The 226706-nt window shown below is 48.1% G+C and overlaps 7 protein-coding genes across 27 annotated transcripts; 4 read left to right on the top strand and 3 right to left on the bottom strand.

Annotated features, from left to right (window-relative positions):
• Window positions 1-5679: 5679 nt before the first annotated feature.
• On the bottom strand, window positions 5680-19308 carry FAM78A (family with sequence similarity 78 member A). The gene is made up of 2 exons (XM_014873300.2): window positions 17397-19308; window positions 5680-10088 (listed from the first exon to the last, which is right to left on the bottom strand). The coding sequence occupies exons 1-2, from the start codon at window positions 17657-17659 to the stop codon at window positions 9560-9562; spliced, it is 792 nt and encodes a 263-aa protein (XP_014728786.1). The 5' UTR covers window positions 17660-19308; the 3' UTR covers window positions 5680-9559.
• Window positions 19309-24207: 4899 nt separating this feature from the next.
• PLPP7 (phospholipid phosphatase 7 (inactive)) lies at window positions 24208-37410 on the top strand. The gene is made up of 2 exons (XM_014873118.2): window positions 24208-24677; window positions 36564-37410. Exons 1-2 carry the CDS (start codon window positions 24227-24229, stop codon window positions 36926-36928), a joined length of 816 nt encoding a protein of 271 aa, XP_014728604.1. The 5' UTR covers window positions 24208-24226; the 3' UTR covers window positions 36929-37410.
• Window positions 37411-52252: 14842 nt separating this feature from the next.
• Window positions 52253-98903, top strand: PRRC2B (proline rich coiled-coil 2B). Of its 8 annotated transcripts, XR_015808079.1 has the most exons (34): window positions 52309-52416; window positions 65695-65862; window positions 66772-66949; window positions 67166-67268; window positions 68188-68260; window positions 70881-71024; window positions 71650-71891; window positions 72248-72369; window positions 72682-72824; window positions 73420-73510; window positions 73907-74099; window positions 74471-74786; window positions 75585-75778; window positions 78151-78355; window positions 79091-79310; window positions 79891-81939; window positions 82068-82267; window positions 82935-83080; window positions 83540-83681; window positions 84283-84362; window positions 85064-85255; window positions 85394-85588; window positions 86010-86096; window positions 87011-87115; window positions 87686-87878; window positions 89069-89166; window positions 89808-89935; window positions 90543-90780; window positions 92166-92342; window positions 93015-93106; window positions 93631-93751; window positions 94115-95713; window positions 96452-96519; window positions 97022-98903. XR_015808079.1 is itself a non-coding variant. In XM_088177515.1 (32 exons), the coding sequence occupies exons 2-32, from the start codon at window positions 65748-65750 to the stop codon at window positions 94253-94255; spliced, it is 6723 nt and encodes a 2240-aa protein (XP_088033641.1). In that variant the 5' UTR covers window positions 52253-52368; window positions 65695-65747; the 3' UTR covers window positions 94256-98903. The 8 variants fall into 8 exon arrangements, 5 of the variants coding, with proteins under 5 accessions (XP_088033641.1, XP_014728720.2, XP_014728721.2 ...); XR_015808077.1 differs by having other exon boundaries at window positions 96452-98903; XR_015808078.1 differs by having other exon boundaries at window positions 94115-96519.
• Window positions 98904-99242: 339 nt separating this feature from the next.
• On the top strand, window positions 99243-112485 carry POMT1 (protein O-mannosyltransferase 1). The gene is made up of 21 exons (XM_014873239.2): window positions 99243-99288; window positions 99967-100090; window positions 100683-100826; window positions 101487-101593; window positions 102165-102215; window positions 102564-102710; window positions 103676-103787; window positions 104264-104329; window positions 104457-104550; window positions 104982-105137; window positions 105700-105830; window positions 106059-106154; window positions 107510-107602; window positions 108592-108688; window positions 108778-108870; window positions 109371-109491; window positions 109736-109833; window positions 110348-110461; window positions 110942-111068; window positions 111153-111330; window positions 111555-112485. Exons 3-21 carry the CDS (start codon window positions 100705-100707, stop codon window positions 111727-111729), a joined length of 2178 nt encoding a protein of 725 aa, XP_014728725.2. The 5' UTR covers window positions 99243-99288; window positions 99967-100090; window positions 100683-100704; the 3' UTR covers window positions 111730-112485.
• A 954-nt stretch (window positions 112486-113439) lies between these two features.
• Window positions 113440-118216, bottom strand: UCK1 (uridine-cytidine kinase 1). The gene is made up of 7 exons (XM_014873240.2): window positions 118107-118216; window positions 117751-117910; window positions 116868-116964; window positions 116603-116745; window positions 116429-116523; window positions 115289-115337; window positions 113440-114952 (listed from the first exon to the last, which is right to left on the bottom strand). The coding sequence occupies exons 1-7, from the start codon at window positions 118191-118193 to the stop codon at window positions 114765-114767; spliced, it is 819 nt and encodes a 272-aa protein (XP_014728726.1). The 5' UTR covers window positions 118194-118216; the 3' UTR covers window positions 113440-114764.
• A 1122-nt stretch (window positions 118217-119338) lies between these two features.
• PRRT1B (proline rich transmembrane protein 1B) lies at window positions 119339-121061 on the top strand. 2 transcript variants are annotated; one of them, XM_088177467.1, is made up of 4 exons: window positions 119339-119428; window positions 119585-119938; window positions 120135-120275; window positions 120359-121061. In XM_088177467.1, exons 2-4 carry the CDS (start codon window positions 119597-119599, stop codon window positions 120503-120505), a joined length of 630 nt encoding a protein of 209 aa, XP_088033593.1. In that variant the 5' UTR covers window positions 119339-119428; window positions 119585-119596; the 3' UTR covers window positions 120506-121061. The 2 variants fall into 2 exon arrangements, with proteins under 2 accessions (XP_088033593.1, XP_088033591.1); XM_088177465.1 differs by lacking the exon at window positions 119339-119428 and having other exon boundaries at window positions 119446-119938.
• Window positions 121062-121763: 702 nt separating this feature from the next.
• RAPGEF1 (Rap guanine nucleotide exchange factor 1) lies at window positions 121764-206497 on the bottom strand. Of its 13 annotated transcripts, none has more exons than XM_088177328.1 (27): window positions 206360-206497; window positions 174841-174980; window positions 170388-170566; window positions 167569-167725; window positions 163130-163218; window positions 162588-162740; window positions 161110-161233; window positions 160158-160184; window positions 159673-159856; window positions 158602-159117; window positions 151285-151487; window positions 148705-148863; window positions 139414-139695; window positions 138053-138145; window positions 136368-136456; window positions 135007-135118; window positions 133326-133401; window positions 130262-130346; window positions 128743-128835; window positions 128185-128370; window positions 127947-128031; window positions 127632-127726; window positions 127105-127183; window positions 126859-126960; window positions 126369-126466; window positions 125869-125997; window positions 121764-125392 (listed from the first exon to the last, which is right to left on the bottom strand). In XM_088177328.1, the coding sequence occupies exons 1-27, from the start codon at window positions 206382-206384 to the stop codon at window positions 125242-125244; spliced, it is 3711 nt and encodes a 1236-aa protein (XP_088033454.1). In that variant the 5' UTR covers window positions 206385-206497; the 3' UTR covers window positions 121764-125241. The 13 variants fall into 13 exon arrangements, with proteins under 13 accessions (XP_088033454.1, XP_088033455.1, XP_088033458.1 ...); XM_088177329.1 differs by having other exon boundaries at window positions 148705-148860; XM_088177332.1 differs by lacking the exon at window positions 138053-138145.
• Between the last annotated feature and the right edge of the window lie 20209 nt (window positions 206498-226706).

Raw genomic sequence — 226706 nt, 5'->3', positions numbered from 1 at the left:
TCTGGCCCTGGAAGCAGACATGTGACCTCCATCCAGAGGCATTAGTGATTTTGCTTTTTTTGGCTTTGGCTGTTGGATTCTACTGTTGGATACATTTCTTTTCTAACAGGGATGAGATTGTGCTTTTTCCCTGTAGCTTTTGGCTTTAGTCGATATCATTTGTGAAATTCTCATGTGTTTATACTTGAACATACTAAACAAATGTTTTAAAGAATCCCCTTAAGGCTTCTGGCCAAACATTTTTTTCTATTTGATGCGTCTGACCTCCATGAAACCTCCAAATGATGCAATCAGGTTTTGCTGCTCTGTGGATAACACACTTGAATTAGCAGCTCCTGTGTTAGCTGAGCACTTGCAGATTGGATGAGGTTTTCTTCTTGGTCCTATTAGGATGTTTTGAAGAGTTCTGCATTTTCTGTTTTCAGCAGAAACTTTGTAATGTGTCTTTTTCTCTTTTTTTTACTGTCACATGTACAATGAAAAATGTATACTGCAAAGGTAACATTTTCTCGTTTGGTGGGCATGTGACCGTTTTTGGGAGTTGTAAATAATTTATTACTTCTTGTTTTCATATCTATTATAAACTACTTATATTTGTCAACAGTTTTCCTGAAGAAATTGCTTTTTTCAAATCAGCCTAAAAATGTTTTCCTAACTGCTGTCCTTGCTGAGCCAGGTGTCCTTCCTATCTCTGCACCTGGAACGATGTTAGACAGGTTTCCTTTAAAAATGAAGAAATGTGGGGAATTCAGTGTCCAACGAGGGCTCGTTTGTAGCTGTGGAGAGGCTTTGCAAGGCCGTGGGCTCCAAGGCTTTTCCACATGCCCTGGATTTCTGCACCCTGGAGTGCCATGGGTCATGTTAGAGGCAGCACTTTTGGGATTTGGGTGTAACCTCCCAGTCCCTTCGGGGGAAGAGGGAGAGTTCTGGTGATAGTGGGACAGAGAGAATGCTCCCAAACTGGCTGGTGTGGAGGTGAAGGAAGGCTGCAGATGGATTGAAGCATGCCCCTCCCGATGTGTTCTCCTTGACAAGACAACATTTAATGCCTAGAGGTGACACTGCTGTTGTGCTTTCCTTCCTCTTTATAAATAGCAGCTGGCCCAAACCACTGACCTTAAATTCTTTGCATTAATCTCCCCTCACTGTGGCATGTGACACCTCCTCAGAGGCCATATCAGCTGTGCTCCCCCAGATAGCTCAGAAGCCTCTTGCTATGGAGAAGATTGGCTTGGTAGGAATGTGATGGTGGCATGTTGAGCCATTTAAAGTTTCCCTTTTGGAATGATGGGAGCAGTTGGGGGTGTCCCTGCTCTGCTGCTTGGTACCTGTTTTAACTCCTGGCAAGTGAAGTGCCTTTGGAATTACCCCAGACCCTGACTGAACATACATTTTCTTGCAGTTGTTCCCAAATCCTGGCTGAAACAGCCCAACCCCCTGAACTATTTGCCCTTGAGAAACAGGTGCTGCTCCCTGTTTCCATAGTAGCTGCTGGAGGAGCTGAGCAGCTGATCGTGACCACAAGCCCACAGGAATATGCACAAAACCCAGCAGAGTCTGCTTTGGAAAATCTGCATTTTCATTAGATGACTCAAGGAGTCGGTGAGTGTGTGTGGCAGTGGCTGCCAGAGGCTGTCGTGGGCTGTGTCACCTGTGCTGAGTGGCCTCTGTCCAGTGCTCTGTGGCTGGACATCCACCAAAGAGTAAAGCTACTAATGGAAAAAATCCCAGTCTTGGTAGTTCTGGGGGAAGAATTCAAAGACTAACCAGGCTTGGAGTCTCATTCAGTGTTATGTCCATGCTGGTTAATCCTTGGGTAACCAACAGCCCTCACTCCACTGCTCTGGAGGAGCTTTGCCTTCTGTGCCTCTCTTTTCCTGCTCTTTCAGTATGAGCAGAAATCTTCCAAGGCTTTTATTAAAGGCAAAGTCTTAATTATTTCTAATGAAAGCACACACTTATTTTCCCCTCCCCTGAGACCATGCTGTGGCCTCAAGGCAGTGGGAAGCCAAGTGCTGGAAGTGCTCTGCTGTGACTGGGCACAGAGATGGTGTCACTGTGGTGGGCAGGGGGGAGCCTCAGGCACAAAAAGGATCTCTCCAAACCCATGGGGAGACCAAATCAGAAATTCTGCTTCCTTGAAGGTTAAAAGAGTAACAAAGAGGTTTGGTTTTTTTTCTGGAAAAATAAGGCAAAACCGTAGCTTTGTCACAGAGGTAGAAAAATTAATTACTTAAATCTCATGTTTGAAAGGCTTTTGCTGTATAATGCTTGGTATTTCAAAATGTGGTCTTGGCCATATCCCCCTGTCTGGTTCTATCTCCTGGGAAGGGAAGGACTTCATTCCTTTGGCCCTTCTGTGCCACAGTGTGGAGGTGACCAGAGGACAAATGCCAGAGCCATCCTGCTGTGGAGCTGGGAAGGGATGGCAGGGCTGGAGCTCATCCTGTGCTGCTGGGTTCTATCCCTTGGCTTGCCTGTCCCTCACCCTCCTGCCAGGGGCAGAGCTGATGTGTCCCTGACCAAAATCCTGGCAATGCTCCTTGGGAGAAACCAGACCATGCTCCTGCCATGACTGTCCTGGGCAGGAAGGGCTGCCCAGCCCCAACAGGGAGCTGCTCTGGCACAGGGTGAGTCTCACAGGGATCCCTGTGAGAGGTGATGGAGGTTGGAAAAGTGCTGCAGAGATTCCCTTGCTCCAGATGCTGGGAGCAGGAGCGAGGCTGGGGAAAGGTGAAGGCAGGTGGTGGCACTACCCCTCCTGTCACCCCTTTGCCCAGGAATCAGGGCACTGTCCCTGCCAGCATTCTGGAGCAGAGTTCCCTTCTCCCCTCAGCTGTGTACATGTCCAGGCTGGGAGGCTGAAATGACATTTTATTTATCCCTTCTTAGTTTTCATGTGTCCCTCGTGCATTGCTTCCAGCATTGCTTACAAGGAAAAATAATCCTGCATGAGGCTTTGGCATGAGTGAGTCTGGGAGTGCCAGGGAAGGTTTTGTTCCTAGATAAATGTCACGTGGAGCCCCAGGGGCTGGGAAGAGGCAGCTGTGGCTGGCAGGGATGAGCAGCCCAGGGTCAGCAGTGAGTCCATCCCTGTCCCTCCTCTCAGCCATGAGGCTCTGGGATTTTGCAGCCATGGAGAACAGGCACTCTGTGCTCTGGTTTAATTGACATGGGAGTGTTTGATCAAAGGTTGGACTCCATGACCTTGGAGGTGTTTTCCAACCTTTGGAACTCCATGACTCTCCCAGGGATGAGCTTGGACATGTCAACACCTCCTCCAGCTGTGCACACCTCTGTGTGTCCGTGGGCTCAATGCCCCAGGGGCTCTGTGGTCACAGCATCTTCCTCACCTCATCCCATCCCCACCTCGTTTTCCTGCAGCTCCCAGTAGGTCACAAAGCTCCTCCTCTGCCACTGTGTGTCTGTCCCTGCTGCAGAGCCATAACTTCTCCTGCCTGCCCTTATCTCGTGCAGGCTCTGTGCTGCCAGTGCCTGTGTCAGGACTCGTGTGTTCCCTGCACAGGAGATAAGCTCGAGTGCTGGGGCTCCACTGCTGCTGCTCCAGCCTGGGCTGCAGTTCTGCCTCCTCACAGCCCCATGCCAGCATGGACAGGAGCAGTGAGCCCCTCTCAGAGCAGGGAGCTGCAGTCACTGCCACTCAGGGCTCACAGAACCTCTCTGCAGGTGCAGAGGTGAAAGGGAAATGTGGGACAGCCCCAAAGTCACGAATCATGGTTCAGTCAGACCTGATTCTCCAGTGTTGCTCTCCTGTATTTGGGGTAACCCCAAAGTTATAAATCGAGGTTGAGTCAGACCTGGCTCTACAGTGCTGCTCTCCCATGTTTGGGTTCATCACAGAATGGTTTGGGGGGAAAGGGACCTTAAAGCCCATCTCATTCCACCCCCTTCCACACCTTCCACTATCCCAGGTTGCTCCAAGTCCTGTCCAACCTGGCCTTGGACACTTCCAGGGGTGGCACAGCCACAGCTTCTCTGGGCAAACTGTGCCAGGGCCTCCCCTCCCTCACAGGGAAATCCTTTTTTCCAGGATTCTACAACCAAAAGCTTTGTAGGGACCAATTCACAAAAGTTACTAAAGGTAGCCCTGAGAATTGTTGTTGTTGTTTCAGGAGCTGTTACAATCATGTGTGCATTCATGACACTGTATTTTTATATTATTTTTAATTGATGCTTCAAGGTTCTTCGGGGCATTGCTAAAAATGTTTTGCTTTAAAACTTGAAAACATGAGGGAATGAAAGGGATATTTGCAGGTGCTGCATATGAACAGTTTAAGGAGATGTGAGAGAGAAGAAATAGGGAACAAAACCTGATTTGCATCAGCAGAGGAAAGTCCCTGCAGAGTTTCAAGAAGGAGTTGTTTCAAGAGGTCAGAAGGTTTCTTCAAATGAAGGAACTGTTGCCTCTGTCTGCTTAAAACTGAGGTTAGAAAATCACAAAGCTAAGGGACAAATCTTGTATTAAGGTGAAGTTTGAGATGTGCTGCAGTCCAGGATTGATGTGACCTGAAGCAGCAGAATGGGGCTCAGCACTCATGACCTTCCCTCTGCCCTCCTCTTCCCTCACAGGGGCTTTTCCAGTGTCCCTGGGCAGGGAGAAGTCACCGGTTGCTTTGGCTTTTCCAGGATCTCACCAAAGCAGCTGTGAGTTGGCTGGTGTCCCCTCCCCACCCTCCCTCCCTCCAAAACTGGGACATCTAAATTTAACCTGCTATCAACAGATGAGGCTGGAGTGTTTCCACCGTGGAAAGGAATCCCACTCAGAATCTGTCCTCTCCCCTGCTCAAGCTCCATCCCTGCACATTCCTCTTCTCGAGCTGGGAGTTTCCTTCCTCCTCTTCCCCTCCTGCACTCGTTTGTGTCACTGCCACAGCTCTGATGCCACAGCACACCGAGCAGGTCTCTGCTCTGGTGCTTTTTTGGAGAAGCTTTGATGCTGCTTTGCCGGCTGGATCAGAGACCAGCAAAACTTCTCAAAGACTAGAAAAATGTAAAAAGGAGAAAGCTGTGTCTGTCTCGGGCAGAGCGGGTGGGATGGGAGCCCGCAGCGGGGCCGGGCAGTGGCAGGAGGAGCTGGAGCACAGAGCTGGAAGGTGCCAGCGGGGCCATGTGGATTTAAGGGATCAGCAGTGGAGCTGTGCTGGCCGCTTGGCCAGGCACCCCCTGCCCCGCAGAACTCATGTCAGCATTTCCCTTTGCAGGAAAGCAAACAAAACCTGAACGTGAACGTTTTCGGGAAAACAATAATGGAATGACTACAGGTAGTGTTTGAAAACCAGTCACGGACTGCAGCAGCTTTCACCCTCTGCACTGCCCGGGGCTCTGCGCTGCTGCCTCTCTCCAGATGTGGTATTTTCAGCGAACATCTGACCTGGCTTTTGCTAAATAAGCAAACGGTGCCAGGAAACCAAAGCGTGCGGAAGTTCAGTGCCCAGCCCGGCTCTGGCCGCCCCGAAATGCGCAGCAGCCTGGTGATGAAAAATGCAGGATGTTGGCTTGTGTTTTTAACCAGAAACCTCCTGACTCTGTCTGCTGCAGCCCAAGAGCTGACACGGAGAAAGAACTGGTGGTAAATTGGCTGCTTATCGCTGCCTCGAAACGTGAGCGCAGAGCCACTTGTTTAAAAACAGCCACCGCCCAAACGACTCCAGGCAGACGCGTTTGAAAATTTCACTTTATTTCTCTGTCTGTTATAAAAGCAGGGTTTTGTTTTTTTACATCTCTTTAAGTGTCCAGACTCGGTACATCTTGGTTTTGTTTTCACAGTATCTCTGCAAGACCAAGGACGATTCTTATTGCTGCGCCGGGAGCCAAGGCAGGAGGGACGGCGGTGCCTCGCCTTCCCCCCGGCTGGACCCAGCCTGGCGCCGGCTCCACAGGTCTCTACCCCTCCCCAAGGCTGCTGAGGGTCTGTTCTGGCTCCCCGAGGTGCTGCCCCTCTCTTCCCACACTCATCTGGGTGTCAAGGGTAGGGAAGGAGAACCACGAGGTCCGCGACCCACTCGGTGCCTTGGCCGTGCCCGGCAGCCCCTGCCTGGCCCTGGGTGCAGGTGAGGGTCTGGGCCAGGGCTGCTCCCCACCCTGGACCGGGACAGGGATGGGACAGGGGTGGCCAGGCTGCACTCTGAGCCCCGGTGGGGATTTGGGTCTATAAAGAGCTGAGAGCATCACTGATGGGAAGGGTGAGGCAGAGACACGCTCGTGTTCACCCGTGTATCCCGTGTCAGTGCCCCAACACCTTCCCAGTGTATCCTTTGTGTATTCCTGGTTCTGCAAAAAGCTGCCAGAGAAGGAGCTTGATTCACCTCTGCTCATTTACCACTCTGCCCTGGGTCCCCAGACATTTAAGTCCCCACTGGAACCCTGACAATCAATCCCTGTTCTAACCACGTGGCCATTAACCAGCCATGGCAACAGTGGTGTCTTAGAGCCCCTGCTACCTCCAGCCATCCTTCCTGTTATAGACAATCTGTCCCCATCAGTTTGGTAATGAAGCAGCATTGGAAAAACATCACTTTTAATCACAATGCATGAAATCTCAGAAGAGGCAGCATCACTCTCTGTGCCATGTCTGGTGATGCAGATGGAGGTGAAGGGGCACGTTTTGACCCAGGCACGGGATAAAGGCATTCTTTGGGAAGGGAGAAGTCCATGCAAAGCCGACCCCAACGTGAAATTTGAATTTTGTATTTACTGCTTAGCTGGGTCCGTTCAGTGCAACGGGACAAATTAGCCAGGAGGTTACTGTCAAATTGCATGGATGTATCCAGTCCACCAGGTAGAGGGAATAGGAGGAACCAGATTTACTTGGGAGACTAAGTCCAAGACAAAGCTAAGTGGAAAAGGACGTAGGTGTTCCCTGAATGTGTTTTTTGGTGACTGAGAAGAAATCTTTCCTTGGAATTCCTTCGTGCAGCTAATTAAGACAACTGGGTCCAATTCCTTCGACCCAGGCTGACATCAGTGAGAACTGTAAGTACTCAGCACCCGGAGACAAAGTGAATACCAGACACAAATCCCCCTTCTGCTCCCACCCGTGGGACTCAGCAGCAGCCAGGATGCGTGAGAGCACGATCAGCTATTCACCCACAGCCCACAGTTTGTCCTCTTCTGCATGTATTGCCTCAGAGAAAATACAGACAAGTCCCAAAGGGCTGTGCCAGTGGAGCTATAGTTGGATCTGAATCCAGGTAAGAAAACGGAGTTTAATACAGAGAGTGACTGTGCAAGTCCAAGTCTCCCTAGCTTCATCCTTTATAGTCCCAAAGCCGAGATTTAGGCACCCTTTGGCTTGTGGATTTGGGTTTGATCCAGTCCAGTCGTTTGCAAGCCGGACTTCCCACCTTGGAGCTCTGCCCATGGAAAGGAGCAGCTCCGTGGCTGAGCATCTCTGAAAGCCAGTGGATGGAGGAGGGTGGGCTCCCCTGAGGCAGGGGAATGGCTGCAGGGCCCCAGGATCCTTGTTTGCTGGTTTGAGGCTGTCTTGGTGGGGGACACAACTTCTGGGCGTGCGTTCCCCAGGCAGGGGGTGATGTTGAACCTGTTGCTGAAGGAGGTGGTGTGGCTGTGCAGAAGTGAGGAAGGAGAATTTCTTGCTGGTAACATCCCTTGTGGAAGATGAGGATAGGAATAGCAGCTAATTGGTGCCTCTCCAAGGGGAGAGCCTTTTGAGCAGCGTGTGTGGGGTTGTGAGACCTGTTCAGACCAGCTCAGCAGGGCCAGGCTTGTAGCTGGCATGCAGAACTCTCTAGTCCCAGCTCTTGAGGCAAGTTGTTAATAGGAGGAAGAAATATTTTCTGGGGGAAGGAGCTGCAGAGGGAAGTGATCTGCCTCGGGCCATGTGCTGGAGCAGGGCAGATCCTCCACTCCCCAGCCTGTGCCCTGGCCTTCAGATACCACCTCTACCAAAGAGCTTCCTCTGCCTTCAAACCCATCCCTCCCATTCAAAAGGCTCTTCTGCCTCATCCTCCTCTGCAGAAGAGCATCTGGTTATCTCAGCAGCCATCTGGTCCTTGTTAAAACCTACAGGTTTCACCTCCTTCCTCCAAATGCTCCTTCCTCACTGAGGATCCACACCCAAGGCTCAGGTGTTGCCCTGCCTGCACCTTCTCGTGTGTTACCCGGTGCTACAGAGGATGTTTGTGCCATGACAGACAGGGACGGTGTCGTGGTCCTGTCTGCACCTCATTGCTGACAGTCAGGTAGATCATGAGGTCATTGGGAAGAAAATGATCTGTTAATCCCAATGTGATTTGTTACCACAGAAAGAAGAGTTTTCCTCAGCTGTTGCTGCTGTGTGTGCCAGGAGTGGGTCCCTGTTATTTTCAGACGTGGCTGTTCCTGAACTACAGATCTTGCTGGGTAAACTGAGTGGGGAAGATCTGCCCTTGCTGACACGTGTGGGGCTCCAGTGATTGCAGAAGGATCCTTTTGATATCCCACTCTTTGTACAGCACCGTCATTGGGATTTCAGGGGCAAACAGAGCTTCACCAACAACAGCAGGTGCACGAGCCCTTGGCTCTTATCCACGGGAAGGTGAGGCTGTGGGCTAGCTGGGAAAACATCTGTGTGTCCTAAAGACAAACCCAGTGGGACATTCCCCCCCCAGGATTGGTGTTGACTCCCAGGGCCGCAATTCCAGCTGTGAGGTTATTCCATATTAAACTGCTAACAGGAGGCTGAGATCACCACGGGTGAGCAGCACGAGGAGCTTCCAACCCCTCCTGCAAAGCAGGGAGGTGGCCTGGGAGCTCCCCCTCGAGAGCCATCCAACAGCAGGTTTGTTATTTGCATTGCTTTGAAACTGAGATGATTTCCGTGCTTCCTTGTTCCAGGTTTTAAAAAGAGGAAGATTTTCTTTCTTCTTCCAATTTCATGCCCTTTTCATCCATCAGCCCGTGCCACACTGACAATCTATTCCTTGTTCCAAAATTTTTTCTCCAGAAATCTGTAGAAAGGACATTCTGCCTGGTGGTGTTTTTGTTGTTGTTTTTTTTTTTTTTTCAAACATAGCTTTAAGGCAAAAGTTTGGCAATGCAAAGCAAAGTCTACATAAGGCCGCATGACTTGGATTTGCAACTCAGAACCTTACAGCTTAAAAAAAAATACCTTATCTTAAATAGTCAACTTTTTGCTCCAGGAACTTGTTTCATTCTCAACCAAAAAGAAAAAAATAATTATTAAAATCCCAAATAAAATGTTCTTATTGTTCTGGGCATTTCTGGACAAGCTAATGAGGCTGAAGTTCAAACAGGAACTAAAGTAGGGAAGAGAAAAAAAGTTATAGGGTAGACATCAGTGTTAGTTTCTTCCCTTAGGAATCCAGTGACGAGACAGACCCAGTCCAAGGTCTCCTCTTTAGCTTTAGCACAGTGAAATCCGTCCCAATGGGAGAAGGTAGAATGGTTGCATTTGTTGAATGAATAAAAAGTGCATTTTGATTTTGCTCAGATTATACGTGTGTATCCTAATACCTAAGTGATTGTTTTGCTTCGGGTTCAGTTTTCTCCCTTTCGGTGCCGGGACGCCAGGCGTGTATTATCGATGTTTGGGGGGTATCACCACGAGTGGTGGTCCATCCTTTGGCCTCCACATGAGTACCTGAGCATCATTGGCATTGGGTTTGACAAGGGCACTGGGTGGTATTGGCTCATTCTTGCTGAGGACCTGGGGCTGCTCTTGAGCAGAGGGCTCCTGCAGCTTGGCACGCTGCCCCAGGGGCCTGCTGGGGTTCACCTCGATGCCCAGCCTCATGCGCCATTTGATAGTCTGCAGGGTCACCATCTCGTTGGTGGCCGTGTTGGTGGCCACCAGCCAGGTGGTGAAGCTCTGATCCCTGTGGATGCTGGTGAGCTTGGCCACGTTGCTGTCGCTGACGGGCACCGCCCACGTCACGCTCGGGTAGAAGTTGTCGTTCATGCTGATGTTGAACTTGGACTCCTTCTTGGTGGGACCCACGATGGTGCAGGTTTCTGTGGTGTTCCCATACCAGGGATAGTTCACTCCATCTGAGTCACTGATGGCCTGGATTTTACCGTCCAGTAGATCTGGAAGCTCCCAGCTTGACCTGCCGTAATCAATAGCAAATTATGGATAATGCATTAATTAATTAGTTTAGAAACATGCCAGATTTTAGAAAGGAGAGGGAACAGCTGTGGATGCATTTCCTCTCTAGCTTTTACTGGAATTTGTACCTTTCATGCCATCCTGCTCAAAGAGCTCATCCCTGCCATTAAAAGCATCTTCCTCATCAGGCCTGCTCTCAATCCCTTCATCCCCTAAATTTCTCTCTGGATGAGCCACTGTCCCTCCCCGCTGTCTGCCTGGTGCTGGAAGTGTAACCCATCCTCCTCCAGCCCTTGGAAGGACTCAGCTCGAGGGCTGCACACCAGGCTCTGGGCTGGGGATGGTGTTACAGTAATCAGAGAGCCCGAGGTCGAGCTGCTTGTAAAACTGCCCACACTGCTCACCTGCGAGAGGGACAGAGAGGTCAGTGTTTCTAGCAGGAGTGTAAGTGAAAACAGTCCCCTGTCACCTTGTACTGCTGATGCACAACTTGGAGTGGGTTTTTTTTTTCATTAACTTGCAATTTAATTTTTAAGATTAGATTTGCCAATAGAAGCAAACTGCTGTAAATGTCTCAGAAGGAGGGTTGGATGTTTGCTCTGAGATGGCACAACCACAGATCACTTGCTCAGTGCACACCAGATGTTTTAAGGACAGTCTTTTAAAAACCAGGCTGGCAGAGGTTGCTCTCTCTCTTGCTCATGAATCAGCACTCTCCACCACGCAGGGATGATGTCCCAGCCATCGAGGAGGCAGAAGGGACTGGGTGGCAGCAGCAGTGGTGTTTGTACCTGACCCTGCCACAGGACTGGCTGTGCTCCAGACCCCCAAGCCTTGTGGCTCCCTGCTGCAGGCTGGGCCATAGGAAATGATTTATCTTGGAGAGACACAGAAAGGATGCCCTGGGGCTCCTCAGGGTCAGGGTGACTGTCCAAGCCTTTCATAAGTCTGGTGCTGCAGCTTAAAATAGCCCCTTGATTGCAGAGGAGGCTGTGGCTGGGGGTACTCGTGGGCCTGGCTGGCTCTTTCACAGCTTTGGGATGAGCTGCTCTGGCCAGGCCTGATGTGACCGTCTCATAAGGCTGTTTTGACTGTTAATTAGTTAATGACCGTGAAGTGCCTCCGTGTTTGTACTCGCTGGATCGTTCGGCACTTAGCTGTGTCTGGCTCTGGCTAGAGGATACCACGGGCGATTTAAAGGCCTCATTTATCTTTTTTTTCATGCGAGCAGGGGGTCCTAGAAAACACCTCCCCAGCAGGAGATGAAGTGCAAGACAGGACGTGGGATTGCAGGGATGCTGGGAGCAGCAGGGCCGGGGGATGCTCTGAGCATCAGGACCAGGGGATGCAGGGATGCTCTGAGCCGCAGGACCAGGGGTTATGCAAGCACAACATCTCCCTGCACAGATTTACTGGCTGCTGTCAGCCACGGCACCGCAGCTGCAGCAATCCCTTCCTCCCGCGCTCGTCGCCAGCAGGCAGAGGGAGTCCTTTCCCTGGAAGAAAATTTTTAGTGAAGGCAGCCAAAAGGAGATCCCTGAGCAGCCCTGCCAGGACCCTTGTGCACTGCAGAGATGTTTATACGCTCTGCCCTGCAAACCAGAGTCATCCTGGCTCATCACCTCTCACGCCCTTCAGCAGAACTGAGCAGGGGAAGGCTCTGGGAGGGCTCCGGGAAGGCTCCAGGGATGCTGGGTGACCCAGCCCTCACAGATGGATGAGTGGAGGTCGTGCTCTGCAGCCCCCACCCCTCCCTGCTGCACAGCCCAGCTCCGAAACCCCATCTGGGGGCTCTTCTCTCCCTTTCAGCTGCTGGTTTAGGATTACTTTCCATTCAGACAGTGGCTGGTACTCAGCTTGGCTGTCACCCAGGGATGAGATGTGACAGAGGCCGACTCTGAGGTGACAGGCGTGGTGCAGCCACAGCATCTCTGCAGGAACAGAGGTGACAAAGCAGGAGCTGAGATGCCACAGAGGGTGCTGACCCTCCTGGGCTGCTCCAGCCTGCTCAGACCAGAGCTGGCAGGAGAACCTGGCAGATTACGCTCAGGTCCTCCAAGATCTGCTTGTCCCCATCTTCATTCCCAGTGCCCCAGGTCAGTATGGAATTGCAGGAGCTTCTCAGGATGTGCCCAGGATTTAAATAAGAGTGCAGAGGTGGAGTTGTGTCAGGGCCTGAGCAGGATGGTGCCTGCAGAGCCTGCAGCACCCCAGGACAAAGCTGAGCTCAGGGTGGCCCAGGAGGGCACCCAGCTTGAAGAAAGGCGTGGGCAGGAATGGGGAAGGAGAAACCAGCCTGTGTTTCTTCACAGAGCATGCTGTGCCTAATTCTAGCCAGTGTGGTTAACCCCAGGGTTTCAAAACCATCATGCTTCATCTGCACAGCTTGGAGTGAGCAGGAAAACGAGGCCTCATGATGATCCCATGACTGGAGCAGAGCAGAGGCTGCACGGTGGCTGCTGCTGGCAGTTGCCCCTTGTCTGATGCTACAGCAAAGCCTCTGTGCCAGCCAGGCTGGCAGCCCCTGCTTGCAGAGCGTGTCCATGTCAAATAATATGCCAGCAACTGGATGATTTTGGAAAGAATGCTGTGGAATGATCTTTGGCTGCATCAGCATCTTTCTCTGGTAGTGTCGAGCCAAGGAGAGACCAGAAAGTGCCCAGTAAACACTTTGCTGACAATAGCAGGAAGGAGGCATGAAAAGAAATGAAGCTATCTGGTTTCGTGGGCTCACTGATCAGCTCTAAGATCAGTAGGTTCTGCCTTGTAACACTGACAAGCCTGTTTCTGCCTTTCTGAAACCTTCAGAGTCAGTGTGGGCATCGCCAGAAACTGGAGCTGCCAAGAAACCTCTCCTAACAAATGTCTTCTTGCTACCAGAAGGAACTTTGAGCTATTTCTTGTGGTACAACCAGAGCCCTGCTGCTGACAGCCAAGCAGCTTTATGTAGGTTTTATCTTCCCAGGTCTCATTCAGACACTTTTTCCTATTCTGTCACATGGAACGAATCCCCCAGCTCATCCTGAGCTCCCAGCTGTCTGTCCCACAGCACCCACCAGGGCAGTGACAGCAAACCCAGCACAGCAGCCTCCAGCCCTGGGCATCCAGCAGTGTGGATACATCCAGGTAACTTTTGCAGACAGGCAGCAGGCACTATTGCATCCTCTGCTCTAATTGCTTAAAGCCAGCTCCTAATTAGTCACAGGCCAGATGGACTTGCACAACCTTGTGCTTTCCAACACCTTCCTCTCCAAGCTCCCTAAATAAGAGCAGCCCCTCTGGGACACAGCCCCAGCTTAGTGCATGGACCAGAGCCATGTGTGGGTGTAGTGAAACTCTGTCTCAGGCATTTCACATCCCTGCTCCTGCCTCCCTCCACCACTGGCCTGCACTGGGGACTCTCTGAGAGAAAGAAAACCTGATAGCCAGAGCTGCTTAATTTTAAATTCTCCTTTACAGTGCCTCTCTCACCTACTCCAGCAACTCTCCTACATCAGGCAAGTCAAGGCAGGGTTAGAGTGAAGAACAGGAAGGAAATTTAAGATGTTGTTCCCTGGCTGACAGAGCTGTGCTGCTGTGGTCCCTCTTCCTCCCACCCTCCAGCTGTGTGCTCCTGCCTCCAGCAGCAGTGTTTGATGGCTGGCTCAGGGAGTGAAACCGGCACAAAACTGGCATCAGGAAAAAGGGAACAATTTCTGCTGGTTTAGGGGAGCTCAAGTCCAACCCATGTAACTGGGCTAAGGTGGGTACCCACAGCACAAGTGAGATCCAGGGGCCATTGCAGGGCAGCAAAGCCTTTTCCTCTAAATCCCTGGAGGGCTAAATTCCCACAGTGAACTGACCTCCCTTCACTTTATTTGGAAAAGATACCCTTGTGGTTTTTTTTGATTGTATCCTCCCACCTGGAGATTGGGGGTTTATTCTCTTGACAAGTTGAGTTCATTATGTCCCTGCTGCAGGGCATGGAAGATTTAATCTCACCAGGGAGAGATGCCTGGGAAGATGAAGTGATGATGTAAGGATGCAAGTGCCCCATCGGGTCTTCCAGGGGGAGAAACATCCCCATGAAACTTCTCCAGATTCTTGGCTGATCATATCCCAACTCCAATTTATTTATCTCTCTCTTTTGCATATCTCCATCTGCACGGCTTCTTGCACATCTCCATGGAGATGGAGGAGGCTGGATCGTGCCATTCCAGCATGGCCCAGCCACTGACACAGGTTCCACCAGGTGCAGAAACCAGCACCTACCCCAGGGGATGCCAGCAGGGACCTGGTCCAGCTGCTCCTGCACAGGTCACAGCTCTGGCCTGATGCTGATGCCTCCTCTGCACAGCAGCATCCTTCCCTAAGGACAAGGGTAAAATCCTGCATGGGAGGAACAGCAATACCAGCCATGGGGTGAGCAAGGAGTTTGTCCCAGTCCTGCACAGAGAGAGGTCAGAGAGCACATCCACATCCTCATGCTGGGGCTTTTCATGCTCCCTGCAGCATCTACTGACTCACATGTAAAGTAATACCAGCACTTATGTGTTAGCTGAGCTTTAATTCTCTTCCTTTAAATTTAAAAATGCTGCATTTAGCCCCTAAATTGTCAGTGCCACTTTAAACGTGCGTGTCTAAATTATCCCCTCTGTAGCTCCCATCCCTATAGCAGCATTATGCACAGCTCCATCTGCTCCAGTATTTCTCAGCTGTTTCCATCCTCAATGTAATGGCCAGCTTATGCACAGCTAACAACTTCCCAGCAGAGAAGTGAAAAATTAATCCAAAGCCTGCTGTAAGTATTGGTGCTTCGGTTGGATGACTGATTTTTGACTATTTGGGGTTTTTTGTTTGCCACAAGGATCACCACAGGGGTTAAAAACATGGATGTGGCATCAGCCTCTCCCTACCATGGAAAGTTGGGACTCTGTTGGCATCAATCGAGGCAGCTCTGTGGAGGTCACTGGGATTACATCCACTTACACAAGATAAAGCCTTGGCCCATCCTTTCTCTTAGGTTTGTGTCCTGTGTCTCTCTCTGTAAAGGTCTTCCAAGCCCACATTTCAATGGCATTGAAGAGGCCTTTCCTCCTAAATGCCTTTATTTATAGCCTTCAGATGGCACCGAGTCTATAGAAAGAGAGTGCAGGAACAGAGCAATTCCTGCTTGTGTTCGGGTAACTTTTTTTTTTTGGTATCAGTTAAATGTCAATGAACCTCCTAGGGAAAAATTTTTGTTTTCATGATTTTCTAGCTAAAAGTTCTCATGCATAGCTGCAGTGTTTAATTCTACCTGTTTATAGCAGCAGCTACTACTCTCTTCTTTTCTTTTTTTTTTTGGTCCCAAAACTTTCCAGCAAGGGCAGGCTGTACCAAATCCTCATTTTAAACACAGGATAACTCAGGTGCAGGGAGATAAAAGGCCACGCTGAGGTTTGCAGCCCAGAGCAGAGCAGCACTGGCAGCATCACTCTGTGCCCAGTCCTCTCTATTTCAGTGCATCTGAGCTGTATTTATATAAAGTGGACTTCTCTATTTTCCTTTGCAGCTGGTCGCTAAAGACAGGATTCCTAAATGAGCCTGAGAATTACACATGCAAATCCCAAAGGCCTGGAATTGGGAACATCTGAGCAACAAATTGTCCTTGCTAAAGATGCTGTTGGAGCCAAAAAGCCTACAGATTTCAGGCCTGCTGTAAATACTTTTAAAATCAAGACCAGCCTGCCTGCGCTGCTGGTGTTTGCCAGGTGCCAGTTCTCTGCTCAAGAAACTTTCTGCTGGAGCAGAGAGGGGACGTGGGGACAGAAGGGGGACAGCCTGTCCTGTCGCTCCGGGCTGCTCCTGCCCTGCTCTGCCCTTCCCTGGCTCCGCATCCCGCAGCCGCTCCGGGTGATGCCGGGATGCTGATCCGGGTGATGCCGGGATGCTGATCCCGCGTCCTCGGCGGGGCTTAGAGGCAGCGGGGAGGGAAGGAGGGCCGGGCTGTGCGTGCAGATGTTCAGGAAGGCGCTGCATTAAGTCAGCCTTGCTCTCCAGCCGTGTCCCCCCCCCCTCTTCCCTCCTCACTCCTCATTCAGGGTTTTTTTAAGCTGCACAGACTGACCCTCAAGGGCTGAGCCAGCATCTCCCTGACTCGGAGCACTGGGGATGAGAAGGGACAGGATTGCTCGGACCTGACCTTGCCGTCCTTCCTCCCTCACCCCCAGGGACTGGGCAGCATCAGTTCCTCCAGGCACTGACCCATCTGCCAGCACTGCTCTGCGGCCAGGCTCTGTCCCCACGGCTGGACAGACACATTTCTGCTGCACCAGGAGGCTGCACCTGGTGCTGCCCAGCACTGTGAGTTGCAGAATTGCTGCTCTGTGCAGGCATTTGGGGATCAGGTGCTGGGGCTGATTTAGCTGTGGGCCAGAGCCTGCAACATTTGGAGAACAAGCTGGTGGGGGACTGGGGAGAGATGACTTTTCTCAGCAGGGAAGTGACATTCTTATTTGACTCATTCCTGTCTCACTATGACTGACTGACCAGTAACACAGGGATTCTTGGTGTGCAAACAGCCCCTGGATTCCTCCCACCTCCCATATATACCTATATATTCCCTTTCACATTACCCAAAAAGGAGAGTAACATGAAATTTGCACCCTGTTCCAAGGTGATGCAGATGGTTTAACTACCAACGGGTTAAATCCAGCTTGTGCTTTCCCGTGGGCTGCCTGCTACTGTGGGCAAAGCAAGCAGGATTCCTCCTGTGACGTTAAATGTGCTCCCAAAGCTGGTGGGCTACCGAGCTCTCAGCCACGGCTCACTGCAGCAGCAGCAGCAGCAGCAGCACAGCACACCAGGGACGGCTCCGTGCCACAAGTGTCAGCCCTCAGCTCTCCCTGGGGCTCCTCACTGCGCAGTTTTGGGATGGGGAGGGATGCAGGCAAGAGGAGCTGGAGGTCAGGAGATCCATTTGTGTCAAACGTGTATCAAAGCTGTCGTGCCAGGGCTGCTCCCGGGGTTTCAGGATCTCCTGTGCAGCCCAAAAGCTGTTGTGAAATAGGGTTGCTTTTGGGCTCCTACCAGAACAAGTGGGGTTTGGTTGGGGCTGGGGCAAATTCCCATTCGAAAAGAAGAATACTCACTGCTTTAAAAGGGCAGGGACAAGCTTTCCTTATTTTAAACACATGGGAAAGTCCTGTTAAGTTCCAGAGTAGCTGGGTTTTTAAATATGTATTATAATTTTTGGTTTAATTCACTATTTCCCAACCAGGCCATGGTCCTCCCGCTCCCTTTTCCCCCCTAGGCAAACGCACCCGCACGCGCTCTGGGAGATACTTACATTCCCTGTTCCCCGTAGTGATTGTAAAATTCCATGTGGCTGCAAGCCTGGATCCAGCCCACGATCCAGGTCTCCTTCTTGGGCAGAGGGGGCACCAACACCTGCGCAGAAGCTCGGAAGTGAGGGGTCCTGTAGCGCAGCACCACGCTGGAGGACTCGTCAATGCTGGTGGGAATGGGATCGATGGAGGCTTTGACTTCAATCACTGAAATACTTTCCCGGAAAACTTTGGATTTGCAGCTAATGCTCTGAATACAGCCCATGGCATACCCCGAGTACAGTCCGACGCAGCTCCTAGGGTACTCCAGCAATCCTGGGGAATATTAGGCATTGAAATTATCTGGTGCTAGATCAATTACAGATCTTCTTGGTTTGTAATTTCAAAACTGATATCCATAGGATAGAAAATTCATCATGTAAAGCCTTAATTCGAATATCTGTCTTACAAGTACTGCTTCTATTTTTGAGGTTAGCTGCGCTTCAGAAGCAAAAGGGCCTTTAAAATTTTTTCCCCCTTTTAATGACCCTTTTAATGTTGCTCAAACAGTCTTTGGGTTTAAAAAAAAGTCTCTTGAGTTCAATAAATAAAGATGGTGTTCTTAGCTGATATATTTAGTCCTTCCTTTGCTCAGATGCGGTCTGTCATTCACCATCAAACATAGGACTAGCCGGTATTTCCCTTTATTCTTTGGATGAAAAGCAGAATGTTGATAGACAGATCTATATAAATAATGAAATAGTTTTTAGCCCCAGCTTGTCACAACCGGTGTGGATTTCCACTTCCTGACTTGCAGTTGTTCATAACTTCCTTTCGCACAAAATTACAATAATAACAGAAAGAAGCGACGCCTGGAAAACGCAAAAAGTCGCCAAATCTCCGATTCTGGAGGCTCCTCCGCCAGCGATGTCTGAGCTTTGGGGATTAATTTCTTTTTCTTTTTTTTTTTTCCTTCTCCTTAGAAATAGCCGGACTCAGAGGGAAGCGACCGCGGTGCCGGTGGGGCCGGCGGCTCCGGGAGCGCAGCGGGGCAGGCGGCGATGGAGCCTCCCCCGCGCCCGCCGGGGCCGCGCCGCTCCGCGCCCGCTCAGCGCCGCGGAACCGCCGCCCGTGACATCCCCAGCCACGCACCGGCCCGGGGGGCGCCGGCCCCGCCGCTCCCCTTCCTCCTCCTCCTCCTCCTCCTGCTTCTCCTCGGCGAGCGGCTCTCCGCAGGGGTGTCCGACCTTCCTCCTCCTCCTCCTCCTGCTGCCGCCGCCGCTGCTGCCGGCGCTCCCGGGCGAGCCGGCTGCGGCTCAGCCTGCGGGGCTCATGGGCGGGCTCGGCGGGGCTGCCCCGCACACGCGTGGGCCCCGCAGGGCGTCACAGCATCCCGGGGAGCCGCGGCGAGCCCCGGCCGCGCCGCCGAGCCCCGGCTCCTGCGCTGCGGGGGCGAGCAGCGGCGCGGGGCGGGGGGGGGAGGCTCCTTCTCTCGTTTTTTTTTTTTTTTTTTTGTTGTTAGGTTTTTTTTTCCCTTCGCCTCTTTGCTGGCTGCCCGGGGAGGTGAGCGGAGCAGGATCGGTGCCTCCGCCTCCCGGCTGCCGCAGGCTTCCTCTCCCGCAATACATTCACGCACCCGGGGCCGGGTCTGAGCCTGGCCGGGGGATTTTGGGGGCGCGGGGGGGCTCGGGCTCCGCTCGCCGCCGCGCCATCAGAAAGGCAACGGGGTCAAACTTTGCCCAAACTCGCTCGCAGCCCCTCGGTGCCCCCGGGCGTGCCCGCTCGCTGCCGCCGGCTGCCCGGGCAGGGATCGCTGCATGCCCGAGGATCCCGCGGCTCCAGCGGCACCGGCTGCGGGGCCGAGCTCCCCCTCCGCAGCCCTGTCCTCCCTCCTTCGCCCAGTCCCATCCCTCCCCCTGTATTTCGCTTTTAAACTGCAGCTGTTGAGGCTAAACCTCCTTTGCAAAAAAACCCAGCATTTCCTCCCACATATCCGTGAATTGTGGGTAATGTAGTTTTTTTTTTATTTTAGAAACGCCTTCCCCCCCCCCCCCTTTATTATTATTATCTTTTAATTTCACTTGCAATGTGCTTTTTCTTGGGTTTTTGGATGAAGATTTTCCCCTCCCGGCTGGAGCCTGCTGGGTAGATTTGGTGCCAACCAAAGAGCACCAGAGGGGATTGTCTACTTATTTACAGAACCCATAGGCTGGATGGGCTGTGATTCCAGCAATGAATAATGTAAAGCTCTCCATAGCAGCAGTGGGACTCGGGAGCAGCTGGAACAGGGAGTGAGAAGTGTCTGAGGCAGCAGTGGCCTGTGGGAAAGTTGTAAACTTCTGTCACGGGCAGTTTTGGGAGTAATGCTGCCCGCTGCTCCTGCTGCCCATCACTGGCTGAGGGTCAGCGCCAGGGGAGGTGAAATTATCTGGCTTTTCAGCAATAGCTGATGGACATCAGGCATTGCGTGAGTGTGTCCTCTGTCACTTGTTTCTAAGTAGGAAACCTGGGGAAATGAGAGGTAAAAATCTCTTTGCCAGTGCTGTTTGTGGTGTGGCACAGGAGCACAGAGCTGCTGTAAATGTCTTTTAGTCCTTCCCACCCTGCGCTCTCAGCAGGCTGGATTAGCCCCTAGCAGGTAGGAGAGACCAGAGCTACCAGGTGATCCTAACAAGTGAATGTCATAGGATGAGGGGAGACAGATTTGCTCCTTTCCACCCACAGCAAGTGGAAAAAAACACAATTTATTGTCATGTTTTTCCTCCTCACGTGTTTCTTGAAGCATTGAGAAGTATTTATTTTAAACTTTCCAGTTGCTTTGAAAGGCACAATTTAGTCACTAGTCCTATGACAGAAACACTAAGAACTCGCTCAAGTTACAAGCCACTTACTATCATGTAGTACAAGGAAGAATGAAATTAGCATCTTCCGAATGAAATATCCAGCAGCCTCCAGAAGGTGCTGAAATCCTTTGACATTTCCAAGACTCTTTCACACTTTTCAAACAAGCTTGTCACAGTTTCCCAGAGCATCATGAGTCTGGTGAAACTGCATATTCTGCGACTCTAGTTTCACTGAAGCTTCAGCCAGGTCTTGCTTCAACTTGGCTGTCTCTGGTGCTCTGGTCAACTAGGAAATTGCATTATCTCATTCTAATGAAATCAGCTTTTCATCTTCAGCTGGAGTTTTCCTTGGGTTTTGGTCGTGCCTGTCTCCATCACACTGCTGTGAGTGATTAAGGCATTAGCACATCCCACCCAGCTTTCTTGTTTGTCCCTAGAAGAATCCCATGCAGGGTTTGCTGGATGCCCTTTGGTCACAAGTGCTGCTTCTTTGGCCAGCTGCTGACAGAGGTTGGGATGCACCAAAGCTGCAGAGAATTGCAGAGAAAAGGGATGGGGCTCTCACTCCTGTCCCACCCACATTCCAGCTCGGTTTGCCTGGCCATGCCGGCCACTGACACCACGGCTGTGCAGGGAATTGTGGCCACAGCCCCGGGACCAGCAGCCCTGCAGGGGGGTGGTCAGGACAGCGGGGAGCACAGCCAGGGCTGAGCAGACTGGGCACAGGGAGCACGCTGGATTTGTCTGCCTGGGCGTTCTCCCAGGTGCTGGATGACCCCTGTGGATCATGTGTCAGGACTGGAATAGCCCCTAGAGCAGGGAGCCTGTCTGCAGGGATATTTATAAACCCCTGGGTTAGTGGCTGTTTTGCAGGATGGGGCTTGTCATGGCCTCAGTGGGATCAGGGATTTTTCCCTCTCGAGCTCAGTTTCTGCAGCTGGGACTGTCAGTGACAGCCCACCTGGCTGCAGGACAGATCAGACAGTTTTCCTTTCCCACTCCATCACTGACAGGGGTTTTGTTGGCACTGCATCCATCCCGTGCTGCCCTTCCTCCTTCAGCCCCTTCCTGCTCAGGACTGGTGCTGGAGTGCAACGCTGGAGTCTCACAGGGAGGCTGGAGCAGAGAAATTCCCTCGTATCAGTGTCAGCAGAAGAGACAGGCACCAGATTAAATTCACTCCCAGGGCTTTCAAGGTATTTTTTAACCCGTGACAGATCCCAAGGAACATGTTAAGCTGTAGTTCAGCATCCCCAGCACCAGACTTGGCAGGAGTCTCCCTGTTTCTCCAGGGTCCTGGCCACCAGTGTCTTTATCCCTCTGCCCACTGCTATTTGCAGAGCCCCACAGAGCAGCAGCCTTGCACAGGGAGGGAAAATCCAGGAGGCCATGCACTGGGGAGGTGATGGCTACAACCAAGTGGAAGCAGTGCTGATGGCTCTCTGCCTGACCAGTGCCAGGTAGGCTGGGATTTTCCACATGCTGGGCAGTGGGATGAGGGCAGGCAGGTAGGGATGAGGTGCTGACTGCCTTGGTAGTGGCAGCACAGCCAGGGCTCAGGCTGGATCAGGTGTTGATGTGGCAGGTCCTGTGTGATTTAAGGGCTGCCACAGCCTTTAAATGTGGTACCTGAGCCAGGAGAGGTTTTATGGGCTGGGTAAGGGTGCCTGAGAAGGGAACGAGCTCTTCCTCCAGCTGGGATCATAGAATCACATGGTTTGGGTTGGAAGGGACCTTTAAAGGTCATTTAGTCCAGCCCCCTAGGCATTGCCAGAGACACCTTCCACTATCCCAGGCTGCTCCAAGCCTTGTCCAACCTTGTCCTTGAAAACTTCCAGGGATGGGGCAGCCACAGCTTCTCTCAGCAACCTGTGCCAGGGCCTCCCCACCCTCATTGGACAAAATAACTTCCCAATATCCCATCTAACCCTGCTCTCTGTCAGTGTGAAACCAGTCCTGTCACTCCCTTTCCAGCTCTCCTGGAGCCCCTTCAGGCACTGGAAGGGACTCTGAGCTCTCCCTGGAGCTTTCTCTTCTCCAGGCTGAACACCCCCAGCTCTCCCAGCCTGGCTCCAGAGCAGAGAGCTTCAGCCCCTGGAACATCTCCATGGCCTCCTGTGGACTCACTCCAACAGGTCCATGTCCCTCCTGTGCTGGGGACCCCACAACTGCGTGCAGTGCTCTGGGTGGGGTCTCACCAGAGCAGAGGAGAGGGGCAGAATCACCTCTCTTGAGCAGGGATAAGTTCTTGAAGGGTATGAATCAGAAATAAATTGATGTGTATTATTTTCCCTTGAGGGAGGAATATATGAACAATGCCCAGGAGTGAGGGCTCCTCAGGACCTCGGACACCTGCTTGTCCAAGCACTGCTGCCACCTGGATGAACTGTCAGTCAGATGGGCACAGCCTGCATGCACAGTTCACTGAGGGAATTTTGAGAGCTATGTATAAAAGTGCAAAGAAAATGTAAAATTTGTGTTATTATCTTTGGTAGCCAAAGAACTAGATTTTATTTAACACTTAAACTCCCCAATGTAGTTTGCACAAAACCTTTAAAGACACCAGGGTGCCCAATTCCCAGGGTTACCTATGCAGCCACTGACCTCTGTTACTGGATAGTTTTGTAGACAAATGTCACTGGCACAAAGAGATGTGGCTGTTCTGCTCCTCAATGTAATATCCATCTTCAATTCTCCATCCACGGGGTATTTCCAGCCTATTTGCATAGGAGTAACCCTGTTCCTGGAGCCTGTGTGTGGTGTGGAGAGCCCAGCGGGCAGGGAAGGTGATGGCAGTGCAGGTGAGCTGGCTCAGGGTGCTGCAGCTGGGCTGTCACCCTGCAGGCAGGACCAGCTCAGATGGATGGGGTCTCCCAGAGGTGCTGGAGGCTCAGATCCACCCAGCTGCTGCTCAGGGACTGTGATGATTCTCAGAATTGATCTGGAGCTGCAGGCTGCCATGGGATGCTCTCAGGGGGGTGGTCCCAGCTGCGGCGGGGAGCCGGGAGGTGACAGCGATGGAGCACAGCGTGCGTGGCAGGAAGGACAGCAGGTATTCCCTGTCCTCCTCAGGGCCTGGCACAGCTTTCCATGCTGCTGGGGCCAGTGGCTGTGCTGCTTTTGGGGGACACCAGCCTGGCTGTCCCTGCTTCCAGCCCGGGCTGTGGGGACACGGCAGCGACACGTGCGGTATCGAGGCCACGCACAGCGCCGGGGCAGGAGGATGGGAATTCATCAGCAGCTCCTTCCCGGCTCAGCAGCAGGCAGGTGATGCTTCTCCTTCATCCAGGAGCAGGGTGAGTGATGGAAGGAGCTCCAGGGGGGGCACCCTGAGAGGGCAGGGGGGATGGGGTTAGTGGGGATTCAAAGGTATCCGTGCCAGGAGGAGGTGGGGGGGTGCCCAGGTAGAGAGGGAGAAGTTGAAGAACAGATTAATCAGGACGATTTGGGGGACAGCCCCTTGAGGGGAAGTGCCTGAGCAACACCTGGTCTCGGTGTTGCAGAACCAGGCAGCACAGCCCCCCACGGGGTGCCCTGAGCAGGGGGATGCCATCATCTCCAGCTCTGACTCTGATACTGAAATGTGAATTGCAGCACGAAAAGAACTACGTTTCCCAGTTTCCCTTGCAGCCCAGGGGAATAAGCAATTGGAAGATTTAAATAGACCAGGCCAGAAGCAACCAACCTTTGGCACAATGTTTTTCCCTCCTCTTCTTCGTATCTATTGGCTGTCCAACCCTTTTCCCTGGCACTGGAGTGGCTGCCAAGCCTGGCATTAATTTTCCTTCCAAGCTTGCTAGGCCCATGAAGTAAACAGCCATGTGCATTCCTTACTCTATATTTAACAGCTGCAGTCTGTGCTGGGGGCAACTGCAACAGAGGGGAACCTTTGTAGCTTCCCAAATTCACAGCTTCTGAGGGTGGGAGTGGGGGAAGCTTTCTGCAGGGAGAAGAGGGATTTCTCTCCTTCCCGGTATTTGCAAAGCAGGTTGCGTTAAAGAGAGACTGCAATGCCAGCATCCCAGCCACGGTCCAGGGCCAGAGACAGGAACAATGTCCTCAACAGGGCTGAGTTCCTCTCCCTGAATCAGCCCTTGAAGGGGAACCAGGAGAGCAGGAGCTCCAGCAGGAAGCAGAGTGGCCAGGCTGGGGCAGCCGGTGCCCAGAACACCAACCCCAAGGAGCGGAGGCAGTCGCAGCAGCTGCCCGAGGAGGATTGCATGCAGCTCAACCCCTCCTTCAAGGGAATCGCCTTCAACTCGCTGCTGGCCATCGATATCTGCATGTCCAAGAGGCTGGGAGTGTGTGCCAACAGAGCCTCCTCCTGGGGAGGTGCCCGCTCCATGATCAACCTGCTGGGGATAACGGGGCACGGCATCCCCTGGATTGCGGGCACGCTCATCTGCCTGGTGAAGAGCAGCACGCTGGCAGGCCAGGAGGTCCTCATGAACCTGCTGCTAGGTGAGTGGCAAACCTCCCTCCCTGCTGGGAAAGCCCAGCCCTAGTCACAAGGGACAGCAGCACTGGGACTCCTCCTCTGGCTGCTCCCTGCATCAGAAGTGGTTGGGAAGCAGGGAGTGACCTTTCGGGTAGATGCTGCACTTATTGGCCCTCTTAGTCGCAGGTGCTGCGGGTGATGGATGTCACAAGAAGGTGTCTAAGAGGGATGGAGTAACCGTGGTAGCTGGGGACAGCCATGGAGCAGGGACAGACCCCTGGTCTTGCCTGGGGCAGTCACACCAAAGGAATGTCCATGGTGGAAGGGTGGATAGCAGCAGTGTTGTCTTTTATTTAATCTGTGGTCATCTGCCTTGGTGTTTGATGGGTGGGGAAAACATAAAGGTATTAGCCTTTAATATCTGGATCAATTCCTGAGGATATTTCCATCCCCTTGCCACCTTCTTGACCAGACCCTGGCTCCACGTGATGGAGTCCTGTCACCTTCCCTGCTGCAGTTTGCTCTCACATCCTCCTTCCCTTGGGTGCCTTTCTTGCTGCTGTCCCCGTTTCCATGTGCTAATTTGACCCAGAGGCTGTGTAGACAGGCTGGGATGCCTCTGGCTCTCCTGCTAGTCCTCCCTTGCATGGTGGTGGTCAGTGTCCCTGTTTCTGGAGATTGGGATGTGTTGAAGGGTTTGGCTTCTCCACTGTGCAGGGCCCATCCCACCCTAATGTCCCAGCAGTGACCAGGATGAGCTCTAGCTGTGACTTGCCTCAGATCCTGGCCCCAGCTTGCCCAGGCCATGTATACCTGAGCATCTTGCTCTTCTTGCTCTTCTGCCTTTGGCACAGGGTCCAGTTATCCTATTTTTCCTTGTGACTAATTACCCTCTCCTCTGGCTGTGACCCACCCTGGTGTTTCACTCTCCCTTAAAACTCAGCAATCCCACTTTCGGTTGGTAGGAGAAATTGAAAACATTGGATTTAGACACTTTCTTCTCAGGGAGCATTTGAGGGGATGTAGGGACACTTTATTTCACAGGCACCACAGGAAAGGGACGTCCTGTCTGCAGGGGCTGACTGTGACGTGATACAGCTCAGCAACGTGGCCCCAGGTTTTGGGATTTTTGTTTTTCACAAGTTCATCCTTCAGAGAGGGTGAAGACTGAGTTGGACTGGCTTGAAAAGCACAGTGGTAGCTGCCTTTTCTCCCCTGTGCCTTTGGAGGAGCCTGTCCTCGTGCTGTGACATCTCATGGGGGGAGGCCGTGGCGGGGAAGGAGCCAGAATAGCAGCAGCGTGATGCAGAGCCCGCCAACGTCAGCAGTTCTTGCAGGGGCTCCTCGGGGTCAGCCCCTCGCTGGGAAGAGAGGATCCATTTAAAAGGGCACGAGGATGAAATAGGAGGTGACTAACAGCGACCAGCACCGTTTCCAGATGTCTCTTGACCCGAGAGCCTCTGTCGGGGTTGGAGCCTGAAAACCGACCGCTTTGACTCCAAAATATTTTAGGTCCTTGCAAAGGGCTAATGCCCCTTTTGGCTTAAAAACAAGGAAGGTTTTCTCACCCTTCTGTTGCCATATGAGGAGGCCAAATGCAAAGCCACCTCGGGGTCGTGTTCTAACTTTGTGGTGTCCTGGTGAGGAGAGCTCATCCCTGCATCCCTCCCCACATCTCCAGTTCTCCTGAGCTCCAGCGTGGTGCCCAGGGACAAGCTGGGGGTTCTGGAGTCTTGCATCCTTGCCTAGACACACTACTGCCACCCCTCCTCTCCCCCTGCCAAGAAAGGAAATGGTTAACTGGTGTGAAGGACCAGTTCCATAGGTCTGGCAGCCTCCAAAGAGCTCCACTGCTCCCTCTGAAAAGGCACCACTGACTGGTGGGACTGGCCAAGGTGCCCTCAGAGCTTCTGCAGCAGGACTCGTGTCACCCCACAGAGCAGATCTCTGCTGTGAGAGTGGCCTTGGGCTGATATTTAAGATTTTAGTCAGAAACTCAGTATCTGAGTAGCTGCTGCCATGATATCTGCACTGCTTGTGGAGAAGGGGCCTGGCTGGGAGCCTGGGGCTGCTCGACCTCGACAGGTCCCAAGAAAAGTGGGGTCTTGTGTAGACAGGAAGGTGATGGAGCCACTGCTGCATCTGGCATCCCTCTTGCTGCTGCTTTCCTGTGGTTCAAATCCACCGGGATGTGGTGAAAAGCCCTCCTGGAAAGGCACAGGTGAAAGGGAATGGAACCTCCTGGTGCTTGGGGTTGTGTGTGGCACCCCTTCTGTACCTCCCCAGGCTCTCCTCCCTTCCCCTGGCTAGCTGAGGGTTTGATACATCAAGCAGAATTTCTGATGCAGTCTCTGGGCAGGGAGCCAGCCCATCACAGAGCACTTGTTTAGGATTTGCAATCAGGCTTCCAAGGCGAGGAGACTGCTGAAATGGGACTGGGAACCTGGCAGGAGCACCACTGCAGATGGAGGAGCAGCTCTCGCCAGGGGCTTTGCCAGCACATGTGGGAGCATTTCAGGTCAGGGGGTCTGACCCTGGGATGCTCCATCCATCCCCACTGCAGATGCTGATTGGCAACCCCAAGCAATGTTTTCCCTCCGTGTTTGTCATCTATGATGGAATTTATTGATTCCCCTTCTCACAGTAATCTTTCCCAGCAAATGCCAAACAGCCAGAGAAGCACACACAGGCTGTTACTGAAAAGATGGAAGAAACCAGATATCTGTGCCCACTGTAAAAATGCCTCTGCCAGGACACTCTTCCAGGAAGACTGTCTCAGCATCACCAGCCCTGGCTGAGCAAAAAGTCAGGGAGAAGGTCCACAACCCCTTGGCTAAATTGAGAAGATCATAACTCGGGAAATCCCCCAGTTATAAGGTTAATTTTATTTGTCTGCCAATTGTGGAACTTTTAGGACCATGCAAGCTTTTCTCTGCAATCACAAGGGTTTTGTGAAAACTAAGGTGCTTAGAAAATAATTTAAACCTTGCAATCAAGCTTGCAGGGCGAAAGCAGTTATAAAACTTTCAGTAAAGTGCCCAGATCTGCTTCAGAACCAGACACAAATTCCATTAAACCCTGAGGGCAGCGGTACCTCGGTTTCTGGTTCTGATCCATTTGGTGAGGATGTGAATCCAAATTTAGTGATTCATTGACTGTAAAGCCAGCAAAGAACATTTGGATCATCGATCTAACCCACGGCAAAATACAGGCTGTAGCACATCCCTTAATTTATTCCTGTTCAATTTGTTAAGGGAAAAAACCCAAACACTCAATCTGATGTACAGTTACAAGCGAGGGTGAACTTGTCAGAGCCATTTCTGTATTACTGCAGTGCTAAGGATTCTCACAAGTGCTTTTAGCTGGACTCTTCCCCTCATTGCATCTCCATACCCTTCCCTCTCCAGCTGAACAGCTCTTTCAGCCAGCATCTCTTCTGCCTTTCAGTATTTTGGATAGTGCTCAAGCAATTTCTTCACCTCCTATTTATTAAACTAAACAGATTGATCTCGTTAAACTGATGGTCTTTGCAGATCCAGGCACCTTCTCACTGCAGTGGAGATGGAATGTGGTCACTGGGGATGGAATATGGCTGCCCACCCAAAGCGAGGCCCCTCTTTTGAGTTTACAGCCAAACCACCACTGTGTTTGGTTATTTGCCATCCAGCTGGGTGCCTTTGCTGTTGGGAGGTACCTGCTTGGGTCCTCCTTGCACATAAAATTGTGTTTCTGCTTGGTTTGAAGTACTAATAGCTGGTTCAGCTGTGGTCATGGCTCTCTGGGACAGGTAGAAGAGAAAGCTCTTGTGTTGTCTTTGCTTGCTGTCTCAGTGACACTGCTCCCAGTGCTCAGCCACCTCCAGCTGGCTCTGCATCCCGCTTGGAGGGGCAGGATGGCTCTTTGGTGCTGTCACTAAGCATTTATCCCATTAAGTACAGCATTGCCTCAGGGTGTGGATGTATCATCCAGCAGTGTCAGGCTGGGGATGGGTGAATGCCACAGGAGGAGGAAAGGAGGGAGCCCAGGGCTGCTTCTCCACTCCTGGAGGTCAGCAGGGAGGAAGTTCTTGCTCTGTCCAGCCTTCTTCCTGAATACTGACATAGCTTTACTCTGAGCAGGAACCAAGCCATGATGTTCTGAAGCATGGTCCCTGCAGACCCCCTAAGAAAGAAAATTATAAATACATATATGTGGTCAGAACTCTGTGGTCCCATCCTGGCAGCTTCTAAGCTTCTAAGCAAGGCCAGATTTGCAAGAAATTGGTGGATTAGGAAGGAAAGAGAGGAAGAAATGCCTTCACCAAGCCCCTGGAGACCCCAGTGACCCTGTTCTAACAATACGGACGTGCCCCAGGTATTGTCGTGCTTCTCTTTGGAGGCTGTGTGATGAAAATCCACACAGTCCAGCCCGTTGCTGGTAAAGGTCACAGGGTGGATGAAATGCCCAGGCAGTGCAGACAGTGATCCTGTTGAGCCTCAGGGCAGCCCAGACCCAGCAGAGAGGCCAGGGAGCTGCATGGCAGATGGATCAGTCTGTATGCAGCACAGCCTGCTCAGCCCACAGCCCCAGAGATGGTTTGGGGCCAGATGTGTCTATTTTTCACCCTTTCATTCTTGCACTGGGAGAGCTGTGATTTTCTGAGCCAGGCAGGGCAGAGGACATTCCATCAGGGCTGGGTAGAGCAGCTCGGGAGCTGGTGCCCTGCAGAACCATCCCTCCCTGGACAGCCTGGCACATGGAGGGGGCTCAGCCTCTGTCCCACCCCCCTCCCAGCCCTGCCAGTGCCCACCAAGGTCTCACTGAGCCAGCAGCACATCTGCCCAGTGAGGTGGAAACATTTAAATGCCGAATAACCCAACATGAGTGACCCATGGAAGGTGCCAGGCAGAGGGAACAATGCAGATGCCCACCCCCTGCATCCAGCATTCAGACACAGGTCCAGCCTGGCATTAAACATTCCTCTTCACCACTCCAGGCTGCTAATCTGCCTCTGTTCTGCCCAGATACAGCAGCTGAAGTCCGTGGTCCTTTGGTGGGTGCAGTGCTCAGCCTTCATCCCTTCACAGCTGATGAGCTCAGGCATCTCTGAGCAGCCAGCAATGCCCAGCTCCCCCTGCTTCCCTGCCCCCTTCCTGCCTGCTTCCTCGGCAGGAATGTGTCCTGCTCACTGCAGGGCAGGCTGGCGAGCCCGCAGTGTCCCCTTGGATAAAGGACAGTCGGTGACAGGCTGGAGCTCATGGGGCTGTGGCTGGGGCAGGCACGGGGGCATTTCCAGGGACCTGCACGGTGTCTCCATCACACCCATGGTCTGATCAGCCCCTCGGCACCGGGCAGCAGCGATGTGCTCAGGTCCTGGGGATGCTGTGAGCCCTGCAGGCATCGCTGTGCAGCCCTTGGGGAACGTGCAGCGAGCTGGAATCCAACCCTCGCAGAGCAAACAGCGAAACGTTCCCGAGCCTGAATGCAGAGCGAAAGAGAAAAGAAGTGCGAGGGCTGTTGAATGGGAAGAGGGGGAATAAACATGGGAAATGAGTCATCCTTATGTCTGTCACTCCGGGAACAACTTCCCATTGCCCCTGCCTGCAGCTCAGAGGGGACAGGAGCTGAGTTTCACTCAGGCAGAGCTGGAGCAGCAGAGCCAGGCTCTGCCCGGAGGGACATCCCAGGACACGGGTGAGTGTGTTTGCCTCTAACACGCCTTGACAGTGGCTGGGCAGAGGAAGGTGGGGGACTGAGGTGAGCTGTTGGGAGGAGCAGCAGGCAGGGAGAGCCCACAGGGTCTCCTGTTCTAAGTCAGGATTGGTGGAGGATGGGGTGGGATCAGATGAACTCTCCTTTTTTCCTCTACTTTGAGGAAACCTTCATGTTTTAGCCTGGAACAGAGAACCATTTCCACCTGTACAGGGATGCTGGCAGATGTACCTGATCTGGGTCCACACTGTGAGGTGTGATGGTTGGAGACCCTCTGAGCATCACAGAATCTGACCCTATTTTGAAACTTTATTTTTGGTCTTTTCCAGTTTGCCTCTTTGAAAGCAGTGGGGTGTAATTCCAAGCCCAAATAGCACTGAGGCCAAGCAAGGAGCCCAGCCTTTGTGGCACTTTTCTTCCTCTAGCTCATCCCATACAGTGCTGTTGGTGCTGTGGATGTGGTTCTGGGCTGTCATGATGGTACCTGTACTGCTGCCATGGGGTACAGGAGCATTTCAAGCTGTCAGAGCCCTTCTGGGAGGCAGATGAGCCATCCTCAGGGCTGCACAGCTCCTTTTCCCCAGCAGCACAAACCCTTTTCACTGTGCTCCCCCTCTTGCCTGCATCTCCCCCCAGCCTGTGCAGACCCCAGTGAAGCAGCCCCGCTCAGTATTTGATGCTGAGTACAAATTTCCCACTGCCAGGGCACAATGTTTCCAAGGGGAGAACTCCAGGCAGCCTGTGTTTGCACTCAGGGCTGCTTCTAATCATCTAGAATATAGCAAATCTATTTTTAGTTGTTGTGGGTTTTTATTTTAATTAATTGCACAATTCTGCTTTCCACCATTTTATCACCTCCCCATGACCACTTACCCCACGCTGATGCTTGTTCAGCCAAAAAATAATCCCCCCCAAAACACCAGAATGCCTGATTCATTGGCTCCTCAATGTGTCATGCCATCTGTGCTTTTTGTCAGCTCTTCCACCCAATAGTGCCACATTTGGGGAACAAAATGGAATGGAGGGGTTCATTTCCAGAGTGAACCTCTTCCAGCTGCCGCTGACCTCACTGGAGAGAGGGTGAGGGGTCTTTTGAAACCTGCATCTTTCATTAATGTCAACGAGATAAGGCTGCAAACAGCTCATTTTCCAGGTCAGGGAGCCTAATGCCTGCAGGAGATTTGGGAAGTTCAGAAGGAATAGGAGAGGGCACATAAGTAAAAAGAAAAATGGGGGAAAAATAATGAATTCTAATAATGGAGCTAAAGAAACTGTTTCCTGGGACTGGTGACATTTGTCCAGAGTTCACCACCGAGTGAGGGTGGGAAATTTGGGCAATCCAGGACCTTCAGAGCCAGTCTTGGCCCTGCACGTGGCCTCAGAGCTGCAGTGGGAGCACATCCCACCTCCAGCATGGTGGGTTTGAAGCCCAGGCAATGAGTTGTCACCAGCTTGGCTCTGCTCTGTGCACATCTTGTCTGAGGCACATCTGCTCCCACACTGGGAGCCTCCTGAGCTCATGGAATGGGCTCACTCTTCATTCCTGAGCATTTACCTCCCTGTTTTCCTCTCCCCATGTGCTCAGCCGTGGCTGTGGGAGGCTGAGTCCAGCCTGTGACTGTTTCTGATCCCAACCTCCCGGGCTGGGCTCTGGAGAGCAGCCTTGTCTCATCCAAGCAGCCCCATGTGTGTGAAGTCACATGGATCTGCAGGAGCAGATGAGGCCAAGGGCTTTTTTGGCTTTCTCCTCTTTTCCTCCCCCCCTGCCCCTAGAATTGCACCCAGGTTGTTTTTCAGCTGTGGTCTTGATATCATGTTTATATAAACATCCCAGCTGGAATCTGCCTCCGTCCCTGGAGACACTGCCTGGCTCCAACCTGGAGCAGACCGTGTCCCCAGGGTGCTCACACCATCCTCAGCCTCTTCCAGCCATAAGGGATGGCAGCAGAGGTGCCACCTCGGGGGCAGAAAGGACCTTATGGTGGCAGGGGACATCCAACTGTTTTGATTTATCTTAAGTACAAGCTTTGGGATTTGGTTTGGTTCTGCTGACCATGGTTCAGGTTTGTCCTTGTGCCCTGCCTGCACAGAGCTCCTCTCTGCTCCTAATGAGCTCCTAAATTTTGGTGGTAGGAGCAAGGCAGATAATTGTTTATTAATAGATAAAATATGCCTGCCCAGGGGGCTCACTTTCAGCTCATTTACTGTGCATCTGATGCCAGATGTTGGCTTTTTACAATACCAAGGTGATCTCTGATGCTAAAATAGTCACAGGCAAGACAAGACTTGCTTTTTGGTTTTGTGTTTTAGAGATGTTTTAGATGTTACTCTAGGATTTGGGGATTGGATGGTATTGCATTGGAAATCTGAAGGATTGTTTCCCTTAACACCAGGTCAACAGGGAAATTCCTGATCTTTTTCAGAAAAATGTGAAAGGAGCAAGAATGGGCAAGAGCTAATCCTTCCTTTGCTCTTAAATTCAGCACTACCTAGATTTTACATCCAGTGATGCCTCTGGTTTAAACCCAATGCTACCTGGCTCTGGGGGGAAGAGCATGACAGAAAAAAATGCTTCATATTAAAATTTTTTGATCCTCTCATCTCAGCCTCAGTCAGATGGCACTCTGCCATCCCTGCTGTGCTTTTGACAGCCCCGAGGGTCCCCTGAGAGCAGCCAGTGCAGGCTGGTACATCAGCTGCAGGCTTCTTTCCATGGGCTCTCCTGGGGCTGTGTTTGCTCCAGCCTCCAGTCAGGTCAGCCTGGAGGATTTGCAGGGCTCTGTACCAGGGAAGGTCAGAGCCAAGGTGGTGGCGCTGATTTGCAGGTGCAAGGCTCAGGAGCTTGGGGTTCAACAGCAGGAACAGTCCCCAGTGCAGAGACACCCACCTGCAGCTGGAGCAACGAGGGGACCGTGGCAAAGTTAACCCCTTACCTGCCTGGTGCTGTGCCCACCCGAGGAGGGAGGGTTTGATGTGCATTAAGGGGAGGAAGGAAGCGAGCCAAGGTCCAGGCGGGTATGTGGGTCATGGCATTGCAAGGGAATAGGGCTGGAGATGGGGCTGCTGGGCAGTGGCACTGTGTGTGTCTGTTTCTGAAGGGTGGGCAGTGGCACTGTGTGTATGGGCAGTGGCACTGTGTGTGTCTGTTTCTGAAGGGTGGGCAGTGGCACTGTGTGTATGGGCAGTGGCACTGTGTGTGCGTGTCTGTTTCTGAAGGTTGGCCCCTTGGCAGCACCATCAGCAGCAGTGCTGCCTGCTGATTCACCCTTCCAGCAGCAGCAGCAGCAGTAGGAGAGGGAAGGGGAACAGCAGAGAGGCAGAGCTGGGAGAGGGCAGTGGGACCCCCCCACCCCCAGGGGCCTGGGCTGGCTGCTGGGGCTGTTTCATAAAGAAATCTCCATGAAGGGAACGGAAAGTGCAAGGGGAAGTGACAGAAGAAGCACCAGCCGAGGGATCTTTGGTGTTTTTTTTTCTTTTAACGGTAAATTAACCCCTGGTTTTAATGCTGTCATGCCTTCTGATCTTGAAATGTGGGCAAACGAGGCTTTTTGCTTTCTGTGCATCATTTGATGAAAATCAAAGCTAGCAGTACTGAAGGCCCATTTTATTCATCTTCTGAATGAAAGGATTATTAGAACTGCTCTTTGGCTTGTTCTCCATGCCCTGAACACCTCCATGCACACATGCCTGCATCCCTCAAGTTGCCCTGACATCACCTTTGACCATAAAAAAATATTGTCAGTACAAAATCCTGAGAGGCATTGGTGAACACCACACGTTGCTAAAGCACGTGGCACTTGTGCTACTGATCCATGGGCAGGTTTGGTGGGGAATGGTCTCTAGGGAATTTTTTGAACGCTGTGGTGGAGACCCTGGGATCTGTTGGGATGCCCAGACTCGTTCTGGAGCCCTGGCTGGGCTTCTCAGCAATGCAATAGGTGCTGACTTCAGCAGAGCAGCTTGGGCCAGAGTCTTCTCTTGGCAGCACTGGTGCATCATCTCTCTGATGCTTCTGGGTTCCTGAGAATTTGATGAGTCTGGGTTCCCGAGAGAGCATCGTGGAGCTTCAGTTTCACACAGTTCTCGTCCAGGGTGAGATGGGGCTGGTGGGAAATGCAGCTGATGAGCTCTGAAAATCATCTCCTGAAGCACTTTGGTGGATCAGGGCTGCGGGGGGGTCACTTGGTGGGGTGAGGAATTGGGCTGGGGGTGATTTAGGAAGCCCAGCATAGCAGGGCAGCCCTGTAATGGTCAGCCAGGCCCAGGCTGACAGTATTTGACCTTAACAGGGAGCCAGGGTGAGTGGCTGCTCCAGGGCTCCACAGCCTGTGTCTGAAATCCCTCCCTCCCCTTCTCCCCCCCACCCCAGCTGGCCCATCAAAAAAAAAAGTCAGCAAACTGCAGACAACCACTCTGCTGAGTGCAGGGGTCCTGGTGGGCTGCAGACCTCCCCCTGCTCTCTTCCTGCCTGCCAGTCACATCCAGCAGGAGCTGGGCAGTCCCTGGCTGTCCTTGTCCTCCTAAACCCATTGCTCCAGGCCCAGTGGTGTGACCAATCTCCTTGCAGCCCCCTGGCACCTGCACCTTTGTTCAGGTGCCACCTTTGCTCTATGTCAATCTCCTGCTTTTTGTGTCCAGCCTGGATTCCTGCTACTGTCCATGCCAGGGAGGAGCTGGTACCCTGAGACCTGTTGGGCAGAAGGTCCAGGGAGGTCCTGCTGTCCCATCTCCCCATGCAAGATGTCCTGCAGATGAGGGAGAAAAGCAGCCTCCCATAAGGAGAGGGTTTGGCCAGGATAAATACCAGCCCCTTCCCAAAGCAGTGGGGGTGGCACACAGGGAAGGTGGGTGAGCAGAGCTGCCGTGACAGCTCCTCACTTCCCAGCTCCTGCAGGTGCTGAGCAGGCAAGTGGAGCTGCCTCCCCTGTGCTGTCTCATTTCCCATCCCCACCACCACCACACTCCCATCCATGCTCCTGAAACCTTGTCAGCTCTCAAGGAATGGACTTTACCCCGGCCTGGGAACCAAACAGCTGGTCCCTGGCATTCCTGCCAAGGGAGCAGGCTGCGCTCGTGATGGCAGATATGTCCTTGTCATTGCTGCAGGGAGCTGAAATCAGCACTCTGACTAATTAGGAGGGCTGGGGAAAAGCAGATGAGGGGATTAAAGAGAAATAGAATTGATGCTAGGAAATAGAAATGACAGTACCTGTCGGCTGGGACGAAGCAGGTGGGCTGGAGAGGAGGCTGATGTAGATAAGTGCTGATGGGTTTCACTCCTGGAGCTGTTAAGGAGGAAAGGTGCTTTGGTGTAGAGAGCTGCAGCTGCAGGTGCCTGTGCCATCACAAGCCTGGGTTTTCTGGAACTGGGAGGTGTGGTACCCCCAGTGCATTTGCACAGGGAAGGGGCTGTGTGGGGACTCCCTGGGAGAGAGTCACAGGGAGCAAGAGGTGAGCAGAAACAAATGGCTCGTGAGTGTTTGATGCTTTGGCAAAGGAAGAAGGATGGGTGGGGGATATCTAGGAGGATGTCATCCACCCTTCAACACACCGTGGTGCTGTTTCTAACACAGGAGCCCATTTTTCTTTATTCTGTGTCTTTCCTCTTAGCTCACTGGCTCTTAATGCTCTTTTCTTAGTGAAATCTGTCAGCATGGTGCAAAATCTGTCAGCGTAGTGTGATTCCCTGGCTGCTCTGGGCAGGAGGATGTGGTGGGCTTGGGAGAGGACGAGGGACAACACTAGAAACTGCTGTGGGGCATCTTTCCTCCAGCAGACTGCTCACTGCAGTCTGGTCAGCCTGGCACAGACCCCAGGCAGGCACCTTGCTGCGTGAGGTTTCTAAAGCATGAAGAGGAGGCAGCAACAGGAGCACTCAGAGTGGTGGTTTGAGGGCCAAAATAGTTTCAGTTTTAGCTTTGCCAGTTGCTCTCTTCCTCCCCAGGTGGGTTGCTGGCCTCTGTGGTTTGGGGCTCTCCTCTGTCACATGGTGACAGTGGTATCTGCCTCCTCTGTGGGCAAACTGGGAGGGTTCATCAATTCTGGGTGGTGACCTCAGGATGGGGAACTTGTGTGCAGCTGCACCGTGGCCATCTGGCCGGAACCAACCCCAAATTTTTATTTAACAACAATGACAACCTTTTCATGTTATACCTTGAAAATCGCCCTCAACTCTTCTTGTGTCTCTCACGGTTCCCTCTCTGTCTCCTGTTTTGCAGCCCTGCTCCTGGATATCATGATTGTGGCAGGTTTGCAGAAGCTGGCCAAGCGGAAGGGCCCCTACGACATCACCCCTGGCCTGTTGGACTACCTGACCATGGACACCTACGCCTTTCCTGCCGGGCACGCCAGCCGGGTGGCCATGCTCTCCAAATTCTTCCTCAACCACCTGGTGCTGGCCATCCCCCTGCGCATCCTGCTGGTCCTCTGGGCCCTCTGCGTGGGCTTCTCCCGCGTCATGATCGGACGGCACCACATCACTGATGTTCTCTCGGGCTTTGTTTTCGGCTACCTGCAGTTCAGGCTGGTGGAGTTGATATGGATGTCTTCCAACACGTGTCAGATGTTGATATCCATCTGGTGAACGTGGAGGACTTGGAAACTAGAGGATACTTTGAGAGTTGCCCCCGCCCAGTATTTTCTACGTGTTGTTTGTTGGAAGCAGTTGTAACTTCCATGAGTAGTGGTGTTTTTTAATGTCGCTTCCCCACCTTTTAAAAAAAAAATGTTTCTTGTAATGGATTGGGTTTTAGCAATCAAGGGCCATACCTGTGTTTTGGCCGTATTCTCAAGCTGTGTTTGGACAGCAGCCTAATTAAGCTTTACAGGTGAGAGGAATGAGCTCCATGTCTGCCTTCTTTAGGTGGTTCACATTGGCACCTTGGTATGTCCTCAGGATGGGCAGTGCCTGAGAGCTTCCTGAGAACAAATTCGTGAACTTTTTAGAGGATAAATTATTTTGGCCACAGTGCTTTTTTTTTTCTTTTTGTAAGCCCAGCAGTTGTGTTCTGTACAGAGTCAGGACACTGCTGGTGCTTTACAGATAATAAATAATCATGAAAATCCTGCCCTGTTTGGTTCTTATCATGAGGGAGGGGAGAAAACGAGCCCAGTGTGGCACTGAGATATGCATTCAGCATGGAGCAGTCCTGCAGTCTTGCTGCCCAAGGAGGTGCAAACTTTTTCTTTGAGTGGGGTGGGCCTAGATGGGTGCTCAGGACAGTGAAGGAAAATCTGTTTTGTGAGGGTGTGTGAGGAATTTTTGGTCTGGTAAAGGACACACAATGGCCTGACGTGGTGCTGTTTCTTCCTATTATTGACAAGTGGCCTCCTTGAAGCCTGGTGGATCCTTATCCAGGTGATGGCCATGCTCAATGTGCTGTATCTGAAATGGATCCCCCCCCTCACAACTGCCATAAGAAAATCTCATATTTTGAACAGAATGTGCAAGTGGTTTAGCTGTCTCTAGAAGACAGTTTGATGTTTGGCAGGTGATGGATACTATCAGACATAGCATGTTCTCTGACTGGATGAATCCTGCAGAATGGAGGGATCCTGTCATTCCTGTCCTCCTGTGGATCCCAAGTGAGCAAAATACACCTGGCTTGCAAGGCCAGGGAGGAGTCAGCTGGGTCCTGTCATCTCTCCCTGCACGTTGGGAAGCCTCTTCCTACAGGGGCTGGTGAGAAGAAGACATTCAGCTAATGACTGTTGCAAGCTGCTGACATTTGTTGCTCTTTGATGATTAATATGAGGAGAAGCTAAACAGAAAATTTATCCCTGGCGTGCGTCTCCAGCTGGGATGTCAGCACAGAGCCCTGGGAGCTGCCGTGGTGAGGAGGGCACCCATGTCCTTCAAACACGAGCCTCCCACGGAGCTCACAGATGAGATGTCCCTTGGGAAGGGCTGTCACTGAGCGTGTTGAGGACAGGGGAGAGCTCGGGGCTGTCCCTGGAGGCTGGTGCAGCAGCAGGCAGAGCAGCGGGGGTGGCAGGTGCTGTCCTGCTTCCCTCCTGCTGCTGCGTGTGGGAGCAGGGATGTGCTACCCTCCCATCAGGGTTTTCCTTTGCCAGCCTCCTTCTCCTGCAAAGATTTCTGTGAAGAAGTGAGCTGTGCTGCTTTTTCTTCCTTCCAGGCATTATGACATGTGGCAGAGTTTATCCTCATCCCTAGCAAGGATGGCAGCACGTTCTGAGCTCTGATTGTGAGTGATGCACCAATGTGTAGCTGGAGATGACAGGTTCCTGAAGGGACAGGGAGCAGGGGATGTCTTTTCTCCCGTGGATTTGTGGGAATCACTTTGTAGCTCCAGAATTTACTGAACCTTTGCAAATAGATTGGATGATTCTACAGCTGTGTTACCAAGTCCAGGTTTCCTTGCACTTGTGTTGTCTCCTCTTGGTATATCCAGGGTGGCAGAATGGCTTTGTAGGAATTGCTCCTGATCTTTGCTGGTGTAATCAGGAGAGCATGGCCTGGAGAAGCTGCCAGGGTGGGTTAGATCAGCTGAGCTGGTCTCATCCCAGCACATGGTTGCAAAGCAAGGCAGGAGAGCAGGGGGAGGTGAGCTGGGGTGATTCCCAGGTAAATTGGGATTCACAGGCTGGGGCTTTCTCCCACAGTTTCTCCAGGGAGTCTTCCTCCTCAGCCCCCCTGCAGCCTGTGCCCCTTCTCTCCCACAGTACTTCAGTGCCCTGAGCGATGGAAGGGAATATTTTGGGAGACCCCCCACAAGATGAGTGTGGATTTGGGGACAGAGGAAAGGCCTGGCAGAGCCTTGCCTCAGCCATGGCTACCCTCCCAGCAAGCCAAGACATTCCTGATCCCTCTCTCCCTGCCTGCCACGCTGAAGGTACCACTCAGAAACAGCCAGCATCGCTGTGAGAAAAGCAGCTTCTGTCTCTATAGCAACAGCAAGGGATGGTGGGTGCCTGTCCCCTATCCCTGGGAACTGGAGCAGGACACTGGGGCTGCTCTGTGCAGATGCTCACAATGTGGAGAGACAAAAAAAGCCAAACGGTTTGAGCTCCTTCAGCATTGCCCAGGAGTGAGAGTGTTTTGCCTGAACCTTCAGATCCCCAAATTCAGCCACACAGGGCTCAGCCTGTGAGGTGTGGGAGGAGGAGTGGTCCTTCCAAGCCAAGACCTGTCCAACCAGAAGGAATGAAGTCCTGACCATGGCAACTTCTGCCTTTCAGTTCGTCTAACTCATTAATTAAGAAAATGGCCAGGAGGAGACGAGTGCAGTGTGTGGGTTGGGGGACTGCTGCCATCAGCACTCCAAGGTGCCACTGGGAGAGTCCCAGGCTGCTGTAATGATGATTTCGTGTGTGATCCTGCAGGGGACAGTGAAAAAGCCCCTCCTCCCCTCACCCTAATGCTGATAATGTTCAGCAGCAAAAAGAGATTTAAATTTATTAAAAAAAAAAAAAAAAAAGAAAAAAAAAGAGGGTGCCAAGGCCAGGGCAAGTAGCAAATCTGGATTATATCTTTGGGCATATGTGGCAATCACGCCTGGGGTGTTCGGTTCTCCTCTCCTCAACCTAAGCTGGTGCTTTTTTCCTGACAAGCTGTTTTGTACATTTGTGGCTGGGGCTGTGCTGAAATGAATCCTTTCCCACGTCAGGGTTGTGCTGCCCTCCCTGCCATGGCAGGTCATCTCTGTCCCCAGGAAGGGTGACTCGTTGTCCATGTCCTTCCCAGGATGAGGCAGCTGGCGGGGAGGGACCTGCAGGCGGTGGTGGAAGGTGGGTTGGCAGATTTGGGAATTGAGGGGAGAATTAGAAAGGCTGTCATGTCACACAAGGTCTGCCAGCAGTAGCAAAGGTGTGGCTCTAGCTCACCCCAGGCTGGGTTTTCTTGGGCAAACACACTGCTTTTCTTCACTCAGGATGTTTCTGAGGGGAGTGAAGACACTCCTGGGTTTATGTGGCCCCCAGTAGCTCAGTGCAGCTGCCCCAGCTCTTATCACAGCCCTGACACTGCTCCCTGCAGCACCAGGGCACACAGGACGTCCCTGGCAGCCACCAACTCACTTTTGAAGCTCTAAGGTTTCATTCCAATTAGGGGGAATCACCTGCATGGTTTTCAGTTAAGATTTTCAATTAAAGTGATAATTAACCATGTAATTTCCAGGCTAAAAGTTTAAGATATTGGGCAAAGCCCAAGGAAACAGAATGGTGTCTCCTCTTCACACGAATATATTCCAGAGGGTGCTGCAAAAGATATATGAACACAGATGATGCATTTAGGTGGTTTTGGTCATCTGAATTAGAGATGTGGCCAGTTCTTGCCTCAGCACACCAGACTTCAGGCAGAGACATGGACATGGGGGCTGCAGGGTGGGAGCAGGAAACCAAAGATGTGTTTTTATTTGGTGTTGACCCAAGTGCCTGGCCGATGAGCCTATGTCTGCATACAGTGCTTGATTTAGGGATGATGCTGAGGCTCTGCCCCGCAGACAGGCAGGGATGGGGGTGTTTCATTCCGTGCCTGCCTGGGACTCGGAGCAGCAAAGATCTCTGTGCTCGTTCGTTCCCCAGGACACAGGAGTCAAAGCGGATTAAAGTCCCTTGGCTGATCACATTTATTTCATTATTTGAGTGAAATCCCTTGTAAATACCGCCTCCCTCCCTTTTCTTTTTATAAAAATAGAAGTCACGAAAGAATTGGAGATTTAGGAAAAGTTAATCACAGGAGTCGCTTGAAATCCATTAACCTCACACAGCCTGAGCGAGGCTGATCCGTGCTGGAACCCTGCTGCAGGAAGGAGATGCTGAATGGCCTGGGGGCTGCCCAACCCTGCCAAAGAAGAGCTTTCCCTGGAAAATACCTGGTTCTTAGCGGGCAGGGTGGTATTACAGCCTTTGTTCACAGTCTGGGCATGATGAAGTGCTAATTGCAGTGTTGGAACAAATTGGCTGAAGCTCCCAGGAGGCTCCAGAGCTCTGGGTGAGCAGGATCACGTGTGGGAATCCTGCAGCAGATACTGCTGGCCAGCCTGTGGGCTCAGGGCCATTGGAAATGTCAGTGCTCTTCCCTTTACCCTGTGGTTCCTCTGAGCTTCTCTGGAGGATGGGACTTGGGCTTTGCACAGGGTTCTATCCTGGTTTTTCTAACGAATTTCAAACGGATGCAGCTGGTTTCCATTCCCCAGAAACTGCCCTGAGTTCCCGTCCCTCCAATATCCCCAAGCCCTTGGGATTCTCTCTGACTTCCTCTCTTCTCCCAGGACCAGCAGTTTTGTGCAAGACCATCAGTACTGGTAAGCCAGACCTGCAGAAATTAATTAAAAGAAAAGCAATGGGAACAGAAGCTGAGAGCTAAAATGATGGATGTTCATGATGGATGCCCAAAGTGCTCTGGGCATTCGGTGATGTTTGCTTCCAGCCAAGGAGCTGTGCAATAGCTAAACACACTCAATGCAGTGGTGATTAAGGAATCAGCCTCTGGTATCTGGGTGTGGTGCCCTCTCTCCATTGGGATTTGCCCCTTGGAGCTGCCATCACTGGTTTGTCATGGATTGTTTCTCCTGGCTGTGTGAGGGGGTTTATTTGCTTTAAATCCTAAACCTTGAGTTGTGTATTAATAGCACGGTAATGCATCGCTTTTGTGTCCAGCACAAGCCAGGGGTTATATAAAACACAGATTAATAGGAATCAGCAAAATACAGGAGCATGTGGAGGGATGCCGTGAGGATTCCTTGGAAGGAGAGGCAGGAGGGAGATGGCAGGTCCAGAGGGGAGAGAAGGTGGCTGAGTGGGTTCAGAGCACTTCCTGGCAGGATTTGCTCCAGTAATTGTTCTGCAGCCCCCAATTCAGGCCATTTCATGAACCATCATGTCTGTGATCAGGGGTCTTTTGTTCCTGGGTGATAACAAGAAGGCAGAAAGGGGGTCTGGGAATTTGAGTGGAAATGAGTAGGTTTTGCCTTTTTTTTTTTTTTCCTAGCTGATATGCATCATTTCTGCAACTGCAAAAAAAGCAAGCATAGATTGGGCAGGAAGATGAATAAAAAAAACAGTTGTCCAAAGGAAAGGCACATCTTTCACTAAGGGTAAATGAACATCCATTCCCAACAGGGCTTGTTTCTCCTCTCCCATCACAAAAAGCAAGGTGAATCTTGGGTTAAGAATGGCTGAGAATCCTCAGAAGCTTCTTTCCATTCTTGCAGTGGTCAGTGGAGATCAGTGCTGGTTTCCAAGGACCTCATGCACATCCTAGAAGAGCAGTTCCTCAGTTTTGGACAGAAAAGCTCCCTCTTGCAGACTCCTCAGCCCAGAAACATTCAAGATGTGCTGAAGGGGCAGCAGGAATGCTGATCCAAACCCCTCCTTCTGCTATTCCTCATAGCAGGGGCAGGGCAGGAGAGAGGGAAAGCAACAGGTTTTTGGGCACCTGCCTCTGATGTGACCTTCCCTGGGACAGGGTGACCTCGGCAGCCCTCCCCTCCCCACGGAAGATGCCTCCCACCCCGGGAGGAAGGCACAGCTGGACTCCAACCATCAATCACGTTCCTCCGGGAAGGGCTTGTATGGCCTGTGGGATTCCTGGTGGGGTGGCTTTTTTTTTCAAAGCCTCCTGCAATAACAGCAACCGTTGCTCAGCTTCCTTTCTAGATAACCTTTTTCCTGCTGCCCAACATGCTTATCTGCTGCAGACAGGCTGGCAAGATGAACCGGAAAGCTGATACCTTATCTCTCCCTCTCAAGGAGCCTATTTAAGTGCTGGAATGTGTTGAGATGGTTAATGATTGTTAAAATCCAAGTGAGGAACATGGACCTAAGGACAGGTCCTGCTGGGAGGGAGCACTTAGTCAAAAAAGGACGGACTACAGCCTTTCCAGGCTCTTCTATCTTTTATCTGCCAAAAGATGCATCACCTAAAATGTAAACTATTCATTTAAAACTAAAAGGTATAGGCTGGATTTCTGGCTAATCTGGGGGTTACCACTGCAGGCTGCTCCCATCTCAATGAGGTTTGCTGTGTCCCTTGGATATGGTTTTATCTGTGTCTCAGTTTACTCACTGCAGGAAATACACAGCTGTGGGTCTGCCCTGCAAGGGATGCAGTGTGTGATTCGTCGCTCACCCTTTAATCTGACTGCTGTGGGAAGCAGTAAGATGCTCACACATTCATAAAGGTAAATAGGATTGGAGAGCTATCGGGCTAATTGAAATGAACGGGGCTCAGTGGCTCAGACAGCCTGATACAATGAAATGAGACCTCTCCAGGGACACTGGAGTCAAGCATAGCCTCAGCACTTCACTTATTTCAGCCACTGCAAGTGGCAGCTACAGCAACAGCAATTGCAGGTGCCAGGATTTGAGCTCTGTGACAGGAGAGGGGCCAGGGAACACCAGCGTGATGTCTGTAACAGCTGCTGGGGATGGGTGAGACAGGCTTATTTTGGTCCTGACCTGGGTGAAAAAATAGCTGTTGGAGATGTTGCCACCCTGAAACACTCTACCAACAAGAGCCAGAGTGCTCTCCTTGCTGATAGGCAACTGTGTTCCAGCACACCCGGGGGTGTAGGATGGGGAAAGGGGAGCATGGCCAGCAAACATCAATGGGTTGTGTGGCCCTGAGGAGCTCTGGGAGTGCCCAGATCCCAGCACACAGAGCAGAGAGTGATGGGAGCTCGTGTGCGTGCAAGGGGCCCTGCACCCCCACCCTGACAGCACCCCGGAGGGCCAGCCTCAGATCTGGGGATGGTTCTTTGCCACTCCATCTGCTCTTGGACTGTGTTTGCAAGAGAAACTGTTCAGCTGCAATGCTACTATGGGCTGCTGCATCTGAAAGTTAATCTGTTCCACATCACCGATTACTTTTCCATAGCGATGCATAAGGAATCACCCCAGAGCAGAGCTCAGCCTGTCTCAGCCAAGAGCTGCAGCAGGAGCACAGGTGCTCCTGTGGCAGCCAGGCTGGGACAATGTGCTTTCTGGGAGGTCTGATCTCATCCCAAGCTTGCTAGAGCTGCCCTATCCCCTGAGGCTTTTCATCCCCTGCAAAACTCTTCAAAGTAGACACTGCAATGCGCATGTCTGCAAGATCCTCCAAATTCTCTTTGCATCTTATGAAGTCCTTGGTTCCATCCCATTGGGTAGGAGCAGGATGCAAGCCTCAGTCACAGCCCTTTTGGGGGTTGCAGAGAGGACCCCGCAGGGAAGCAGGACAGGAGGCCTGTGGTACTCATTTTCTCTCCATGATGTGATTTGATTACACTGATGAGGAATGGGGCTGTTATGGCTGCTGTGTCCTGACACAGCTGATCAATCCTGTGTGTCTCTGCCCCTGCCCTCTTTGTTTATTTCCTTTAGGACAGCACTTGTACTTTTGGGGTCATTGCAGCTCCAGTCCTCACCCTGCATCCCTGCTGGGTGCAGTGACTGCCAGGATGGGGCCAAGCTGTCCTGCAGATAGAACGAGGCCATCTTAGCAGTTGTCCCTGTCAATGTAAAAAGTAGGAATGAGGGAGATCCATCTGAGCTGCTCGGCGCCTGTCTTGTGATCCTGAAACCCAAGAGCCCCCCCTGACTCAGCAGGTTATTAATAACCCCTGGCTGTGCTCCCACCATAGCGCCTGCCAGCCCTGGCACCGCCTGGCTCTCCTCCATGCTGGAGTGAGATGCACATCCCAGGCAAGGGCAGGAGCTCCTTCCTGCCAGCCCCCACACCCCATGCTCAGCCACAGGGCTGGGCAGGAATGGTGTGAGGTTATGGAGGGGTCTGGAGAGACTCATGGCCTCTGCACCTCCTGCAGCACAGGAGAGGCTCCTGCTGAAGTCAGCCTCATTGCATCCTTGTCCCTCATCCTCTGGTTTTTATGTCTAAAATCAGTCTTAGTCCAGACTGCAGGACAGGTGAGTTTGGCCTCCTGGAGTGTGGCATCAGCAGTGCCACCTACCCTCTCCCCAGGCTGGGACACACTGGGTGTCCCCAGGCTGCTGCAAACCCTGGTGGCACTTGGTGTCTGTTTGGACAGGACAGGGTCTGCCAGCCACTGAGTTTCCATCTGTCTCTGCTGAACCTTTTCTGTGGTCACAGCCTTTGCCTATGCTCCTCTTCCCAGGCTTGTGAGGGCAAAGCAGATGAGCCACAGATCCCCTGGAGATGAGCTGAGAGGAAAGAATGGCACCTTCAACAAAATTGTGGTGATGATACAGTCGGACTCTGCTCTATTCCAAAGGGAGCACAGGGGCTGCGGGCACCCTCCTGGTGGTCTCTGCCAGCCCTGCCGAGCACAGACCACAGCTGCCCAGGTTTCCTCGAGGCGTGGGTGGGCTGGAGCACACCCACATCCCCATCATATTACACAAACAACCCTGGCCCCAGGGGCTCAGCAAATCTGCGGGGTGGTTTGGTGTGAGGGCGAGTTCGGCTGTGCTCGCCAAGGCTGCTGCTCACTAGCCACTCATTGGCTTCTAAATAGCCAAGTAGAAATGCCCACAGCACCAAGAAAAACCCACTCCCACCTGGCAAAGCGTCTACTCGACACCTCTTAGAGCGCCAGAGGTGGGGGTGTGAGCCCAGCGTACCGCGGGGACCCTGGGCTGTTCCCCCCGACACAGAGAGTGGAGATACGGGAAGGGGGCTGGCCACCCTCCGAGCCCCCCGGCCACCGCGGCACGCAGCAGCCGGGACTGGGGACACTGGGGACAGCGGGGTTGGCCCGCCGGCGGCTCCAGGCTGGGTTTGTCGCTCCATCTAGCGGGGACGCGGCGGGATGTCGCCGCCGCCCCGGATCGCAGCCCCGAGCAGCGCCCGAGATGCCCCCAAACCCCCCCCCCCCCCCCCCCCCCCGTGTCCCGAGAGCTGCGCCTGGTGCCCCCACCACGAGCCAAAGTCCCGTGGGAAGTGCCACCCCGAGCCATGTGGCCGTTCCCGAAGGGAGCAGGGACACAGGGACAGAGAGGCAGGAGGTGGATGAGGCTTTGGGGGCTGATGCTGTGTTTTCCATGAGCAGAGGTAGTTAGCGCCCACTGAAATATTTAGGAATTGTGTTAATAATTAAAGAAGAAGCTGAACTCAAAAGGGACCAAGTGTGATCTCCTAAGACAGAAGGGACAAATCTAGTCATGAGGGAAAAAAAAACCACTCACTAGAGAGTTGTTTCATGAATTCCCCAAGAAGAAGGAAATGCTGCAGCTCCAGAGGTGTTCAAACAATGGCCTTGGCTTCGGGGCAGTGGAAGCGCATCCTGCAGCCTGGTAATTGCAGTTACCATTTGTGTCTCTGCACGTGTGCAGGATTCACACGCTGGCTGGGCTGTGATCATCCCGTCACTGATCAGAGCCACGCTCGGCAGGGACAGTGAGAACTGCCTTGTATACAGCAGGGGCTGAAGCTCTACCAAAATCTACCCGTTCTCATCAGCTCCAGGGCATTCAGAAGCGGCTGGTAGCTCCCTTTGTCAGGGTGAAGCAAGATATTTTTGAACTGAGAAACAGCAGCTGTCTCGCCACACACGGAGGGGAGCAATCAGATTGTTGTGGTGGAAGGTTGGAACCATGAACCCAAATGTATCCTTGAATTCACATCCTGACCACAACTATAGTCATTGTGAGAGTTTAAAGGTAGGAAAGAAAACTATTTTGTAGCTTAAATCTGGACAGATCTTCAGATTTAGAGTGAAAGAAGTTTGATATATTTATATTATGAATTGTCATAAGAGTCAGGCTGATCTAACACAGGAATGTTTTGCCTTCCTCAGAAATATTCCTTCTGTTTTGAGATACACCTTGTAGGACCTTGTATGTTAAATAACTGGATCCCCTTATTTGTCTTGGATTTTTTTTCAACCTCTCTGGAGAAGGAGGCTTTGATAGAGTAAAGAGAGGTGCTAACTGAAAAAAACCCAGTGTTTTACTATGTGTTTTGGAAGTGAGTGCTGTGTTGAAAAAAACACCCAAGTCTTTGCCTGACAAAACTTTAGCACTTGTACCTCCATCTCCCTTTCCTCCCCTCTTTTCTGAATGTGCTGAAAACTCAGCATGTCACTAACAATCTTTGGAGTCTTTTGAAGAACACAAGCTGGCATGTTGTAAGAAAGGTGTGTGATGTTTCTTGTTGTTTTTTTTTTCTTGAATCTCTTGCTATTTAAGCAACCAAGGTTTTGTGAGGGCTTCCAAGTGCATGTAGCAAGAAAGGCTGGGCTTTAAAATCTGCCTAAAGAACAGCCTTTCTGTCTTCTGAACAGCCCAGCCAAAGGAAAAATCATAGAGCTGGGATGAACAGAAGCAGTGGACTTGTTTTGAAGTTTTGCACAAGGAAAAACTGAAGTCATGGCCGATGAAGTGCATCCAAAATACTTGCACTATCAGGCAACTGCTGTTTGGTTTTTGTTGCAAGCACACTGCTCAGGCCAGCTGAAAGCAATTCACTTCTCATTGGAAGAATAGTTTCTTCCTTTTAATCAGCTCTGTTTTAAATGATTTCCATTTTTAGTGCCTTAAATAGTCATTTTGGTTTGTCCTTCAGGCAGCCGGCATTTTCTCATGAAGAATGGAGTGGGTCTGCAGCCTTTAAAAGGACAAACAATAGCCTGGCAAACAAACACTTCCATGGCATCTTGTTTTCATACAGAGCCTGCAGATCCCATGGGCTGTAAAGGAATAAAAATCAACAGCCTCTACCTGATGCAGCAGCTTGTAAGTAACACAGTTATTACGAGTAACCCAGTTTGGAATAAAGGCAAAGGTTCCTGGGTTTTCATATTCTTTTCCTGTTCCCAGTATTTCAACTCTATTTCAGCTTAGACAGGTGAGAGACTCCAGCTTCCTCTTTCATCAGAACATCTTTTTCTTCTTAAAAAGCATTTCTATTGATATTAGGTCTTAAATAAGAGGGAGAAGAAACCTTTTCTATTTGAGACCCAATGTCCCTTTGTTCTACTTGAGGTCTGGCTTTCAAAACATTTCCTTATATTTGGATAACACAGCCTCATACGTGGGATTACAGAGAGCTGCCAGAGCTACTCATGTCTTCTCTCCCACCTCTCAAATATGACAGCTCAACTCTATTGATGTTCTTGCTGACTGGGTTTTGGGTCCTAAGGCCCTGCTCACTTAGTTGCAGGCATGAATTTCCCTGTAGCTGTCTCAGATGAGCTAATGAAGTCAGTGCAGGCATGAGGCATTCTTGATTTAGATGCAACTGAATTTGAAATGATTTTCATGCTTCAGGGCATAAACAGCTCCTACCTCATAGAATTATAAAGCATATTCTCCCATGGACAGGTTATTCCACAGCTGACCATTGAGTGTTTCTCCTGCAGCAGCTGATGTTGGCTGCAGTCTGACACAGATGGAAAACTGGAAGGACCATGACCTGACCCACTAAGGTAAATGTGTACTCTGTGGTGCCAAATGGCCTCTGGATGGGCAACAGAGAAGGATCACTTTGCTTTTTCCAAGTGTGTTGTGGAGTTTTGTGAATGACTGCAAGGGCAGTAAGGCCCTGTCCTGTGGTGCAGGCTGCCATTTACAGCTGAACAAAGTGATAGCAAAATGGCACAGGAGCATTCAGCCTGTAAATCACCCTGCTTGGTGCAAGGCAGGGGCAGGGATTGATGGATTCAGAGCAAATTTTCGTAGAAGCTGTAGAATATAATAGAAATTCTATTATTTCTAGGAGGCCTTATACCAGAAGACGTTTCTGTAGATGTATATCCTATACTAGGGCTGTAAGTCCTCTGTAATGGGTATTTTGTATTTGGCAGATTTCTCACTAGTGGAAGGATGAAGCACACAGCAGGATTTCTTCTCTCACTTGTAATTAGTCCTGCAAGGAGGAAGCAGAACACTCCTGAGCTTAACACTCTTGTCCAGGGGATAATTTGGTAAGGACTCTGGAACAGGTGAAAAATCAGAGTGGGTGAGCTGTTTTTCCAGAATAGATCCTGCACAGAGCTATGCACTGAATTTCATCCAAACGAAACCTGTTCTTCAGTCTCTGCCCAAACTGCTTCTCATTGTTGACACTCCTCCCTCACAGTCTGCTGTAGGTCTAATCCTACCAGCTCTCACTTCACACCAGTAGTTTTGATTTATACACAGGCTGGTGACAGGTGGTGCAGGTCTTTTAAAGAGCATCAGAAGAAATTCCTCACCTTATGCCAAGGTCTGATCTGCAGGTGTCCCCTTGGACAGCTTGTAGTTGACCAGGATGTAGAGGAGCCACACACTGCCCCTGTGGTGGTAGAGCTTTGAACAGTGAGGGGGTGGAAAATCCAGCCCTAATGCAGTCCTGAGCCAGACTCGCAGATTTCCAGAGCTGGTTCTGGCACACTGCTGGGCACAGGTGGAAAAGTCAGGAGCTCGTGGGCACTGCAGTGTACACACCTGGTAATGAATGTACAATTGTCTTTCATTTGTTTACTTTGGCCTTTTGATCGTCACAGCAGTCTGCATTAATTTTTTCTTTAATTGCTGCATCTATTCCCTTGGCCTTGGATTGTTGCCTTGGAGATGCACAGGAGACCTTCAGAGAACTGCTTATTACAGCAGCAGGTGTGGATAGTGTTGACCTGGACAAACCTGTGTGAGTCACCTGCAGATGGCGGGGGTTGTGTCTGCATGAGTCACTGAAAGCGAGGGGATCCCACATTCCTGATCTCCCCAAGGGAAATGTTAATTCCTTTGGGTGTCTCCCTGTGACTGTGCACCTGTAGCTGCTCCTGTGGAGGACAGTGAGGTTTGCATGGGCAGGAAGCAAGTTAGAAGAGCTATTTGTATGTGTGTGTATTTGTCTGACCACCAAAGGAAGAAAGAATTAAGTGGACCAGATTAATGCCCCAGCTGCCAGCGAGTTGGTGAGATCAGAAGTTTGGGAATGTTGGGAAGGAGGGTAGACTCCTGTAGGGAGAAAAGTCGAGGGCATTGGCCTCTGACTCCTGAGAGGCAAAACACTTCTAGAAAGATGAGATGAGACACCAAAGGGGCAGGAGTGGTGTAATACTTTGATATGCAGAAAAGGACATCTGACAACCAGATTTTCAGGAGTGCTGGTGCATCTCTTGGTAGCTCAGTGCCTGGCAACTTCAATAGCAGTGCAGATCAACTGTAGGAACATTCAATATGGTCCAGAAAGCTGTTCATGCATTTCTTCCCTCTGCATTACTCTCGATGACTGTTTGAGATCAGACATCTCTCATGAGCAGTGATCTGGGTGCCCGGTCTTACACTGTCCCTGTAACGTGGAGAGAGGTGGGAACTGTTCCTCCTGAGGCACTGCCTGCACTGGGGAAATGTGCTGCAAAATTCCTCTAAAGCCACCTTCCCTTTGTGGGCAAGGGCGTGTGGGGTGGCAGCATATGACTGGTGACCCATGAATAAGCTAAAGAGTGCATTTGCATGAGACCAGAATTGCCCAGGTGCTTGTCCCATATATAAAAATATATGTGTGTGTGCACAATTTTTCTGAACTGCTGAACAGTTCAGAAAAATTTCCCTAAGAAATAAATGCATATGTGTACCTGCAGTCAGGCCTTCTGTCACCAAATATCACACTAACAGACACTTGTGTGTCTTACAGGACAGGGAAGGAGAGTTAAAGAGAGGCTGCTCTGTCCTTGGGTGCAAGGAGACCACATCTCCAAAGCTGTAAAAGATCCAGTGGGCAGAGGAACTGCAATTTGCAGTAATTTTTACAACATTATCTTTAGTGCCAATTTCTTGCCAGTGCTTCTGCTCAGGTTGTGTCGACCTGAAGCTTTTTTTGTCTGAAGCAGGGACTGTGTTTGCCAGTGAGGCTATTGATACTTTATGGCTCTGTAGAGTTTTTTGGGAGAGGAGTGACTGTCTTGCTCTACTGCATCCATTTCCATCATCCTTAATGACAGAACAAATTAAAATATATTTCTAGACTGAAGTCCTTCCAAGGGGCAGCTCCTCCAGGTTGCCTTTGAACCTGCTGCCCATGAAAGCACGGGGGAACAGCAGGCAACCATCAGTGGCGTTTTCTGGTCCCTCCCAGGCTGGACGGGAATCCTCATGGGCCTGGCGTCATCCCTGTCATTGCCCTGTGGCTCTAGGGTCGTAAAAATGTGAGGGAAAATTTCCAGTACCCCTTCAGAGACATTGTCCCTGGCACAGGGGTTTCAAGCTGGGGTGGTTGTAGCGATGAACCCTGCAGTGATAACCCTTGCCTCGTAAGAGAGATGTTCCAGTCCACCAGTCATCCTTGTTTCCCTCTCCCTGGACCCACTCCAGCAGCTCTGTGTCCCTCTGAGGGGAGCTCACAGAATCACGGATTAATTGAGGTTGAAAGGGACCGCTGGAGATGAAGGCAGGGTCACCTGGAGCAGGTGACACAGGAATGCACCCAGGTGGGTTTGGAATGTCTCCAGAATGGGAGACTCCACGCCATCCCTGGACACCTGTTCCAGAGCTCCGCCACCCTCAACCTAAACAAGTTCTTCCTCATGTTGAGGGGAAACTTTACGTCTTTTAGCTTATGGCCATTGCTCCTCATCCTGTCACTGGGCACCACCCTCGGACACGTGGAGATATTTACACGGATTGCTGAGATCTCTCAGCTTTCCCTTCTCCAGACTAACCCGGCCCAGCTCCCGCAGTGTCTCCTCAACAGAGAGATGCTCCAGCCCCGAATCCCCTCGGTTCCCTCCGCAGGACCCACTCCAGCCCCGAATCCTCCCGGTTCCCTCCGCAGGACCCACTCCAGCCCCGAATCCTCCCGGTTCCCTCCTCAGGACCCTCTCCAGCCCCGAATCCCCTCGGTTCCCTCTGCAGGACCCTCTCCAGTCGCTCCTTGTCCCCCTGAGGGAGCTCCCCCTCAGCGCCGCCCCCGCGCTGCCGGCGGCGCCCTGCAGGTGGCGCTGCGCGGCGGGGCCGGCCCGGCACGGGAGGAGGGGGAGGAGGAGGAGGAGGCAGCGAGTGCCCGGATCGGCCGCAGCCGCCGCCGCCGCCCCGCGCAATCCGCCGCCATCCGCCGCGCCCCGCGCCTATCGTACCTCCGCACCCGGCTCCGCAGGCACCCCCGGCTCCCCGCCACCACCACAGGTGGGTATCGGGGGCCGGCGGCGGCGGCGGCCGCGGATATTCGGGGCGGTGAGTGGGGCCGGGGGGGAGGAGGAAGGGGAGGGAGAGGGAAGGTGGGACGAGGCAGCGCTAAAATGGAGCCGGAGCCAGCGGCTGCGGCACCCCGCGGCCTCCCGGCTCGGGCGGGTCCCCCGGGCGGGTTAGGGGGAGACTCGCCCCAGTTTGGCGCTGCTGTAGCCGCCGGTGTTTATTGTGCGAGCCGCTCCCCTTCTCCCTGCGGGGACGGGGCCGCCGCGGGGCCTGGCCGGGCCCATCCCCGGTGGCGCTGGCGGGGCCGCCCGGGCTCGGGGCCCCTTGTCCGGGCTCCGGCCCCCTGGGCCGAGCCGCCCCCGCCTCACTGCGCTCCCCGCTGGGTGCAGCCGGGGCGGGGGGCTCCCCGCCGCAAAGGCAGGTTGTTTTTTTTATCGTCGTCTGGAGTGTGACACAAAGATATTTTTGTCGCGCCGTGTGTGTGTGTGTGTGTGTCTCAGCAAAACAAGGGGGGGGGGATGGCATCCAGAAGGCTCGGCCGGTTTGTTATTGTGCGGGAGCTACAAAAGGGCCGCTTGAGGCCGAAATGCGGCTGGGGCGGGGGGGAGCGAGGATGGAGTTTGTGCGCTGGGAGAGCTCGTTTGGTAGGTTTGGAAGGATGTTTTAAGGCTTTTTTTTTTTTTTTTTTTTTTGCTTTTTGCCTTTTTTTTTTTTTTTTTTTTTTTTTGGTTCAAGGAGGAGTTTCTAATTTCTGTGTGGGAGCAGCTGTGCTAACGCTAATGCGGGTCCTGGGACACGTGCTGAGCATCTTCTCCGGGGGGTGGGTTTAGTCGTGTTGGTTGTGAATCTGGAGGGGTTTTTTCTTTACAAAACCCCCCCTGATTTCCAAAGTCAAAGCTGCCGTAAGGGGTTTGAATGAGCTGGGAATTGTGGGGTTTGTTAGGAAAGTTGTTTTGTTTGGTTTCTGTCTTCTGGGTGTGCAAAGTGTGAGATACACATTGAGTACCTACTCATCAGGTAGATATTAGTATATTGATGTTACTGGTGTTTGGGGTGATAAGGTACAATAAACATAAACGTTTAAGAATTTAGTAGTTTTGTTTCTTTCTAGGAACAGGTATATAAAGTGTAAGCACATTGCAGTGTCTGCATCATCTGCTATGGGAGAAGGCATCCCACCCCTTCTAGCACTGAATCTAGGTTTATAGTGGAAGTTTTGGTTTTGTTGAGTCTTGTCTTACAGATTCACTTGAGACCTCCACTGGAATGGGCTCTTCCATGATGGATAAATAGCTGGTCTCTCTCTTGAAGAGCCCAAGTTTGGAGAATCAACTCCTGATGAGTAGGTTTCCCAGATATAAACTGGCCAGGACATTACTTTTGTACTTGCCTTTTCCATGTTCAGTGGTCACTGAGATAGTGAAACTCCAGTGTTCCAAAAACCAGTGCTCTGAGCCAGAGACTGGGGAGTAGAGTCACCTAGAAGAGGTCGGGAGGCTAAGGCCATATTCTGAAAGTGGAGTTTAAAGAGAGGGTGGAAAGTGATGTTTTCGGGCTGATTTCTGAGTGAAAATATGAAACAGTTACATGCGTTTTTCACTGCCAGTGAAGTATTGTAAATGAGCCTAGGTTTCATCAGGAACTCATCTGTGCTCCATGAGATCTTTGTGGGCTCATCATGGATGATGCTGTTTCTTTTGGGTCGCTGGCTTAAGAAGTTTTTCCTCGTTAGCAGGATATTTTGGGGTTACAATGAACAACACCTCCGCCGTAATGTTTTTCTTGCTAAAATTTAAAAGTTCACGTAAAAATAATACTCAGAAAAATTGCAGGTACTGTTTGGAGTTGTTGCTTTTGTTGAGTGAGTACATTTGCTTTATTTTGATTTTGTGCTTAATTTATTGAGTGCCTTGAGTACAAGTTGATTCTTTTTTATTTTTTTGTTCATTAGTCTGGTATGCTTTTCGGCATGATTAAGTAAACTAGGTATCACACATTTGAGGATGCTTTCAGCAGTCTTCACTGTTTAGAAAACAAGTTTTTACATGATTTGATAGATACCTTTCTTAAAAAAAAAGAGAAATTAAACCACATGTTTGGTATGGTTTTCCAGGTTTGTCATTATACGGTGCCTTGTTTTTTCTGAATTCAGAGAATTTTTCTTTGGTCTTAGAGTGCGTTTTTGGATGCACTCTGAGCTTTTTTTTTTCTTTTTTCTGTGTGTGCATGAGAGCTTAAAAGGGCAGCTCAGCCAGCTGGCTGAAACTGGAAAAGTGAGTAAATAGTCCATAAAGATGCTGGAAGGGTTTAAAAGTATTTTTGTTTCAATAAATGAGTAATATTCCTAAATATTTTGTATTAAAGTTATTTCACTTTATAGTGACATCTTAATAAAACCTTTTAATAAAGCTTTGTGTAAAGCCTGACTTCAAAGGCTGATTTGTTTGAACAACCTCCTAAAGGTAGTGGTGGCATTAAAGGCTGTTTGTGTGACGCAGCTCCCGTGGTACCTGAGTGATGGGACAGGACAGACAGCCCTCAGTGCCAGTGTGTGACCCCCTGTCCTGCTGGGGTCACACCTGAGGTGTGGCTGAGGAAAACGAGGACCCTGAGCTGTGCAGGGCAGCCTGTGAGAGGATCCAGAGCAGAATTACCTGCCTGTTCAAGAGTGCTTCTTGCTCAAGGCCTTCATTGTGCTTACCTGAGTAATTGAAAGTATTTAAGGGCAAGCTGGGCTAGGTTTAAGTGCTGCTGAAAATAATAGTAAACCTTTTGTATTATTTTTTTTTTCATTTATGATGGTAGTCTACAAAGAGATTTTGCTCTAGTGGCATTTCCACTTAAAACTGTGTGTTTTCATGTTGGAGGAGGAGGAACAGGATGGTAACTTTAGGAGAGACGGAGAGGGTTTATTCCAAGGGCTGGACCTCTCTGGTTCCCTGTTTCTTTTCACTACATTCCTCATTTATTCTGCAACTTGGCACTGAGCTGTTGTCTCAGTATCAGACCTGTCTCTTAAGCTGATCCTGCCTTGTTAAGTGGGTTTTGTTTTTCCGTGTGTCACTGTCTCATTCTCCTAATAGGTCGATAATTTCACAGCTCCTTATCGCTAATTTCTCCTTTGGAGCAGAAGAAATACAATGGTGGTTCTCTCAGGTATCAGACAATGAGGTGAGAGCACAGAGACCAGGTAAAGGCTGGGGAGCTGCAGCTCTCTCCACCACAGAACAGCCTTTTCAAACTTCTGAAATTAAGTGACTTGGGTGCCAAAGGGACAGCACCCTCTAAGGATGGGTTTTGCACACATCTGGGTTGGTTAAAGAGATTTTCCTTCCCCCACAAGGATGAAATGGGGCTAAAGCAGGACATTGCATTATGTTCAGCCTCACTGAAACATAACTTGGGCTCATGTTCTGTTAGTAACTTGTACTAGGATTTAGGATGTTCCCTGCATGCACATGTACTTCTTGTGTAAAAGTAACAGAGCAGTTGGAGCTTATGAGCTGTTTATTTCAGAGCAAAACTGTTGAGCTCCTGATCTGTATAGCTGTTAAATCATGATCTGTTTTTTTTATCTGGGAGCATTTGGAGTGAAGTGGACTGGAGACTGCTTTAGTAGCTCTGTGTTGTTCTCTAATTCCCTGTGGCATTGTTGGGTTGTGAAGCTGCTTGTCTTGGCGTGCTGTGGGGTGTGTGGGGACAGAAGGTGTTAAAAGGTGTATATGCAGTTCTGCAGGGGGTTACTTAACTTGCAGCCAAAATACAATGTGTTTTGATTCCAACACTTAAATTTTCAGGAGACTATTAGTAGGCTGAAAGGGGTGAAAAGGTGAGAAAGGATGGAAGTGGAGGATGAGCTCATTGTTAGATCTTTAGGAGACTACAGGTATTAATTTGTGGGGGACTGATGATAAGTCATGCCTTGGGTGAAAGGGAAGAGATAATGATTAGGTTTGAAATGGGCAGCTGAGCCAGGCTTAAGTGTGAAGAAATACAGGAAAAATAACCAGGAAGGAAGCGAGGGCTTGGTAACAACCCTCTAAGATCTGGCCAAGAGGCCCACTCTGTTGGACTGTAATATCTGCCAGGCTTTAATTAGTTGTTTGGAGCAGCCTCCGTGGATTTCTGATGGGTAGCACTTAAGAGGAGTAAACTAGTGAGTATTTGCATAGTTAGCACCCTTACTGAAGAGGTTTGGTGGAGGAATCCTTCCCAGGTAGCCATTGAGACATTTAGATGGGAATTGTAGTGATGGTGCTCCAAGGAATGAATAGAGACAGATTTGAGGAGCTTGCACTGGGACTTTGCCTCCCCCAGGCACTTACTGTGTGGGAATATAGTGATTTTTTTGGAAGAGTTCTGCTGCGGGGCGAGTTCTTCAGCTCTTCCTACCTGTATGTGGGCTGGGAGGCTGCACAAAAGCCTCGAGTGATCTTGTGCAGAATTGGGAGTGGGTTGTGAAGCAGGCAGGGGAGTAGGGACATGTTCAAGAGGTGCTCCTGCTTTGACTGCAATAATAAGTCTGGTTTTATCTTTTGTGGAAATAACCAAGCTTCAAGAACCGTCATTCAGAACCAGATTCATGTGATCCTGAGCGTTATTGTGATGTTAGTTTTCTGCATCTGAGCTAAGTGTGGCCTCTAATGATGCCTGCGATCCTGTTGCAGTGAAAGCAGTGTATGGGGTGGTTCAATTAGGAGGTGTTTGCAGCATTCCCTATCCCAGCATGGAAGGACCTGCTCCTCCCAGAACTCCTCTGGAGCAGGGCTTCATGCTGCTGCTGGCCCCACAGCGTCAGGCAGGCAGTGTGATTCAGAGGGTGGTTTTCAGCCCCAGAAGGTGGGAGATGAAGGCTCTATTTCTTGCTCTGCCACTTAGCATAGCTGCAGAGTTCTGCGGTGTTGTTTTCCTATCTGGAAAATAGAATCGATGACGCTTACACACCTTGTCAGTTATGTACTGCAAATATCTATGTAAATTAAAGCATCTGTGAAATGTTTTCACTTCCTGTCTGGCTCAGCATAGTCCAGATGTCCTGGGCATAGTCCGAGTTGCTTAGCTCTCCAGAAAACCTAAAGCTTCTTAAAGATGTCTAAAGCTTCTTTCTTCAGAGTACTGAATCACTACACGTATAAAGGTGCTTTCTTACCACTTTGTACCTGTGTCCTTTTCCCATCACATTTCTCTTAACATCTTTGGCACTTGTTTGTCCTGCAAATGGCTCCTATGAATAGGTTTCCTGTAAGGAGAATTGCTGTGCAATGCTGCATTGCCCTAGTCCTGTTCAGATCAGGAAACCTGGAGGAAGACTTCCTTGGAAGCTTCAGCCTCTGCAGTGTTTATGAACTGCAGGCTTGTCCGGACTGCTTGTCATCTTATTAATGGCTTGAACCAGCTGCATCAGGCTTGATGGCTGTGGGAATTGGGAGAAATCTGATAGAGCAGGAACCATTCAGCTCTTGCCAGGGCAGCTTTGTACCCTGCAGCATGTACCTGCCAGGGGAGCTCCCAGCAGTGCCTTGGGGAGGAACAAGGCTGGAGAGATCTGCTCAGCTGGGGTGTGAAGGAACCTCTCCCTTGCTTATGCAGTGAGGGATTGACATTTGCTGCCTGCTGATCAATAGCGTTGGATTTTATCCCTTCATGAAGAAAACTTTCTGTGCATAACCTGGGTGGGAGCTGAGGCCCTGAAGTCAGCAGGCAACCTGAGGGAGTGGAGAGGTGTTACCAAAGTCCAGATTTTGTTGTGAGATGAGACTCATCAGGCACAGGGTAAACATCCACATCCCCATTCCAGTGTGATCCTTCCTGAGACTGCAGAGAAAACAGAGCAGCTTACTCAACAGCTGATGGCATTTGTGTGGAAAGCTGTTTCTGTTCCTGAAAAAAGGACTGTTAACCCAAAGGACTGCCAGCTTTGCTCTGATTTCATCTCTTGGAGCTGTGACATCTCTGCTTTTCTCTGCTTGTTTGCAGTAAAATTTATGTTCACTGCTGAAGGATGGAGTAAATTGCTGAGCTTGGGACCTGGTGAAGGATTTGTGAAATGTTTGACAGAGAAGCATTCTCCAGTGGCCAGTGGTGGCCTTGGATGAGTGGTGCTCGCCAAGATAAGCTGCACATAAAGGTTCGGAGCCTTATGTTTGGGTTCTGGCACTGGCAGCACAGGTGTTTCACCTATGCTGCTCTTGCTGTGTCTCACGTGGTTATATGGCTCTCATGGCTGAGATGACTTTTAAAAGTCTGTGTAGGCAGAAGTATCAGGACTAAGGGATTTTCACAACCTTTACTTGCAGTGGTGTTTATTTTTAGTGATGGAAGAGTCTTTGCTTTCACCTATCAGAGCTAAGGTGTGATGCAGTGCCTGAGAAAAGTTTCTGCTTGTGTGGGTGTCTTGCCCTCGTGGGCTCCTGGGGAGCAGAAGGCAGAGTTGGGTGCACGTTCTATGCCAGTGGACAGTCTCTTCCACTGGAAGGGAGTGGTCTGGACATGGCAGGTGCTGCTGCAGTGCATTTCCTCCTCGTTTCATTCTTCTTTGCAAATTACTTCTTTTTGGTGAAGAGTTGCATTTTCTTTGAGGGCCGTGGCACGCGTTTGGGTGGCTGAAGCAGGTACCTGAGTTCTGGGACTTCTTGCTGTCTACAGTCTTAGTTGAGCAAACTGTTCCTCTGACTTGGACTGATGGTGCCAGTCCTGTTACCCATCAGGACATCCCCACCACCTACTCACAATCTGTTATTATTGCTCAGATACCTAAATGCCCAATTTACCTTACAGTTCAGCTGAATTTTGCCAGGATCTTTCTGAACAAGTTTTGCCAACACAGCATTATGCCAGGTGTTTCTTTTGTATTTGGATTTAAATTGCTTGCTTGTTATCAGTCTCCTTGTTTTGGTGTTGAGGGAACGGGATGTTGTATCTCTGTGTTCCCCTGGACACTGAGATCTCAGAGAAACCTCAGCAGGGCAGAGTGGAAGGCAGAATCTATGGTGGAGGCTGGGGGTCGTGTGTTTCAACTCTGACCCTTGGTTGTAGAGGAGCCAGAGTGAAAGTACAGCTCTTAAGGGTAAAGATTTGCACTTGAATATGAGCCTTGTTGGGCAGGCAGCTCGTGGAGATCACGAGGTCACTTCCCTTTCCTCTTGTACCAGAGGGGTTGGGATCTGGATCTGTTGAGGCCACAGGTGATCCTTCTTGAGCTGAGCTGCTTTGTTCTCCCTGGGTTTTGCCTCTGAAATGTATAACAGCAAAGAACTAGGCTCTTTTACTTCAATTTGTGCTGAGTTTTGTCTCCTTTAACACATTCCAGGCCTGGCTGAGAGGGTAAAGGAGTGTAATGTTGGTATCTGGTACCTCCAGGTTGTTCCAGATGAGACAACTTCCTGCTTCCCTGCTGGTTATGAAAGCCCTGCAGCACTTCCTCTTGGGTTGGAGATAAGGTTATACCTTCCTGACAAGCTGCCACCAGTGGGTCACTTCCTTCTCTGCAGCATGGTGGGGCAGATGGGTGAAACTGGCTGTGGTAAACAGACACTCCTTTCAAGGAAAGAATTAGCTGCACACACCTTGGGTTTTCTTTTGCATGAAAAAGAGGGGGAGTTTCATGAGCACAGGATCTCATAAGTACTTTCTGTGGGCTGTGAACCAGCCTTCTGACTGGGTTTTTTTTTGCTCTGTGCCATAGTTTTGCATACTCAGGATGAACTATTTCTTTGTCTGTATCCTCAATTACTGGAGGTCAGGGCTCCTTTCCAGGGTGTGGTATTGTCTGTCCAGCCCGCACAGAAAGGACCACAGAACTCATTAATGTTTTTGTGTAAATACAATTGAGCTATTCTCCAGACTCCAGTCTGCTTTATCTGTTTTGCAGTAAGTTACAATTCCAGCCTCTCTAGCTGCCTTTGACTTGCCTGCCTTGCCAGCACTGGAAAAGCTGTTTAGCAGAGAGGTGAAGCTTCTGTGTTTTAAGGCCAAACCTGACATTGCAAAGACCTGTTTTCTCTAGAATGTGCAGTGATTTCAGTGATGGTGGTTGTGATTCCCAACCTGTTGGTACATTCAGAAGAGAGGGCAGCAGGTGAGCTTGGTGAAGGCAGAACTGAGAAAATGATGTCAGGTCATCAGACAGGATATGCCCTTTCTGTCTCCTTTCCCTGTTTTCATGTTCTACCACTGTCTGTAGAGCTCCAAAGTGTGGAGTTAATGATAGATCCACTGTCCAGAAGACTCTGCCTCACCTCTTCATAGTCCTGCTCCATGTTACAAATCCCAGGAGGCTTGACTTAAAGATCTGAGGGTGGGGCTGGACAGCAGGCAAGTCCTCTGGCAGACAACTTCCAACAGTATTGCATGGCTAACAGGATACCTCTGCAAAAAAACATGGCATGTGTGATCCTGATCTCCCATTCCTTGAGCCAAGGTTCATGGGAAATGGAGAGAAGCTGGAATTGTGCAGGATTAAAAGAACTGGTACCACCAAATATGCCTATTGAGCTAAGCAAGGAGGGTATATCTTGTGAATCAGGAGCTTGGTGTTGAGGTGTGTTATCTCTTCTCTGCACTGCAGACTCCTGACTTGCTTCTCTCTGGCTGGCAGGGTTTGGTGCAATTTTCTGGCACTACATTTGGTGTTACATCCAGATCTTGGCAGGACCTTTTTCAGGTGTACCAGCAAATCTTGGCATCTCCCTCTGGAAGTAATGCAGTAGAATGACGGTGAGAGGTTTTTTTGTGGCTTAGACTCTTGCTACAGCCTCTGCCTGCTGCACAGCTCTTCTGCATTGATCCCATTGACTTTGTACTTGGATGCTGATATTCTCCTGTTGCTTCCTGCCTTACTAAGCAATCTCTGCTGGGAACTGAGTGCTCATCTGGTCCCTTCCTTGCTAGGCTCATGATCTCTGCGTGGCCCAGACAGGGCTTCTGCAGGATAAAAGTGGATCTGACAGCAAGTCCTGGGCAGGTGATGACAGTGTCTCACCAAAGCCCTCCCAAGGACAGCCAGTGGTGTCTTTCATCACTGGGACAGGTGATGAGTGTTTCACGAATAGGTGGTTCTTGATGGGACATGTTCCAGAAGTAGTGGTATCTCTGTGTTGACAGGTGAATGTTCAGCTGTGGGAGTACAAGTAAAATTGACCTGTGTATTTAAAGAAGAGTGAACATCATTAATCTCCTGTAAAACTGTACTGTGTGTTTAAAAAGGTTTCACATTGCCGGTAACATTAGGAACCACAATGTATTTCAGTTTAACGTAACTCCAGACACTTTTCTCTTCTGGAAGTCCCGTTTAGCTTTTCCAACCTGTGAGTTTGTGAACAATTTGTATAAAGTTACATGTCAGAAATTTCTTGGCTTGTGGAGAAAAACCTTTTTCCTGTTAATCTCCATCCTGTTGCTTTGTTTTGTGTTGGTGACTGCTGCTGTGAAGCGAGCAAGGAGTGAAGATCTGCAGTAGTCAGGACTGTGCTCGGTGTAGAGCTCAGTCGTGTGTGAGTAGCTGAAGTGATTCCTTCTAGTATGTGTGTTACCTTTCATAAATCTGTTTGCCCTGCTTAGCTGAGGCTGGCTGACTTCCAGATACTCAAGCTCCATTGAAGTCTTGTGAATAAAACACCAGCAGCCCAGCCTCCTGCATACATAGATTTGCAAAGAGCTTTGCAGACAATCCTGTTTGTCCCTCCATTTGGCTCTGTTTTCAGCTCAGGGGTTTCCAGTTGTTACCAGTGCCAGTAACTCAAGGTTTTCATGTGGGTTTTTTTGCTGGACAGGCTCGGTAGATTCCTGCTGTGGCTCCAAGACTTGCATGCTTGTAAGTCTAATGTCTTAAACACATTAAAATGTCATTGTTGCTTTCTGGATTAGAATTTGCCCATTTAAAAGACAGTTAGACAGGATCAGTAGTCAAAAATTGGATCCAGGGTAGTACCATGTGGATATCAGTATGCCTGGGCAGTGGAGCTCTCTGCCCAAGTGCTTCTGGTGCAGTTATTTGTATCCTGGGATCTCTAATGGAACTGGTCATACTGCAGTATTTTGTGATTGCACAGACACTGAGTGTTTTGCTGTCTGGTGCTGTCCCTGGATATAGTAGGAGACATTGCAAGTCCTGAGAATGAGAAAAGCTACCCTCCATGCTGAAACTGATAGCAAACCTTCCCCCACAGACCTCTATAAACCCAGAGAGAAACCTTGCAGAAATGCTGCTGATTGATTTTTTACGATTCCTCTGTAGCAGGGGATATTGCTTTCTTCAGGGTCAGCTGTCGGGCACGGGAGCCCTGAGCACAGGTCAGAGGCTCTGCCGGGGCTGTCAGTTTTCACTTGTCAGCATCAGCATGTGCCTGCTGGTTCCAGCTCTGCCAAGAATGAGCATGGCTGGCACTTCAGTTCTAAATGAACCACGATTTTTATCAGAAATGGCTTTGCTCTTCAAGACTAGAAGGCCTTTATGGTCCCTACGTGGGTTCCTTGCTTAACTGTGTGATGGGAAGATAGTGCAGTGTTGTGCCAGACTTGGGAGGCTCTGTGGCCTTTTTGAAGTGCTGTGGGTGAGCTGGGTGCTGAGTGATCTCCCTGGCTGATTCATCCTTGGAGTAGCTGGGATCTGCAGCTGGGAGGAGGGACAGGAAGCAAGGTCCTGCCAGTCCAACAGCTCTGACCCAGCTCGGTGCCACTGCAGCCTCTTTGCACAATGACTGTGGAAATTGCTTCACCTCTCCATGGTCTCGTTTTCCCCTTTGCAGCATGTACATAACACACAAAGTTGTGTTTCTCATCTTCAGAGCATTGAAGGAATTGAAAGTAAATTTTATTTATCCAGACAGCAGTTTTGTCTGTCCCAGAAAGTTTGACAAGGGACTTTATCCCAACATGTCCCCAGCTCCTTTGCTGTGAAGTAGTTGTTTATTCTTCCTGAATCCTTTTAATGATAGAAGATGTAATCAAGAGGCAGCTGAGACCCAGTTACATAACTGTTGTCAGGGTTTCTCTTTGGCAGCATTGCCCTGAGTGCTATTTGCACATTGACTTTTAGGAACTCAGGGCTTTTCTGTTAACCAGATAACTCCTGAACCCGATCTGGGTAGGTGGTTTGTTGTTGTTGGGTTATTTTTATACACCTTCTAATTTTGTCTGGTTTGAGCTATCTAAACTTCAAAGTAGTGTTACTGCTTTTATTGTGAGGTTGGTACAGGTTTGACATGGTGTGGATAGGCCCTGAGCCAGGCTCCCTGTGCAAGGCTCCATATACCTGTAAAGACAGGTGCCTGTGCTCTTGCCAGCACAGCACTCTCTGCTCTTTGTTCTGCTCTGGGGCTCCCCACAACTCTGCCCCTTTCAAAAAGCTCATTGTTCTCAGTCCAACTTGTGCTTTCCTGCCAAATTTATGCTAATCAGTGTGTTTTCTCCCTCTCTTTTATGTCTGTCCTACTAATAAAATACAGTGCAAATGGGTAAGCGAGGGAGGAGCCGTTGTTTTCTTTGGCACATGGTGGCCATCTGAGCAAAGATGAACCAGACTGGAGCCAAAGATCTATTTGCTACTCTGCAGGAAGAGGTGCCTCAAGGCTGCCAGCCAGCCCTGATGCCTCCACAAAGCCTTCATGCTGCAGCCCTGTGTGATGGTCCAGCAGAAATGCTGTGGGGGGCTTCTTGGGGAGACTGGTGTCTTTCCCGAGCATCCTGTGGATGCTGTTACTGGGTGACAGAAAACACTTTTGTTTCTCTCTCCCTGACACCTAGCACAGAGTCCATTACTACTTGTTCCTGACAGACCCGATTTAAATCCCGCAGTGCAAGAACAAATGCTGTGTAGTGCCAGGCTTATTGGTCAGACACCTGTCCCCAACAGCGGCCTTTAGATGGGCTTTACTGGGCCAGTTGCAGTTGGCACTGCGTTCCCAGTCTGGCTCTATCCAGTGTGTTCACAGTCTGTGCTTTAATTTGTACGTAATGTGTGATGGACTAATCCTCTTACCTACAAATCGAGTTTGATAAGGCACTGCTGATGGGAATTGTAGCCTTTGGTCAGATATAATTTCTTTCAGAAAGAGTGATTGCTGTCTCTGTTGGAAAAAGGCTTTCAGAAAACTGGGTGAGTTTCAGAAAGTGTGAGGTGTGGGAAGATCTGAGATAAGTGTATGTGTATATATACATACACACATGTATATAGTGTTTTGTTACTCCCAGCACAGAGTTGAAACCCTAGAATGGGACCTAGCAGATGGTAAAATGAAACTGCCAGCAGTTTTGGGCTTGAACTAGAGGCTTTACAACAAGAAATCTGGAAATCTAAATTATGTGCGAAAAGGTTAGATGAAGCTCTTAGATTTGAGAAAATTTAGAACAAAATGATGCTTTAAAAAAATGAAAGACAAGTCCATTGAAAGTAAGCAAAGTGTCTTTTATGACACAAAATTTGATGTACAGTGTGAGCATTGCATGTTTCATCTTTATCCCAGACTCCAAGAGCCAAAAAGTCAAAGTAAAGAGACTGACTTCATGATGGGTGTTACTCACAGCATGTTGTGCCAGCAAAGATCAGATTAAAAAATTAACAAACCACATCCGTTAGAGAAAGTATATTTCAAGCTAAAAATTATGTTCAAGATGCCAGCAATAGAAGAATGTAATTTTTGGTAATGTGTTTGGAGAATTCATAGTAGAACAGCTGAACTCACAGGCTGGAGAATCTGAATGTGGTACAGTTGAACAGTTTGACAGTTGTACAGTTTTCTCTGACTCCTTAACTCTCCTTCCATGGCCAGGTGATGGGAGGAGGGGATTTGGAGAAATACTTCTGTTGCTTTCCAGTGATGCTGTCAAAGCATTAATTGCTGGTATAACTGTGGCCAGTGTGGAACCATAATCTAAACATTACAAACCTGATGCTTCAGGGGAAATGCAATGATAAATTCCAGTGTGGTATAAGATACAAAGATACAGTGCTTTTCTGGCATTTATGTTTAGGAATCCTTGTGTTTAGCTGTTTATTGTCAGCCTCACTCTTTTAAAGCATGGACTTGTTGACTGCTTTCTCTTGTGTTCTCATACTTAAAGAATCTCACATCTTTCAGCAGTGGAGTAGCAGAAAAAAAATGCCATGAGAAGCGTATTCCTGCAGTTCTTTTCATTCAGTTTGTGAATCTTAAAGCCCAAAAGCTTCTTGTGACTAAAGAGAAGGGAGTTAAAACTTGTAACTTGGTGTGTGTGCTCACTGAGTATGTTCAGTTCTTGCTGTTGTGTGTGTTCGGTTTTGCTTGTCTGTGGCTGAACAATTCGTTTGATGGGGTTTTCCTGGTTCTCTTGCATTAAAAGGCAGATCGGGAGCGGCGCAGAGAAATTTCCTTACTAGATGACATTTCATCGCAATGTCCGATCGTTTGGGGCAAATAACCAAGGGAAAGGATGGGAAAAGCAAGTACTCGACTCTCAGCCTGTTTGATAAGTATAAAGGAAAGTCAGTAGAAGCTATCAGAACTACAGGTAAGAAACACCTCCTTTTGATGTCTTCTAACAGTATTGTTGCAGAGCTCATTCGGGTTGTTGATCCTGTGGGACACAGCTGGGCTGCAGTGTTGGTGCAGGTGTCAAAGTCTGTGTTTCATTAAGACCTAGAGGAAAATGTCCGTGGCTCTTTGTGCTGCTCTTATTCTGGAGACATAGAAGAATTACACAGGACAGCTGGGGGTCTTGGCCCTTTCATTTAGCCTGTGTCCTTGCTGCAGAGGGGGCAGGTAGCAAACTTGAGTGGAAGCCTTACCAGGGCCTTAGGCTGTGCCAAGGCAGGGCTGACTGAAGTGCCTTAAGCTGGTCAGACCTTGTATGAGGTGAGAGCCAGGGACTGAAGGCCACTGTGAAAGAACCTGAGTTGATTTTGCAGTGGAAGTATGACCAAAAGTAGATAGTGGGTTCAAAAAAATGACCTTGCCTGGACTGGCTCTGGATTTGGTGTGAGAACAGAAAACAGAAAATTAAATACTTTCGTAATAAATGTAGTCTGGTGGATAGAGCTGGAAAATTGAGATCTTAGGATTCCCAGGTTAGGTCACCTGTTTGTGTGCTAAGAGGTGGACTTGGGTGGCCATTTCCCCAAGCTGTAAAAAGGTGATGCTGCTTCTCCTTGGTAAAATGAGAGCTACCTGTGCAAATCCTCCTAAAAAGACTCTGTGAATACTTTGTTAGGGAGAATGATTTTTCTCCCTCCTGCTGTAGGAGCTGTTTGCCAGCTGCTACAACAGACGGCTGCATCTGTGGTCCTGTGGGGAAACAACCTGTGTGTTGACATAGCAGCAGCACTTCTGTTGGAGCTGCACCCAGCCACAGCTTCCTAATTAAGGTTACTTATCTGGCAGGATACAGCCCTCTGACCTGCTGCTCTTCCTTTCTCACCAGTTATTCCTAGACATGGCTTACAGAGTCTTGGGAAAGTTGCTGCTGCCCGGCGCATGCCACCTCCTGCAAATTTGCCTAGCTTGAAGTCTGAGAACAAAGGAAACGACCCCAACATCATTATAGTACCCAAGGACGGTACAGGATGGGCAAACAAGCAGGATCAGCCAGACCAAAAGAGGTGGGTAGAGTGAATCTTTGGTGAGTTTTGTCAGGCAGGCAGCAGTGGATGTACACTGCTGTGCTTGGTGTCAGGCCTTACAGGGATCAGTTCTCTGTTGTCTGTGCCAACACAGAGCCAAGTTTTGGCTTGATCTTTTAGTAACTTGCCATATTGTCAAGAGTTTTTTTCCTGCTTTCCCTCCCCTTTGGTCTCACCTCTGGTGTCTCTGCTCAGTTCCAGTGTGACGGCTGCACAGCTGCAGGAGTCGCTGCCGCAGCAGGGTTTGCAGAAATCTGTCTCCAATTTACAGAAGCCGACACAGTCAATCAGTCAGGAGGTAGGTGCCAGCAGTCTCTGACTGCCACCTCGCTTCCCTTGTCCCCAGGCAACTTGAGGGCTTTAATTGCCTGTGTTGCCTTGTGCTTAAGAAAAATCTCCTGTATAATCAGTTATGGTGGAAGTGACTCTCTTGAGTCCAAGCTGGTGTGCACCAGGAGTGCTGTGTTGCAGTTGCAGAAGTAACATACACAGAACTATATTTCTCAAATGTGTGCAGTAAGTCTAGTTGCAGTCTAGGAAAAAATGGTTGGAATGTGGGATAGCTGGTTAGCACTTCTAAACTGTTCTACTTTGGTTGTAATTCAAACGTTGCTTGATGACAGCAGATCCAGCTCTTGTTCCCAGCCTGATGAGACTGATGGGAAGAGATCTGTTCATGTGGGAGAAGTAGCTAGTGTTAGGACCTGAGAAAGCTACTGGCAAGTAAGATGTCCCAGAGAGTGCAAGGACCTGGCCCTATGTGTTGCAGCTTTCACACTTCTGGTTTAAAAAAAATTCCCAGCCCTTGAGGTTCAGGGAAATCAGGACAGGAGTTATGTTTTGAAGAGTAGAAGAGTGGTTAGTGCATGAGAAAGTAGGGTAGCCTTCAAGCTGAGGTGTAGCATGGAACAAATGTGGAAGATTAAGGAGACCATTTGGAAAAATGCAGCAGAACAAAAGGAAAGCTTTATGAGAGTACAGGTTGAGGAAATAGTTGGTGAAAATGGGCAGAGCAGAGGATTTTTAGTGTAGCATTGTAGTACACTGGAGTGGGGAACAGATGACTGTAACCCCAGCTTGAAGCTGTGGAGATCTGTGGTATCTGGGTGATCTGGAGGCCTGAACCCATAGCAGGTGCCAGGCAGGAAATGAGAAACAATCATGAGTCTTAACTGATCCATGTTGGGGTTTCTTTTTTTGCTTTGTTTTGTTTTCAGAGTACAAATTCAGTGCCAGGTGGACCAAAGTCATGGGCACAGCTGAATGGAAAGCCAGCAGGACAAGAAGGTGGTGAGTATGATAAACAGAACTGGTATGTGCCTGCTTTTCCCAGACAGGCATGAGGTGGGGTGGACTCCATTCCTTCTGCCCTCCCTGTCAGCCTGGTGCAGAATGGGAGTGAGGCCTTCTGAGTCCTGTTTCCAGTCTGTGGTGTGTTGGCTGGAATGATGCAGCTGAATCAGTTCAGGGCACAAGACAGGGCTTGAACAGAATGTGTCTCATGGCCACATTGAACCAGAGCAAATCATGCTCTTGGGATGCAGCAGGAAGTTCTGGGAGGGGAAGGTTCTGAAGGAGAAAGGAAACATTTGGCCCCATCAGGAGCATCTTCAGGCAGTGTGTGACAAAGCTGCAGTAAACACTGTGAAATAGGGGAGAGATGGGTTTAGAAGAAAGAAGGGTCATTGGAGAGGGAAAGTGTAGGCAGGAGCAAGGGGATCTTCACCTAACTGGGTAGTCAGAAACGAGGCTGGAATGTTGTTGTACAGTGCCCGTGATCACAGGGGATTGTGGTGTCAGTGGGTGGAAGTGGCAGTGCAGCTGCTGCAGGGTGCATTCGCCTACACATTGGCTCAGGCCTTGCTATTAAGTCTCCCTCAGTAACTGCTGCTAATGGCTTCTGCTTGACTGAGAATCCTGAAGCAGTGTTAACATGAATTGGGAGTTGTCTTCAGAAGCATCCATTTCCACACAGGAGGTGGTTTCCAGCTGCACTAAGTAGTGCCACTAAAACCATAGTGAGAATAACAGCTCAGTTCCACTGTTTTAATGTGAACAGACCTGGAACCATTCACTTGTCAAGTGAAATTGCAGAGAGATTTGAAAGAACTGAGACAGGTGGTGATTGCAGAAGCAGAGGGGACAAGTTTACCCTAAATTAAATGAGGCCCTTAGTGAGAGGGTGTTTCTCAAAGGCTAAACGTTAAAGCAGAAACTTGTACTTGCCTGAGGATGGTGGCTAGTGCAAAGACTGTCTTGTTTGGTTAGCTGCTACTTTCTTGAGTCTTGCTGTGTAGACCTCCTGTACAGTCATTTTGAAAATCTGATCATCTAACAATGTTCTTAAAGGATTTTTTGAAAACTCACTCTGGGTCACATTTAATATAGAGTTCTCAACCCAAGAAAACAGTTACCTATATGGCTAAGAGCAGCTTAATTAGAAGGTAATTGAATCACAAAAGAATCAGAAATCTGTCTGAAAGGATTTCTTAGGCCATCTCATGCTTGCACCTCTTCTGTAGTGGCACTGATCAATTTCTTTTCCGTCTAAGCTAATTCAGGTTTTACAAAGACGAAAGTCTCTCGCTTTTTGCTCATTTTAAGTCTTAGAGTTGTAAAATCTCTTTTGGAGGGCATATCCTGAATAAATGTGGTCTAATAGATTATTAACAGACTTTTCCATGCCTGTGTTTTTATATAAAGGACATTTGGAGAAAAAAAAAGGGGCAAAAAACTTTTTCTCAGTGTGATGCTGCTTAAATTGTTAATAGCTGCACATAAATAGTCCTTACATGGTGCAGCCTTACCTGGGGGTAGATGTCTCCCCTGAAGGACACTTACCTCTGCCATTCTAGTTCAGTAAAAATCAGAACTCTGTCTTAGAGTGATATATTTAGGCAATGTCCTTCTCAAGTATTTTCATCTGTCTAAAATGAAGGTGTTTTGTGCAGCTGTTGCAGAGTCTTTCCTGTAAATTTCACTTGGGAAGTCTTGTGCAGTGTACAAGTTGCAGAAAGTAAAAATTACTTAAGCCTATCTGTCTTGACTCTTCAGGTCAAGGAAGGAGATAGAGGAGACTCTTGTCAAGTCTTCAGTACTCGTTGCTGAGACTTCTAACATAATTCTGAAATGCCCTTTTTAAGAGAGCTTTAGCCAAGTAACACTAAGAAACAGTTCTCAAAAAAGCAATTCTTTTAATGTGTAATAGTACAGTAATGCTTGTAATTTCTATTTATTCAATGTTATCTTGCCAACAGATTTAGGAGAATTGCTGTGTTTCGTGTTCCAGTCACTGGTAGATCTTTAGAATTTACAGAGAACTGTTGTTCTGGGCTGACTGATGACTCAGCAAGACAATTTGCCAATGACTAGAAATGAACCTGGCCTGATCTGGCCAGTGATTTGCATCTTGAAAATGCTGCAGCAAGGAGGAGAGAGAGCATCTATCCTTACCTGTGGTGTTTCACTGATACATCAACAGAAATTTTAATAATAGACTTCCCTGGCAGAGTGAGGTCTGAGCAAAAAGAGTCTGAATAGAAATGTCAAATACTTGATAGCAGGGTGTCATTTATGAGTGATCTTGCAGAATTTATATCTCTGCCTCTGTCTGAATTCTGTACTTCACAAAAATAATTGGAAGCTGAGAAAGTTCACTGGCTTGGTTGAATGTGAGAATTTACATGTAGATCCTGAGTGTGGGAGTGCTGGGTGAGGACATGTGTTGTTGTGTTGGTGACAGTGTCTGAGAGTGTTGGGGATGTGAAGTGAGGTGCTGGTACGATAGTAATTTGGGTTTAAATATGCCAGAGGCTCAGGTTCCCAGGAAACACGTTTCCAGGCTGATCTCATAAGGGAGTTGAACCAGTGGAAAGATCTTCTCTGAGTCCCACACTTATTTGTCTGACAGGTTCAAGGGCCTCAAGCCGACTGTTATCCTTCTCTCCCGAGGAATTTCCGACGCTGAAAGCAGCTGGAGAGCAGGACAAGGTTGGCAAAGAAAAGGGCGCCTTAGATCCGTCGTATGGGCCAGGACCAAGCCTCCGCCCCCAGAGTGAGTGAAGGATTGTCTTTATGCCTTATCCCAACTCAGTAACCCCATTGCCTCTGTTTTGGGCAGGGAGTGCCAGTTCACAGTAGTATCAAGAGTTCCATATTTCATTTCCTTACATCTTTTTATGAGGTTACATGTGTCAGGCTGCTTAGCACATGATCACAGGTGGTGTGATGTTTTGTGGTCCAGACAGACAAGTATTGACTGTCATCTGCTACACTGTTTAATAAAAATTGCTGTGTGATGTTGCAAAGCAGGCACCTTCCTGGGCTGGGCGAGCCACAGTGAAATTAGTGTGTGGTGTAATGTGGCTTCTCCTTGAGTGTTTTTGCATCTAATTGGCCTTAATTTGGCAGGGTAAGGACTGTGGAGATGGGGAGCGAGCGCTCTGGTAGGAGTTCAGGTTTATTGGCAAATAAGGACACCACTGGTGCAGCAATTACTTAGTAACAGCTGATGCTTCTGCTCTCTTAAGAAAATAAACACAGTTGGAAATTTTCCTTGATATTTTTCTACAACCTTGGGGTAATTAGGGCTTGACCAGAGTACTTGAGGTTTCGAGACTTTCTGGCCGAGTGGCCGCCTGCATTTACAAATATTAACATAACTACGACCTTCTTTCCAGATGTCACCAGTTGGAGGGAGGGCGGTGGGAGGAACGTCACCTCTGCCACATCTCTGACCGCCTCCCCTGCTGAGCTGGGCAGCAAGACCTCGAGCACTGGAGACGGGGCCCCCTCCTCAGCGAGCGCCAGCGATGCCAAGGAGCCGTCTCTCCGCCCAGCTCAGCCCGTCCGCAAAGGGGCTTCGCAGTTCATGGGAAACGTCTACCAGCCACCCACCTACCATGACATGCTGCCTGCTTTTGTGAGTGACCCTTTTCTCCACACCTTTGTGATGTCCTTCGTTCTTAACGTAAGGCTGGGGTTGAAGTCGGCTGAGATGTGTTTTCTGGACTCTCAGTTGGCTTGCCCAGGGAGCGTTCGTTTGACATGATTTTAGTTTGTGTAGCACAGCCTTGCTCAGCCCAAAGAGAAGTTGTCCCTTTCCTTCTGGAGCTGGAGAGGGAACCGTGAGCATGTGGCCTGTTGGGCAGCCAGATGTGAAATGTTTGTTTCCCCGTTGTGTGGGTGCAGCTGCCACGCACATGCTGTAACCTAAACTGGGTAAACCTTCCTGTGGCAAGGAGAAAAACAAGGCTGTTCTGCTTTGCTTCATTCCAGATGTGTCCACAGCAGCCATCTGAGACCCCTGCATCTCTGGACCGAGGGTCTTTCCCTGTTCCTCAGCTTCGCCTTGAGCCCCGGGTACCTTTCAGACAATTCCAGATGAATGACCAGGATGGGTAAGACTGCTATCACTTTCTCACTTGAGAGGCAGGTTCAGGGTGTGAAATGTTGCAAGGCTGTGAGCATTGTGTGTCTGAAGAGCAGGTGGACATGGGAATTGGTGTGTGATCCTGGACTGGAGGGGATACAGCTCTGATCTATAAGTTCTAGGAAGTGGGTACCAGGTAGATAAGAGGAAGAAACTGCTGGACAGGGAGAGAAACTCAGATGCATTGTATGTAAGTGTGTTGTAGAAAAGGACTGATTCAGTGTTACAAACTCAGCTCTGCATTCTTTGATTTTCTAACCAATTCTGTATTTTCCTGCAGAAAAGAGAACAGGCTCAGCCTGTCTCGCCCAACACGTCCGGTTCGGCAGCAGATGGAGCGAGTGCCTCGGCCCACCATCATCAATGCAGAGAACCTGAAGGGGCTGGATGAGCTGGACAATGATGCAGATGATGGATGGGCAGGTAAAGTGCCTTCATGCTCGAGCTTTGTGTAGTTGTGAAATTTCTGTTGGTGTGAATGATGACACAATGGATCCTTCTGATCCTTCCATCACATTGTGCTCAAGGAATCGGATCTGAAGACTCCTAAAATCTGAAAACACCAAACACAGCAGGAGAGATAGCACTGTAGGTACTGGGAAGGAGAGTTAGTCCTGCCTTTTCAGTCATGGTATTCAGTATCCAATTGCACACAGTCGGGCGTGGTGACTGTGTCCTCCTTTGCAGCCCCCACTCCCAGGCTGTTTGCTGCTCCTCCTCTGGGACCAGCCCAGCTGTTCAGCACTGTGTGTCCACACTGCTCACGTCATTTCTTGCCTGATCTAGTTGAAGTTGTCCCTGCTCCTTGAGGGAGGTTGGTAAATGACATTAGAGGTCTCTTCCAACCAAAGCTATTCTGTGATTTCCAGAGCCGGTGCTGGCTATTTGGCTTTTTGAGTAGTTCGTGCCAAGCCTGTGTGTCCTGTAATTTAGTGTTTAAGGGGGCCATAAGCTTTATCAGGACAAGGGACCTCTTTCTTTCCTCTCCTAAATCCATTCTCCCTTGCTGCCTTTGTAGGCATTCATGATGAAGTGGATTACTCTGAGAAACTGAAGTTTAGTGAAGATGAAGAAGAGGAAGAAACTCTTAAAGATGGACGACAGAAGTGGTAAGAAGTCACTCTATTTGTACCTACAGTTGTTTCAGTAAAAATGAGCAATACTAGGATCTTTAAAAACTAGTTCTAAATGTGAAGTCTTGATCCCTCTGATTTGTTGCTGAGGGTTTGTTGTTTTTACTGTTTTTACATATCTTCAAGGATATGTGTAGGTCTAGCAGCTGACTGCCAGTTTGCCAGGTTTTTTTCCTCTTCTTTTCTTGCCTTTATCCTGCTGCACAGTAGTGGAGTTGATCCTTATGCACGTTAAGAGAAGGACATCACTTGTTCTGGTGCTTTTTTGTGAGCTTTCCTTTTTACTAGAGTCAGTTGCCTTTGTCACTTGATCAGGCTGCAAGTGCTTTTTGAGGCAAGTAGCAAATGCAATAATAAAGCTGTTTGTGACAGGAACAGCTGGGATCCCAGAAGGCAGCGACAGTGTTCCCTGAGCTCTGCAGACAGTGCAGATGTCAAGCACACCTTGGAGGAGGGAAAGAATTGGAATGATTCAGTCAGCTTGTCCCGGCCAGTCCGGAAAGTGCAGGATTCACAGCAGCCTCCGAGGAAGCTGAATGGCTGGAGCTCTGCCTCAGAATACCAGGTGGGTTGAACTCATATGGGTGAGCTGGAAGCCCATCACTGTCCTTAAGAGGCCAATTTGACATTTTCTTGGAAATGGGATGCTGATTAATTTCTCTAGTCTTAGTTTATATCTACCTGGAGAGAAATCTATCTGCATAGCACTTCCACTAGGGAAAAGAAATTGAAGCTGGTCCAGAACAGTGGGGTTGTCAGTGAGAAAATGGAGTTACTGAACCAAATAGCAATAACTCTTCCCAGTAACAGGGGGATTTGTGCTTGAGGATGGAGGGGAGGGAGTCAGAAGGGGATATTGTCATCATGGGATGCATATCTCAAGGTAGAGGAGCTGCTTGGGTCATGCTTATGGAGGAATGTTTTTTTCTCTGGCAGAAGCCTGCGTTGGGAAGTGTTCTCAGACAGCAGTCCCTCGAGGATAAAGAAGAAAAGGTGCCTGTGAGACAGAAGTTTGTGCACTCTGAGATCTCTGAGGCTGTCGAGAGAGCCAGGAGGCGACGGGAGGAGGAGGAGCGGCGAGCCAGGGAGGAGCGTCTGGCAGCCTGTGCTGCAAAGCTCAAACAACTTGATCAGAAATGCAAACTGGCTCAGAAGAGTGGGGAGGCACAGAAACACACAGAGCATGAAGATGTTCGACCTCCCAGCACAGAGAAAAGCACTGCACAAGAGAATGGCCACGCTTTCCGTAAAGGTACAGAAACACTGCCTGCTTCACCCTGTAAAAAGTGCTTTTTTTGCCTTTGTGCTGATCTCTTCTTACCTGTAGTGGGAGAGTTCCTGGGAGGAAATTTCTGTTGGTGTAAATGATGACACAATGGATCCTTCTGATCCTTCCATCACATTGTGCTCAAGGAACTGGATCTGAAGACTCCTAAAAATCTGAAAACACCAAGCACAGCAGGAGGGATAGCACTGTGGGTGCTGGGAAGGAGAGTTAGTCCTGCCTTCCTGGGAGGGAGTGTTCAGAGGGTCCTTCAGCTGCCCTTGAGAGATCAGCTGCTGCTTGTATTCTGCAGAGTATTTTGCGTTGTTCACAAAGGTTGATTAAATTAAAAAAGCTATTAAAATAAATGCAAACTTCTTTAGTTGCCTTTATCTGTGCTCAGTGAGCTGTGCAAGCAGAGGCCTTGTTGGAATGGGCCTCATGGGCTTCTCATGATTGGATGATAATATTAAGTGCTCATGGCCATAGATCAGAAAACTACTAAGTGCTGGCAAGTTTAAGGACTAACCAGGGGAAAAGGACTTTCTCCCCAGTGCTTAAGCAGAGGGCTGATAGTAAAGAAGGATCTCAGAATTTATAATTCAAACAAGATGGGCAAAAGCCTCTATAGGGCTCTCAGGGTAAAGGATCCTGTGTGTGATTGTAGTAAGGTTCAGCCACATATTGCAGTCAGGACATGCCCACACCTGTGTATGTTGTGTGGTGGTGGTGCACTCCCAGCTCTGTCATGAGCAGGCTCTTCAGGGCTTGTTTTCTTCTCTGCAGCAACCCCTGAGTTTCACACGCAGGATGCCTCTGTTGGCTATCTGGAAGAGGAGAGTCCTGCTCCAGCAGCAGCAGCCCAAAGCAGCAGTGAGGAGGAGCTCAGAGAAGCTCCCTCACCAGCACAAGAATTCAACAAATACCAGAAGTCTCTTCCCCCACGATTCCAGAGGCAGCAGCAGCAGCAACAGCAGCAGGTAAATGGCTCACAACCCCTTTTCTGGACCCCTAAACCATTGTTTGCTCAGTTCTCAACACCATCAGTCTTTAGGCTGGGAGGAGATAAATGGGGTTTTACCCTGGCCTTTTTCAGTACTTCTGATCATGGAAATATCCAGTCTGATTGGGTAAAAAGGCTCTGTGTGGGCTACATGAGTTTTCTTTGCACCCTGTGATGCTGGAGCTGCTATGGGTAGGGCTCGGCCAGGTTTGTCACTTGCCTGGGAAAAAAATACAGTGCTGTCAGAAATGTTGACTTGTCGTGCATGGTTGTCTGGGCATCTCCTGATAATGGGAACTCTTAGGACTGTGTGGTTTGTGGCAGAGCTCTGGTTTGCAAATGCACATGAGCAGGAGAAGCTGGGGATGTTCTCACATCCAAAACCATGAGCGCATCAGTGGCTGTCTTGGTGCTTGTATAGGCCTGGCCCAGGAAAGCTTCTGTTCCTTGGGCTAGCCTTGAAGCTGATGAACGTCTCTGGCACAAGATGAGCTGCTGTTCTTCAGCACTGCTGCAGTGCCTGAACACTCAGGACAAGGGAAGGAAAAACTCTTGGGGTTCAGCTTCTTCCATGTCACTCAGTGCTTGCTGTGTCCTTGCCATTGTAGGCATGGGCAGCCATTTGCTTGCCAGGGTCAAACTGTGCTTAGGTTGGCAAGTTGCTGGACTGCTTCTGGTCTGGGAGGGAGTTCTGGAGTGGCACACTTCTCATTCCACCTCCTGCTTTTGCAGAGGGCCGGTCCTTTGCTCTGTTCTCATCTAATACCTACTCGGGTTTTTTTCTGTGAGGCTCTTTCAGATCATTGTTTTCTTTGCACCATAAAAATGTTTGGTCTTAAATGTTTCATTTTTGTTGCATTGAAAATTCTTCTGGGGCACTGAGACATCAGCTGAAGTGCTTTGTGCATCTTGGCTCTTGCCTGACCTTTCAGTGCTGTATGTGCCATACGTGCTGTGCAGCTCTGCTGGCAGATGCAGTGAGCCTCTGTAGGGCAACAGAGCCAAACCAAGGGACAGAGTATTCAGGCTTCAGATAATGCAAAGTTAATTGCCATTCTTCATAAAATAACCACTTCAAATGGGATATAATCAACGCTGCTGCAGATCTTAGTGAGGAGCTCACAATTGGCTTTTGCTCAGTAATTGCTCTTTTATGGATGTTCCCTGTGCTCGTTGCTCTGCAGTTGACATTTTCATGATTCAGATGTACAGCAGCAAACGCTGCTTAATGTTACTCTCGAAAAGAGATGCTCTTAAACTAAAAGGAATTGGATGTCTTTGTTGTCATGCTAATAATACCACAGGTCATCACTATTGGAGAACGTGAAGTTTTATTTTATTTTCACTTATCCTCTGTGATGTTAGTATGTATGAGGCAGTGCATGTTTGGCTGGCTTGTATTGCTGCTTTGGTAGCTCCATGAAAAGAATGGAAAAGTGTTGATACTGTGAATGAAATATTTTCTCCAAGGTACCAGAAAACTAGATAATGTAGATATAATCTGCATTTATCAGAGCCTTCCTTGCTGTAATGACGTGTCAGATTCAGATTTCAAGGTGTCTCTTTTGCTCTGCAGTTGGGGATCAGCTTTTTTAATAAACAGTTACAGTATCTGACACTGTTGTAAGCTTAGCAAAACACTATGGTGGCACGTTTGACAAGTAAGTAGATGCATTTCATGTTAATTGGAGCTGTTTAGTGTTTGAAAGTTTTCTTTGTTACACAAAACTCCCTTCAAATATATATTTTTTTGGACCTTAAGCGAAAGTTAAATGTCAAATCAAATTAACATCATGACAGTCCTCAGCTAAGGGAAGGTGGACTGGCCGTGGGGGAGATGGGGAAACAACCTGCAAGTGCCAGCCTGTCTCTGAAGGATGCCCAGGAAACACTAAAATATTAGTAGCTCTCTTAATGTGGTTTAAGTTGTTTTTATCTAATTTGTTAAGCTGACAGAGGTGGAACTAATATATATACACACTCAATAAATTAGAGATGCCTTTCCTGAAAAATGCAACGTCTTCTAAAGTATTTGATTCCAGCTATGAAGTGGTGTTTAACAGGAAGCTGTCCTGTAGTCACAGGAGTGTTGAGAAGATGCAAATTGTGGTCTTAAAGCTGATCCCTTGCGTTTGGCCACATAGCCTGGCCCACAGTGGTGTTACAGTGTGGCTGCTCTGGTATTTACAGAAGAACAACTGCCACATTCCCAGCTGGTAGAGTTACCCCTCTCTGCTCCACCCTCCCATCTGATCAGGAATTGAGCCTTTGATGTATGGCATGTGTTTTCCTTTGTCCGACCAGTGTGATTCCTGGCACCCCAACCATGTCCAATCCTCTTCCCTGCAGGAGCAGCTGTACAAGATGCAGCACTGGCAGCAGCAGGTCTATACTCCCCCATCCCACTCCCACCCCCAGCGGACGTTCTACCCGCCGCACCCGCAGATGCTCGGCTTTGATCCCCGCTGGATGATGATGCCCTCCTACATGGACCCTCGCATGGCCCAGAGTCGCACCCCCGTGGATTTCTACCCTTCAGCCCTTCACCCTTCAGGTGAGGTGTTGCCAGTGTTTATCTTGGCTCTTGAGTTGGTTCATATCTGGAAGTTTGCTGTGTGTCTTAACTTCTGTCCAGACGTTGTGTTCTGGCTGGAATCTCTTCCCTGGGGATGGGAAAGCTGGTTGCAGTGGGTAGTGGTGGGAGACTGGGAGGGAGGACATGTGTCTATCCATTCTCTGCACTGCAGTGGGAGACCTTTTGTGACTGCTTTGTGACCTTAGTGGGTGTGACTGATCTTGCCCCTTGGAGGAAAGGGTAGCAGATCCACTGATCTTGCCTTTTGGAGAAGGATGAGTTTTGGAGTTGCTGTAAACATGTGAAATCTTAATAGACCTCCTTTAGGAAATGTGATGGAGAAACCCTGTAGTTCCTGAACCATGTGCACTTTGCACCTTCCTATCTTGTTACTAATCTTCAAAGGTATGAATGTAAACATTAGGATGTATAAATCATTTCCTGGAGTTTGTGGATTGCTTGATCCCAAGCCAGTGATGCTGTGCAGTGTCTGTGTGGGCTGGGCTCTGAGAGCTCTATCATCTTTTGTATCACTCCAGGTGTATTTCCCAGCTGGGCATTTTTTAAGCACCGACTCCCTTTCACAAGGCAGGTTTCCATGGCTGCAGTTGCCTGCTGCCCAAGAAGGAAGGGGGGGAGTCAAGCTAGGAGATTGTTAAATTCTTCTTGTCTGTGAAATCCTAGTGCTAATGGCATGAACTCTGTTGTGAGCAGGAATTATGAAGCCCATGATTCAGCAGGACTCCATCGGTGGGAGCAGCTGTCGGTCTGAAGATCAGAACTGTCAGGCAGGGCAGGCAGAGAGGAAAACTGCTCCCTTGGATCCTGTGCCAGTGTGGGGCCAGGACAGCTACACATCCCTGCAGAGCAAAGGATACTCCCTGTCACATCAAAAACAGGCTGACAACATGAGCATGGATGGGCTGCATGCCAGGTGAGTACAGAATTCCCCTGTGCTCATGCGTGCTGGGATGGGAAGTGCTGCTGTATGCCATCTGCTGAAAAGCAGGTGTAGAACTGGCCTGAAAGATGTCTGTGAACAGGCCCAGGTACTGATCTGGGAGCACCCTTACACTCCTGAGTGTTTTAGCTGTGGAGGTGTTTACAGACTGAACTATTCAGAAGTTTTCTATCTGACCAGCTTGGAGCCTGTTTGGAGAGAGAGGGGGAGTCTGATGCTTGCTAGTTTGTCTCCTACTTTTTTTAGACATTCTAAAACCAATTCTTTGTTTTCAGCTCTCCACATCATAGGAGGTTAAATCTCCCTTCGTTTCTTACGTTTGCTGCCCATCATAGGAGCTGTTTTCTTTATCGTGCATTTGATTTCACAAATCAGGCTGTACAACCTGAGGCCACAGCAGCTCTGCCCAGCATTTTGGTGTTTATTGCCTCATGATTTAGCATTAACCTCAGTTTATTTCTTTTCACCTCTTCTATCCAGTCTGGGCCCTTGGAGATGTGCTGTGCTCTGCATTACCTGACTTCACTTTGTTTGTTGTTTGTTTCGTTCTCAGGAATGAAAGTTACTCTGCTTCTGGAAGGCCAGAGAGAGATCTCTTTGAGGAGAGAGGGGAGGAATATTTGAATGCTTTTGACAAGAAGGCCCAAGCAGAATTTGACAGCTGCCTGTCCTCTCAGAGGATAGGCCAAAATCTCTTGTTCCAGCATCAGGAGAGTGTGCAGGAAGCCTGTCCTGCTGGCAGCCGCCATGCTAACCTGAGGTGTTCACCCCTCGAGCCTGATTTTATCCAAGCAGAGAAGAAGCCTGAATATAATGGTTGGGATATCAGCCACCATCAGAAACCTGCAGAAACAGCAGCAGAAGCTGCTGAAGAAGTACCCCGGGATGAGCAGTCATTCAGTGCTGACCCATGGAAGAAAGAAGGAGCCAGTACCAAACCGGCCACTGAGGAGACACCAGAGTGGGCTCCCGAGAGCCGCAGTACCAGCGGGCAGCACCAGGAGCACATGGGGAGGACACGGCGGTCAGGCCCCATTAAAAAGCCAGTCCTGAAAGCCCTCAAGGTGGAAGAGAAGGAGAAGGAGATGGAGAAGGTTAAACTGGAGGGAGAGGACAGCTCACGCCCGCTGAAGGAGAAAGCAGCTGCTCAGAAGGTAGAAAATGAGTCAGATGACTCTGCTGCCTTGCTGAACTCCACGCGTTATCTGCTGGATGACAAAGGTTCTTCCCAAACCAGCCTTGCACGAGAGGCTGAGAAATCCCAAGAAGAAGAAGAGGAGGAGGAGGAAGAAGAGAAGCCAGAAAGAACCTGGGAGAACAAACTATCCAGAGAGAGCAGCGATCTTCCTCCCACAAAAAGAAACAACTGGATCTTCATTGATGAGGAGCAAGCCTTTGGTGGGAGAGGTCAAGGGCGTGGGCGAGGGAGAGGCTTCAGAGAGTTCACTTTCAGAGGGCGAGGCACAGTTGTGAGCAGCAGGGGGGTCTACAACAACAACCAGAGGAGCAGCCGGGGCAGAGGGCTCCGGGAGTTCAACCAGCCAGAGGATTTCCCCAGAGGCAAACCCAGGCGCAGGATTGCCAGCGAGACCCACAGTGAAGGGTCAGAGTACGAGGAGCTCCCCAAGCGGCGCCGGCAGAGGGGCTCGGAGAACAGCAATGAAGGCTCTGTGCTGGACAGGGAGGACAGTGATTTGAAAAAGGGAGACTTCAAAGAGTCTTGGAGGTCCAACAAAATCTATTCAGATGATCACAATAGCCTGGATCCTAAGATGAGGGCTCCAAGAGCCTTTGGGAGATCACTGCCACCAAGACTGAGCAACTCTGGCTATGGGCGAAGGGGGTTCATGGGTAAGGAGCCCACGCAGTGGCAAGGCAGGAGTGGGGGAGGAGGGTGGCAGGACTACAGCCACACGTCTCCATCAGACGCTTTTGGGAGCAGGCAGCAATCTGACAGGGACTACATTCAGGATTCTTACAAACACACGGATTCCTTCTCCAGCCGGGTTTTTGATGAGAGTCATCTGGATGACAAAAGGCACTTTTTCCAGGAGGATTACTCAGCAGATCAGGAGAACATCGAGAACAGGCCCTTCAGGAGGCGGCGTCCTCCCCGCCAGGACAAGCCCCCACGGTTCAGGCGCCTCAGGCAGGAGAGGGAATCGGTCGGGCAGTGGAACCCCGAGGAGGGCGGCCCTAATCTGCTGCCCAGCCAGTGGCCAGGCAGACCCAAGCTGAGCAGTGCAGACAAGAGCAGCATCTCGGGCAGACGCTCTCCTGAGCTCTCCTACCAGAACTCTTCAGACCATGCCAATGAGGAGTGGGAGACAGCATCTGAGAGCAGCGACTTCAGCGAGCGGCGGGACAGAAGAGATGGAGTTGCAGAGAGTGAGGGCCAGCTGGAAGGTGGCCTCAGCACTGGGAGCTTGGGAGAGAAGAGGGAGCTGGCAAAGAGGAGCTTCTCCAGCCAGAGGCCATTGGTGGACAGGCAGAGCCGCAAGGCTGAGCCAGCAGGGTTTGCAGAGCAGTCCGTCAGGACTGGTGTGGGAGCAGCTTCCAGATACGAGAGCCAGCAGAACGGGACCCTGATAAAGAGCAAAAGGTAACGTTGTTTTCTTATCTTGGTATCTGTAGATGTTGAAGGAGAGGATATACATCCCATGCATTTTCTTGTCACTTTTATTCGTGTTCTAGTGACAAAACTAAATCCTTTCCCTTCTTTCTGTGTAGGTCTCCAGAAGAAGGAGGAGGCCTTGGCAACACCAGTGGTGGGAGCAGCCACTCCATTTATAGCTTGGATAGGGCCTCCCACGTGAACTCAGAGAGTGCAGAGGGGCCAGGTAAAAAGCCAGAGAAGGAGCACAAATCCGCTGCACAAAGAACAAGTGAGAAGGGAGAGGCCTTGTCACAGTTCGAACTGAGTTATGGAAGTGAGTATCGTGATTCATTTGTTTCTTTAAGAGGATAACATACTATGGCTGACTTCAAGACAGACTGATTCAGTCCAATTTTTAATATCAGGGTAGGAGCTTTTTTCTATTTATTTACAGAAACAAGAAAATCCTTGTGTATCTAAGTAGAAAAACATGGAAGGTAAAATTGTTGGTAAATTTTAAGACACAAGCTTTTCAGTCAGATCTGGCAGTGTCTTTAATGTTTCTTCTATAGAAAGTTTGTGTTTAGGGAGAATATTACTGTATTTCTCTCTAAGATGCTAATGTACTTTTAGGCTTGAAATTTATATTTTGTGAAGGAAGTTGGGAGAGCATCCAGAGTGAGGAATGAGAGACTGAGCTAATGACAGGGAGGCAAGAAATGAGTGTCTCTGAAAAGAGAATTACCTGAGTTATCACACAGCTCCCATTCCCAAGCTTTCAAGCTGAAATGTACTCGTCTTGAAACAGAGGAGACAGCAAAGTCCTGCAAGATGAAGTGTCTGGTAGATGTCAGCAGACTGTCTGATTTTGTTTTCATGTAGCTGCGATGTTGCTAGGTGAACTTACTGTGGCATGGAGCACACTGTTTAAATTATTGCAATTATAAAGCTTTATATGCCCACACATGTGCACTCTGCTCTCCCCTGTGTGCTTTGTTCAGATACCATCATTGATAATCGGGTGTCAAACACAGCAGAAGAGAATGAAGTTGGTTCCATGGCAGGGGAAGGATTCATTGAGGTTCTTACTAAAAAGCAGCGTCGTTTGCTGGAAGAGGAGCGAAGGAAGAAGGAGCAGGCTGCTCAGGTGAGGAATGGGAGGCAGAAAAGTTGGACCTTTTACATGGTTTAGATTGCAGTCAGAGAAACAAGGCCCCAGAAGGTGTTTGTATGAACAGAAAAACACACAGTTGACAATAGTAGTACAAAGTAGTAGCCAAAGTAGTACAGATCCTGCACTGGGCCCCGGAAACATATTTAGGGTTGCTGGTCTGAAAAGGGGAGTTTGATTTCTGATTATTCTTGGCTTGCAGCAGAATTGTTAATTGGGAGTAAAGTTTCTAGAGTGGTCTTCATCCAAAGCAGCTTGGCTCTCTAAGCCAGCTGCTGTCTGTAGTTGGTGGGATATTGGGCAGCAGGAGCATTGAAGGACTTTGCACTCTGTGTTGTTGCCAGAAGAAAATCTCACACTGCAGAAGGCATCTCTTTCAGTCTTGTTAGACTGGGGGAACCTCCCAGTCTGACACCTGTGCCTTTCCTGTCACAGGCACCAGCCAAGGCCCGCGTCCTGCAGTCGCGCATTCCACCGCGATTTGCTAAGAAGCAGAACAGCCTGTGCTTGGAGCAGAGTGATGTAACAGTGTCTGGAAACAGCCTGGGCACAGAGATTTGGGAGAGCAACAGCCCAGGTAGGCTTGGGTCTGTTTGTTCCAAAGGGTTTCACAGAGCTGGAGTCCTCAGGGGTGTGCAGCAAGAATGGGGTCCATGGTTCAGAGGAGACAACCCCCTCCTGTCTGATGCTGGGAGTGGGAGGGGGGAGCTGCCAGACGTGTGGAGTAGCCTCTGTTCTGATATCCACTGTCATCCTGCTCCTGTTGCTGGCCATGTCAATCTCCTAATCTATTTCTTGGGTCTTTGTTTCACATTAAGATCCTACAATACAGCGTTTTATAGCTGGTTGAGCTGGATCTGCTTGAGACTTTTTCTTATTTTGCTTTCCTACGTTTTCTCATCTCTAACCCTGAACAGCTAGTGCCTCCCTTGTTTTTCTCTGACTTTTCTTCTGTTGTTATGTTCCCTAAGAAATCTCACCCTGTTCTCTACTCATTCCTCATACCCTGTGTTCTCTGCTGCATCATGTCTCGGATGTCTGGGAAACACTTAACTTTCTGAGGTGGTGAAAATACCCTTTCTCATGTCTAGAAATGGAAAGTTGATGGTGTAATATGTACAGGGTGTGCTCATAGCTGTGTTTCAAGCAGCTGAACCCTGCCCTCCATTCTCTTCCAGCACTTTCCGTTCAGTCTCCTGGCAGTGATTCCTGGAGCAAGCCTGTAAATACCTTTAATGGTACTGAGTCTAGCACCGAGGTAAGTGGCACCTAAGGTGCCCTTCAAGTATTGTGTGTATGAAGTATTAATGCAGGTGGCTTTTATGCTTCTCATTGCTCCATCTGTGCTTAGTGACTCTCGGCTCTGCTTGTACCATTTTAAACTGTCTCATTGCAGTTTTAATTTGAGCTTGATGCTGTTCCAATCTTGACCTAGAGAGCCAAGCACTGCTTGGTGTTGTGTGTGGGTATAAATCTGGAGTAACTGCATGATAGAGCTACTCCAGGGTTATCCTCATCACTGGGTACAGACTGCGAATGAGGAGGGTGGAATCCCATAGGTCCTGTTTGTGCCTTGTGCCTGTGAACAGTGTGTAGCTGTAGCCTTGATGCAGGGAGGGCAGAGGAGTTCCTGTATGCTTCATCTCCAGAGACCAAGAGTTGAAATTTGGTTTGGATCGCATATGAAGTGAGTTTGGCAATCTCAGCCTAGTTGTTCTGTGGGACACATTTCCTTACTCTGAAGCCGTGGTGTGTTTGGTGCATCAGTTCACCTTTCTCAGGGCTGTGTAGAGCTGAAGGAGCAGCCAAGGGGTGCTGCAGGTCAGGCCCAACTCCTTTGCACTTAACCAGGATGGTGATTTGAAAAAGGCACATGATCTTGCTGTTTCCTGGGATGTTTTTTCCTCAGTGACGCTGGGTCGGAGTCCGGGGCTTTAACACATTTCGTGCTTTGCATAGCAGGGATTTAAAGGCAGCCAGGGGGATAGTGGCATTGACTTGAGCGCAGAGTCTCGGGAATCCTCCGCCACCTCCTCTCAGCGCAGTTCTCCGTATGGCACCCTCAAACCAGAGGAGATGAATGGGGCTGCCCTGGTGGACCCAAAGCCTGACTGCCAGAAGGAGCAAGTGCAGAAGCAAACTGATAAAAAGGTAATCTGGATTCTCAGCCAAGCCAGAGCGCAGAGTGAGAGATCTTGTGAAGTGGTTGTTGTTGTTGACAGTGGTTTTTAAGGTTTGAGGTTGGGTTATTCGGTCTTTGTGTCTCAGCCTCTCTGCTTTCCTGTTAAGGATTCAGATCAAGGCTCAGGACAGAACAAGGAACACAAGCCTGGACCAATCGGCAACGAACGCTCCCTGAAAAACAGAAAGGGTTCGGAGGGAACGGAACGGCTGGAAGGGAATATTCCCCCTGTTAATGGGGTGGAAATTCACGTGGATTCTGTACTTCCTGTGCCACCCATTGAATTTGGAGTAAATCCTAAAGTGAGGATTGAATTTCATTTTATCTTCTTGGTGATTTGATCTTGTTGAGATGTGAAAGGTGGTTTGAGGCAGAAGGATTATTTAGAGGAAGCTTCCAGCTGTAGGTTTGCCTTAGATTTCTGACACAGACCAGGTACTCGGGATGTCCTGGCAAACAGTAGTATCCACTTGGAAATACTGTCCCAAGGACCAGCTGGGGTGGTAACAGAGGTTAAGGACAAAATCACAGCCAAGCTTTTGTGTGCCTGTGGGGGTTGCCTGCTGCTGAGTGCTGAGAATTTTTTTCTGTTTCCAGCAAGGCTTACTGGAGATCAGTCTTTAGTTTGTAGTGTCATAATTCAGGCTTAGAGTCATTAACCATGAAATGCAGAGGGGTAGCCCATGGACCTGGATTTGAATTTAGTGTGCTTTGCTTTTTCAGGACTCTGACTTCAGCTTGCCACCTGGTTCTGCCTCTGGCACTGCAGCTAACCCTGTCACCAAATTGCAGGATGCCTTGGCCAGTAATGTAAGTTTATTTTTTTTTAATTGATTCGTTGGAGATAATCCTTAGGTAAACCTCAGATCCTTCCAAAGAGACCAAGCATGTTTGCATCTGACTTCATACTTCATGCTTAGACAGCACATATCACTGAAATCCAAAATGGAAATCTCAAGATGACTTGGTAAAATGAGTGTCACAAACTCAGAAGTAATGTAGAGAGCAACTTCATTATCATTGTGACCTTTGTAAAGCCATCTCCGAGATGACCAGTCCCTTCCCCTGAGACACACAAGTATTGGACATGGCCATGATGCAGGTAGTGACATGTTTAGACCCAGACTGCCCAGCTTCCTCAGGAGGTTTCATCTGCTATAGCAAGGCAGAGAACTGTAACTTGGTGGTCAGGCCTTCTTGGAGGTTTCCCAGCTTATTCCAGCCATCTGGGTATTTCATTATTCTGTGTGAAAGAGTGAGCACACTGAAAGCCCAGCTGGTAGCAACAGACAGTGGGACACAAACAAAGCTGCTTTTGAAATGTCTTCAAGTTTGTAGGCTGTTTGGTTTTGATTTTGGAGATTTGTTTTAAAGAGTGTTTCTTTTCAGAAACAAGTTTTGTCAGAAACTTAGGTAGTTTCTAAATACGGGACAGGAAGGAGAACCCTTCTGCAAATGGAAGTTACTGGATCATACTGATGTTTAAGTGGAAACTGGTGTCGTTCAGCATAGAGGGGTGTCTTTGCACATAACCAAAGCTTCCTTTATTGCAAGAGGAGAATGGATCCCAGTTGAACGTGGTACTTGGTTCCTGCAGTACCACTGAGGACTGCATTCTTTGACATGAAGTTACTGGAGCTGCCCAGCTGAACCCTCTGTCAGCCTTGGTGACTCTTAACACACTCCTGAGAGTTCACAAATACCTTTTATGACTCTCTCTTCAGGCAGGGTTAACACAGTCCATTCCCATCCTGCGAAGGGATCATCACCTCCAGCGCTGCATTGGCCTGAACCCCATGTCCTTCCCCACTGCAGACCTTACTCTTAAGGTAAGGAAGCTGAAGGTGTGTGGATACCATGTCTCTGTGAGCAGAACAGTGAGGGTGGGGAGATCTTTCCCAGAGTATTTTGCTAGGTATTGCAAAATTTCAATTAGATTTTGTAAAAGTTGTGCATATATACTGTTCAACATGAGTGCAGGGGTGTGTGTTTCCTGAATGCAAGAAGTCCTTACCAATTGTAGAACTTGTGCAACAGAGCTTTCCTGTTTCAGTACTGGGTAAGGTGGCTGCTCAGGGATCCCGGGAAGCCTGGTGGTGTAAAGAGAGGGAAAAACCAAACAAAACTCAAGTGTACAAACAAGAACAGCAACCGAAACAAAAATCACCTCCACCCCAAACCCAAGAAGCTCAGCAAATACCGAGGGGTTTGAGTATTCGTGAAGGATTCTTGTCCATTAGAAACTGTTGTAGAGCTCCCTGACCTCAGACCTGTCAGCTTTCCCCTATGCCTAGAGTGCAGTGAATTTGAGCTCATAGGACACAGATGAGCAGCTGTAGGCTTTGGTAATGCCCTCCCCATTTGAACTGTCTGTAGTTATTTTTTCTTTGTTTCCATAGATGGAGTCTGCTCGTAAAGCTTGGGAAAACTCTCCAAGTTTACCAGAACAGAATTCCCCAGGAGGTGCAGGCTCAGGCATCCAGCCTCCTTCCAGTGTTGGAGCTTCCAACGGTGTCAGCTACAGCTCTTTTGGTGGAGTTTCTATGCCTCCTATGCCTGTGGCGTCTGTAGCACCTTCTGCATCTATTCCAGGTACCTGAAAACTGCAGCAGCATTTGCATTGTCTGATTGTTATCTGGGAGTCATCCTCTGGTTCTAGTAGATGAGAGCATGGTGAGAAGAGCTTCTGTGTAGAGTAACTGGCTGGCTGGTGTTTGACAGATTTGTAACTCAGGCAAGACAGGAAGAGGGACTGTTCCCCACTTTGAAGAATGTGACTGGTGAAAGCTTGATACAGCTTTCCCTTGTGTAGTGGCAAGTCTCTGCTATCTCAGTAGATCTTGCTTACCCTTTACTGTGTGCCCAGTAGAATAGAAAAAAAGAGGGCTGTGGGGCTTCAGAAGTCTCAATGTCATTATCAGCCATTCCTCTGGTTGTTTTGCCATTGAAGTCACAGGTTCTGGGCACCTTTTGCTTATAGCAAAACAAACACTGGCTTATAGCTCGCAGAACTCTGGGAAGGGGGAAGGTGTTGCTGTATTTTAGTTAAAGGAAAAGCTTAACTCAGTCATGTTAGTGTGTGTAATTAGGGAGAGCATCTGGAAAGAGGAAATGTACTGGGATTCTCTCCATGGGATGACTCCTGGGTCCCAGAGAGCTTCTCAGGTGTGCGCTGTTTTTCTTATGTCTCAGTTCAAGAGCAGAGTGAAATGTGCAGTGACTCTGTTATTAGCTTCCACTTGGTAAACGGATTGTTCCAAGTCAGGTGATTTCCTTCCTCACTCTCCCTAATCTTGCTGCTTAATCCCGTGGTTTCAGATCTGCACAAAGGCACAGGAGTGGCACAGCAGTCAGTAATTGGTGCCACCCTTGGGGTGAATATGGCTTCTAGATCTCATGTGTCAAGGCCTTAAACGCCTTGTTTGCTCTTTCTGTCCCTCTTAGCTGCAAAGATGAGATGATTGCAGAGCAGATTTCCGGCATTTAGTTCAGAGTACAGGTTACCAACTTCTGAACTGCTAGTGTCTGACTCTTGTGGAGGTGGGAAACCTGGGTTTACATTTAGCCTCTTACAGAAAGGTATGATTCATTCTCAGCAATCCTGCTACTGCTGATGTTGGTATGTGGATTTAGGAGATTTACAGACTCTTCTGAATGGGTACTATGTTTGTGTTAACTTGCTGAGAGGTAGGAAATAGTCTTGACCTGCAGATCTCTGCAGTCTACTATGCCTGGATCTCCCCTGTACCTTGAATTTACAGCCTGCCTTTTCTGATGTCCAGGTAACCATATTCCACCCTTGTATTTGGATGGCCACGTGTTTGCAAGTCAGCCCCGCCTGGTCCCTCAGACAATACCTCAGCAGCAAAGCTACCAACAGGTAAGGGAGCAGTACAGCTTGCAAGTGGTATTTCAAGGATTCTTCACGGTGGCATTTAAGAAATGAGGAGTAATGTTTCACTTTCATAGCCCAAAGGAGCTTGGATATGGCTCCCATTAGGTTCCTTCAATGCTACTCCCCAGTGGGTGTCAGAGTTTAGTGAAACTGAAGGGAGGGAATTGAGGAGTTCTTCCCCTCCTGTACCAGTGCCCTCGGACTGGTTTTAACTAAAGCAGATGCTGAGGCCTGTGTGGGATGAAGTGACTCTCAGTAAATTCCCCAGCCAGTCAGTAATAATGAACTTAACTAGTAAATAGGATGTTGACAGAGCTGAGGGAGCTCTTTCCAGGTAGAGTAGAGGCAGGTGAGAGCTGGGATTGTCACTACCTGCTCTGGTGAGGAGCGTGTTGGTTCCCTCATGTCCATCAAATGCCTCTTGCAGGCATCAACCTCTGGGTGCCTGTGCAGTGTCTTCTCTGGCAGTGCTGCTATTCTGGGGAATGATGCAGGGCTGGGTAAAGGCCCAGTGTAGGTAATTATCACTGCAGATTGACTCATGCAGGAAACTGATGGGTTTTTAACAGCCTTAGAGAGTTCCTGGCTCCTCTTGTACCTCTCAGTAATATTAATTTCTTCTGCAGGCTGCTGCTGCTCAACAGATTCCCATCTCCCTCCACACATCCTTACAGGCCCAAGCTCAGCTTGGACTGAGGGGTGGTCTGCCTGTTTCCCAGTCCCAGGAGATGTACAGCTCCATACAGCCCTTCAGGTAACTGCTTCCTGTTTTCCTGTCCTTGTGGCTTGCTCTCTTACGTTCCTGATGTTTGTGTACATAGATCAGGTACCCCACACCCATCTTCCCTTTCCCCTTTGTTCAAATGCTGTTTCCTTCCCCTAATAACAGTGCCAGTGTAGGGAGCATGAGAGTGAAAAATCTGAATTAGTGCTTGGTGCCTCCAAAGCCTGAACACTGAGATTTAAAGAAAAACCCCTTTTTATTTGCCAGAGCTGTTGGAATCTTTAACTTCTGATTTTTTTTCCTGCTTTGCAAAACTGCTGCAGACTTTAGGTAACTTGCATCCTCCCTTAACTGCTAATCGACAGGTTGTTGTATTGGGATATTGAAACATAAATGTTAGATACTACACAGTGTTGTTGAATATTCTGGCAACACAGGGATGTGTTTGTAAAAGCTTAAGAGTGGAAGTAAAAAATCCTGGTAACTAAAATGGAAAGTGGTATCACAGCTTGTTTCCAGGCTGTCAGTTTAGCTGTCTGAGAACTGATGGCAGGCCAGATACAGTTTGGCAGGGTGTGTTTGTGCAGTCTCCAAAGGTTTTGTGCATAATGACTGAAGCATATTTTTATTCCTGCAGGTCTCAGGTGTACATGCACCCCAGTCTGTCCCAGCCCAGCACCATGGTCCTGACAGGAGGCACTGCTCTGAAGCCTCCATATTCCGCCTTCCCAGGCATGCAGCCCTTGGAGGTGGTGAAAACCCAGTCTGGGTCCCCCTATCAGCCCATGAACGGCAGCCAGGCACTGGTTTATGAGGGGCAGATAAACCAGGCTGGTATGGGAGCCTCCCAGATGATGGACTCTCAGCTCACACAGGTTAGGAGCAGGACTGGCGAGCCACTCCTTTGGTCCAGGCTAATTCACAGCCACTTGTTTCTGAGAATGGGTTGTAACATGTCTGTCTGAACTAACCTCTTTGTAAAGAGGCGGAAGATTTCCCCGAGACACTGTTCTGTGAACCATGGTTTCACATATGCAGCACCTTATTTGATGAGATGGTTGCTAATACCTTGTCTGTCCCTGCTGAGATGTCATTTTGTCACTTGGAAGTCAAACCTTCCAGTGCTGCATGCATAGGAGGCCATGATGCAATGGTTGTCCTAAAAGCACCTCTTCTGAGAGCCAAATCCCAATCATCTCTCCCATCACCTCAGCTTCCAGGGCAACTAGGAACTTGTATTAAAGGCTCATCCGTCTTCTCAGTTCATTTGTCGTCCAAGTCTTATTTACAACTTCAGCTGATCTGTTTGGCAGAATCCTAACAGGAATTTCAATGTGTGAAAATGTTTTAATAAAGCATGGTTCACATAAAAACATTGGATTCTACTGTGAGCATAGCTGTGTTTGTGGGCATGTGCTCTGATTTTCTGGAGAAATTTTATAATTTTATTAAACTCATCTTACATTTATCTTGTGCAACTTGTTAAGGTTTATTTTTTGTTTCAGAGGGATTTTTATGTTGTGACTGACGTAAAGAGTTAATCCTGAAAGTAACTTAGGTGAGGAAAATACAGAGAACCACTGGCAAAGTAAATATTTGAAGAAATGCTTTATCCATCATAAGCGAGTAACTTGGTTTCTTTTGCCAGCCTTAGATTGGTTTATTTATGTATTCTAAAGTGCTGTGGAACCTCCCAAATCCAGCAATTGTGAGAAAATCAGAGGGAACAGGAGGTGCCTCAGCCCCTGAGAGCTACAATATTTTTTGTAATTGCTCTTAATTATGTCCATCATTGGTTTGCAACTCACTGTGAAACATGGGGCTGACGTCCCCATTGCTTTCTCTGGAGGTCCAGTCCTCAAAATGTTTTGGTGTAAGAGTGCAGGAGATTTTCAAAGGTGAGAACAAAGCACCTGACACTGCCATTGTATGAAGGGAAAACTGACCCATGAAGTGACCAAGAGGAAGACTGGGAAACTGGGCTCTAGAAATGGGAGGAAAGCCCCCCTATCCACGGGCAATTAGGTTAACTTGATGGCATGTTAAAAACCCAAATGGTAAGGGTGTTGGCAGCACTGCCAGAACATCCATTTCAGTGTGAAAGTCCCTCTGCTACAGTCATTTGTGTTTATTCCGTGCCAGACTGCACTGTTTGGGAGCTTCCTTTTGGCACGGCCGTGCTTTCAGGGTATTGGGAGGCAGCATGTCAAACACGAGAGTCTTACTGCCATTAAGGTAACTACATGTCCTTGTCACACAGCTGACAATGCCTGTGCCTGGCTCCCAGCTGCCTCTGCCCCGCTACGGCTCTGGCCAGCAGCCCCTGCTTCTGCCACAGTCCATCCAGCTTCCTCAGGGCCAAAACCTGCCTGTAGGAGCTCCCCGAAGAATCCTCCCTCCTGGATCCCAGCCTTCTGTTCTTGCTGCCAGCAGGGAGGTAAGGATTAACTCCTGGTGCTGCTCATGGCATTCAGTAACCCCTCCTGCGTTGAAGTTTTACTCCTTGCTTGTCAAACGGGAGAATGGCTTGTTTGGGATCCTTAAATATTCAAGCCAAGGATTGCTGTTAAAATGAAGGAACCCTTTTCCCCTCATCTCCAAAGTGCAAGCCAGCAGTTTTCAGGTTTTGCTGCTGGTCATCATTCTGTTTCCAGGGAGCCACATCCTGCCTTGATCCAGTTTGGAGTCTCCAGTTTTATTACATGTTTACACAGGTTTCCCCAGAGTGCTTGAGGGGTGGTGAGCTCCAGACACAGTTGGAATACTGCCCAGATATTTCACTCTGTTGTGAAGCTTGTCCATTTGAGTAGGTATATTAATGTCATGTCTGGTTTGATGGATTCATATCATAAGTTTGTCTTACTATAGGGGAGAGAGAGCACAGCAGTTAACTTCCAGGTTCTGTATTTGCTTGTGCTGCTGGCTTGGTACTTTAATACAAACAGATTATTTCACTTACAAGCCTCACTTTCTTCACCTGAAAAATATTTTTTCTTTTAATGGGCAAAATGGGGAGAAGGGCAAAGATTTGGCTTAAGTGTTTATATGAAGTAAAGAGTGATTTGTGAATGCGAAGATGATACTCTCTCTCACTCGTTTTCCTCTGTAGTCCTCCCAGATGGAAATGAAAGGGTTTCATTTCTCCGATGGTAAACAGAGCATGTCCTCCGGAGGGTCTGTACCGTCCCCACACACGTACAGGTGAGACGTTCACAGAACTTGTGCTCCTTTTAGGATGGGAGAAAAACGTGGTGCACCCATCATCCCTGTACAAGATCACCTGGGTTTTCATGTCTAGAACGTGCTCACTTCACTCCAAATACTCATATCTAAGTGCATGGTCATGGCTTTCATTTTGGGTGTGGGCCCCAGTGTGTGTGTATCCAACCTGGTGCTTTGTGAGAAGTGCATGAAGTTACTTGTTCACTGAGTCTCAGAGACAGGTTGGAATTGGTGTGTGCTTTTGTTCCTTGTGAAGGTGTGAAATCTGAGCATCACTGAATAAATGTTCATGGTCCTGAAGATGGAGTGCTCATGTCTAGGCACATCAGATCCTTGAGGCTTTTGAGACACTAATTTATTTTTTTTCTCCTAACCGAGCCTTGTGTTGTCATTTGGACTGTGGAGCTCACTGATCTGCACAACACAGACTTGTGCCTTGTCTATTGCTGCTTTGCTGTCTTTTTTTTCTTTCACACATGAATAAGGCTCTCATTCCATTGTAGAATTTACTCCATGAATGTTGTCGACTCTTCGATTTCCAGGCCTAGCTCTGCCAGCCCCAGCGGGAAGCCGTCGGGACCAGCAGTGAGCATGGGCTCTGTGCAAGGACACTACGTACAACAGGTAGTGTACCCGAGTTCTTTGTACAGCCCAAAACTATTGGCCCTTCTACACTGTTGTGCTTATACCTTGGGCTGCAGAGGAAAGGCAGGTCTGTGTAACTGAAGCTCCTTGGGTAGCTAGGTGTTTTACTGGGTTCAGGTGTAATTCTGTGTGATTTGAAAGTCAGGAGAGATTAGTTCTGCTAAGTTCTACTGTGAAATTTTTATAAGTTGCATTGCCAAATATGTGAGACACTGAGATTCTTAAATGTGAGGTGTTACAGGAGCAAATTTGATGTCTTGAGTGAATGCTGGTCACAGTTTGCTTGTTCTGCCTGCCTTGAGGTGTCTGTCCTGGCTAATGCTTTGGTTTTTGTGTCAAAAGGCAAAGCAGCGGGTGGATGATAACAAAGCCAGTCTGGGAGCAGTGAAGCTGCAAGAAACAGCCTCCACAAACCAGATGAAGCCAGTGCGCACAGGAGCGATCAAACCTCAGGCAGTCAAAGTGGAGGAGAGCAAGGCCTAGGAGCACCTCTGATGCCCAGCTGGTCCTGCTGCCTGAGAGGCACCACAGCTTAGACTGGACCCCACTGGATCTCCTGAAAATCTCACCAGATCTATCCCCACCCCACACTGACTGACTACAGCGACATCATTCAAGCCCCTCTCCCAACAAAGCAGTTTGAAACAGTGGATATACATTGACCTGCTTGCTTTAAAACAAACCGATCATGTGACTTTTAAGTGGCTTTAGCCATTTATTTTTTTTTTAATTTCCCCCTTCCCCATGCCCCATCCACAGGTAGCTGTGATCACTCACTTGGCAAAGCCCGTCCTTCTCCTTCCCTACTTCTGTCTCAGCAGAGTGGCAACTGGGGGAGAGGGGTTTAGTTTGAGGTTTTTCATTTTAAAGGCAGCTGAGGTTTTTACAAAAAAGCTGTATCTTTGTTTATAGCAGAACTTTTATATGTTCTCTCATTCCCCCCTTCTTTCTGCTTTCCTCATTCCTTTCAGAAAAGAATTCCTTTCAGCTAAAATGATGTTCTGACAAAACTCCACTTAGTTTTGTATATGGTTCTGTGCTATGTTGAGAGTTCAAGTTTGTTTGGGTGTATTTCCCCAGATAATTTAGTCTTTCAGACTATTTGATTAAAAAATACAGGACAGTTATGACATCTGTTACTTTTTCAGTATTTTTGTTTTAAACTAGAAGCAGTGCTTGCATTAGGAGGAAATGTGTACTAAAGACATGTACATCAGTGTATAAATCCTGAAACTTGCACCACTTCAACACAGCCTTGGGGTGCTTTGTGCACAACAAAATTTTAGGCATTTTCATTTTAAGGAAAAAAACCTAAACCACCAGATTTCTGTTGTAAGCTCATACAGATCTAGGTGTTTAATTTTTCCTTTTTGTGGGTTTAGAATTTTTTTAGTGACTGAAAAACACACACCAAAATGTAAATCATAGATTTACAAAATGTAACATTTGTTAGGAAGAAAAAAATTCTCCTCACAGCACATGGGTCAGAAGAGTTGGCTCTAGAGCCAACGGGTCTGTATGGACTACTTTTTGTAGTTGTGATGCTCTCTCATGCTCCCTGCCTTGGCTGCTGAAATTCTTCGTGTCTCCTGAGACTTGTCCTATATTGTGTTCATCCCTCGGGGCTGCTCTCCTAAGCTTTGCTCTTTTCCCTGAGTCTTGCTTTCTGTTCCTCTAGTCCAAGGCCTTTTGTAAAATTTGCATAGAAATGCGTTGGTAAGGGAGCCCCTCTGCAAGGCACACTTGGAACCTCCTGTTTTGGGTTGGAAGCGCGTGGTTACAGAGGCAGTTTGGAATCATCCTTCTCCTCTCCTTCCCCAGGTGAACAGCAAAGGGTTCTTTACTCTGATGCAGTTGCATATAGTGTGTGTACAGCATCGTCACCTCACCACTCCTCTCCAGTATTTGATGATCTACACAAGGAAGATCCCAGTGGGAGAGGTTGGGTTTTATTTCTTTGGCTGTTTGGTTTTGGTTTGTGTGCGTGTGTGTGTGTGCGCGTGTGTACGTAGATTTTTTAGGACGGACTTAAAAGTTCCTGAAAGGGCTTGGAGTCCTTCACCTGATGGTAGTCAAAAGTTAAAACTACTTTCAGCTAACTTGGTTTGTGTTGTTTAGCTCTTTCAAAATGTAAAGTAGGCTGGTCACTCTGAAGTGAGGGACAGAACCATTTTTGGAGATGGTAGCTTGCTCATGGGCTGTGCATCGGCCTCTGCTGGGTGGCAGAAAGTCATTTGGTGGTGGTTCCAAAGAAGATATTTTGAACAAAGAATGTATTGGGGAAGGGATCTGAAAGGTGTTCTTGTTTCTTCGTTTGCTTCTTTTTTTTTTCCCCCCCCTCTCCCTTTTCTGGAAAAAGATCCTTTGTAACTTTGTAAGGATGCATTTGAAGTTTTAAGCTAGGCATAAATATGATTTTTATACAGTAGCTTTAAAGAGCTTAGAGACCTAAACTAGCTTAGGCATAGTAATGTCCCCTCTCCACAGGTGTCCCCATGGATCATGGCAGAGAACCCGAAGGGAAAGGGATAGGATGGTACTTTAAGAAAAAATATGAGCTCTTTTTTTCTTAGGTTTTATGGATTTTAATTTCAGAGCAGAGTGTGCCAGCATCTCTCTAGCATCCTCCTTAAAGTACAGAGTTTGAGATTTAGTGACAAATATTTCCCCAACTTTCAGACATCTCCCAGATCTGCATCCTCATCTGCTAGTCCTGCTCCCAGTGTTTTCCAAAGATTGCACCTCCAGTAAGTCATCCCACCCTGTTTCTATTTTCTCCCTTGAAATACCATTAACAGCAGAATTGTCTGTTCGGGATTTTTTTTATTATCCTTCTGCCCAGCTGGCCCTAGCTAATATGAGCCCAGAATCTAACTAATGGCTAAAGAGACTTACCTGAGGCCCCCTCTTCTCATCTCTTCCCTACTCTAGACACACTACTTCAGCTTTACAAAGACACTAACCTCCTTCCTCCCACCTGTGTGACTTCAAAATGGTCAAACGTGTTGGAGAAACTGGGTTATTGCGAGATCCAAGTTACTGCAGTCCCTCTGGTGTAAATGCCATCAGAACTACAAAATTTCCTGTTGAAAAAGGTCACCCTTCTTTCTCTTTTAATCCCTCCATTCCTTCTCCCAACAGAATAAAACACTAGAATTTATTTATACGTATTTGATGTTGTAGGTCTAGGTGAAAAAGTAATTGTTTCACTGCTCTATTTATATATTATGTCTGAATTATTCTGTGCAGGAAAGGCCAAGAAATGCATGTGAGCTTCATTCCGTTTCTCAACTTTGCGTGACTGTCAGCTGCAGTTGGCAAGACTCTCTCTCACTTAGTGGAGTTTTGTGTGATGGAAAGCAGTTTTAGAGCCCAAATTTCTACGGTGCAATATCCTTCTCTGGCATATATTTTTGCTTGTTTGTTTGTTTGTTTGTTTGTTTAAAGCTAGTCCAAGGTTAGTGCAGTTTGTGGTGCTCTGGAGTCAAAAGGAAAAGCCTCTGATCCTCAAAGGAGCAGAAATGCCAAGGGAGCTGGAATGCTGATTAAAAATCCAGCGTGGAGAGGAGGATGGAGATGCACAGAATATACCAATACGGTTACAGAGAGTCCTTCTGCTTGCTGTCTGCACTGCTGAAGGGTTGATTTATTGCTGATTTATTCCTTTGTGAGTTGCTTTTGCTTTGACTGGAAGTCAGCTACCAAATTGCAGGCTCCTTCTGCTGGGAAAGGTGCATGGTGCAGTGGGAGGGAAAGGTGGAGCCCATCTTTCCAGCAACAAGGGGTGAAGCAGGAATGTTCAGAGGCTGAGTCTGCTGCTCGTGTTCAGCAGAGGCTCTGAAGCAGCTGTGTGATCAGTTCCCTGTCACACAGAGAGTCATGGCCAGCAGCTCCAGTCATGCTGCCTTCCCCACTATTTCTGCTGTTAGCTCTTGATATAAAAACAAATCAACATTGAAGTCTGGGAAGAAAAAAAAAAAGAAACAGTGGGGGGGAAAAAAAGGCACTCCAGTATACATTAAATATGCAAGCAGAAGCAGCACAGTCACCAGTGGCACAGGTATTGCTGTTGATGTTCCATAGCTTGCTCCTGGCTGTGCCAGCTGTGCAGTGTCAGCACCTCTGGATGTGTTTGCTGCCCGTTGCACTCCCGTGTGTGTGGCGTTCACTCCATCAACACCTTCCTTGCAGGAATGCTGCAGCCACAACCTGCCCTGTGGTTCCTGTGTATTTATAGATATTCAAAATGAGCCCGGTGTTTTTGCTGTGTCTCACCTCTTGGCTACTCCAGTCACATTGCAGCCAGCATCCCTGCATGCCAGGACCTTCTTCTGTTGCATTTTCTTAACCCTCTCTTTTGCTCCAGGCTGGTTAAGCACAGGTTAATTCCTTGTAGCACTGGTTATTTTTTATTCAGCAACCCAGTTTCTTCATAAGAAAGTTGCATTGGTGAATAAAATTTAATTTACGACAGCCACCAGCGTGCTTAGTGGTGGCCCATGGACAGAAAAGGTGTGTTTTGCTGAAGCAAAAAAGAAACAGTAGAGTCCAGCTGTTCTTCTTGTTTATTTTAATTCAAAGACCACCGGGTTTTCCAGTGGCCATAAACACTCCCTTGGTTTAGTGGCTTGGTCTGGCTGCTCCAGATGTCCTTGACTGTTCCCCAGGAATCACAGCTGCAGCAGTGAGGCGCTCACCCTTTAGCATGTCTTGAGGCATTGTCCTTAGCTGGAATCCTCCCTCTGGTTCTGTATAAATTGCATTTGTTGTTTCTCAAGGGGATATTGTCCTCCTTAAAGCTTTTAACTTCATGACCTGTATAGTAAATTTTTTTTGGCCTTTCCTCTCTTTGTCTTTTCATGTAGACCAGATATTTGAAAGGGCAGACGATGGATAATTGTGTAACGTGCAACCTGTTTATATTTTTTGGAAACTTTTACTTGGACCGGAATTCGAATCACGGAATCACCAGGCCAGTTGCGGCACACTCTTTATTGCCCTTCTCCTCGTTTCAGTACCTATTGTTTCTCCTTTCAAATATGTGATTGTATTAGCTCTTTCCATATGAAAGAATTCTCCTTATTTAAATAAAAAAAAATTAAAAAATAAAGCAGATTATGCTTTTCTCAAATTCCCCAGTCCCTTGTCTGGTTATTTTAGTTAATAATTAAAAAAACAAAAAAAAAACAAAAAAAAACCCACCACCAAAACAAAACCAAAGAACTACCCACAATAAACCAAAAACCGAAACACACAACAAAAAAGCCCAAGGTTTTTAAAGGTTGTGTGAATGTCCTGGAGTAGGGATGGGGAGGGACGCTGTTTGTGGTGCCTGGCACCGTCGGCCGGATAGGTGGTTATGACCATGAACTCAGGTGCTGGCGGGTCCCTCACAGCCGCCATAGCGGGCAGGCCGGGCCCAGTCACCACACGCGGCGTTGCCATGGCAACACCCCCGGTTTCCTGGTTCCGCCCTGCGCCGTGCGTGCGTCTGACGTCACATCCGGTGTCGCCAGGTAGGGGGCGGGTGGCGCGCGGGGCGCGGAACGGCCACGCCCCCCCCCCCAGCGCGCGGGGCCCGTGTGGGACGTGGGGGGTCCCGATCTTAGTTCTGATTCCCATCCCAGTCCTAGGCTTGGTCCCGGTCTTAGTCCCGATCCTAGTCACGATCCCTGTCTTTTTCTCAATCTCAGTCCTAGTCTTCCTCGTCGTGGTCCTGGTCCCGATGCTAATTCCGGTCCTAATGCTGTTCCCAGTCCCTGCTCCCCGCGCCCCCTTCACCTCCATACAGCTGAGGGGGGGTGGGCGAGGCCTCGCGGGGCTCGGGTTGGTGCTCCTGTGCCCCCCAAAAATACTCAAGGGAGGATCCAGAGCTGGATACAGGGTGGGTGGTGGGGTTTAGTGACCCTCTGAGGGCGACGTGTGGGGTCCGTGGTGCTGCTGCCCCCCGAATGCTTAACGGGGGAACAAGGCGGGGTGGGGCACGGTGGCCCTGCTCCCCCCTCATCAGGGGTGCAGAGCCTGGCAGAGGTTTGAGGACACCCTGAGGAGGAGCCCGAGGTGGTGATGCTGCACATCTGGGCCTTCCATCAGGTGCTCCCGGGGTCCCAGCGCCTGCCAGGGGCTGACAGGGCTCAGGTGAGAGCACGGCTCTGCCAGGGGCTCCTGAAAACCTCAGCGCTTGTGTTTTGTAGGCAGAGAGAAACCAGGCCAGTGGCACCGCTCTGGATGGTGGTAATGTGCTCGCATCTCGCTTTGTTCTCCCCTGATCAAAGCCACACAGATGGATTTGTTCTGGTAACTTTCCGTTGTGTTGAGGTGAGGAGGCACGGCACTAATTCTCTGCTTTTTCTGACCTAGCTTTTACCACTTCTTAAACAGCACCTAGACGTGCTCCAGTAACCAGCATTCTAATGCAGAGGGTGTTTGGGGGATTTGCCCCTCCCTTCCCCACTCCCAAAGAAATACTTTCGTTTACAAGGAAGTAACTTGGGTTTTTTTTAAGCTGCCTGAGCTCTAAATAGCTCAGTTAATGAGGTCATCTGGTGCCTGAGTCGGTTGTCCATCAGTAGCATCAGAATTTGGGCTGTAAAGTTTGCTTTACTCAAAGCAGAATACAGGCTGGAGAATTAAGCTGCTGTGTTTCTGCAGAACCAGTGTAAGAATAAACAAGGTTTTTAGCTTACTACTGTAGGCAGAAGCAGGGCAGATAAAAACTATGTCAGTTCAGTAACTTTATTTTTACAATTAGTCCTGTAGATAGAATAGAAACACAGAAGCATGAACAGCAAGAGAATTTGGGGAAATTAATTACCATGAGCTGTAGTAGAAATTAGGCCTGATGCTTTCTGTGAAGTGTTCAGCTCTCTGTGAGCCAAAGGGTGACTGCTGTTCTCTTCTGCTCTCAAAGGCTCAGACAAACCTTTGACAGGATGTTGGGATTTCTGAAGGAGCCATTTGTGGTCACTGCAGAGATCAATGTGAACCTTGTGGCACTGACTGTGATGGGATTAATAAGTCGTCTCTGGGGGCTTTGCTATCCACGAGCTGTGGTGTGAGTAATGAGTTTCTTTTCTACCTGAATGACACAGACTTGTTTTTCAAACATTTGTGAGCAAAAATGCAGGAGCAGACGAGCACAGCCTGACTGATGTCAGCCTCTGTAAATCGTAGATTCACAAAATCCCAGCCTGGTTTGTGTTGGAAGGGATCTTAAAGCTCATCTTATTCTGCCCCCTGCCGTGGGCAGGGACACTTTCCACTATCCCAACCCTGTCCAACCTGGCCTTGGACACTTCCAGGATCCAGGGGCAGCCACAGCTTCTCTGGGCAAGCTGTGCCAGGGCCTCCTCACCCTCACAGAGAAGAATTCTTTCCTAAAAATTCATCTCAACCCACTCTCTGTCATTGTGAAGCCATTCCCCCTTGTCCTGCCACTCCAGGCTCTTACAGTCTCCTGTAGATTCCTGTAGGCTCCCTTCAGGTACCAGGAGGCCATAATTAGGCCACCCCTGTGGGCCTTCTCTTTTCCTGACTGAACAATCCAAATACAGTGATAGTCGTTCCTTTATAAAACCCTCTGAGGAGAAGGGGCAAAGCCTCAGTGCTTCATTGCATTCTTAGCTTTCTGCCAAGAAATCAGTGTTTGCTTTCTGAATATCCCTGCAGGATAATTGCAGTTAGATCTGACACATTTCTGCCTCTGGTGTTTCAGTTTCGATGAAGTTTATTATGGCCAATTCGTTTCACTCTACATGAAGAGGATCTTCTTTGTGGATGACAGTGGCCCACCCTTTGGCCACATGCTGCTGGCCTTGGGAGGTAGGGTCTCCTGGAATTGGGAAGTGTCTGTTGCATGTTGCTGTAGAAGAGAGAGGTGCTGGTTAGAAATGAATCATCAGATCCACTAATGGGGGAAAACACAAGTGATGAGAAACTCTGATGTAGGGAAAATTGAGTTTTCCTTTATTTAGGATTGTTAGGAGGCTGTTGTATGAGTAGAGGGGAGATGATGAAGCCATGTGTCCATCACCTCACTGTTATCCAATCCTTTGGATAAAGGTAGGATGAGAACTGCAAATGACAAGAAATAGGCAGCAAGCCTCGGTTCCTTTCTGTAACTTAAATATCACAACATGAAAGTGTCTGTATGGGAGGAAGGGATTAAATATACATCTGACTTTGTCACTGAGCATCCCTTGTTCCCAATTGATATTCTTTGTGCCTCTGCACATTCTCAAGCATTGCTGCAAGACAGAACTGTATCAAAGAGGACCCTTTTGGGAAAGAGGGCCTTCATGCAAGGAAAAGTTGTATGTTTGAGAAATGGTTCCCAATTTAGCACCAGGTTTTACGTGCTGTGAAAATGGAAATTCTCTTCTTTATGTTGTAGGTTACTTAGGAGGATTTGATGGAAACTTCCTATGGAACAGGATTGGAGCTGGTAAGAGCTGTTTTTAACTGTCTCATTCTTTAGAGAAAATAAGCAGAATTTCAGCAACTGACAGATTCCTTTTGCCTGTCTAATGGAAATAACACTTTATCCAAAACCTTCATTTCTCTTCTCTTTTTAAATAAGTCTTCTGCAGTTCTCTAGCACAAGTTAAAAGCACTATGAATTCATAGCACAGACTTTCTAAATTAGCTAAACAGTTTAAGCAACACAAGATGAACGAATTAGTGCAAGTAGGAGTTACATTCCTCTAACAATTAAGAAATTCTGTATTGGTCTGTCCTCTCTGCAGTTAAATCTCCAAACTGATGGATCACTGTTTCCTGTTTTTTGTTTCAGAATACAGCATGAATGTTCCTGTGTGGTCCCTGCGATTCCTGCCAGCCCTGGCTGGTGCTCTCTGTGTGCCTTTAGCTTACCAGATTTTGGTTGAACTGCACCTCTCCCACTGTGCTGCACTTGGAGCTGCTCTTCTGATTCTCTTGGGTAAGATTGTTCAACTGAGCCCCATTCTTTATACATGAGGAGAAGAGTCCCTTTTCTCCTTAGGAATGTTTAGGGGGAGTAGCATCTCCCCAGAAAACATTAACAATACATCAACCCTGGCCTGTGTCAGTCTGTGCTGAGCCTCCCTGGTCTCCTCCATCCTCTCAGCTCTGCAGCAGGCTGCCCTTCTGGGCTTTATACAAGTTCATTTCAGTATCATACAGTATTCATTTCAGAATATATCATATCCAGGCAGCTTTAACAGCCTCACAGGAAATCACATTTCTTGTATCCAAGGAGGCCTGTACTCCCTGCCTCAGAGGTTTACAGGATGAGTTACAACATACTGGTTTTTAACAGCAGGACAACTCAACTTGCAGTCAGACCTCATTAAATTTCTTCATCTCCAAACTGCAGCAAACCAGCCTGTGTCCTTAGCACTGTGATTTGACACTGTTCTGGTGTGTACAACTCAGCTGGTTTTGTTTTCTCTGAGGGGCTGCTGGCAGCTGCCTGAAAGGGAAAGAGCCTCTCAGCAACTCTTTAGTAGCCTGATAAGAGAAACCTCTCCCAGCTACCAGCTGCTCTGATTCTGGTTCATTGCAGCTCCCTTTCCTGCAGATCTGTTGCAGTGCTCATTGTTTGCTGTGCTCGCTGCCTGGACTCTTTGCTTTGAGAAGCACCTCTCTGGATTTCCCAGGACTGATTTTCTTTGCTTGTGTAGGAGGTGCAGCAGCTTTATCTGCCTCCTGATAGACTGCACTGCTTGCTCACCTCTTTGTCTTGGAAACAGTTATGGCCATGTAATTCGCTCCTGCTGGAAGGTTTTTGTCCCTCTAAACCCAGCAGGAACTGTCTGTCCCTAAAAGGGCAGATCCTTGTGTTGGATAACAGTGTGATTGTCTGAGGCAGCACTTGCCTATAGATGAGTTTCTCTAATTTTTTCTGTCTCTCTTTTCCAACAGAGAACTCTCTGATCACTCAATCAAGGTTCATGCTTCTGGAATCAATACTGATTTTTTTTATCCTGCTTGCAGTTTTGTCCTACCTGAAGTTCTACAATTTGCAAAAGCACAGGTACAGCTGGATTGTCTCTCACCCTTTTGGATATTCTCATGGTGACTTTTATTTCTTTTGTCACAGACTGTGTTTTTCTATGCCTCTTAACCGTTCTGTAACTCACTTCACCTGTCTGTAAAGTCCAATGCTTCAACCTCTCATATGGCTCCCCCAGAATTTTTCTCCTGAGCAGTGTTAAAGCCTGTTTTTACTTTTAGCAGGGTTGTCTTTTTAAATTTTAAAATAGAAATAAAATCCCTTAGGACCACTTCTTCGCCCACCCAGATTTTTTACTGGAAGGTTTCCTTCTGTGCACAGAAACGCTGATGATAACAGGTCACTTAATGCTCCTTTGCAATTTTTTACAGGCACTGAATTTAGAGATATTTGTCTCTTTTGTTCTCTGATCCTTGCAGAGGATGAAGTAATCCTTAGTAAAGTAAAAGTACCTTTAAACTGAGCCTAGCAAGTGATTTAATACATTTATCTTTAAGTGCCTTCTCTGGAAGCTGGTGGTTTTGGCTCCTGCTGACTGGAGTATCCTGTTCTTGTGCAGTTGGGTAAGTGATGATGTCTTACCTGGATTTTAATGCCTACTGTTCAAGAGAATGTTTGGATATTTATATCTTGTGTTAGGTAATTGTGTAGTTTTTAACCATGTTCATTTTTTATGCACTTTCTTCTCAGAGTGAAGTATATGGGCCTGTTCACCTATATGCTGCTCTTGGCCACTGCAGGACTCCACTTCTGGCACATGATAGGAGACCAGAACTTGTCAAATGTATGTAGTACAGCATGCAAAATATATTATTTATCACTTTTCAATGCAGGAGCCTTTCAAGCTGACAGATAATGCAGTCTGCAGCTGGCTTTTGTACTCAAATTCCTTGTCTGGAAACCCTCCTGTCATAGCACAGTTCCCAGCTCAGTTGCTGGGGAAGATGGAATTAAGTTTAAAAAAATACGTGTGTGTGACTGTCTTTTCTGCTGTTTTCCATGTCTTAGTGATGTGTGACTCAGAACATGCACTTGTCTCACACACTCCTGCCAGCTCCACTTCAAATCCTTGCTGGAAGTTACCCAGTTGTCCTCAAAGTTACAGCTGAATGAGAGCAGTGGGGAAACTTTGAAAAGACAGAAAAACCAAGCTAAGTGCTCCAGAATTTTTTATATCTAGAGCATGAAACCAATGAGTTTTCTCTGTTCTTCCAGGTTTCCTTGCTGTGCCATTTTCTAGCCCGAGGTCTGGCCCTCATCATCATCCCCGTGGGACTGTATCTCTCCTTCTTCTATGTTCACTTGGCTTTGCTGTATCGCTCCGGGCCTCATGACCAGATCATGACAAGTGCTTTCCAAGCCAGCTTAGAGGTAATGTGGTCTTGGAACTGATTTATGAGAGAGAAGAGGGGGAAATGTTCACTATTAGGTGTTTAATCCTGTTCCTTTGATCCTGCATATTTCTTCCCTTTTATGTCATTTAACTATTTTGTTGCTGTGGTACTGCTTTAAGGTGAAGTAATAATGACTGAAATCCTAATAACAGATGAAAAGCTTTTCCCAGTGAAGCAAGAACAATATATATTTACTCTTCTGCTGAAGGATTGTCCCTTCCTACAGGAAACTCCACAGAAATAGATACACTACTGAACTCTCACATGGTGACATGGTATACCATAGGATTGCTTAGCCAGTCTTTTAGAACATGACTTTAGGGATATTTCCTGAGACCCTGTAGTCTTTTAGATTTGTAGATGTTGTGTATTTACTGTCTATTGATTATGGTGCTGCAAGACTTGATTTTGGTTGGTAAAGAAGGCACTCTGTGGAGATACTGCTGTGTTGAATGTGTTGGCATGTGACTCAACAGAATTTAAACAGCCTCTGGGTTGTTTCTTCTTCTTTGTACTTACCCTGTCCTTGCCCTTCTCAGGGTGGTCTGGCTCGAATCACTCAGGGTCAGCCCTTGGAGGTGGCCTATGGCTCTCAGATCACCCTGCGGAACGTGCTGGGCAAGCCCGTGCAGTGCTGGCTCCACTCTCACACCAATACTTACCCCATCAGGTGAGGAATCTGCCTGGCTCTCTGTGGGGATGGTGGAAGTTGGCTCTGTTTCTTCACCTGCCAGTCCAAGTACAGCAGTTTGGGTCTTGGCAATGTCTTCATTAATCCTTCAGAGTCCTTGTGCTCTGGAGGAATGATCAGTGATGTGGTGTTGGTTTGCACTGCTGGGATGGTGAGCACAGAGATAAACCTTTACACCTCTGTGGGGTTTTGGAACTTCCTGTGCAGGTATGAGAATGGCCGAGGGAGTTCCCATCAACAGCAGGTGACCTGCTATCCCTTCAAGGATGTGAACAACTGGTGGATTGTCAAAGATCCTGGAATGTGAGTATGCAAGAGTTTTAAATTCAACCTATATGCTTCCAAAACCCAACCAGGGTTTGGATTGGATTGGGTGCAACTCTTCTCTGCTTATGGGTGTAGAAGCCTGGTGTGATCTGAGCAAGTGATTGCAGCTCTTTGCACAATCGTTCTCAATGTGGTAAAAGCATTACTGAGAACTCTGAAATTCTGTCTGAGCTGCTCCTGCCAGAACCTGGGCTGTGCTGTGCTCAAGGGGAACTTGAAAGACTCACAAGACCAGTGGAGATTCTTCAGGTGTTTTGCATGAAAGGGAAACTCTGCTTTTTGAAGTGTGAGCCATGGTGTTAGAGTGTCTTGATGAGTTTTATCAAACTTGAATGAGTTTCAGAAAAGAGTAGAAAACACTTCTGAAAAATGTGTAGTTCTCTGTATTATATAGAAGCATGGAATGAGCTGTAAGATCTGCCAGGAAGGATTCCAAGTGGTGCCTGTACCCGAGAGGCCTGCTTAGTGCTGAAGTGTTTTGTCATTGTCACTGTCAGTGCAGAGCAGGACTCTCTGTCCTTGTTTTGCCAGTAAAAGCCTTTGAGTGGCAATTCCATACTGATCAAAAAGTTGCTTTTGTAGGTTTCTTATATTGTCCTGGGAACTGTATAAAGAGTCCTGTCAGAAGGACTGTGTGCCATTACAAGTTATATCCATGTTGGGAAAGTTTGTCCATGGTGCAAACCTTTCAAGTAGGGACTCTAACAGAACCACAGACCCAACATACTTAAAATTCTTCAATTCTTAAAATTCTTCAAACTCAAAAGACTCCTATGAGCATTGGAGGACATGAAGTCATTCTATGGAACAGTAAAACACAGGCAGCAGTTCACTGAACTGCAGTGTTCCCTCTTGCCATGGCCCTGACCAGAAGCAAGGTGAGAGTTTACTCTACATGGTGCAAAAGCCATTGATCTCTCCTCTAATTCTGCCAAAGTGACACCAGCTGTAGTACAGCACCCATCAGACTCAGTGAAGCACTCAGTGTTTCACACAAGCCACCAAACAGCTGTGTGACAGTAATAACCTTAATTCACTGCTGACTGACCTGGATCCAGACCACTGACCTAATGCCTGGAGTGCCAGTATCCCATTACTGATCCTCTGACTCATTCTGCCCTTAATTCACCTTTGCCTTGATGAGCTTTGTTTCCATTCTGGTACAACCTCTATATTGCTTGAATTTCTCATTTTCTTGCCTAAACGCCTGTCCCCACATGCAGCTTCTTGAACTAACAACTTGGTCATGACAAGGTTGTGTTCTATATAAAGATGCATCTAATGTAACCATTTCCAATTTGACCATTTGCTCTTGGGTGTCCCTTCACCAGGCAGCAGCTGGTGGTGAGTAACCCACCACGGCCCGTCAGGCATGGCCACATCGTGCAGCTGGTCCACGGCATCACAACTCGCTACCTCAACACGTAAGTCCTCCCCTCGTGCTCTGCTCTGCCAAGCCTGCTGCCTCACTCTGCTGGGCTGGCTCTCAGAATAACCACTTAGTGACCTTGCATTCAGGTATGCCATCAACTGCTAGTTATTTGTGGATTTTTACACCAGTGAGCCTTGGAGGGACCTCATGTGGTTAGTTCCATACACTATCCCTGTGGCCCAGAGGAAGGATGCTGTATTCTTATTTATTTTTTCTGATTGACTTGGCTGAGGGATTTGATTCTAATCACAAACTTCTTAATGGTTGCTTACTGCTTCTGTTCTTCCCTACCAGCGGCCTTTAGAGGATTTCACAGTTGTTCACATTTCATGGTAGTTCTGCAGATTCCTAAATACAGAGTCCCCTCTGTGAGTCTTCTTCCTTGCCCCTTCATTGCCCCCACTCCATACAGGTACAGGTATTTAGCATTTTGTGTGACTTAACCCAAATCCAGCTGCACTGACTTTGATGGCATGCTCCTACCTGAAGGATATGCTCTGGAAGTTAGGAAGATGTGCTGGACAATCCGGTGTGCTGTGGCTGATTGCCAGAGATTCTTGCCTGTTTTGAAAGCCTGCAGTATGAAGTTGCCTCCTGACTGCTTCCCAAAGGGCATCTGTGTGTATTTGAATATCACTCAGATTAGGAAGGGGGTTGTTCTGAGCTTGGGTTTTTGCTATGTCCCTTCCAAATCTAATTTGTTCATTATTGGAAACCCCAGTGAACAGCGTCTCTGTTTGTCACAATCAGTGCTTGTTCTTCAGCCTGGCATCACAGGCATCTGCACTGGCTTCCTCTGAGCCTGTTCCTGGCAGCTCTTGGTTTTGGGGAATGCTCTCTCTCAGAGTAGAGTGCAATCTCTATAAGTGAGTTACTTTTTGCTTTATTACTGAATCCAGTCTAAGCCAATTCCATATGGGTTTGCTTTTTATATGTATTTGGGAAATGGTGGTGCAGGATCTTCCTTTTTTTGTCTTTTAGGCATGATGTCGCTGCTCCTCTTAGCCCACACTCCCAAGAAGTTTCCTGCTATATTGATTATAACATCTCCATGCCAGCACAGAACCTTTGGAGAGTGGTGAGTGGTCAGAGGGAGGGGAGGAGCTGATCAGGCTCCAGCAGAAACAGCTGAGACAACATGGATCAAAAGGCATCTTTCTGTTGTAGGAAATTGTAAATCGTGAGTCTGACACGGATGTGTGGAAGACAATTCTGTCAGAAGTGAGATTTGTTCACGTGAACACCTCTGCAGTGCTAAAGGCAAGTGGGGTTATGTTTGTTTGCCTGTAGCTTTTGCTTCATGCACTTCTTGTAATCTCAAAAACTGTGCTCCGAAATAGCTACACCACTATAATAGAATAACCAAGTAAGTAAATGAAAGGAAACAATAAATTTGCTCAATGTGACAAAAGAGCAACATGTGTTTTAGGTAGTCACACTGGTACTTCATCCCTTTTAGTATCAAAGCTGTCCTGCTTCTCAAGAAGTTGTGACCACTCTACACAGCTGGGGCTTAGTCTATGTGTCTGTGAGAGCAGCAGGAATAATTAAGGATCTTTTTCTTCACAAAAATTTGCCAGAATCAGTGATTTTATGGCTGTAGCATTTATTGAGAATTTTGCGTGGTGACTCTTCACACATTTTCTGGCAGTCTCTTGCTGTCATCCAGTGCTCAGCAGAGCCTGGGAACTTCTTCCATCCTGAAGTTCAAACTGGTAGAACTTTCAGTTTAAAAGTTCACAGTTGTCTTTCTCTTTTAGCTCAGTGGAGCATCTCTGCCTGAGTGGGGATACCGGCAACTGGAGGTGGTTGGAGAGAAGCTGTCCAAAGGCTACCACCAGAGCATGGTGTGGAATGTGGAAGAGCACAGATATGGGAAAAGTATGTGTCAGCCATGTTCCTGAAGCAGGTTTCACTTCATGGTGATGGGAACGTGGTACTGTGTGTGTGTTCAGTTGGCTCTTCCATGGTGTCAGAATCCTTACAAAGTCCTTTCAAGTGCTGCTGCAGTTGCTGATGTATTGGAGAAGGGCTCCTAGGGGAGTGAGGAGCCTGTGTGCTCTCTCACCTTTCTAGCTTTCTACCTGTTATGTGGTTATTTCCGAGCTTTGCTGTTTTCTTCCAGGCCAAGAGCAAAAAGAGAGGGAAGTGGAACTCCACTCTCCCACACAGATGGACATCAGTAAAAACCTCAGCTTCATGGCAAAGTTCACAGAATTGCAGGTGAGTGTCTTCTTATTCCTTTCCTTTTTCTTTCTGCTGCAGAGCAGGAACCTGAGCATTTCTGCAGACTGAGCCTGAGGATTCATTGTTTAATCCTTGCTGATAGTTTGGCTTCCTCACTGTAAAAAAGTATTTCTGAATGCACTTATAAGGGCATTAAAGACCTGAGTTGTCCAGTAATGAATACCCAAGTGATTGTGTAACAAAAGAGGGGGGAGGAAAATTGGTTGGGCACCCAGAAGCTGCCTGAAACTGAACTGTAATGTGTGGTACGTGCAGTGAGTAGTGTTGATGCCCCTTACTATCTTTGTAGAAATTCATTAAGGAAAGTGCATTATTTAATAACAAAATAAAGCCATTGTATTGATCAGTATCCATATGAGATATGTAAAATACTTCTCCACTCACAGCTTAGGAACTTAACATCTTACATCTCGAGCTGTTCACTTATACCTGCTGTCCCACCTGTTGTTCCAGTTCTGAAAGCCTTCTGCTTACCTTTTTTTTTTCCTAGTGGAAAATACTCACATTAAAAAATGAAGACACAGAACATAAGTACAGCTCCTCTGCCCTGGACTGGATCACAATGGACACCAATATTGCGTACTGGCTCCACCCCACCTCGGGAGTAAGTGCAAGAGGTAGAAGTAGCTGTGAGGCTGTTGAGAAAGCAGAACAGCTCAGATGTGAGCTCCAGGAGTGGGTCAGAGCAGGGCTGCAGCTTCCAGCCAAGGACTTTTCTTGTATTAATATGTTTTCCATGAGGGATGAGGTATTTATTTTAGCATGAGATACAGCTTTGACAATAGTTGCTTTTAATTAAATCATGTTTGCTTGTGCTTTTTTTTTAAAAGGTAAATTGCAGTTTAATAGTTTCCATTATTGATTTCATGCAGAAGATGAGTTCATCTCCAATAACAACCTTTAAATGCCTTTCATTACACAAGAGTCTTAAAGCAGCAAATGTATCAACCAGCTTTGTTCCAGGTTACTAAGCGGGCACATTCTGGAGCTTAATGTAGCAAGTTTGTGTAGGTAATATTTAAACTTACCTAAAAGAATTGCAACATGTTCCTGCTTCTGGCTTAGACCATCATCTATCCTGCAGGCCCAGATCCACCTCCTTGGGAATGTTGCCACCTGGGCTTCAGGTAACGCTGCTGCTCTGGTCTACCTGTGTCTGTCCCTGTGGTACTTGCTGCGGCGAAGGAGGAAGATTTACGACATCTCTGAAGGTCTGGCTGCACTCTGTGTGTGTGTGTCCAGCTGGAGACTTGTGCCTTGCTCTGCTCTGAGATGCCATCTCCTGTCTCCTGCAGATGCCTGGCATCTCTGGACGTCAGCAGGAGGCATCTGTGCTGGAGGCTGGGCTGTGAATTACCTGCCCTTCTTCCTGATGGAGAAAACACTTTTCCTGTACCACTACCTGCCTGCTGTCACATTCCAGATTCTCCTGATTCCTGTGGTACTGCAGCATCTTGGAGAGCATCTCTGCAGGTATTTGGCTTCAGCAGAATAGTTCTCTTGAACAGGAGGACTGGCACAGCTCTTTCTCCAGGGCTGTCACCTGGGCAAGCTGCTGCAGGGAAAGCAGTGTTTTTTCCAGCAGTGGCCAAACTATCATTTGCCTTTAGGGAAGCCAGGCCAGGCACAGGTCTTTTGGATGAAGTATTTGGCCTGCCTTGATGTAACTCGAGTGCTCTTTCCCTGTCTCATCCCAGATCTGTGCTGCTCAAGAGCATGTTGAGTGCCCTGATTGTGGCCTGGTTCTCCTCGGTGTACTTTGTGTACTGCACCTTCAGCCCCGTGACCTACGGGCAGCCCGCGCTGTCCCCCACGGAACTCAGGGCCCTGCGCTGGAAGGACACCTGGAACATCCTGATCCGAAAGCACTGACCACTCCAGCCTTGGGACAGCAAAAGGAAACACCTTTTGTGCAAAGCCAAGAATTTATTGTTAGTATCATGGAAATCTTAACAGTCGGTTCAGCTATTTTTGTAGTAGTCCAGATCTAATGATTACAGAAGAACATAAAGGAACACTGTTACAGAAAAGGTCTCTACAGTAATACAGCTGTTACGAGCACAGTTCCCAGCTTCTGCCCCTGTTACATTCACCCTTCACTGCCCCTCAGGGTGTGAAGGTTGCTGCCTTCAGTTTACAGCATCCCAGGCTCCTTTGCTGGGAAGAGCTGCAACAATTTCTTCTCTTTCCTGGGAGTACAGGGGTGGTTTCTTCCTTCTGGCACTGCATTGCACTTAGGGCTATTTCATGTGTTTCCTGTCACTGTGGTCTGCAATCCCATTATATGTTTACTATCAATGGACTCTTTCCAACACATCAGGTACTTTTTTCTGTTTTCTTTGTTATGCCCGAAACCCAGGTTTTCCCTCCCTAAAGCCTACCCTTCTTTAACAATCAGTAACTGGCCCTGCAGCATCGTTCCATTACTCTATTCCTCAACAATGCATTATTTGCCCCCAACTTCCAATGCTCTGCTATCATTTCTATTTATGTAAACACAGCATTAAGCTACATTTATAAATAGCTCGTTCTGCATAGAATAATGACTTGTTACTATTATCTATTTATAATCATCTGACATAAGCATCACTTTTAAGAAGATAAGCAAAATAAAAAGACATTAAAAATTGCTGTTACAGCTGAAGAAGGCTTCAGGCAAGCCAGGAATTGAGCCAAAGCCAGAAGAATCTTTTGGCCTTATGGCACTGATGTGAAGCCTGAGGCCTGTTACCAGTAGTGGCAGTATTGCCATTACACCTCAGATCCCATGGGAAAAGGAATCCTGGGCAAGGTAGGACTGATCTTGCTGACAAGGAAACCCGTTCCAACTTGTGCACATGGGTTCAGAGTGAAAACACTGAAACCCAGCCCATGGCCTGGCCTGCACCAGCAGAGAATTCACAGAGAAGAAGGCAGAGGTGAAGGACTGAGGACTCAGTGGGGAATTTGTCTGGGCTCTGTCCAGGTGTCTGAGCAGGGCTGTAGTACCTGGGCCACGTTCCATTTCTGTATCTCCTGCAGCTGCAGCAGGTCCTGCAGGGCAGCCAGAGCAGCATTCCCACACCCAGGGGCTCTTGGCTGTGCAGTTCCTCACTGCTCTAAATAATTCTATTCAAGGCTCCCCCCACCCCCCCGAGGAAGATATGATCCAACACCACAGTCATTCAAAGTAGGTTTTAGTGACTATTTTGCTCCTACTGTAATCAGCCCTGAGAGCTAATGCTTCAGTGCAGTAGCTCATACTCTAAGTCTGTCACTCTGAGCTAAACAGCACCAGCAGCAGTCAGGAAATGCTCTGCCTTCTCCTGGGCACTGCTGAAGTACCACTGAACTATCACTGAGACACCAAATCTTCACCCCTTTCCAGAGCTGAAAAGACTACAGGGATGAAAGTGCAGATTGCATTTCTTAAGTTTAGGGAGGTTTTTAAAAATTTTCAGCCACGACAGAACCAAAGGTAACAATTCTTAGTTAAGGGGAGAAAGAACTGTTGAGTATAAGAACCTCTCCAGAAGTGTTCCCTTCTGTGCCTTTGTGCTAGCATAGTGCAAGTACCAGAATTACCTTTTATAAAAATGGTCATTTCTGATTGCTGTTCATTTATTTATTAGCCAAACTAACACACCCACAATCAACACAGCCAAACCCTGCTTTTAGAAAATCAGCAAATATGAAAAAGTTCCTCTTAATAACATTTCCCTCCCACCGTCATTCTCAAAATTACACTGTAAATCCAGATTCAAGAACAGTATCACAAGGACATTTTCAAAGGTCCAACCAGCACTTCATTGCATTTTTTTTCCCCAGACAGACACTTCATGCTGCTGCAGTATCACTTATCTGGAGTAAACTACAGAAACTGGGATATCACTGTTTGTACTTCTTGTCTCTCTTTAGAGAGACTGGCTCTTTTTAGAAAGCCAGACATTCTTGAGTTGAAGCTGCTGGAGTGCAAGGCAAGTGCTCTGACCCTGTCTGAGGGTACAACATGTCCAGGCAGCTGCTTGTGCCAGGAAAAGGAGGGTCCTGCAATTCCCAGTTTCCCCCCTTGCTGACCTCACTAGCCATCTCTGGAAGTGGACGGATTCTGCCCAGCAGAATTTGCAACCAGCAGTACAGAAATGCACTAAAAGACACTGATACTGACAAGGTCAGGTTTCTGTTTCCATGAGCAACTCAATCCAGTTGGAGCTCACACATTCAGTTACTGTGGTAAAGCACAACTGGGTACAAAAAATAATCATACAGTGTAGCAAGATTCAGGAGCTTGGAAATGAATAAATTAGGAATCACTAATTAGGAATTAGAACCACTGAACTTCCTGGGCCTGTCCCCTGGTGAACGGCAAGTTCCCATTTGTCCCAGTCTCTGTCTCACCCCTATCTCAAGGGAGAGGTGCCTCTACAGGTCAGTCCCTCTGACCCCACAGGCTAGGAGGAGGCTGGCCACAACTCAAGGTACCAACAAGGTGGAGAAGAGTAAGACCTTGTTAAATTTAACAGCATGTGAGCTAGTCTTGGATAGAGAGAAAAACACTCAAGAGGCAGATGATTTTCCTGCTACAGTTGACCATCATCAGGGAAATGGGGTATCTTGCTAGTGCTTAATTTTCAGGGGAATCTTCAGTATTAGATCTCATTTTGAAAATTAAAAAAAGGCAGGTAGCACTGCCTTTAACCAGTTCATCAAGTAACAACTCCGGACATCTCAGGGAGAACAGGGAGGGCTTTGGAGGGAAGAGGGATGGATGGCCAACCCCTTCCCTCTGTGAGAAGATTGCCACCAGGATCCCCTCCGCTGCTAGGACGACTTAAGGGGCACTTCACCAACCATTCCATGGAAGTCCTTTCCCAAAGTTGTCTTCGGTGTTGGTGTGGACCAGAGGCAAACCCTTGGGCCGTGCCGGGCTAGTGCGGGCGGCTGCTGGACTCGAGGTGGGAGCGCTTCCCGGCCGCCAGCACAGAGCCGCTCTCCGCCTGCTCCGGGAACGGCCGCTTGTACGTCCGGCCGTGCCCGTTCAGCGCCCCCCGCTGCCACTTGCAGATGTCTCCGTTCAGGATGTCCTGAATGTGCTGCACGATGAGGTTTATGGCAACTGCAGAGAGGAACGGCGAATACAGGACATGAAGGCTCTCCTGGCTGAGTTATCTAGAAAATGCGGAGCATCCAGCCCTGCTCAACTCGAGTTTTAACAAGCCCTTAAATGAAACTCTGCCTGCTGTCTGCAGTGAGGTCAGACCTCAACGGGTCACTTCTCCAGCCCTCCACAGGCTGAGCAGCTGGTCCTTCTGATCAGGCTGAGCAGCTCCCTCCCCTCCAGCAAAAACCCCTTCTCAGGAGCAGGCACTCAAGGCAGCAGTGTGCCTCCTGCTCTCTTCCCAACCCCAAAGGTGTCTCCCCAGGGAATGCAGGGAACCCAACTCCCTTTTACCCATGTTGTCAACGCCTCGGGGGATGATCACATCCGCATACTTCTTTGTCTGAAAAACAGAAACAGTGGTGGAGGAGGTTGTTAATGGGAAAAGTCAGCTTCATTCCGGGAAGAAGCAACCAAAGTCTAGAAAACTGGGCAAAGATGGAAGGTGCTGGGGCTTCAGGGCTGTCAATTAAAGCTCTCTCTCATGGTAACAACCTAAATTAATTACAATATCACACTGGCAAATACGCACTGGATTTAAGCCCAGGGATTCTTCTTACTGTCCCTTTGCAGAGAACCACCAGGTAGAATCAGCAGGTCTCGTGTGGAGTCCTTTGATTTTACCCATCTGAGCTGCCTTCAAACACTGCCCACTTTAGGCAAGGTCTGTTTGCCAGGAGCTGGTTTTAATCAGCATTTCGCAAGCTATTGCTAAATCTCTGCTGAGAGCCAAGGTATCCAACGTGCATGTGAAATTCCTGCCTGCCTCTGATAACATTTTATTGATCTTTGCCGCCATAGCACTCCTGCATTTTCTTTCCTCCAACAGTTGGAAAAAAGCTGGCAAATCCAGCATTTCTAATGAGTAGTTTCAGAATCCCTTTGATCTAGTGCAAGAGGCGCCTGAGTTAGCCTTTACCTATTTATTTAATCCACATACTGGATTTTGTTCTCATAGCGTTTTTTTAATTTTACAAATTAATTTGATTATTTGAGCACCTAAACTGGCCTCACAGTGTAGCAAGCAGAGCTAGAATGATCTGCCCCAGGTTTTCATCAGTGTTCCCTCTGAGAAAGGCTGCTGGAAACCAAGCTTTTCTTTCTTCCTACAAGACTTAAGAATAAACTGAGAGTGGGAGTGTTTCATTCAGAGAGACCCATACTTAAATAGCCCCAGCAGCCAGCAGTGAGAAAACGTGCTTGAGGCATTTCCATGGTGCCTCGCCAGCAGAAGGGACAATTTCAGTTCCTTAACAACCAGCTCAAAATGGCTGAGGACATGAGGAAGAGAAGAGAGCGTGGGATTTGTGAAATACAAATACCAAAAGCCACCAGTGCTTCGCCTACAGCAGCTAATTCCCAAACAACCCTGCTCCTCTACCCCTCCCCCCCAAAAAAAGACCCCACAAATGAAATTAGTGAAAGGCTTCATACTGGTAAGCAGAACTCCTCAAAGGCAGGCTTGACAAACGTGGTGTACTGGGTGAGGATCTGCTCCAGGTCCCTCCCACGTTTCATATCTCGCAGAACTGGGATGGGGAGATAAAAGCCCTGAGTGTTGTCCCATGGTGGGGACGGGTAAGGAACAGGAGCATGGCAGGGCTTTACCTCTGCGGGACAGCCGCACGTCAGAGTCCGTGTCCACAAAGAGACGCAGGTGGAACATGTCCCGAATGTCTTGGTTGTAGAAAACCAGGATCCCCTCAAAGAGGACAACATCAGCGGGATACACCACCGTGGTCTCTGCCAGCCTGTCAGGAGAGAACACCCACAGCACACTGTTAAACAGGCCTCGTGCCACTGCTGAGTGACCTGTCCCCAGGCTGGGGACACCCCCACACAGCCCAGCACTTCAGACAAAGCCAGAGCCCACCTAGAATGTGTCACGAAGTCATACGTTGGTACCTCAACCGTTTTGCCCTCAACAATGTTTTTCAGGGTTGAATGCATCAAATCGTTATCAAAGGCATCTGCGAGACAAAAGTTTAAAGAGAAGGACTTTCAGATGCTGTTGTATCAAATGTTCTGCTCAGATTTTTCCAGACCCAAAGGGAAAACCCTCTGCCCAGTACTGCACCAGGAAAAAAGGAACTTGAAGCTTGTTCTTTCCTACCATTCTTAATGCAGCTTATTCTTTCCTACACAACACTCTCTGCCAGAGTGACAATGGCTGTGTTTGGTTTCAGTGATAAGGAAGAGACCGTTTGCCTTTTATAAGCAACTACAACACAAATTAAGAGCTCAAAAGTGAAGCTGGTCATTGTATAATTTTATCAACCCACTTAGTAATTGTGTAATTCTGTGCAACTTTGTTCTTCTGTTAGTCCAGAGACAATTGGAAAACCCCAGGCATCTTTCATGGTTTCCATTACTCACCCTACAGGCACCAGACTTCAGCCAAGGGCAGCTCCCTGTCCCGCCTACAATCCACAGCACTCCCCCGGGCAAGGGGAGCAGCTGTTTGTGTGGACAAGAAGTAACAGGAAAGGATTTGGGGAATGATGTGGTTCATTAAGGAGCCTCTCACGAGCAGGGAGTGGAGCACGGAGCAGGCTGGGATGCTCTGCACCTCTCCACGGCTCCAGAAGGGCCGTTCAGTAACAGCAGGCACGAGGGAAGGACAAATGGATGTCTTGGTGGGGGAAAGCACATTTCTGTTCTCCAACACTTCCCATTTCCTACAGGTGCTTCCCGTAAGACCCAGCTGCGCTCCAAGCACCGACCGAGCCGTGCTGGGGCCGGGGAGAGCGGCTCACCGGGGTGGTCGAAGTTGTACTGTCCCTTGAGCGCCTTGGCCTGCTGCTCGGCCGTCAGCACCTTGTAGAAGCTGTCCTGGCTGAGGATCAGCACCTTGCGCTGCCGCTGCTCCACCTCGTTCTGCCCCAGCAGCTCCATGATCTTCTCGCACACTGTGGACTGAGCGGGACGGGGGCTCAGGCGGGGCAGGGGGACCCCGACCCTCCCCGCGGGGCCCGGCCCGGCCCGACCCCCAGCCCGACCTGTCCCCGGTGCGGGGGGCGAGCCCGGGGCCGCGCCGGCCATGCCCCCGCGCCGCGCGGGCTGCCCGGGCACGGGGTGAGCCCCAGCACGGCTCCCGGCACGGTGGGCTCACCTTGCCGCTGGCGGTGCCGCCGCTGACGCCGATGAGGAAAGGCTTGGGGTGCGGCCGCTCCGCGTCCGGGCCGCCGGCGGACGCCATGGCGGGATGGACGGCGGGGGCGGGGCCGGAGGGGTGGGTGGAGCCTGGGGATGGGGCGGGGTCTGGGAAGGGGCGTGGTGTTGGAGGGGGCGTGGTCACGTGCGCTGAGCGCGGCCGGGGTCAGCCCGGGGCCGGAGCGTCGGCACGGACAGATGGACACACGGACAGATGGACACAGGGACAGGTGGACACAGGGACAGATGGACACACGGACAGATGGACACAGGGACAGGTGGACACAGGGACAGGTGGACACACGGACAGGTGGACACACGGACAGATGGACACAGGGACAGGTGGACATACAGACAGATGGACACACGGACACACAGATGGACACACGGACAGATGGACACATGGAAGGACGGACTGATGGACGGACAGATGGGTGGAGGAACAGATGGACCGCTGGACGGCTCTGCCGTATTATCGACTGCACTATCTTACCCAGGCACTTGTGTGAGCTCACGCCTGTCCCCGGTGTGTGACACCTGTAGCCATGTGCACATTTACACCTGTTCCCATGTGTTTTACACCTGTAGCCATGTGCACATTTACACCTGTTCCCGTGTGTTTTACACTTGCAGCCATGGCCATGTTTGCACCTGTTCCCGTGTGTTTTACCCCTGTTCCCCAGCGCACACCAGGTGCGTGCTGAGGGCTGTACAATGGAACTGTGAAGAAGCACGTGAAGATACAACACAGAGACACCAGGACACATAAAAACACGTACGGGTAAGAAACTACACGCTGTGTGTGCACGCATCCTGTGCGTGGGGTGCGATAGAGATATCTACACACACATGTTAAATATTAATAGCTATAACTACAATATACAGAATTTTACATACATTTTGTGTATAAATAGAGCCAGAACACACACCACATTCTACATGTGACTATAATATTCTAAAATAAAACCTAATCATATGTTTAAACATGAACAAATTGCTGTGAAGCTCTTTGACTGCCCTGCGCCCACCACCGGCTCCATGGGCTGCGATTGACCCCGGCCCCGCTGGCCACCCCCGTTTGCCACCGGCGATGGACCCCGGTGCTGGGGGCCGGGGTGGCCGGTGCGGGGCGGCCCCGCCCGCAGGGCCTGGGCAAACAGCGGGTCAATGATTAACCGGCCCCGGCTGCGCTCCCGCCGCCCGCGCGGGGCCACGCGGGGCTCGGGGGCCGGAGCGGGGCCGGGCCCCGAGCGGCGGCAGTTGGGACCCGCGGGCACCGGCGTGAGTGGGGCCGGGGATGGGGCGCTGGGGGCTCGGGGTGGCCGCGGCCCCGGGGGGAGCACAAAGGCAGCCCCATCCCACTCCGAACCTGGGGTGACCGCTGGGGTGGGTGTGTCGGGAATGTCCCGGCCCATCAGAACCTCCCTGTCCCCGCAGGCGTCTCCGCGGATGGACGGTGACCCGCCAGCCGGGCCCCAGGGCCCCGCAGCGCGGGGAGCGGAGCCGGGGGATGGCGACGGGGCGGCCGGGGGGCTGCCCACCCCCGGCACCCGCAGCGAGCCCCCCGCGGGCCACGGGGCCAGGCCAGTGGCGGTGTCTGTGGTCACCAACTCAGCCTTCGAGGGGGCCCCTCCACCCTACTCGCCCCCGGACCCCAAGAGCTTTCACGTCCTCTACCCGCCGTTCCCAGCCGGCTTCTCCCAGCAAGGACCCGTCATGTACCCACCGGGGCCGGGACCGCAGCCCTTCCCAGCCCCAGGCTTCCCACCCGGGCCCCTGCCCTACCCCACGGTACGTATCGCCCGCCCCGCTCTGCAGCGGGGGTCACCCCTTATCTCCCCTCCCGGGTTTGTGGGGTTCCGTGCGGTGCCGCCAGTGATGTGTGGGGAGCACGGCCCGGGAGGGGAGCACAGGCCGGGAGGGGAGCACAGGCCGGGAGGGGAGCACAGGCCGGGTCTCGCAGCTCTCACCATCCCCTGTTCCTCAGTATAACGTGCAGCCGGGCCCGGGGCCGTTGCCCGCCGCCCGCGGGCAGCAGTTGCCCAAGGACTACATGGTGGAGTCGGTGCTGGTGACCCTCTTCTGCTGCCTGCTGACCGGGGTCATGGCCCTCGTCTACTCGTACGAGGTAAGGAAGGACTCCCCTGGCAGCCCCGAAACCTCTCCTGGTGCTGCGGGTCCCCTCTAACCCCTCCCTTGTCCCCCTGCCAGACCCGGGCAGCGCTCGCCCGCGGGGACGTGGCCCAGGCGTACGTGGCATCCAGAAAGGCCCAGTCACTGGTCCTCGTCAGCCTCCTCTTCGGGTTGTTCGCCTCCATCACCTGGATCATCTACGTCCTGGTGTCCCTGTACCTGTGACAAGGACTCTGAGCCCTAGGGACGTGGCGTGTGCCAAGAACTTGTAGCTCGCCACCTTGGGAGGGGGGGCATGGGCAGGTAAAGTTGCCACAGCCTTGGTGGAAACGGGTGACAGGAAGAGTTATTGGGGCTGCGGGGCAGCGTCCGTCCCTCCTGGCGGGGCCGGGAGCTGCCCCGGAGCCTTCAGCCATCGGCTCAGCCCTGCGAGCCCCGGGCAGGGCAGGAGGAGCCCGGAGCAGCGAGATGCCGGTGCTGGATCCAGCTCTGGGCAGGGAGCTGGGCGGGATCCATGGGCGGGATCAGCTCTGCCGCAGGATGCTGAATCCCATTGCTGTGGGCTCTCACTTGGAGCTGCCAATGGGACTCTGGTGCAGAGGGAGCATCTTGTGGGATTGGGGGTGGAGATGGAGTAGAAGGAACAGGTGTGTGGGAAGCCCTCAGTGGTCATTAATAGTGTGAGAAGATACAAACCCACGTCTGCAGTTCTCCAGTAATTCTGCACACACACACTGTATTGCCACCTTCTTGCTGCTTCCAGATTGAAATAAAACACAGCTGTACCCAAAGCTTGTTTTCTCTGCAGACCAAGGGCCTACACCTCCCCTTGCCATGGCCTTTACCCACCACAAAATTCAGGGTAAGTTCTCCTGCAACAGCTGAAATCAGGGTTTTCCCAAGATCAGGTGGGCACCGGGGTTCCAGCCCATGCAGGACCCCAGGGAAGGGGAATCTCCACGTGGCCCTGGGTCTGGGGGTGCCCCTGGCTGAGCTGCCTATGGGGACACCGAGCTGTGGACAGACCCCTCCTGCTGTGCCAGGCCTGTGGGATGCAGCCCCACATTCCAGCCCTGGCACAGGGGGCACGTGCTCAGTCAATGTCTGGGCACTCTCCTCATGAGCTGGCCCGTGACAATTATTTCCAGAGGAATTTTGAACCGTGTCCAGGACTGAAATAGCTCCGTGGAGCAGCTTGGCCACTGCAGGGGTTATTTATAGCCCTTGGCTGCCGGCACACGGCCACTGCACGGGCTGGGCACACGCCGGGGGCTGGGCAGCCAAAACCCCTGACACGGGGGACACTGGTGCCCAGAGAAGGTGACAGGAGCAGATTTCCCCTCCCAAGTGTATGACTTGTATTGGGGCAAAGCCATCTTGGCAGATGGGAAGAAATTTATATTAAAAAGGGGAAAAAGAGGCACAGGCAGAGGAAAACCACGGGGGGCACATGAGAAAACACGAGGCCACACCAGCGCCAGAGGCGGATTCGATTGTCACTTTAATCCACAGACTGTGCATGCACTGTAAACAGGATCATCAGGCAGGTTCGTTATTGGTGTTTTATTTATCTTTAATATAAAAGTTACAGGTCTGAAATGTTCGCAGGAAGATGCCGCCATGGGGGTTAGTGGTAAATCTATAATACAACGGAACTGCTTGGGGGCAGGGGGCTGGTGACTGGGGACATGGCTTCTCCCCATCCCTGCCCCTCTGGAGAGGGGACTCAGGCTCTTCCCTCTCCCCAAAAAGAGGTGATGGCCTTGAGGATGCTGCCTGCAAGATGGGAACACACTCATGGCCAGTCTTGCACAAAGGTGTTCTGGGTTTCTGCTCCCCAGGGACTGCTCCTGGAGAGGGGGGGGTCTCTGGTCAGCAAACCTGAAGCTGCTCCAGGCAAGGGGACCCTCCTCTAGGGTCCCTCCAGCCCTGTGAGCCAGGAGCTGTGCCTGGGACACTGCTCAGCTGGGTATGACAGCAGAGTCAAGGGTGAAGGGGGAGGAAAGCTGGGGGGCCCCATCCCACTGGACGAGGTGCTGTGGCCACTCAGACCTCCCATCCCCACACCACGGGCTGAGCCTCAGGCTCTGGGGGGCTGGCAGAGGGCAGAGAGTGAGACCTCCTTTGGTGCTAACTGGGCTCGTGGGTTCAAGTGCAGGGAAGAACCTGGAAATGGTTCCCAATGGTGAGGATCACAGAAACACAGAATATGCTACTTGAGAGGGACCCATCAGGGTCACCGAGTCCAACTCCTGGCCCTGCACAGGACAACCCAAAAATCCCACCATGTGACAGCAGTGTTCAAATACTTCTTGACCTCAGACAGGCTTGGTGCTGTGACCACTGCCCTGGGGAGCCTGTTCACAGTGCCCCACCACCCTCTGGGGGAAGAACTTTTTCCTGATTTCCAACCTAAACCTCTTCTGACGCAGCTCCAGCCCTTCCCTGGGTCCTGTCACTGGTCACAAGTGAAGAGATCTGCACTTGCCCCTCTGCTGCCCCTCGTGAGGCCTCCTTTGGACACCCTCTAATAGCTTAATACCTTTTTATATCGTGGTGTCCACATTTAGTGTTGTCAGCAAAGTTCCTCAGCATCCCTTCCAGTCCTGCGTCCAGGTTGTTAATGAAGATGTTGAAGAGCACAGGGCCAAGGGTGGGGCCCTGTGGAACCCCAGTCACTGCCATTTTCGGGGTGTCCTGTGTGCCCAACCCATGAGCCACTTGCTCACCCCTCACCTAACATGGTCACTCAGCTGGATGAAGACAAGCTGCCCCCTCCTGTCCCTCTGAACCCCCAGGGCTGTGACTCCAGAGCTATCACCACACACAGCCCTCCCAGCACAGCCACTGCACCCAAGGGCTGCTAAGAGCCACCAGGGTGAAGCCCACACCACATCCTGGGTGTATTCATCGCCCTTTTCACCACCTCACTATGCTGGGCTTTTAAAAGATCTTATTTACAAAGAAAACATGGACATTACTTCCTGGGGAGCCTTTGGGGATTGCAAAGCCTTGGCTGGACAGAAGACACAGCTCCAGTGCCCTCAGTGCCATGAAAATAAATCACTTTCGAAGTGTTCTGACTCAGACACCATGGTTCAGCACAAAAGATTCCTGCTCCTCCTGCTCTGGGGCTGCACACAACTGTGTTGGATCTGACACTGCCCTCCCCCAGAAGATGCCCTCGTGGGCAGGGGGTCTTCTCTGTGTGTGAGTCTCATGCCTGGGTCTTCAGGAAAAAAACTAAGCTGGGTAAAACCCCGGGCTGTCACTCCCTCCTGAGAGTCAGGCAGAGCTGGCCAAGGCTTTGCAATCTGTTTGGAGAAGGAAAGGAATGCAGCTCTGATTCACCCAGAACAAACAGAGGCTTTAGCAAGCACAGAGCTGCTATTGAGAAATAAGTTAAGGATGCTCTGTGAAACTCCACGTGTGTATTCCTTGGGACCTGCTGCCCTAAACCTGCAGGATTTTGTCAGTATCCTGTAAAAACCTGTGACCAGGTGAGAGGGAGTTGAGGAGGGCCTTGCAAGGCTGCTGAAACCTGCAGGGCACACTCACACCCACGATCCAACTGCAAATCACTGGAGCAGGACACAGAACAGGGATGTGAAAGGGCCTGGCTGGGGCTGTGCTGGGTGGGACACAGAGGGGGGACAGAGAGGCTGAATAAGGCACACTGAACAGATTGGGGTTAACACTGTGTGTGTGTGAAATGACACCCCTGCCTCGCCCTTCCATGCTGGGCAGTGCCTGCAGCATGGAGGGACCGGGGACAGGGACCTGCTGGGGGTCCCGCCAAACACGGCTCTCAAAGCACAGCATTGGGGGTCCCAACAGAGACCCCTGGAGAAAAACATTTGGCAACAGAGAGAGGAGTGGGTGGGAGGACAGGGTGGCTCAGCTGGGCACAGGGCTCCTTTCCTGGTTCCCACTTCCAACCCAGAAATGGCTCCTTCACGAGGCTCCTGCCCCTGCTCTGCAGCCAGTGCCCACCTGGCCACCCTGAGCCTCCTTTATCCAGCACTTGGAACAACATTGTCACTGGTTGTGGATTTTATACAGACTGGTTTGCACTATTTTTTTTTTTTCCCTATAAACTCATCGGTATTCAGACATGCATCAAAAATCCCCAGGGGGTTCTAAACACTAGGTATGTACAGTCTGTATCCTACAGCATTTCCTGTGCAAAAGCTAAGTACCATCGCTAAGAGACACGGGGTCACAGGCAGGTGACCCCCAGTACCTGGGCAGTCCATGGTTCCAGGTTCAGAGGGATTTACTGTTGCTTAAATAACGAGATCTGAGAGGAGGAGGGGGGTGTGATGGCTGGAGATGGCGGGTCCCTGCCCACATTTTCAGTGCCTCTTCCTACGACCGGTGCCTTCCTCCCATGAAGAAGGCGCCAGAGATCTGGGGTGAGCCGAGACCCCTGTAAACACAAGCAGCTCTCTGAAAGCAGAGCTCCTCTGGCAGGCAGCAGAAACGCTTCCATCCTCACAAACACGTTGGGAAGGTGGCATTGCAGGGGAGACTCCAACTCTTGTCTTCCACGGCTGCTGCTGCTGCCCGACGCCGCTCCGGAGATGAGTCCGGGGGTGCTGAGCTCCTGCTGCCCCTGCTCTGCGGATGGAAACAAGAGCCAGGGCACACCTGGATGCAAGGGGCCAGCAAACCAGCGACACGCTTGCGTGGGACACTCCTTCCACACAGCTCTGTCCCCGGGGTTGAAGCTGGTTGATGGCACGGAGGGACGGGAGGAGGAGGAGGGCGAGTGCAGCGAGCACCGGCCGATCTCTGCCCTCGGCGGCTGCGCCGGCGCGGCATTGCCACCCCCAGGGCTGGCTGCCAGCCGGGAGGGAGGGTGTGTGACACCCTGTGTGACAGGTACAAACATTGAACTCCAGTCTCATAGCTGCCCTCGGCGCCTCTGCGGAGCGATTCTCCTCGCACGACCCCTCCTCCTAGGTTTTCTCTTCCCGATCTGTTTTCCGCCTCGTGATGTTCCGAGGTTTGATTTTCAGGGACAGTTCCCACAGGGCCTCCTCAGCCAGGTGGTCGCTGAAGTCGTTGAAGAATGACACTATGTCGTCGTTCCTTTTGATGTCGTAATGTCTGGAAAAGCAGAGAGGAGCTGCAGTTAAACAAGGGCTACCTGGGGTCCTCTCCTGGCTTTGGGCCACCCTGTCCTGCTCTGAGGCCATCCAGCACTGCGTGGGGCAGTGCTCAGTGCGGTGTGGGGACACACCACAAAGGGGAAAAACCCATCACTGAATTAAGGGGAAAAAGGAACTTATCACACAGAAATCAGCAGCTAGATCTGCTGCCTCTGCTGCAAGACAGCACTGAAAAAAAACCCTGAATATCCCAGAGAACACAGGAACCAGCAACGGCAAAACCTGAAGGCAAAACTTGTCTGCATCTCAAAACTAATATCAGAAAAATGTCCTCACAATGTTTACCTAACCTAGAGACTGATTAGAGCCCTGTTGTTCCCAGCTCTCCTTCCACCTCCCTTCTCCTTGCAGAGGGCCTTCCATGTCCAAGCCCCTGCCCCAATCCCCCCCTCTGAGCCCCACTGCTGCACTTACACTTGCTGGAAGCACCTCATGCTGTCCAGGATGTTAAACTGCTGCCAGCGCTTGGAAAAGTTCACTTTGCTGTCAATGTAATCAGGGTTTCCCAGATGGACAAAGGTCAGGTCCTGCAGAATCAGGCCTCTGAAAGAGGGAAAGGGGCAGCAGGCCAAGGGATAGGCAAACAGAGACAGAGGTTAGTCACACAGGCAGGGTGGCCAGTCAAAAGGCAGCCAAACAAAATCCAACAGCCTCCCACTGCCACCAGAATGGCAACCTTATCCAGAGGGAAACATTCCCCAGCAGCAAATCCAAAGGTGTTCAGATGCAAACACCCCCAGCTGGCCACCCTGCCCCAGACAAATTGCTCCAGATCCACATCCCGTGGGCTGATTGGCACAGTGCTGCCTTACCCCAGATGCTGGGCTAAAGGCAAGGGCTGGGCTCAGCAGCAGCAGCTGAGAAATCCTGGAAGGAGCCATTTTAACGTGCAGAGGAAGGAAGTGGGCACTCACAGGTAGGGGATGCAGGGGGGCTCCACGTCAGCCAGGGCTGCTCGGTAGGCACGGAAGGACGAGGAGCTGTCGATCAGGGTGCAGTACTCAGCCAGGCCCTGCAGGACACAAATCCCCTGTGACACCCCTGCTGCAAAGCCAGATTCTTTGTCACCTCCCCCCAGAGAGCCACACAGAGCAGGGAGTTAATGCCATCCTGCAAACACCTCCAGCCCGACCCTTCAGCCTCGCCAAGCCTTGGGCTGCAGGAGCAGGAGGAGGAGGAGGAGGAGGAGGCAGTTCTCCCCTGTGACTGTGCTGGCACTCCTGCAGCTGTCAGAATGCCCAGCCACACTGAAGACTTCCAGCACTGTGGCATTTTACCCACTGGGGAGGAATTATCCACCATCCCTGCACCCTGGGACACTGCTGAGATGTAAAACCACTCAGCTGTTTCATACACAACCACACTTATCCTTCCCCAAAGATCAGAGGCCCCACTGCTCCTCACCTCTGAGGTTTGCTTCTGCCACTCCAGCCTCCGGATGGGGGCAGAATCCAGTGCAGAAAGAATGGCCAGATAGGAATTAAAATTATTCAGCTTTCGTAAGTGCTGTGAAGAGGGAGAAAATTGCAGTTACTCAAGAGCTCTGAAAAGCCTTCTAGCATCAAACAGCTCTACCAAGCAAAGGGCCCTGCTCCCCTGCTCCTTTAAGCAGCAGAGTGTGGCATTCACAGGAAAAAAACAATCTGGTACCTTCATAATCTTTATAAATTTAAGGAGCAGCCTCTCTCGGTCCTGGGCTTTCTCTTGTAGCATAATTATTGAACGGACCCTGGAAGAACAGACAGAATAAAAGATAAACCTTCTTATGCAGAGATTAGATTTCCTCTTGTTTCATTAACAAAACTGATCACTAATAGGGATGGACCAATACTAAAAAGCTCACAATAGCTCCAACGTAAATGGAGCACTCTAACCCATAGCAAAGACAGGATAATTTCACAGAGTGCATTTATTTGCAAGGGGATTGTTTGTTTGAAGAGCTCAGTGATAGTAATAATTAATTCCTCTGGATTACAAGGCCCTCCCTAACCCTCCTGATTTCATTTCTGCTGTGCTCTGGGGTCTTAGATGAGTGCTCTGCATCTACTTCCTGGCCAAAAAATATACATTATCCCATTTGTAACAAAGGAATCCAAGTCTATGAGGAATACTTGGAATATTTCAAGGCACTGGAGGTCAGGCACAGTTCAGTGCCATGGCTGTTCTGAGCTTCTTACCAGTAGGACATGTTATTAAAGTGCTCTGTGAACTGTGTCAGGTTGGGACTCTTCTCTTCATTTTGTTCCTTTGCCCAAAGCAGAACTTCTGGGATCTGCCAAGGAAGGAGAGGAGAGGGGTGGGAAAATACCACACATTAAAATGGGATTTCTACCCCCGAGATTCCCAGTTGCAGCCTTTGCTCACAGCCACTTGCTGGCACAAGATCAGCTGTGCCCTCCAGCAGGTGTCTGGGAGAGCTGGCAGGGAATACCAGACATTGCAGAAGGTCCAAACTCTCCCACTGCCCTCAGCCCCCATCCTTCTCTCTGTACCTCGATTTTATAGAAGAGTTCAGCATCCAGCAGGGTCAGCTGCTCAGCTATTTCATGACTGTGGAAATCATGCAGTGTCCCTGGCCTGTGGAAAACAATGAGGAAGTACAAAGGCTCAGAAAATGTGACCTGTTTTCTTATCTCTCTGGTATTTTGAACTGAGGAACTCTTGTGTTCCCAGGGAAGGGATGCCCTGGCTCTCAGAGGACCCAGGTATGTTGCGTGCACCTTCCCTCACCTGGCTGCCACCCCTCTGGCCGCGAGAGGTTTGATGGAGTTGGCGTAGCTCAACATTTTCTTCTGATCCACTTTATCCAGGATGTTCTTGCGCAGCACCCTGGCCAGGCTCAGCTCCCCACTGCACACCAGCCTGAACACCAGGTCCATCAGCAGCTTGAGGATTTCCTCTGTCAATTCCACCAGGCTGAGAGGAAGATGGAAAAGGCAGGGAAGGCATCAGAGCTAAGACACTGGGGTTTGTATCTGTACCAAGTCTCAGTGCTCTTTCTTACAAGCAGAACTGGGTGACTGAAATTCCTCTTCCCAGGTCTTCCTTTCCCAGAGATTCCCCTCTTACTTTTTATTTTAAAACCACTGACCAGTTAGGACACACAGGAGGAATCTGTTCTTCCAACATGAGAGCTCAGCACTACAGGTGTCTCGCTGGTCAGGCTTGGGGGATTTCAGCTGTCATTATAGATGGGCTTAAAAAAATACATCTTCCCTAAAAACCCACATTTTCCCAGCTTTCTGTGAGTTACTGACCCTGCATCCCAAAATGAAGAAGGCAACTCACCAGAGCTCATCCACCACTCGCACCAGCACGAAGAAGGTGTTCTTACTGACTCGCTTCTTGAACGTGTCTGGGAAGTGGCAAAACTTCTCATATGTTGGTTGCAAATTAAAGAATCAACTCAGTGTAACCAGACCAGCATCAGTACAATTCCCAACTGCCTCGAGGGATCATAAAATCATTGAGTGATTTGGGGTGGAAGGGACCTTAATAATCATCCAATTCCACTCCCTACCATGGGCAGGGACACCTTCCACTGTCCCAAGTTGCTCAGAGTTCCATCCAGCCTTGCCTTGGACACTTCCAGGGATGGGGCAGCCACACTGGAACACCACATTGCTCTGTCCTGATGGGAACTGGTGCTCCATTTCCAGGAGATAAGGGACACTGACATGGCTCTAAGATGGCATTAAACTGGCACCAGCTGCTGGTAGCAGGGGGTGTGAGGAGGTGCTTACACCTCAGAGAATTGAGAGCAGGTGTACCCTGAAATTGCTCTTTCTCAGGTGGAATTTAATGAGCAGCACTTCCCTACAGTGATCTCCCCCACAGGTCTGTGACATCTGGTCTCAACAGATCTCAAGTGTCACCTCCACCTTCCTGGCTGCCCAATCTGCTGCAAGGAGGGGAGTGACAGGGGCGACAGCACAGGCTGAAAAACCTCCTGCCAGGTGGCTGAAGGGACAGAGAACACGGTTACCAATAAGGCAGGGGCCTGCAGGGATCCCCCAGCCAGGATTGTCACCTGGGCTGAGCTGTGCTGTGTCCTTGGCTGCCAATCCCAGCTCTGCTGCAGATGGCACTGACGAGCTGCAGCAGGACATGGTGACACACGGTGACGTCAGGTCCCTCTGACGTGGGTGCACAGCACCAGAGCCACGAGGGGCCCCGGGATCCAGACCTGCCCTGCTGGCAGGGAACAGAGCCATGGGCAGGGAATGGCAGCAGGGTGCTCAGGGAGAGCCCCTCTCCATCCTCTGCCAGGAATGCTCACCCTGCACACCAGGGCCCTGCCTCCTCACCAGTTACAAGCTCAGTTCAGGACTGGGAGGCCAAGAGCACAGCATCTTCAGGGCTCAGTTTATTGCACTAAGAGAGAGAAAGTCTTGATGGTTTAATTATCTCTAATATGAAATTACACCTGCCCATGCAGGGAATGCTCATGGGCCCTCTGGAAGGCAGAAGGTTCTCTGGTCCCCACTCTACAAACTAAATGTCCCAAATAAAAGACCAGTTTCCCCAGTGACACACAAAAAACCTGAATTGCTGCTCTGCCCTGCCAGGACCCTCAGGGAACAACTCTCAGGTCCAGTATCCACTATGACTGGACCTGCCCTGCAGCAATTCCCATTGGAGAGAGTGGAGGTGAAGGAATTCCTTCCTGGGACACCATCAGGGCCAGCACATCCCTGACCATGCTGCCAGCAGGCTTTTGACCAAAAAACTTGCCCCCAGCTCCCTCCACGATGACCATCCAGCTCTGATTCCTGGTGGCAGTGAACTGCCACTCATAAAAGGATATCTGTACTGCAGCTTCTTGATGAGCTCTTCTGGGGTAATAAATGTCCTGTATGTGGTCAGAAAGGCTTCACAGTACAGCACCAGATCTAGGCAAAAAAGCAAGAAAACCTCAGAAAACCCTGCTTTCAGAAAAAGCAGCTTCTTTGTAAGGTTGAATCCAGACGTACAGAGGAGGACATGGACGCGTTTTGGCACGAGTGAACTTCCCAGCAATGCTGTGCTGTTGGTCCTTACCAGCAGATGGACCCTTTGGCACAAGAGCAGCGGTGACACTGCCCTGTCCCCACCGGCCTGGCCCTGGATCCCACTTGCAGCACTGGGGCTTGTGCCTCATAAAAGGATCAGTGAAAAACACCTGCTTGTGGGACAGGAGCTATCAATCATGTGTCAAGGAAAAACGTAGTTTAGACCTTGGGGATGCTTTAAAAAGATCTGATGGCAAGAGGTGATGCCTGCTCTGTCTTTGGTGCTCAGGCAGGTCACTCTGCCCTCCCAGTGAGGAACACACGTTTCAACACATGCTGTGGTGCTGCAGATCCTCTGCCCTTGCTGAGTTCCAGGAAATCCATCCCAGGACAGCGTAAATAAATTATTTCCAGCCAAAAGAAAAGCAAATTGCACTGCAAAAACTGATGCTGCCCCATCAGAGATGTGGTACACAGCCTGTGCTAATTCATCTGCAGGACAAGGTGCTGTAGGGCCTGGAATTGCAAAAGCTTTGGGCATTGTCATGGGCACAGAGGATGGAATTTGAAGAAGCACGAATTGCAAACAGGAATGCAGATGTCAGGTCAAGACTGCAGCACACTTGCAGTCCCAATGCCTGGTCACTGTGGACAGCAGAGCCAAAATGGGAGCAGTAGGCATTAATCCCAGCACTGAGCAGGGTGTGCAGAGGATGACACCCTGCCCCTGCCAGCAGCTCTGCACCAAGGGCACACAGGGAGGAAAAGCTGCTCTTGTGCCTGCCCAGGCTGGGCTGTACATGCAGAGCTGGTTCCAGCCAGCACAGGCATCACCCCATATCCGCCCAGCAACACCCAGCCACTGCTGGGAGGTGGGAAGGAGCAGGGCACAGAGGGAGAGCTGTGCCTCTCTACCTGCTGTGTTTCTCTTGGCAGGAACCTCACCTTCCTCCTCTTACATCAGGGACTGCTGCTGCCTCTGGGTTACAGACAACAGAGGCTGGGTGGTCACATCAGGGCTGAGCCCCAGGCTTTGTCCAGCTCTAATCCTGCACTCACAGCAAGTCCGTGTGGCTGTGAGCACTTAAGTGACCATGGATTTATTCCTGATGACCACAGGTCCCTCTTTATTCCTTATGCCATTTAGCTTTTTCAGAAAACTCAAATGGACAAGAAGCATCATGCTACAGGGCGTGGAGTTACATTTATTCTGGGTTCCCATCTGCCCAAAAGGCAACGTGAGGTAATACAGCTGGTCTGCTCTGGCACTTGAAGCTGCCAAGAAATTCATCTTTAAAGGAAAGCCTCTTAACTCTACCCCTCAGTGCCGTTTGGCTGATTGATTTACAAGCCCTGAATTCTTCTCATTGTAAGCTTAATTCATTAACCCTCTCAGTCACCCCAGCAGTGGGTTAGCATAGCACAAATTCCTCTGCTCCATTCAGCCCCGTGGTTTGGCAGTGCCTGTGAGGCCGAGCTCCCTCCACCCAGCTCTCCACAGCTGCACCACTGGGCACATAAAGTCCTGCTCCAGCTTCTCCACAGCTCTCACCCCACTGCTTGCAGAACCCTCAGAGCCCCTGTTCATGAACTGGAGATCCTCAGATCTCACAGCACTCACCCCTTTATCAAGCAGCTGTCTTTCAACAGGGACAATAGGGAAGTTCTCTGTTGTGCTGCTTGCTCCAGAGAACAGAGCAGAGTTTCTCTATCCCACTTTCAGCATGTTTGTAAGGGGTATTTCCACCATCTCATTTAGACTATTTTCTTTAATACACATTTCCAGCCTTGGCACAATTAACTGCCTGCTCCTCTCTGGTGTGTTCCTGACTTTGGTCCTTTCTGCCTGGATCTGATGCCCAATGCAGACAGGGAAACACAGCTGTCAGGGGAAGGATTTTCCTGCTAGCTGAATGGTGCTGGTAAGTAATTGCAAACATCTTATGCTACAGTAAAACCTCTGTCATTTAAAAACGTACATGAAAGATATTCCCCCTTTGACTATCAACCTCTAAACTACCAGTGCTGAGTGATTCAGAGGGTTCGTGTTTTGCCTCCCAGGAGATAAGGAGATCAATCCTGGTTAAGGCCATCAGCACAAATGTGTTTGGCAGGTTCAAATCACTCTCTGGAAACACTGCAAAGGCTGTTTTTGCCACAGGTCTTGGAAAGGAGCTGCTTCATGTGTGTGGTGAGGGGATCTGGAAAGATGAAGAGGGGTTTTAACAAATCTAGAGCTAAGGGCTGCTAATGTCCCTTCTCCTCCCCCACATCCCTTCTTTTCTACTGTGGATTCCCTCTCTGAACTGGTCTGGGTGGCTGCCAGGACACAAATGGTACAGAGTGGGACAGGAAGAGGCACAGTAAATTGAATAATTGAGTAATTGGGTGTCAGCAGAGCAGCACCTGAACAGCCTCTCAGTGCCCACAGGTACTGCATTAGCTCCAAACCAACATCCCTGTTTTTCCTACTTTGATGCAACAACCATTCCAGTAACTCCTACATCACCACTGCCCTGAAATTCAAAGGACAAGGAGCACCACTGGAAACAGGATCCATGCACAACAGGCTGGTCACACCTGCTGTCACAGAAGGCAGCTCAGCAGCTACAGGGACACAACACAGCACTGTCACTGGTGTGCCTCATCTTCCAGATCCAGGCAAGGGCTGGGAGGAGTTAATCCCATCCCTGCTGCTAAATGGAACCACCAGGGGCTTATCCAGCTTACCTCCATCTCCCACAGATCAACACAACCCCCCAGGCTCAGAGATCCCTGCAGACTCTCCCCCAGCCCAGCTGTCTGTGGCCATGGGGCAGAGGGCAGGCAGCCAGGCTGTGCCAGGCTGTGCCCCCAGCCCTGCCCTGCTGCCCCTTGTACCTTTCCTGTCGGTCTCTGTGGCGTGCACCAGCAGAATGTCTCCAGATCCACCACGGACATCTGGCCCATCATCCCCCTGCAATGGGAACACAGCCACGTTAGGCACAGCCCAAGCTCCCCTAGGCCTGGTTTAACAAGGCTGAGGTTGCAGCTCAGCAGCACTGGCAGTGCATGAAATGTTCCTGGCACTGCTCACAGCACAAGCTGGGACATGGGCTTCAGTGCTGGGATAATCCTGGAATTTGAATAGGGCATTTGGTATCCCAGATGAGGAGCTGGGCTGATCCTTCCTCAGGGTCTCTGACTCCTTAAGGCCAGGTTGTGAAGCCCAGTGAAGGTTGAACCTTCTGCCCACAGGAGAATGAGCAGGAATGCCACAAACACTCCCAGGAGACCATTAACAGGGCAGCAGCACTGTGTGAACTGTCTCAAAGTGCAGGATCACGTAGCACAGTGGCTGTGGGGTGGGAGGTCATGCATTCAACTTGCATGCTCCTGGAACATCAAAACCTAGTGAGTTAATTCCCTAATCTGGAGCCATTTGGCCAGAGGTCACCTGAAACGATCCCATAACTGGCAGAAGAAAACAGCCCTGCTAATTGCTTGACCCCTGCCTTGCCACTCTCTAAAACACATCTTTCTTCTAGCTACTGCATTTCACAACTCAAAATATGCAAAACTGATCCACCACTCAGCCAGCAGTTTCCACACTGCAGGAAGCAGCTCACAGTGACAGTTCTACACTGCTTCAAACATGTAGATCATAAAGAAAAGAAAGAAAAAAGACACTAAGACACAGATCTGCTAGTCCCAAATGTTCAGAAATCAGAGATTTTTAAATGTTTTTTAAAGGAAACAATCCGTCAGAGGAGACTGGAGTTGTGTCTGGCTTCCCTTAGGAATGTCTTTATCATTTCAACATGCAAGCCAGTGAAACAATCACGGATTACAGCCGTGGAGCAGCTCTAAGATGTGAATTTTTCAGGTGACCCCCCTGGCAAGACTTATGAAATACTACTTAGAGAACAAGCAAAAGCTTCTCACTCTCTCCTGCACATCTCAGCTGACCAAAGAACACTCCTGAAGTGCCAGTAAATGATCCATTCTCTCCGTTTTTCAGCCAAGCCCCCTGACAGTCTGAAAGCTTCAAAAGCTGCATGTCAAAGACAGCGTGGCTCAAGAGCACAGTGAGCAAAGCTGGCTGGGAGTGCACCCAAGGCCGGGCACAAAACTATTTCTCAAACACAGGAACAGTTCCTTGGGCTGCTTTTCCACACCAGTAACATCATGTCCTGCTCATTCACCTGCTGGACCTGCCCTCAGAGAGAAAGGCCAGCACCAGCACCCACAGCTGGATTCACTGTGCTCAGGCTCCCAGGTCATTCATTTCACACTGACAGAGGCTGAAGAGGTGGGAAGGGACAGACTGGGAAAAGGGCACAGGATGTGCTGGTTTTCAGGGAGACATTTCACCTTCTGTTAAACCCTCACTCATTGCTGGTGCTCCCAGCCTGCACCAGCATCTCCTACTTGAACAGCAGCCTTCACACACACCCCACTTCTGCTGCAACCTAGTTTTTCCTATCAAACAAAAGGTGATGCCTTGTTTGTGCACACAGAGAATCAGATTTCAACTCAGAGTAAACCAAAGAGTATGAAAACAAACCCTGAGAGCACCTACCTCTTGCTTCAGTGTTAATCTAGACATGATTTCACTGTGGTCAATAAGGGACAGCTCATCTACCTCTTCCTCCAGCTGTGAGGACTCCAAAGTATCTGGTGACTGTGGCTGCCTGTGGAAAAAAAAAAAAAGGAAATAACCTTCATCGAATGACAGTAAGTACACAGACACTCTGGAAGTAAATCTTTTGCAAACACGCCCGAATGTCTGGCTCTAACTCTGTTGCTTTGTGCATCTCTTGAAAAAGAGAAAGATAAACCTTTAGGACCTCAACAGTTGTCTGTCTGCAATTCTGGCAGACAGGATTTTACTAAAAGTACACACTTCCATGTCTCCTTAATCCACCAAATTTTTAGTGCACACAAATCTAAGCCCTTCCTCAAGTATATAGAGACTGAGCACACTCTACACATACATATCTTAGTCAGTTCATGACCCGTTGTGCTGAGACAAGGGGAGATGACAGGCTCTTGCTCTGCAGGAAAATAGAGCAGAAAATCATCACCATTTTTTTTGGTGTACATCCCCCTCTAAAATTCCTACCCCCAAAGGCCGGTACTCTTGTGGCAGGACATGTCTTCTCTGTGCCTGTATTTCTAAAAAAAACAAAAAAATAAAGTATTTATGTTCCCATAGCTTTCCCCAGGCACAGGCCAAAATCCTGTGCACCAGTCAGTATTTTGGGCAGATAGTGAGCTTTGCAGAGCACTCTTGTGTTGTCTCCTTCACTGTAGGGATTAAAACCCTCAAACCAACTGCAGGAAAATGGGGGAGGGAAGTTGACTGTCACACACAAATCAACGCTGTTCTCTGTTTTTGCTTTAGAAATGCAATTGCAGAGCAATCTCGAGCAGCAGGGAAGCACTCACTCCACTCCTCCTGAAGCCCATCTGTTACAGCTTGCACCTCTTCATTTACATAGGCAAATGACAGCTAAGAGCATTAGAAGGGATATAAATCCTCCTGCTCCAGGGCCTCAGCCAGCCTCTAACTAGCAGGGTTAGGAAGAAATTTCCCTCTGGAAGATTATTCCAAACAGCAATGCAGACTCTTTTCACATGTTTCCCTGGAAGCAGGAGCCAGTGTCAGTGACAGCACTGCCACTGAGATGGACTGAGGACGGCTGACACAGGCTGCATTAACCCCCATGGGCTCCTCGAGTTCACCTTGCCAGGATTACCCTCATTCATCACGATCCCACCACACACTGGCTGTGCAAAAAAGAGTGGGCTAAGAAGTTTAGACAACACGGGGGAGGTTTAGGGCAGACCAGGCAGCCCCAAGGATGGCTTGGCAGAGGGGATGTGGGGGCTCTGCACCCTTCAAGCCTGGAGGGAGGACACCAGGGGGTCAAGGCTCACCTTTCAGCACCATCTTTGCCCTCCTTGCCCATGGCACTGCTGTTCAAAGAGGAGTCTTTGGAGTGGCCGTCTTTGACAGGGGGAGATTCCTGCCAAGAGAAAGGAGTTTTTCATCATTACACGGGGTCCTTGAGCCCAGCCAGCCTTGCATTTACAGTCTGCCTGTCTCTAAATGGCCCTTTACTGTAAATTCCTACAGAGCGGTTAAAGATTGATGCAAGTTAATTCCAAATGCCAGGAAAACACAGAAGTTAATCAGACAGGAAATTTGGGACCATCTCTGGAGACTAGTGTAATTAGTACTGTTTGCTTTTAACATTGTGAAATGATGCTGAAAGTTACAACACAACTCAGCTGTTGTCTTGGATTTTAACCCACTCATGACCTTTTATTTTTCCTCCAGCCCTTCCTGTTGAAATACACTTTGCCTCCTGCTTTAATCCAAACAGACACCATCAGCTCTAAGCTCTCCAGTTTCAGAGCCCCTCCTGACCACAGCCCCCCTGCCTCAGGGGGTGGATGCTCACTGCTTCCTACCTCCCTTCTCTCCCATCACAAGAGGTTTTGCAATGATGCAACGTTTCCACTCCACGACTCAGGGCTGTGGAAATGAGGCTAATGCAAAAAAGCAGAACCAGCTGAATCCGCAGCATGGAACAGCAGGTAGAGAGCTCAGAGCAAAGATACAGCATTTCAAATTAGCCATTTATTAAGGAGACAAATAGCCATGAATGGCAAATGGGAATATTAATCCAACAGTGTTGGAGCTCAGAATTATTTAACGTCATGCAGAGTGAAGCTTGGAAATGCAACCTAGTGAACAGATAGGACTGAAACCACCTCCATGCTATCCACTCAGCAAAGAAACACCCTGCTGAGCCTGGGTTTCTTGGTGTCTGCAGGATTTTTCCAGACTCTATCTGCAAAGCCCTTTGCTTCAAAGTTGAGAACCCTCTCACAGCTGCCCAAAAGGATGGGCCTGGACAGATGTGTCTCCTGAGGGGAAGTGATGGGAGCATTATCTCTTGGTGTATTTAACTCCACCATGGATAAAGGTCTTGGAGACATCCTGCAGGAGATATGCCTTCCAAGAGGGCAGGCAAAAGGATCACCACGGACTTCTGCCAGTTTCCTATGACCCAAGAGGAAGATGGGACCTCCCTGGGATGGAAAATGCCCTGGCTCCTCTAGGAAACATCTAAGATACAAGGCTTGAGTAAAGGAAGAAACTGCGTGTGAGTACAATGCTAAATCAATCATTTACTTTGCAACCAAACAGCGAAGGGAAAAGTAAGTATTTAGTGCAGAAGGCATTCTGTATTAAAATAGGGAAGGCAAAGCAGTTACAAGAAAAGAAGTGGCCCCGGGATGGCACAGGGTGCAGCTCTCTGGAGGGAACTTCACACAAGCAGCTCCAAACAGCCAGCGAAGCGCAAAGGAAACAGCGCGGCAGGAGAAGCCATCCCTGACTCCTGCCAGGGCTCAGCGTGACCCCAAAAACACCTCCTGCCTCTGCACCTGCAGCAGGAGGGCCCCCAAACCTGCAGCCAGGAGTGGGCGAGCAGAGGGGTGGCTGGGGCAGCAGGATGGGCAGGGAGCTCCAGGCTGTGCCAAGCGCTTGAGCCCCGGCGTGAGCTCGGCATGCACCAGGCAGCCCCTCCCGGGCTCTCCGGGCTCTTACTTACTCCTTCAGAGCGAGGGAGTTCCCCGTTGCTCTGGCCAGAGGAATACAGATTGACATATTCACCCTCACCAGCCTCCTCACTGGCGTTTTCACTCTGAGGGAGACAGGATGAAAGGAAATCCGTGATGGCGCTCCCCACCAGCGCTTCATGGCAGAGAGAACTGGGAGCAGAAGTGCCCTCGGCAGCTGCTGTCACCTCCCTCTGTCCCTGTGGCCAACAGCGGCCACTGAGGCTGCACCGTCCTGGGGGTCGTTATTTCTGGCTCTGGAGGACTATCCTGAAGGCCCTGGGCAGCAGCAGGCACTGCTTTGCAAGAGCTATGGATTCCAGGTGAGACTGCCAAGGTGCAGCGGGTGGGTTTCAAGGTGCTGGAAGCAGAATGTTCAGAGCTGGACACAGCTCCTGTCCTGCCCAGGGCAGCCCTGCTGAGTGCAGACCAGCCCTGCAGCCCCACGGGCATCAAAGGTAACCCCCAAACGAGGCTACAAGCATGGACCAGACCCATCACACCAGAATAAACCAAACTCGAGGCTTTCTGGGATACAGCAAGGACCCAGTGCAAGGAAGATGCAAAGCAAGGTCACGTCCAAAGCGTGAAAAGCTGCACATTCACTCTGTAATCAGTGACCCTCTTCCAAACTTGGCAGAGAGGCAGCACTAGCATGCCCTGTGCTGACAGCTCTAATCCCATCAACTCTCGGCTTCGCAGCAGACGAAAGAGGAGCTGTCTTGAAAATGAGGTGTTCAAAAAAGTATCTGTAATGGACAGACCTGCTCAGTGATGTGCAAAGTGATGTGGGACCTCAGATTAGCAGAGAAGGAACAGTGTTAGCCTAACTTCACCAACCTGCCACCAAGCACAGAGCTGGGGCTGATGGCAACTGGGAAGAGCAGAACCTGGAGAGAACAATAGATTTTATGCACAGGAGAGACAGAGCTGGACTGCACCCACTGCTCCTGGTGACTTAGGAGGGAGCAAGTGGCACCTGCAGGATTTGAAATGCTGCTAGGAGCCTGCATTTAATAACTATCAACCTCACTCCTCAAAAACACTCCTTTACCTCCCTCAGCTTTGTCTTACAATTGCAGGAAGCTACAGCCAACTCTCCCCTTCGCCAGCATTTGACATTTTGTGTTTCCTACATACATCTAACACTTTCTAAAACCTGCTGAGGTTGTCCATTTTTTTCTAGCCATTTTTCTATGAAATTTCCTCTACACAATTCATACACATTTGGAAACCAGATTTGACCATAATTTAGCACGTATTAACACAAGAGACATATTCTTTAAAAGAAAAAAACCCCAACAAATAAAGGCAGCCTTGCGTTAAGGCGCGTTATCTCTTTGGATAGTCTCACCGAAGGCGTCTGGAGAGAATCAGTGAAAGAGGATTCAGAAGGAAGGCAGACAGGAGCATTCCCGTTAAAGCTGCTCTCCTGAGAAGAGGAGTTTGGCACATCCACAGTGCTGGGGGACTGGCTGGCTGCAGCGGGCACCGCTAGGTCGGGGCTCTGGGATGCGTGGACGGGCGGAAAAGGCGGGGTGGAGCAGGAGGAGGAGGTAGAAGAGAGGAAAGGAGGTATGGAGACTTGGTTGTGAGGCACAAAGTCCTGGGAGTAGGACCTAAACACAGATTTGTACTGCAGGATGCAGAGACACAACACAAAAACAAGGAAGATGGGGAAAAGGAAAGAGACAGACAAAAGAAAAAGTAATTAGATTGGCAGCAGCGTAGCAGTGACAGCACAAGGCATTTCTAACACAGGCAGAACTATTTTACCATCCACATGCTAGAGCAGGAATTGCTACCTGGGGTACATCAGCCAGGCTTTTCCTGGAGAGGCGTGTTCTTGCACCAACAACAGCCTGGCTGCTCATGTCACAGAGGGAAAGTGAGCAGCAAGGTGTGACCTGCAGGTATCCAGCCTCTGCTAGGCAGGGGAAAACCTGGGTATCTCAGAACTGCTAATGCTGTGACCCTGAAAATCACCTGAGTGGAGGAAAAGGATGTGAAGGCACACACAAAGCACAACTCTGAGCATGCTGGAAGTATCTACATAGAGAAAACTACTTCAAGTGCTTATTGCTTTTCTGGGATTTTCCACAGGATCCAAATTTAAGATGCCTTTTGCTCCAGCCCTGTAATTTAACAGCTACTGTGTCAAGTCTGTTCCAGAACACACAGCTCCCAGGGAGGAGTGGCTGGATACTGCCTTCAAAGTTACACGGAAGGATAAAGGAGATTATGCTGCTACTCCTTCCCATTCGTGAAAAACAGGGAGCAAAAATGGTAATTGCCCTCCGGAGTGATGAATTCCTTATCAAACCAATCCTTTAATGCAGTGCCTTGAAGAATCAGCTGAAGAGATGAAAAGAGATCATCTGCGTAAAGCTTTATTTCACTATCTCTCCTAATCATCAGATTACTCTTCAGATAATATTAAACAGGGTGCAGTGGGAATATATTGTGCCAAGAAAAACAAGAGCAACCCTCTGTCTTTTAACATCTGGTGCTAGTAAGATTTGCCATCGGGGTAAGTCCAAAACAAAGCTGACAACCATTAAAAAAAGACAATACTGCAAAATCTGTTGGAGAGGAGGTTCTCTTAAAACCTGCAAAGCTGGTCATAGTCAAGTGGATTGAAAGAAGAATCACATAATCCAAAAAACCGCAGGCTGGAACGCAGTTGTGGTGCTGCTCCATTGAGGGATCTGCTGCAGGAGAGTGCAGTACAGAGCTCTCAAGAAGCACTGACACAACTTGCTCAAACCCGGCTGAAAAGTGACACCACTGTGATATAAAAAGAGAGCAAATCAAAGGCAGGAATTGGAGAATTCAGGCTACATTTTCTCAGGAGAGTTGAGAGGGTAAGAAAAAAGCAAAGCTCAGTCCATCACCCAGCAGCAGCACCCAGCTCAGCAGTGGTATTTTTGTTTCTACCTAGGAAAGAAGTGGGCTTAAAAATCTAAACTGAAAACAGCCTCAGGCCAGAAGCTTGGTCAAAAAAGCTTTTCCACTACAAAGGAAAGGAAATGTAAAGGTCAATGACTAGACTTTACCTTCCACCACCTTAATCCTTGAGTGGCTGTGCCTTGTGCCTTGCATGGAGTCCAGCAGAGCTCTGGGTGTATTCTCAGGGCCCAAAACAAATTGCAGGCCACAATACAGAGGAGGGGAGGGGGATGCTTTGGAAAGAGAGCTTAAAAGACTACTGGAAAATAATTAAAATGCAAATCCCCCACCATGTGCCTGTGGCTAAAAGAAGACTGGCTCTAGGACAGGCTCCTCTCTCTTCCTGCCCATTTCTTTCCAGATGAGCAGCGCTGGCTCCAGGGACACTGTCAGCTTTTGGAGCTGCCTCAGTAACAATGACAAGTCTAATCTCTGTATTTACTTTCTGCCTGGATAAATGCTCTACATTTATTCATTTTCACTTGCATGGCACAAACCACTAAATCCCTCGTAAGACGCCAGGCTCATGACATCACCTTGGCTCAGCACATTCATTATGCCTGCCTGGTATTTCATGATCTCACTGGCACTAATACACCAAAACAATCACCCCAAGTCTCAGCCTAGACCCCAAACCACAGCTCAAGAAGGCACTCAAAAAACTGCTGTGCTGATAACAAGATCCTTTGCTCCTGTAGAGGAAATAATTAGCTCCAGCAGAAGCTCTGTGCCAGCTCCCCCACTGCTGGACTTCCTGCACCCACATGACACACGCTGTCCTTCACTTTGTAGTTGATGGACATCTTCCACCCAGGAGGTGCAAGGGGTTTTGTCCCTGACCTGCTGAACCCAGAGGAAAAGCCAGGCTTTTGCAAAGCAGCAGTGGAGCTCACGCAGGGCAGGAGTGAAAGAAAATGCCTGTCCTCAGCCAAGTCACTCTGGGACAAGCAGAGCCCTGCGTGAGACACTGGCAGGGTTAGCTCAGGGCAGACTCTGCTCCCTGCCTGCAGCCCGGACCAGCAGCTCAGGGACATGAGTTACTGCTTCTGGGCCAGGAACATTCACACTGCTCCTGCCTCGAGGAGTTTCACACACATTAATCCTAATTTGAAGGCAATTTAGACCTAAATATAACAGAACATTGCAGAAATTTCAGAAGTTTGAATGCAGACAGATCAGTATTGACAATCACTGTATGTTTCTCTCTCCCTGGTCTCATAAAACACCTTCAGAACAACCTCTTGGCATGAGATACATTGAAAATGCCAGTTTAAGGCCCAGGTACCCATAAAACGCATTAATCTTCATTATGTGACCCGTGAACAATCATTTAAGGATGCAGACAGGCTCTCAGCATGCTGTTAACAAAGGGAACAGTGCAGAGAAAGCCTTTGGTGTGCTGGCATTAATTAGTCAGCCTGCTCTCAACTTCCAATCTTGTTGTAAAGTTGCATCTTGTAGAAAGGGAGCCAGGGAGCCCCCTCCTTCCTCCGGAGCCTGCAAGCAGCTCTGGAATTCCAGTTATGCAGCCGTGCTGGGACAGGAGCCAAGAGTGAGGCATACTTTTCAAAGGGAAAAAATCCCACCCTGCAGTGGAGATGATGTCCATATGGCACCCATTCCTGCTGCTCCCCACTCTGACCCAGCCCAGCCAGCAGCTGCCCCAGGAATTGCAGCAATGGCTTCCATGGGATCTGGGTGTTGTCCATCTCCTGGAAGCCCTGTCATCCTCTAAAACAAATACTTTTTTGGGGAAGGGACAGTCCATTCAACACAACTGTCACAAGGAAACAAGCCATCCTTTAGTGTTCCCCCAGGAGACAACAGTTTATCTTGGAAACAAATCAGGGCTTGTTTTAATCAGCTTCTCAGAGGTCTCCTGCAGGGTCAGGAAGGCCTCGGTTATGGCTTCACGGACACAACCTCCTACTCCACGGCTTTGCTTTAAGAGAAGTGTTTCCAAATAATTTCTGGGAAAGCTACAAAACGGGGTGCAACAGGAATCTTTGGGAAAGGATGCTCTCCTGTATCCAAACTCTGGCCACACTGCCAGCTCCCAACACAGGACCAGAAGAGGGGATCCCAGCATGAGTGACCCTGACCCACGACAGCAAACGGGCAAGACAGGGAGAAGAGAGAGCTCCCTCTCCTCTCACCAGGGCAGTAGTTTTTAAAAAGACACCTCTGCCACTTGGGAAGTGCTTGCACAAAGCAAGCTTTGAGCTGAGAGCAGTCTTGTCTCCTGGGAACAGCAGGAAGCAAACGTGCCCAGCCCTGAACATTTACCATGCACTGTGACACACAGAGGTCTCCCAGAGACAGCATCTTTCAACCTTCTCAATTTGCTGCCTTTGATTTTTTGCAACACTGAATAGTTCAGAACAGCTTTCCATCATTAGAAGCCGTGTTCCAGGATGTCCCAAAGGTCAGTGACATTCTGGCTGTTTATTTGGATTAGATGGCAGGAGATAAGCACTCTAATAGAAAACTTATTTCAGGAGTGATGCTTCTTCACACTCACTAGGCATGGCTGACCACAGCTAACAGGGAGACAGGGATATATATGCAGAGAGTCAGGGGTTGCAAGTTACAGCAGTCTCCAGCCCAAATCCAAAGCTGAATTCAATTATATGGCTGACAGAGCACCTGCAGCATCAGCAGACACGGTCTTTACCTTTTAAGCACAGCATTCTCAGTTACTCTATGGACTTCTGCCAAATTAATCTGCCATCCTGCCAGACACTCCCAGATCAGGTAGAGCACCAGACTCCCAAAGTATGAAGCTATCAGAGGAAAGGATCAATCTTTGAGATCTCCTCTGTTAATGCTATTAAGGGAACTACGTGGGCAACATGCCAGGACTGGATGCCCAAATTGTAACAGTACAGAATTATGTTCACAAAATACTGGGTGTTGCAAAGTCGTTAGACCCTAAGAATATAATTGCACAGACAACTATTGGAAAAGACTTCCTATCTCATGACACAATGCTGGGCTTCCAGGTACTTTTGCTAATGAGGAAGGAAATGCTCCTGCAATGAATGGCTGGAAACACAAGCTGCCAACAGAATGGCTTCAAGCACTGCCACAGGAAAGGCAGCAACTCCTCAGGCTGGAATGTTTCTCAGCAAGGCCTCTGACCTGGCTGCAGAGCTGACCTCCCTGGTTTTAACTGATTGTTAGCACAGTATAGGGATGGATGGGACTTGTGTCTCCTGGCTTCTGCACAAGAAAACACAAAATCCAAACTTTTCCTTGTGGAGGAGAGATTCCTGCACATCTTCACAACAAAACAAGGGGGCAGCAGGGGAAGAAAACATTTGTAAGATTTATTAACCGTGCTGTCATAAATCCCTCTTTGGAAAATACCAGAATTCAATTCAGTTGCACCTACATCATCAAGTCTTTAGCTTGTGGACAAAGCCCTCAGATCAAGATGGCAGATCTGGAAAACACAGTCTGGAGACCAAGACAAGACTTCTAAACAATCAGCCACACAAAAAACATGGGGTGTGTGGCCTATGAAGTCAACATGGGACTGGTTAGAAAGACCTACAGTGACCTGCAGTGTTCCAACTGCAAGGGAAATGTATAAACCCCCAGAGGAAGTGGTTTTCAGCAGCAGGGTCCAGTGATGCCAGCAGGCAACAGAACTATTAATACCAGTGTCCAGGCCTGCCATGGGCGGTGGAAATGAACACAAATACAGAAGGAATGCTAAACAGGAAAGGCAAAACAATACTTAAGTCAGAGCAGCTGGTTAAAGGGATGCAAATCTTTTCAATCCCCCTTCTCTCTGCTCCAAATTAAGGAACCGAAACCTTAGGACAGAAACGAACAAACACATTATGACTTCCCAGCTGTGGTTTGAATGAGGCTCCCACCATATGAATGAGAAGTCTCTGCTGAGGGCCAGAGCCTGGTGTGTGCTGCAGGCTGGAAGTGAGCTCCAGGAATGGGAACAAGGCAGGGAAAACATGGGAAGCACATGTCTGTGCTGTGCACGCCTTTAATCACTTATCTGACCCCCCCTTTTCCTGAACATACGTTAGCACACACACAAGAAAGAAAAACAGTCGCTGTGAATTCTCTGTGCACTTGCTCAATTTGCTCAAGAATGGTGAGAACAAGCGAGAACAGAAGCGCTGAGCTGGAGCTTTCATAAGGAAATCACTTGCGCCTTCTGCTGGAATCTGACAGCCAATTGGTTCCTGGAAAATTACTGGAAATGTTCTTTAATTAAAAAGAAAACATAAGAAAAAAAACCTAACATTTTGAGAAAGGCAACTTATTTCTCCACGGTGAAGGATGCAGCCAAATTTCCACTAATGGTATGTACATGCCTTGGAGATACAAGTGTTCCTTGTTTCAGCAAGGAAAAGCTTCCACAAGAGTTTCTAAATTGTGTGGATGGGCAGCAGTGGAGCTCATCACCAGATGATTTCCTCTACCAGTGCAGAGTTCCCCAGCTGCCAGGAAGCAAGGAGGATTCAAGATCTGATAATTCCTGCTGCTTGGATACCTGCCCACCCATTTCCAGGCAAACAGCACAAGGATTGATTAAACCAAGGGACAGCAGCTCTGTGCTCACAGGAAGGGAGGGAGGTGATCAGCTGGAGAGAAACTACTGCCAAGCAGAGCCAAGGACCATGCCTTCTTGTTGCAAACTTCCTTTCCCACTGCTTAGAACTTTCAAAAGAGGTGGGAATCCCTTGAATGATTCTTGACAGTACAATCCAGTTCTCCCTCCAGTGTGAAATTTAATGGCTCAGCTGTCCATGGGATGGGGAACATGATGCAGTTCCTTAAAACACCAGCCCACACTACCAACACAAGCCCTGCTGGCACAGAGGCCAGACACGAGTCAGACTTGGTTAAAAAACAGCTCAACTTGCCAAACCTATGAGGTCTGATCCAGTTGCTCAAGATCTGCCTCTATCCAGTAAAAGCTATTACCTCTGACACAATTTCCTGCAAAGGAGGGAAAAGCACAATTAGTGGGCTGACAGAGCAGCAGTGGCAGCTGGGCTGCCAACAGACCCTGCAGTGCTGATTGGAGGGAAAGGAGTCAGGGCACTCGAAAAATTCATCCATTAAAGATGAAAAGATGCTCTGAACAACTTCACCTCTTTTCTGCTGTCTGCAAATAGTCTTGTTGAGCTGTGTAAATCAGGAGTAAAGCACTAATCCTTCACCTGGAGCACAGAGCTAAGGGGATGACAAGCAGAACGTGGTGCAGGCTCTGCTGCTGGCACGTGAACAGATGGGGACAGGGACAGGTCCTCCAGGGAAGGCCAGTCTCCAGGGAAGGGAAAAAAAGCACAGGGCACTTTCTGAAAATTGGCTTCGCTTGCAGGGCCTTGCTGACACTGGGTCAGTGGACAGCCACTGAGTTTAGCAGCTCGGACTTCCTGGTATTGATCCAAGGAGGCTTTTGCTTCCTGTGCAGAATGAATAACAATTTATGTAGGAGACACATAATTTTAGAAGATCTGATAGCCACTGCTGCTATCTGGGTGCACAAGAGGCCAACTGCTCAGTCTGAAAGGTGTGCTCTCCCTGCTGGGCTGGTGGCAGCTAAAGCAGATTTTTGCCAGGTTTTTTGTTCACCAGTGCTCACTCGAGTGGCTTTTCTCTAGGGAGAGAGGAGAAATGAAGACAGGAGAATATGAGGAGCAGAACAGCATCCCAAAGTGCTCCTGGTGCAGCTGGTGGCATCCCTTGAGTGAAACCCCACAGAGCAGATTGCAGGAGGGGCTCTGGTCCTCCCAGTGCTGATGGAAGGTGTCACCCTGGGAGGGATCCAAACCTCCACAGCTGTTCCACATCTCTGTCTTATAGGGATAAGGGAAATGGGAAAAAAACATGGTTATGGTATTACATGGGTCAGCTATGATGCATGTAAGGACATTGGTATTTTGCAGCTCAAAGAGACACTTTCACAGTGAAAATCTCATTTTTAGCTGTGAAAAAACAGACCTGATAGAGTAATGAGAAACTATGAAATTACCCTAATTTAAAGGCACTAATGGAAAAATCACCATTTTTAATTCAGCTGATTTCCTTTGTGCATTTGACAGTGCACTGTCTCATTGTTCTCATTGTTCCTCATGCTCCAGCCATTTATTTTACCCCTCACCAAATCCTTGCAAAAATGAGTAAGGATTTTTTAATGAAGTTTTAACAAATCTTAAAATAATATATTCACAGTAATATAGTCCAAAGTAAGAGCAGAACGTGTCAGGGCAATTTAATAGGTAGTAACCATTTAATCCAATAAGGACACTTTTTAAAATCAAAGTGCCCACGTATTTTTAGAACATTATAGAATCATATTTATAGCCTCTCAATTAAATCAAAAATAGTCAAGTACTTTTATCTAGTCCTACAGTTCCATGTTTTGCTTCCAAGGACCTCTACCAAGTAAGAGAGCTGTACAACTCAGGACTTTTACTTCAAATTTTAGAACTGTTTACCACAAATTTATGCAAACACTAACCTTGCCACCCCTCAGCCTTTTCATCTGTGCAGCAAAGCTGTGATACTGCTCTCTCTCACACAAGTGCAAGCCAAAAGCTTTCATTCATGGCTTGTGAAGTAGCTCTACTTGTAAAGCACTTGAATACTTTCTTCTTCTTCGGACCAGTGATTATCACTAATTTTTAAAGAATGAGTAAGTGCTGAAATGGGAAGATAGCACTGGCACAGTGGGAGGATACTGTTTTCAAACATTTAACATTAGACTAATGGAACACTTCTGAATCTTCTCAAGTCTTGACTGATAATTTCTTCTTCAGAAGAATCCTAATTTACTAAACATCCAGGTCATTGTCAAAAAATAGTCTATTCTCAGTTGTCATCACATGGCAATCAGAGCATAACCACACAGTTTTACATGCAAACGAGCCCCACACTGATGAGCTGGTGGAATCCCGTGGTTGAGTTTAATTTCATTATATTAACACTTTGTTATTACTACCATTTAATTTAAGCAGCTGATCAGAGATTTAAGCAGTGCTCTATTTTGATTTAAATGATTTCCAGTTCCTCCTGCCACCCTCTCTTCAGGCTGCTCACAAGTGCTGTAGGAGAGAAAACCCTGCTTATCCATCAGCAAATCATACAAGAAAACTGAGCTTGTTTGGGACCATGGAGATGTGAAGGGAAGCAGACAGGCAAAAATGAGATGGAAGATTTAGTAGAGGCTGTTTTTTAGAAAAAAAATTAAGGAGCTGCAGCCCCTGTTCCACGTGTTTGACTAAACCCATGGATTTTAGGGACAGCAACTCGTTATTTCTCCCAAGGCCAGGCTCACAGAGCAGCCTTTAATTGACTCATCCACATCACTGGCATTATGCAACGGGACAAAAAGACTTTGCAGCTCCAGTGTGCAGCCTGGGGCACACAGAGGACACAGGAGCGTGCTGGGCACATGGGCCAGCTCTCCTTCATCAGTCCCCTGCCACAAATGTCAACGTGGACAGGTCATATAAAGAAAGCTACACCTCCTTTGGCTTCGTTTAGTGAGATTTATACTCAGTGAGGTTTATTCTTAGTGAGGTTTACACACGGTTTCTCCCACCCTAGTGACTCCAGGAGTTCAAAAGCCCCCAGAGCAACCTCCACGTTGACCCGGGAGGGCAAGCAGAGGATTTGCACCCAAGGGATGAGCAGTAAGACAAAGCAGAGAACTCACCGAGTGCACAGGAAAGGAGCTGTGCCGGCTGAGAAAGGAGTTAGAGACTGACATAGTGAGGCCCTGAGTGGCACCGCAGTCCTCGGGGGTGAAGGGCACTTTAGGTTGCTGGACACAGTAGGAGACAGAAGAGAAAGAAGAGGCAGCATAGGAGGCCTGCTGAGGAAGGGGGAGAAAGCAGGAGACACAAGACACAGAGAAAGAGAGCACAGAAAAGGCGATGAATAAAGGGCAAGAAAATGCTAGCTGTAAAACAATGCATATAATGGCTGGCTAAACAAACAGCTATTCACACAGTTCATCAGAGCCAGACACACCAATATGCCTTTCCTGAGCTCGAGAGGCACGACAAAAATCACAATTCAAATCTTCTTTGTTTCACAAATCCCTTAAAAATGAACTCCTGCCTCCCCCTCCCTGCTCACCCGTGGCCAGCTGCTGCTGGCACACACAAGCTGTTCCTCACTGCCCTTTTCTCCCCGTGGCATGAGGGCAGATACCCAAAGGAGGAACTGGCTCTAAGTACACGATTCTTGCACACTGCTATTTTATTGTGACACCCTGCAGATTGGGAACTTGGCCTCTCCAGTGTGAGCTATGGATCCTCACTGGTCCTGCTGTGAGACTGGGTGACAGTGACACCCTGCCATTTCTCTGTCCAATCCAAGATTTTAATCATTTGCACAGGAGGCAGCTATTACACTCTAAGTGACAAAACCTGGCAAGGAATTTCTCCTGAATTCCCCAATGGTAAGGAGACTGAGAGAGGATAAGGCATATTCAGGCTTTCTCAGACTTGTTGAATAAAACATATAACATAAACATGTCTTATTTTTGATTAAGATCTGAAGCTGACAAGAAAGGACTTTCTCATTATTATATTATATTATATTATAAAGAAGTCCATCCAGCAAAACTTGCTGCTGCTAGAGCAGCTGATGCCCATTTGATTTACCAAATCAAAAACTCCCAGGGCAGCAGGAGCAGAGGAACAAGAGTCTGGTGGCTTTTACAGAAATTGTTGAATAAGCCATCACCTGCTTGCACCTCTTTCCCAACAGAGGGATGAAGGGTGGGAGGCTGCACTTGAAGAAACCTTTGCTTCAGGGGAACTGCAAGCAACACCTTGATGGTATCAGCGTGTAAAATGACAAGAATGGCCAGCAGGCAAAGCAGTGACATCTTGTCTGTCCAGACCATGATTAAAGGGAAGCAAAGAAATGCTTTGCTTCAGCCAACAAATTGAGGACAGGAGCAGAATTTCCCTTCTGCACAATGGCTGCAGTAAATCTGTGCTTTGCAAACTCTGATCATGACTGTGAGTCACCTCTGGAAACATCACTAAGTGCAGCCACCTGCACTTCAGGCAAGGACTGCAAGGTGCAAGGGTCACACTGATGGGGACCCCAGACCCTGGAGAACTGCCTGGTCCTCCAGAGATGAGTCCTGTAGACTCCTGAGGACCCCTGCAAAGCGAGTGGGAGGCCAGCGTTTAAGGTCTTGTCCTCACAAAGAATTAATCCATGATACCCAGTTCAGCTTAGCCAAAAATGTCACTTTATCTTTTTATCTACTTGCATCACAGGAATGTAGTTATGCAGATCTCAAAATGAGAGTTAAAAAGCAACACTCTGGGACAATCAACTTTAGCACATACAACCATGAAGAAATATTGCAAGAGTCACCCTCACAATTGTAACACCATGGCTCTGTTCCCACATTTCCTCCCATTTTGTTAATGCCATGGCCAATTTAAGTAAGCTGCATCAGAACAAGAGAATTTTTTTTTAAACAGAACAAATAAGATAATTAATATAAACAAAATATCTTAGGCTGGAGTTGGGAAAAAAAAAAAAGAGAGAAAAGAAATGAAAGGAAAACCCTTAAAAGGAAATGGGACAAAATCCCACCCTCCACTGAGGTTGGAAACAAAACTGCTGCTGCCATCACTGAGGTCAGGATTTCATCCCCCTCATGGAAAATGGCTCTTTCTGTGCTGATAAACCCACCACCCACACACATGTGGATGTGCCCTTCCATGCTGGCAGAACACTGGGAAAGGTAAAAATCCTGAATCCCACGAGGGCACCAACGTGAAGGGAACATGCACGAGTGAAGCAGTGGCTATACCAAAGGTCTGCATGATAACATATAAGCAGTTATTATCTTTAAACAGTTATTATTAGTGGCATCTCTGACAACAGTTTCAAAACAGCAGTGGGAACAACAGTGCAGCAACCTTTTGAAAACAGTGCTGCTCAGTGTGTCAAAATCTTCCAAGCAGTTGCTGTTACACAAACCTGGCACAGATTCAGTCCTGCCATGGAGAAGATGAACATTTCATTTTTAGGGCATTTTAGGACTTCCAAAGCTTATGGGGAACGGTCTGAACGTGGGGTTAGAAAGAGCAAAAACATACATGATGCAAAATGCCTAAAACCATGTTCACAAGCTGCCAAGGAGCACGATGTGGTAACACCATGAGACATCCTCCCACCACCTCTGCCTGTCAGGAGCAGGAGCAGGAAGAGCAGAGCTGCTCCTGGTGGCCCTGCCAGGTGTCCCTAAGGTGTCACTCACCAGCTGCCTCTGCTTCGGTGGGAGAGCAGGAGGAGGTGCCAGCTCTTGAGAGGGGTCTAAGCTGATATAGGAGTCATTGATCCCATAGACTTCCCTGAGGTACTTGTTCTTCTTCTGGTAGATGTGCTCGTTCTGAGGGGTCTGGTAGAACATGGACGGCTGTGGCTCTGAGTAATCTTCCACAAACTGCATGTAGGCCATCACTGCAAGGCAAAGAGAGGTCACACTCACTGCCCTGCTCTGCAAAGCCCAGCATTGGTTAGGACAGGTCACACTCACTGCCCTGCTCTGCAAAGCCCAGCATTGGTTAGGACAGGTCACACTCACTGCCCTGCTCTGTAAGGCCCAGCTTTGGTTAGGACAGGTCACACTCACTGCCCTGCTCTGCAAAGCCCAGCTGAGGTTAGGACAGGTCACACTCACTGCCCTGCTCTGTAAGGCCCAGCTGAGGTTAGGACAGGTCACACTCACTGCTCTGCTCTGTAAGGCCCAGCTGAGGTTAGGACAGGTCACACTCACTGCTCTGCTCTGTAAGGCTCAGCTGAGGTTAGGACAGGTCACACTCACTGCCCTGCTCTGCAAAGCCCAGCTGAGGTTAGGACAGGTCACACTCACTGCCCTGCTCTGTAAAGCTCAGCTGAGGTTAGGACAGGTCACACTCACTGCCCTGCTCTGCAAAGCCCAGCTGAGGTCAGGACAGGTCACACTCACTGCCCTGCTCTGCAAAGCCCAGCTGAGGTCAGGACAGGTCACACTCACTGCCCTGCTCTGCAAAGCCCAGCTGAGGTTAGGACAGGTCACACTCACTGCCCTGCTCTGCAAAGCTCAGCTGAGGTTAGGACAGGTCACACTCACTGCCCTGCTCTGTAAGGCCCAGCTGAGGTTAGGACAGGTCACACTCACTGCCCTGCTCTGTAAGGCCCAGCTGAGGTCAGGACAGGTCACACTCACTGCCCTGCTCTGTAAAGCCCAGCTGAGGTTAGGACAGGTCACACTCACTGCCCTGCTCTGTAAGGCCCAGCTGAGGTCAGGACAGGTCACACTCACTGCCCTGCTCTGTAAGGCCCAGCTGAGGTTAGGACAGGTCACACTCACTGCCCTGCTCTGTAAAGCCCAGCTTTGGTCAGAGGCAGCTGCTCTTTCTCAGAAGGGCACCCACGCTGTGCTCCCAGGGAGCTCACACAGCCACCATCCATCCACTCTGCAAATCCAAATATCCATCCTGCAGCCAGCACACAACAAACTCCATCCCAGGCCACAAACACAGCTGATAATACTCTGGGACCAGTGAGGTCTCCAAACAGCAACTTGAGAAGTCTCATTTACTGATGCTTAGCCCAAATCCTCACACAATCCGTGGCAATTCTGAGAATATTTCTCTACAGCTAATTCCAAAGTCACCAAAAAAACCCAGAGTACAGTCAGTCTGCTTTTTAGGAGTGTAACAGTGCAATCTTGACAATAAATCTGCAATAATTCCTGTGCCTACAGTAAGTCTCAGACCTGCACTCAGCAAGATTTCTAGAACCAGGAGGCGTAGAGTGTTTCTCCATTCCAGCAAGCTGGTAAAACTGTTATCAGAGAACACCTACCTGTGAGACTGGGTGTGCCTCTCCCTCAGCTCTTCAAATGCCACTGCTAATCCTGGTACAAAATACTTACAAAATACTTCTAAAAGTGCCACTGACCACGTGTTCCTACCTCTTTAGCTCAAATCCAACACCCTTTGCTCCCATCCCTTTTTTAAAGCAACTTACCACCTCCAGTTTTCAAATTTAACTGATTCACAAGCTTTTTTGTGAGATGTGGCTCAATAGAAATGTTAAATGGGATTAAACCTTGTCTAGAGGATCTTTCCATCTGTACAATATTCCTTCCAAAATCTATGAAAAAACCCACACAGGTCAGCCTAGGCAGCTCTGACAGAGGACAGTTACTGCTGCAATATTTTAGTGTTGGAGGGGGAAGATGACATCCAGTGCCATAGGAAGACTACTACAAACCCACCCCCATTATTAAGGATCAGAAGTGCCCTGAATAATGTAAAACAAAGAAAGAATCCCCTTCTGTACACCTGAAAGCAGGAGAGACAGATGTATTTAAGTGTCATGGGGAGGACTAACCAAGGCCTTCTTGTAAACATGCTGTCATGCACAGGGCACTGTGACCATCCCTCCCTTCCTCCTGATAAACAAGCAGTTGTCACTTTTTGTAAATCTGGTCATTTGGTGGCAATTATTCAGCTTCTGCTGGCATTTCAGTTGTACAGCTGAAAGGAGTGGTTGACTTCAGTGAAAGCTATAAATACAAGGAGCACAATGCAGGATTTGCACATCATGAAGGGTTCCCACACTGGTTACAAGTCCAAGTCCTCTGTTCACCTGCCAAGGAGACCCTCAGGCCAGCCTTTAAACAGGATGCAGCCCTGCAAATGTGTCAGCAGGAAGGAGCTGCTTTGCACCTGTCTTGGGCACCTTTTTTCAGATTTCCTCTAATATTTTAAACTCCATTTAGAAACGGAGCTAACACAGCTGCCCTTCCCCAAAAGAATTATAGCCCTCTTCCAAAAAATAGAATAAAGAAAAAAAGGAATAATGAAAAACAAAACAGGTGGAGGCAATGGGAGTAGAGGAAATGGAGCTGCTGGATTTCAATCCTGACCGGTAACACCTGCTGTCCCCATCCTGTGACCCCACTGTCCTGCCAGTGGGCAACCTGTTCATGTCCTGCAGTACAGCCAGTCCTGCACAGCTCTGCCAAAGCTGCTGGAATTCTGACCTCCAGCTCTCCCTGCCACCTGAGCCCTGCCTCTCTTCCTCCCTCAGATTCCCTGCTCCTTCCCAGTGATTCCCTTCACCTCACAGTGAAAAGAAGCATGTTCTGGAAATATTGTCTTACTTGGAATCATGGTGAAGCTGTAGGAAATACAGAGTTACTAAAACTGTGTTTTCAAATATCAGTGATTGAGTTGGCTAAGGTGCTCCTGTGCCCTGGAAAATGCCCTGCTATCATAAAATAACTTCAGGGGACAAGATCTAAAAAAGGCTTATGAAAGATATTTCTCTAGCAGCAAAACTGAACTAAGGATCAGGAGTCCTTGCAGAAGTGTAGAGGACAAGAGCTTGAGGGAAAGACCATTTTGAGAGCTCATCAAGTGAGCAGGACAAAAGCCAAGAAGGCAGGCCTGGCAGTGCTGGCATAATGCAGCAGACACTGCTGAATCCAGACCAACCCTTCGTGTTGAGTCACCTACAAAACCTCACTGAACACCCAGATGTGCACACACCACTGGGGATCCATAGCTGTGAGCTCCTGGAACAGCACCAAGCACTGCAATGACACCACAGCTCAGAAGTGTTGGTGAAAAGGGCATCACATTAGACACTTGTGTAAAATTAAATCACTGTAACTCAGGGCACTGAGCCTGAATGCTGTCGGGAGCTTTAACTCAATCTGCAAGGGAATAATGAAGAGCTCTTTTATCTCAGTTCTTTATGGGGCTAATGCATCCCATTGTCATGGCAGCTCCCCTGCCTGGCTTGTTATAACTAGTCCTGGGCAGGTGAGCATGTCTCTGCCTCTACTTTGTCATCTTTGTTTTTAGGAGAAGTGAAAAACAGTTGGGATGGTGAAATACAAACCTGGCACTGCAGAGTGCAAACCAAAATTAAATCATCGTCATTAAAACCCTGCCAATCTTGAAGAGGAGAGTAAGGGAGCAAGAGCACTCCCATGACTCCTATTTGCAAAGGGTCTTCTCTCCCTCTCTCCACTGTGCTTTTTAACAAGGCAGAAATTTAAAAGCAGATGGGAAATTACATCAGCAGCTCAGCTCAGCTCAGCCTGCACGCCCTGCAGCAACTGTGCAGAGGGAGGGATGGGGGCTGCAACTCCCCAGTGAGCAGCTGGGGTGGAGTGACAGTCTCAAGGCAGCACCCCGAGAGAGAAGGGAGGCGTGAGAGAGAAACCTCTCCCACCACATGCCCAGCTTATGTCAGTTCTTAACCCAGACTGAAAATATGTGCAATTTAAAAAAACCATGAAATCTCAGACTGAGGCTAGGAACACCTTCCCAGCAATCTGCTTTTGCAGTGCCTTGGCTGTCATTTCTGAAGGAGCTAAAGCTGCTCAGGGATTTCCAGCACACACCAGCTCTGCCCATATGGTAGGAACCACAGGTACTGCTCTCCCAGGAGCCAGCTCTCCTGGAAGCAACACTGCAGGAGAGGAGCAGTGGTTGTTGGAGTCTAAAGGGGTTGTTAGGAGATGATCAGCACCAAGGCACATCTGCAATAAGGTGAGGCACACCAGCATCCCCCGTGCAGGGCTCACTGACAGCCCAGCCCAGGAACAACAGATGTGCATGGCCAAGAGCCAAAATAATGGACAGCCTTAAGCTATACCACACAGCAACTCACTGGAGGAGTCAAGGTCAACGAGGCAGTCGTTGCTGTCACCTCTGGGAGGAGAGCTGCTCCTCACAGAGCTCGCATTATCCGCTGGCTAAGCCCAGCCTGCCCTCAGCGTGGCTCCTGCAGTTAAATACCAGCTGCTCACTGGGCACCAGGCTGTGTTTTGTTCCCACTGACAGGGAGGGAAACATGAATAAGTGGCTCACCAGTAGTTTCCAAGCTGTTTGGGGAAAGGATCTTGTTATTTCTGACTCTGGGCTCTTAATGGGAGAAGCTGTTCCGTGTCTGTGTCTTGTTCAGCAGGAGCACGATGCTGGTGCTCAAGCACAAGTCTGGGGTAATTTGCCCTTAGCACAGTAACATGTGCTCTTACAGCACAGTAAAATAACCATAACTCATGCCAGACTAAAAGCCCTATCACTCCTCTGTTTAAATTATACAGAAGTCAACTCTTGGAGGTCCCTCTGAGCACAGCTCACAGCAATACACAAGGTTAACTCAAACAGATCTTCTGTATATTACCAATGAAAAGACCAACACTTACTGCCAGCTACCAAAAGATGACCCACAACCAAGTCCCACCTCTGTGAGCTCTGGATCTTTTTAACAAATCCATGCATATCCTCCAGCTCCCAGGAGCTTGTTGAGGTTGTGGAAGCAGCCCTGTGTGATTACACAAGAATATCTACATGCATCAGCCTCTGGGCAAAAAATATCCTGGGTGTCACCACAGAGCCTGAGTAATGTTTGACTGGCCTTTTAAATGCTGAAAAAGTAAAACCAGCAACCACAAATCCGTGGTGTGATATACGGTGGAGTAAAATCAATCGAAAACAAGTTCTCAGTGTCACATGAATGCAACCAAAAAATCTGCAGCAATCAGCCCCAGGACTACTAACAAGTTTTGCAGCAAGGATGCTTTGTCAAATAATCAGAGTTGACAACAAATTAGGTAAGAGCTCCTACCTCTCCTAACAATGCAATCTGATCAATACTCTCAAAATTTCTGATAGTGCCAGATTACAATTAACTGTAATCCAACATCAAAGAAAATTCACACAAGGCCTTGGTACTGAGGTTAAAGTTGTGCTCGGGCAATAATGCAGATTGCTTTTAAACTTGTTTTCAAGTAACTCTTTGGCATCTTGTGTGATACCAGGAAACAAAGACATGGGGCTTAAAGACACGAGCAAACAGCTCAGATCTCTCTTGCAAATGTCAAACTGCCTCTTACCCAGGATTCACCCAGGAATCTCCTCTCCCCTGGAGCTGCCTACGTGCACAGAGGTGCATTTCCCTGCATCCATCCCAGCCTGAGTGCTCGAACAGCCATCCCTCATCAGTAACAGCAGATCCACGAGGATCTGATCCTGCAGTAACGTGCTCTGTACCACAGCCCCTGGCAGCTCGTACTTCAGCTGAGGGTTTTGAACAGCATAAGCTGCAAAACCCACCTTTGCCTGTGCCCATTTACTTCCTTTCTGTTGTCCACAAACAAGCAGCCCAGCCTCTTTTTTAGCTGATTTTAGTGTCTTTAACTGCTTGATTACCAGAGAGGAACAAAAGAGATTTCCTGCATATGGGGACACTTGGATGACTCTCACTTTCAGGTGGGTCAAGCCTTGTGCTCTGAGTAAAATCCCTGAGGGTTACTCATGTGGACTGGTCACTTGGGGATAATGGAAATGTTTTTAGACAAGGCATATTTTTAAATAAGTGACTGGCAGAGTGCACTGTACAGGAACGGAGAGAATACACCCTGACACCACACAGCCCTCTTACTCCCACCTTAGCCATAGAATTTCAATCTTTGACTGGTTTGAGTTGGAATGGACCTTAAAGAATCCAGTTTCAACCCCCCTTCCATAGACAAGGACTCCTTCCACTAGGCCAGGTTGCTCAGAGTCCCATCCAGCCTGTCCTGGAACACCTCCAGGGACAGGGAATCCACAACTTCTCTGGGCAAAAATTATTCTCAGTGAGAAGTCTATAAACTGCAGAAAGGAGCCAGAAGGCCAACTCAGTTCTTTGAGATAAACTTCTCTTGGGCTGCCAGCTGCAATGTAATGCTCTTCTTCCAGATCTTGTATACATTACCTCCTCATGCAACACACAGCTGCAAAGCCAGCCAGTGACCAGTCAACCAGTATCTGCTGGATCTCACTGTGTAGTCCACAGCCTTCCCTGGCACAGCACTGTGGCTGCCTGTCTGGCAAGAGGTTCCACATTTTTCAGCCATGAACATTAAGGAAATCAGAAGAAGGTTGTGAGCCTGAGATGTGGTCAGCCCTGGTGTGCCAGGAGTCTGGCTGGGGACAGGAGCCTTTGCTTTCAGAGGCTGCTTGTTTTAATGATGTGGGAAATTCTCAGGCATCCAAAGGAAATGATATCCTGTAGCAAAACAGCACTACTGGACTCTAGCTAATAGTCTTGTCTTGCACAGCTATGTGGGTGCCTGTGCTCCTATTGCCAAGTAACTGCTCTGGCAAGGCTGGGTTTTGGACAGAAAAGCAGTCCTTCCTCCAAGCTCTTGGAGAGGACTCAACTCTCCTCTGCAGTGGGAAAAAAAAAATTGGCGAATTGGGGAGGGAATGGACTTAAAAAGGGAGAAGAGACCAGAAAGATCTGCAAGGCAGAGTGCCTCAAAGATTCACATTCAGGTAACATGGTCTCACTAGAGTCATGAAGATGCTGATTCCAGAACCCTTGGGCCTGGATTGATCTTGGCCTCAGGAATCACTCCCTGCCCACCAGAGCACTGACATTTCCCTTCCATCTGTTTGACATTGAGTGTGAGTGTCAAAAGCAGCCACATAAGAGCATTACCCCAATCACCACTCAGTGACCACCAGAAGTGTGACAACTGCAAGGTAAAAGTAAAACCAAAACACAGGAACTTGCTTACTGTGTTTGTTTTTCTTCTCTGGCAGAGGTGGCGGCTTTTCTGGGTCACTGTTCGAATCTGGAGCAGCAAAATCAGCAATGAATTCCACGGGTGCTGGAGAGGTTCCTTGCTGGAAAGGCAGAACAGCAGCAAAGGGGGTGAAGGGCATTGACGAGACAACGGCGGCGTTCTGCAGATCATCCTCCGAGATGTTGTCGTACTGGGAGGGGTGCCTCTCGTAGGACACCCTGCAGCCCGAGTTATCTGAAGTCTGGGAGGCTGCACTCCTCCTCTTCTTCTCTGGTAAAGCTGGGGGAGTGTCTGTTGGCTGTGCTGCTCCTGAGAGGCTGCAGAATTCCAGTGGAGGAGAGCTGCCCTGCGGGAGCTGGAAAGTCTGTCCGTGGAAAGGGGAGCCAGACTCACCCAAGGACTCTGGCAATGGGCTGAGGACACTGGACCCCTGCTGAGGTATCTGATCAGCGTTGGAGAGGTCCTGCTGCAGGAATTCATAGTCTGGATCATAGTGATCCGATTGATCTGGGTAAATAGAGAATGATGCATTAGTTTCTCTCTTTTACTGTTTAGCCCTTCTCAGTTCTGTCCCTCCCATTTTATCAGTTAATTAATCACTTCATTTTAATCAGAGTGGAACTTCCTTGCAGCTGAGACCATCTTTTTACACCTCTCTAACACGCAGACTTCATATAACTCATAATTAATTCTTTACACTAGCAAACAAATAACGAAAGTGCAACAGGTAAACGACTGCAGACAATTTGTGCCATATTGATATTTTTATCTTCTTTCCTAGCATGTAGAAACAACACTGCTTTATTCTACCAGGACTGTCATTTCTGCAGACAGGGCTGAAATGAAGAAAACATTCCACTTGAGAGCTGAATTGAGTTTGAGAACCATCACCTACAGCAAGGGAAACATTCCCCTGGGCATTTTCCTCTTCAACAGAACAGCTGTGCACTGAACTGCCTGCAGCAACACCAAGACAGCAGCTGCAAGTGCAGTGCATTTCCTACATCAACTCGTGCAGCTCAGCTCCCAAAGGGGAGGCAAGGGCCCCAGCACCCCTCTTACCCAGGGTTTCACAGCTTGTGTTTCGGGAGCACTGGCCGCTGTCGCGGTCCAGGGAGGAGAGCTGCTCGTCAGACTTGCTCAGTTTGCCAATGCTGCTGCAGGGGGAGAGGCGAGGAGACTCCCCCCCATAGGAGTGGCTTCCACCTGACAGCCTCCTCTGGGCATAGCAGTCAACATCAAAATCCTTCAGGAGGAAAAAAAAAAAAAATCCAATCACCATCACTCTTGGCAGATCACAGGATGCAGCTGGAGGAGCAAAGGTCTCACAGGAGGGGAGAGGAGCAGTGCTGCTGGCCCTCCTGAAGCTCCTGGAGATCACAGAAACCCTCTGAGCTGGCAAACAGCCCATGCCAGGGAGCTCTGTGTGTCTGGACTTTACAGATGCTGAGAAGATGACCAAGCTCTTCACAGCTACGTGTGTCTGATGACTGCTTGTCATGACACCGAGACAAGGGAATGACACTGCAAGATTTCTCATTACATACCTGGGGCTTTAGCAAATACTTGGTTACCTCAGGTGCATGCAAAGGGAAAATAAACTACAGTGAGATACAACTTTCAGTGCCTATGGCTAAAGTTCATTTCAGAAATTACCTCAAGCTTATTAACCTGTGAGTGAACCCCTCAACCATTCCCACTCCCTCAGAACAACCTTAGTGTGACTGCAGTTTTGACTGAAGAGTGGCCACAGCTTTATCTGAGTCAACCAAATGACTGCAGAGGCTCCCTAAGCCAGAGCTGAGGCTTTGGGGATGAGGACAAGATTTGATTTTTGTGCAATTTGATATGATTCAGGTCCTCATTGCTGAGCTAGTAAGTTCCTGAATGGGTAAAGCAAACCCAGCCATTTACAACCTCATAAACCCCAGACAAGCACAAGAAATGGAATGTGATTAACACACACACAACTTTCCCATTTTTCTGCCAGAAAATGTACAAATTTCCCCAAAGCACCAGCAGTGGTCAGAGCAGTAGCTCAAACTACTGCTTGAGTTAAGAGATGTTTTAAATTGTGACAGGATGAAGACAGACTTCTGATCTCACTCAGCCACATGCTCCCTTGGCCTGTGAATAAACCCTGGTGAGATGTCAGGGAGCTCAGCCAGTTGCTGTCCCCTGATCTATTGGACATGGCAACACTCAGCCACTCCCATCCCCACGCTCTGCTACAGCTCAAGGCAACGAAGTTTAGAGCAATTTGTTAATTAAACACAACAACACTGTAAAAAAAAAAATAAAATTAAGCTGTTCACATTATTTATGACACTGCTGTTCCTGGCACTGCCACTCCCACTGCAGGCTGCCCGTGCTGGGCTGTTTGGGATGAGCAGGGACGTGCAGGGATCTGTGTGGCTGCAGGTCACAGCATCTCCCTGAGCTTTTCCTCCACTTCACAGCATGTTTCCCTTGGCTTCCCCAAAGGGGTTATGCCATTACCTGTCTGTTGATCCCAACAGGTAAACTGGACCCACTGGTAGCTCGGCTCATGGGGGCCACAACAGCCACTCTGGTTGGGGAAGGTGCTGATTGACGTTTTTTAGGGGGCAATGCTGGTGGAGGGCTGCAAGACAAAACAGGAACTGATGCTTCCATCACTCTTACAGAAAAAAAAAATATTTTCAGAGGCTTCACAACTTGTTTTCCAGAAAGCTTTTGTCAGTCAGGAGCAATTCAGCAAAATGTATCCACTAACAAATACCAATCCAAGAATACTCGTACAGGTAAGGTCCTGTTAAGTGATTTATTTTTTAAGGTTGGTATTTCTTAAACAAAACCAAATGCTGTTCTAAAAAGTATTTTTTAATGGAGCTAATTAGCATGGTAATTATTTCTTAATAAAAGCAGTGACAAGCCAAATTAAATGTTTTGGTTGACCCAAATATTGTTTCCATTCACAGAAGTCCCTCCCCCTCCTCAAACCTTCCAGTCTGAAAAACGCTCAAATTTTCACAAATTTACAGAACAGGAGAATTCTCTTTTTTGACCTTTGCTTTCTTGGTAAACTTCAGGGAACAAAGGGGTCAGAGCTGCTCTCACCATGTGCACTGTGAGGGCCCCACGAATCTGTGTCAGAGCCACACGTTTGCAGTAACTCGTGAGAGTTTAACCCTTTGACTTTTAGTTTTTCTAATGACACATAATTCTGGTAGTCATCAAGCCTGAGAAGTTCCCAAGAGCACACATAGTCTGTTCTTGGAACATACCAGGAAGTTTTTATATAACCTTTGAGAATTCATCAAATACACAGAAATGTGATTCTTTTTGTCAGCCACAGCCCTTGATGCCGCATTTTCAAATTAACACAACCCATATTTTTCACACCAGCCATTAGCACCAGTACTAGAGAAGAAAAACAACACACACACATACATACACAAAAAAACTGCAGATTGGGGGTTTTCTCTTCCTTCTCAAAATAGAACACAGAAACTTTCATGCGGTTACTCCTAGAATAGGGTAAGAAAAACCAAGCACAAGGGTTTTTTTTCACACACTCTTGGCTTTCACTCTTAAGCTGATAGGCAAAGCAGAACAAACTGGCTGTGTAGGACAGATTGGTAACTGCCCCCTGAGGTTAAAGGAATATTTCCCATTGGATACAGCAGCCCAAGACACTGGTACAGTGTGGGATTCACACAGTTTTATGTAAGGTTATTACAGATTTATGTGATGCCTCGTGTGGATGTCAGGGCATGGCACTATCCTCATATAAAAAGAAGGAAAGGAAAAGGAACAAAAAATAATAAGAGAGACAGAACACAAAGCAGAGTCCAGGAGCAGGGAGGAATTACTCTGGAGGACTGGAAATTCAAAGGCAACACTAACCCTTCTCTCTTGTGCACATTTTGCAGGATTGTTTAAAAACCAGCAGGCTGGTAAGAGGCACTGGTGTTCTTCAGCCTGCTCAGTTTTACCTGTTCTCTGCCACACGAATGCTGGGCAGAGGGGGTTTAGGAGGTGCAACTTCTTCATCCATGGAGTCAGTGAGCAGCTCGTTGGATTGAGTCATATTGGTTGTTTTGTTGAGGATCTCCATTTCTCGGTCGGTAAGGGGAAGTTCTGATGGGCTGCAACATGCAAAACACAGATTGTAGATCACAAACCACAGCTGGAACACAGCCTGCTGACAGATTCAAACCTATCTGAAATCGTTTGCTCTCAGACAGACACCTAGAGCAGAAGGCAGAATTTGCATCTGCAGGTGGAATTCCATATATATGCAGAGCTCAGTGTGCATGTGACACAAAGGGATGTTTCACTGCCAGATTCTGGTGTCTTTCCTATCACAGCACATTCTCTGTCAGTGATCCTACTGAAATGGGTGGGGGGCTACATAAGGAACATTACACCACCCTCTATGAAGAACAGCTGAATGATTTAACTCAAATGTCAGCAGTCAGAAATTATCCCTTCTACATCAGTCCTGCCTACAGAAAATCAGAAATCAGTGACCCACCTGTCAGATTTACATGCTGGTAAACTGGGTTTAACTGGGCTTGTGGGAGAGGGATGCTCCTGCTTTTCAATCGTGAGTCTGACCAGCTCCTGATGGACAGAGAGAAGAAAAAAAGAATAATCACTATTTGCTGAATGCTGCACTTCAACATCCCAGAACACAAAGGGATGCTACTGCAGGAAACTTTTGGTTATTGTTTAATGATGGTGTGGACACAGAGAGAGCTGATTTGGGTTTAAGTCTGGTACACAGCCACACAAATGATGCAGAACAGCTGCAAAGGAGCAGCCTGCACCCAGAGGAAGTTTTGGCAGTGTTTGAGTGAAGTTCATTACCCCTGACTGTATGGGGATTCTGCACAAACCCATGTGTGTCTTTTTGTTGTGCTTCCTCTTTCCTCTGTCTCACAAATGTGTTCCAGTCCACACAGCACCCTAGATAATGGTAAATTGGATTTACATACATAGATACAAGTACCAAAGAGTCAGTGGAGTACTTCATCTACCTAAAAACAACATTAGATAATTGCTTTCTATTTTATAAATAAGAATGTATTTACAGAAGAGCAAGTTTTCTGTAAAATGCCCAACTAAAAATTAACCATTGAACACCTTTATTAAAAGGCCTGCTTCCCCTGAAGCCACCTTTTAACACATTAGCAACAGAAGACTTAATCATTCAAGGAGCTACTGTAGTGTATCTGTTACAGGCAGATAAGGCTCTGGATAAAGAGATAAGGGCATGATAATCCTGAACTCTAAGCCTGCCAGCAGTCAAAGCAACAATCATTCACACCAGAAGGATGGAGAGAACATTTTATGGATGTCTGAGGCTGACAAATCCTGCTCACAGATACAAACACATGCCCCTCTTACAGGCAGGCTGGAAAACTGGCAGTGCTTCCTGCCACTATTGGCTTCCCAGCATATTACACAAAGGAAACTATAAGGAATCAATTTTAATTATATATATATTTTTTTAAAGTACAGTGTCATCATTCCAGTATCATCTTTGTGTCCTTGTCTGTGGAGCTGGGAAACAACTGGCACTGCTCTCTCAGTGCAGCAGCTGCAACTGGGATTCATTGCCATCACCCCTCTGAGGAAGGAAAATACTCCAGTTCTGGCAGTTTTACATGGGCTCGACTGAAAGCTGGAATTCCATGGGTTAACACACACACAGCAAGAGGAATAAGGTGCAAACACCATCCAAGTGTCCACCACAGCTGACTTTGGTCTCCATGCTCTACTTGCACTCCTGGTGTGCTCCAACAGAATGTACACTGTGTTACCCAAAACCAGGACAAACACTCAACCTTCCAGAAGCTGTCCTGGAACATCCCACACAGGGGGAAGGAAGAGGGAGCACAAACAGATGTCCATGGGGACTAAAACGATGAAGAAGTCCCTGCTGGGACAGAGAGCCCTGGTGAGGAACAGTGTGTTCTGAGAAGTGTCCTGATGTGTAACATCTCTTGACTCTTTTGGATGCATTTGGCATTATGGGGCTGAGTGATGACACAATGGATTGCCACCTTTCTGCCCTCTGGACTAATTTCCACTGCTGAAAAGGTTTTTGAAGATTCTCGTGCACTTTAACAGACTCAAGGTTGGACCCTGTGGGCCTTTGGGGTAGTGGCCAGTGAGGACTGCAAATGTGCAGGAGCACAATCAGGGAAATAAAATACATGTGCATTCAAACCAAAAGCCAAAACACTCCTTAAACATCCCCCTGAAAAGGCTATGGAAGGGAAAATGTAATGTCTCCTTTTCCTGACCTTTCTTCACCACCTAAAACCAAAGCCAGGCCAACACTGCAGACTGTGGTGGTGGCTGTGCTGCAGCAGTGCTGAGGAGCCCCAGACACTCAGGGCTGAAGTTTTCCTATTTTGCCAGTCATAATGGACACACAGTTGTCTATCACATGGGAATGGAGGTTAAAATGGGAGAAAACCAATCCAATTTGCTTCAAAAGTATCTTCACAATTATTCAAACCATTGGGACTGGGGGAAAAACCCAAAGCAACTTCCAGCACGGGCACCAAGGCAATGAATGACTGCAATTACCTGAGAGGATCACTTTCCCTTCCAGCTTTGACAAATATCACCAGACCCTGAATGTTTCTCCTCTCTGCTACCCCCAAATGAGGAAATCAAGCCAAAATCTTTAGCATACACACAGAGGTAATCTGCACACAACTGAGCCAGATGCACATTATGCTATTCCTTATCAGCAAGGAAAGAGATTCCTGCAGCAGTAATTAGAGATAATTAAAGCCTCTCTACAAACTATGCTACTTCAGCAAGCTGAAAATTCCACAATGAGATGGATTTTTGAGAAGTTATGTAATCAAACCAAGTATTTTTTTTTCCTGCCTAGCAAAGCCCTAAAACCTGAGATCAAAATATCAAGTAACAGAGGTGAGCAAGAGCCTCCTTTATGCTTAATTCTCAAAATAAAGAAGTGAGCACTGAAATGTGGAAGCGGATCTTGTGTGATCTGCCAGAAAAACAAAATAGTCTCTGCTGTGGAGAGAAGTGTCCACCTTCTCAGTTCTGCTTCCAGATCTGATATGTGGCTTGGCCTTTCTAAAATAAATCTTGTTCCTTGCTGTGCAGGAGGTGAAAGCACGCTGCTTCCAAATGCTGACCTCTTGATGGGCAAATACTCTCCCATCTCCCTAGACAGCCACACATCTGCTCTAAGGCTGACCAGACATCAGCTAGCTCCAACTGGAAGGCCAAAATAACTTTCAGTCTAAAAAAAAAGCAGAGACTGATACAGCTGAGCAGGGCTCCACAGCTCAGGCTCAGCACTGCATGGACATGTCCATGCTGCTCCCAGTCTGGGCTGGCTCATGAGCAGACACCCAAAACCTTCCCCAGTGCCAAACCTTCCCCCAGTCCACAGAGGACACAGCTCTGGCTGGAAGGCAGCAGGTACCAAGGGTTTAAATATTGCTGGAACTCAAAGAACAACTTCGTGTGTCCAAGTTTCCTGCAATGAGACCACACAACTCTGTTCCAGATCTGGGGATAGCACATCTCTCCCTGGGATTGTGCAGACTGTGTCAGTGATAACTCACCATTTGCTGGGGAATTACAGTTCAGGCACCACAGCACAGGTTTTCACATCCTGTAAATTGCTGCTGAATTCCAGTGCTAACAGCAGCTGAGATTTGAGGCTAAACTCTTTCCCTCTCTCCTGCTGTGCAAATTTAAGACCAGCTTTACTTTTAAAATGTGTAGCTTAAAGTTAAAGAGCATATTGTGCAAAATAATCCTAGAAAATCCATCTTCTTTAGGTGATAGAAATGATTTGTTTGAAAGATATTTATTTAAAAGGCTCATAAAGTAATAGCAGATTTTAGTATCTGCGTTTGAGTAACATTAAAGAGATATCCAGATGATGCAGACACCAAACCAAGAGACCTGAAAATGTGACAGTCAAAGCCTGGGAGATCCACTTCATTTTTGCATTTGGCTCCATTTAATAAAACTGAGTCTGAGTTCAGTGAAAGATCCCTGTTCCTGGTACAGAACTCCAGATGAAACAGCTGCTGCAGTTCTTAAAATTCTACCCCAACTTTCCTTGTGTAGTTTGATTTAAACAGATTCAGCCCTGCTCTTGAAAGAGATTTACCTTCCTCTATAGTTTCCAAAATAAGATTCCCAGGAGATATTACATCTGTCCACTGGTGTCCAGGTCAACCAAACTTTTACCAACAGTGCCAGGACAGGTGAGTGATCAGCCCAGAGACAAGCCTGGGGCACAGAAATAATGGGGACCAGAATCTTTCCAGGGGGCAGAAGGAAAGGCAACAGCTTTTCCAGGGTGGAGCAGGGAGGGAATGCTACAGGCAGGTCTGACAATGAACACAAAGGTTTCTGTTAAACGTTTCCATTAGCAATGTAAAACTAATCTCCAGAAAACTGAGTTTAGCTCATCACCTGTTCCACACCCTAATCCAGCTGCTTAGAGTGCTGATGTATCACTGACAAATCCCTTGAAATTTGTCTTAAAAAATGGAGCTGGAGTCTTTCATTCTCTGTGGGCATTGAGAGGGAACATTTTCATTTTATTTTGCTGAGACAGAAAATGTGCAAACCACGTCTTGTAATCTGCATGGGAGACTGGGAATGACTTGCTGAAAATTTAATAAAATGCTGAATAAAGATCCATTGCTTCTTCCAATTCATCCAAATGCCAGGGTGAGCATGCCAGAAGTTCACATTCAGAGCCAAACTGTGCTAGTCTTCAAGCAGCACTCCAAGAAGGAACATTTAACTTATGGAACAGTTGATTTAAGGGGTTTACTGAAGGCAGAAATAAGAGCTCCATATTTTATCTGCACTTAAAAACCTAGTTTACACAGACTTCCTCTAAACACATTATTATATGCTCTTTGCAATAAAATTTACAATATTTGTCTCATGTACCTTGACTCCATCCAGAACAGCTTTTATGACATCCTTCACTGTTGTCACCATCTCCTTGTCCTCGGAGTTGACGCCCTCCAGCATCACCTGATCAGACCAGCGGATGAGGTTGGCCAGGCTCTGGTACACTCGGCTGTAGCACGATGAGATGGCAGAACTGCACAGCAGGAGAGGGGAGCAGTTGAGAAAAAAAAAAAAAAAGAGCAAAAAGAAATTTTGGAGACGTTATCAAAGGTTAGGAGAGCGAGTTTCACACTGTGCGTTTCACTGCTTTGCTCTCTGACACTCAGAGTTTGTGCTGAGCAGGTGACAAAGCTCAGGCTTCTCCTCCAGTGCAGCTGCTCTCCTGCTCTCTAGCACCAAATGATGACAGTTTGAAGGTGCAAACCATCATCAGCTCATTCCCAGGTATCAGGAGGAATTATCTGGGATGCAGGTTAACACAGCAATGCTAAAAATAACATTCTTTCCATTTTAATTTACAGCTCCATCCTATGCCTTAACTTTAAAGATAAGTATTTAAGCCCTACAATTAAGTTTAAGCTATGTTATTTCAGTATTATCCTTCTTCCTTATTAGCTCTCCCCAAAACCACCTTGGATCACTGAGAGCTGACTCTATTCATTCCTTTACAAATCACTGCCTCACTGTTTACAATGCCTGAAAACACATAATCAAAACTACTTCTTTAGAGAAACTGAACTGAATGAATTTCAGGTTTGAAAGAGGAAGGGTGTTGCTTTGTTTTGTTTTTAATGAGAAACAGAATTGAAGCTATTGTTCTGCAGGGAAAAAAAAAAAAAGTTTTGGAAGGATGACAACTTTAAATAAAAGTTAACTGTAACAACAGCGCTCCCAGGCATTTTCCTGGCCATTCTCAAAACACTGACTTCATTACTAAACAAGGTGTGTTAACAGTACTGCTGATGGCAACGCTTCAGCAATTCTTTGTCATGTTAAATCAATTTCAAGCTGCATCAAAACCATAAACAGATAAGAGAAGGTGTAATCTTGCAATCATTACTGATACAAGTTGTTCCAAATCTTCCCATTTCTCTCTGGTATCCATTTTACATTGGCTTAACTCCAGTAACTTCATTATCTGTGAGAAAAGAATCAAGCCCACGAGCTCCAATGAGTTTATTTAGGAGAATGAGGTTTGCAGACCTGGGGAATGAACTACTGTCAAGTTACAACCAGGGGATACAAACAATGGCAAGGACTTGATTGTTTGGTTGTTGTTTGGGGCTTTTTTTTCGGGTTTATTGCTTGCCACTTGTTCTCATTTTAAATGAAATTAGCTTGGTAGGAGATATTTTCAAAACAGGGCCCTCTCTCATCTCTTTCTAAGGCTTTGATTTCTTTGCCATTAATCTTCAGTCTGCTTCCTTCTAAGGAGGCAGTAATTGAAAGCCCATTTTGTGCAAGATTTAATTACTTTTTTCCTCGATGCAAATGCTTGCAGGGCTTTCCTTGTCACTGACACAAGTCTTGCTCACTTTTCTTGAGGGGGATTTGCCATCAGAATCAGCCCTTGGTGTCCTGCCTCTGAAGCACACAGGTAGGGAGAGAAGGACGTGGCTTTTTGAGAAAGGCAGATCCCCTTTTGGGTTTTTTGGGAGGCAGGGCATGGACATGGGATCTGTGCTTTAATGCAAACTGTTTCCAGAAAGAAAGACTTATCACTGTGTAGAGGACACTCCCATTCTAACAGGTTTGCTCATTATGGTTCAACAGAGCCAACCTCAACTGGATCTTACCTGTCCCAGCCACAGGTGTGTTACTCACCCATTTCCTCCTTCCTTTTTGCCAGAAGCAGCCCTGGCCTCAGCACTGGGGCCAAACACAACTGAGCATCTCTGTTTGCAAAGTATTTGGCACCCCAGTGCTACCCCAACTACATTATAAACATTCCCTGTGCCAGCACTGAAAAAAGCATCTTGAAAGAAAAAAAATGTGGAGATATTGAATGGGAAAACAAACAGGAACAGCACAAAAACTGGCAGGATTTCAGGAACCAAACACCTGAATTTCTCTGCTCAGTTCTGTGCTTTTCTCTGTGTTAACTTTGCTCTTTCAGTACTATTCAACAATGTTTGTTTGTTTTCTGTAAATCAATTGCTCCAGCATCCATGGGATGAACACCAGCAGTATCTCCATGCCTTGGCAACACCACAAATTCTTATAAACCATGCTGAGCTTGGCTTTGGCAAATTTCTACTTCTTTCCTGGCTCCAAACCCACTGCCTAACCGGCAAAAACATAATACACATAATCTGCTAAAACATAAAACAATAATCTGTTGAGTACAGCAGGAATGAACTTGGACTGGTTAATCTGCTGAAGTACATCTATTTACTTCTGTATCTGATCCAGTAAAATCCAAAAAGCAGTTAAGAGTGCAGGCTCAGACTTCTGTAAGATCAGGGTGGATAAACTGAGCACAAAAAAGGATTACTCTGAAGATAAACTCCTTTTTCAGGTGAAGCTATTGGATTTGTTAGCTTTTAGGACACCACCATGGACTGCAGAAACACGAATAGCATCTGAAGAGAATCTCCCTGTAGAAAATGATGAATTTCCAAGTTTATGCTAAGAACCATCCCTTCCTCCACTCTGAAAGCAGCCTGATTTGCTTTATCTTTCCACAGCATGAGCTTCTTCACAGCAGGGAATCTGCTTTTAAATGATGTCTGAAAACCACCACGCAATTAATAAAACCAGCAGTCACTTCATCAGCATCTCCTGCATGCAGCTCTTCAGATAAAGAAGGAGCCTGTTGGTCTGTCATGGTCCCAAAATCCAGGAAGGAGACTCACCTTTGCTGGATGCGTGGGTCAGTTTGCACCAAGGGCAGGATGGCTTCCAGCACTTTACTTGCCGAGCCTGGCAGCATCTCTAACACTTTGTTATCAATTGCCATTTTGTCCACAATAGTCTTAAAGTAACGCAGAGCACTGACAACCTCCTTCTCCTTTTCCTCTAGCCATGATACATTCTGAAGAGGAGGGAAGAAAAGGAGAGATATGTTAAAACTTCAGGAGTTTTAAGGGCAGGGTTCCTTTAACAAAGTATGGTGACACTGAGGTGTATTCCAGGAGGAGTGGAAAAAAAAAACCCTTCTACCACAAACACTTTTAAATTGAATTACTACTCTTTCAGAGAAATAGTCAGTGCAAGATTACACCCACATTTTAACCTTCAGAATTACCTGCATCCCAAACTGAAGGCTGATCTTGATCAGTTTTAGGCTAAGATTAGCACCACTGATGACATCAAGGACACTGCTTTGAAACCCACGCCCTAAACTGGGACAGTGAAAGAAGAAACCTTTCACAGAATGGTTCGGGTTGGAAGGGACCTTAAAGAACATCTCCACTCCCTGCCGTGGGCAGGGTCACCTTCCACTGTCCCAGGCTGCTCCAAGCCCCATCCAACCTGGCCTTGGATACTGCCAGGGATGGGCAGCCAAAATTGCTCTGGGCACCCTGTGCCAGGGCCTCCCACCCTCATAGAGAAGAATTTCTTCCTAATATCCAACCTAAACCTGCCCTCTGTCACTTTAAAGGCAACACCCCTTATCCAGTTACTGCACATCCCTGTAAAATACATGAAAATATCCAAATAAACTCCACTCTGATGAGCCTCCAACCTAAATCATTTTGTGATGCTGCTGGAACAAGAGAACTCACACAATTTCCATGAGGACTAACTGCAAAAGTTAAGTTTTGGCATTGGTGAATGAATGTTGCAGAAGGGAACAATTAATTGGAATAAAGCTGAATTGTGGTCACCGATTTCTTTGCCACCACCAACACTAGAGAAGGAAATTCAGAAGTGATACACGATACCTCAATGGCATTCTGGACAGGGATATTTTCTAAAAGTTTACAACAGCATGCCTGGAGGACTTTTAATGCCACAAGTAGTTTCTAAGTGAGATTTAACTCACTTAAATTAACTACTGAACACTGCTAGAAAAGGAGCAGAGAGTTTAGCAGAGTCAGATTTCATCCATTATCTCCTCAGTAAATTCAGCTTCAAGAATTAATGTCCTATAGGCTTTGTGTGCTCCCCATATTCTTGTCAGCTGTTAAAATGCTGCTTTTCTGCAAGATCAGGCCAGCAGCCCAAAAGATTTTAGCAAGAACAATTTATAGACAGCAGTGGTTAGTAATTTGGGGCCAGTTGCATAAAAGGATTAGAATCCCAAGTTCCATCTAGCTCCAACTTCAGAAGTCCAAGTCCCAATCCAAGAACTGCAAACCACCCTGTCATTTTCCATCTCATCTGGGCAGTGCCCAAAATCTGCTGCTGCTGCCTCTCCTTTGGACAACACTTCTTGCCAGGAACCTCAAGTTCTGATCTACAGCCCACAGTGCCCTCAACTCCCTTGCTGAGGAGCATCCTGGCAACTCACTGGAATAAAAAATGACATTTCCCATTTTGCAGGGATATGCCCTCACCACTGCACAGTTTATTCCAGGATACAGAATCATAAAAACATTTAGGTTGGAAACAACCTCTAGGATCATTGAGTCCAACCATTAATCCATGGAGAGCCTCAGCCTCTCCCAAGAAGGTTTTGCAGTTCATATGAAATGTTCACACATTTTAGGGATCAGAGAGTCTGTAAATTCCCCGGGTAAGTATGACCATGGTCCAGCAGTCAAAGTTCTTAAACAGAAGTGAAAAAATGTGGACTGCAGTTCCTGCTCCGATGGCTGTTTATGGGTTTCATTCAACAACTGTTTCCTGTAGAAAGGCTTGTGACTTAATAGCTTAAACACTCTCCTGGTGCACAGGAGGGATGGGCCTGACAGAGTTCAGGGCTGAGAATGACAACTGGAAACACAAATCCTTCCTGAGCACACCAAGGGATGTGAGTCCAGCCACCGGACACTGTCTGGGACAAAGCCCTTTCTTCTCCTTTCTTTTTTTTTTTTTTTTTTTTCCTTTGCTAGTTCTTTGGGTGACACTCCCCAGGAGCACTTTTTAATGAATCCTCTTCCAAGGTCCAAAGGTCTCATATATAGGTGTGTGTAGGTGTGCACAGACCCATGGAATGCTTTGTGTTGGAAGGGACCTTGAATCTCATCTCGTTCCAGCTCCTGCCACAGCTTCCACCAGACCAGACTGCCCCAAGCCCTGTCCAACCTGCCCTGAACACTTCCAGGGATGGGGGGGGGGCACTCATTTCTCTTTTTAAATGAGAAAAAGTTACAACTCAGGCAAAACAGCATTTCCTCTCCACTCCCTGCCTGACACGTATAGATGTTTCTGGATGATTTCTGAAATTTTCCCTTAATAATCAAATTGCAAATGCATCATGTATGAGACACAGCTGACCCAAAAAGGGTCACAGTGAGCTGTACAGAATACACCCAATTACAAAAGCAGGAATCATCCTTTTTTTCCTTACATTTTGGCAGTGTAAAACCTATCATAAGTCTGTATATAGCACTGAAGGACACTCCTGTTCCTACAATAGGATGAGAATCACAGACAGGGTTCAGGGGACAAAAGGAGGCTCTGAAAAGAACTCCCCCAATGTTGCCCCTATCCAGATATAGAGAGGAACAGGAGATGATGATGTTTGCTTGAGCTGAGCATATCCTTCAGCTTACACATCATGATTTTACATTAATTTTTAGTATTGCTATTTCTGCTCTACAGTGATTATCTACTTCAAGAGCACAAAAATAGCATCTTAAGTACTTAAGAGGGAGAAAAGGATGATATTTGGTTTATCAAGTGAGCCTTCTGACAGAAGATCTCCTGTTTGTCAGCTGATGTCTATATCCCAGTGAGAAAACCTGGCGACAATCCAGGCACATCCTCTTCCCTCCACACAGAGCTAATGAGCTGACTACATCCAACTAATTGATTAGCTGGACAGTAGCTATTGAAATAGTTATGGAATGAGCCAGAAATCAACAATATTTAGCAGTATAAAAAAGAATGCAACTTAAATAATCATGTACAGTAATAAAAAATATAGCAAGTGTTTTGTTTTCCAATTAAAAAAATCCCAATGTGTACACAAAAAATGGTTTTAATGTCCAGCACGGCTTATTAGTAAATCCTCTTGCACTGATTTTAGGGGAAAAATAGAAAAGCAAAAACTTCATCTATTATTAACATGCATTTGCTATAGACCACATTTTGAAAAGGGCTCTTCATTTTCTAATGTATTTAATGTGGTCACATATCAGTTTAAAGGAAGGTTCTCTAAATTATCTCAAGATGCCATCCTGAAACATCATTGGAATTAAAAGCCTTCAAGAAGTACTCTCACTGTTGGTTTGGGGATTTTTAGATTTTATTTTTAAACAGCACTCAGCAATGCAACGTGTTTGGCTCCCTAGAAAGCATTTCCACAATCTCATGGGGAAAAAACCTACAGCCTGGGGAAAACACCCTCATCATCTTCCACATGATGGTGCAGAAGAGGGTGAGGATGTGCTGCAGAGATTTCTCTGGGTGTTGAGCAAGTCACAAAGCCTAAGAAAACTTTATCTTGCTGGCTGCTCTCAGTAACTCTACAACAACTCTCAGCAGAGATAATCTGAAAAATTCTGCATATCTGGCACTGCACACTGGATGAGACTTTTAACAGCTGAGAATGATGTTTGAATATCCTAAACAACCTCCACTGTTCTTAACTTCTGGCTTCGATTTGTACTTGAAAAGTGACTGCAAGAGTGTTGTCACAGAGATTGTCTCCAGCTGCACAATCAGGTCACAACAGGAGAGCAGATAACACAGATCAGTTTGTGACCTCATTTCTTAGAGGACCTGGAGTACATTTGGGCTGAGGAACATTGTGCTGGATCAGCAGCTGCTTGAACACTTCTGTGTGACTCTCCCTGCTGGTGTCATCACAGATTGAGCACATCTTTGGATCAGCTTCAAGGACATGCTCGCCTGGCTCTGGGGTTTTTAAATGATCACACCCCAAAACCAGGCAGCTCTTTGGAATCTGTGAGCATAACCCACAGGGTGTGCACGTGGGGAGGATGTGTCAGGCCATACACCACGTTCCATAATGAGATATTTAAATGCTTGTGGAAGGAGGTCTCATCATGCTCTCCAAAGGGAAATACATGACTTGATTTAATACTACACAGAGCTGTTTATAGGTAACCATAAAATAACCCTGAGGATCCCTGAGCTGCAGAATTATGCAGAGGACAAATTCACACACCAGATTATGATAAACTGAGTAGCAGGAGCAAGAAACCATCAGGATAAAGAACAGCCTTTACTTACTTTGTTCACTGACTTCTCTGGTGTTTTCACTGTCAGCTCAGCTTGCTTCCCTTTCTTTGAGGGTGTTCTCTTTATTTTTGGTGAATGAAACTTGCCCTTCAACTTCATCGTGAACGAGGAGAGATGGGAACGCTCAGAATCTAAAAAGACACAGAAAAGCATTACTGGATTAGGGCAAATATGTTGAAACCAGGGATGTGTTACAGCATTATCTGGAAGACGCTTGCACCACTTGTAAATTTATTGAGTGAAACACAATAAAGAAAATTAATAAACTGTGGCTCTGTGTTATGCTTCAAACCACAACACCACCATAATTTCCTGCTTTCCTCGACCACACTACCATCATCATTTCCTGCTTCTCCTTGGAGGCAGGAATCCTGCAAAGCAGAGGCAGGGACAGTGGGACTGCTACTGCTCTGTGCCTTGGAGGGAAGAGGAAAACCACCTCTCTACAAAGCACTTATCTCCAGCAGGTCCCAAGTACTTTACAAAGGAGGCAATCATCGTGCCTCTGGCAGATGAGCAACTGAGAGAGGGGATGAAGTGAGTGGTTCTGAGAGCTCTGGCAGAGCAGAGCCCTTGGCTGGGGCTCAGTGCAGGCAGGGCTCTGCCCGGTACTGGGACCTGGCTGCTCCAGGGATGGAGAACACAGTCCCACTAATGCCTTTCCCAGCATGCTGATCTCTGCCCATTCAGCAGCAACAATTTTGACTGTGGCCCCATGGATAACCTGAACAAAAATGCCTGCCCTTGTCGTCTGCAATGGATTTCACTTCCAGTGCACCAGAAAAAAACACAGAACACAGGAACTGCTTTGATACTGGGGCATCCTTCAAGGAGCTGAACTGCACAAGTGCTCAGCCCTTCTAAAAATTGTATTTTCATTGTTTTTTGAATACCTAAAAGCAGAAGTCTCAAAGGTTTGCAATCATGCCATATGCAGACTTACTGTTGAAATGCATTTTTATCTGTTTAACCATGAAGCTAAAAAAAACTAAGCTGCCTTGCAGAGAGCAATTTAGGAAGTATTTTGAGCAAAGAGCACTTTAATAAATGAAGGTCTGAGTTGCTCTCTGCGACCCAGATAATTCAACTTGTCTCTAAGTACATTATCAAGAAAAGTACAGTTTTGCTGTATGTTTCATTTTTCTTTTAGATTATTTGAGCATTAACTGCACTGGCTGTAGTGAGTCCAGAGGAGCAGCCTCATGCATGCAGCACTGCAGCACCTCGTTAGCATGCAGACTGCAAACTGCAAAGGCTGCTGAGTCAAATCTAGCACCCAGCAGTTAAATACCACAGAGCAGCGCTGCTCCTCGTACTCAGAAACCACCTAACCACAGCTCAAGGAAAGGAACCTGGCTCCCTTTAAACCTGGTTTCCTGGTAGCATGTTATGACCCTCTGTGGGCACACTCACCAATATTCTGGTTAGATTTGTCCTCTAGACCACGATTTTGCAGGCATCCTACAAATGGAAGCTGTGTGAGCACTGATCCTAACCTGGTCTGGCTGCAGACCTGCTCTCCACTCACTGAAGTAAATGTTTTCTCAGGTTTTCTTCGTATCCTAAAGTCCTGTTCAGTGCACTGAGGGAGGCACTATAAACCTTGGCCACTGCAGATAAATCCAGGCATATCAGTTGGCCTCTGAAGAATCACTTACAGCAGCTGGCACCCCAACTTAGCAACAATTTACGTCAGTGCTTTACATCCACAAGAGGATCTCCAAACCTTTAAAACCTCTCTGTCTCCACAGGGTGCTGAAGGTCACCACAGAAGAGAGTTCCTGGCTGCTGTGATAACACCCTTGAACTCCTCCCCAGCAAATAATTTGTATTTATTCCATACACCATATGAGAATTTCCATATTTGCACGCATATGCATGCTTGCCACGAAAAGTCATGGCTCTGAATTCATTTTTGTAGAACTGGCAAACAATTACAATAATTAATCTACAGGGAAGTAATGGTGACAGCAACAAATTGTGTCTGGCTCCTCCACAGGCTGCAGTGAGATCCAAACTGCTGGTCTCAGTAGGAAAACACTCAATGCCTACAAAACCCTTGGTCATCTATTGTGATAATTTTGCATTGTAGGGATAAAATATTTGAAAGGGAGAAAGATTTCAAAAGATTACAATTTCCTTTCTCCTTGCCACCAGATATCTCTACCCACCTTCATGGGGAAAGCACATGAATGGCTGAACCAATGTTTCTGCATAGTCAGAAACCTCCAAGAGGAGATGTCATGAGAGAAAGTTCCTTTTCTGCTGACAGCAGATTTCTCTTCACCACCACCAGCCAAACACTTTTCCTTTGCTCTTTTTACCCTCTGGTCACAGCAAACACCAAATCATTTGTGTGCCACACTTTGAGGGGAGACAGACACACAGAGCAAGGACAGAAGCAAGTGGCTGGAGCAGAATAGGAACTGCTTAAAATAGTACTGGTGAAGTAAACCAGCTGACATTTGCAAAAATAATAAACGTTATTGTTTGAACAGTCCTGCTAAGTCCTGCTTTGAAGATCACAAATTAATGCAGCTTTTTACTGCCATGGCTTTCTGTCTACACCAAGCACTTTCCAGCTCTCGTCTGCTCACAAGTTTCTGATGCATTTGCAGTTAAACAAATGAGTCACAAACCAATATTCTCTCACACTCAATTACACTTAGCACTTAAAATAGCACTTTTCTTGTTCCAAGCACATTACAAACACATCCTTCTCATCCTTAAACAGTCAGGCCTTAACCTCACTCTGCAGATGGGAAGCAGGCACAGGGGTGAAGCAACTTGTCTAAACAGAGCAGGGGGTGAGTCAGTGACTCTGGTACAGCATCCCCATCACTGTGCAGGCCCTCAGCTCTCCCCCTGCTCATGGATCAAGCTGTGGAGCTCCTGTGATTATGTTCAGTGAATGCCAACAGAATTATTCGGCACACTGGGCTTTACAGTTTGCAAGTTGATACATCATTCAAGCATTATAAACAGAATTTGCTTTGTAATGAATCTGGATGAAGTGGTATAAAAGAGCAGTGACACTCGAGCAGGAAGGGATTCTAGATCACAGGTGTAAGGGACCTGAAACTCTCCTCTGAAGAGCACAGCTGAGCAAGACTTCCCAGACTGGTTACCACAGCACTGGTCTGCTATGAAAAAGTAATTTTTTTATACCATATCCTAATTTAAATATCTTCCATGTCCTGTGTGTCTGTCCAGTTAAAAAGTTCAAATAGCACAGCATGCCTTTACAGATTAAATAATTTGATAACACACACAGAGGCAGAAAACAGAGCCATGGCAGTGCTCAAACCACTTCTGTCCCTCTGCTCTTTCCTGCCTATCTATAGTAACCAAACCCCTTAATGCAGCATTGAGGTTGTTCTGAGCTTGGGAGTTTGCCCACTGGAAATTATTCTATCATATTACCCTCGCCTCTTGTTGATGAATAGCCAGCAGTGTTTAGCTGGAGTCTCAGAGCTGGCTTTCTCCTCTCTGGTGTGCAGGAGGAGGGCACCCCACACTTATTTCTATGCAGTGTCCAAATATTTGTGAGACGAACGGGAAAAGTCAGGGTAATAAACTCAATGAAGTGACTTCAACTGGAAGGGGGGAAAAAAAGTTGTATCAAAGTGTTTCTGTCTCAAAGGAACCACTGACTTTCCATCCCCTCATATTTCATTTGTCTGGATGCTCTGCTGCTGCTGCACACAACTGGGAAAAAAAAAGCCCTTCAAAATGACTTTATTACTGATCTGAGTTTCTTGATTTCTGACTGGAAGCTTCACTATGTCAGTGGCTTCAGAGCTAATTCCATCCCATCCCCTGTCAGTGAGGCTCCCGTGCTTGAACGTGCTCCAGCTGTTGAGTCAAGGCCCTGCTCAGCTCCCAGGCACGTGTCTGGGGTCTGACCACACACACAGCACCACAGGGCTCTCCTGACACTCCTGCTCCAGCCAGCCCTGCTGGCAGCTGTGGCCACAGGGGCTCTCAGCATCCCTCAAGTCCCTGCAGCAGGCAGAGCAAGGCTAAGGAGACCCATGGGCAACCAGGAGCCACCAACTGCCCAGGCTCCAGTAACTGCTGCCAGTTTGCCAACAGAAAGCCAAATCTGGTGAGGAAAGAACTGCAGGTTTAAAACAACAGTGGATTAAAAGGGAAGGCAGAGAAATCAGCTTATGTGTTTGTGGGAGAGGAAACTAAGGCTGCTTAGGAGAAAGCTGGCAAGTCAAAGCCCAACATCCACCTCTGCCACAGTCAAATGGCCACTCTCCCCTTGGGTCCAAACAAAGGCCAGAATAAGTCATAACACACACAAGCTGGTGAATTCCACCAAGCTAAGCCAGTGGCAAATTATCTGCTTTAAAGTCAAAGTGAAAGTTCAGCCTTTTACAGAGCTCAGTCACAGCAGAGTTTCCATCTGCTGGGTCCCACTCACCAACCCTGTGTAGCAGCACATGGGAGCCTTCAGAAATGGGAAATAACACCCTGCCTGCTTCTGCACCTCCTGGTCCTGCTTTTGTCACTACTGCTCCATGGCAGGGAGGCTCCAGCAGCTGGGACAGGCTGCTCAAGTTGTCTACGTAAAACTAATGGAAAATAGACTTATTTTTAATTAAAACCCCACAAACTTTAGAATACACTACCTTTTCTTTCCCTCACCTGGAAAACTAAACCCTCCATCTTCTCTCACACTCTCTGTGTTCAGACACCAAAACCCTGCAGCTTCAGAGGAGACACAACCTTAAAAAAGGGTTATAGTTCATTTTCCAGCTTATCCTGACTCTTGCAGCTTGTTAGAAAGAACGAAGTGGAGTCAAAAAATCTTACTCCACAAATGGCTCCTTTTTCAAAGGCCATTTGGGTCTCTGCTGGATGCACATATTTAAAAGCTATCAGATTAAAAATAACAGCAGACATCTCTCCCCATGTCATAATGAAGCTATTGTGCACATTTTTAATCAACTGCTCCTGCCACTTTTGCCACGAGTCCTTTGAAGGCAGCAGTGACTTATGTAATGAGTTACACAACGATGCCCATTAAAATGGCATTTGTTCCCTTGGGCTCAGCTCCATCATTTGAGAAGACAAAAAGCAAGTTGCAAGGCTTCAGCTAAACCCTAGCTGACAGGGACTTTAAGGGTTCTGAAGCAAAAGGCAAAAATAACGAGCTGGAGTTAAAAACGACCTTTCTGCTGAGTATGTCTGTGCTGTGATGCAGCACCCAGCAAGAGGCTCTGGGGCTGGGGCTACTCCAGATGCAATTCTGCTTTCAGAAACAGAAAAACAGGTGATTCAGGATGGGCAGACAGGCATATGAGAGCTTACCATGATAATCATGAACATTCTGCAAAGCACAGATCTTCCCAGATTTTATATGAATATTATTAGAATTTTTGTATGAATATTGCTAGAATTCCCTTCCACCCTTAGGGTAAGGGCTGTATCTGTTACATACCTGTAATCTCACAGATCTGGGGGACTGTGCCCTGGCTAAAGCTTTTGGGCTCTCTTGTAATGTAAATATTAAAATTAGTGATTGACAGAAAATCCAAGCCTTTGAGCTTTGCAGGAAACAGCCGAGTTCCTCTGCAGAAGAGCTGGCACAGGAGGCACAGTGTGATGCTCACCAGTGAGCTGTGGGCAACAGAAAACTACTGCAGGGGCACTTGTAAAAATAAATTTTAATAATTCTGTCTTGTGACAAAATGTTGAAGCCTGCCAAAGTGTAGCAATGATGTTGGAGAGAAAGCACGAGGTTTCAAGGAGGGTTGAAGGAACAGATGAGGAGGACCCCAAATAAATTCTCCATCCTTTCACACCTGCAGTGTGTCACTAGCTCTCCCATTACACTGCAAACAGCCTTCAGCTACTTTTCACACCCTCTTTCTCCAGAAGTCCTGAGGATTTTTAGGAGCCTAAAAACGCTGATATGCAGCACTTGTGCAATGCTGCATGTTCCCAAAAGGATGAACTGGGATCCTGAGTACAGAAAAGACAGAATGTGACAGAACAGAATTAAAATATCCCTTTTAAATGTATCAGCATATCTCTGCTGCATCATGGGTGCTCAAAAGCCTCAGATTCACTACTCCCAGCTCTGTGAGTTTACTTTCCTCAACTTTGCTATTATCTCCGGAGACTGATGCAAAGAGAATTAATGCAGAAACAAAAAAAGATCTGGTAGGGGACCTGGAAAGGAAGAAAAAAAAAAAAAAAAGGGAGGGTCCGGTATCAATCAGGAAGTTTGCCCACCCTAACCTTTGTACCTTAGGTGGAGTTGTTTGTAAGCTGCTCCAAGTCCCTCTCCAGGGAATCCAATTGCTAGGAGAGCCGCCAGGTTGGAGAGGAAAACGATGGAGGAAGGGCAGCTGAGAATCAAACAATCGTTCTCGAGTGCTGAAGAAACTTTTCCTCTAACATCACGTCACCTTGGAAGCAGCCAGCTTTTGGGAGCGGAAAGACCGACTGCCCTTTTTCTTTTCTGGCAACATTACAGTGAATGAGCATAAACCAGTGAGCATTAATGATGTGCAATGACAGCACACAAACTTCTCTGGAAAAGGGAGGCTCAGTTCCCTCTCAGCTGGCCAGGCAATGCTCACTGACTCACAGGCTTCATTATTTTTATGCCGCCCTCTGGGGCCTCCAGAGGAAGCAAAACATTTTTATTTGTCAGAGAGCACATTTTTATTTTGATTTTTTTTTTTTTTCTTTCTAAGCAACCATGAATGAGGGATCTCCAGCTGCAGCAACCTCATGTGGAAAGAGCTCACAGTGTTTGCAAGGGAACTGGAAGGCAGAGAGGGTAAGTTATCAATTCAGCCACGTCTCCCAATTGCAGTGAAAAGGACTGGGTTAGTCAATAACATTAATTTTATGGTGCATTAACACCACAGCTCTTCTTCCTTCCAGTATTGTATCTGGAAGCAAATCTTCAGGTTGCAAGGAAGAGAAGATGTACATGATAAAGTAGCAAGTTCAGAGCAGCTGAGCAGATTCCCTTCTACTCCTCTTTTTGCCTGGTATTTCAGAATAGAGAAATCTCTTTGGATGCAGATATATAAAGCAGGAATTCTTTACCTGCTGAAAACTGCAGCAGTATCACTCAACCGATTTACAGGGGAACAAGAAAAGGAAAAGGCAAAAAAAAAGCTAAAATAAATTAAACAAGGAGGGATTTAACAAAGTAAAACTGCTACCCAAGTTCAGTTTCCTGCAGCACACCAAAGCTGGCTTTGAGATTTCTTTTTGAACAAGATACTGTAATTTATTGATAAGCAGCAGACAAGACTTTTGCTGTGGTTTATCGAAAGCTGCTCCAGCAGACTGGTGCCATATCAACCCCCAAGCAGAAACACCAGCAATCACTAACAAACCTCTGTGCAGCATCTGGTGAGTCTCTGGTAATTTCCCATCTAAGCACTGATTTTGCACAGCCCTGCAAGCCCCAGAGAACTGATGGGATTACAACACTGGTAACATGACTTGTAACTCCCCCAGTGCCAACAGCACTGGAACAACAAGAGACTCAAGTAGCCTCCAACACCAACACGAACAATGTGGTCCTTGCTCACCCTTTTCTACCCATGAAAGCCACCAAAGATGTTAACTAAACATTTCATTTCAAATGAAAAAATAAACCAGCTACCAGGCATAACACCTGCATTACTTCAGCAAACAGCTCCTAACACAGAAATTGCAATGGTTGAGAGGTAATCTGCTGAATTTCCCTGTTCACCAAACATGACTTAATATGGGGTCCGTGGGCATCCCCACTTGTCTAGCAGCTTTTGGAGGTTACTGTCATGCCAGTGATTCAGACATCTAAAAATAAAGCCCTGCAGGCACAAGTGTGCATGCACAGCACCTGAGTCACTGCAGGGAGCCCGGGAGCCAAAGCTCATCCATTTCATTGACACCACTGCCATGGCCAAGCAAAAAAACCTCATCACCCAGCCCTGCTCCAGCTCCTTCTCCCCTCCTCTCATTTTCCCAAACACATTTAAGTTCTTCCTGAAAAAACCTTTGCTGGGCTTGGGTTTCAGCTGTATGGCCGTCAGCTTTGAAACTCAGAGCTGAAAGATTATAACCCAATGTTGCTGAAGCTGTTTATCCATCTCCAAGGTGACAGGATGTCGTCACAGGCGCTCGGCAGGACACCAAGCAGAAAGGCATTATTTCAGATGCTTTAGGGAAAAGCTTAATTGCTCACAACCTGGCCATAGGTTCAACAGCCTGACAAACAAGGTTGTAAATGGAGCCTTGGCTTCTTGTCTGCCCCACAGCACCGGCTCTGAATGGGAAAAACTCAGCCCTCTTTCATCCTTGGAGAGCAACCTCTGCTCTCATTCATTAGGCAATGGAAAAAAAAAAAAAAAGAAAAAAAAAAAAGAGAAGCTGGCTCAGATCTGCCTGACACAATTTCCAGTTGCTTTGGACATTACTAATTATAGCCATCTTTATTTTTGACCTCTGATTACAGACTTTGCACATTCAGTCTGAATGGCAAAGATAACCCTTCTTTTCTAGTAGGCTTGGGAGGAACCTTAAACCCTGCCCAAAAGCCACCACCCACACTCATCCGAGCTGAGCACAAGAAATAAGATGAAAACATGGAAAGCATTTGCTTAAACATGCTCAGTTTTACTTCCTTCTTTAGCAAGTGCCATAGATGAAGGGCAGCAGTCCAGGTGAGAGTGTGATGTAAGCTCTTTTCCATGCATGTTCTGAGATGAGCTAACTGCTCCACACAGGAGCCTCATTTCTCACTGTTCTGACTAGCACTGTGTCCTCAGGGCTCAGATGCTGAAAAGCAGATATTCAGTTCTGTAAGATTAAACATGTCTGCACAACTCCAGTGCACCACGCTGGGGGCTCACATCTCTGCACAAGAGAGAAAAATGAATTTCAGGAACCAGGCCAGCACTATCTCCTAGAGGCACTGCAATACTAGTGTAAACTTCCCTAATACTGCTTACTCAATAAAACAAGGCAACACAGGAGGGCTATGCAAATCCCTCAACTTTGAAGTTCTGCTCTCCTGCTGCCCCAAAGGACCAGCTCTGTATCTCCACACTCCCAGACAAGTGTGTGTGTGTGTGAAGTGATACAGCAGCACCCCAGGTGTGAAATTTCTGATGTAATCAGGTCAGAAACTGCTTTGACATTATTGTTGTGCTGTTCCATAATGGGTTAAGAAGCTGCAGGCCATATTCTCAATTCCACACTCTGTTCTGTACCTGATAGGATCTGCAACCAAACCACCAGCTTTATTGCCTGCCTACAGGCAGGAGAAAATATTAGTCTTCTATAAGCATGATTTGAAACATCAGTGCCTCCAGCAAGGGGAAACCGAGATGTTAATTGAACTGAACAGCCCAGGAGGGAGCTCCCTCTTCCCTTCCACAGCTGTAGGGTTAGCACATCCCTACACCACCATGGCAGGAAACATGAGGGACCCCAGGGAGTCTAAGTAGGATGTCTGTCTTTCACTCTGCCGTACATAAACATTAAAGTTACTTCAGCAGTAAACAATTATTTGTGACAACTTTCTATTTTATCCCATCTCCCCGTGCCTGAATTAAAATCTCCTGGTTATACTGGCCTACAGACAACAGGTTTCAAGGTAAAGGCAGACTGACACCAACACCTGCAGTTCTCCCACTCTTTTTGGCAAATCATGACTTTGAAAGATGGAGGAGACTGAACTTCTGCAGCAGCAAACCCCAGCAGACTTGTACAAACATCAACAAGAACATGAAGGGAGTCTGAAGGAATCCATCCCATCCCTAACTCATGTGAGCCTACTGAAGACTTGAGGTTTCAGCAGCAAGAAAAAGCCACTAGAATTTTACTTGTTAATTTAATTTTGAAGAAAAAGCAGCTATTCCCCAGAATATTACTCAGCCTAATGCAGTGACAAGTCTGAAAACCCACTCAACAAGGGGATACCTGAGCTTGATTTCTTTGGCACATCATTCTTTGCCAGCATGTAACATTATATCTTGTATCACCCTATCTGTATTTAACAGTTACTGTCAACTTTAATGGAAATTCCCAAAAGGGGGCCCTACTAAAAATCAGTTTCAATTTTTCAATGAACTTTTAGTTTGCTCACACAAGAAGCTGGCCTGAATTTCAAGAAGAAATACCTTCAACTCTCATATACAACAACCCAACAGCCAAAGGGAACTTATCTCAGTATCTCTTTACAATCTTGCTGAAACTATTCTCTTATCACAGAATAAATCTTGGTGAATTAACAGCTACTTGTGTGATGTTTTTATCAACAGCCCATTTCCTGATCATATCCCATCCCATTCAGGGCATGGCATGGGGTTTCAAAAGTGAGATCTTGCCCACAAGCCAGCCATACCTGCCAGGAAGACACACAAATGCATTCAAACACCATCACCCACTCCAAGAAAAAAAAGCATGTTTTAAAAGCCAGTGCCCAGATTCTGTGGTAGAGAGACCTTTGGATTCTATAAATAAGAAATAATTTTGTACAGTATTTCTATTTAATTTGGTTTTGACAAAACAGCAAACCCACAACTGCCAAAGCTATTTAAGTCTGTGCAACACAACGTGTGACTGTCCTGCCATCAGCCCTGAAAGGTGAATCAATACTAATTTCAGTTTGTGGTCTGTTGAGCAATACTTTGGAGCTTTAGGAGGTCTGTTTGGAAAACAGCAGCCAGTTTGTAACAAGAAACTTCAGCTCCACAAGCCTGGAGCCATGTGGGGCAGGGTCAGGCTCTGCTCCATCACAGCCCTTGGGTCAGGCTGAGCCTGGAGCCTTGTCAAAGCTTCACTGTGATTAACTTTATGCTCCTTCACTGTGAAAAACAGGCAATAACCCACCGATTTCTGCAGCATGTCACACATTGGGTTGGGTTCACAAAGACATCAAGAGATGTTTATAACAATACGTGTGGCACTGTTACCAGAAGGGTAAACACCTCCCACATCCTCTGGGCACAATATTATCAATTGGTAATGCCCAACCCGCCTGCAAAAGCTTCACCCCAAATGGATTTTGAGTCTTCAGCTGGATCCAGCCAATGAGTACTAAAAAATTACACTGCACTAAAGCAACAAGAAATACTATAAACCATCTTCCAACTAAAAAACAACCACCTATAATTTTGCAAGCACAGAAGTGACTTTGTATGTACGATCCATGTTTATTAATATCACCTTGCAGTATAAGAATCTAGCACTCAGCTTTGTGTCAGTGTAGTAAAAAAGCATCACTTTTTTTTCTGCTGAGCAGAAACAACCTTGTGCTGTGGGGAAGGGGCTTAGAGGAATCAAACACTGCAGTCCTTGACTGCAGGACCTCCATGAACATCTGCTCCACACAGGGACCACTCCCCATGACTTCACGAGATTTGCAATCTGAGCTTGGACTTCATTTATTTTAGCACATGTTTTCAGGAAACTTCCCTTTCCTTTCTACCCTGTTTACAAATTTACACAGCAAACTCACTTTGTCTCCCTCCCCAAACAAACACATAAATTTTGCCTTTTTTCTCCTCTGTGTACTCATGAACTCTGAAGCTCAGCAAATAAACTCTCAGCTACATCCACTTCTAAACTGCTGCTTTCTGTTAGAGGAATGACAGATGGAACAGAGTTCTCCTGCTTCATTTTTGGCAACTCTACAGCCAGAAGTCTGAATACCCTCAGTGTGCCCTCATTCCTCATTAACCTGACAGCCACTTATGTATCTACTGCAAAGAGTGCAGAAATGGAAGAATGGCTCAAACAAATCTTGAAAAAGGTGGTTGGTTTGGGAAAAGCTGCTTCATTAAAATGTATTGAAACTCTTAAGCCATTTGCAAAAGGCTCCTACAGCTTTGTATGACTTTAACCAGTACCATTTCCAAGTCTATCTTGATATGACACACAACCATAGGTATAAAACACCCTTAAAGGCTTGATCTTGCTGCTATTTGATAAAAAATCAACACTATATATAGCAGTCACAATCATAATTATGAAACTGAACCCATATGGGAATTTTGAAAGATGGCCCTCACAGAAGATACTTTCAACAGGGATTCAAATCACTTATAAAAATAGAGAATTTAAAAATATATAGAAAATACTTCTTCATGTACAGTCAAGTAAATTTGCTACTTTTTGGCAGAAAACAGAGCAGGTGAAGAGCTGAGCTGGTTTTCTGGCAATTGTACAAATCTACTTTTAGGGAAATCGCTTCACACTATATAACACAGCAGAATTTATCATGATAAACCAGGCAACATTCAAAACCACAAGAACTCTGTAGCTCAGACTTTATAATGAGAGGGCTTCTCCATCCTGAAAAGGTAGCTTACATCAAGGTGAAAGTTGGAAACTCACACATTATTCCCAATTAACTCCCTACACAGTTTTGCTTTGGAATATGACTGTCCACTTGCAGAATGGATTTAGCTAATTAGAGGGCAAAAGGGCAATATTTAGAGATAGTTCTCATATATATGGGAAGTTGTTTCTCAAAGATAAAGTCTAGTTTTGTTGAACAGAAGCAGATAACAAACCTCAAAGGAAGATATTTTTCTTGTATGAACTGTCATTTTTTTATTTAAAGGACATTCCTGTGTTTATAATAAGAAATCAGGACAACATAACATAACCTCAACATCTTCCATTGTAAAGCAGAAATCCGTGTTTTGTGCTCTCCTGTTAAGAACTGGGTCTGCATTTGCAAAACAACCCAACAAAGAAGTGCCAGGTCCACTGAAATACTTTGTCATTCAGGAACTCCAGGCAGGAAAAGTCAGCTCCAGACCCAGCTCACATTTGATCAATAGTCTAAACAAAGCCTGACCTAGCACCAAACAGGCAGCTGGTTTGCCCACAGAAATTTGTAGAACGTTACTTTTGCCCCTTCAATGAGAAAACTGCCATCTCTGCACTTCCAAAATGATGTTTTTCATTTCACAAGCCAGAAATCCACGGCACAAATGGATGAGGTGGGGATTCAGAGCAGGTGACACTGTCAGTCACATGAAAAGCTCACACAGAACAGACAAAACCATGTCACACTGGCAGATGACCTACCTGGGTGATGGCAGCTCAACTCCTGAAGTCACCAGGAGTGGCTTTAAAGGATAAATGGAATAACCATGGAGCCACATAATATTCCTATAATGGGTTTGAAACACGCTGCCAGTCCCAGGCAGCACACAGTAACCAGTCTGGCAAAGCTGCCCAAGCAATAAACAGGTTACAGTGAGAGAAATTACCAATCCTCCCAGCAAATGACCCAGCAGAACCAATCTCACCACCCCTAACGAGCTCTCCAGACATAACAGTATGAATGCTTACAGTCATTTTCAATATTTCAAACCAAGAAACCACTCCCTCATATTCCTAATTACCTCCCACAGCAAGACAGACAGGGATTTGGAGCCTCCATAAATTCTCAGTAGTAGAGAAATCAACCCAATAATTTTCTAACATTAAGGGTACTAGGTTTATTTTATAAAATTACTAGCCAAACCAGAGTCTAATAATGAGATGATCTATTTGGAAATAACATTTTGCTTGGAGGAAAGAAAGAAACACTGTTTTCATCTCTAATACCAATAAATCACCGTTTTTACAGACTACAGCTTGGGGACTCAGGGCCAATCTACTGATAGGATTTCTCTTCTATTTGCACCGTGTCAGCATCTGCTCTCTTCATGTGAAAACAAAAAGCTGCCCAAGGAGATTATGGCACTTTCACACCCTGGATCCCAGAGTCTGCCTGGTTCAGCTCGTTAGGAGCACACCACATATTTCCTACTAATTTAATATTGTAAGTGTTTAGTGAATATAGGATAATACAGGCAAAGCAGCTCTTGTTCTACTTCAAACAAGTATAAAACACTTTTTTATTAAAATACTTTATTAAAATTAAAAGATTTCTTTATTACAAATGCTGAAGTCACATGCTCCAAGGCTCTTTTCACAAGGTGATCATGGGCATAACAAGGTGAACACCAGCAAGTACAATCAAATGTACATCCTCCTCTCCCCAGACATGTTCCTACTCTTCAATTACACTGTGGTAGACATGGATTATTAAAGGATTTTCACACACCTATGGAGCCCTGTCTGGTAGTGATTTCTTTATTTATTTAAATAAAGATTTTACATCTATGTTTACACAGTGCTTTTAAAGAGAACCTCCAAAAAAAACATCAAAACCCCTTCAACTCCAGGGTAAAAGGTAACAGCCAAACATGAGAAAAATCACAAGGAAAGAGAGAAATTAAATTCTAGAAAAAAAAAGAGCAAATGACAAGGATTTGAAAGCATGCTAGAGGCTATTCAGGGCTATACAAAGCCCACTTATCACAGATAAGAATTCAGATTGAATTTTGGAGGTCTAATCTGAAATACAGAGAGTCATAATATTCCTGGGGGTAAACAGCTCCAGAGAGCATCAGCATTACAGGAGGCTTCTTCTGCCAAATTACCACCACTCTTACTCGAATTCACACCTCGTGGTTGAGTATTAACACAACAATCTTGTATTTTATTAACTTCAGTCAATCATCTTACCTCCACAGAGGCACAGGCCAGGAAGGGAATTTCAGAGTTCAAGCCCATTCTCTTGCTGGATCATAAAAATCCCAGCATTACTGTCTCACACAAAAGGCTTCCCACTGGGACTTGATGCAAAACAAGGAAAACCAAAACAAGGAAACAAAGCAAACAAGGAAAAATCCTTAAACAAAGAAAGAAAATCTTTGAAATCATTGGCCCATCCACTTAAGTGCTGTTAATTCATAATAAACTTGATTCCTATAACTAGCTCGAAATTTTACACGTCCTATGTGCAATTTTATTTAAAATACACGACCTACATTTGAATTTCTGAGTGAGAGCACAGACATACACAACGCTTTGCATGCTAAAGACGTGGCTTTAGAGTGGCTCAGATTTCACAGTTCCCATCTTTTGAACGGCAAATCTGTTCTAACGCTGCCCATTGTTAGGGGATCTAAAAAATCCAGAGACACAGAGAGCACCTGACCTGGGAGTTCTGATAAAAAACCAGGCTATTGCAGAGAGACAGAGGGAAAAAGAGGCCGCCCAGTTGTCAGTCAGATGCTCTTTAATCAGGTTGAAACGCTTGGCTGTGGAGAGGGGGGTCCAATCTCTCCAATCCACATTCCCATCGCTCATGCTGCTTTCTTAATTAGCAGCAAGTGGACAGCAGCTGTCAGTAGCCTGGAGGCCAGAAAGTTTATCAGCAAAAAAGGGGGACGTGTTAAGAGAGAGGCAGAACGGGGCTGGTAAATGCACCAGTGGTCAATCCAGGCAAAGAGATCCGTGCCCAGCCAACGTGGGATGCTCTGGGGTGGAAGGGATCTGAAAGATCATCTCATTCCAACCCCCTGCCATGGCCTCGTCCACTGACACTGAGAGGATGCTCCTCCTGCTGCCTTTAGTCTGGTTATTTTAACATATTACTAACTGTATTTCACGGTTTTGGTTGGGTTTTTTTGTTTGTTTTTTTTTGTATTCCCGTAACAGGAAAATTTAAACTGAGAATAGAAGGAAATGGGAAGGCCATCCTAAATGTCTTGATGAAAATACATGGGGGTCAGTTCAAAGGCACAGCAGAATAAAGGCTTCAAGATTGTTCCAGAGATTTTTGAGCATAAAAATTGAAGCATGGCAGACAGGGAGGAGAAAGAATGTTTTACTTAAACAGTAGAGAAAAACTTTAGCAGAAGATAGAAACTTCATCTAGAAGCCCTAACCTCAAATAGCACAAAAGAAAAAGACTACTCAGTCATTATTGGCTGTGTATTAAATCCTGTGAGCCCAAGTCATTGCTGTTGACCTTACTGTAGCACAAATTGGACTAAAGTGGGTCAAAAAGAAAATTCATTCCCAAAGAGGTGACACCCTCTGGTCAAACCATGTGCTTATCTCGTAACACAACTCGCTGTCTGGATGATCAAGAAATAAAGTAATTGCTTCCCTGTTGGATGTCCTGATTACTGTCATTTGAGGCAATAGGGAACTCAATGCAATTGCAAGCAATAAAAATCTATTATTAAAATTCCCCACTGCCCATTTGTTACTGATAAATTGTCATCACCCCAACTTCTTCAGAAAAGCCAGGCTTCTTTTGAATTTGACTTTAACCTACTCAGAAAGTAGAGATTCGGAGCAATTTTCTGAGGCCTGGCTGGCAGTTCTGCCAGTTCTAAATATATCCCAACTTTCTGAGCCTGAACCTATGCAAGGGAAGCTGGGAGGAAGATGGAAGTATTTCCCCAAGCTGCCAGTAGACTAGCAAGACATCTAAAAGCCCTCATCAAATTAAGTGCTTAATTACAATTCAGACTTTGAGACTCTGGAAATTAGGATAATCTTCTGGGAAATTTAACAGTCTCCCACAAAAGACATTGCAACATACAAGCCAAAAAAAGCAGAGAGCTTGGAGAATGTTATCCCATCAAATCACACCTCGTACTAGATTCCTCACCCTAATTCCTGGAGAATACAAAGTGAGAGCCACAACTTAATTTCAGGTTCTTGAGCCATTGGGAAAGATGAGGATCAACATTTAGGAGGCTAAATTGTGAAAAGCAGCCTCATGTAAAAAACTGAGAAATGTTTGTTGAGTTGATGGAGAGCTGCCTGTGAAGGGACCTTCTCACACTTGACTGTGAGGAGAGGCCACAAAGGGCACAGCTTGGAGAAGGTCTCGACACAGTCACTGGCACAACCACCAAAATTTTGGCAGCACAGCAATGGCTGCAGGTTTGCCAGCTCCATTCCTCTAGGTGGCATGATCTGTGCATGCAGCACCTGCATCTTCCCACGCCGAGAGATGTCACCACTACAGAGCACTACGTCTGCCACTCTCACGACCTAATGACATCCCTCAAAGCATGAACTAACAGCCCCCTCACAGGCTACACAGCTCCAGTCATGACTGAAAAGCTCACAGAAGCTCATGGAGAAGTAGAGATCATCTGACCACAGCGCCAGTGAACCCACAGCAGTAAATGAAAGGAGGGCTGAATTGTGCTCACTGTCCTTACCTCACTACAGACAGCACTTTCCACCACCACCCATCATGAAGTCAGAGGTACAGAAGAAATGTTTGCACAATGCTCTAAAAATGTAAAGCTCTAGGTGAACACTAAGCATTACACATTTTCCCTTCTGATTCACGAAATTATTGCAAGGGAAATGAAATCTTGATCTCAAAATAAGCCTGAACATCCCACACTTCCTATTGTAACCACTCTCATGAGCCATGACCCCAGAACCCCACTGAGCAAGAGGAGCTCTGCTGCTTGGACAAGACGTGTAAGGATGTTCTCTTGCTGTGACACATGCACCACTGCCTGCTGGCACATCCCTGCACATCTCCAAGACATCCCTGCTGAGTCAAAACCTCGTGACACAGAGGATGCACTACAGGCAACACGAGGGTTACCATCCAAAAAAACTGCAAACTAAGAGAAACAAAGGGCAGGGAGAGCTGACACAGAAGAAATCATATCCTGGTATCGAAGACAACAAGAGACAACACAAAATGAAAAGCAATTCAAGCCCAAAGCTCGAATGCAGAACGAAGGAAGTGACTGAACTTGGGCTGAAGGTATCTCAGATATCTCCAGAGCTGTGACACTGGACCCACTTGGATAATGCACAGTCTGCAGGTGAGAGGGTGTTTCCACTACAAATTATCTCTGCACACTCAGCTTCCAGACAGGTTCACATCTGGAGCACTGTACTCCTTGCTCACTGTTTTTTCCGTGAGCCAAAGGTCAGCAGAGTTGATACAACATCCCATACCCTGGATGAGCACACTGGAGCCTGCTGCTCACACCTGGCACTGATCAGAGGAGTCTGGACCAAAATCATCATTTATTTTTCCAGAAAACGTCAACTACAGAAATTCACAAAAATGTTCATTAATTCAAAACAACTCTTTTGGCGAAAAGCTATGGAAATCTCTATATAATCTCATCAGAAATCAGCTCTGTGATTAAAAACAGAGAATGTAACAAAAAAAAAAAAAAATCCCAACTTGCTCATTAGGAAGCTCAGGTCAGTTGACTGCAATTCCAGTGTGTGCCTGGCCTAACACAGGTGCTGGTAGAAACCCAGGCTAGGTCACAGGGTGCTACAGTGCCAGAGAATGCTCAAAGCCAGGCAGTCAGCAGAGATGCTTACCTGAAGAAACAGAAACTGCTACATTAACTCTAACATACTGCTGCATAACACTAACATGGAATAAATCAATTAAATTTGTACCCTGGAGCAGGAGTCTGGGGAGTGTCCAGACAAGCCTTAACAAATATTAACTAGCCTGAAGTTAAATACCTCTCTGTAAACTATCCTATAGACTTTGATACCCTAGGAACCAATTTTTTTTCCCCAATATAAAATTCCAGGCAAGTGAAAATATGAAAGCAGTTCTTCGTACAGCTTAACTAGACTGATCATTTAAGCTTGAGCTGCTTCCTAGAGATATTAAGGCTTTCTCAAGATTTTTTTCTGTGGCTTACTCATAATGAACAGCTGCACTGGCAACTGCTGGACTCAGCAGGTACTTCCTGCCCTGAGAAATAGTCATCAATATATCTCAGTACAGAAAATCACACTCTCTTTAAAACAATTCATGATAGGATTTAGATATCAACTGGCTCCGTGCCACAGACACTCCCTTAAACAATGGTTACACCCTCGATACAGCTAAAAATGAAATAGCTGAAAAGGAAGACGTTTTATACAAGTTCCCAGGGTAAAACACATCTGAGAAGCACTGGTCTGGGACTGACATTGTTCTACTGAAAGAATAAATATCTGAGTCCCAATCGTATTTCCTTCACCACCTTCCCAGCCTTGCACAAGGAGAAAATCCTTCTGAGCTTTCCTTTTATACTTCTGGTGCTCTCTAACAGAATGAAAACCCAGCGTTTTTTAAGACTGTAAATAAATTAGAAGTGCTGCAGATTATGATTTGCCCTTTTGTTAACATCGCTGGTAGCACCAGTGAGCCTGTTTGCCAGCTTAGGAGAGGTCTGGAACTCTTTCAGTGTTGACTTTAAGCTGAATACAAATATTGAGTGAGCTGCCTGTACACGGAGTCCTCAACCACAGCCATCTCCTCACATAGCAGTGCTGCTTACAATGCTGCCAGTGAGCCAGGGTGTCAAAACAAACATCATTGTATTAATTGCATCTGTTGATGAACCAGCCCAAGAACAGCCTTGTTTCAATGACAGGCTTTATAAGACAGTACTGAAATGTTACTGTGAGTGTTGAGATGGATGAGTCAACAGACAAAATACAAAAGCATTTGTAAAGAGAGTCTCGCTGGAGTAATTTGAAAAGCTGCACAGCTACACAAAATGATGGCCTTTATTGACATAGCTTGCTCATAATAGTCCTTAACCCAGTTTTAAGTTTCAGTTTTGTTTTCTGCACCCTTTCCAGTCAAGGACAGGCAAACACACAAGTACTGTCACCTTTGCAAAGGTGAAAGATCAGTAGATGTGTAACCAGCCTGAAAATAGTTCAAGAAGTCATGTCAGATACTAATCCTCACTTGGGGAATTACAAATGGCTCCTCCCTGTATTTTGGAAGCTTTCCTTGACCTTGTGGAGTGAAAGCCCTCCCGAACTACCAGGTAAATATAGCACTGGGGCTCAGGGTCAGCCCAGTGGCCACACACCCCCAGCCAGCCTCTCCTCCTGGTCTTACTCGGCTGAAATCATCTCTGCAGTGTCATGTAAGGTCAGGAGATTCAGGTTACTGAAAGAATGACATTTAAAACCTGATCTCTCTCCCTCTCTCATCCAAAACCATCTGCAACTCATCTTTTAAGGCAGAGATTATTCATTATGGGGGAATTATCCACTAATCAGTTTTTATCTCCAAACTAGGTCCTCAGGCTTGCAGCTAGGTCTGGCAGAGGTTTTGGTTCTTTCCACTCTCAGAGCACTCTCCCACCGGGCAGAATTTAAAATGCAGTGGATGGCAGCTCCATGTGCTAAGGAAAGCAGCCCCAACTTAGCAGCATCATGTGCCAAGGTAGGTACAGAGGTATAAAGCAAAGCTCCAGTTATGAGTCACCTTTACTGAGCTGGGGTTAGTTCTTTACCTCTCCATGCCCAGGGAACTGCTCTCTGAGGTTTCACACCACCCCGACTTTCTGAAGTGGGATAAATGTAAGCAAAACCACACTGCACAGCAGAAAAAGGATACGAGGACTCTGGTATTCCCCCCCAAACCACACTCAGAGAGAGAGGTCAGCACACACCTCTGACTCTCAGCACACTTGCTCACTAGCCTGGCTGCTATTCTGTTTGATATTTGTCACAGTCAAGTGTGAAACTCAAGAAAAGCACGTGCTCAAGTGAGTCAGACCCCTGAATTCTGCAAGTGCGTCTCCCCTACTTATTATAGCTCATCCTTTAGCTCTGCCCTGGGACACCAAAACATTTTCTATCCACTGCTTCAATCACACAGCAATTCCTCCAGTTCCTTCCACTCACCAGCATGAAATTCATGTCCATCACCTGCCAGAGGTGACATCCCAGTTCTGTAGGGCCTTCCAAATAAGATGTGCTCTCCATCTGAAATTATCGTGCAAGAATACCCCCACAAAACCAGCAGATAAACTGCCTCCTGCATTTCACCCAGAGGCCAAAGCAATTACTGCAGAACTTGTAGTTTGCATTAGTAAACACAGCAATGTAATAGTTTGGGGTTATCTGATTTTTAATTTTGAGGACTATGTTAAAACCAAAACCAAACCAAACTCGCCTGGATTTCTCCGGACAAGCAAATTGTTAAACTGGCCCAAAATCGTATTTTACCAACTGCAAAAGAGAAATTCTGGAGATTCTTCAGCTGGTATGAATCAGGACAAAAGGCATTTCACAGCTGTAGAAGTGAGAATATTTTGGGGAAAAGAGATGTTTTTAATTCTCTCTAGTTCATTTAATACATTCTAAACATCATAGCTTATAATAATCCTAACAGACAAAGCAGGCCAAACCAATAGAGTACAACTATGCACTCACTGCATCAAAACTATTCTCTACCTTCTCCTTGGGTAAAATAACAGGGATGGAAGGAAAGAAACGATTTAGACTGAAGAGCAGAAACCTCTACTCAGACCCATTTGTTTTACTCTCAAAGTATTGACAGATGAGTAATGAAAACTTTGCTGCAGACACAGGCTGTTCTTCAAGGCAGCATCAGTTAATAAACCACAACCACAGCTGCAAAAATATTAAGGAATTTAACTAAATGACTCCTTCAAGGGCAAAGGATTGCAGGAGGAGCCAGTTTTTGTGCTTTGTTATCATCCCAAAGGTTAAGATCAGAGCATGCAGCATCAACACAAATCAGTGTTATTGTTTTGGACATAAAAACTTTGAATAACAATTCCATTAAATGTATACAACTGGGTACTAATATTTCTAGCATGACTCTTTTCCATTATGATAATATTTGAAACTTAGTATACTATGTTGCCAAAGCTTTTAGACGTGAATTATCTCATCTGAAAAGAATTAAATGGTAAAAACAAATTAACAGTAATAATAAAACTTACAGTCTGTTAGCTCTCAGAACTACAGAACCATCAAGGCTGGAAGAGACCTTCAAGATGATCTGTCAGCCACCATCACCCCAAAGCCATATTCCCAAGAGCCACATGCAGACATCTCCTGAACACTTCCAGAGACAGTGACTCCACCACTTCTCTGGGCAGCTTATTCCAAGCTTGATCTTTCTTTCAGTGAAAAATCTGAGCCTTCTCACAGGACAAGCCACAGCACTGGCCTGGCACGGCTGAGAAGCGTGTTCTGCAGGCATTACTTGGATCAGGATGTTGATCCACAGCCACATTAACAGCTCATGCACACTGGGAATGATTTCTGAAGCTGTTATTCCCACAGTTGATGGAGGAATTTTTTGGTGACATTACCAGTGGAGCTCCAACAGAGTGGATAACCAATGGCTCTAACCTTAGGTACAATTATTTATACCAGTCCCAAGTCCTTACAGAACTTGAGAAGTATCCAAACAATGTCAAGGGCAATCAACAACCTCCCAACATCCTTTTTATTGCTACTAACACTCTTACACACTTTGCTGCCAAAAGACCCTCAGGATTTACAGATAAATTCCTCTGCCCAGAACAAAAGAGGGTTTGGATCCTCTGGAGCTTGGCACTCAGCAGGCTGGCAGCCAAATGGAAGCTCAGGGAAATTCTCCTGGGTATCACCTGTGGTGCACCTGATGTCTCCAGGGAGCCCCCCAAGTGTTACAGTGAAACAAACACCTCACATTTGAGGTCTAATGAAGCAGGTTGTATTTCAGGATAAAATCCAAGAATAAGTGCTGCCAATGAATATTTAGGGAATTTATACAAGTGCTTTCACCCAAGACACACAGGAACAAAACCAGCTTTGTTTAAAGCCTACCTGGAAATAGGCAGAGAGTAACAAGAACCAAATTCTCTCTTGGCATGGTTTTTAAGTGTTTCTTTCCTCTGCAATTGTTACCAGGGTTTTATTGGCAACCCAGCCTTCACTGCCCATGACTGGCTCCTCAGAACTGTCCTCAAAACAAACATATCTGCTTTTTTCCCCAAAGATTTTGCTTTTCCTTAGCATTCCCCATTCCAGGCCGTTCACAAGTCACGTTTGCCAAATGGCTACAAACATGGGACAGCTACATTTTCAATTTTGCCATAATAAAGGCCCTCTTTGCAGACTCTCTTATCTCCTCAGCCTTCTTCAGAAAACGTGCAGAAATTTACATAAATTTTAATATCTATTCCTCCGTGAAGTTTGACAGAAATTGGCCAGTAAGTCCAAGAGTTGTAACAGAGGATGGATGAGCTATCACAACTGCCTCATGTAAGGATGTTACAGATTAAGGAAGAGAAGGTGCAGACAAGGAGCAAACTTATCTCTGAGAGATGTGCCAAGTTATGCATGAGGACTCGCTGGTTCTTCTTTAAAGAGATTTTGTGCACCTGAATATCACAAAACTGGTCAGAGTTGGGAGTGCCAGCTCATTTTAAACACCATTCCTTAAATTCACTCCAGCCTTTTAACAGGGGTTGGTCTACAATGTTCCAAAGTGTTTCTCCTGTAAAACATCCCAGGCAGAGCAGGGGACAGAAGTGACACTGATTTCAATGACAAAGAGCAAACAGCTACACACATAAAAAGAACAGAAAAACTCAGCTGAAAACAGAGAAACTCCCCACCTCAGTCTGTCAGTTATATTCTAGGTATTGCTCATACAGATACAAGATTATGGGTTTTTTAAAGTCCTGTGAGTTTCAGATGCACAATGTTTTTGAATACTGCAAATTTTTCCCACACAGCAGCTCTGGAGAAGCAATTTCAAGCAGTAAAATTTAAACCCAAGCCCTGCACTGCTCTTACCAAGCTCTGTCAAAAATCCAGCATCAGCCTTAACATTTGATTTCATGTGACCTTTCAAGGGTACTTATCCAGACAAACCACCTCCTGCACAAACCAGTGCTCTACATTTTCTGCAAATCCCTGTAAATTTATTGATGAATTCAAACTAAACCTTTTGGCAGAATTCCCTAGTTCCTGAAATGTATTATTCTTATATATAATTCTACTAAGAAAAGTAGAAAATGTAGACTTCAAAAAATTTAAGATGGAAAATATATATCAAAAGAGGGATGTTTCTTTCATTTCCTTGTATATGAAAGCTGCAGCACATATCTCTCTCAACTGTGAAATGCAAGGCTGCATTGAGCATTAAAATAGAAAAAAAAAGGCAAAATGCTCAAATTGACGAAGTTAATACAGTTAGAGCACAGCTGAAAGGATCATAAAACACCCAAGAAAAACTGTTTAAACAGTATTGTCCTGCTAACTGAACCCACTGTCAGATGGATTCACTGAGCTCTGCTCTGCAGAATTGATTGGAATGTGCTCTACAACCAGAACTACAATATTGATCTCCCCGGGTGCCCTTTGTGATGTTTGGTTCATAAAGGAAACTTTCTAAATATGGAATTCATTCCTGAGGCTACTTTAACACCTCTTGGGCAGCACACACAGGACAGGTTGGTAGACAGGACCCAAACAAACCCATCAAAAGGTAAAGGATAAAACAACGTGTGCTGTGTATTTGGAACACACTTGTTTTGGTTCCCATTTTAATTATTAAAGACTCCCTGCAAACTGCAGCTGAATGGACACAGAACTATTTATTCAGTCTCCTGGTAAAATTCTATCAAGGTTTAATCAAGCAACCAAGCTGCAGTATCTGCTTCCTCCAACCCTGCCAGCTGTGAGTAACTATTTGATTTTTAACTTCCACTGATGTTTTTCCTTTCTTTCCAGAAGCCCAAAAAAGAAAATTCTCATGAATTTTCTTTCAAACCCCAAGATTTTTTGTACACGTCAGGGATGAAATTAAAGATCTTGTTTAGAATATAAATGGGACTGGTTCAGTGAATATGTTAAGTACTCAACAAAGGGCATCCCCCCATGAAGCCTTCAGAGAGAAAGAATGAGAGCATGAGAGTGCAAGCAAGCTTTAACCTCTCTCCCTGGGCAGAATAATGGATTAGGATTTCCTCAGAGGCACTGATGGCCATGCCAGGATGTTAACTTACATCACAAAATGCACTGGATTTTCATGGCACTAGAAAAACTCTACCCAATGCAGTAGATACTGTCACCCAGGTAAAGTAAGATAATTCAAAATGTATTTTTCTCAATTCAAAAAGCCTCAGTTTTATAACTAAGAAACTTCTTCAGTGCCATCCAGGCTCATTCGACCCTCAGAGTGGTTATAAAATGGGAACAAAATAATATTTGGAATATAGCTCTAATCAATTCACAGATCTTTTAGATACTTTCCTAAATATGATACAATGGAAAGGAGGTGGAGGAGAACCAATCCTCCCAAATACTGTGAATATTGTACTTCCCACATCCAGTGAACACTGATACTGGCTTGTTTCTATTCACTTCTCCCTTCTCTCACTAGGAAACATCCTACAAACTCCACAGAAAGTGAGCTGAGCTAGCAGCTCAAACAGCAAAGAGATTTAATGTGAAGAGACTGTTTCAAAGCTGGAGAGCTCTCACTGAAATATGCAACCCAAATAAAAGCAGATCAATAATGTGATCCATCAGCCTTCTCAGGCTGCTTCACAGAACACGTGGGGACATCATTTCTCTCTCACACAGATGAAATTGTTTGCTCTGTCACTGCCAATGTCAGACACCTTAAGAAGAGATTGGAAATGTATTTTTAAGAGTGGATGCTGTGGGTCAGGGAATGAAGCTGTAATTTGTCAGGCTGCAGTAAAACGTGAACAGCACAACTGCAGAACATTCCTTTGGCAGCACGTCCCAACCTGCAGGATTCCTGCAGCTTTTCCGGATTGCTGAAATTCATCTTGTGTCTCTTTGCCTTGGAACAGACTCCCATGAAAGCCATGGGGGAATGTCCTCCTTTCCTCATCTCCCCCTTCACCATCCCTCTTGTCTTCTCCTCTCTCTCTCCTCGCACGCAACTCAGCCCCCGCTCCCTCCCCTCCCATCACTGCTGGGTTGGGCATCCTCTCACTCCATTTTCTGATCTTTCAACCCATTCCATCAACATGGCATGCCCCTTTTTCCTTCTCTGGCCACCTTTTTATACTCCTTGGAGTTCTGGGGCTGAAAATTCAAACTTGCAAAGACAATAAATCTAATTTTCCTTCAGCCTGCTCTCCCTTTTCCTCTAATTTCAAGCCTGAAAATGACACACTGTTCTCCCTTACCATCCCCTCATCCCATTATGTCCTACAGTATTTCTCAACTGTAGCCAAACTTTAGTTATTAAGAAAAAAAGCTAATATCCTTGCAATAGCTATGTGATTTTAATACTACTTCCATGATACTGGCTGAATCCCATAGTCATATGCTAATAAACAAAAAGGAAAAATGTAACTCCAAAGCAGAATTTTCCAAGTATTCAGGCACTTACAGCATAATAAATTTTCAATTCTTTTCACAGAGAAAAGCCTATTCTGTTACAAATCTGAGAAGCTGAAGGACACCTCTCCATGCATAGGATTTTTCTCCAGATAATGTAATGTCTCTACAGGCAGAATACAAGCTGGAAGGATTCATTTCATGCTAAGCAACAGTACATAGAGGACAAGAGCTTCCCAAACTAGCAAAAGATCCCAAATCTCGAGTTCCAGCAGAAAAATGTTGTGATTATATGCTTTGGAAAACTGAACAAGTTATATCTACTACATGTATTCAAAGTATGCAAAATGATGGGTGTGATGAGGAGGGGGAGAGAGGAAGGAGGCTATTAAATCACCTTACCTGTAGTTCTGACATGTAATTTGTTATTTTTAATATACAACATAGTTTCAGGTGTTTTATCTGGCACAAAGACAGGAAATGTTCTTTATCATCTTACCTTTGCTAGGGTATAAGGGATCTTCCAAACTGGGTGCTACAGTAACAAACAACTCCAGCTCCCACTTGCTCAACTGAGAGCTGCCTATAATACACATAATTATTGAGTGATTGAATTAAACCTGATTAGCCACCAAATGCCTCTGCCAAGGAAGGTACAGCATCTCTCCAGCTTCTTTAAAATGAAGTATAGAAAGTTAACTCCTCACATTCTTCCACTTGCAGTTCAAATGCTGTTAAAATTCTGGATGGAATGCTCTCCTTCCAAAGGATTTGTAAGTCAACAGCAAAGCTCATTTTGCCAATTCTACCCTCAGGCTTTCCACTTTGGAATAAATAAGGTCTTAATGTATATTTCTTTAAAAAAAAATACCACACCTTTGCATTAGAATCTATCTGCACTTACAATAGAGTTACTAGAGCATCAACTGCAATTTAGAACTTCCAAACACATGAACAAAACCCCAAGGAAATTGAAAGAGGAGTTACAGATTGACTCCCTCCCCTAGAAACATACACCCAGGTTTCTCCCACTCAGGCAATTGCAGCAACCAAAGCCACATAAGTGAATCAAGAGATCTAAATGAGGGATATTTGTTTTACAGTCTTGACTGACAGTGAACTTCCACTCCTCTCTCTGCCTGCCAGGAGGTTAGCAAGAGCCAGTGAGTTACCACCACATAAAAATCACAACCAAGAGATATATTTAGTCACTGTGGTTCAAGGAAAACGATTGCTTACACTGAAAATAAATTTAGCAATTGTTTCCAGTTTCTGATTTTCACTGACTAAGGCACAACCCAGCTGCTTCACATTCCAGTAGCCTTCAGCTGTCTTTTTGCTCCACTCCTTGCCCACTTCCTACTTACAACTGCTAAGACCATCTCAACCCTGCAGCATTTATCCCACAGGCTACATTTGGGAACACACCACCTGTCAACCTACAATGGATTACAAAAGATGCCAAATTCTGCTCCTTGTGCCATTCTGTAGAAATCAGCAATTGTCTCGTACCTGTATTTTACCTCTACACAACACCAGCCTGAAAGCTTGATGCTGTTGAAACGAGTTACAGTAAAACACACCTGGGATGTCACTATGGGAGCAGCACACAGGAGGAAACAGTAGCTGCTAAAAGCCTAAGGAAGAATTGGAACTGAACTGCCTTCGGGCTTGAGAGGTAAGTTTTTTGAAGGGTCTAATTTTCAGATTTGCAGATAACTCCTACTTTGCTTGAAAACCACCAGCAGAGAAGCACTTAAGCTGGTCAACTGCAAAATTTTCTAACCTGAAAGCCCTCATTTAATATTGAGGAACATGGTACAGCTGTGAATGCACAAAAGAACTGAGAGAGTCCTGCCTAGTAACCCACCTAAGCATGACAGACAAAGAAATAAAACTGTACAGGTATATAAAACAGGCAGGCTAATTTCCATAAAATGATCCAAGACATGATGACAGTTCAAAATATACTCTCTGCAAAAACAAAATCTCCAGGAAACTTCACATTAGTATAAAAATATTCGCAGATGAACAATTCAGGATCACATAAACTGGCATGAAGGAGTCCAGACAGAATATTAAATTCCTACAAAGATGGGAATAACGTGACCTCCCGAATTGTTTCTTCAATTTTGTCATTTTCTTAAGAAGACTTCTCCTGGGATTACCCCTAGATGTTTATCCCACCAATACCAAAGGGTGAGAATTTCAGGTGAATTTGCTTATCAGGCAAGTGCTTATGAGTAAAAGGTAAAGCCAACAGTGTTTTTTGTCTTCTGGGAAAAAACACATCCCTTTGGGTCCTGAGCAGAATGGAGATGACTGCCTGCACTCCAGGCAGCTAACACCTGAAACAGCTCTGTCAACCTTTAGCAGGCAGCTGTTGGAAAACCAAGTTCACAAGGGAAATGAAAACCCTGAAAGAAATAACAAGAGTAAGAGTGAAAACACCAAGTAGAATAAACCTTCAAAATATGGCGCCCATATGTTTTTTGGTTTTAATAAAAGGGAATTTTTGAATGGACTTGTTTCATGACAAGGTTTTGGTTCAGAGCTGATGGTGTCTAATTCCTCCCTTACTCTCCCTGAATGATGCAGAGTAGCTGAATTCCCTGCAGCACGTAATCCATCAGGTAAATAAAAACAGGAATTCATGCATTGCCATGGTAACAGGAAACCCAAGCAGAATGTGACCTTCTCTGCTCTTTCTTGGCATCCCTATTTTGGATTTCACATCAAAAAGGGAGAGAGCAAATATTTTCTGAAAGTGAAGACAAAAAGTCACAGTTCTGGTGTAAAGAGAAGCCAATGGCCACTCCTTCTCTTCAAACCAAGGAGGGTTCTGCTTTGGAGAGTGTCTGGAATCTCCTGGTAGGAGCCTAACAAAGCAGGGGCTCTAACACTAGCAAACCCCAAATATACCATCTTCTTCTGCATTACCAGATGGCTGCCCTTCACTCCAAAGCAGAGCTCTGAATTGCTCTACAGTGACCCTTCTGTTGATTAAACAGCAGCACTGAGAGGCTCCAGAGGGAGCCTTGTCTGCTCTTCCTTCATGGACAGGATGGAAGCTGTTATCTCTAATCATTTATTATTGTTTTTTATTGAGTGCCAACAAGGTGTTTCAGTTAAGGACGCAGGGAGCAGATGTATGAAGGTCTCTGGGGGTCTAACCCTGTAAGGAGTAACACATTTTTTTCCAGCAGCCTGTCTAGATGGAGTCAAACCAAAGCCCACCCCAAAGTTTGTCACCATGGCTTGTCACCAGGCAATAGTCTATTTAATTTATAACATAATGCATTAATTTCTGTCCCGGTTAGAAAAATAAATTCAAATGTACACGAATGCACAGACCTTGGACCTCACAGCATTTGTTTCATGAGTCTGTATCCTCTGTTCTGCTACTGTACACATTCTGACAAACATTACCCCCAATGGCTGTGGTATTACAGGCTGTGTTTATTTGGTGACGCTATTAACCAAACTGTTTGTGTCAATCAGAAGTTCAAACACTGAGAAACAGCGATGGAGACAATCCTGCTCTGGAACAGCTGGCTCCCAACCCTCCTTCCCTGACTCTTCTCCTCCCATTTATATCTGGACTGGATTTTTTTTTTTTTCAATATCCTTCCTAAAGAAATGAAAGTGCAAGCAATTGAAAGAGGACAGATTCCCAGATTTACAGTTTCTCTTGTTCAGCAGATCATCACTATGATGGACTTTCACTGGAACAAATGTCTTTGCATCAGGGCTTCTCCCACTGCATTTTCCAACTGCACGCTCACAGCACCAACCTGGGGATGGAGCTTGCAAGATCCTGCAATTCTTCAGTGGGAGCTCAGTGTGGCTGGTCTCTAGGTTGTGCAGGATATGATTTTATATGGTATTTTATTGCTATTATATGATATTTTATACGGTATTTATATTTATATGGTATTTCTTGGCCTCTCTGCTGTACTGTTTATGGAACTGTGCTGAGTTTGTGTGTGTCTCCAGAGTTATCTTCCTGTGCTTGAACTCCTCACACTGCCTCTCTGGTGTGGAGCTCTATTTACTATTCTCCCAGGGTTATTTACTGCACGCGAATAAACAAAACGTGATCACTTATTTATACGTCTGTAATTACTGTCTACAGTTACTAAATCCCAAGCCAAATTCACCTCCAAGCATAAACAAGTGGCAATTATTCCAGAGCTGGCCCGAGGTCTGTGTACTCTGCTAACACCTTCCTTGCTCGCTGGAGTAGGGGACAGGCATGGAGAAGCTCAGCAGGAGCAAAGCTACGTGAAAGGGATGGTGCACTGGATTAACCTGCGGTATTTCTGGAGTAACATTTGTCCCCCGATGCGGCACACACTTGTCAGACAGTAACTCAGTGTGAAGGGCTGGAAGCACGCCGAGGAGCAGCACGGAGAAGCCGGCTCATCCCCCGGGGCCGCTCCGGAGCGCTCCAGGGTGGGATGAGCACAAGCAGAACGCGATGCTACCGACTTCACTCCTTGGAATCGGGGATCCTTCCTGCATCCCTGGCCGCTGTCCTGGGAAGCCTCGGATGCTCCGCACAGCCCTACCCGGGCTGCTGCCCTGCGTTCCCCAGGAGGAGACAGCCCAGCTACTCCCCACAATGAAATACACAAAACAGCATCGATCTTTCCCTGCTAATTAAATGCAACGTAATTAAACTACGTAACTTCGCTGCTTGATTTGCACAACGCTAATTGAATCTTTAAGCGTACTACTCCCACTACAGAGAAAAACAGGGTCATTCAACCATCTAAAGTGACAACTGAGAAGCAGGCACGACTCCAGCAGCACAGACAGACAATATGATCCGTGCTTGAGCGTTTCCTTGTGAGAGCAGCACCAACCTCGGCAGCCTCCCCTGGCTCTCATGAGCACCCCAGGCAAAGGGGAAGAGGGAGGAAAAAACCGGCAAGTTCCCTCTGACATTTGCCCACGGACTCATCTTTTCTCATCCTGCACCAACACCAGGAAAGTTGGGAGAAGTTGAAATTAATCATGGAGCGTAGGCCCCAAAGCGTTGCAGCGCCCGGCTGCGCTGATGCTCGGCTGCACGGCAAGGACGGAACGGGTGCACGAACATAAAAATTAAAATAAAGGGACTAGGGGAGAAAAGAGGAAAACAGCGAGGAAAAAGGGAAACGCGGAGGAGACACAAAGCCCGAGGCAAACAGCGGCCGGGCAGCGCAGGACCAGCCCCCGGGGGGACGGGCAGAGCATCTCCTGCGGCCCCCGGGCCCAGCCCTGGCCCGGGCCCCGCTCGCCGCCCGCGCTGTCAGGAGCCCCCGGGGGGACCTCACCGGGCTCGGGGGGCCCTGCCCGGCTCCCCCCGCCCCGCCGGGCCGCGCCAGGCCCGCGGCACCGCCGGCACCTCCCGCAGCTCCCGCGGCCCCGGCGGCCGCGGCTCCTCCGGCGGCTCCGCGGGCCCGCGGCGGCTCCGCGGGGCGGGCGGCGAGCGCGGCGGGCCCGGCGCGTCCCCTCCCGCGCTGCCCCCGGGCCTGCCGGCGCTCACCTGCTTTCTCGATCTTGCCGGACATGTCGGAGCCGGCGCTCGGCGCTCAGGCCCGGCGGCGCACGGAGCCGGCGCTCGGGGCTGCCGGGCTCCCGCTGCTGCCGGGCGCGATGCGGGAGCGGCTCCAGCGGCGGCCGTGGAGCAGCGCCCGCCCCCCTGCCCGCTCCGCGGGGCCGCGACGGGAAGGGGCGGCCCGGGGCTCCCGCCGCGCACGCCCAGCGCCCAGCGCCCAGCGCCGCCTCCCGGACACAAAGGGAATGGCGGGGCGGGGCCGGCGGCGGGGCGGGCACGGAACCCCCGCGGGCCCGCGGTGGCGTCGGGATGGGCATTGGGATGGGATCGGGATCCTGGGATGGGCATCGAGATGGGTATTGGGATGAGATCGGGATGGGATCGGGATGGCAGGATGTGCATTGCGATCCTGGGATGGGCATCGTGGTAGGCATCGGGATGGGCATCGGGATCCTGGGATGGCATCGGGATGGGATCAGGATCGCTGGATGGGATCGAGATCGTGGGATGGGATCAGGATCATTAGGATCTCGGCATGGGCATCTGGATCGCGAAGATGGGATCGGGATCAGGGGATGGGCATCGGGATCGCGGCACGGATGGATCAGGATCCCAGGATGATGATCAGAATATGAGGTTGGGGACCAGGTTCCTAGGATGGGATCAGAATCCCGGGATGGGCACCAGGATCCAGGTCTGGCTGGGAGGGACCACAGTAGCTCAGCTGGTCCGACCCCCTGCTCAAGGAGAGTCATCTCAGAGCACAAGGCACAGGGCTGTGACCACACGGGTCTGGAATATCTCTGGTGAGGGACACCCCACAGCCTTTCTTGTCTCTGTTCCAGTGTGTGGTCGTTGCACGGGAAAGTTCTTCCTCCTGCCCAGGTGGAACTTGGTGTGCATCAGTTTCTGCCCCTCTCCTCGTGGCTGGCACCACCGGGAAGAGCCTGGCTGTATCTTCTTGGCATCCCTCTTTAAATACTTACATTAATATGGTCTCTTCTGGAGGCTGAACAGCCCCAATTCCCTCAGTCTTTTCCAAGGAACCCAGGTGGTTTTTCCCCCAAAATGCAATCCTCGGGATGCAGGGTTGGAAGGAACAGGGACCCCCATCCTGAACTGCCCAGGGATATCCTGCTGATGCTCCTGACCCTTCAGAATCTCCAGAGGCCTCACAGATTCTTCCTTTTTTCCCAAATTCACTGTCATGGCAGAATCTTTCTTTTAGAGGAGTCAGCAGTAAAATTAAAATTAATCAATTACAATTTACTTTCTACAACAGTCTGAAAGAAGGAAAGTTGTAGGTGGCAAGGTGAGGGTCAGCCTCTTCTCCCAGGCAACCAGCAACAGAACGAGGGGAAACAGCTTCAAGTTATGCCAGAAGGTTCAGATTGGATAATAGGAAAAATTTCTTGATGGGAAGAGTGGTTAAGCATTGGAACAGGCTGCCCGGGGCAGTGGTGGGGTCACTGTGGTGGGCATGGTGGTACTCACTAGAATGACACTGCAGGTCTTTTCCAACCTTAATGGTTCTGTGATTTATGAAAAGGGAGCAAAGGTGGGATTTGTGCAAAGCTGACTGCAACAAGACACCAGTGCTGCTGCCTCAGATCATCCTCACAGCATCTACAGACACCCCAAATCCCCGCTCAGGGCAGGCGTGGCAAACGTGAGCCCAGGTTGCCCAGCACGGCTGCTGGAAGCCCCGTGGCAGCCACGGACAATGCTGTGCTCCTGCTCCCTGTCTGCCATCCCAACATACACACCCTCCTTCATCTGAGGCCAGGGAACAGTGGCAGCTCCCTGGGGACAAGTGGCTTCACTCCAGAGGGAAGTGACAGCAGAGCCCAGGGGGAGGACTCCAGGCAATAATAAAATAATTATGCTCCTATTTGAAAATTAACTCATTTCTACAACCTAATTAGGGACAAACATCACAACAATGACTTGCAGGTAGCCCTGTGCTATGGGCCAATAAATCTGAAGCCTGGTGAGCTGTCAGAGGCTGTTTACTTCCCTTATCAAATAAATCATTCACGAGGCTGCTATTTCTGTAAGCTTTCCACACAGCTTCTAAAGTGACTTCATGAGCCTGTTTAAACATCTCACACACCCAGGGCTCAGCAGAAAGTATAGGAGGAAATGTCTAAGAGGCAGAGTATGCATTTTTCACTCATTAATTTTTTCGTTGAGAGGCTTGTGGAGAGCTCCTGAGCGCATTTGCTTAATAAATCCAATAAAAGAAAAGAAAGATTCAGGTCGAAGGTTTCCTCTGGCTCGCACAGATGTAGATGGTGGCTGTTGTAGGCACGCTGAGCTGTGCTGACTCACTCGTATTAGTGAGCAGTAGTAACGAGGAGCTGCAGCGAGTGATGCTAATGAGAGCAGACCCGACTGGGAGTACACACAGGAAGCAGACAGATGAAGTAACAAGCTGCTATTCTTACACCCTCCCGCTTTCAGGCTTGGGCAAGGCAGAAGCGTGTGTGCAATAATGTGAGATATGAGCAGAACAGCTACTAAATTGGAAGGTCTTTTCATAGTCTCTGATATAAAAAGCCCCGTTGTGCCCATGATGTGTTGCCTTCCAGGGGAAGCTGGAGTTTCTCTTGTGGTTTCTGCATTAAGATGTAGCTCACAGCGCTGGGAAAACCTGATGCTTCTAAATATCCCCTGGAGTCAGCTGGGGAAAAACACCTCCGAGCTGATTGTGTCCATCTGAGTGTGTTGTTAAGGGCAGAGCTGTGGCCAGGAGAGCAGGAGGAGATCTGTGGAGAGAGATGTCACTTTTCAGGCTGTCACAGAGCAGAGATCCCACAGGGATGGATCCTGCAGCACGTTTGGGCAAAGGGAAAGGGATGGCAGTAGCTGGTTACCTTCAAGAGGGAGCAAAGCTGGAACACCCCACAAAGAGCCAATTTTTCAGGTGCTGATGCTACATCAAGAAGAATAAATTAAGAATATTTTGGGTACCTGCTTTGCTATCGGGTGAGAACACAGTGCTAAAGTTCACCTTACAGCCAGAGACGTGCCAGATGTGGGGGCAACATCTGGAGCCTCCCTCCCTAAATATTTCTTCGCTGGGAGAAACTCCCTGGCAGCCAAACCTGCCGGGAAGGCTGAGCAGATGGTGGAAACCCTGGCTGGAGGCTGCCCCAGCCGGGCTGGCAGCACCAAGGGAAGGGCAGCAGACACCAAGTGCAGCCCCACTGCAGGGTCATTTCCTGCAGTGAGTCACTGAAGTGTCCAACTGACCCACTGAACGGGGGAAATTGTGCAAGAAACGCCGAGGAGCGGGAGCTGCGCAGTTAAAGAGCGCTCCTGCCCTCTAGTGAGGGCTCAGCCCAAATCCCGGGCTCATCCCATCCCATCCCATCCCATCCTGCTCTCCTGATCCCCTCTAGTTTGTGGGATCCGGGCTCACTTCCTGCTGGGTTTGTCCCTGCAGAAATTCCAGGAGTTATTGGCCATTCACCCCAAACAAATGGGCAGGAGAGCAGACACTCAGGTCACTGGGTAATCAAAAAATACACAAATTTTACTTTCACATATATCTGTTGAAGTGTCAGCTTAAAGTAAAGCTTTTTGATGTCTTTTTCTTAGTCTTTTATCAAAACAAGTAGAATAACTAGGCTGTCCGAGTGGGCTTTAGTAGCAGGATAGAACTGGGATTTATTTAGGGAAAAGCAGTTTAGCCAACTCCTGCACGGTGCCTTCTGCACCAGCACTGGCCTTGAAAACATCACTGCTCAGGATTGTTGCAGTTTGATTAAGACTCCAAAAGCTCACTGGAAAACCTTATCCAGCGTGCAGGAGGATCCCCAAGCGACAAACACACCCCAGTGACCCGATGTGCCCCACCCCTGCTCAGCCCGCGGGGTGGAAAGTTTTGGGAGGTGGGAAGAGGTAAAAAAAAAATAAATATTGGAAGCAACTAAAGCAGAAGGGCGAGATTCTCACCTCCTGTTAATGGCTGCAACTCCTCTGAGGTCTTCAGGGGTGGGAAAAATAGGAGTGGGATGCTGGTGTGTGGTGGAGGAGAGGAATTGTTTGGGGAAGAAGAAGAAAAGAAAAAAAAAAAAAAAAAAAGGCAAATGGGAGACGCTGATTTTGGGCAAATCCCCACTTTCACCTCCTCGAGGAAGGGTCAGTGCTCAGGTTTTTTTGGCACAGCAGCTGATGGTGCCTGGCTGGAGCTGTGTGACAGACCCCCTGTGTGTGCTGGAGTGAGAGACAAGTGATCATTATTAATTATTAGGAATAATAATGATGGTCTGGGCAGATTGCCAAGGTTCCCTCTGTGCATCCTCCGTGCCGGTGGGACTGATCCCCCCGAGGGGTCTCACCCTGCCGAGCCCGGGGGGGAACTCCCACTGATTTTCCCATTCTGACACACGATTGTCGGGACTTTCTCGGAGCTTTTTCCTTTTAAAAAAAGGCGAGATTTGGGTGCTGGCTCTAGAGGGCAGCATATGCCGGCACATGGGGCTGGGGGCCACCGCCGGCTCCCCCCACCTGCCAAGAGACGCCTCGGGAGGGAGGGAGAGGAGAGGAGAGAATCCCGGCACTGGGTATCCCGAGGATGCTCCCCAAAGGTGCTCGCTGGCCTCTGTCTGCAGCTGGGACAAGGAGTTATAGAATCATAGAATGGTCGGGGTCGGAAGGGACCTTTAAAGGTTATTTAGTTCTAAACTCCCTGAAACGAGCAGGGACACCTTCCACTGTCCCAGGTTGCTCCAAGCCCTGTCCAACCTGGACTTGGACACTTCCAGGGATCCAGGGGCAGCCACAGCTTCTCTGGGAACCTGTGCCAGAGCCTCATCACCCTCATTGTAAAGAATTCCTTCCTTATATGTAATCTAAATTGACCATCTTTCAGTTTAAAGCCGTTACCCCTTGTCCTATTGCAACATCCCAACCTTGAAACACCTCAGGCCCTTCCCTGCTTGGTCACACACCTCTGGTTTGTTGTTTCCTTTTGTTCCCCAGACAAATCTCCAGTCCAAGACCAACAAACCCATTGGACATCTGGGGTGGGTCACTCAATATTTCAGGGCTCCCCATCTGTAAAACACCAACAGCCAGGTGGGCAGGAGGGCAGAGACTCAGGTCACTGGGACTAGAGGATTAATAAAATAATAATTTATAAAAATTGCACTTTCTCATATATCTGTTAAAGTGGCAGCTTAAAATAAAGCTTTTTGATGTCTTTTTCTTAGTCTTTTGTGAAAAGAAACAAATAGGGAAAAAAACTGCTGGCCTCACACTGCCACAAGAGGATGAGGTGGATCTGAGAAGGGACACAGAGATGAACCTCAGGCCCTGGGATTATTAAAAAGAAAAGCTGGGAGAGAGATTAAACAGCTTATGACAAACCCTTTGTACATTTAAAGTAATTAGGAAGGTGAGGGTGAAAAGGCTGTAAAGGTTCTTTCTCTGGTTTAATCTTTTCCCTCTACTGGGGACTATATTTCACAGTGGAAACATAAGCATGTGAATCACCAGCACGATATATCCTGGCTAACAAGGTGTCTGGCACTCCAAGGTGTTTCTGTCAGCACTTCCTCAGTGGTCAGACGTCTGGCTGTCCTTTCACCTCCTCACACCTGCGGGTTCACATCGATGCCTCATCCTCCTGGGGCTTATTGGGATCGTGGCAGGTAATTGAATAAAGATCTTTGCTGTGCATGGCTGGAGCTCGGCTGCTGACTCTGCTGACCACATCAGGGTCCATCTGTGCTGTCTCTAACAGTAAAAGCAGCTCTGAGCAGGGTCTCTGGAGCCTGCCCTGACCCTTCTGGCTCTGGAGTTTGCGTTGTGAGGACAGAAGTGGTGGGAGCACCCCCGTCCTTTCAGAGGAAGGGAACGGGATATCTTGGGCAGTGCTTTCCTTGCAGATAATGAGGGCATCTTCCCAGAGACACAGATGGTCCCGAGCCCATCCCCTTTGGATGGCTTGGACATCCCCCAGTGCCACGCTGCAGCACAGACCTCTGGGCACTGAGCAGAGGAGAGGAAGGTTTGTTTTCTCGTGGCACAGGATACACCAGGACTGTGGGAAATGGACCTTAGACTCTGCCTGCTGCAACCCAGCTCTTCCTTCATCATTACCAGTCACTGCTGGAGATGGAACTCGAGGAGATGGACACATTTCTGTGGCAAACTCTCCCTTTCAATCAGAAGATGGTCCTGCTGCTCCTGCTGGAGGAGCTCCACATCCAGACCTGCTTCATTGCAATGCAGTTCCCATCCACCTCTGGGTGAGGGAGACAACTCACCATAAAGCCAAGGGATATTCAGGAAGGACAGGATGGAGGGGCCCAATTTAGAGCACCAGAAGCGAGCCCAGCTCATACACAAGCCCTCTTTAAAACCTTGCTTTTTCTTTCGGGTCATTTTCCATGGACAAATGACTCTTCCTGCCTCACACTACAGAGCAAGCAGATGCTGAAGGTGAACCAAGTCACTCCCTGCAGGAAGGAGTGAAACGAAAATGAATCAAAAAAGGAAATCAAAATCAATATTACAAAGTCAAATAATAAAAATTGTGTTATGGAAACAAAGGTCACCCATGGAAAAATGTAATTGGACGTGACAGCCTAGATTTCCCCTCCTTGCCAATCCCGGGTGGGGAGACCTTGTGCCCAAGCCAAAGTGTCACCTGGCCATGCTGCTGAAGCTCCATCGGGTCTGTAGAGCTGACAGCAGCTGCAGGAAGGATGGGGGAGAGAAACCTGGGGGAGCTGCAGGCAGCTGCAGCCTGAAATAGCAGAGGTCTTGCAGGGCAGCAATGAGCTGTGTTGGCAAATGCACCTGGGGAGCCCAGCAGCGAATAAACGAGCCTGTGGCAGCTCAGGAGTGAGATGTGCTGAATCCTGAAGGCTGCAGGAAATCCAGGCTTGGGAAAGGCAGCGCTGCCTCTGAGCAGAGAGTGGCACCAGCACTGAGGATATGCATGGCACAGAGGGAATGTGTTTGCTTCCAGGGCAAAAAGGGAACTTGGGGCAGGCTGGCCTCTCTGTGCCTCAGTTTCCCCGTTTGTCAAATGGCTCTTTCACCTTTGCAATGAGACAGGAAAGGCACAGACACCTCATTAATGAGCACGGCCACCACCCTGGCAGCTGGTGTGAACAGCAACCAGCGATTCTCAGCCAGCCCCTCCGAGGTCCCTCTAGTGCAGGGTGACAATCTTCAGTGTCTCATGCAAGCCTTCATTTTGGCCCTCCTGGCCCCTGAAGGAGGAACTGACCGACCCTCACATTGCTCCCATTATGCTGCACAAGCCCTGATACATTTCAGAGAGCACTGTAAACGTGGGGCACGTCCCTCTGATAATGATGCAGACTTCAAACCATTATTGCTCAGCCCACAGCACTTCTCTTCATTGTCAAGTTGGTTCTGATGGGTTGGTGGTGTAGTTTTTTTCTTCCTTTAGTTTATTTTATTTTTAAACTTGACCTCCTGATTCCTCCTGGGAATTTATGTTGGATTCTTTTTATTATTACTTTCTGTCTTCCTTCTTTTATTTTTTTTTGTTTTGTTTTGCACAAAGTCAGCAGCAGGGAGATAAACTTCCCATGAAGTCCATTTGCCAACAAAGCTTCCTTTAACACAACAGACAATAGGAAAGCAAAACGAATGCTCTGGCTGGACATGACATTTCCAGCACCATGGTGACCATGGCACTGCTCTCTGTCCCCCTGCAGCTGGCCTAAAGGTGACCTTCAGCCCCTTGAAATGCTGATTTTCTTGTCAGCTGAGAGCCTGGGCTGGGGGGGTCCCACTGCAGGAGCTGGAGCTTCTCCATTCTCTGGCAGCCCCATCTCAGCAATCTCCTCTCCAATTGCTCTTCCCAGCTTTGTTACCTTGTTTTGGCCTTCAGTGCTTCCCTGCAGGCTATGATATTTGGAGGATGTTTTCTGCATGCTTAGGAGGCAGCTGTATTTAACCAAGGAATAAGAAAAGAGTAAAAAACTCGCTCAGCATTCAGTACAATTAGCATGGGATCAAATCCTGTTTTCTCCTGAGCTTAAGAGGGGACAGAGTTTAGCTCAGTTTCTGATAAAATTGACACTGCTGTGGTCGGGATGGCAGAAAACCCAGCATGCAGCACATTTCAGATGGATATCAAGACTCATCTCCTTGTGCCTGAAACACGAGTTAAAAAAAAAAAAGAAAGCTGTAAAAGCTATAAAAACCAAACTTGAAGAAAACCCAAGGGATAAAATCAGGGGATCAGCCCGGTTGCCTTCCAATAACAAAAAAGAAAAAAAAGAACTTATTTTAATAATAATAATAATAATAACAATAACAATAATAAACTAATAAGTATCCAGGTGAGCTGGATGAGTGGGGAGAACCCTTTGGCAAGGGTCTTTCTCCCCCTGAGACCCCCAAGAGCAGGACACAAAGAGAAGGCAGTGCCTTCTTCTTCTGCCACCCCTTGGGCTTACAAGATCTCCTGAGGACACAAATAATTTTGTATAAATTGGGTCACCTCCCCAGTTAAAGGGGAGCCTGTGCACTGCCTGCATCACCTCCTGGTGGGTTTGGATTTGCAAGCACAGGGAGCTGCTGAGGCTGTGGATGTGCTAGGAGAGAGCTGGAGCCAGTCAGGGAAGGGGAGCACGACTGCTCCCCGTCACACAGGGATGCTGCTAAGGGACCGTGGGGAGCAGCAGCATCACCTCTGTGTCTGGAGGGTCCAGAAGGGCTCTGGACCGTGCAGCAACAAGGCCTGGAGGGACTCACCACAGCTCTGTGAGTCCCAGCAGTGGCTGAGCAAGAACTCCAAGAGGAGCAGGAGCTGGGAAAGGCGACTGCGGATCACAGCTGCTGCAACAAAACACAGGGAGAAAACTACAGATCCTTCTGCTGGTGGGTGGGGTGTCCCTTCCTGAGACACAGACCCATAGCCTGGCACTGCTGCAGGGAGGGCCAGGAGCAGGGAGTGTGATGGGCAGGAGCTGCCCCTTCCCAAAGCCAGCGGGTTCGGACAGAGCAGGGAGAGGCTGCTGCGACTTTCTAAAACTTCACCTTCAGCAGAGTCTGCTCATCACCCCATCATCTCAGCCAGGATGGAGCAGAAGTGGAAAAGATCCAAAGAATTGCAACAAATAGTATCAATAATCCATGAGAAGGGATTAAAAAGGCTTAGGGCTATTTCGTTTTAGAAGAAGAGGGGATGGGATAGAGGTGAAGACAAGGAAGGCATGGCAGAGGCATACAAAGCACTGATGGAGGTACAGGAGGTGGCTGGGAGCACACATTTGCCCCTGCAGCACCAGGACAGGAGACGTTCAGTGCAGTTAGAGGAGGGTAACAAACCAAGAGCAGGCAGAGCTGCAGGGTGCCCTGCCATGAAGATTCCCAGGAACGTGGAGTTCAGCAGGATCCACAACGCCAGTGGGCATAAACTGCAACAACAGCGGTGTTTGCCAGCATTAAATTTTATATCTACAAACTGCCTTGCCCACGATTTTGTACCTCTGGGGTCTCTGGCATGGACTCTGCTGAAGACAGGACAGTGGGGTGGGGATATAAACCTCTGGGGGTAATTCCTGTGCTTTCTATGTTAAACAGCCCGAGGACTGGCCTAGAGCTACTGATGGGGAACCAGGAGCTGGATTTCAGCATCTGCCTGGAATAGATCCCATAAGCATCCTTGAGGGACGGGGCTGTGAGATGAGAGAAATTCTTTTGAGGATCTATTAAAAAAAAAGAAACAGTGAATAATAACTGTCATCTATGAGGTGTCCTTCATCTTGGACCTCAGAGTGAGAGTCTGTGCCTGGAGAAACCGAGGCACCACCAGCTCTCCCTGCCCAGAGCTGCACATCTCCTTGGCAGCAGGGGATGTCAGTAGGGGCACAGCACAGAAAGGAAAGCAGGTTATAAATTCAGGGCGCTCGAGGAGGGTCAGGGGGATGGAGGGAAGGATGCTGGGGGGCTCCTGTGGCATCAGCTGTGTTGGCTTGTCCCCCTGCCCCTGCCAGCATCCCCTGGGCTGGGAGGGACGGGGGGTGTGCAGCCAACACAGCCCAGCTGTCCCCTGGGTGGCACCAGCAGGGACAGGTCACCCCTGGCTGGATGGGACAACAGGAGCAGCTGAGATCCCCTGCTCAGTTTATTTGGAAGGTTTTTCTGGTTTGCTGTAAGAGGCCCAAAGCAGAGGAGCTGTCAGGAGGCCGGTGACATTTATTAAGTATTAATCCCTGCAGTGTGTCACTCGCCAGCCTCTGTGCTGGCTACCGTGGTGGCTACCGTGGCCTCTCTGCTGCTCAGGACAGGGTTTGACATGCTTCAGGGACTTGCTGGATATTTTTCGCCCCAGTCACTTTTTCTGCTTTTTCTTCCTCCTGTCCCACAGCTGCTCTCTCCTCCCAGATTTCCCAGGTTTGCTTTGATCATCTTCTCCCTCCCTCTTACCCCAAGCCCCCAACTTCTCCACAGACACAATCCCCAGTGCCCTCTGCCAGCTCAGCCCTATTTCATCTTTAAATGAGGCTTAAAAGAATCTTTACAGGGGAAGAAACAAATATTCCTCCTCCACAGCACCCTGTGGATTCCCTGCCAGCCCAGCCCAGCCCGGAGGCTCCTGGCCACGCTGGGGCTCAGGGAGCATCACGACATGGTGACACCACAGTGACAACTTCTGTTGCTCAGCCGCCCTCGGGGAAGAGAAAATGAGCAACTGTAGCTTTAAAACAAAGATTAGATGCAATTTTTCCCCCCCCCTCTCCCTCCCTTTCTCTCTCCTTTTTTAAAGGGAACTTGTCAAGGTTTCCATCAATAATAGATAATGGTGCATCACTCTGGCAGGTTACACCCTCCGGCTGTTTTGATATTTTCCAGAGAATTTGTCAGCAATCTTACAGCAAAGGAGGGCTGGGGGAAGGGTGCAGGGGGGGCGAGAGGCCTCATTAATTTTTTGTCATTTGCATTCCTGCTGCTAAATAATGTATTGATTGCTCTTTCTCTCTCCCTCTTTAATTCTCTCTCTTCTGCAGTGTCTCGCAGCCCATGGCCCTCACTCGGTGACAGATGAGTTTGTCACAGGCACCAGACAGCTCGTGCTCCCCAGGACCAGGCTGGGAGAGCTCAATGTGACCCTGGCACCAGCTCCAGCCACACAAGTCACAGGTCTGGTGACACCAGCAGGGAAGGGGACACCGAGGTGTCTCCCAGCACAGATGCTGGGACATCCCAGCCTTTGTGCATCACCTCCACGCCAGCCCCGGGTCAAGGACAGCAGCACACGGCTCCCAGCACGCCTGGATGTCACCAGAGCAGGGACTGCCAAAAATCCGAGGAAGGACACAGCCAGGGAAAGCATCACTCTGCCCTGGCCTGCTCCAGGGGAGCTGCAGGATTTGCAGGAAGGAGCCACTGGAAAAGCCAACATGGGCAGCTCTGAGAGCAGGAAACTGGAAATGCTGGGCGGATTTTGGTCTCCTAACGTCAGGAATCTGCCTCCCTGTCCCTACCACAGACCTGAGCCCAAGGGCCTGGGAGACACAGTCAAGGTCCTTTGAGTTGGCAGCTGAGCTAAACCAGAACTCGCACATGATTTGGGCTTTGCTTATCTTAATGCGGCTTGGCTTCTCTTTTAATTAATAAATACTTAATTACATAGTTAATATTTTAATATTTCCTTTTAAAAACATCTGATTTAATGGAATTACTGCCAGCTATTTGTTTTGTATGACTTTTATGTTTATTTTCCGCTTTCATTTCTCATTTCCCCCTCCAACCCATTGCTCTGATCCCTGAAGCTCCCATTGATCTTTAATACTGGAAATTAGGAGGAAATTCGCTAGAAATCGCTATTGGAAATTTCCAGGCTTTCAGCTGAAATGCAGTCTGGCCCTTGGTGCTGACATCCACCAGCCCAAGGTGTTAATGTGGATTATTAGCACTCGGATACCTCTCTGCAAATGTACCAGCCCCTGGGGAGAGGAGGAGACAGGATGGAAGGTGGTGGGGAGATGCCCAGGGAGGGGAGGTGGGACGCTGTGACCACCCCCAAGGTCATCCCCAAAGATGGGGAGAACCCCGAGCCTGTATTTACCTTTCAAACCTCACCTGGCTGCACAGCCTGTGCCGGGAGCAGCTCACCTGCACGCAGGTGAGGATGGAGAAGCTGTGGGGGTGACAAGAGGATGTGACCTGCAGCAGTGACAGCTCCTTTTTTACTCTTCTTGGCTCCTTGCTGCAGGGTACTGCCCACGCCCAGCCCTGCACACGGTGGGTGGATGCACCGAGAGTCACTGAATTAAAGCAGCTATTGCTTCCTGCATCCCCTTCCTCCCTTCCCTCCCTGCCCAGGCAGCCCCGACCTCACAACCAGCACACCTGATCCCCCAAGCCCAGCTCCAAAGCAGCGTTCCCCCAGCACAGGTGAGCTGTGCCTTACCTGGGGTGGGATTTCTCCTCCAGCCTCTCTGGGGGAGCCCACGATGGGGAAAATGGGTGTTCCCACAGTGATCTCCAGCCTGTTGGGATAATAAAACAAATAAACAGAAGAGTTATGGCCAAGGCACTTGGGGGACCATAAAACAGGCTAAAAGCAAATACAGCGTTGTTAATCCATCATAAAATAACAGCCTCTTACGATCCTGAATGCATCAAAAATGAACGAGAGACCGGCAGGGTCACAATTCACCCGGGACTGGGTGGAATGTGAAGCAGGGCTGGAAAACAAACCCCAGCGGCTGAATCAGGACTCCGGGAACTCCGTGACCTTCCTGCCCAGGTGTGTTTGAAAGCAGGAGCACCGGGAAGGGAGCTGTGCTGGTGGGAGATGTGCACACGCTCCTGCTGCTGGTGGAGCTGGAGGTGGCGGGGCATCCTCGTCAGAAAAGGAGGAGATGAAACAAAGCTGGATGGAAACTTAACTGGGACTCTTTAGTGCTCCATCTTCCCGCTAATGAGGGTTCTGCATGTGAGGGCAGGAGAAAAAAAAAAAACCCCACCACGCACTAATAAAGCCCCGTGACTTCGCTGACTGGAGGCACCGGCGCTAATGAAGTCACCAGAGAGATGGGATTCCTCTGGCAGCTCTGACATTGCTCTGCAGAACTGGTATTTTAATTCAGTCTGAGGAAACAACAATAATAAAAATGGAAAAGAAGCCACAGCCTGGTGTGACATTCCCAGGCAGCAGCCGATGGCTCTGGCTTGCCCGGCAGCTGCAGAGCCTGGGTGGGAGATGGGTTTGGGAATGGGGATTTCATGGATTCACGGAGGGATGGGGAGCTCAGGTCACCCATGGGGCTCAGCTCTGCTCGGAGCTGGGATGTGAGCACCTCCTGAGTCAACAAGGTTCATTTTCCTGGTAGATTTTCAAAGGATTAATAAAAGACAATAAGAGACAAAAAATAAAGCAAGAGATTATAAGGGTGGGGTGCTTGGCTTGGAGACACCCCTTAAATTCATCAGCCCATTGCATATTCATAGACTTATTATACATTTTTAAACTTTTTTTTTAAACTATTTTTCATATTTCAGGAACTGTTCTACATGGTCACTTTTTGAATCCCCATATTTTAGAGCATGTGTGTTTTTTGGCTGTGGTTTTAATTTATTTTTCTTATCAGCCTTAATTTGGGTTGTGGTTTTTAATTTCTACAGACAGTCGGTGCTGGTAACTGGTGTATCAGTAGCAAGTGTCTTTATTGGTGTTATCTAACCAAGCAGACACTTTATCAGCCTAGGTTACTTCTAAAGAAATCTATATCTTAAAAACCATTTCAACACCACACATACAGTATCCACCCTAATATTTGCAAAAAGCCAATACCATAATCTGTATTTATAACATCCTGGGTCTGTGCCAGGAGCCCTGGGGGCACACAGGCAGCGTGAGATCAAATCTTGGAGAGGAAGGCAGGGACAGAGGGATGGACACTTACCACACTGGATTTCAAATCCATCCTTGGACAAACACCCAACAAGAGCCAGTTGATAGCCCTGGAGGCAGAAGATTGTTTCCTGGAAGCAATGGCTTTATACACACAGACATATATTTAAATATATTTTTACATATTAATATATTAACATACTAATATATTAAATAATCCCTAAATATTTCCCCCCATATACATGTGTGTATATACATATAAAAGCTCTGTAGTCTGGCACTTTAGCAGAGGCTGGCTTTGGAAGCCTCACAATGTCCCCTGAACCCCATTTCAGCAGCTTTTATTTGAGTTTTACTGAAGTTAGGGAGGAGTTGCTTTACCATCAGGGAGCCGACAGTGCCCAGTGTCCTCATTGTCACCTCGTGGAGCAGGGAGGAGCAGACAGATACCCCCGGGGTTCTTCAATGCCTCTTTTTAATTAGAAACCTCGTCTCTGAGTCTTACATGCCCTTCCACAGGGTTAGTTGCTCTCACCTGCTTAATCCTGGGAGATTATTTTCTGGTCTCTTTTAAAAAATAACCCAGCCACCCCAAACTCTTTGGTCTCTTTCAATTCTTTTCATTTCACCTCATTTAATTCCTTGCCAGTTTAATGACTTGCTAGTAATGAATAAGATGAAAATTAGGGCTTAATAAGTGTTAGGAAAAGACAGTTTTCTTGCTGATGAAGGGAGCCTGGTGGTGGGAAAGTGGAGCCTGGGGAGAGCACAGAGATAACCCCAAAGCTCCTCCCGACCTTGAGAGGGGCAATGCCAACTCTGGCTGCAGCTGGTGACAATGACAAGCTGCAGTGGGATCAGGGACATGCCAGTGCCAGGAGAGGGAGGCTGGAGGGAAGCAGGAGGGGATGGGCATGAGGAGGGGCTGGCACAGGGGGTGCTGGAGGGGAGGTGACCGTGCCCAGCTCAGCATCCCAAACACCCCATTGCTCCGTGGCCAGGGCAGGGGCTGCTCTGTGCAAAGCTCAGTGGCTGCAGTGTCCCCCATGGCTGGGGACCCCACTGCCCCACCCGGGGGTGGCTTTGTCCTGGAAAGCCCTGCAGCTCCTGCTGGGGTGGCCCCATTCAGTCTGTGGTGGGGGAACTCAGAGCCCAGCAGGGTAAATCCAGTCCTGGGGTGATTGTGGGACCAAAACTGCCATAACCTCACCTGTAACATCACCTGTAACATCACCTGTCACATCACCTGTCACCGACTGCCTGAGGGGCAGATCCCTGTCTGGTCTCCTCGGTGCTGGGATCACTGTCTGGCCAGTGATGCCATTGGAGTGACAGAAACATCTCATTGCTCCCCTGCTTCATTTGTTCCTTTGTGGCTCTTCCCCCTGGATGCTGCTCTCGCTTTCCCGGGGCACAGCCCAGGCGGGGCTTTTGCTGACTCAGCTGGAATGAGGATCCTGCTGACTCAGCAGCGCTGGCAGGAGCTGCCGTGTCCCGGGGGCAGGAGCGGGAGCAGCCCGTGGTTACCTGAGCACTGCAGGCACGAGTGTGCCCCGGGGCGTGCAGCTGGACCAGCCCAGGACGGCTCACAGCTCACACTGCATTAGCTGACTCTGGACATGTGTTCTAATTAGCGATAATATTGGAACTGACAGGCTGATCAGGGGAAAAAAAGGTGCAGAATTAATTGACCTGCCAGAAGATGTGTCCAACAAGATTCACCTCCCCATAACACAAGCACCTCCCTGCCCATCTCCCCCAGACAGGGCAAGGCTGGTGAGCCCCGGGCTGGCACCATGGGCGATCCTGAGCCTTCCCAGGGCACCCTGAGAGCTGTCCCCGTCTCTGTCACCCCGTAATTCAAGCGAGCAGCTCCTCCAGCATCCTCGCAGGACCTCTGGCCATCCCCTGCCCCCAAGCTCTGGTGGTGCCAGTGCTTTTCCCTCCCAGGGATTGCTCTGTTCCTTCTGCTCCCACGTGCTGTCACCTGAGAGGCACAGGTCTGGCTTGAGGTGCATTTCTTGCTGTTTGGCTCTTTATTTTATTTTATTTCCCTGGAGGAGAGCACAGGATCTGAGCCCTGCTGAAGGTGTCCGTGTGGATCCACACAGGGCTCTGGGTGCCACCCACCATAATTCAGGGCAGGGCTGTTTTGGAGAGAGGGTTTTGCCCCAGGCTTTGCAGAGTCACCTTCCCCAACATCTGCTCCTTTTCCAGGTGCACATGGGACCATTCAGGTGACACCAGGGGATTTTAATTCCCTTTTCCCAGTGCAGGGGCTAGAGGTGGTTAAATGGGTTCCCCCCCCCCCCCCCCCCATCATCTGAGCTGCTGAAATTCTTGTCCAATTCTTATCCAAGGGTGGAAAAAAACCTGAAGGGGAGCTCAATGAGATGGGGCAAACAACACCAGGCTCAGGAAATTCCCTGAGGTAAGAACAGTTGACACTAAAATCTATTAGAGGGCTCAGACATACTACAGGGGATCAAAAATCCTGTTCCTGCTGGCTCCTGTGCATCTGCTTGTGGCTACTACAGCAGACAGAGACCAAAAACCCACTAAAACCCCAGTAGTTTGTACAGACACTGCCAGCAAAACAGCTCTTGGATTCAAAAGGGTGCTTAAATCCTCAAACATTATTTTTAATTTTTCTGAATTATTTTTCTATTATAAGCTTTATAAGTCTTGTCCAAGTCTGTTTCTGCTTTGACAAACAGCTTGAAAGGACCCCTCAATAATAAAATCAGATGCTGCTCCCACAGAGCCCAAGATCAGATGCACCTGCAGGGGGGATCGATTCCCTGATTAGAGGGAATTGATTGCCCCAGCCTCATTAGCATATCGTTAGTACTGACCCCATGGCTGGCCCCACTCAAGCAGGCCATGACCTGGATGAATTAAAAAACGCAGTGCACTGGGGAGGGACGGGAAATCAGTGAACAGGAGAGGGGGAGGTGAAGATCTGGTCGATAACATCACATCATTTCCCTGCTGAGGCCTCGAGTGCTCAGCACCCATCACCCCTGGAGCATCCCCGTGGGATGCAGCTCCCGGGAACAGTGCCCTGCCCAGAGCAGCCCCAGTGGAGCATCCCCCTGGGGACCATGGAGGGTTTCTTCAGGAGCTGCAGCCCTTTTGAACGTTGACTAACAGGTTTTTTTTAGTGCCATGAGTCAGTAGCCCCAGATAGGATTTCCATCTGTGCCAGACTGTGTTTTGGGCATCCATCCAAATAAAGCTGAAGAACTGGTTGGGTTTGATTTGGTTTCATGGTTGGGGTTTATTTCTTTTTTTTTCTTTATCAGTTTTGCACACAAAAGAAGGGGAGAAGAGCCTGGGCTGTTCCAGAGGCTCTGTCCAGCCTGAATTTCCTGGGACTCACCTTGTGAGTGACTTTAGCTGAGGTCAGGGGACAGCCTGGTGTCCCGGGGGGGTGGAGACCCCCAGCACCCAGCTTAGCAGAGTGACCTGGCTTTGTCCTGAACACCTGGGCTCTGGCACACCACAGCTCTGCTGTCAGCAGGTGGGGACACAGTTTTTCAGTGTTGGATCAAACTGATCCAAGGAGCAAGGACGAGACTCTGGGAGCGGGTGGGTGCAAGGAGCAGCTTCTCCCAGAGAGCTGGGGATAGCTGCTGCCCACTGGCCCAAGGTGACATTCACCCCAAACCAAGCTCCAGTCCCATCCCTGGGAGCACCCAGCTCCCTTTTCCCTTCTCTGGGAGCCCCTGAGCATCCTCTGCTTTTGGGTGGAGAAGCAGTTCCCAGGCCCAGGGAGGGCAGCAGCACTACAGACACAATCAGACACACAGCACCAGCCCATGGTGAGCTAATGAGGTCCTGGCTCCAGGCAGGAGCAGGCTGGGCACTTGTCCAAGGCCCTGAGCCATTCAGGAGGAGTCAGAGCCAGCAGCCAGCTCTGGTCCCAGCCAGGACAGGAGCCCCAGGGAGGTCATGGCCAGGCATGCAAGTGCAGTTTGTCTGCTCCCAGACACCCTTCGAGCATCCAGGATCAGCTCTCTCCTGGTTTTTTTGTTTGTTGGTTTTTTTTGTTGTTGTTGTTGTTGTTTTTTGTTTGTTTTAAATATCTAATGTAACATCTGTGAGGAGCTGGGGTGCTCGAGAACCACGGGTGCAGCACAGGTGACCTTGCACAGGTCAGGTGACATTCAGGTATGGACACCCTGTGCCCATCTCTGCTGACCACATCAGAAACCAGCATGGCCTGGACAACGTCAGGAGCGATGCCTTGGGGGAAATGATGCCTCGGGTTTTAGCTTTTCATCTCTGCTGCTTGGTGTGTAACTCTGAAATTTCATATTAGGTGTTAGTAAATTCTCTTCACAGAGTAGTTAGACAAAACAATTCTATTCTAGCTAGAGAATCAAGGACAACTGATACCCAAAAATCAGAAACAAGGGCAAGGGAAAGGGGGCAAGCCAGGGGGGCTGAGACTTCACAGCCTGGGGCTGCAGTTGGATAATTGACCCAAGTGTGTAGATGAACCAAAACTTATAAAAGTGTAAAACTCCTGACCAGGATCCATCTGGGATTTGATTTGGGTGCAGCCCCAGCCAGGCTCTTGCACTGCCCAAGGTGGATCCTTTCAATAAATCCCTATTTTATCCCTTTTGCTCTGTCTGGTCTCTGTTCCAGGCACCAGTTCCACACAGGGTTTTTTGTGATGGGATGTGGGGATGCCACCTCCACCATCCTTCCCACCTGCAGCGTGGAGCTGTCCGTGTCTATTGACAGCTGTGCTGTGGGGGTTGTTCAAATTTATGAGTAAAAGGTTCTAGCAAATAAATTCTGGTTTCCCAAATAATCAGCACAGATTTGGCTAAAAAAAAAAGAAGAAGAAGAAAGGTTTTCCTTCCTTCCACACTGGTGTCCGGGGCAGTGGAAAGCTTCAGCGGTGTTCCCAGCTGGGATGGAGTCCCGCCTGTTGAAGCCGTCCATCAGCTCTCATTACGGTTCATTTTCTTTGCTGGATGAATTATTGCGGGAGTGTCGGAGCCGGCAGCCCTTTGCCAGATGCTTTAACACAGCGAATTAATTAGCAGCGATGTGCTAACTACCCGCGAACCTCATCACCGTAATTGCACCGCGCGCTCCGGCCCGCAGCATTTGATCTCCCATGGATGCAGGGAATGGTTTCCCTCCTTTCCCTGTGCTTTTTGTGCCACCGTTTCTGAATGAGGACCAGCTGGTCCGAGGAGGAGCCGGAGCTCGGGAATGGCAGCATCCAACAGGGGATGGATGCAAGGGGAGAGAGGAGCACATCCAGGGACCGTGTGCGTCCTGCAGCATCCCTCTGCTCCTACAGCAGCCCTGGGAATGCGGCTCGGAGCTGCTCCCTCCTGCTTTTCGGCTGCTGAGCCCCTCTGAGGCATCCCGGTCATATCCAGCATGGAAGTCTGGGGGTGATGCTGCACCCCCCTCAAGGACACAGCCCCAAGGGAAGGTGCTCGCTTCCCCCCTCTGCTCTTCTACAGAAACCACGTTCCAAGCAGCGTTTTCCGAGAAAAATCCCTCCCGAGCTTTCCCTGTGTTTTTCCAGCTGCAAGAAATGTGAGTGTCCCACTCTCCACTCCCACTCAGTGCTGGGCTCCACCACCCCAACACGGAAAAGTGTGAGCAGGATCCCCCTGAACTGCAGTGACCCTCCCCACTCAGCTCTTTACAGGATGACTGCACATTATGCCGTGAATAAATAATGTCTCACATTTCCACCTGTTCCGAGCATCTCCCTGTGATCTCTGTGGCTTTCAGGAAGGGAGCTGGAAACACAAACCTATTCTGCACCCCACGTTTCAAGTGTTTGTCTCCTCTGCTGGGCATAGCTGTGCCTCCTCCGTGGCAGCCTGCTGGGAATGGGCAGATCGAGCTCTTGACATCAAGTTTTTGCTGCTGTGGGTCCATCACCTGGTCCAAAGGGAAAGGTCTTGTGAGCATCATTCAGCCACCAAAGAGAAACAAAGCCCAGTAAACTGTGCTGGCAGCTGGATCCCAGAGACTGATTAACAGAGACTGATTAATTAATTAATTGGCTGATTAACCATCTGTGTGCCCACCCCAAGGGCTCCTCTGTCGCTTTTCTCACCAGTGAAGGGAACCTGGGTGTGCAGGAGGTGCTGGGGTGGCAGATGTGCTCACTGAGGTGCAGAGAGCAAGGAGAACAGCCCCTGTGTGCCTGGCATGTTGGAGATAACTTACTGTTGATGAAGCATCTTCCTCCTCCTCTCTGTTACAGGCCCAGAATTAAATAACAAATATTGCTTTACTGTTCCCGAGCACCTCCACCCACCCAGAAAAAGGCAGGGATATAAAAACTGCTGTGGCCTTCAGGGAAAAAAAAATCACAAACCAAATCCCCCCAATCTTCCCTTTTCCCTCCCTTGTCAAAATAAGCAAATGAAAAAAAAATACAGAGAATGTTTTGCCACCAAACCTAATGCTTCACACTGTGTAGGT

Source organism: Sturnus vulgaris, chromosome 22 (assembly GCF_052056855.1).
Source record: "Sturnus vulgaris isolate bStuVul1 chromosome 22, bStuVul1.hap1, whole genome shotgun sequence".
Taxonomy (NCBI): Eukaryota; Metazoa; Chordata; class Aves; order Passeriformes; family Sturnidae; genus Sturnus; species Sturnus vulgaris.
This window is presented reverse-complemented; position numbering and strand designations above follow the sequence as displayed.

Coding starts and splice junctions, on each gene's coding strand:
- FAM78A (XM_014873300.2), bottom strand. CDS start 17,659: ATGGGCTGTATTCAGAGCATTAGCTGCAAATCCAAAGTTTTCCGGGAA. Junction 10,089..17,396: donor CACTACGGGGAACAGGGAAT/GTAAGTATCTCC, acceptor TGATTACGGCAG/GTCAAGCTGGGAGCTTCCAG.
- PLPP7 (XM_014873118.2), top strand. CDS start 24,227: ATGCCAGCATCCCAGCCACGGTCCAGGGCCAGAGACAGGAACAATGTC. Junction 24,678..36,563: donor CCTCATGAACCTGCTGCTAG/GTGAGTGGCAAA, acceptor CCTGTTTTGCAG/CCCTGCTCCTGGATATCATG.
- PRRC2B (XM_088177515.1), top strand. CDS start 65,748: ATGTCCGATCGTTTGGGGCAAATAACCAAGGGAAAGGATGGGAAAAGC. Junction 71,025..71,649: donor ACCAAGCCTCCGCCCCCAGA/GTGAGTGAAGGA, acceptor CCTTCTTTCCAG/ATGTCACCAGTTGGAGGGAG. Junction 86,097..87,010: donor AGGATGCCTTGGCCAGTAAT/GTAAGTTTATTT, acceptor CTCTCTCTTCAG/GCAGGGTTAACACAGTCCAT.
- POMT1 (XM_014873239.2), top strand. CDS start 100,705: ATGTTGGGATTTCTGAAGGAGCCATTTGTGGTCACTGCAGAGATCAAT. Junction 100,827..101,486: donor TGCTATCCACGAGCTGTGGT/GTGAGTAATGAG, acceptor CTGGTGTTTCAG/TTTCGATGAAGTTTATTATG. Junction 107,603..108,591: donor ACAACTCGCTACCTCAACAC/GTAAGTCCTCCC, acceptor TTTGTCTTTTAG/GCATGATGTCGCTGCTCCTC.
- UCK1 (XM_014873240.2), bottom strand. CDS start 118,193: ATGGCGTCCGCCGGCGGCCCGGACGCGGAGCGGCCGCACCCCAAGCCT. Junction 116,746..116,867: donor GACTTCGTGACACATTCTAG/GTGGGCTCTGGC, acceptor CTCTCCTGACAG/GCTGGCAGAGACCACGGTGG. Junction 116,524..116,602: donor CGTGCGGCTGTCCCGCAGAG/GTAAAGCCCTGC, acceptor TCCCCATCCCAG/TTCTGCGAGATATGAAACGT.
- PRRT1B (XM_088177465.1), top strand. CDS start 119,549: ATGTCCCGGCCCATCAGAACCTCCCTGTCCCCGCAGGCGTCTCCGCGG. Junction 119,939..120,134: donor GGCCCCTGCCCTACCCCACG/GTACGTATCGCC, acceptor CCTGTTCCTCAG/TATAACGTGCAGCCGGGCCC. Junction 120,276..120,358: donor CCCTCGTCTACTCGTACGAG/GTAAGGAAGGAC, acceptor TCCCCCTGCCAG/ACCCGGGCAGCGCTCGCCCG.
- RAPGEF1 (XM_088177328.1), bottom strand. CDS start 206,384: ATGTCCGGCAAGATCGAGAAAGCAG. Junction 170,567..174,840: donor CAGAGAAGTCAGTGAACAAA/GTAAGTAAAGGC, acceptor CCTCCTCTTCAG/AATGTATCATGGCTAGAGGA. Junction 151,488..158,601: donor AGAGAAGAAAAACAAACACA/GTAAGCAAGTTC, acceptor TTTGCCTTGCAG/TGATGGCCTACATGCAGTTT.